The following is a 251,431-nucleotide window of genomic DNA, read 5'->3' as shown; positions in this document are numbered from 1 at the left end:
GAAAAGAATTAGAATGAGATGCAGTTATAAAAATATTTTTAAAAACCCAAGTTCAGAGACTCCAGGTTCTGAATTTTTTTTTTTTTTTTAACCCCTGACCTAAGTACACACAGATTCGGAAATGCTTCCCCAACAGGAAGCCGCCATTTTCCTGCTGACTTTCAGTCAGTGTCATTCTTTTGGTGCTATGAGTTGCTTACTTTTTTCTTTCTTTCTTTCTTTCTTTTTTTTTTTTTTTTTCCTGAGGGACTTGGGGTTAAGTGACTTGCCCAGGGTCACATAGGCAGGAAGTGTTAAGTGTCTGAGGTCAAATTTGAACTCGAGTCCTCCTAACTTCCGGGCTGGTGCTCTACCCACTGCGCCCCCTAGCGGCCCCTGATTTTTTTTAAAGCATTGGTAATATAGAGGCGCGAGGTTACTGTGTGATCTATAACGCTTTTTAGCTTTGTCACGCTGCACTTAACAAGGAAATGAAGAAATACCCATTCCCAAGGCAGAGGGCCAGCTATTCTGCCAGCTCTCTCACACCTTAGCCGCTCTTCTCCCTCGCTGGGACTAGGACAGTCCCCTTTGGGGTAAGGCGTGGGGGTGGGGGGGCAGGACACGCTCCCATTATCTCCATTTTGCAGGTGAGGCAGACAATGGGAGAGATTAGCCCCTAGTCCTCCCAAGCAGGATTCGAACTCAGAACCCAGCCCTCTCCCCGCGCCACTGCCTCCCAGCTTAGTCTGAGTGTGAGAATTATACCCGACAGGACCGCACGGTCTCATCTGCTCTTTTTTTTTTGCTAGAGAGAAAACGAGAGGAACGGATAGAGCGTCGCCCTAACCTGCCTTGGATGCTCGCGCGCCTGTGTAACTCGGGGCTTATTATTTAACCTTTGTACCTCAGGTCACTCTCCGAGAACGTACAGAACGGCAGCCCCGTGGCTGGGCCGCCCCGGGAGACAGCGCCTCCCGAGAAGGCTCCAACTAACGGAATTCAATCCGGGGCTTCTGGGCGGCAGAAGAGAAACAGCTCATTTAGAGCGCCACCTCGCGGCGGCGCGCAGTTGTCGTGCTCAGTCATCACGCAAGCACTTATTTAGCATAGCTTTTTATTTACAAGTTCTATTCATGGGTAATTTTTCAGCATTGACAATCGCCAAACCTTCCGTTCCAACCTCTTCCTGAGTTCAAATCCGGCCCCAGACACTTCCTAGGGGTGTGACACTTCACCCCTTTTTCCTCAGTTTCCTTATCTGTAAAATAAGCTGGAGAAGGAAGTGGCCAAACGCTCTGTTTGCCAAGAAAACCCCAAATGGTCACAAAGAGTCAGGCAGGACCGAAAATGACCGAAGGACATCTCAGAGGAAGAGCCGGACGCCCCCGAATACAAACTTATTTAGTGCTTAGTGTGTGGGGTGGGCACTGGGAGAAAAATGAAATTGCGCCTGCGCACAAGGGGCTCACATTCTCTCAGGGAAGGTGTGGTTTTTGCTGGATTTTGACTCTAACCTGTCCTCATGGCTGTTTCCACCATTAGTCTGTAAGCTCTTTGAGGGCAGGACCATGCTTTTTTTTTTTTTTTTTTTTTTTTTTTTTTTTTTTTAACCTTTATTTGTATCCTAGCACCTGACACAGCGCCTGGCCCATAGGCACTGAATAAATGTGTATTGACGGACAGCTAAATACCATGATCCCCAAGGGAATGTCACAGTAATAATGCTGTGTGTCGGGCGGCTAGGGGGCGCAGTGGAGAGAGCACCGGTCCTGCAGTCAGGAGGATCTGGGTTCAGATCTGCCTCGGATGCTTAACACTTCCAGGCTGTGTGACCCTGGGCGAGTCACTTAACCCCAATTGCCTCAAAAAAAAAAAAAAAAAAAAAAAAAAAAAAAAAAAAAAAAAAAAAAAAAGCTTTGTGCCCCAGATTGGATCCTCTGTACAGTCAGAGGAGCTTCCTTCCTGCGCCAAGAAAACCATGAAACCAAGAAAAAGACTGGGCTTTGCCTGCCATCTAGTGGCCAGCAGGAGAGTAAATGTCAACAACGTTCAGAAAAGGAAAAAGTCCAATGTTGGAATGACTGGGTTGAATTGAAAAAGGATGATAATCACCAATAATATTTACGTAGCTTTCAGTTCTTCAAAGTCCTTTAGATCTATTAAGTCATTTTGTCCCTACAACCACTCCTCTTCCTTACACTGGAAAAATCGACATAAACAGATAAAAGATAATTAAAGTGGTTGATTCAGGTCCAACTCCTTGAGACCCCATCCAAGGTTTTCTTGACAAAGATATTGGAGTGGTTTGATATTCCCATCTTCAGTTCATTTTACAGATGAGGAAACTGAGGCAAGCGGGTTAAGTGACCCAGGGTGACACAACGACTAAGGCTCTGATCTTCCTAACCCCAGGCCAAGAACTCTATTCACTAAGCCACCTGCATGAAAGATAATGAGGAAGTGTTATTCCCCTTTGTCCTTCACCTCAGTTTTCCCATCTATAGAAAGGAGGGTTGACAAAGTTGGCTCTGAAGAAGAAAAGGGAAAACGTACCCTCCTCTCTTCTTTGCAAAAGTGGAGTCTGGATGTGAAAAGTTGGTTAGTTTTCCCGGGATGTGTCTCCTTTCTTTTTTATTCTCTGATACCGAGGTGGCTCATTGCATAGGATGGGATTTCTTAAACCTTTTCCACTCTGGACCCTTTTTTGCCTGAGAAATTTTTACACGCCCCCAGGTACATAGATATATAAAATAGGCATATAGATGGAACATTTACTGATAATAAATCATAATTAGTGACAATAAATAAAAATGCCACATTCAGTAACACGACCCCTTATGGGGTCACAGCCCATAGTTTAAGAAGCCTTGGCATAGGAAATGGAAACATTCCCAAATCCAAATGTTATCCTTTTTGATCTGGTTTTTCTTGTGCAGCAAGACAATTGTATAAATATATATGCATATATTGGATTTAATATATATATTTTTACCATTTTAAACATATATTGAATTACATGCCATCTAGGGGAGGAGGTGGGAGGAAAGGGGGGAAATTGGAGCACAAGGTTTTTCAAGGGTCAGTGTTGGAAAATTATACTTGCATATATTTTGAAAAATGTCAATAAAAAATAAATTTGAGTTAGTTCTCTATGTATTTTAAAAACAAGGCCTTTATCAGAAACACTGGCTATAAATTTTTTCCCCCAGTTTTATGCTCCTCTTCTAATCTTGGCTGCATTGATTTTGTTTGTGCAAAAGCTTTTTAATTTAATGTAATCAAAATGATCCATTTTGTACTTCGTAATGTCTTCTATTTCTTCTTTGGCCATAAATTTCTCTCCTCTCCAAAGATCTGATAGTAAACTATCCCTTGTTCTCCTAATTTGCTTATGGTACCACCCTTTATGCCTAAATCTTGCACTGATTCCTACCTTATCCTGGTATGGGTGGTTGATGGTTAGTTTTTGATATACCATTTTCCAGTGTTCCCAGAAAATTTTGTCGAATAGTGAATTCTTTTCTCAGAAAATGGAGTCTTTAGATTATCAGACAGTAGAGTACTAGAGTCACTGATTATTGTATCTCGTGTACCTAGCCTACTCCACTGAATCACCATTCTATTTCTTAGACAGTACCCGATGTGATGACTGCTGCTTTATAGTAAAATTTTAGGTTAAATCTGACCTTATTTGTATGAAGAGTGTTTTGTCATTGTGTTCATATAGTTCTTGGGTTTGCCTTGTCAGGTAGATCCCCCAAGAATTTTACTGCCTCCATTCTCACTGGGCAAATCCCTTCACCTCGTATGCCTCAGTTTTCTCATCTGTCAAATGAACTAGAGAAGGAAAGAGCAAGTTTTAAGAGTGAAATGGTGGCAGATCCTTTATCCCACAGCAAGGGGAGGCATGGGATAGGATCATCATCTGCCTAATTGATAGGACCACCACCTCCCTGACTGATAGGACCATCACCTTCCTGACTGGTAGAACCATCACCTCCCTGACTGGTAGGAGCATCACCATCCTGACTGAGAGGACCATCACCTCACTGACTAATAGGACCATCACCTCCCTGACAGATAGGACCATCACCTCCCTGACTGACAGGACCATCACCTCCCTGATTGGTAGGACCATCACCACCCTGACTGATAGGACCATCACCTCCCTGATTGGTAGGACCATCACCTCCCTGATTGGTAGGACCATCACCTCCCTGACTGACAGAACCATCACATCCCTGACTGGTAGAACTATCACCTCCCTGGCTACTCTTTCCCCACCAGCCAGTTTTTCTGGAAAGGTAACAAAACTGTCTCTAGGACTTGATTGGCTGGAAGCCTGAGTCTCAAGCTGTGTTTCCCAATTTCCTGGTAGCCTCTGGTCCTAGTGACATGGCTTCCTAGTCACCCAGGGGCATAAAAAGGAGAACCTGTGGAGAGATGGCCTTTTAAACTTGGCAGACCATTTGTGCCAGTGCCTCCCACTGGGCAGTAGGATCAGCCCTAATTTTTCAGGGTCAGGTGTGTCTGGTCAAGATAAGTTCTAGAGCATTCTTCTTGGATATAATGACCTACAAGGGCTTTCATTCATTCCAGCTCTGGACCTGAGCTGACAGGAGGGCCAGCCTGAGCCGAGTTTGCCTGTAACACAGACAGACCTGGGGCGTTTTTACTGTGCTGAGACCTTCCTTCTGTGTTTGAGTTTATTGTTCCTTCTTCATTTTGAAGCGGTCCAGTGACACCCCAATGTCTTAACTTGTGGGTAAATTGGATTTAGTCAGAGCTGCATAAAGTTGTCAGCCCCTTCTGTCTTTCAGAGTCTTCAGGGGCCAGTGGCAAGACAGAAGTCAGGGTGGTTGGCAATGGCCGGGGATACAGGGATGACCTCGGGGTCTAACCAGGCTCTCCGTGCCGGCTTCAGTCGCCTTCATGGCCATTAGTATAATTGTTCTCATCTGCCCCTTCCTTCAGGAGAAGTCTTCCAAGCTCGGGGTAGACATACCCTCACTCTCCATAGGGTTGGAGGTCCATTGGTTGCCCTCCACCTGGTCTAGTTCGTTTGCCCAGAGGATTTACCAGGGTATAGCTGCTGAGAATATTATAGCTTCTTGGAGCCAAAGGTGAGAGCTGAGTGCCAGGTGGACACCAAAGATGCATGAGCCGCCCTGAAAAGGACTCAGCAGTCCTTGCGCTAAAGCTGCTAGTCTGGAGAAAACATGGTGGCCAGTGAAATCCTGTGAAATTCTTCTCTGCTGAGAGGCGGGATGATGTAGCGGAAGGAACACTGGGTCTGCAGTCTGAGAGTCTGACTCAGTTCTGCCCCATGCTGCCTGGGTGCCCTTGGACAAGTAAGTTAGAAGTCATCTGCTGCAGCGGAGTTCCTTGTGGGTGGGAATCCTCAGAAACTCTCCCCGGCCAGCCTCCCAAGGACAGTCAGCCAGTAGACACAATCAGCTCAAAGCAACGGCATTTGCCAAAATGTGACAAGGATGGTAACAACCTTTTCCTGCTTCCCCTTGGTTTAAAGATTTTTCCTGGGTGGGCGCCCCAGGGCCTGCTCCTCTCTGTATTTGTAGTTTCATGGAGTCTTCTTCCCTACTGGAGGCCTCTCTAGTTGTTATGGATTAAAAGAAAACAATTAACAAGATATAAACCAGGATGCCAGTTCAGGAAATCTGATTTCTAATTGGAGGAAAGATTAGGGATTTTCCAAATTGGGAAGTGGAGGAAGGGCCATAGCTACAATTCCTTGAATTCAGAAAAGAGTTGTCCTATTCTCCCCAAGTATCCGAGGAACAAGGAAATAGTAACTGATTAACTAATATGGGACCAATTTTCAGATAAGGAACTTGATTAAGGGTTTCTAAGCAGCAAGTAGGGGGGATTAAGCTTCAGCCACAAAGGGTTAGATTCAAACAGTGCAATAAAATTTTCTGCCAATTCCCACAATTGTGATAAAGTTTTATCACAAGACAGAAACTGGACTAGATCCATATGAACTAGCTCCAGAATGGACTCACAAGATGGAGGCGGTTTGGTTCATCCAGTCCTCACAATTCCCTCAAGTGCAGAGGTAATAACGTTATATCCAATCAAATCACCGTATCTTTATATCTTCATTGAATGTCTTTTTTATATTATGGCTGAATGAATTTTCTTTTACCAACTTTCAGATGGCTTATGTCTATCTCATTTCATGAATCAAACTTGAATCCATGGCCAAGTCTACAACAAGATTTTATCAGTGCATTAGGGAAGAAGTGGCTGGGTCATGTGGGAAAAATAAGAGATGGATGCGCTGACAGCTGTAGTGGAATCCATGGGACGTTAAAGGGCCTCCACAAATCCTTCTCCAACACATCCCTGAGGCACCCTGGGAGAAAGAGACAGTAACATCACAGGCGAAAAAGCTGTGGCTGATGCCAGCAGAGAAATTAAATAAGCATCTCCAACAAGATCATATGATGTACAATCAAGCCCCATTTCTTTACGTTTAACATAATCAAAACAAATTTATAGGAAGAGAAATAATGTTGACAACAAGATAAAATGTAAGAAAGATGGGGGTATTAGCCAACTAAGACACAGCCAAGAACTACACTAAGATAAGTAGAAAAGCATTTTTACACAAATAAAAAGGCCTCACATAAAACTAAAGGATTTAGAGCTGGAAGGGACCTTGAAGGCCACAGAGCCCAACCATTTCATGTCTTACCTCAGTTTCCCTGGCATTATACCTCATCAGTCAAATGATCTGGAGAAGGTAATGACAATTCCAACAACGCAAAGCCTGCTACTAGTTCTCATATTTAATATGATCCTTGTGAACTCTAAGACAATCCAATATTTCATTTGTATTCCTCATTATTTGTTTGTATTCTTTATTCCTTATTAATTAGTACAATTTCAACAGATGAGGTTGGACTTACCCATAATCCTATAGTCAGCATCCAAGGTGGGATTCAAAAGCAGGTCTTCCCTATGGCAAAGCCAGAGCTCTATCCACTGGGACACATATTTTACAACACACTTCCTGCCTCCCTCCCTCGTGCTCAAAGGTTTAGGAAGAGTATTCAAAATGACATGTAGGTAACTTACATGGTGACGTCGAATCAATGAAGGCAAGATGATTAAGTTTGCCTGAATCAATCTATAGATTCATTAAAAAAGAGCAGGGTTTTACTTGTTCTTATCATGACAATGGTCTTTTTAACAGCCACTACAATTTTCCCAGGTTGGTGAGCATCAACTTTGGGTGTCCCTTGTCTCCAAGGCTGATCTTAGTTCTGCTTTTCCTCTTCTCAGGACAGCTTCCTTCTTCCAACCACTTGGGAAAAAATAACAACAACAACAAAAATTGTGAGCTCCTTGAGATCTAGGACAATCACTTGCCTCTTGTATCCCCAGTCCTTAGCTTTGTGCCTGCGATTTAGTAAGTGCTTAATAAATATTTATCTGGGGCCCTCCTGATCAACTTGTCATTATCATTAGGATTTTTTTCAGGTAGATGGCACTGTGGACCTCTGTCAGTTTCTCTGCCTCAGTTTCCCTGAATTATTATAACATAATAATAACATACTATAATAGAGTATAACATAATAATACCCTGAATAAAATTATTATAGCCACCCCCTTCCTTACCCCATTAAGCTCTGGACACCCTTACATTTCAGTGAGTCATAAAACTCCAGGTGGCTTATCTCAAATGCCTGGGTATTGCGCATTATCTCCTGCCGTAGACTCTCTGTCTCCTGCTCCGGACCTTCTTGACCCCCATCCTGTCCGGCTTGGAATTATGGCTTGTCCACTCACCCAGTGTTCTTTCCCTCTTGCCTTTATTTCCCTGATAGCTGGAGCCCTATAAAAGTCTCTGGAATTAATCTTTCGGTACTGGATGCTTTGAGACAAGAGTCCCATTCAGCTGGTTGGCTTCAGCTAGTCTTGACTAACCCAACTTCTCTACTAATAAAATATTAAAAACTAATCTCTGTCTTGCCTCAGTTTCTCTGGCATTGCACGTCAATAGTCAAATGATCTGGAGAAAGTAATGACAATTCCAACAACACAAAGCCTGCTACTAGTTCTCATATTCAATACAGTCCATTCTTGTGACTCATGAACTCGAGGACAATCCAATATTTTGTTTGTGTATTTCCTTATTAATTAGTACAATTTCAACATATCTCTTAATCAACTAAAATCAGAGCTCCACCCAGCTTCATCAAATAAACTAGAGAAATTTCCTTCTCCAATAATACTCTTATCTCCTTGCTTATTAAATCCCTTAATCCTTTAAGATTAAATATTTAATTTACTGCACATGTAATGTAAACAATAAAGGCACCGCAAAACAAAGACTGAACATGACTGATAGTGTTTTAACTGTGAGACAAGCTCATTGTCATTGTAGATGACGTCTCCTCACTTCTGAGAACCCAGTCTCCCAACATTTACAGTAGTTCATTCAGAATGACAAATTAGGGCTTTGTTGTTCTGTTTTGATTGCAGTAATTACATTCAGAAGATAGAGGCTAAAATAAATTAATAAAGAGATTCCCTTCCTCTATCTAATTCAGGCTCTTGATAAACAGGAAAAATCGATTTTGCAGCTAATTTGCCTTAGAATGGCAGTCACAATTGTATCTCTTAGCATCTGTCCTTCCTTTCTAAAGAGAGAATAACTTTTATAAGCTCTTTGATACAGTCTGGCGCAGAGCTGACGATATTTTATTGTTACAGAAGTTCTGAGATGTATTGATGAAAATTAGCAATACTCTACTTTTTGAGTTAAGGCACAACTAGTCAGCAAGCATTTATTAAGCATCTTCTGTGTTCCAGTCAGTGCACTAACTGCTGGGAGTTGAACAAAGACAAAAGACACTACTTGCTTTTGAGGAAATTATATTCTAATGGAGGAGGCAATGAGCAAACAACTCTAATAGCTAAGGTATATACAGAATAAATCAGAAATGACCATCAAGGCTTCTTGGAGAAGTGAGCAAAAGCTACAAAATTCTTACTATAATTTTAGATTTGAGGAAGGAAGCCAGAGAGGGAGGTGAGGAGGGAGAGAATCCCAGTGCTGGGCATATTGTTGTTCCATCGTGCCCAACTGTTTGAGACCCCATGAACCATAGCATGTCACTAGTGACCGTGAGGTTTTCTTGGAAAAGATATTGGAGAGGTTTGCCATTTCTTTCTCCAGTGGATTAAGGCAAACAGGTTCAGTGACTTGCCCAGGCCACACACTTAAGAAGAGTCAGAGGCAGGATTTGAATTCAGGTCTTTCTTACTCCAGGAGAGGTGCTCTACCCATGAGCTATTTCTATGGTCACATGTAGGTGTTTAATAAATACCCACTGACTAGCAATTTCTTAGTTTAGTAATACTTATAAGGGTCAGAGGCAGGATTTGAATTCAGGTCTTCCTCACTCTAGGAGAGGTGCTCTACCCATGAGCTATTTCTATGGCCACATAATAGGTGGTTTAATAAATACCCATTGACTAGCAATTTCTTAGTTTAATAATTCCTGCTAACTAGACACCAAGCACGAATATTTCTTTCTTACTGAAGACCTCTAAGCTTCCTCTAAATTCAGCAACCTGGGGCAAAGCCCCAGTGGCCTTGTCCTGGGAAGAGCCTTCCCTGGCCAATTCACAGCAGAATAAGACTCCGCCCATGTTTTTATGGTGCTCCTAAATCTGCAAAAGGTTTTTCAGTGGGTCTTGGTTAAGATGAGAGGACCTGCCCCTCCATTCTCTGGCTCCTTCCGGCTGCGCCCCATCTGCTGCTCTGCTGCCAGCATCACAGGTGGCTTCAGTGCCCAGGGAGCCCTCGCCCCCCGACTGCGCCCACTCTGCTGCCACTGCGCCTGGGCCCGAGGTGGAGCCTGGCAGGCTTTGGGGTCCTGCCATCCCCCATGGGGAGTCACATTTGTGAAATAGGTAAGGAGAGAATGTGTGTCCGAGGGGGAGGCCATGAGGGGAGGGGGAGCCTGCCAAAGGTCTGCTTATTGACTAACTGTCTCTATTTGTTATTGCTGGATCCTCACCCAGTCCTCGGAGGCAGGTGCCATCCTTCCCTTCACTTTACAGATGAAGGAACTGAGGCTTGAGGAGGGTCAGGCGGCCGGCAGCGTGGGAAGCCGGGTCTTGCCGGCTCCGGTCTGGAACATAGGAGCCAAGCGGCCCCCCAGCCTCTGCTCACTGGTCTTGGGGGCTCCCGTCTCCCAGCCCTTTTCCTTTGCGGGCACCGCTGCCTGTCATGGTTAGCTGCCTCTTAGTAACTGCCACCCATTGCCCAGAGAATGCCCCTCCTGAGCGAAGGTGCAGCTCTTCACGGAGAGAGTGGCTGTTCCATGACTGCTGGGACAATAAAAGGACCGGAAGAGCTCAGACATCTTAGGCTTCTCATTGCCCCTCCTTTTTTTGTGGTCTCCTATAAGCAAGACAAGGGTTCCTTCATGACTTTAGTAAACATTTATTAAGTACTTACTATACACCAGAGCAGTGTTAAGCACTAGGGATACACAAAGAGGGGAAACAGTCCCTACCCTCAAGGAGTTTACAATCTAATGGCTTTTCTGAGACTCAGAGAAAACAGATTCAGGATTTAGGGGAGAGGACAGGACTGTTGGGGGACTGGCTCTGACTGGGTGGAGCACATGCAGGATTATTAAGCCTAATCTGCCTGTGTGTGCAGGCAAAACTGAGGGGGAAGGATGGACTGTTCAATGAGGGACTGAGGGGTAGATGCCCCCTTTTCTCTAGTCCTTCCACTCTCAGAACACCCTCTCCTTATTCCAGAGGTGCCACCATAGCTGTGACTACCCACGCTGATACCCACTGCCCACCGTGGCAAAAAGAGAAACAATTTGGAGGCTGTCCTTTGAGAGTCAGGCTCTGAGAATCCCCTTATGAGTCCCCTGCCTCCCCATGCTCCCAAACCCTTGCACAGAGCTTTCTCTCACTGGAGGCCTGCATTCTGGGTGGGCAATGGAACCTTGGGGTCTGGGCATCTGTCCTGTATCAAGCAGCGTGCAGTTAATCCCAAGAATCACAGATGATGATCGCATTGAAACAGCCTTTTAAGGTTTGCAACCCTCCCCCCCCCCCAACCCCCGGCATTCTTCCTTTGTAGCAGCTGTTCCTGATCCCCTTCTGCCCTCCAGGAAGCTTAGGCAAGGGACATAGGTCAGTGTAAGTACCTGACGAAGAAGGTAGAACAGGTATCACCTGTCCAGGTTCTTGGCTTTTGTGTTCTTGGAGAGACTTCCTCTCGAGGAGTGGAGGAGGGAAGGGGCAGAAGAACCAGGAAAGGAGGGAAGAGAATGACAGAAAAGGGAGGGAGGAGAGGAGCCAGTGAGCCTCCACATTTCCTATCAGAGAACAGTCATTTCTGTGTTCACTCTGGCACGACTGGCACAGCTGGCATCAAAGGCAGAAGCTGAAGCCACAGGTTCCCTGTCTGGTAGGAATCTGCATGAGCCTGGTGAGGGAGAACTGTGGTTAAGAGTGGTGGGGGCAGTAATCGAGCTTCGTCTGTATTTCTTTCGTCCAAGACTACTAGCTCACGCTTGGCTCAAGGAGGAGCCTCCGTCCTGCCTTCCTCTTCCTCATCTGGATGGACTGTCATAAAAAAGGAATCCTGGGTCTTAGCTCTGGTAATGCTGGAGAAACTGAGGCAGGAGAGAGATTAGAGAGTTTTAATATTTTATTAATGGGAGAGTAAGATTGACTGGACAGGACTCTCATCTCAGATTATCCAGTCAGACAGAGATAAGTATACTGGGACTAAGGAATCCATATTGGTCCCAGGGCTGGAGGACCCAAAGAATCCAGCGTCCGGCATACAGCTGCCAGACACCATTCTCCAGCCATGAATGGAGGAACCCCAACTTCTTAAATACCTTTTTGGAGACAAAGAAGAGAAAAGGAGGGAAAGTTTTTATCAGGGAGGGGAAGCCATAAAACTCTAAAAAATCCGGAGACAAAGAAGTAAAGATATTGTGGGTTATCTTGGAATATTTTAAGGGATATTGTAAATCCATAAAAGAGTCAGGAGATCTACTCTTTTATCTTTCTAATTTATAAGAGATTGAGACAGAACAGTTAAGGAAACTGAGACAGGGAAACTGAGTCAGGACAGTTAAAGAGAACTGTGGCATAACACTTTCTCCTAACTTCCTACTGGGTCCATGGCCAGCCATGGACCTCTATGCAGGCTTCCTGCTAGGCTCCATGGGGCTGTCCAGACATGCTGGGGGACTTAATCTTCTCAGCTCTGAAAGTCTCCTTGGGCCTGTTGCCCTCTCAAAAGGATCCGTGACATCAGGGAGGAGAGGCCATGACCGGCAGGTGGGCTGGATTTCATCGAGGGAGGGCTGGGCAAGGTCACCTGCCTCCCTTTCCCCTCCAGAGCCCTCTGGGTCCAGTGATCATATATGGATGGATGGGGATGACTGGAGATAGTCCCGGATAAGTGGGAAGCCTTGATCTTTTGAAGTGAGGCTCTCAGTGTGACTGAAGTCACATCTGTTTAATGGTTAAGGCGAGGTATAAATCGAGGCAAAGAAGGGCCTCTTTCATGTAGTCAAAACCCCCCAAACTCTAAGTAAATAAATCTGGGAGGGGAAGATCCTCAAGGTTTCTGGCCCAAACAGAAGGGGCTATTTGATGCAGGCTGAATCAATCAGGGCCAGAGCTGCTTTGCTTAATGAAAGCCCTCCTAGTAGAGCTGAACTTTCTGTTCCAACTACCTTTGTACCTGGGACCATGCCACCAATCCCATACCTTAATGCTAATGAGCTGTCTTCCCCCTTTATAATTTAGAACCATAATCCAATCAATACTGCCAATACTAGAAAGGGTGGCCAACAGACTGCCCGTGGCTCTACCTTCCCTGGGACCTTCCAGTTCAAGAGGGCTCATCCTCTGCTCCTTTTACCTCCCTCTGAAGAGAGGGATTATCTTGCTTTTTGCATATGTTACCCCAGAATCTGGACAGTTCTTAGCACAGAACAAGTACTTGGTAAGTGATTTTATAAAATTTGTTCATTCTTTTTCTATCATATGTTCCCCCCCCCCAACAAAAAAAAAAATCCTTTTTCAAGTAGCCGAAAATTCTCTCCATGAGAAAACATTGACTTGGGTACTGGAGGATTTCCCATTGTCCAAAATCTTCCGATACCCCCTCCCCCATTTTAAAGCCTGTCCTGCCTACAAGGGTGATAGAGTCTTTGCTGCTGCCCCCAGCTCCAACATCCTGTTTTCCCTCTTTCTCATGGGCCCCATTAAAACCAAAGGAGTTTTTCCTTTTTCCTGCATATCTAGCTACTAGCTGCTGCCTCTCTCTTTCTGTCATGGAACTCACTAGAACAAAAGGATTTTTCCTATGTAAATCTTATCTGGGATATAGCTAATCCCAGGGATTTCCCCTCCCCTCCATACCCATTTTACTTGAAATTGCCCAGTTCTTTCTTTCTCTCCTTCCTCAATTCCTCTCCTCACTCTGCAGACCTGCCTGTCTCTCTTGAGGTGCTCAGAGCGCTTGATTTGGAGATGGTTTGACCCTAAATTCTTTCAAAGACTACATGCAATACAAGCCTCAGTATTCAATAAAGGGGTCACAGCTATTATTGGCCCCCAACTTTATTGGGGATTAGTTGGCAGCCTGTAGAATTGGGGGTGGGCAGATGGAAACCAGGAGGAAAATTGTCCTTCCATCACAGACTGGGAGTCAATCAAATCAAGATGATCAGAGAGTATTTAAAGTCCCCGTTGGAAATGGGAGTGTTTTTGGTTATTTGGGAGTTTTTGACTTTGGGCTTGGAGGAAGATGGGGACAGACTGAGGCTGGAGGCTCATCTGACTGAATTAGGCTAGATTGGCTAAACTAGGGGACTCGGTGAATACTGCCAGGTTGTGGTCTCTGAAGTGGGGCTGTGGCCTGACCCCCAAGAAGGATGTAATCAACTAATTGGAGAATGGGAAGGTGGGCCCCATCTTCTCTCTGACAGGACTAATTGTGGGGCTTGTCTTAGAATAACTAGAGCTATTCTTATCTCTCCACTGTGTAAACTCCCAACTTTGCCCACCATCCTCCTTCCTCGGTTGGGCATTGATCCCTCAAGAATTAAAATCTAAAACTACCTCAGCACCCAGGGGAGCACTTCGAAAATGTCTGTTTACCTACTTCTCCCCTAAAGATCTCGCCCTTCAGCAAGCAACCTGCTTTGCCTCCCTTTTTCACTGCAAAAGCAAGCCCGGTTGGGTTGTGGCTTATTGGAAATGTTGCTGTTCTCCCCAACTTGCCCCTTGCCGCTGAGAGCACTGCTCTCCTCCCAGAATCCCTTTCCACCTGGGGTTCTCTTGGGTTCTTTGCTCTCAGTGTGTGCCCTTCTCTGCAGGCCAGTGCAGTCTGTCTCCCCGGCTCTGTGATATTCTCTCTCCTCCCTCTCCTCCAAGAGGAGCCCCCCAGCCTGTTTTCTGGTCTCAAGCTGCTTTGGGATCCGATCTGTGCTACTCACAACTGCCCGTTATGTCCCCTAAAGTACAGATCTGAAAATGTCACTCCTCCCATTAGTCCTGGCAGCTCCCGGCTGAGCTTGTCAGCAAATCAGTGAGCATTTATTAAATGGTAATATAGAAACAAATATTTACTTACAGATTAACATATTGTATAAGACATAATTATACAATACTTGCATGTTACTTGTAAGTATATACTTTGTATGCTTACATAATATACTGTATCATCATATGATACACATGTATATATTAAGTATTAACACATGCTTCTAATTTATTGTTAGAAACATATTTATGTGTAGATGTTTTAATTAAAATCAATAAAATTAAGCGCTCGGTAGCACAAGTGGGATTCAGTTTGTATCCTTGTCCACGCGTCTGGCTCGGCATAAATGGGTTGGGGGAGGGGGGTCTCCCACGAGGTCTCTCTAGAGTGGGAGTTTGGCTGAGCCCCGAAGGTCGGCGGGAGGCAGGGATGGGGGGGAACCTCCCTCTGGCCATGGGGTCGGCAGAGTCGGGAGACATGGAAAAATCTATTCTTATCTCAGGGTTTCGCCAAGTCGGGACCGTTTTATCCGGACGGCAAACAAGCCTGAGCCGGACCCGAGGTTTCGAGGGCTGGGGCCGCCCCCTCCCACGGGCGGGCGGAGGGTGGGCAGCCCTGCCGCGGTCCCTCGTCGGACACACCAGTCCTGGGGTCTCGGGGCCCGTCGGGGAGGGGGGTTTAGGGACACCGTCCGGGGAGGTCAGAGGTCGGCCAGGTGGCGGCGCGAGGTCTCGTACAGCCAAATCCGAGCCCCCGGCCCGAGGCCGAGCCGAGTCCCGCTCCCGGGAGACGTCGCCAGTTCCGGCTCCGCAGCCAACCGCACGGGCCTCTCCAGTGACCCAGGCGGTTGCAGGCCGGAAGCAGTCGCCGAACAGCAATGCGCATGCTTCCCGGCCCCCGCCCCCGCCTTGGCCCGGGGGAAGTTGCGTCACGAGGCGAAAAAAAAAAAAAAAAAAAAAAAAACGGTAGCCTGCGGTGCCTGCGCTAGAGTGGCGTCGGCTGCGGTTCCCTTTCCCGGCGGGCGGATGGACGGGCCCCCTGCGGCCTTGGGCAGCGGCGACGGCAGCGCAGAGGGTAATGAGCCTCCCTACAGCTGTTTCTGTGCAGAAAAGTGTCCGTGTTGCACGCCGAGCCTGTGACTGTGCCGAGGTCGGGGGCGGGGGGGACTTTCCATCCGGGTCTTCGGGAGTGGCTGTGGAGGCAGTTGTTGAGAGGCACCTTCTGGTCTCCCGGGATTTAACTGCGGGGGCGGTGGGTGAAGATACCTACTGGGGCAATGGCTTCAGGGGCTGCTGGGGCAGTTGGTTGTGCAGTATTGGGGGGGCTTGCATCTTGTCTGCAGAGGCAGCTTTTGGAGGCATCTGCTGCGAAGGGGTCTCTGGGGGGACGGCTGCGGGGGCTGCTGGGGCACCTGGAGACACCCATGGGGGGACGGCCGCGGGGGCTGCTGGGGCAGTTGTTAAGCGGTATCTCCTGCTCTCAGAGAGATGGCCACGGGGGGGGGGGGGCAATTGATGGAGACACCTGTGGGGGGAGTGGCCGCGGGGGCTGCTGGGGCAGTTGATGGAATATCTGCTGGGAGGGGGCTGCTGGGCAGTGGGTGCAAAGGGTCTTCTGGGGAGGGGCCGGGCCCGGCCCGGGGGGCTCTCCTTCTGCTGCAGGGTCAGCTGGTTGAGGCTGTTTGGCCCGCGGGGGGAGGAAGAGGGGGGGCGGCCCAGAGGGGAGCCCTTCACCGGGCTGCGGGCCACCAGGGGCTCCGCCTGGCACCGCCACCTGGGCGTCTCTGTGTTTGTGGCTGCCTGGGCTGGCTGGAGGCCCGGCCGTTGCCTTGGCGACCGTCCTGCTGGACCACCTTGGCGCCTGTGATGTGTGACCGGCCCTAGTGGCCCCCAGCTGGGAGCTCTGGTGGAAGGGGCGAGGTTCCACAGCCTGTCTGATGGTGCAGGTGACGCTGAGAGGCTCGAACCCTGGGCTGGCAGAAGAGAGTTAAGTGCTTTCCTAAGGGCACCCGCTGGGCAGGAGGGCGCAGAGCTGCCTGAAGGTGCGGGAGAGTCACTGGTGTTTGTGCGGGGGCAGCCTGGGGGCAGCCAGAACCCGCTGAGGTTGGGGTCCGAGCAGGGGAGGCCGTCCCCTCGGAGGGAATGAGTGCGCTGCCGGAGGTCTGGCTGGGAAGACTGCGGTTGGGAACCTCTTATGTAAAACTGGCGGGGGTTCTCCCTTCCTGCCCCCCTTGTGAGAACAGAATGAGACAATGCTCGTCCAGCGCCTTAAATGCTGGATGCCTGATTGGGAGTGGGGCTCTGCCCCCCTCCCCCCAGGTGCTTGTTTTATTACCTGGGAGCTGGCCTTGATCTTGTTTCCCCAGGTGGGGGTCTGGAGTCCAGGGCCTTTCTCCCAGGTGCCCTCTTTTGTTTGTTAAATGACTGACTCCATTCCCGAAGGGGCTGGTTCCCAAGGGCCTCCTTGTGGCTTCAGGACCTGGAGATGCTCCAGCTTGCAAGCTACAGGGAAGCTGGAGTCTGGGCTGACGGCAGCCCAGCAAGGACACGTTTGAGGGACGGGGAGTCCAATTTCTTCCCCCTCTGTTTTGTTTTTTTGGAGATAACCGGAAGCGAGCTCCCTGATACTGCCCTGCTCCTTTCCATGGGGGCCCCTCGCCGGGGGTCCATGGGCGGCCGAGAGGGTCCAGGTAGATTAGGCTGCTCCGCCGGGTTGGAGCTCGATGGTCATTTTCCTTGAGCTGTTCCTGCTTGGGCAGAGCTGGGGAAGGACCCTGGGCCTGGGTTATCTGGGCCCTCCCTGAGTTTAGGGAGACGTGTTGGCGTAGATTATGGAAGGTTCAGAGAAGCTGCCTGAGAGTCCAAATGCTTCGCTTTGTTTCGTTTGTTTTTTACAATCTGATGTGGGGTTTCCTTTTACCGCTTTGTTTAAAATCATCAGTTTTTACCATTATCTTTAGGTTTTCCCCAATGAGTTGTTCCTTAATGAACCCTTCCCTTCCCCCCTTCCCCCCATTTAAAAGAGCTGTCCCTTATAATAGGGAAAAAGAGGACTAAAGGTGGCGCTCCGCCTTGGAATCATTCTGACATTCGGGCTGCCTTTGACACCCTTGGGCCTCAAAGTGCACCTTGCAGAGGAGCAGGGGAGATGCTGCTGCAGGGGATTTTCTAGGTCCTCGCACCCTGTACGCCAGCCCAGGACAGACAGGTCTGTACCTGACCCGGTGGTGACGGACGGGGCGGGATGTATCCGGAGGCTCTCCACCTGAGCTACGGGACCCAGAGAGCAGAGCCAGAGGCTCCTTTGGCAAGAGCTGAGGGGGTCCCTGGCTGGGAGAAGTATCTCAAAAGTAAGTGGTGGTTCTGGGGCTGGAGCGCCGGACCTGGCGTCAGGAGGATCATCTTCCTGAGTTCAAATCCAGCCTCAGACTCTAGCTGAGCGAGACCTTGTGCATGTTACTGCACCCAGTTTGCCTCACTTTTCTTATCTGTAAAATGAACTGGAGAAACAAATGGCAAACCTTTGCCATTCCTTTGTCAAGGAAACCTCAGATGGGGTCCCAAGGATGCCTAGAGCTATTCTGAGGCTGGTGGAGGGAAAGGAATGGGGAGAGTGGAGCCTCGGGGTGGCCGGGAATGCTGCCTGGAGGAGGAAGGCTGCATGCCCGAACCTCAGGGAGGATCTCGGGGCAGGATTGTAGCAGGATTGTAGCAGGAGGCAGGGAAGTCTCTGGGATATGTGCTCTGGGGTCCAGGATGTGGCAAGATCTGGTCAAGCCCGAAAGGCTTGGTGTGGCGACGGACCAGCGGCCTCCTCTCCGGAGAAGCTGGGGGCGAAGTTTGCAGCCACGGCAGTTCTTCCGCAGACTGTCTGCTGGTCACAGAGGGCTCGTGGCCACGTGGGTGAAGGGGCTGCTCATGTTCTGTTCGTGCCCCATGGCGGCACTCCGGAGGGGGCGTCTGTTGGCCGCCCAGTTACCTCCATGTGGGGGAGACCCCATCTTTTGACGCGCCTTGGCTGCTCAGTGCAGCCTAATGGTGGGCCAAGGCCATGGGCGGGAGACCTTCGGCCAGTGACTCCTGACCCTAAGGCTGGCCCTGCTGTGTGACGTCATGCATGTGGTAGCGCGCCCTGGCCCAGGCCCTAGCGCACTGTTTTGGGGAGAAGGGGCCACGTTTGTTAGATAAGGCCTTTCGTACCCACGAGGCTTTGCGGGGCCCTCGCGGTCACGGGGACTGGGGCTGCTGAAGTAGCCGTGGCTCTTGCTTCTGGCGTGAGGTAATGAGGGCGATTGTGAGCAGAAGGCGACGTGGATGCTGCGGGACCTGAAAACAGACCCTCGTCCCCGGTGTTAGCTGCCTGGTAGCATTTCCTACGGAAGGCTGGGGGACGGGGTGTCTCCCCCAAATCCACTCCTGAACTTTCCTCTGGGGGGGGACCCGGCATCCTCCCTCAGTATCGTGGTCAACTTCTCATTGTTCACCTCAGAAGCTGCCCCCTCTCCCCCATTGTGTTCTTTTTATTTGCGTGACCTCTTTTTTTGTCCTTTTTTCTACTCATGTCGGGTCCCTGGGATCCCACCTGAGGCTCCCATCAGCTCTCCCCTGGGCCAGCATTCAGGCCTGTCCCTCTTGCCCTCACAGATTACAGTGGCTCCTTATTTCCCCCGTGATGGACCCTGTGATCCCCCCTTCACATCCTGTCCTCCATCTACCTTAGGGACTTGGTTGTTAAAAGTCTTTGGGTGCCCTGTGGTCAGGCCGGGCCGGCCTTCCTGCCGGGCCCCCTCCTGGACTGCTTCCCCTCGGCCTCCACTGCGGCCTTTTGGGCTTCCCCAGGGGTGCCTCCCCTCACACGAGGCGGGAGGTTTCTTTGTTGTCCTGATAGCTGTTATCCAGCCCAGCCCCCGACACGGGGCCATCCCATACCCTGGGCTCCCCTCCTTCCTTTCCCCTTTCTTCAGACTCTTCTTTTCTCTCCTGGGGAGACCTGGTCCTGGGGAACTGGCCCTGACCGGCGCCCCCTTTGGCCTCTCCTGGGGCTACACTGTCCTTCACCAGCAGGGGGTGCCCAGGCTTTGCTCCCTGCGCCCACTGCCATCTTCTGTGGCCTGTGCCTCCTCCCTTCTCGATCTTCCCCAGAGAGGGCCCGGCTGCCTCGTTCTCTTCCTGCGATCACAGACTTGCAGGGGGTTGAAGTGGTCCTGCAGCCCAATCTCTGTTTTGCAGATGGAGTTACTCCCTCTCATGCCAGCTATGGCCGCTCCCTCTTCCTGGCTGGTTCTTTCTCGGAGGCCCCGGGCCAGTGGCCTCCGTGCTTCCCTCCTCTCACCCGGGTGCTGCGTCAGGGGCATCCTTCTGACTCCAGGCGCTGCCCCTGGGGGCGAGTTCCCATCCAGCTTGTGTCTCAGAAGCTTTCCCAGCAGATGGAGCCCCGTGAAGGCCCCTCTCTCCATCCTCTTCACCTTCAGGACCAGGGGGGACCTCTCTCAGCTCATGCGGCATATGGAGGAAGCAGATGTGGCCCGCGGACTCAGGAAGGGCTGCTGCCACTTGCCCGCACTTTCCCCAGATCTTTCTTCTGCTGCCTTTGAAGCGTTTCTGATGGGAGAGGATGAAAACGAAAGGGATCCATGGCAGGTGGCTCTTGTGCCCAGCCTGGGCTGCCTGGTTGCCCACAGGCGGGCGGGGTCACTTGTTCAGGAGAGCTGGAACTCAGACTCAGAGGAGTAAGGAAATAAGCATTTGTTGAGTATAGGGGCTGGGCCAGTTTGGAAAAAGCCCTCGAGGTGCTGTGCTACTGGGGTCACCTCGGTGTATGGGACCCTGTGGGGGACCCTGTTGGATTTTGTTCATTTGTTCTAGAAGTACGTGGATGTTTTCACTTCTCTGTGTCTGTCCATCTCCCTCCACACATGTCCCCCCAGCAGGGGTAATAGATACGTCCTTTTTTGGGAACCGTCAGTGGTCCGAACTTAGGGAGCTCAGTTGGGAACAGTTCCCTTTTCAAGGTTCTGGTTAAGTTTTTAGAAAGGAACGTGCACTTTGTGCTGAGATTTTCTGCTTGTCTCCATTTTTTCCCCTGGCAGAATCCTTGCACGTTCTGCCCTCCTTGCTTGTCCTTTTTATTCCGAGACCGTTTATTTCCCTGACTGCAGTGTCCTCCCCAGCTGGGAGCTCTTTCTCTGCGGCAGCGGCCACTCCAGGGCAGCGGTCACACAGGGAGCGGCTGTGTAGTAGAACTAGGGAGGACATGTCTTATTCTCTGCACCCTGAGTTGAGTTCCATTTATCATCTGCCAGAAAACCCGGGGTGTCTTTACCCTGACATCGTTCTAAAGCATCTTCTTGTCAGAGATCCTGGAGTATTTTGCCATTTCTTTCTCCGGCTCATTTTATAAATGAGGAAACTGAGGCAGAGGGAAGTGACTTGTCCAGGGTCAGCTTCCTGACTCCAGGCTGGTGCTCTATCCTGTGCCACTCAGAAACGGTGGCAAACAGATTAAGTAACTTAGCTAGGATCATATAACTAATAAGTATCTGAGACTGATTTGAACTCTGGTCTTCCTGATTTTTCCAGCACGGTGTTCTGTCCACTCTCCCACGTGGCTGCCCCGTGGCAAACTGGCCCGTGGCGCTCTGCAGGGAGATAGGTCCGGGACACAGATGGGTTTCAGAGTCCGTGGCAGTGGCAGCTTTGGAGTCCCATCAGCTGGTGAGATGAAGGGAGAACACTTCTCTCCTCGCACAGCGTCCCTTGTTCTAGGTGAACCCCTGGAAGGGATGCCTTTCTTACTACTTTACACACTCAGGGAAAGAGGGGACAGTAATGGAGGTTGTTTCTTTCCATTTTAGTAAATGGTTGTAGGCAGGCCGAGCAATCAAATGGGCAAGGGAAAATGTCCTGGACAGCCCATCTGATAAATACTGTCGATGCTTTATAAACAGACATTGAAGTCTTTCTTTTAGGATGCCTTTCTTCTTAGACCTGCTCCAGCATTGACTGTTGCCATTTTTGAAACCTCGCAGTTGGTTGGATTTGCATTTTTCGTGTTTTGGGGGATTTTTTCCTGCAGTTGTGGGTACTTTGCATTTCTTCTTTTGAGAACTGGTTCTTCACAGCCTTTGACCTTTTTTTGTTCGTCTTCGTTTTTGAAGAGGACAATTGACATCATGGGTGATAGAAGTGAGTCAGAACTGCCCAAAGACCTCAGCTTCATTCTCTCTTCCAGGCAAGACAAAAGTCAGGAAGGCAGGCGATGGCCGGGGATATGGTGGGTGGCCTTCATGGCTTTGGTGTCTGACTGAGCTCTGAGGGTTCCATAGCACCCACTTCAGTCATTGTGTTGTTGAAACAAATGGTTCTTATTCACTGAGGGAAGCCTTCAAATGCTTGGGCTAGACTCCCCATCCCCCCAACTCACTGATGAGTTTGAGATCCCTCAGTTACTTTTTTTTTTAATTTTAATTTTCCCTCAGTTACTCTCAATCTGGTTTAGCCCATCTGCTAATGGTTATGGCCATTAATTTTATGTATGTGTGTGTATCATTTGCTTACATATTTTGGATACCAGATTCTTATTAGAAAAATTGCAACCATTTCCCTTCTTATCCTCGATCCACTGATACTGGTTTGCAGAAGCATTTCGGTTTCAGGTCATGAGTTATCTGTTTTATCTTTTGGAATTGCCCGTGTCTCTTGTTTGGTTAAGATTACATCTCTTAGTGATAGCTGAGAGGCATATGATTTGTTTCTCTTCTGATTTGTTTTTTATAGTATGATTTTTTTCTATTGAGGTCATGATGTGTTCAGAATGTATTGTGAAGTATTTTTTTATTTTATTTTCAAATAAAAATTTGCCGCCTTTCCTTCCTGCCTTCTGTTGAGAAAGCAAATAAATAAAACCCTATTACAAATATGTGTAAAGCCAAACAAATTTCTGCATTGTCCATGTGTGGGAAAAGTTGCCCTCTGAGTCCATCCCCTCTGTCAGAGGGAGGGCAGTGTAGTTCAAGAATCCCTTGGTATTGTAGTCGGCCGTTGTATTGTTGGTTACTTGTTGATCAGAGTTTCAAGCCTTGCTGTTTGAAGGAGCTTCTAAAGCCCGTCACATACAGTGTGCAGAGCGGCTGAGAAGATTGGACAAGCCCTACGCAGCCACCTCTTCCCAGAGGGTAAAAGGCCTGGCTTTCTTTCCTCTGATCAGATTTGATTTTGTGAGCCTCATCAGGGCTCAGCTGGGCACATCTGCTCTACTTACAAAAAGTTCTTTTCCTGGAAGGATTTGAGACGTCCCAACGTGAAGCTGGACTCAAGCTGAAAACTTTTTCTCTTAGTTATAATCCGAGCCTCACCAGTAGCAGGTCATTGTTGAAGAGCGGTATAAGTGCTTCCTTCTAACTTGTAGGCATAAATCTAGAAGACAGCCATTTTTATTTTGCTTAACATTGGAAAGTCATCCGTTGCGAGTTTAATGAGATGTTCAAACTGATGTGGTATTCTCCCCCCATTCCCTCTCCCCATGGCCATTCAGAAATGTCCCGAGGTGACATATATGGGAGTCTTGAACAAGAAAAAATGTTGTAACATGTTAAAATACCATTTTATGTTAATCTTCTAGAGCAGTAGTCCCTACTCAAGCCCTTCCTTGAATACTCCCCCGAGTGTTCTTGTGCAGTAATGCCAGGGATCTCGCTCTGATCAATACCTTAATTTCTTTTGAAAGGAGAGGATACTGTGTATAAGTGTGTCATAGATTAATAATCATCACTTTGTGGATGGGGAAAACAATAATTGTATTTAGTTTTTAAATAAGTTTTTATTGATATCTTTTTTTTAAACATATCACAGTTACCTCCAGTAAAATCTCCCATTCCCAGAAACCATCTTATATAACAATTTTTGTAGGAAAAAAAGAAGAAAAAATCAATAAAACCTCATTGACACATTGAAAAAGCCTGAAAATGTGTGATGTGTGATCACTAGTGGCTCTCCCCCTCTTCAAAGGATGGGAAGTATCACTTTTTATTTTGAGCCACGCTTCTTTATAATTCTTTTTTGTTTATTTGTTTTTGCTGAGGCAATTGGGGTTAAGTGACTTGCCCAGGGTCCCACAGCCAGGAAATGTTATGTGTCTGAGGCCAGATTTGAACTCAGGTCCATCTGACTTCAGGACTGGTGCTCTATCCACTGTACCACCCAGCTGCCCCTATGCTTGTTATTTGTAATTTTTTAACTTTACAGTTTATATTTTTGTGGTTCTTTCCATTACATTGTTGTAATCACAGTGTAGTTTTTTTTTTATTCCTTTCTACATCACTTCAGGAAGATCTTTTCCATGTTTTTCTGTATTCATTATTGTTATTATTTCTTATACCATGGTAATATTTCCACTAAATAGTAGATATAATGATGCAATGTATAGAGCATCGGAAGACCTGAGTTCAGATTCTACTTCAGAATAGTTGTGTGACCACTGGGCAAGTCATCTGCATCAGCTTCTTCAGCTGTAAAATGGGGATAACCATAGCACCTTTATTGTGACAATTATTGCCAGTGTCAAAGGATATATCTTTGAAGCACTTAGCATAATACCTGGCATATAGACACTATATAAGTATTAGCTGGTAGTATTATCATTATTATTTTTACTTTCATGTTCTATCATTTGTTTGGCCATCTGCTTTGTTTCTAGTTCTCTCATAAAAAGTATTGCTGGTGTTTCTACAGGGTTTGTATCCCAAAGAGATTTTAAAGAAGAGAAAGGGACCTGTACATGCCAAAATGTTTGTGGCAGGTCTCTTTCTAGTGGTAAGGAACTAGAACTGAGTGGGTGCCCATCAATTGGAGAATGGCTGAATAAATTGTGGTATATAAATGTGATAGAATATTACTGTTCTATAAGAAATAATCAGCAGGATGATTTCAGAGAGTCCCAGAGAAACTTACGTGAACTGATGCTGAGTGAAATGAACAGAAGCAGATCATTGTATACAAGAAGATTATACAATGATCAATTCTGATGGACGTGACTCTCTTCAGCAATGAGATGATTCGGGTCAGTTCCAAAGATTTTATGATGGAGAGAGCCGTCTACACCCAGAGAGAGGACTGTGGGAACTGAATGTGGTTCACAACATAGCATTTTCACTTTTTGTTGTTGTTTGCTCACATTTTATTTTTTCTCATTTTTTCTGATCTGATTTGTGCAGCAAAATAATTGCATAAATACATATGCATAAAAATTATTTTAAAATTCTGAAAAAAACCCTAAAAGTACTGCTGTAAATATTTTTATAAATGTCAGAACTTTTTTTTTTTTTTAAATCAGTAATCTCCTTGAAGTATAATCCTACTGGTGAAATATCTGTATCAGAGGAGATGAATGTTTTAGTTACTTTATTTGTACAGTTTCAAATGACTTTCCCAAAGGGTTGCATTTATTCACATCTTTCAGTCAGTAAACATTACAGGCTGGGGATACAAAGAAAGCTTTAAAAAAAATAACCTCTTCTCTCAAGGAGCTGGATTCTAATAAGAAAGACAGCATCCAAATAACTCTGTACAATGAGCACCATATAGGATAAGTTTGAGATACTCAAGAGGTGGAAGGCCTTAGACAAAGGGGAATTGTACAGAAGGTGAGGTTTCAGCTGAGACTTGAAGGAAGCCAGAAGCAGAGTGAAGAAGCAGAGTCTTTCAGGCATGGACACACTCAATGAAGATGCCTGAAGTTTGGAGACAGAGGGGCTTTTTAAAGGAAGAACCCATTGTCACTGGATCACATGGAGAAGAGGGCAGGATAAGATGTAGGGAGCCTGGAATGTAGGGGAGGGGGTGAGTCATTAAGAACTCTGAATGCCAAGCAGGATTTTACATTTGGAAGTCATAAGGAGCTACTGCAGTTTATTGAAAAGGAGATAGACATAACTTAGTCAGACTTGGATTTTAGTAAGATCAGTTTGACCAATGAATGGTGATGGACTGCAGTGGGTAGAAACTTGAGGCAGGGAGACCAGCAGGCTACAGCATGGGCTGATGTACTTGGCTAAGGAAAGTGCCAGAGGAAAGAGCGGGGCTCTGGGAGAGATGTTCTAAAGGTATACTGGACAGCCCACAGGCTGGATTGGCAAGAAATTGGCTATGGGAGGGGTGAGAGGGTTTGCCAACCTGGGTGACTGTGAGGTTAGTGGTACTCTTGGCAGTAATAGGGCAGTTAGGAGAAGGAAGGATTTGGGGAGAAAGTCAATAAGTACAGTTTTGAACATTTTTCATTTAAGATGTTTATATCCTAGATTCTTAAAACTGCATTGTGACCCCCATATGAGGTCTCACAATCATGGGATTGTAAAATTATGATTTATTAGTAGCATATGTTTGATTATATACCTGTTTTACATATCCATATACATGGAGTCATGTAAAAACTTCTTGGACAGAGAAGGGTCACAAGTAGAAAAAGTTTAAGAAGCCCTGGTCTACAGGACATTCATTTTTAGACATCCAATAGGCATATGGAGATTTAAGACTAGAACTCAGGAGAAAGGATTTGGGCTGGATTAGTCGATTTAACAATTTAAGGGTGTATAGCTATGCCCAGCAAAAGAACTCTGGGAGATGACTATGAACTACTACATAGAATTCCCAATCCCTCTATATTTGTCCGCCTGCATTTTTGATTTCTTTCACAGGCTAATTGTACACTATTTCAGAGTCTGACTCTTTTTGTACAGCAAAATAAGTGTTTGGACATGTATACTTATATTGTATTTAATTTATGCTTTAACATATTTAACATGTATTGGTCAACCTACCATGTGGGGGAGAGGGTGGGGGGAAGGAGGGGAAAAATTGGAACAAAAGGTTTGGCATTTGTCATGCATGTAACTTGTAAATAAAAAGCTATAATAAAAAAAATTAAAAAAAAGAATTTCTGGTGTAGAGATGATAAATAAGTGCAGGGGAGCTGATGAGACCACCAGTGAAATAGTATATAGGGAGAAGAGAAATGGCCCGAGGCAGCCTGGTGGACACCCACAGTTAGTAAGCATGACCTGAGTGTGGTCCAGCAAAGAAGAGAAGGAGCCGTCTGGTAGATAGTAAACAGCAATAAAAGTGAGGAAAGAGTATCATGAAAACCTAATGAGAAAACAGTAATGGACAGTGTCACAGTCTGCAACAACTGAAAAAGATTGAGAAAAATTAGATATTAGATACCTGGATAAATTAGCTGTGTTAGTTCAGAGCTTGTTAGTAACTTTGGAGGCAGGTTTCAGTTGAATGAAGGTTAGGAGGCGACCTGTGAAGAGTTAAGAGAATGAGAGGAGGAAAAAAAGGCAGAAGAGATAAAGGCTCAATGGATCAATCAAGGATGGGGAAATGTGAGATATGTCTTCAAGTGGGAGCAGAGAGAAACTGAAGTTTGGTGAGAGAGTGGGGGCGATGGAGGAGGCAGTGTGCTTGAGAAGGCAGGGTAGAATGGGGTCATGTGTGCCTTCACCTTGGCTTCTGGATGATGTGAGAAGAGGGATGTCACAGTAATGGCCTCATTTTTTTCAGTTAAATGTGAGGCAGGATGAAAAGGTCGGGAAGAGCTGCTGTGGACAGTAGGAGAGTGCCTTGATAAGGGAGTCAAAAGTAGAAGTGTTAAGCAGCAGTGGGAGCCACCTTGAAGTCATGTAATAAATTAGGAGTGAACCTAGTCAGAATGTTTGCATAGTAGGATTTGTTTTGTGCTTTTTTGAGCTTTATTCCTCAGTGTGTTTGTGTAGGGGTAAAGGCAGCAGACGGTGGGAGTGATGAGGGTTGGCCGGGCGAGCTGAATGACCCAATAAGGGGAACAGAGACTCCGGAGAAGAGCAAAGTGTAGAGTTGGCCTGACTGGTTCAACAAGGGGTCAGGATAGGGAAAGAAGGAGAGCATCACTAGAGCTGGCAAAGGATCCAGGTGTTTGAAGGATTGGAGGTTACAGTCCCATGATGCATTTTTTTGTCTGTCTTTCCATGATCCTTCCAACTGTTGATTATCCATCACTCTGGTCATCTTTGCCAATTTTTTGGCTTTGCATTTCTTTCATTATAATATTTTATTATCATGTGTTATTGATAATTATTTTATTTATATTTATCATTTAAGAATTATGATTAATATATTAAATACCTTATATTTTATTATTATAATTTTGAATTTTAAAAATGGTCTTTAATGTGCAATCTTCTTGAGATCTATTTTTATCTTCTAACCCTTGTACATCTCTTCACAACTGTGAACCGTATATGATCCGCTTTTCTTTTAATTTTTTTGTGGTATGATTTTTATAATTAAGGTCATGTATCAGTTTAGAATGTATTGTGTTCCAGTGTATCAGACACAAGACAATGATTTTAGCGTGATAAGAAATACCTTTGCTCAAGAGTTTGCTTTCCACCCTAATTCCATTTCCCTAAGAAAAGCCTTTTGTTGTTGGCCTTCTACGCCTTTTGAAATGGAGAAATCTGGAAAGGATCTTTAGACCACATGAAATATTAAGAAGCATAAGAAAAATCAAACAGGAGATTTTAAAATAGCGTTCCATAGTGTGCTTCTTTCCTCTGACTAGCCTGACTAGTTTCATTTCCTCATTCCCAGTGTCCTTTCTCAAAGCTGAGAAATGGGGACATTCATGCTTTATATTAATGTCTTTCAGACTTGGAACCTAGGACTGAGACCACAGAGCAAACTCCAAAAGAGAATATTGCAGAAGAGTCATCCCCGGTGGTGAAAGTTGAGAGGCCTGCAGGGGCTGACTTTTGCTCCTCCGCTTTGGGGGAAGGTGTAGATAGTGAGAGCCAGAAAAGGAGGGAGCAAATAAAGGAAGAGAGCAAGGGAAGGCAGTTAACTAAGTCTCAGAAGAGTCCCACTGGAGCCCAAAGTGACCACTGTAGTGAATCTGGGGAAGCCTTCGGTCCCTGCTCAAACCTCATTGAAGAGGACGAAGCCTCCGGGAAGCCTCATAAATGCCCCGACTGCGGGCAGGCCTTCACCAAAAACTCGGGGCTGACGCGGCATCAGAGGATTCACACCGGAGAGAAGCCTTACGCGTGTGGTAATTGTGGGAAAGCCTTCAGACAAGTCTCAGACCTGGTTAAGCACCAGAGGATCCACACCGGAGAGACCCCTTACAAGTGTAACGAATGCGAGAAGGCCTTCATCTCCAATTCTGAATTTCACAGGCACAAGAGGACTCATAGCGGACAGAAGCCTTACAAGTGTCAAGAGTGCGGAAAAGCCTTCGTTGAAAGCTCAGACTTTGTTAAGCACCAGAGGATCCATACGGGGGAGAAGCCGTATATCTGCAGGGATTGTGGGAAGGCCTTCATTGAGAGCTCTTCCCTCGTGAAGCACCAGAGGATCCACACCGGAGAGAAGCCGTACGTCTGTAAGGAGTGTGGCAAAGCCTTCACGCAGAAGTCCCACCTGGCCCTCCATCAGATCATCCATGCCGGGCAGAGGCCGTACCCCTGTAGCGAGTGCGGGAGGGCCTTCACCGAGAGCTCGGCCCTGGCGAAGCACAGGAAGATCCACGCCAGCGAGAAGCCCTACCAGTGCGGCGACTGCAGGAAAGCCTTCACTCGCAAGTTCAACCTGGTCCTGCACCAGCGGATGCACACTGGAGAGAAGCCCTACGCGTGCAAGGACTGCGGGAAAGCCTTCATCGACACCTCCATCCTGGTGAAGCACCAGCGGATCCACACGGGGGAGAAGCCCTACAAGTGTGCTGAGTGCGGGAAGGCCTTCAATCAGAAGTCCCACCTGATCCTCCATCAGCGGATCCACACCGGGGAGAAGCCCCATCGGTGCGGTGAGTGCGGGAGCGCTTTCACTCAGAGATCGACCCTGGTCAAGCACCAGAGGATTCACTCTGGAGAGAAGCCCCACAGCTGTGAGGAGTGTGGGAGGGCCTTCACCAGGAAGGGCCCCCTGGTCCGCCATCAGCAGGCGCACGCTGCCGCGAAGGCCGAGGGAGAGCGGGGGAGCGCCAGGAACGCAGACCTGACTTAGCAGGAAGTGCTTGCTTTTTATCAGCGTAACGAGCGTGGGGAGGCCCTCCCTCAAAGGGGGGCCTCTTGGTCCCTCATCAGATCATCCGTGTTGGCGAGGACATAGCAATGAAATGAGTGTCGGAGAGCATCCGTTCATAGTTAAGCCTTATTGTGTATCAAAGCACTTGTACTGTATAGACAGTATTTAGAGTTCGGCTCTTAATGTGCATCACAGAGTTTGTAGAGAAACTGTAAATGTAACAGAAATGGCCAGGCCTTCTTAACCATTAGAGGATTCGTAAAGGAAAATAGCCATATAAACGTGATGGCTCAGGGAAGGATTTTCACAATTCCTCATACTCTGCTAAACATCAACCCACTCATATGTAGAGAAGCCGTCAGTGTAATGTGTGCCGCAGAACCTCCTGTAGCAGGTCAGACATTATAGAATGTCAGCTGGGAATGAACTGAGAAAAGTGTTTACGCTCTCCACATGCCCAGCCCCTGGGCCAAATGCTCTCTGTGCAAATGGAGTTACAGGAGCTTCTCTAAAAGAGCCGGTGCTTTATCAGGAAGATAACACATATAGAAGAGTTGAGGAGCCGTGAGATTAGGAAGTCCCAGAAGTCCCGTGGGTCCTTCTGCCTACCAGAAGCTTTACTCACCATCATTAGAAAGGGGAGAAGGGGTCTAAAGTCAGAGTGGAGAGAGCAGTCCAGGTTTTCTCTGCAGGGGAGAGTGAGTTTGAAAAACCATAGAGATTGAGTTTGAAAGAGGCTAGAGTAGCAGAAAAGTTGGAGAAGGATTTGGGGTGATTGAGGGGAAAACTTGCTCCTGGAGGACACCAATTCATAGTCTTCATGCCTCTTGGTAGTGGAGGGAGGAAAAAGAAAGAAGTCTTATTGGTGTAAAATCTCAGAAATGTCAGAAATGTTTCAAAGTTTTTCCATACTATATAGCTAGATTCCAAATCTAGCTACAATTAATGGAGCTCGGGAAGTAGTTGCAGGTATTCAGGATAACACTATTTGAAGTTCTAATTATTTTAAAATATGGAATTGATTCCAATGGAAGTATGAAGTACATATCCAAATCATGTGACCACTTCATGGAAGTCATTATTTGTAGTAATTTGGTCCTGGTCATACAAACTTTCCCCAGTATCAGATAATAATTGATTAAAAAAACAACAACAACAACAAAAACCTAGCCACTTCAAATTTGGTCCAACTATTGTTTATCCACTAATAATTTTTTTGTAATTCTTGATTCATTGTGTAATTCACTTTGTTTCATGAAGGACTTCAAAACATTCACTTTTATTATAATTAATAAATTCAGTTTGGCTTCTGACCTTTTCTTCTTGTTGATGTTGCTTGGAAAGAGTGAAATCAGTCTTAACCTTCCACGTTCATGGGCCCCAGAATTCTATTTTCTGATGATAATCATGAAACTTTTACTTCTGTCTGATGAGCCCTGTTCCTGTCTTTTCGTCCTCACAGTTACTTTCCATCAGGAATGTTTTCTCATAGAATATGACTCCTTTTTAGCAGAGTCTTGGAGCAAGAGATTTAATGAGTTGGGTCTGTGGAGGGAGGAACATTCTACTCTTTGGGGACAGGAAGCCTCTGCAGAGACTGGGAGCTGGCAGATGAAATGTGGTTCATGGGGAACATCAGAACAGGAATACAGACTATGGGAAAGAGAGCAGTGTGAAATCAGTCTGGAAAACTTGGTAGGAGCCAGAGTGTAAAAAGTTCTTACGGTAAACCAAAGAATGATTTTATTGATCCTAAAGGGAGCCAGTGATAAGCAATGACTGTGACATCTCCTATCTTAACCATCCCATCATATAATAAGCCCCCATTTCATCACCCAAAATGCCCAAATTGTTATTCCCTTCTCTCCCCTCCCCTCCCCCCCATTTCATCTGTGACTTTAAGCACTACATCTCAGCCATCCTCATCATGTTTCCACGACAGCACCTGTAAGCTGTAGCCCTCCTCACTAAAGACATCACTAGTTGTCCGTCTGGGTCTCACATCACCCTAGCCAGTAGGTTGGCGATCTGAACTCTGGGAATTTCGGTGCTGAGGGAAAGAAGGAGTCCAGTCACTGAATGGAAAGATGAGGAATCTGTTTCCTCTTTGTAGCCTCGATCTTTGTTTCCCACCGACTCTCAGGATCCTCACCCCTGTAGCCAGCAGGAACTCACTGGTAGGATCTTCCCTGGACTGGTTCCTGTGGAAACATTTGGGATAAGAAATCCTTGGGCCTGAGCTGGCATAGAGAGCTCTGTCCTACCTAGTTTCCAACTTGTGCAGAAATCCAAAGTGGGAAATGTTTTGTGAGTTCTTCCCCTGCTGGGTGCAGATCAACCTCGCAGAAATCCAGCTTGATCAGCCCTGTAAAACCTGTATTGTAAACAGCGGCAGCAGAGGGGACAGCTCTGGCTCTAGTCGTTCATCCGTTCAATGCTTACCTTAGAAACAACCCATTGGGAGGGCTGGGAAGTGCCAGCTGGGGACATAACTGGTAATGCCCTGGGGTCCTGCGGTGGGGTGAGGAGGGCACGGTGAGGGTTATTGAGAATGTGGTTGGAGTAATGGCAGAAGGTAAGCTGAAAACAGGGAGGGGGGAGGCAGTAGGGAACAATTTGAGCATTTTTGGTGATGTAAGAGTTGACGTGTGATGTGATGGTTAAATTAAAAGAGAGCAGAGGCGGTCGGATAAGGTCACAGAGCTCGTCAGACCGCGTGGCAACTGACTACTCACAGGGCAGAGATTTGGCATTTGCCCCTTCCCTCGGTGCCCCCACAGTTCCTAAGGAGGGTCCCGTCCTGGATGGTGGCTGGGAACAGTAGGGAGTGGTACAGGGATAAAGATCTATTACTCTGGCATGGGCCCTTTTAGACTATATGGGACTCTGGACCTTGGTGAGGATCCCTGACTGGGGTGGCTGGTGCTGCTCCCACTTACTGTAATGTGTAGATCTCAAGAGACCCATTGTGAACCATGAAGATCCAGGATCCCTTCCTCAGGAAGGGCCGAGTGAGACCTGGAATAAACTACTCTTTTATCTTCTCACATTTGTTTTTTTTTTTTTTTTTTTGCATTTTGGTATGATTTTTGTTTTCTTTCTGTTGGAGATTTTTTCCCCTGTGTCATAGTCTTATATCTTCAGGGTCAGGATTGCCTGGTAAAAGCCCTACACACAGGCTAGACTCAGGAAGTTTTGCTCTTATGACCCCATTTAGTATATTCTTGGCAAAGATACTGGAGCCGTTTTTGCCATTTCCTCCTCTAGCTCATTTTACAGATGAGAAAACTGAAGCAAGTAAGGAAACTGAAGTGACTTGTCCAGGGTCACACAGTAGGTGTCTGAGGCCGGACTTGAACTGATTCCAGCCCAACGTTCTATCCACTGAGCCAGCCTGCTGCTCCTGGACTCAGGAAGACTCGAAGGGGTTTATCTCAGTTTCCTCAGTTATGAAATGGAGATGATAATGGCATCTGCCTCCTAGGGTCTTGTGGATCAAATGAGAATATCTGCAAAGGGATTTTGCCTGGCACCCAGTCGGCTGTATAAATGCTCATTTCCTTCCCTTCCTCTAAACCATTTCAGTGGGAGAGTCTGATCCCAGGTCCCCCGACACTGTGAGAGGTTTGACTCTCTGCCTGTGGGCCCCATCCTCCCAGATGCTCCTCCATCCGCCGCCTTGGCTCCTGTTCACCTTGTTTTTTTATCCTCATGTGGATGGGTTTGTGCTGCAGTTGAAGGAGGGTTCTGGTTTCTCGGCTGGATCTGGGAGTCGCTGCTTTGGAGTGTATCCTGGGGCTCCTGCCTGCCTGGCTGAATCTCGAGCTGAGAAAGGAAGTGATGACCCGGAGGGAAGGTGTCTCACAGAAATGTGGGAGGAAGGAGAGGATGGCCGAGCTCTTGGTCTCTGCCAGGTTCAGCCCTCCCGTCCCTTCTCTGGTGTTTCTTTCCTGTGGCCTGAAGGCGTGTCTGTGTCACTCATGTGGTCACTGCCGCCTCCCATTTCCATGAAACACGATAAGCCAGACATATTAGCTGTTGTGTGCTGGGCAGCGAGGTGGGCGCTGAGGGTCCGAGGACAGAGCCCAAAGCAACTGGTGTTCTGATAGGGCAGATGGGACTTAGACACACAAATGGAGTGAGCAGGAGTAACGGGCACAGCAGTTGGGAGGTGTGCCTCCGGCCTTCCTCCTGCCCCCACTTGCTTACCTCCCTCGCTTTTCCCCTGGCTTTCAGATGCTTTATTCATTTTTGGATGGAAAAGAGAGTTAGCACCGAGCACTTTCAATTGTACAGAACAAAACCCACAAACACAAGGAAAGATTTGTAAAAAAGGGAAGCAAGCTGGGCCCGGGGGCTTCCTCCTGCTTTGGCTTTGAAATCCATTATTTGGGATGGCTGAGGCATGGGAGGGAAGAATACAGAGACAAAATTGGTGGATTTAAAAATAGATTAGGATATGGTCGCTTACACTGCAGTTGAGTCATGATTGGTAACAAAACAGCAAAAGGGCAAAGAATAGGGAGAAGATACCAGGAGAGATAGCAGGATCAGATTAAATCCAGGACCTCATTGGCTCACAGCTAAGAAACTAATAGGAATCAGAGAGAACTTTTTTTTTTTTTTTTTAATGGAAATTACCTTGGACTTGGAATCTGAAGAATTGGATTTAAATCTTCAATCCCAGGCTTATCGCTTACTATCTTTTTAATTTTATGATTGTTCCTAGAAAAAACTGACTGTGCAAGGGCCCTTCCATTTTGATAGATTGGTCTAGTGAGTTGTCACAGTATCTGCCGTTTGCCAAATATTTTCCATCATTTGATGTTTACAGCTCCTGTGACTCGGGTGGTTTAGTTGATATCGTTGATCCTTATTTTGCAGGGGCTAGACTGAGTTTCATAGAGTATGTGGTCACATTATCAGTAGCTCCCACTTTTCTAAACTTTGAAGAAGAGAGATGGTCACCTGGCCTCCGTGGACTTCTCCACCACCTTTCAGAGCAAGCTATCATGCTCTTCGAGAGCTTTTCTTGGAACTTTGTTCTGATAGGAACCCTGTAATTTCCCCTTAGCAAATTCTGTGCATTGCTTCTGATTTTGAACGCACAACCGTTCTAAACCCTGTTTCCCACAACGGTCTTTTAAATCTGGCTTGGCCCAAGTCTTTCCCTGGCTTCCCTACTTGGGGTTTCTCCTTGGCTCCTTCTCAGCCTTCTTTTGGGCAGTCTTTGATGACAGGGACTTTTTCTTTTTATTCATATTTGTGTTCTCAACACTTGGCACTGAGCCCGGGACCCGTAAGCCAGTGTTGTTGTTCGTTGGTTGTAACCGATCCTTTCTACCCGTGCGTTGTTGTCAGAGACACTGGAGGGATGTGCTGTGTCCTTTTCTAACTGAAGTTAAATGACTCGTCCAAAGTCATGTAGCCAGGAAGCGAGGCCCAGTGCTCTACCTGCTGAACTCTCAACCGCCCCTCATATGCCAGTAGTAAAAGCTTTATCTTAAAATTTGAAAATAGCTGTTAGTTCTCCACAGTTCTTTTTTCCTAGGTCCCTGCCATAGTCTTCATAGGATGGAAACTAAAAGCCCTCAGGGACAAATCTTCATCTACCCAGATCAGTCCTTATGGTGAGAGACAGGCTGGTACGGGGAGGTAGCTTGGGATCTGGAGTCAGGAAATGGGAATTGCAGACCCAGTGGGGAAACCCTGCCCTTCTTTTAGTCCTGGGATCCTTCTCCGCAGTTTGGGTTCTAGCGGTCGTGTAAGCAGGGCATACTGGGCTCTGAAAGCAGTCACTGCTGGCGTGGGAGCTGATGGCGGCCCTACAAGTTTTATATAGACCGTCGAGAAATTTCTGACCGGTGTTGTGTCAGGTTCACTTTGAGCGCGTGGGGAAGATGTCGAGAAACGAGAAGTCTCGTATCTGATGGGCTGATTCTGGAAGGAATCCTAGGCCCAGAATTAGAGAAAGTCCCGACCCCTCCTGGGTGGGCCTCAGTGCCCTGCAGATGGGTCCGAGAAGGTGGCGAGTGGAACCCCGGTCCTTCCTCAGCATGAAGGGCCCGGCTTCTCTGGGGCATGAAGCATCAGCTTCCTCCAAGGGACCCACGGAGACAGCAAGGCTGTGCCCCCGTGGGAGGTTGCTCAAGCTCTTTGTTGCCCTGTCCTCTATTTCACATCTTTAAAACAAACAGAACAGAGGAGCTGGTTTGAAAGGTTCCTTCTCTTCACTGTGTTGTGCCCGGGCCCCTGAGAATCGCTGATCCCTGGAGTTGGCTGAGAACTCAGAGGCGGCCCAGGAAGCCAAGTCAGCACACTGGCATTATGTGCCAGGCACTGTGCCAACCAGTGGGAATGCTGAGGAGCCCGAGATGGTGCCTGCTCCTGGGGAGCTGGCAGAGAGACCTGCAGAGACAACTTTGTGTGTGTGTGTGTGTGTGTGTGTGTGTGTGTGTGTGTGTGTGTGTGTGAGAGAGAGAGAGAGAAAGAAAGAAAGAAAGAACAGGCCAGACACTTAATGTCGGCTTGTACCAGGCCATAGGTGCGCGTGCATTCATATATAGACACATTACTTGATGGGAGCCCGGAGGGAGAGAGTTCCAGGCATGGGAATGCACAGAGTTTAGAGACCAAGCGTCAGAGGGAAGACTGGGATGGAGGCCGGCATCTCTGGACCTCAGAGGGAGGGAGCAGGGTGTGAGGTGATTGGAGAGGGGGGAGCGGGCCAGGCCACAGAAACTTCGAATGCCCCTTAGGTTTGCTTTTTGTGCCGGGGATGATGAGGAGCCACTGAAGTTTTACACGAGTAGTGGCGTGATGAGACTTTAGACTTTGGGGCTTTAGATAGTGGAGGAGGGACTGGAGTGAGCAGAGACTTGAGGGCAGGCGTTAACTGTTAGAGGAGAAAGGGGGATCATTGATAAGAGACAAAATGTAGAATCGACAAGACTTGGTACCAGGTTAGATGGGAAGGGGTGCACAGGGTGAGAGATCCAGGATATCCATGTTGTAAGTGTGGGAGTACTGCCGTAGAAAGACAGGAAAGGGGGGGAACATGGATTTGAAAAGGAAGAAAACGAGTTTAGTTTTGGAAAAAAAAAATTAGTTTCGAAAGGATGAGGACTGACAAAAGGTCGTCAGATTTGGCAATTAAGAGATCTTTTAGTAACTTTTGGTGATTTTCAGTTGAATGATGAGATCAGAAACCAGACAGACAGGACGAAGAGGAAAGGAAGTGGAGGTAGATGACATTTTCAAGGAGTTTGAAATAAATGAAGGAGAGATGTTGAATAACAGCTGTGAGAACAGATGGATGAGTCCCGTAAGTACAGAGACTGAGAGGGAAAGGAAGGAGCGAGGGGGGTGTTTGGGAGAAGGGGGCATAGAATGGGATTCTTGTACACCAGGGGTTTAGCCTTGAGAAGGGCCATCTCCTCATGTGAGATGGGTGAAGAAGGAGGCAGTCTGAGTAATAGGAGCTGAGTAATGGGAAAAGGCAGGAAGCTCTTGGCAAATGGCCTCACTTTTTCATGGAAACTGAGGGAATTCTCTGGCTGAGAGGGGGTGGGAAGGGGGAACCATCAGGGGTTTGAGGAGGAAAGGTTTGGGAGAGCCACTTGAGTGATTCCATCACTGTCAGGGAGATGGGCAAAGGCTCGCTTCTCTGGGGTGAGCCCTGGTCAGATGATGTGACATGCATTTGTAGTCCCCTGGGCCTTGGAGCTTTTTCATCCCGGTTCAGCACCACCTGGGATAGCAGGGAGTAGCCCAAGGCCGAGGGCTGCAAGGGCGCAGGCACTTGGCCTGGAAAACTAACTGGGACCTGAAGGGACTGGCATGTGTAGGGAGGGGAGGCTTTGAGATCATAAGGCAGGAAGGAGAACAGAGGGAGAACACTGGGCTCAGCTTAGAGAGTAGAATTCACCAGGGGTAGGTGAGTCGGCCCTCATCACTCTGCTCACCGAGGCCCATTGAGGGGCTGGGCAGGATGGACATCGATGTCCTGTGTCTTGTTACTCAAGCCCTGGACCCTTTCCAGAGTGCTGTTTCTGGAAGCCAGTGAAACAGTCATGGTGATGAAGCTAGGACATTGCCAGTGAGAAGGGCACCCCATTCTCAGAGGGCAAGGACCCTCGGCCATCAGAAACGTTAGCATTTGGGGGTGCAAAGTCGGAGACCGCCACAGGGCCAGTCCGAATCCCGAGAAATGCGCCCCTTAACTTCCCCTCCTTTTAAAGCTGAGATCTCTTTCCTCAACCTCACAGGCTACCCTCAATACCATTTTATTATTTATTAGCTACTCTCGATGCCATTTTCCTCTATTTTCAAATCATTTCTTGTAATCTGGCTTTCATCCATCCCTGCCATTCAACTCAAAGTGGTTCCTTTGTGGTTTCTAAAGATTCATTTCAAAATCCCAAAGCATCTCTCAGGACTTTTCTGGACCTTGGACATTGCTGACCATCTGCTTTTTTTCCATCACCCCCTTTTACTCTCCTCCCCCAATAATGCTTTCTGATCTCCAACTTGATCATTTTTAGATATGAAATGTTCATCATATAAATTTACTGCTAAGATGTTCCCCCAGTTTCCTTTTTCCCGTCTGATTTTAATTGGGTTTTTAGATTTGATGTACTCACAATTATCTATTTTATTTTCGGTGATCCTATCACTTTTTAGTCATGAACTGTTTCTCTGTTCAGTGATCTGGAAAGTAACTTCCTCGCTCCTCTGATATGCTTATTATGTCACTTTCTGTGTTTTAATCTGTGTGCATCTTGGTTTGTGGTTTGAGATAATGTCTATACCAACTTCCTGCCAAACTGTGTTCTGGTTTTCCTGGCAGGTTTTGTCAGTCCTTTCCCTAGTAAGGTTTATTAAATGCCGTTATGTTCCTTTTTTTTTTTTTTTTTTTGGTATGATGTGATCTTTTATGTCTAATTTTTATCCGCATTTGGAACTTATCTTGGTAGATTCTGTTCGTCTGAATCTTGATATCTGCCAGACTATAGTCTAATTTTCCCAGCGAGTTTTTTCTTTTTTTCCTCCCCAGCAATTTTTGTCAAATAATGAGTTCTTATCTCCAAAACTGGGGTCTTTGGGTTTGTCAAATACTAGATTATTAAAGTTATTGGTTGTTTTGTCCTTTGAACCTAACCTATTCCATTGATCAACTAGTCTATTTCTTAGCCAATACCAGATGGTTTTGGTAACTGCTGCTTTATAATATAATTTTAGAGCTGGTACAGCTAGGCCACCTTCATTTGATTTTTTTTTTCATTAATTCCCTTGAAATTCTTGACCTTTTGTTTTTCCATATGAACTTAGTTGTTATTTTTTCTAGGTCCCAGTGATTTTTATCAGTGAAATTGTGGTCTTTGGGTTTAATGAACATTATGTTATCTTTTACTTGCTTCATGTTTGTACCTAGTCTGTTCTACAAATCAATCTCGATTTATTTTAATGATTCCTTCTTTGTAGTATAGGTAAAGATTATGCTAATCTACTTTTTAACTTCCTTTAAAAATATTATTACCCTTGAAATTCTTGGCTTTTTGTTTCTTTATTTGCATTGCCTTATAATTGTTTGTAGCTCAAGAAAATATTCCTAATGTTGTTATTGTTGTTTTTAGTTATTGTATTGGACATTTTGTAATCCCCTTCAGGATTTTCTTGGCGGAGATACTGGAGTAGTTTGCCATTTTCTTATCCAGAACATTTTACAGATGAAGAAACTGAGGCAAACAGGGTTACTTAACCTTGTTTAGGTTCACATACTTAGTGTCAAGGGCCATTTTTGAATTCAAAAAGATGTTTTCCTGACTTTATGCTAGGTATTCTTTCTACTGCACCATCTAGCTAATCTTGATTATTATTACTGAATAAATAAATGAAGTGTCATTTTCATTATATTGGCTGGGTGCATATCCATGAGTAATTAATGTTTATCTAATTCATCAGTTTGTCTTTATTTTTGTAAATAATATTTTATAGTTGGATTAATAAAATTACTGGATATTTTAAGATATGCACTTCCAAATGTTTATAGCTTATTGAGCTATTTTGTATCAAATTTCTCTTTCTACATCTTGATGATTTTTTGGGTAATATTCAGGAATATCAGATTTCTGTTATTATATATAGATTTCTATTATTATATATGGAAAACTTTGCTGAATTTATTGTTTCTATAATTTTTGCTTGACTCTTCAGAGTTTTCTAAGTAAATCATCACGTTGTGCCCAAAGCAGTTTTGTTTTCTCTTTGCCTGTGATTTTCCCTTGATTTATCTTTGTTGTCTTACTGCTGTAGTTAGTTAGCATAAGACACTTGTTAAATAGTTATGGTAATGTGCATCATTCATATCCAGATCTTCCTGGAAAGGCTTCAAAAAAATTTTTTTTAAACATCTAATGCTTCCTTTGGTTATCAATAGATATTATTTATTACATAAAGGAAAAATCCACTTATCCTTATGATTATTTAAAACAGAAATACATGTTGAATTTTTCCAAAACCTTTTTATTATTGATATATTCATGTGTTATAAAATTAATTGCATTATTGATATGATTTACATATTTCTATCATATTTTATACTGAACAACCTTATATTACTGGTCTATATGCAACCTGAACATCATGTATAATTTTGCAAGCTTATTCACTGATATTGTATTTCAAAATTTTATGTTAATGTTAATTAGGGATATTGGTCTGTAGTTTTCTTTCTCTGTTTTGTTTCTTTCTGATTTAGCTTTCAAAGTTATATTTGAATTGAATTTATTTTTGAGTTAAATTTATAATTGAAAGAGATTGAAAGGAAACTGTCTTTTCTATTACTGCAAGCAGAAGTTTTTTGAGTGTGTCTAATATTGGAATTAGTTGTGGTTTGAATATTTGATAGAATGCCCTTGTAAACACATCTGCTCCTAGAATTTTTTTTCTTTGGGAGTTAATTTAAGACTTGTCCAGTATCTTTTTCTGATATTAGGTTGTTTAAATAGTCTATTTCTTTTTTTTTCTAGTAAATTTATTTATTTTTATGCATATTGCTTTATGAATCATGTTGAGAGAGAAAAATCAGCAAAAGAGAAAAACCCTGGGAGAGAAAAAGCAAACAGAAAAAAGAAGTGAAACAAAGCTTGTGTTGATTGTCTCCTTAGTTTTCTTTCTCGATGAGATTGCATTAGATTAGATTGGGAACCACTTTAGGTCACTGAACCACTGAGAAGAACCAAGTCCTTATGGTTGATCATTGCACATTCTTACATTGTAATATAAGATATACAATGTATTCCTGGTTCTGCTTGTTTCGCTCAGCATCAGTTCATGTAAATCTTTCCAGGCCTTCCTAAAATCAGCTTGTTCATCTTTTTATAGAATAGTAATATTCAATTACCTTCATGTACCATAGCTTGTTCAGCCATTCCCCAATTGATGGACATCTTCTCATTTTCTGATTCTTTGCCACCACAAAAAGAGCTGCTACAAACCTATTTGCACATGTGGGTCCTTTTCTCTCTTTTATGATTTTCTTGGAATACAGACCCAGTAATGGCACGATGAGGCTAAAGTGAGATAATAATTATAAAGTACTTCTAAATGTTAGTTCTTAATTGGTAAACAAATATAAAGTCTGAGAGAGATCCTTAAGTTTTCAGTGATTCCTCGTAGGCCTTTTTTTTATTAAAAGTGCTATATATATATTTTTTTTTTTTTTTGCCATTTATTGTGTTAAGTGCCAGAGAGACAAAGAAAGGTTAAACAGTCTCTGCCTTCTTATTCTCCAGGAATACCTCTCCACTTACCTATTGGACATTTTGTGCTGAATGTCCTCTTAAACCTCACATGCCCAAAAGCAAATTTGTCTTTCCCCTAAACTCTTCCCCTCTTCATAACAGTAACCATCAAAAGCACCTTAAGATAGAATTTAGTGCTGGCAGTCATGTCCAGAGAGAACTTGGAGGCAGAATGTGGATCAAAGCATAGTACTTTCACTGTTGTTGTTGTCTTTCTCATGGTTTCTATCTCTCCCCTTTCCACTCCCCCCACTTTGCTCTGATCTTTCTTTTTCTCTTTCATTTATTTATTTTTGATCTGATTTTTCTTGCACAGCATGACATCTATGGAAATACGTTTAAAAGGACTGCTTGTATTGAATCTATATATCAGATTGCTTGCTGTCTTGGCGAGGGAGGAGGTAAAGGAGGGTGGAAGAAAAATTTAGAACACAGAAGTGTAAAAAAAAACTATTTTTACATGTATTTGGAAAAATAAAATACTATTAAAATAAAAAAATGCATGTAAAATAATTGTTAAACATAAGGGGGGAAAAGGAAGTTAGGGTTGGATGGTGTAGATTTGAGAATCCTTAGCATAATGATAATAAAGCCTGGAAGCTGATGAATACAAGCTATCTTCCATCTTTGGGAAGGGAAGAAAGTGTCAGTTTATTGGTCAGAATCAGAAATGGTGATGGAAGTTCCTTGTCCAGGAAGGAAAAAAAAATGAAGGGGATATTGGCAGGAGTATTGGGGTCAAGTGAGTACTGTTGGGCAATAAACAGTTCTAGCTGGGGCTCTCCTGGCAATTCTAGCTGAGTCTGACCCTTATTATTATGGAAAATAAGGAGATTCATACTGGAGAGGAGGGAATTCATAGAAGGCTTTCTCCCACAAATGCAAACTTTATAATTATAATTTTTCCATAATGGGCAGAAAAACTATTCACCTTGAATTTAATCTACCTCCATACGTCTGCATTAAATGTGTTTCCTTATGAATCCTTAATGAAGTGTCAAAGTGTCTACAGTCCGCAAAGACACCATCTTAAGCTCTGCAGATTTTTTCCTGTAAATAATAATGGTTTTTATAATTTTCTTATTCCATTCTAAAACTTCTCCTCCCAGTAAATGAGATTAGCAAATGCCAGATGATTCATGGGGAACAAAATTCTTGTTTAAGCACTAGATGATTCATTCATTGAAGCCTTATAGATGTATAAATGCAATGAATGTGGGAAAGTCTTCTGTGCCATTAACCATCAGCAGATTCATTGTTTTAAAAAACCTTATAAATATAATGAATTTGGGAAAGTATTTAGTAACTCCTCATACTGCTGTTAGGTATGAATCAGTGATTCATACCTGAGAGAAGCCTTATCATAATGAATGTGAGAAAGCTTTTAGGTGTCAGGTTAGATCTTATTCAGAAATGAGGGGTAGAAAAATATTGACTAACAGCTTCTTCTGTGCCTAGCCCAGGGCTTAGAAGTAACTGCTGGAAATACACATAGAAAATCTTGCTCTTAAGTAGCCAACACTCTAATTGGGAAGAAAACACATGTTAGAAGAGGCAACCGTAGGACAGACAGGTACAGGTACAGATCTTTTTGTTTCAGCTTCTAGGATCAATGGCAAGAGCCATATTTTTTCGCATGCATCTGGATGTCAGCTCCAAAGCGACAATCCATTACCATTGGGAATGGAGAAGTGGGTCTGAGAGCCAGTGGGAAAGGGAACCAGGTTTCTGATCAGGCTGGGGGTGATGGTTCAGGGATTAACCCAGAGGAAAAAAGGGGAGGGAACATTGGCAGAAATGTTGGGAGAAGCTCTTTTTGAGGGAGAAGGGAAAATGAGCTCCCCCTGGGCATCTTTAAGGCCCTTCAGATGCCTCTAAATGGAGTCTTGGGGTTTTTTCCTTTGGGGATAGGAGGAAGAATAAGAGGATTAATGGTAGAGCAAATTCATGGACAAGCAATGAATGTTAAACTTTCTTTTAGACCACATCGTTTCTTACCTAGTTGGCTTTCCCATCTTCAGTCTCTCCCAACTGCTCTTTGCAGCTTTTGCCAAGTTTGGGTACCTTCGACAGCTGGCACAAGCATCACAGCACTAGGGGCAAGCAACAGGAGGAGCCGGGCCGCTGCCAGCCACCATCAAAATCATCCCTCCCTCCTTCCACACAGTTGAGTCCAGGGCAACCCAAAGTGCTGGTCTCTGATTCTGGATGTGAGGAGCTCCTCCCGGCTCTTGGGGTATCCAGGATCTTTGACTAGGCCTACGATGCATTGGTGAAGAACTGCATCATGCTCCTACCCAGCAGCCCCTGCACTGGAAGAAGGGGCAAACTCCTCCCCAGGGAGGGGAAATTGTCAAATAAGAAGCAAAGAAGAAAGAGAAGTAAGCCAGGATTAGCTCCCATTTGGAAGAGTCATTCCCATAGTGCTCACAGCTGTTCCCTTGAAGCCATATCCCATGGTTCTATCCTGGAGAGCAGGAATATGGAATTCTGCCTAAAGAAGATAAAGTTCTAAAAAGGCAAACACACTGTAAACTGCCATCCTTTGGACTTCCCCATCCTGCCTCAGGACCAGGTACCTTCTCCTGCTCCCTTTGCTTTTCAGCTTTCTTCTGTGAGTTATTTTCCCTGGTTAGAAGGCATGCTCCTTTTCCTTCCTTTCTAAAGCATATTGCCTGTCACATAATAGGTACTTATAAATCTTTACTGACTTTATTTACTGAAACTGACTTCTCAAGTTTCTCTTTCTTCATTATCTCATTTGGAGACCTCATTAGTTATTATTTCTGTGCAGAGGATTCCTAAATCTACAGATCTGGCCCGAGCTCCCTCCTGAACTCCAGATCCTTCTCCTCAGTTGATTTTTGGACATCTCAAACCATGTGCTTCATCGACACCTCAGAATCAAAATGGCCAAAGCAGAATTCATGATCTCTCTTCCATCTTCTGAATTTTCCTGTCATTACTGAGGGTACCAGCATCCATTCAATAGATCATCGGCAACTCAGCCCACATATCCAGTCTTCTGTTTCATTTTGTAATGTATTTTCTTCATCTTTCCTATCACTCACACAGCTCCCTCGCTGGTTCCGGCCTTTATCAGCTCTAGCCGGACTGTGGCAAAAGCCTTCTTTCTGGCGTCCTGACTCCAGCCTCCCCCCGTCCCATCCACTTTCTACTCGGGTGCCAGACGACTTTAGTATCTGTGTATTCCCATCATGCAGTTAACTCTAGGCCCCTAGGATAAGAAATAAACTTGAAGGGGAAAGACCATGGAAAATGAGAGAGGTACCATGAGATTTGACAAGGGACAACAAGCAATCTGGTGTAGGTTAAATGCCATTCTTTTAAACTTATTTTCATATTTGTCATGTTGTGCAAGAAAAATCAAATCAAGAGGGGGAAGAACCACGAGAAAGAAAAGAAACAAGTAAACAAACATCAAAAAAAAAAAAAAAGTAAAACTACAATGTTTTGATCCATATTCAGTTGCCATAGTTCTCTCTCTAGATACTGATGGCATTTTCCATCTCAAATCTCTTGGGATTACCTTGAATCATCACATTTTTGAGAAGCACCAGGTCCATCACAGTTGTTCATGATATACTAAATAAGCAAAACAGATTTTTCTTTTTCCTTACCATGCGCATTTATTAAAATTTATTTAGTGAGGAGGGGTGGAAAGGAAACAAAAATACTTGCTAATTGAAAACAGTTTCTAAAAAACAATGTGGGAATGAATCAGGATCAGAATAAAGAGAAAATTCTGGATTCTTGTTAGTCAGAAAGGAGATGCAGGTTCAGGGTCTTGCCTAGAGAGGAAAAACATCAATAGAAAGATTGGAGTAGAATTAATTGGGATGAGGGAGAAATAGGTGTTTTGATATCCTTCAGGCATCCCTGGGATGGGATCTGGGATTTTTTTGTCAGTTGGTGAAGTGGAAACATTGGAAGATTTCATATTGGAGTGAATTCATAGAAAAGTAATAAAGGAAAGATTTCTCACGCAATTAAAGTTTTACTCATCAGAGAATTCATAATGTCTTATGTGTGTGCATAGGAAATAGGATGGAGAACCAGCCACTTGTAATTTGTGTAGCTATTATATGCATCTATTTTTTTCTGTAAATATTTTAAAAATCTGTAAATAATTATATTTTTTTATTTCTTGATCCATTCTATAGTTTTTACCTAATGAAGGACTTTTAAAACAATTAAGATTTGTTGTTATAACTGTTTTCTGACATTTTCTTATTTTGTCATGTTGCCTAGAGAGAGTGAAATCTATCTTAGCTCTCTCTTTCCCCTATGATTCATGACTACCTAAAGACTTTATTGTGCCTCCACAAAGACCTCCAGTCCTTCCCCTTCCTTGGTCCTGCACAGACCAGCAGCCTTGCACTACCTGTACTCCCGGCTTCTCAGTCACCTTGGGGAACAGTGTAACTCCACCAGTCTCCTATTCCTTCCCTCGCCCTCTGTTCTCTTGCTAGTGACTTTCACTGCCTGCTCCCTTTATTCCTAGAACCTGCTGCCGAGAAGAGCCAGGATGGGGCCCTGACAAGGCCCTCTGTAAGGGTCCCTGGGACCCTTACTGAAGTTGAGTGGTCCCATCACGCTTGTGTAGAAGCCCAGGCTGAGCAAGTTGGTCCATTAGCTCAGGCCTGAGGTTGGAAGGAAATGAAGTGCTGGTGGGGACTGAGAGTTGGCAGGAGCTGACTGACTCGGCTGTGTCCGGGAAGGACCTTGGGGACGGTCAGTCCGAGAGGACGCCAGGTGGATTTGGTTGCGCTTGGCTCTCCAGCCCCTTTTGCCTTTGGCGTCTGCAGCTGACGGCATCCTTTCTGGCTGCTTGTACTGGGTCATCAGTCTCTCCATCAGTCACTAGATTCCGCTTGATATTTCTCCAGGTAAGTGCATTGGAGCAACACTAGCGGGAGGTCTTTGAGAGGCTTGGTCATGCTCTGTGGGACGGGTGTCCAATCAGCGAGCTAGTGTGAGTCAGAGACTCCTGCTGGTGGAGGGAAGGCAGGGGTCTCAGTCAGGAAGCACTGGCTGCTGGTGGGAGGCCAGCTTCGAGGCTCCGCCTTTACCCCTTTTCACAGATTAAATGGCCACCTCAGCTCATCACTTTGTGCCTTCCCCGGTTCTCCACTTCCTCCCCCACACCCTCCCCCTGGGCACCAGGGTGCCTTCTTTGGGGTTGTCGTTTCCCTGCAAGCTGGCGAGAGGCGCGCTCTCGTGTTTTAGCAGCTTACCATTGATTTTTAATGTTCTCGTGGGTCACACGTTGGCTAGTCTCACATGCTTTACATGCAGCGTCTTCCACTCGTGTCCTCCCCTGGTGTCTGACCGCGGTGGGAGCCAGTTTGGGCACTAGGGGTCTCTGTGAAGGACGTACCAAACTGGGAGGAGTTTTCCTCCTGGCCTGGCAGCGCATTCATGATTCTGTCTGGACTCTGCTCAGAGGCTAATCGCACTGGGCGGTGGAGACTTTGGCCACAGTGACTCGTGGAGTCCAGGTCCTGTCGTGTGGAGGGATTATGAGGAAAGAATCAGAGAAATGAATGAAAATTTGTTCTGCACCAGCCGCTGTATTTGGCCCTGGGGAGAAAAGCAAGATGGCCCTTGTATTCTACAGGAGAAGATAGTGAAATGGGGAAGGAAGTGTCAGCAGAGTCCCAGAGATGGTGGGAAGAGCTATGAGACTGGTGATGGATGCACTCTAGCTGGCTGTGTGGCCTTCCTTGTCAGGGGAGCCTGCAAACTGTGGAGGCAGAATCCGACTCCTCCTGGGATTCTCCTTACCCATTGTGCCAGCAGCGTGGATTCAGGTGTCATTCCTTCCCTCTCCTGGGTGATCCCCTGGTTCCACCATACACAGAGTTCATGGGGGGGAAGCATCCCAGAATCTTACCATGGGGATTTTATTCCGGACCTGGAAGTTAGGAGACAATTTGGACACACCTCAGCTAATTAAAATAGTTGCTAGAGGTTAAATATGAGCAGTTCTTTTAAAAAATTTAAAGAACTTCTGTTTTAGGAAATTTTTTGTTAATTCTGGGCAACAATTTCCCCCGCAGCTTTTATTATCTTGCTTTGTATTTTTGTTTTGTTGAACATTTACCAATTATATTTTATGCCCAGTCTGGCAGTACTGGGAATTTCTTGGGAGTGGGGCCCCATCCCTCTGACAGCTGGGAGCCGAGCACCTCTGACCCAGAGCACCGAAAGCTTAATTGACATGCTAGTTTATCTCAAGAGAACCTTTTGGACCCAGGTTCAATAATACAGAACAATGGTCCAGTCCTGAGTTTCATCCTATCAAATCTCAAATTCTCCTCTGTGTGTTAGAACCCCTCATTCTTCTTGTTGATTGCCTAAAACTTTGGATATTTGTGAATAGGTATTTGACAATAAGAGATTTGGTGCCTTGGGGTTAAATGCTGGCTTTTTTCTAACCACCTTGTTCTGTGGAGATGGGTCACCTTTACCCACTGCCTTCGGTCTGAAAGAGTACGATCTCCAGGGCTTTGAGAGGTAGGTACCTCTTCCTGGCTGAGAGGGGCAGGGTGGCTGTGGGTGAATGAGGAGGCAGGTTGTAGAACCAGTAGAACAATAGCATTTCAGAGCTGGGAGAACCCTCAGAGGGCAACTCGTGAAACCGTACCCCGAAGAGTTCCAGAGGCGCTTGCGGTCATCAGGCCCTTGTATCTGAGACGAATCCTCCGCTGCATCCTCGGTGCTGCTAGCCTGGGCAAAGAGCCAGAGGGGCGGCTTCTCACAGGACTTTCCCTCCTTTCACCAGAGACTCCTTGGCCTCCAGGCCCCTGCCCTGGTTCTAGATGGAATAGATAGAACAAAAACTTCTTTTTGGCTGCTAGGGTCTGCCTTGCCCCCTGGGCTCCCCAAAAGGTACAGGGTCTTTCTTCCTTGTCTCATTCTAGGATGGGAGTTCCTCTGCCCTCCCATTTCTGTCAGAGCAGTTTAGTGTCAGGGATCCTTCTGCCTGTGTGACCTTGGCGAAATCCTTTTGGTTTTGCTGGAACTAGCTGAATTAATTATTCAATTTTTAGTGTGGGAATTTACATCTTGGAAATTAACAAACACTCCCAATCAGGGCTTGATTTATTATTTTCTTAGTTGTCTAGACTTTAGAAAGTAATGGGAAAATGCCAGATTAAACTTAAAAATGCCTTATATAAAAATGGTTATACTTTTTTTTCCCTGGAATCTGGTTGTTAAACATTTACCAGCACCTCCTCCTTTGAAGGCATTAAGATATGGTAGTAGAGTAATGGACCTGTCTAGGAATTCCACTTCACATACTTAAATAGTTCTGTGATCCTGGCACAAATCACTTCCTCCCCCCCCGAAACAATTGGGGTTAAGTGACTTACCTAGGGTCACACAGCTAGGCTAGATTTGAACTTAGGTCTTCCTGACTAAAGGGCTGGGGCTCTACCCACTGTACCACCTAGCTGCCCCCTAAATCATTTCTTTTTTCTTTTGTTTCCTCTTCTATAAAATGGCATGTGAGGTGGCTCATGGGACTGGAGACCAGCAGCAGGTCTCAGAGCGCTAGTCAGGGGCGGCCAGGGCCGCAGCTGTGTCACCAAACTCAGGCCCAGCTTGGAAGCTTTTGGAGTCCAGGCTAAGGAGCCATCAGACATTTCACCTTAAATCCTATGGGCAGTTTGTAAGCGCTCAGGTTCCCAATCTGAGCTGTCCTTAAGATCATTGAAGAATGTGGCAGTGCTCAAAGAAATCAGGAAAACAGACTAAAAGGCCCATATTCCCTCCCGGGATGCAAAATTTAAGAGAAGTTCAGGAATTGAGGCCAGAAGATGAGAACCACAAGAAAAGGACTCACCCTAGAAAGTTATTATAGTAAAAAGAATGCTCAGGACACAAATCCCAAGAAAAGAACGACTGCAAACCATTTACAAGTAAAGCTTCAAAGCAAAACACAGCATGGACATAGGCTCAGCTGGAATTCCTGGAAGTAGGGTAGTGGTGGTGGTTTTAAAATTTATTAAATGTAATGAGAATGCTGGAGAGAAAGAAAAGAGAGCTATGGATTGAAGACAGACATGATAGAAAAATTAACAGCACAACACAAGAAATAGGAAACCTTGCCCACACAACAGTCCTTGAAAATGAGAATGAACTCTGTAAGGCAATATATGTTAAAATAGAGCTTTAAATTAGCAGTAGCTGTGCTATCATTTTCATTATATTTTGTCATTGTCTAGCCAAGAGAACTGAATATTTAACTATTCGGTAATTTTTTAAGGAGCATTTTGTAATTGAATCGCCATGGATATTTTGTGTTTTGGTAGATTGATGTCCATATATTTTATTCATTTTATAGTTACAGTGACTGTAACTTCTCTTTTTATTATTGGATTTTAGATTTTCTATTATCTGATAATTGGATTAAATTATCTTGGATTTTGTTCTCATAATTATATAAAAATACTATAAAAAACCTGCAACTTTGCTGAAGCTGAAGCTGTCTTAATTAGTATCTTTGTTTATTCCTTAGAATTTTCTATGTAAGCCATCACGTCATCAACAAATAGACATCATTTTAGCTCTATTGTTATGTCTGTTACTTCTTTTTCTTGTCTTATTGCTATTGCTGGCATTTTTAGAACTATTTCGAATTTCTGGCATTTGTTGAACTATTTTAAATAATAGTGGATCTAGAACTATGTCAAATAATCGTGGGGAGAATAAACATGCTTACTTTACTCCTTCAGTTGTGGGGAAAGCTTCTAGTGCATTCCCATTGCATATGATGTGTTTCTCTTTTGCTTTTAGGTACTTTATGTAATATCCAAAAAAGGTCCCTTTTCATATACATATAATAGGATTTTCTTTGGCATAGATAAGTTTTGTACTTGGTCAAAGGCTTTTTTCATATCTATTGAGATAATCAAATTGACTGAGGCATTTTTGCTTTTCAATGTGATTTATTATGCTGATGATAGTGAACCATCCTTACTGTCTTTGCAAGCCTTGTGCCTTGACAAGGTTTTATTTAAAAAAAAAAAAATTAATGACATTCATTCATTATTGGTTTTTTAGTTCTCTTTTGATTTATCCTTCCTTATTGGGGCTAGTTTTGTCTCATAAAAGGTATCTCAGAGAATGCTTTCTTTTTCCATTTTGGGAATAATTTAGGTAATAATAGTTCTAATTGGTTTTTTTTTTTTTTAATATTTGGAAGAATTCTGCAAATCCATCAGTTAGGAGTTTTTTTTTTCCTTTTGATAGGTTCTTTATGGCTAGTTCAAGTTCAGTTACTGAGGTGATTATTTAAGATTCTGTAATCTGGTTTAGGTATTTTACATTTTTGAAGGCATTTCTCGACTATATATTCTTAGTATTCTTAATATGTTCTACATAGTGTATTTGATAATTATCTTAATTTCCTTTTTATTTTATTGTGATTTCATCTTGTTGATTATTTTATTGTTCTGCCTTTATAAACATTATGACTGTCAATCGTCTCTAGGATTTTGTTAATAATCTATAGAAATGCTATTGATTTGGGGTGGGAGGTTTGACTGTTTTACTGTCTACAACTTTGTTGAAGCTATTAAGCATCTCATTTGATGTCTTTCTTGACTCTAAGAATTTTTAAGTAAATTATCATGGTATCACTAAACAGGGATAGTTTTATATCTTCATCTATCTTTATGCATTTAATTTTTTCTCACTTAACTGCTATTGCTAGCATTTCTAGAATTATATAAAATAAGAACAATGAGAGGGGACCTCCTTGCTTTTACTTTTTTATTTGTTGGGAAATTTTTTAGGGCATCCCCATTTATATGATGTATACTTTTAGTTTTAAATGTTATCCTTTTTAAAGATATCAAAGGAAACAATGAATAAAAGGAAAGCCCAAATGGGAAACAGTACTTTTAAGACTTTAAATTGTTTTGTAAAGCAAAAGATAGGAATAATTGAAATTCAAGGAGTGGTGGAAAGATAGGCAGACTAATTTATTATTGTTGTAGAGATTAGCACAATTGATACAACTGTTTAGGAAAATAACTTGGAATTATTCAAATAAAATGATGAAAATCTCCAAATTTTCTAACCGTAGAATTCTACTATTAAGCATATGCTATAGAAAGGATATTGAGAAGAAGAAAATGCCTACATATATGAAAAGAGTAATAGTACTTTCAGTTGAAATGAATTAATACCTATCAACCAATCAACAATGACTAAACAAACTAGCGTGTGTAAATGTAATGGAATATTACTGTATCTTAAGTAATGACATATATTGGATGCAGAATAGTAGTGCCAAGAAAACAACATTCACAGTCACTCCAGTAAAGTAAGTAGGAAAAACAATAACCACAAAACAGTCAAAAGTGAAAGTTATAAAATTATATATAACATGCATAGTCCCAAGAGGAAATATGAATAAATACCCTTATCCCCACTCTTTTGCAGAGCTGGGAGAGCCAGGAATGTGAAGTTTGCTTATGTTTTTGGACTTACTCCAATCTATTGATTGGTTTTGCTAATATCTTTACTTGCTCTTTATTTTTTCTATAAGACATTTTATAATAAACATTTTTATATTACATGTATATTATATGTTACATTGTATGTTACATTATGTGATTATCTGGGCCGGCTTTCTGGGAGAGGAGTAAGGAAAGATTGAGAAATTTTGGCAATGTAAAAATAAGATTTCAATAAAATTTTATCTAAAAACAAAATATGGGAAAAGTAGAAGAAAATCTAAGATATCTTGCATTTATTATATTCATCTGACCTGGGGAAAAAATAAAATTGAGCTCATTTAAGAAGTTTTTGGGGCAGCTAGGTAGCGCAGTGGATAGAGCACCAGCCCTGAAGTCAGGAGGACCTGAGTTCAAATCTGGTCTCAGACACTTAACACTTCCTAGCTGTGTGACCCTGGGCAAGTCACTTAACCCCAATTGCCTCAGAGGGGGGAGAGGGAAAGAAGTTTTGGACTACCTGAAACCCTATGACAAAAAAAAAAAAAAAAAAAAAAAAGAGCCTGGACATCATATTTCAAGAAACCAGAAAAGAAAACAAACTACGATTTTTATAACCAGAGGCAAGGTGCAAGTGGAATCCGTTAGTTACCTCCTGAAAGAAATCCTTAAATAAAAGCTTCTAGAAGCATTATATATAAACTCCAGAGTTCCAGGTCAAAGAAAAAAATAAAAATCTTTAAGCGGCAAGAAAGAAAGAATTCAAATACAGAGGAGCCACAGTCAGGATCACAAGATTTAGCAGCTACCATTTAAAGGAGTAAGGGACTTTGGAAGATGATAACCCAAGAGGGAATAAAGAAAGAACATACAACAGAGAATAACGTATCCAGCAAAACTCAGTAAAATCCTATTGGGGGTGGCGCGGAAGGGGAGGTGTAACAGCCTTTTTATGAAATTGAAGACCTCCAAGTATTCCTGATGAAAGGACAAGAACCAAGTAGAAACTTTGTTATTTTTTAAATTTATTGCTTTATGAATCATTTTGGTAGAGAAAAATCAGAACAAAAGGGAAAAACCATGGGAGAGGAAAAAAAACCCCAGAAAAAAAGAAGTAAACATAGCATGTGTTGATTTACATTCAGTCTCCATAGTTCTTTTTCTGGATGCAGATGTCATTTTCTATCCAAAGTCTATTGGGAGTGCCTTGGATGAGTAGAAACTTTGAAATTCAAACACAGGAGTCAAGAGAAGCATAAAAAGGTAAATAAAAGCAAGCAATCAGAATGCATTTTACAAAAATAAAGTTTTTACATTATAATGGAGGAAGATGAAATAAATAACATCAGAGGTAATAGAAGAAACCAAAGAAGCCAGGGTCTGGGAGTCACATTTTATTTTGGTGATCTTTAAGAAGAAAGGAAAAAGAGGAAAGGAATATATTAGTGAGAAGGAAAAGGAGGAAGGATAGGGAGAAGAGGAAATGTTTGAACCTCATTTTATTCTGTACTGGAAAGAATACATACACAACATTGGTTGCAGAAATGTATTTCACTCAACAAGGAAACAAGGAAGGTAGAGGAGAAGGAAGAAAGCAGGGAATAAAAAGGGACTTAGATTTTGTTATAGAGTACTCATAATCAAAATACTCTAACCTCAGAGAGTGAATCACAAGAAGGGTTATGAGGAAAAAAGAAAAGAATGTGTAATTGGAGAATGAAAGAGAAGGGAATTGCACTGCACAGAGTATTACTGGCTATGAGTATATTTCTTTGTAAAGAGGAAATAGAAAAAAAAAGTGACAAAGAAGATTGATTTCAGTGCTTAATATGTAAATTTTTAATGGTATTATCTAAATATTTACAGGGAGAAATAGAATACAAAACTGTGATAGTTGGATGTCTCAGTGTTTCCCTTTCAGAGCTAGACAAATCTAACTCCTCCAAATAAACAGAAAGAACCTGAATAGAATTTTAGAAAAGTGTATGCTGGACCTCTGATTGAGATTGAATTGAATAGAAAGGAGCATAAATGCTTCTGCCACCTTTAATAAAGATTGACCATTTGTCAGTATAAACATCTCAGAAACTGATCCAGCAAAGCAAAAATATTAGACATATATTTTATTGATTGTAGTGCAATAAAAGTTTTATTTGACACATTGCTATTAAAGAAAAGATTAAAAATTAATAAAAACTAAGTAGCTTACTTAATACCAAAGAATTAGTGGTTCAAAGAATAAATCATAACAGATACTTTCATTAAAGACAGTGACAAAAAGAATATACTAAAGTTTAATTTTTAAGACTTTTCATTAACAGAAAAAGTAACAAAATGGGCATGTAACTAAAAAAGCTAGAAAAGCAATAAATTAAGATTAAACAATGAATTAGAGATGTTAAAAAACACAAAGGTTAATAAAATTGAAAACAAACAACTCACTGGATTAATAAAAGAAAAGTTTTTTTCTTAACAAGAATGCAGTTTGCTGATATCTTAAAGGAAAAAAAGTAGAATTCACAACAAATGAAATTATTAGAAAGTATCTTGCCCAAATATATACCAAGTAAAAATGACAAATGAATGAAATGGATGGATATTTACAAATATATTCAAGAGATCCAGATCAAGAGAACAGGACTTGAGAATTTAAAATTTTAATAAAAAAATTAAACCTGAGAAAGAAATTGTATAAAGGAGCTCCTAAAAAGGGAGTGATGGGAAACCATTTAGGACGAGATATATTTACAAAATAAGTATCAATTATCAATATCAATATCCATTGACAGATTTTAAAGGAAATGTTAGCAAGAAGACTACAACAATATATCATGAAGATTTTACTCTTTGACCAGGTTGTACTTATATCAGAAATTCAGGGTTAGTTTAATATTAGGAAAACCATCAAAGTAGCAGACAATATTAATAATAAAACAACAAAAATGTCAATAAATGTAGAGGCAATAAGGGAGCATCTGGGATCTCATTGAGCAGAGGGATCAGAAATACTCTTTAGAAAAATTGTTTTGGCAGCTGAGTAGAGAGGATGGATTGGAGTAGAGGAGAAGTGACAAGAGTAATTACTCAAAGGACTTTTGTAATAATCTAGATAACAGCCTGAAATAGGGCTATGACTACATATGGGAGAGAAGGGGACATGTAAGAAAAGTATTATAAAGGTAAAGATGCCATGATTTGGCAAGAGGGCAGGGTTTGGAGAAAAAGATAACGAATTGGGTGAGTTGAGGAACACAGGAGCTACAAGTCCCCTCTCGAGTCCTAAGCCTTTTTTCCTGAAAGTGTTGAGGAGGACTGCCTCAGAATAGGTAAGACGAAGAAGCTTGAGAGCTTTCTCTGAGACTGGGCTGCCATGCTTGTTGTGTAGAAGATCCTGAGGGGCTAAATATCGAGGAGATCACCCACAAAAGACATCAAGTTGTTAGTAATGCTTCTGGATCTGGGCCCCACTGAAACTAAAGGAAGGCATTAATTACTGATTGCTGAGCTGGATGGAAGGACCTTATAGGAGACCCATTATAGGAGACCCATAGGCTTGTGTCCTTCCAGAAAGTTTCCCTAAGCCAAGCTCTTTTTCACATATCTTCATGCTTTGTCCTGAGATTATTTTAAGTCTCATAACCAAGTAGGGATGCCATCCTAATCTGTTTTTATGAAAACCTCACATTTCATTCTTCAGGTTTAAAGGTGTCAAACTTTCGGCCGCAAGTTAGCTGCAGTTTGAATGAATCTTCTGCCCAACTCAGATTAAAATGTAATTGGGAAACATTTGACAAAATTAATTAAATTACAACAGATGTTATTTTTATGTTTTCTATTTTAATTTGTTTGACACCACTGTTTATGTTCATATATATGTAACTTTTTTTTCTTTTTGTCCTCTGTATTCAACACACATGTTTTCATCTATCCCTTTTCCACCTCTTTACATTAGTGGTTCTCAAACTTTTATTCCCAGTCTCTTTATACTATTAACACTTACTGAGAATCTGTCCAAAGAGTTTTTGTTTGTGTGGGTTATATTTATAGATATATACCATATTAGAAATAAAAACTAATTTTGAATTTGCAGACCCTCTGAAAGGGTTTCAGAGACATCTCCCCTTCTACCCCAGGATTCTTTGGACCACACTTTTGAGAACCACTGCTTTAGATGCTTCCTCCTCTGCTTCTCTTGTCCCTGTGACTGTTATTGCATACCACATGTTCCCTGTTCTCATTCCACAGTGTGAGGATATATTTAAGGATGCTCAACATTGTTTGTTCTGTCTTTGAGCACCATTTTAATTGTATTGTCCCATCTTAATTTTTTCTTTTTTCTAACTCGGAGAATGAGGGAATTCACCATTTTTCTTAATCTCTTTCAGACTTGGAAGCTATGACTGAGACTACAGATGCAACCCCAAAAGAGAACTTTCCAAGAGAACAGTCATTCCAAGGGGTAAAAGTAGAAAAACTCAGAGGGGGCAAACAATGCCACCCCACTTTGGGGAATTGTAGGGAAAGTGAGAGTCATAAAAAGAGTCAGCGGGCAAAACAGGAGAGTGATGGGAGAAAAATTGTTAAACGTCAGAAGATTCATTCTGGAGACAGAAATTATAAATGTCATGAATGTGGGCAAGGATTTACTCATAATTCCAGCCTCATTGTACATCAAAGAATTCATACTGGAGAGAAGCCTTTTAAGTGCAGTGAATGTGGAAAAGCATTTACTCGCAACTCAATCCTTACAGTACATCAAAGGATACATACTGGAGAGAAGCCTTATAAATGCAATGAATGTGGGAAAGCTTTCATTCAGAGCTCAAACCTTATTGTACATCGGAGGATTCATACTGGAGAGAAGCCTTATAAATGTAATGATTGTGGGAAGTCCTTCATTCAGAGCTCAGACCTTATTGTACACCAGAATGTTAATACTGAGGAAAAGCCTTATAAGTGCAATGAATGTGGAAAATCCTTCATTCTGAGTTCAACCCTTATTGTTCATCAGAGGATTCATACTGGAGAAAAACCTTTTACGTGTAATGAATGCGGGAAAACATTCATTCAACGATCAGACCTTGTTAAGCACCAGAGGATTCATACTGGAGAAAAGCCTTATAAATGCAATGAATGTGGGAAAGCCTTCATCGAAAGTTCTACCCTTATTGTACATCAGAGAATTCACACCGGAGAGAAGCCTTATACATGTAATGAATGTGGGAAAACATTTACTCGAAACTCCTACCTGCATCAGCATCGGAGAATACATACTGGAGAGAAGCCTTTTAAATGTAGTGACTGTGGGAAATCCTTCACTCGAAATTCAAGCCTTATTCTACACCAGAAAGTTCATATTGGAGAACAGCCCTGAAATAGAATGCATGAAGGGGAAACTTTATTCATAGTTCAATTATTATTGCATATCACATGTTTCACATTGAAGAGAAGCCTTAGAGATATAATGAATATGGGAATACCTTCATTCAAAGGTTTAAATCTCATTAAGAACCAGGGGAATCCTATTGGAAAGAAGCCTTATTAATCTGACAAGTGTGGAAATTCTTTAATTGAGAGCTTTAAACTCATTGTACATCAGAGATATATACAGGAGAAAAGCCTTATAACTGTAATGACTGTGGCAAAGCATTTCTTAGCTCTTGACTTTTTTTTTTCTGCATCAGAGAATTCATGTTGGAGGGAAATCCTTATTGTATTGAACTGAGGCATATTAGAGTGGAGCTTCATAAATTAAATAATTTGGGAAAGCATTTCACTCAATTCAATGCTTATTATACTTTTCAGGATTCATACTGGAAGGAATACTCATAACTACAAAGAATGCAAAAAAAGAATTTATTGAGAACTCAACCTTCATTAGACATCAGAAGACTCTTACTGGATAGAATGTGGGAAAATTTCTTTTGGCATTAACCATCAAAGGATGCTTACTGAAAAATCATTTTATAAATGTATAGATTATAGGAAAGTATTCAGTAATTTCTTAAAGTCATTTATAAAGGACTGGTTTTGTGCCAGCACTTAGCTGAATACTGGGCATACAAATAGAAAAAGAAATCAGTCTCTGCTTATGGGGCTTGAAACTTATTTGGGGAAAACAATCCAATTAGGAGAATTGAGATTGAAGGAGAGTAGACCCAGAAATCTTAAGCATTCATTTGTAGGATTAATCCAGATTAATTAAATTCAGTGTTTTCTAGCAGGTATTTGGATGTCTTTCCCAAAGAGACTTATTACCATATCTTTGTGTCTAATATCTTTGTATCGATTTCTCAAGTAAGAATTTGATATAGAAGATATAGGGAAAACTTTTCTGTAGGTTGTTTCCCCCCAAATAAGCCTCATACTCTTTTGAGCAGAATTTTTTTTTCCTCTCAGTATCCCCAGCACTTAACACAATGTTTGTCACAAAATTAATTCCTTGTAAATGATAGATCTTCGTTCTCTCTCTTACCCACCCCCACCCCCATCTTTTTCTCTCTGTCTCTGTGTGTGTGTGTCTCTCTCTCTCTGTCTCTATCTCTCTGTCTTTCTTCTCACATACAATATTCCAAAAATTTTGCTGCAATTTTAAGCTTTCAAAGTCATTTCCCCCAGGATAGTTATAATGTTATAATATTGGTTTTTTTTTTTTTTTTTTTGTGTGTTGTTTCCTGACCAGTTCTTTTTCATTTAACGATGGGATTCAAGCCATCTACATTTATTGTTTTAATTAATAAATTCAGTTTGACTTCTGACATTTCCTTTTTGGCCAGCAAGTGAAATAAATCTTCATCTTCTGTGTTGCCCCATAATTTGATTTTCTGGTCTTAATATTTATCATTTTGTTTTTCTCTCTTGCCTGATGATCCTTCACGTCTTGTGATGCGTTCTGACAGTGACCTCCATTACCTCTCTGTTCATCTATAAGTACTTATGCTTGCCCTGCCCACATTTTCTTGTCTTTTATTCCCAGTCTTAACCTTTGGGGAAACCATTTCCCCATAATCTTCTTCTATTGAATCTGTCATGATGACAATTATAAACCTAACCTTAGATTGCTCCCATCATCTGAGTCTTTTATTCTTATTAGCATGCTGTTGAATAGAGCTGAAAAAAGTCAGGACACTGTCTAATTAGATTCCCTACAAATTTAGAATATTTCCTCTCATTTGAGAATTCAGTAACTAGGGAGTCCTTATTCCTCCTTGGAGGTCAGAGCTGACCACTCTGACGTCTTTAGAGAAGTTTTGAGGTAAGAAAAGGAAATTTGTTTATGTAACATGATTTTACCTCCCTTCCCCTCAACTCCATTCAGGCTTCTCTAGTACCTTCAGGGATTTGCAGAGGTCTTTTTTCCTTGTATTCTACCCCTTTTTAAGGAGTGAATGGCTAGAACACTAGCTTTATTTGGCAACTTATGTCCAGTCAGTTTTTACAAAGGAACACTTACTTCAAAGATATAGCAAGAACAAACATACTCTCTACACCTCAGTTGGAAAATGGGTTTAGGCTCCATAGCACTAATCCTATTAAGGCCAAGTGCAGAGCTCCCCAGGCTGGTGTTCGGGAATCTTGGCTTCTTAGAGCTTCTCTCTTGGGCTATGTCAGCATTTGTTTGGGAATTCTAAGCTCCAGAAACTCTGCGGTTTGAACTCTTGAGTCAGGACTCCTTCATGAACCTGGGACTGAAAATAGCAAACAAAACAAACCAAAACTTTAAGTGTGTGTGTGGGTGAGGGTGGAGACGGGGAGGTGGGCCTCAGAGCCACCTCTCTTACCACTTGATGTCGCCTGTGCTTTGAGTAAAGGAATCTTCCCCCTTCCTCCCAGGTGTCACTGCTAGTCAAGTTGTTTAAGAAATTGGGGCATTTCTAGTTGTGAAGCCAGGGGAAGGTCCGTGGCTGGCTAGTGCAAAATGGCCATAGCAGGGTCTCCCAGGGGTATGCTGTCTGCACCTTGGGTGATGTGGGCTGAGACTGCTCCCCAGCTACAGCCAAAAAGATGCAGCCCTGCGCCTGCTGCCCACTCAGAGCTCCTCAGACTCGGCGTAGTAGTTGAGGTGTAAGAGGCAGAAGTCAAATAGCACATTTCCTCCACCCTCACTTTCTTTTTTTTTCTTTTTTCCTTGTATTTTTTTTATTATAACTTTTTATTGACAGAACCCATGCCAGGGTAAGTTTTTACAACATTATCCCTTGCACTCACTTCGGTTCCGATTTTTCCCCTCCCTCCCTCCACTCCCCCGGATGGCAAGCAGTCCTATACATGTTAAATATGTCACAGTATATCCTAGATACAATATATGTGTGCAGAACTGAACAGTTCTCTTGTTGCACAGGGAGAATTGGATTCAGAAGGTAGAAATAACCCGGGAAGAAAAACAAAAATGCAAACAGTTTACATTCATTTCCCAGTGTTTTTTCTTTGGGTGTAGCTGCTTCTGTCCATCATTGAGCAATTGGAACTGAATTAGATCTTCTCTTTATCAAAGAAATCCACTTCCATCAGAATACATCCTCATACAGTATCGTTATTGGAAGTATATAATGATCTCCTGGTTCTGCTCATTTCACTCAGCATCAGTTCATGTAAGTCTCCCCAGTCCTCTCTGTATTTATCCTGCTGGTCATTTCTTACAGAACAATAATATTCCATAACATTCATATATCACAATTTACCCAGCCATTCTCCAATTGATGGGCATCCATTCATTTTCCACTTTCTAGCCATTACAAACAGGGCTGCCACAAAAATTTTGGCACATATAGGTCCCTTTCCCTTCTTTAGTATCTCTTTGGGGTATAAGCCCAGTAGTAGCACTGCAATTTGACAACTTTTTGGGCATAATTCCAGATTCCTCTCCAGAATGGTTGGATTTGTTCACAACTCCACCACCAATGTATCAGTGTCCCAGTTTTCCCGCATCCCTTCCAACATTCAGCATTATTTTTTTTTCCTGTCATCTTAGCCAATCTGACAAGTGTGTAGTGGTATCTCAGAGTTGTCTTAATTTGCATTTCTCTGATCAATAGTGATTTCATATGAGTGGAAATAGTTTCAATTTCACCATCTGAAAACTGTCTGTTCATATCCTTTGACTATTTATCAATTGGAGAATAGCTTGATTTCTTATAAATTAAAATCAATTCTCTATATATTTTGGAAATGAGGCCTTTATTTTACCTTTGGCTGTAAAAATGTTTTCCTAGTTTGTTGCTTCCCTTCTAATCTTGTTTGTATTTGTTTTGTTTGTACAAAGGCTTTTTAATTTGATATAATCAAAATTTTCTATTTTGTGATTAGTACTGTGATTAGACATCTTTGGTCACAAATTTCTTTTTTCTCCACAAGTCTGAGAGGTAAACTATCCTATGTTCCTCTAATTTATTTATAATCTCGTTCTTTATGCCTAAATCATGGACCCATTTTGATCTTATCTTGGTATACAGTGTTAAGTGTGGGTCCTTGCCTAATTTCTGCCATACTAATTTCCAGTTTTCCCAGCAGTTTTTGTCAAATAATGAATTCTTTCCACCCTCACTTTCAGGTAAGTGTATTGGATCGACTTTGGGGGAAGAACTTGTGTCAGATTTAGAGTTCTGTCTTCTGGCTCCCAGATGCTTAGGGTGGAAGCCTCCAACCTAAGGAAGGATTGCTGGGGTGGTCAGTGTGGTGCAAAGGGACTAGCAAGTCTCTTATCTTCCCCTGGAATTGAATTACCATCAGACAACTCAAGCTTTTTTAATGAATGAATATCCACATCTCCTGACTCTGAAAAAGTAATTGCAAAAGGTACAGATAGTCAAGCAGAAAAAATTGCTGTGCTGGCCATGTCTAGGAGAGTGTGTATGTGTTTCATTCTGAACTCTGAGTTTGTCCCTCTTAGGACGGGGGCAGCATGTTTCATCAGGAGTCCTCTGGAAATTGTGCATCATTGTGTTCATCGGAGTTCTTGAGTCTTTGCAATTTGTCTTTCTTTACAATAAAATACAGAATTGATCTAGCTTTGGTCAGTTTTGTCTGCAGAAGTCGTTAACAATCTTCCCAGGATTCTCTGAAACCGTTCCTTTCATCATGAGTGTACTGACAAACATTTTAACAACGTGACTGAGAACAAGGGTAATCGCATGATTGCCTTTTTCTGTTACTTCAGTCTAGACAACCTACAAAACAATAAATCACTTCTGATTTATAACACTTCCTGATTTCAGAGGGGCAAATGTTCGCACTGAAACTTTTAACACAGCTTTGGAGAACCAGTTGAAGCTAGTGTTAACAACTGTAAAATAGCACATTAGGACTCTATCACATCAAGTTAACACAGTTTGTTCAGTTATTTCCCAGAAAGTGAACACATCTTTAATTTCCAGTTCTTTGCCACCATCAGATGAGCTGCTATAAATATTTTTGTACATAAGTTTCCTTTTCTTTATATGATTTCTTTGGAGTGTAAACTTAGTATTGCTAGATTCAAAGAGTATGAGTAGTTTAATACTTTTTTTGAAGAATGGCTCAGCTATAGCTATGTTTACCAATAATTCATTAATGTATTATTTGATGTTTTTGTCAATTTTTTTAAAAAGTGGGGGGGTGAGGTAGAATTCAAGTAATTTTAATTTTCATTTCTCTAGTAATTTGGAGGATTTTAAAAATAAGGCTATTGAGAGGTTGGATTATTTTTCCTCTGAAAGCTGTTTATATCCTCTAGCTTATTATGTCATTTGCTTCTGCTCCTATGTCTTTCCTTCTCTTTCCTTTGCCCAAAGCCCAATTACTGGTTGTTATCCTTTCTCCTTTCCTCAACATCTCTTCATAATGCAATTTCTATGCTTATACTTGGTTTAACTTAGAACTAATCTTTCCCTTAATCCACTCTCCATTTTATTTTCTCTTCTCCCCTTTCCTTATTGTTTCCCTGTTGTGTGAAATGTAGTTCTATACCCAACTGCATGAGTGTATATATATGTGTGTGTGTGTGTGTGTGTGTGTGTGTGTGTGTGTGTGTGTGTGTGTAGGGCTGTATGTGAATATATGTGTGTGTTTTTTTGACCAGTTCAGATGAAAATATGGTTCAAATATTATCTACTCCCATCCATTTTTCCTTGTCTTCTAGCATTTGATTCTACTTCTCTCTGCCTCAGTTTCCTCAATAGCACCTCTGAGGGCTGTTATGTAAAACAAGATATCAGCACAGTGTCTGGCACGTAATAGCTGCTTAATAAATGCCTATTTCCTTCTTTCCCTTATATCATTAATATCCACTGAGGAACTGGTTTTTTACTCTCTTCTCCTTCAGTTTCTATTGAGGAACTAGTCTTTTTTCTTTCCAGGGCTGCCCCTCCCCTGTAAAGGGCTGAAACTCTTAAGTTCATGCAATGAGGTTGGACAACCGAGCACTTGAGGCTAACTACCGATTGGACAATACTCTATAAGCATATGCTTGGAAAATGGCCCTTCCCACTGTTCTGTGCTGGCTCGATAATTGGTGTATACAGAGAATTGTAGGAGGGACTAGGGGGTGGAGTAAAACTAGCCAGTCACTTTTTGGCGGGAGATGAAGAAGGAAGGTCGTGGAGATCCTGTGTCCATCCAATTCACTCCTACCTCTAAAGACTAAGAATAAAGACCAAGGATTTTTGCTTATCCTGACTCCGGCTGATTCTAAGGTATCCAGGGTGCTAACTCGGTTTTTACACTCCCCAAAAGAACCCCTTAATCTCATATGTCTAGGCCTTCTCCAGGACATTGGCCCCTCCTTTCATGACCACTCTGTATTCTTCAGAGTATCTGCGGGTTCCTTTCTGCTGTCCACAATTGCATCCAGGTTTTACCCATCCAAAACCCTTCCTAGATCCCGCCGCTCCTTTCTTAGCTTCCCCACAAGTTATTTAAATTCAGTGACTTAATTTCATCTCTCAGTGTCTTAATGTTTATGCTTCAAATTAAATACACCACCAAAATAAAGCTGCAAATGTGCCTTGAACTCACGGCCATGGGGGTTGTCATTAGATCCCCAGTGTAAAGGGGGGGTTCTCACCCCTTGGTGTGTGAGGTCCCTCATTGTCTTCTGGGCTTGGTTCACTTACTCCAGCTTGTCCTTAAACCATCATATCTATCTTCCAAGGGAGAGCTCCCCACCAACATAGATTTTCATTCAAACTCAGTCTTGAGTATAGATGAAATAGGTTTTCTCTTGACTCCAGCTAATGTATTTTCTTTCTTTATAACCAGCCACTCACAATGAAGGCACTTTTGGATCTACAATAATGCAAAAGAAATGACTGTGTAAATATTTGTGTTAAAACAAATGCATATACAAGGCCCATCAGAATACACGTATGAGCCCAGATTGCAGTCTCCCGGCCTTGGACTTGCCATCTGGGGTGTAATCACACAGGAACCTGGCAGTGAAGCACAGGCGGAGGAGGGAAATTCCAGTGATTATGGTAACTCATAACTCTGGGACAGAGCGTTCATTGTTTTGGTACATCTGGGATCTTAACCACTCAAAACTACTCTGCTCATTGCCTGCCTGTTGCTCCGTCCTGTCCTACTTAGGGAAATCCTTTCCTTTTAACCCGAGCATTGCTATTACAAGCTGTTTCAATTCTCCATACCCTTCAACAGGTTTTTTTTTTTTTAAGTTTTAATTTTTTTTGAGTTTTTTAAAAAAATTGATTCTTGCATGACCCTTCCAAATGAGAATTATTAATTACACTAGATGAACTAGAATCAACATTTTAAAATATAGGGAGATTATGTAATATGATAAATGACTGTATCACCCACCAATGTATACCTATTGTACTATATCTGTGTAATAGTTTTATTCATCCTAAAGCAGATATAAAATATTGACAGACTTTAGTAATCCTATTGTACATTTTGAGGTATAAAGTTATTAATATTTGTACATTGTAAAATGGTGGAAACAACAGATAACATGGCACTTTAAGGTTTTCAAGTAAGTATTTTACAAATATCTCATTGTATTTTGACCACCCTGGGAGAGAGGTGCTCTTATGATCCCTATTTTGTAGATGAGGAAATTAAGGCAAATAGAGGTTATGGTTGAGGGAATATAGGAAGTATCTGAGTCTGGATTTCAGTTTAGGTCTTCCTGATTTCTGGCCTGGGAGTCCAGCATCCTGACCACTCTGCCACCAAGTAGTCATAAATCTACTCTTCTTTAATTACCGAGGATTACTGACAGTTCTTTCTTTACATAAGTGAATCCATTTGCAGGTGTCTTCAAAGAGCCATTTTTACATGATGCAGTTTTGCTTTTGAATGGGAGGGAAGCAGAAAAGGGACAGCAGTGGAGGGAGGGAGGAGGCTGACCTGGTTCAAAAATACATGGGGGCTGGGGGATAGAGAAGTATTGAGGGCAGAGAAGTGGGGGGCCAGGAGCAGAGAAACATGGGGGGAGTGGGCAGAAATATGAGTGTGGCAGACACAGACAGGTGGGCTAGGAAAAGACCAGTGGTCAGGTGCAGACAAGTGGTGGCAGACCAGACAGGCCAGAATGTGGGCAGTGGCAAGGGTCTGCTCTTAGCACCGGCTCTCAAGCCAAGTCCTGGTCTTGCTGTGGAATCTCCCCAGCATGAATTAATTGTGTGTGTGTGTGTGTGTGTGTGTGTGTGTGTGTTGGGGGGGTTGCTGAGTGCCATCAAAGGGGCAAGATGGCCAGTTCGAGGAGGGAGGGAGAGACAGAGACAGAGTGCCAGCAGACAGTACTTATATAGCAAAGGTAACAGCATTTTGGAATGTGTATTTATTTCAGAATTTGAATTTGTGTAATCCTATATTTTTGGATTGTGTATTTCCTTCTTAAATCAACTTGGTGTAATGTGAATTTGTGTAAAGCCAGAATTGTCTGTACTAGTAGTCCTACTAATTGCCTGGTAGTCTTTTAGCTCATCTTTAAGAAAAATGTTATCACATAAAAATCAAACATTCTGAACTTGGATCCAGTATTTGTAATTTTCTAGGACCAAATGGTGTATTTCTCAAATTTTATTAATTATAAAAATTTAACTTTTCTTACTCAAGTAATCAGTAGGAAACAAACCCAAACAGAAGCAATGAAAATCTGATCCAAACAGAAGCACAGCCCATGTGAATTTATCTTTTCTTCAGTTTTTAACTTGCTACAAGGAGAAACAATAAAGTAGGAACAATAACAATTGTAACAGCAACAATAATAATGATCCAAATGATGAGTGAGCTATAAAACATCAAAAGAGCTGGATGGCTATCTTGGCTGTGTACGACCTTTATTTTCATTCATAGTTATGTAATATTTAAAAAAAATTCTTTATGTATTCTGTGTTTTTTACATTACTAAAATGTCTCCAATTACAATTCATTTTTTGCTCCCCACCCCCAACAAAAAAGCTAATTCTATTCTGTGGTGCTTTGAGAAGAGCCAAAGCTTCTGGGTGGAGAGTGATGGTCCCCATGAACTGTGTCCATATCACAGTTCATCCTGATAAATAAAACAAAACAACAAAAAAGTGGAAAAACCAGTGAAATTGATCAGTACTTTGGAAAAAGTTGGAAAATGTGTTCCGTCTCTGGGGCTCCCAGATCTATAAAATAGCCAGGGAGGAATATGTTCTTGTCTCTTTGGAAGCCCATTTGTTTCTTTGTAATTTTGCAGGCTTTACTTTGAGTATTGAAATGCTTTCTGTTTGACGTTGTTGTAGTCGTCATTGTGAAAATGAACAACAGTTTTCCTTGAATTGTAGAAGGAAGAATGTTCTTTAAGGGGGTCTCCCTTGTCCAATCAGAATGGAGTTTACAGTAAGACAGTTCAGGTTGACGCGGTTCATCCTGCAACTGCTGCAAACTCTGCTTTTCCTTCTCACATCAGAGAGCAGTTCTAGGTGGCAGCGAAAAGCCATCATTTCCACTGGTGTTGCTGTTCAATGAAATCAGATGCAACCAATTAGCTACTTGATCTTACCTCCTAGTCAGAGACTGCCCTCACCCCTTCAGGTTCCTATATCCAGTTCTGCAGGTTACTCTAACTTCAGAGACTTAAATGAAAGCATCCTGTCTTTAAGACACAATTCTCCAAATTTTTCCATCAAGTCGATAGCCCTCTTTAAAAACAAAAACAAAAAACACATCTAAATTTCCAAATGTTTGTATGACTTCCCACAGTTTTTATTTACTCTCCATAATCATAAAATACATGCAAATTAGCTGATGCATTGTAATGTTTGAATATCTGAAGTGTACAACAGGCATGATAGTCCATTTCTTTGATATTCTGGAAACATTTCATTTTTATATTTAAAAATTTAGTTGAGATTTTTCTTTATAATGTTAAATGGTTTCCAAAGAACCAAGAAGTAGCTTTGTCTTTTATAAAGAAATTTCTTATGTTATAATTTGCAACAAAGATTTTTTTCTACTCTAAAACTGCTCAAATCCCACTTAAGACTTCATGGGATGAAACCTTAATCTATTTGAGCACCAAAAGAAATAGTGTAATTAAACAAGGATTTGTTGGGGGAGCCTTTTATGTTAAGGATTTTACTCAGGTGGCACTGTGGTAAGTTGACTTGATAGCTGGTCTGGAGCAAAGGAGAACATTCTGGCTCTTAAACATAGTGGCTGTGAGACCAGGGCAAATCAGTTAATAGTTTTATGCTAAGGGCAGCTTTCTGCAGACTCAGTTGCCAAGAAGGTTTTAGTTTCTGTTGATAGAGGGAATTTTCTTATATGGAAATCTGTATCAAACAAGGCACAAACACAGTCCTTATCACCCTGTGTTGAAGAAGGATATTAACCAAAGAGGAAAACATGAAGAAATGTATTTGTATGAAGGTGAAAGGAGGGAGAAATCAAGGGAATTTTGTCATTGATGTATACGACAGATTACCTGGGCAGAAAGAGGAACTAGATGAGTAGTTTGGGAAAGAGATCACAGGCCAGTTACAGAGACAAGCTATGGTAAGAATAGTGGCTTGCTCTCTTTGCCAAAACCAGTATAGCTAACTCTCTTGAATGAAGATTTCCTCCTTCCAAAAGTAGAGAAGCCAATCAAAGGAAATTAATTGCAGGATTATATATTCAATAATATAATATTATATATTGCTTGCCAGGTGTTAGGCACTGTACTAACAAGAGGAAATGATTGCTGGAATGGAAATGTTGGAAACCCTTAAGGAAAGTGAACCTTCTTATATTCACTTTTTGGCAGAGGAGAGGAAATCTGGGAATAATCTGACATGCATCTCCTCTTATGTACCAGGCCCTGTGCTAAGCACCCTTTATAAATATCACATTTGGTCCTCATAGCAGTCCTTTGAGGTGGGTTCTATTTATTATCTCTATTTTACAATTGAGGAAACAGAGGCAAACCGTTTAAGTGACTTGCCCAGAGTCACACAACTAGTAAATGTTTGAGGCCAGATTTAAATTCAGGTCTTCCTGGTTCCAAACTCAGAAGTTCTAGCCACTTTACCACCAGTTACCTCTGGTGACAGAGCCATGATCCAGAAAGATCCAGAAAGATAGGCTTGATGGTATAATGCTGAATCTAACATGATGTAATTCAGTAAAATTAAATATAAACTTTTTCACTTGTGAACAAAAAAAACTGACTTTACAAATTGAAGATATGTGAGGCTAGACAGCAAACTCTGAAAATCATCTTGGAATTTTAATGGATTTCAAGCTCAGTCCAATCCAGCAGTGCTATTGCCATCACAGTGTATTAAAAAGGGCCAAAAGTGCTCTGCATTTATCAGACCTCATCTGGATTTGTGTTCATTTCTGGACATCACCATTTAAGAAGGACATTAATAAGCTGGAAATAGTTTAGTGGACAGCAACCAGAATGGGGAAAGATCTTGAGTCCATGTCACATGAGGACTAGTTGAAAGAATCAAGAAAATATATAGTGGAAGAGGGAAAAATTGAGAAGGAAGCATGATGGCTATCTTCAGGTATTTAAAATATGTTTTGAAAGAAATATTAGATTTATTCTTTTGGCCTCAAGACAGGACTAGGAACAAAGAATGGAAGTGTAATGGAGGAACATTTAGGCTTGATGTCAGGGGAAAAAGATATAAAAATTAGATGTGTCCAAGAGTGGAATGGGATACCTGGAGAAATGGTGGCCACACTTCCTGAGATGTTATCTTGTATCTTCTGTTTCTCTGTGGCTCAAAAAGATTTTTAAAAAGATAACAAATTGGAAGACAGCTCAAGACAGACCAGAAAGTAGGTTCAGACATGGGTTTAAATAGAAATGATAATAGTGACCTCTACCTTACAAACACTCTTTGGAAAATGCTTTGTAACTGTGAAAGTACTATATAAAAATGAGCTGTTATTTCATTCTATGACTCCAGACAAGATATTTAATTTCTTTCAGTGTGCAAAATAGGAATAAAAAACCCCATTGTACTTTCATGATAGGGACTTCTTGATGAAGTAAGATGGTGTATGGAAAGCTTGTGACAAAGGTCAAAAATATGGATATATATCAGATGTTAGGATTTATTAGAACTGATGGGTCAAAACTGCAGAGAAGCAAACTAAGCTATTTTAGTTTGATTCTCCTTTATTTTGCAGATGAAGAAATATACTACAGATGCAGTATCTAAGATAAAATACAGAGTGGGTTAACTAAGTGGCACAGGGAACAGATGGCCTGGTCTGGAGGCAGGAAAACTCATCTTCCTAAATTTAAATCTGGCCTCAAATACTTACTAGCTGTGTTACTCTGGGCCAGTCACTTAACCCTGTTTACCTTACTTTTCTCATCTATCTAATGAGCTGGAAAAGGAAATGGCAAACAATTCCTGTAACTTTGCCAAGAAAATCCCAAATGGGTTCTTCCACAAAGAATTGAATTGAATAACAACAAAAATGGAGTAAATAATAGGCCTGAAATTTGAACCCATGTCAAATTCAAGGTCCTTTCTGTTTAAAATATTTTTCCCAGTTACATGTAAAGACAATTAAAAATTTTTTTTGAGTTCTGAATTTGTCCTTTCCCTTCCTTATCTCCCTCCTCCAGACAATAAGTAATTTAATATAGATTCATGTTCAGTCATGCAAAACGTATTTCCATATCGATCATGTTGTGAAAGGAGGCAGACCAAAGGGAGAAAAGCCATGAAAAAAAGTACAGAAAATGAAAACAGTATGCTTTGATCTGCATTCAGGCGCCATTAGTTCTTTCTTTGGAGGTGGATAGCATTTTTCATAATGTCCTTTACAATTGTCTTGTATCTTTGTTTTGTTGTTAGCAGTAAGTCAGTCACAGTTGATCATCATACAGTATTTCTCTGTGTACAATGTTCTCCAGATTATGTTCACTTCATTTTGCATTTGTTCTCATGTAAGTCTTTTTGGGTTTTTCTGAAATTCACCTGTTCATTATTTCTTAAAGTACAATAATACTCTATCACAATCATATATCACAACTTGTTCAACCTTTCTCCAACTGATGGACTACCCTTTAATTTCCAGTTCTTTGCCACTAGAAAAAGAGCTACTATAAATATTTTTGTACAAATAGGTCCTTTTCCCCTCCCCACCTTAAAAAAAAATCCCTTTGGGATACAGTAAAGATATCTAGATAGATATAGATACCTAGTAAAAGTATCACTGCCCTTTGGGCAGAGTTCCAAACTGCTCTCCAGAGTGATTAGATCACTTCACAACTTCATCAATAGTGTATTAGTGTCCCAATTTTCCCATATTCCCCCCAACATTTATTATTTTCCTTTTCATTCATATTAGGTGATCCGATAGATGTGAGGTGGTATGTTAGAGTTGTTTTAGTTTGTATTTCTCTAGTCAATATTGATTTAGAGCATTTTTCTTTTTGACTATGGATAGATTTGGTTTCTTCATTTGAAAACTGCCATTTATCATTTATCAACTGTGGCATGACTTGTATTCTTATAAGGCTCATTTCTTTACATATTTGAGAAATGAGGCGCAAGACCCTTTCTGTTGCACAGAGTGGCTGTTTAGTGATGTTAGTCTTTTAACTTTTAGATAATGAGGACCTGAGTCTTGATTTTGGATATTTCCCCAGATCCCTGTTTTCCTCATAGTTTCTTTTCTCTCGGTTTCTTCTCTTAAATTCTTTTTTTTTTTTTAAATCTTATTCATCAGAGGCTACCTAAGAGTGATCCTATCACCGTCTATTTCACGAACATCCTACAATTCAGTCTTCGTTGATCATCCTCATCCACAATGATCCTAGTATGTATACATCAATGTCTCTCTAAAATCTTTAGATGATTCCTTGTTTTTCTTCCATTGTCTTTGGTCACTGTCTTTCCAGAGTGTCAAGCCATATTTGAGAGTTCTCATGTGCTCCAATCACTGGAAACCACTGGAAACCATTTTCAGTTGCATCACTTCATCCCCTTTCTCCCAGATTGGAGAAGTGGAGAAATTCATGATTTATTAATCTCTTTCAGATGTGGAGACTAGCAATGCAACCACAGAGGTGACTCCAAATGAGAATATTCCAGAAGAACAATCATCCCAGGTTATGAAAATAAAAAGTCTCAGAGAGGGCAGTCTTTGCTACTCCATATTTTCAGATTTGGGGAAACACGACAGCCAGAAAAGGAGGCAACAGGGAAATGATTTGAGAGAAATGACTAAACAGCATAAGATTCATCCTAGAGAGAAATGTTATAAATGTAAGGAATGTGGAAAAGCTTTCAGACAATGCTCGCACCTTACTGAACATGAGAAGATTCATTCTGGAGAGAAGCCTTACAAATGTCATGAATGTGGGAAAGCCTTCACTCACAACTCGAGCATTATACGACATCAGAGGATCCATACAGGAGAGAAACCTTATGAATGTAATGTCTGTGGGAAAGCCTTCATTCAGAAATCTGATCTTAATGTCCATCAGATGATTCACACTGAAGAAAAGCCTTTCAAATGTAATGAATGTGGGAAAGCATTCAGTAAATCCTCATACTTTATTCAACATCAGCTAATCCATACTGGGGAGAAACTTTATAAATGTCACGAATGTGGGAAAGAATTCACTCAGAATTCTGGCCTTATTCAACATCAGAAGAGTCATACCAGAGAGAAGCCTTACAAGTGTGACGAATGTGGGAAAGCCTTCTCCAATACCTCACGCGTTATTCAGCATCAAAGAATTCACACCAGAGAGAAGCCTTATAAATGCAAAGCCTGTGGGAAGGCCTTTACTCAGAATTCGACCCTCACTCAACACCAGAAGATTCACAATGGAGAGAAACCTTATATATGTAGTCATTGTGGCAAAGCTTTCACTCATATATCTGGCCTCATTCAACATCAGAGGATGCACACTGGGGAGAAGTGTTACAAGTGCAATCAATGTGGGAAGGCGTTCTTCAAGACCTCCCACGTGACTCAGCACCAGAGGATTCACACTGGAGAGAAGCCTTATCAGTGCCAGGAGTGTGGGAAAGCCTTCATTCAGAACGGAAGCCTCATTCGGCATCAGAGGGTTCACACTGGAGAGAAGCCTTATAAGTGTCACGATTGTGGGAAAGTTTTCTCTAATTCTTCCCATGTGATTCAACACCGGAGGATTCATACTGGAGAGAAGCCTTATAAATGTAAGGAGTGTGGGAACGCATTCACTCAGAAAGGTAGTCTCGTTCGACACCAGAAGGTTCATGCTGGAGAGAAGCCTTAGTACAAGGTGACTCGTTGACAGGTTAATGTAGGATGGGAAGATTTATACTGGCCAACAGCCTTCCAGATGCCATTAATGTGGGGAAACATTGCCTCCAAGATCAAGCCTTAGTCTACTCGAGAGTATTCGTACTGGAGAGAAGTCGTGACAAAAGCTACGTTGCAGCTCATTACTTATTGAACATTAGATAATTTGTGATGGAGAGAAGTCTTATAATGTGGGAAAAGCTTCAATTGTTGCTCATGATTTATTGAAATCCGGTGATTCCTGCTGTAGAGAAGTCTTACGAATGCAATGAATCTTCAATTACAATGCGTAACTTTTTGAATTTCTGATGATTCATATCAAGAAAGAAGTTTTTATCAATAAAAGGAACATTGGAAAGTCATCAGTCATCGTCCAGACCTTGTTAAGCACTGGGAAATTCTTACTGCAAAGAAGCCTGTTAGATGTAGCAAAAGCCTTCTATTACAAGTTGATTGTACTTAGCTATTAGGGGATTTCTGTTGTAGAGTAGCCTCAAAGTTAAATTAATGTAGGAAGGCATAGAATAAATCCTCACACTTTATTCAACACCAACCAGCTGATTAATCCTGAAAAGAATTCTTAAATAGGTAGAACAGCCTTCTGTGGTAGTGTGTAGCTAATAGAACATCCCCAGATTCAGTATTGTGGAGAATTACAGATGTGATGATCAGAAAGTTTTCTCAGACTACACAAATCTTACTCAGAATCAGAGGAATGGGGCAAAAAGCCCCACCATGTCTAATTTAGGTCATGGGAGCATAGAATTAGAGCTAGAAGGGACCTTGGAGGCCAACAAGCCCACTCCCTTCATTTCAACAAGGAGAAAATTGAAGTTGTTAGAGGTTGTGTCTTTTGCAGTGTTACCCAGCTTGTAAATGTATGAGGTGGGATTTGAATGCAGGTCTTCCTTATTTTGAGTCCAGCACTCTATCCAGTGCACTCCCTAGCTACCCCAGGCATCTATGTTTGCATTAAATGTGTTTCTCTGAGCAACATGATTATGTTGCTTTTTGTTACTTAAGCCGTTTTGTAATGTCTTTACATTTAATGCTAGAATGCAAACTATTCGTGTTTATTGATTTAATTAATAAATTTTATTTGGCTTCTGATATTTTCCTAGTGAGCATGTTTCCTAGAGAGTTAAATCAGTGTTAATCTTCTAGATCCATGAAATCCAAAGTTCCCGTATCTGATCCTAATCTTTTATCGTTCCATACCCATCCACTGGTGCCTGTGATCCCAAATCCTGTCGTTCATCTTCACCCTGAGCTTCCTTCCCTCCACTGACCAATCTTTTCATAGTCTGTCATCCGTGCACTAGCTGTGTGTGCTCTCCTTCTTTCTCAGTCTGGAAACCATCGTGGGAACATTCTGGTGTATGTGTTCATCCAGTCTTTAATCCCCTGCCCCTTTCCCCATTGCCAGTCACACTATGCCAATCACCTCTGTCTTGAGTGATTACCACCATCTGCTTCCTTCACTCCTGCTCACATGGTTCTGATTGGACCTGGAAGAACTGCGCTGATGGATCCTCTGCACACATGTTGTCTCACACGACTGGCCTGGACCTTCACTGCGGCACGGCGATCTCTGCTCTCTGGGATAGGTTAGAGCTGATCCAGGTTGACGGGCACCTCGGCTTCCACGCCGAAATGACATGGAATCCTTGTGGAAGATGGGATATTTAATCAAGGCAGATTCACTTAGTCACAGCAGAGCACAGCTAGCCCACCAAGGACACTAGTGATCCACGCTGTGTCGGGCAGGCTCCCCTGCCTCGTGTTGCCCGTGGGATCCTCCTGCATTTCAAACTCCAGGGTTAGGAACTGGAACTCCTTACATTTCTGTGCATTTGGGAAGCCAAGCACAGGGCCCAAGCCTCGTTCTTCTGTACAGGAAAGTTAATCAAAGGCGAAGGAAAAGAAGTAGCTTAGCTCACAGGGCAAGCAAGATGCAGTACAAAACGTGTGTCCCTTGCCCCAGCTCAGGCCTTGGCGGCGGGGTTTCTGAGATCTTCAGGAGCACCTTCGGTGGCTTGAGAGTTATGGAAAACCCTGGCTGGGTATGATGTGCTTGTCAGAGGTAGCTCAGAAAGACAGTGAAGTGCAGAAAAAAGGCAAAGGGCTGTTCCCCTCCCCCTCAGCCACGAGTGACCTTAATAAAGCCTGCTTGTCTCGGGTCACAGAGAACCTGTCAGGACTTGGACAGCTCCAGGGCCCTCCTAGGATTCACATCACCTCAGCATTCCCAGAACCACAATCCCTCCCCCAGCAGCCCGACATCTTGATGTGGATTTTCCCCCTCTGTTACAGCGTCCACCCCCTCCCTGGGTAGGCATTTTAACCTAAACAAGGAGTTTTTCCACAACCGTTCCGTTTTGCTGCCGTGCCATTAACCAGTCTCTCTTTCTGCTGCTGCAGAGTGTTTCCTCAGTCAGTTTATTTCTTTAGAACAAGCTTACAGAGGGGAGGAGTTGGTGAGGGGAAGGAAGGGAATTGGTATTGGTGAAGTGCCGGTGGTGTGGCAAGCACCAGGCTGAGGGCTTGGTCTCTTTCCCCTAGGAGGGAGGTGCTGTTATTATCCTCACTTTACAACTGAGGAAACTGAGGCAGAGGAAGCCTCGGTGATGGTGGGCCAGCAGCCTCTGTCTGTACTAGCACTGCTTGCTTTGTGACAGCAGGCTCCCTTCACATCATAATGTCAGGTTTCAGGGGTGTGAGAGAACCAAGGGGGGGTGATGGGAACTCCTCCTAATGGGAACAAGGCTGTGGACATGTTAGGCTGGGGGATGACCTGCCCTCTGCCGACCACTCCCTGGATACTCTGGAAAGGAATGCCGTGGCACATAGTGGGAAGCCATATCTTAAACAGGCACAAAGATTTTTTTTTTTTAAGAAAAGTCTACAAAAATAACAGAAATTTATTTTAGAAAATAAAGGACTTGGGGTAACTCGATGGCTAAGTGGATAGAGCGCCAATCCTGGAGTCAGGAGGAGCCAAGTTCAAATCCAGCCTCTGACGCTGGTCAGGTCACTTAATCCTGATTACCTCACCCCCTTCCCCCCAAAAAGAGCTTAGAGAAGTCTTATACCGAAATGGTAATAGCCATTAGACATTTGGCTTGCTAACTCATAAATGGTTTTTGCTTGAATGTTACCCAAAATAAAGTATTTGATGATAAAAGGAAAAAAAAAAGCTCCGCGATCCTAGGCTGCCCCTCTCCCTTTCAGGAGGACCAAGGTGCGGGTCTAAATGTTCTGGTCCATTTGCGGGATGAGAGCTTTGCTTCAGGGGGATTTCATGGCAAGACAGAGAGGGGGCAGTCTCAGCTGCATTAAGGGTGCCCTGAAGGGACGCAGTTTCTTTGGGTGGCAGCCTAAAGCTTGGTGATTCTGGGCCTCTGCTCCAGACCCCCAGTGTAAAATGGGTACAGGGCCTCTCCTGGAGTTGTTTTGAGAATCATATAAGATCCTACTGATGAGTTGCTTAGCACAGTGCCTAGCACACTGTAGGCACTTAATAGACGCCTATTTCCTTCCTTCTTGTGTACACATTAATCCTCATCCTGGGTCAGGGTCATCTGTAGTAAAGTGGCTAAGAAATCTTGATCCCCTCACACTGGCTTTTCTCAGAACTTCTCTGACTCCCGACCCCCTCTGTTCCCCATTTTGTCTTCCTGGGAAACCTCCGCCAGGGATAACAAACTGTGGTCCTTTCGGAGGTCTCTCCAAAGCAGCCCCACTGTCTCCAGGGGCCAAGTTTCTCCTCCTCCCATCTTTCCCTTTACTTTGCATTTTAATTAGTTCTTTCCCGAATATTATTTCCTTCCCCTCCCACCCTGATAGGATGTAAACTCCTTCTGTAATGGTCTCGCTTTTTTAGCCTAGCGATTGACACAAGGTATGGTAAACAAACATGGGTAAAATATCTCCCGTGTGCTCAGATTGAAGCAAGCCCTTAGGTTCTTCTAGCAGCAAATAATATGTCTGGGATAGAACATGCTGCATCCAAAGCAAAAATGGTGGGGGGGGGGGGAGAGAGGGGGGACTGCCAGCAGAAGGAATCGGCAGATTTTGTGCAGAGGGAGCGCGTGAGGTGGCCCCCGGGAGGAGAAGGGGTTTCTAAGAAGTGCAGGGAGGAGAGACCATTGCAGGCAAGGGGACAGGCTGCAGAAGCTTGGAGGCGGGTAATGGGGCCTGGGAATCAGGAACAACAGGCCAGAGAAATCGTGAGAGGCCCCGGAGGAGGTCATTGTGCACAATCTGGACTCGTGCGTTGGCAGCATGAATTAGTAGCGAGGAAAGATTGGAAAGGATTTAGACTGGCTTCAGAGAAACCTTGAGGACCTATGGGAAGTGTGGGGTAAGTGCAAAGGACAGAGATGGGAAAGATGATGAGGGAACAGAAGACTTGGCAACTGGGTCAGCGTAGGGGGTGAGGGAAAGTATGGAGCCAGGAATGACTTGGAGATTGGAGACACAGTTGTCTGGAAAGATGGGTAGGGTCCTTACAAAAGAGGGAAGCAAATACCCCGCTTCAGATGTCTTACTGACGGCTGATGACATGGGAGTGGAGCTTTGGACAGATTGGGACTAGATCTGTAGATTGGGGAGTCCTCTTTAAAAAGAAGAATCAAATCCATGACAGCTGCTGCTAGTTTTATGTATATACACACACACACAAAATAAAGAGGACCCACATAGATACATTAATATTACACATACACACACATAAAAATAAGGACCCACATATATTAATATTATACACACACATAAGAATAAGAGAACCTACATATATATTATTATACACACACAGAAGAATATGAGAACCCACAAATATATATTAATTTATACATACACACACATAAAAAATAAGAGGATCCATGAAAGAGCCTTGGGAGATATCCCTGATTCATGGAGAACGAGTAAAGGAGAATGAGAAGAAATGTGGAATGAGAATCATGAAGTCCCCAGTGGGAATAGGGATGCAGCAAGGGCTGGGGGTCAGCCTACAAAAACCCTGTAGCCAGCAGCAGGAGAACAGGGAGAGGTTTTGGGAGTTTGAAAAAAAGTTCTTTGGTGACCATAAAAAGCAGTTTTAAATGAGAGTGGGGATGGAAGCCAGAGTAGGAAGGATTTAGAAGTCAAAGAGAACTCTACAAATATGAGAAAGAAGCAGTAAAGATAAATATAACCGGTTCCCCTGGAAAATAAACAAGACCTTGCCTTCAAGTTTTGTGTTTCTTCTCCTCTTCAGTAACAGATATTTGTTGGCCTTTGATGTGAGCATGTACATCTCTCAAACAATCCTTACATAAATCTAAAGTCGTGGAATAGTTGTTAAAATATATTTTTAAAAGCAAGTTCACAGACTTTAAATGAAGGAACCTCAGTACATAGACTTCTTCTAAAATTTAAGCTTTGAAAAAGGAGAAGATATTATTCATTTGTTGTTGTTTTGCAGTCATGTTACTCTTCCTGCCCCATTTGGGGTTTTTGTGCCAGAAATACAGCAATGGTTTGCCATTTCTTTCTCCAACTCATTTTACAGATGAGGAAACTGAGGCAGATGGGATGAAATGATTTGCTCAGGGTCACATAGCTAGTAAGAGTATGTATGCAATATACATGTATGAATGTGCATATGCATACATATAAACATGTATGCACATAGGTATGTATATAAAAAGCCATTCAGAGAGAGGCGTTAAGGGAGTGGAGGGCTCAAGTGAAGGATGTGGAACATCCAGGCTTGTTTGGAAGCAGCAGAGAAGGAGCCAGCGAGAGGCTAACCTTAAACTTGGGGAAATGAATCGTTCTTCTCCCCACCCCGAGTCCCTTCGTTCTTTTGTTAAGCATTTCTCTCGAGTCCTTCTCCACCGTTGCCATCTCCCGGCGGGGATCCCGCAAGGTTCTCGTCTAGCGAGATGCTTCGGAAACCCTCCCGGCACCAAACATTCAGGGGCCTGCTCTTTCCTGCAGCCCCCAGCCCCTGCCTCCTGAAGTCCCAGAGGGTAAAGCTCTTGCCTTCTAGAGCCTCCCACTGTCTGCAGCACTGAAATGAGGAGAATAGTGGGTAGGTTGGAGATAGTGCAGAGACTGTGAGCTTCCATATGCATTCAAATCCCTCGTGATGGCAAATACCCTTTTGAGCATCTGGAAACTTTGCTATCAGTGGGAGTCGAAGGGAGAAAGGAGGACCGTGGAAAAAAAAAAGAATTTAAACACTTCACCCTGGATTTTGACTGTGTCTCTGTTCTGGTCCTGCTCCCCTCCCTCAGTCCTGTTTCCATGGACTTAATTACCCATATGGAATTGGTTTTCACGTCTATTTGAGCCCTACAAGCTCTCCTGCCCTCCAATTTTGCATCTCTAATTGCCTATTGGACAGCAGTAATTGCATGTCCTTTAGAACCACTTAATTCATGTTCAGAGATGGAATAAAATGAGGCACTTGTAAGATGCTGAATATTTAATGAGGAGTTTTACTTTCTCTTGTCACCAAGGATACAGTAATACTTAATTTTTCCTGATGCAAGTTCCTGTGTGCACGGAAACACGTCTGGTCCCTAGGGCAGATGCAGTGACTCCATGGTCTTCAGAAATTCACTCACTCAGAGGGGCACCAACTCCATGGAGATACGGCATTTTGTGACCAGAACAGAGTCGAGGGGAGTAAAGACTGACCAAGTGCTAGGGAGAACTTTGCCTTTTAGGAAAAGTCCTAGGGAGAAGGAAGAGGGATGAGAGAAAGGAAGTAGGGAGGAGGTAGGGCTTATTCATGTTCCATCATGTTAGGGACTGGGACAGCCTCTCCTCCCCCAACATTTAGGGCTGTCCCAGAGTGCCAGGGATCTGCCCTGCTGCAGTATCTGAAACTCAACATGTCCAAATACAGCTCGCTGCCATTCCTCCCAAACTTTTGCTTCTTCCAACTTCTCTCTTGTTATGGAGGGGCCCATTGTCCTCCCAGATACCCAGATTCACAGCCCTACCCTCGACTCTTGCTTTCCCCCATATATAAGTTGTGTGGATTCTCACCCCCAGTATCTCAAATGCACCCTTCTCTTCTCAGATCCCAATCACTTTGCGTCTGGCCTGTGGCAGGAGCAGCTGCTGGGTCTGGCAGCCTCTGCTCTTCTCACTCCAGTGCAGCCTCCAGTTATCAGAGGGATGTTCCTGAAGGGCAGGTCCTCCATTCAGTTAACCCCAGGGACTCCCTATCCTTTCTGGGATCAAATGTGACCCCTTGAGTTTGGCTTTTATGGCCTTGCGCCTTATACTTCCCTCCACCTGCTCTGCAGTCCAGGCCCCCGGCCTCTTTACTGTTCCACTGGAGTTCTCTTCCTCCTGCCCTTTGCTTCCTGGCTTCCTTCTAGTCTCAGCTAAAATTCCACTTTCTGCAGACAGCTTTTCCCAATTTCCCATAACTCTCTTGCCTTTCCTCTATTGATTATGCTGTTTATCCTGTATCCAGCTTGTTTGCTGTTGTTTGTATGTTGTCTCTTCCCATTAAACCGGGGGCTCTCTGCTCCCGGAGCTCAACAAATGCTTGTTGATTTGACTTGGACTTGGTGAGGAGACCGGAAAGAAAAGCAGAGTCCCCAGCAGTCAGGACGCCTAAAGATTTAGGTGTTTGAGGATTGAACTTTATTAGGCTTCATTTCCTTAAAGAGGCGAGATAGAAATGTAGCAGAGCCTGGTTGGGCCCTCCTGGGCCCAGGCTACATGGAGGAGTTCAAGGGAGGACGGGGGATCCTTCAGCCCCTTTTCCATCTCCCCTAGAAGAGGCCATTGCAGGCCCACAGAATCTCTGGGCTGGAGGAGCCCTCCAAGGCATCCGGTCCATCAGTCCCTCCCCTAGAGGGACCTCTGCTGAGGAGCTTCAGGGAAGAAAACTGGCCCTTGGAGGCACCCTCTGGCCCTTTGGAACAGCCCTGAATGTTGGGGGAGACAGAGGAGAGACTGTCCTAGTCCCTAAACAGGCACCAGGTCCTGCCTTGGAGGAGGCTCCCTCCAGAAGGAGGAGACTTATCGAAGCAGAGTTCTGTTCCCTCCTCTCACTTAGACAAAGCTCCTGCACAAGTCTGAGGGCTTGGCCCTTCTGTGGCTGAGAGAAGTGCTCTCCTGGAGAACCCGAATGCCTGGGCTCTCAGTGGCAGGGAGAATTCTGGATCAGACAGAGCTGCAGGAGGAGCTGGGCTCCAGGCCGGCAGCTTCCTGAAGAGGGCATCTTGGCAGCCTGGGCCCCACGAGCAGAGCCGTGTTTGTAGAAAGGCTGCCTGAGCCACATGGGTGATCCAGGGGAGTGCCCAAAGCCACATTTCACCTGGGAGAGATCGGAGACTTTTCCTGGCCCCCATTCCCTGAGCTCTCTCTCCCTTGTGGCATTTTCCCTCTCATCCCAGGAAGCACTGGTCGCCTCTGTAGAGGGCCACTGAGAGTGGGGAACCCTGGGCGAGGTCAAGACCCTTTGGTCCAGTAACAGGAACTCTGCTGATGGGACTGGTTTGGCTCCCCATCCCCACAATGGCCCCCGGCCTTCCTGAGCAGTGGGGGGGACAAGGCAACCTGTGTGGTAGTGAAGGCAGAGTGGTACCAGGTGGCAGAGACCCCTGCACAGATAGTTCTGTGCCCCACATGGTGATGTGAGGGGATTAGGGTACCCAGGGCTGAGAGAACTTGGAATTAAGGGACTCCATGGGTGACCATCCACGGGAGTCCCGCCTCTTCACTAAGACCGAGGCCTCCGGCTGGTGCCGGGATCCTCCGGAGAGCTGGGGGAGCCGGTCCAGACACGGCCCATTAAATGAATAAGCCGGAGGCTCCGTCCGAGCCCCGGGAATCAGCTCCAGCCTCTGGGTCTGAGCTCCTTAGTGACAGTCACTCCATGGCCAAATACAAAGGCTTTTTGAGTCACCTTTCTCCTTGTCACTCCTTTATCTGCAGCCATTGACACTGTTCATCACTTTCTCTTTGATACTCTGATGCTTTCTTCTCTGGGCTTTGAGGACACCTCTTCTCTCCTTCTTCTCTCCCCTCCGGCCTCTCTGACTGCCCCTCCTCAGTCTCCTTTGCTGCGTCTCCTCCAGATCGAGCCCTCTGACCCTAGCTGCCCGTTGTCCAGGGCCCCTTCCTCACTGCACCACTTCCCCTGGGGATGGTCACCCCCGTGCAGAGTACGGCTCCTCTCCTGCTCCAGCTCTGCTGGCGTTCAGGCTTGTGTCTTGGTCTCCAGAAGGTTCCTTAGATAGAAAGCAGTCACCCTTTCACCCCTTCCTCCCCAGTCCCCCAGGCTCGCCACTCAGGAGTCAGCAGACTCCTCACCCCCACGTCCATGACTCCCCCTCACCCCCATGTCCATCACTCCCCCTCACCCCCATGTCCATCACTCCCCCTCACCCCCACGTCCATGACTCCCCCTCACCCCCACATCCATCACACCCCCTCACCCCCATGTCCATCCAGAATGGTCCCGAGCCCCCGTCCCCTCGGGTTCGGATTATTGTCTCTCCACCCTACGGTCCCTCCTCCGCTCAGCACCAAAGGGATTTTCTAAAATGCAACTTAGTTTGAGCCGCACCCCCCCTCCCCAGTGTGAGCTCCAGGGGCCGTCAGGAGCAAATTCGGGCCTGGCCCCTGCTACCTCTCTGCCTTCTCAGACTTTACTCCCACCGTGTTCTCTCCGGCCGCCTTTCTGACCGTCCTTCCCACCTGGAGCCGCCGTCTGTGACCCTGCTGACCTCCGGGCTTCCTTTACATCCCAAGGGAAATCCTGCCTTCTACCGGAGGCGGGCCCTGAGTTCCGGTGCCTTCCCTCTGTGAATTACTTCCTATTCATCCCGTCCGGAGCGTGTTTGTACATTTTGTCTGCAGGTTGTCTTCCTGTTGGAAGGTGACCTCCCTGAGGGCAGGAGCCGCTTTTTGCCTCTCTTTGTCTCCCTAGTGCTCAGTGCCGGGGCTTGATTGATGGTAGGTAGGTGCGGCAGCACTGCCCCTGCGCTTGTCCCGCGGGACCGAGGTGAGGCGCCCAGTTCTCCCGCACTCCCGGGAGCCTCACCTTCCATTTTCCCTGAGAATCTTTCTTTGTTGCCAAGTGTGGTCTCGTATTTTAAGTAAAGGCAGCTGACGGTGCGGCGCTAGAGCTCTGGTGATGGAGTCAGGAGTCTCGAGTTCCAGTCTTTCCTAAGTTGTATGTCACTGGGCAAGTCTCCGGGTCGATCTGTTTCCTTCTCTGTAGAATTAGGATAACGCGTGTCCTCCTTCCAGGATTGTTGTGAGACTAAAATGAGATTAAAGTTGCAGAATATTTTACCAGCCTTAAAGCACTAGCTTTTGTAAGTCTGTCTATTCACTACATCGCATTTGCTAGGAGGAGGAAGGAAGGAGAGAGGGACGAGGAAGGAAAGAAGCAAACAGACCCTTATTTAGGTTCTCCTGCGTGCCGGGCCCTGTGCTAAGCACGTTACAAATATTTCATTTGATTCCCACAACATTCCTGGCAGGTAGGTGCTGTTACAATCCCCATTTACAGATGGGAAAACTGAGACAAATGATTCTTAGTGACTTATACTTGTTATCCGTTAAGCTCACTGCCTTGCTCCTTCCCACTCATACGCTGACCCGAGGTGGACAGCTTCATGTCGCCACACTGGTCGGTCCACTGCACATTTGGGTGTTCTTCTCCCACCCTGACCCGCGGCGCAGCAAGGCAAAGTGCCTCCTGAAGTCGTTCTAGAACCCAGTTTGCACAGCACATGTTCCAGAGCTTTTTTCTGTCTTGGAGGAGTATTCCCTTCTTCCTGTCCGCCCCTTTTGCTTCGGATTTTACTTTGAAGATGGAGGCCGCTGTCTGGGAACTCCCTCTCCCCATCCACCCCATCCCCCTCCTGCCCTGTCTGTCCCTTTACTCCAGTCTCCATGGAAGAGGGGGCTCTTTTCCCGGCCGGAGTCAGTCCTGTTTCTCGCTCTCACTTCGATAAAGGCACAGATGGAAGCAGAATGAATGTGCAGGGGACAGGCAGGGCCCAAAGGGCCTCGATACATTTGGGGGCGGGTGGGGGTGCAGCAGTCCGGGGGGGACGTGGCTGGCAGTGGTGATTCTGACTAAGTTGGGGCGTTTCAGGAGAGGGCAGGTTCAGCAGGAATTGGCCATGTGATACAGAAGCCCCCAAACGGGGCTCATTCGGTGTTTCTGAGCCCGAGCACACAGCGAATGGGGGGTGAGGGCCCCATATGTTCCCTGCCCTCCTCAGCAGTCGTGGTGTTCGGTTCCGGTCTCCACCTTGATAGCGTGGGAGTCCACAAGGGGTGCCCAGCGTGCCGAAGCTCCCCTGTCTTGGTCCTGTGAGGAGCGCTGGAAGGACGTGGCAACGCGTGCCTGGAACAAGCAGGGAGGCAGCCTTGCTGGCTGCCCGGGGGAAGGGAGAGCCAGGAGCTAGGGGGCAGGCGTAAGACTCTCGGAAGGAAAAACTTCCTCACAAGTGTCCACTAACCAGCCCTGGGCCCTCCCCTTCCTCAGGTCTTTTCAATGAGGCGAGAATTACTTGCTCTGTTGATAGTGAAGTTTCCAGGTGGGTTTGAGCACATCCAGAGATTCTTAACCCTGGGAGGTAAAGGAACTGGCGTCTCCTTCGCTTGCCTCCCAGTTTCTTCCTGGCTCTACCAGAGCCTGCCGGGACAAGAGCTTCGCCTCCTGGGGCGCAGGGAGGGGAAGGCCCCTGAACCCGCTGGAGATTTTTCTAAGTGCCGGGAGGTGAGGATGGGGCTGGACTTTGCTGCGATGCTTAGAGGGAATTAGAGGAAATGAAGGACGTGCTGGGGTAGCCGGACGTGTCCGTAAAGTTCAGCCCGATTTCCCTCGATCCCGCCACCCTCTCAGGTCTCATCCTTCACCTCCCTTTTCACTGGCGTCAGATTGCTAGTTGACAAGAGCAGAAAATGACTGATGGGCTTTGATGGGACCATGAATTGGACGGTCCTTCCGGGTGACCCAAAGGGTCTGTACCGAAATAGACCGAGGCGAGCCTGTGCCTGGTGAGACCAGAGACAAGAAGGCCCCCAAAGGGCAACCAAGGGCAGGGATTGTATGGGTGCCAGAGGAGCTGATTGAGTGTTTGTCCTTCAGAAATCCACAAAAGCTACAGATCAAAGCTTGGTTTTTGGTTGTCGTCTAGTATTAAAAAGGTAACAGAGTTCAGACTTAAACAATGTGTCCTGCGTCTCCCCTTCCTTTCTCTCTCCTCTCCCTCCTTCCCCAAATGCCAGTCTTTGAGTGGCTCAGAGGAAGAACTGGGGATGGGTAGCAGGTTAACTAGAGAGGAGGGGACCCCGTCAAAGGATCAATGATTGTCTATTGCGTTAGGCAAGAAGTTAGGCTGTCCCCGTCCTCCCTTGAGGCTCGGCCTGCCGGTGCAGCTTGGGGTCTCCTCCTGGGAGGCCTTAGGGGCCAGCCTCACAAAGGGAAGGAACAGAAGGAGGCCGGGCGGCCTGGTCCAGAGGCCTTGCTTGTAAGAAGCCCAGGGGCTGGATGTTGAAGGGTTCTTGTCCATGGAAGCCCTGATAGTGCTGGGGATGCACTGGGGCCGTGGCCCCCAGACCGAGCAAGGAAAGAAATCCAGGGCCAGGCTAAAGAGTGCCCTATGGGCACTGTGTCCTGGTCCCAGAGGGTTCCCCTTAACTCTGCTCATCTTGAGATGTTCTCCCTCCCTCCGTCCTTTGCTGTGGATTCATTTTGCTCTCCGGGGGTGAGTGCTGTCTGCATCTGTTTCTCTTGGACATCTCATGTTTACGTATTTGAGCTGGTCTCTCCTCGCCCTCTGCACGGGGAGAAAGCCAGAGTCCGTCTCCGGCCTCCTTCAGGCTCTTGCGTTGCCGCTTACCTCGGACCCCCGGCCCAGGGTCAGGACGGGAGCACGAGGCAGCGCGCTTCCTGCCCGCCATTCCCATAGTAAGTCAGCCTTTCTTTTCCCTGGCTCAGTGACATTCACCGTTTTTCTTGCTGTTTTTCAGATTTGGAACTGAGCGCTAAGACCACAGAGGAAGCTCCCGGAGAGACCGTTGCAGGAAAAGCACGCTCCCCAGGTACGAGAGCCAGAACCGGTTATGGTCAGCGTGTGGCCCCCGGGCTTCGGTCCCGCTTTGGGCCCCTCTCAGTGACACCCCCGGCGCGTGTAGCCCAGAAGGGACCGGTGCTGCCTTCCCTTCCCGCCCTCGTCGTCTTCTGGCCCTGAGATGGGCCCTGCTCTGCCTACCTCACCACCTCCTGCGGGGCTGGCTGCTCTCCCATGACTCCTGATCACCCTGGGGGGATTGGGATACGTCTCCCTGCCCTTGCCCTTCCCAGGATTCCCCTGTACCCCTTGGGCTTCCCTGAGGGGGGCCTTGCCCCTTGTGGCTCCTCTTCATGGCTGACCCCTGTGCCCCTCATTTCTCTGCCTGGCATTCCCTGGCTCCTCCTCGGGCCCAGCTAAAGGCCCACCTTCTGCAGGAACCTTTCCTTGCCCTCCCCACTCTTCGTGCCTTCTCTGAGCCCATCTCCAGTTTACCCTGCGGGGTCCTGCCGGACCCCCAAGCGTTCCGTCTGGAGAGCAGGGCGACATCCCTGACCCCTAGCACCCACCCATGATGCTGCCTTGAGGCTTCTCCTTCACCCAGCACGTGGCAGGCCCCAGGCAGCCTGCGTCCAGCCCAGCTCAGCCTTGTTCCTTGGGGAGTTCGGGGCCTGGCCCAGCCTTTGTCTCCCCACCAATTCCGGTGGCCCCACCTGGCCCCACACAGCAGGGCTCCACGCCCCTGGTTACAGCCTCTCCCTTGCCCTTCCACCTCTTCCTCCGCCTCAGGACCTCTGCCTTTGTTCTTTGTGCTTACTGTGTCCTCCAGCCCTCAGCTTCCCCCCTCGCACCCATGGCCTTCTCTCTCCCTCACTTTGACCGTTGGTGAACCAGTTCAGTCCCGCGCTGTTGTTCTGGACCGTAGGTCCCGCATCCCAGCTGCTTTTGGACATTTCTTATCGGAAGCATTTCAGGGAGAGAGAGGCAGCGAATGTGTAGCTCAAAGGGTGCCTGAGAAGGGGAGACCCTCCGGCTTCCAGGACTGAGTGGTTGGGCCCAGCTCTCCTCACTTCTGACCTGGGCCTCTGTGCCCAGTCTCCTAACAGACCCCTGGCCCTTCCTTCTCAAATAGGCCTCCGGTCAGATTCCGACTCCTAACCAGCGCCATCCTTCCTGCTGGGTTTTCCATAACAAAACACTCTCCCCTCCCAACACTCCCTGGTTTGTACACTGGCATGTATCCCACTCTGACGCCCAACAGTCTTCCCAGACTGCGTGTGACTCCCCCTCCGTTCTCAGTGTTCTGTCCCAACTCCTTGTTCCATCTCCTCTCTGCGGACTCTGTCCACACGGCTGGTTCTCCGGGCCCGAGATGCTGCCGGTCCGGCTCCTCAAATCCTTTACACTGAAGCTCCCTCAGCTTGAGTCACTTCCTTCAAGAGACCTTTGCTGCTCAGAAGTCACTATACGTGAAGAATAGGATTAGGAGACAGCGAGCACAGAGAAAAAGGCGTGATAAAAGATTAGGATCAGAAAGAGAAACATGGGAAGGTGGTAAGGTAGATTTCAGTCCCTAGGCAATATTTTCAATAAGAAAATGTCAGATTCCAAATTGAGCTCATTAATTATAACAGTGCATATGACTGTTTTAAGTCCCCTCATTAAATGAAAATATCTTACAAAATAGAACAACTCCTCTCCTTCAACAATGTTATAGGAAATTTATTTAATATATATTCATATAGCCAGAGCTAGTGTGGCTAATTTTCCTCTCCTTTATGAATCCTCTCATGTTGGGTAAGGTTTGTATTGTGTGAGAAAGTTTGCAGAATTTATTACATGTCCTTAAGAAAAACATAAATTCAGTCAAAATGAACAAGCATTTATTATCTCTCCCCACCTCCCTCTGTCTCACTGGGGGAAAGAAAAGGAAAACAAAATTCTTGTAAGAAATAAGCATAGAAAGGCAAAATAAATTCCCACACTGACCGTGTTAAAACGTATAGTTCGTCCTGCAACTTTAAGCGCATCGCTTCTGAGTTAGGTAGCGGTCTTTCTCATACATCTTTTGGATTCGTGATTGGTCTTTTCATTGATCAGAATTCTTAAATCTTCCAAAATTATTTGTTATTATATAAATTATATTTCTGGTTCTGTTCATCTCCTTCTTTATCAAATCATACAAGTCTTCCCGAGTTACTCCGAAGTCATCCTTTTCGTCATTTCTTAATGGATTAATGTATTTCTGTAAATCCTAATACAGTCAGTTCATTCATCCTTCAAATTATTCCCACAGCCCCTCTCTCCCTTTCTAGTTCTTTGCTACTATACAGAGAGCTGCTAAAAGTATTTTTGTTCCACTGGATTTTTTCTTTCTTTGATCTTTTTGGTCTATAAGACTACTAATGGAAACTCTATGGAAATGCCCAAATTAGTAACTTTTGGATCATCATTCCAAGTTGTTTTTAAGAATGACTGGACCGGTTCACACCTTCCCAATCCTGAACTGATGTGCCTCAGCCTTCCAATGCTGCTCATTTTCTTTCATCTGTGGAAGATCAGAGTTGCTTGAATTTGCCTTTTTAAACCTTAGTGATAGTTAGCGTGTGTTCATAGGGCTATTTATAGCTTCTGGTGGAAATTGCCCTTTCGTATCCTTTGACCCTTTTTTTTTTTTTTTAACCAGTTGGAGAATTGTTCTTATATTTCTTTTCCCCAATTAAATATTTATCTTCTAAGCTTATCTGACTTGTGCTAGAATAATAACCTATTGTGATTTTTCTTGGGTTTTCTAATTAGGACAGCCTGGTGTATTTTTAGATATTTGTGAAGCAGATATACCAGAAAACCTCCTTCTGCTAGTCTACTATTCTTAGGGTGGGTGTCTTCTTCCATTGCTACTTCTCTATGAATTTGCTCCAATGTGGTTCTTAATTCTTCTTCCTCCTTCCAGTAATAAGCAGCCCCAGATGCTAGTAGGAGGTACCTGGAATATTTTAGTGGCTTTCTAATTAGTCTTCCAGCATCCATCTCTCAAATCTTAATTGATATTCCTTATGCCCTCTTCTGATCATGTCACTCTTTTGCTTAAGAAGATCTAATGGCCCCCTATTGTCTTTATGACAAATAAATTAAAAATAATATTTTTTCCACATTAGAATGCATTGTATTCTTGCTTCCTACCTTCACCCCATCTCAGCTGCACACAAGGCACTTCTCTTATGTAGAAGAGTTCTGGGATTCCTTCATCCTTTCTGGCTCCAACTGGACCCCTCGGTGAACAAGTTCAGCTCTGTACCATCCTCTCCTCTAGAAACCCCATGTCCTTTACCCTGTTGTGGAAAAGAACTCTGCCAAACCTGAGCCCTGGGTCACCACCACAGCCGCTATGTTTGCTCCTATTTATGTGCTTCAGGAGAAAATGGAGAGCCTCCGGCCCTGGGCTGCCTGGGTCCTCCCTGGGCTCAGGCAGTCCTTCCATAGCTCCTTGTTGATTCATGGTCCCCTCACCAGCTTTTCCAAATCCATTCACCACTCCTGAAATCTCCAGAGCCTCCCCCCATCCCCACCCACTCATCTGAGAGTGTTGTTATTTCAGGCATGTCTAACCCTTTGAGATCCCAGTTGGGGTTTTCTTGGTGTGATTAGTCATTTCCTTCTCCAGCTCATTTTACAGATGAGGAAACTGAGGTAAGTGGGGTCACAGGATTTGCCCAGGGTCATATAGCTAATATCTGAGGCTGGATTTGAACTCAGCTCTTCCTGACTCCAGGCCCACTTTTAACCTCTGTGTCACCTAGCTGCCCCGGATGATCTGCTGGACCTCCTAAAGAAATGCCGTTCCCCAAGTTGGGAACGGATGAGATCCCCAAGCCAACTAACGAGGTCGGGACAAGATCCTGAGGGATGCCCCCCCGAAGGGCCTCACATCCCCTCGCCTCCAGTCCTTCCGGCTCCCGTCTCTCCTCCACGTGGTCAGAAAGTGCTCCCCTATGCTCAGGGGATGTTGACCGTCCCCTATGCAGTAAAGTTCATGGCTCCCTTTTCCTCCAGGAGCAAAACTGTTTTGTTTTCTGGGTTTGTTTTTCCAGTTATGTTTTTTCCCCTTCCTTCTGCTACAGATGCAGCAATATGTTCCTTCAATGATTTTACTTTCACCTTTTCCTTTTAAAGGTGTCCCTGTTCCCACTGGTTCTCTTCGTACCCCCAGTTCCTTTTCTCTTTGTTACCCTTTCCCTTCAGTGTTTTGTGTCTTTGTTCCTCTCTCCTCCTTTTATCTTTTTTTCTGGTTATATATTTCTTCTGCCTCATTTTTTCCTTTGAGTCAAGTAGGTTCTCCTTTCCTCCCCTTCAGTTAGTCCTGTTCACTGGTTTTCTAGTTTCATTTTTCGTACCCCTTTCTCAAAAGGATTCCTCCACACTCTGTTACTCTAGTTGCTCATTGTCTGATACCTGATCTCCACGGTTAGCCAGTCTCTTTCTTTTCTCTGTATTTGTTAGACATCTCTCTGCCAGGGTCCTGTAGGGCTTGCCCAAGGGATTTCCCCTTCCTGGGTCTTGCTTCTAGAACTGTGCCCATTATTGCAGGGGTCAGAGAGGATGATGCCCAAGGTTAGGCCCCTCTCCCTGGTACTCATCGGACTCCCTCACTCCCAGGTCAAGTAAAGTTCCCAGACACCAAATCCCAGAGGCTTCTTTATGTCCAAGGTCCTCAGCTCCTTTCACCCCTGGCAGCATTCATCAAAGGAGCCCTCTCGCCCCAAATTAAGGCCTCCCCCACTTCAATCTTTGCCTCCCTTTGCACCCTTTCCTTTAGGCTGTTCTCTTTCTGAGATCATAGAGATCCCCTATCCCGTATCACTGGTTCATCACTCACTCTTCCTTGTCCCCTTTTTCTGCTCCTTTTCATGTACCTTTCAGTGTAGTCCCACAAAATAGACACTGACTGCTTTGTTTTAGTAGGTGTTGCTTGGTTCTGTTTCTCATGCCCACTCTCTATCCCTTTCTTTTAGTTGTGATCAGATTTCTTCCTTCACTGTTGCCTCCTTGGGTACCTTCAGAGATGTCTCTTACTGGTTTTTCTGTTTTACTTTATTACTATTGCTGCCTGATTTATTTACTCTTGCCTCAATTCTGGTTTTTGAAGTATTCAAGAAGCAAATAATTTCTTCACTTCTGGTTTTCTTTCTAAAAATGTTTCAACTCTTCTTTATTATTGAAAGTCCATCTTTTGACTTATATAGTTAAGCTCCGGTTGTAACCTAGGTCACCCTGGGCTGCATCCTGATCTCCATTGCTCTTTGGAATAAATATTCTGAATATTTAATTATTTTATTTATTTATTATTATTTAGGTTATATTATATTATTAATTAATATAAGTTACAAAATATATAAATATATAGTAAAGTATATAAATATGTATAAATAATATAAATTATAAAATTAAATAATAATTTATTCAGAATAAATATTATTCCATTCTCTTTTCCTTTTTCTAGAGGGTACTGAATAGTCTTGTGGCTGTACATTCTGATCTCTTCTGATGGCTTGAAGAACTTGTTGCTGAATTAGATTGTTAAATTTAACCCCTGTGTCTTACAGTTTGCACATTGGGGCTTTTTTTTTTTCTGGAAATGATTTCTGAATTCTTTTAAGTAGAATTTCATTTTCTTTGAAGTTCTGGGCAGTTACCTTCTCTTATTTCCCTCGTTATGGTGTTAAGGTTTTTTTGTCCTGTTGTATTTTTCTGGGAAACCTGTGATTATTAGATTACTTCTTCACATCTTGTCTTTGAGATCCAAATGCTTTGCTTTGCATAGTGAGCACATTTTCTTTTTAATTTTTTTTGTTTTTGCTTCTCTTCCTCTAGATTGTCTTTCACTTCTGTATTTTTCATTCCCTGTTTATTGTTCTCTCTTTTGTTTCTTTGGTGAAGCTTTCTAATACATTGAACATTTTTTTTTATTCTGGTTTTTTTTTTTTTGCTGTGCAAGATATAAATTCCACTCCCATAATTATATTTGTATTTTAAACCATTCAGAAGTAGCTTGTTATGGCTCTGTCTTTTCAAATTCCACAGGTTTTCTGTCTCCTCAAGCTTTGATTGATAGGTATCTGCACTCATTTACTGGATCTGGAAGCCCTATTTCCCCCGTTACTGTTTTTCCTGTTGATTGATCTGTTTGTGTTGTAGGTCTTTAAGATTTCTTCTTGAAACTTTTGGCAGTTGTAGATTTTTTGACCCTCCCTTGTTTCCTGACTTCCTCCCTTCTCAATTAGGGTTTCTAAAGAGCCTGGATCTCAGCATCCCAGCCTCCTCTTGCACTGGCTCATCTGTGGTTCGCTGCTGCCTCAGTGGAATTGTGGCTGTCAGAAGGGAGCCCCGTGGGGTCCTCCCCTGGTGTGGTTGGGGTCCTGCTCTGCTGTCTTGGGGCCTTTCCTCTGTCCCTTAGTTTTCGGGCCCAGATTCTGCTGGCACCAGCGGCTCTGGGTTTGGTCCTGGAGGGTTGTGACTGTTGAGGTCACACCAAACTTCCCAGCCTCAACATCAGTGGAAAGAGGAAGGGGATGGGATGGGTTTTAATATAAGTGAGCCTCTGTCATGCCCTGGTAGCATGGGGTTGGGAGAGGGCTCTGAGTGAGCTCAGGTCAGTGAGTATCAACTTCTGAGGTTTTATTGGGGAGGGGGATTAATTTCTTTTGGATTCTGAGTGTCCTTGACTATTGAAGTAGTTGAATTTGCTTTTATCTTTTCTGTTTTGGAGTGGTTTGGGAAGTCATAGGGAATTGGAATAAATATCTCATCTGCCCTTTTATTGCAACTCAGCAACACAGTTTCCCAGTCCATTTTAAATCTTTGTTTCAACAACCCTTTATTGAATATAATTTTATTACGTCATGGTCAGTAAAAGATGCAGTTAATATCTGCTTTTCTGCATTTGTTTATGAAGGTTTTATGTGTTAACACATGGCTAATTTTAAGAAGGTACCATGTATAGTTTCCATTCCCCTTTCAAAATTTCCCAGATAACTTTTATACTAGACTTTTCTAATGATTCTACTTTTTTTTTTTGGTTCTATTTATCTAGGTCTGAAAAGGATAAATTGAGATTCCCTCATTATTATAGTTTAACTGTCAATTCTTTAAATCTTTCCTTTAAAAATTAAGATACTATGTCATCTTACACATGCCTAGTATTGATATTAATTCATTGTCTTTTAACCAAATGTGCTGTCTGTGCTTACTTATCTCTTTATTGGGTATAATTTTGCTTTTGTTTTGTCTGAAGTCATGACTACTACCTCTGTCTTTTATTTCAGCTGAAGTGTAATAGATTGTGCTCCAAATCCTTATTTAAACTCTTTTGTGTATTATTACTGTTCCAGGATTGTTCCCATTTCCTTGTTCAGTTACTTGTATTTTTGTACCCAGATTTGTGTTAATGTATTTTTTCTTCCTTTACCCAATGCAGATAAGAGTGAGGTTTTTTTTTGTCCATTCCTTCCTGGTACCCCCTTCTTTTTGTATGTAATCTTTTTACACCTCATTTGTGGGAAATAATTTTCCTCATTCTTCCCTCTCCAATCCATTCTTCTTTTTAGATCATCTAAGCACAAAAGAATCACAATCAGGTCCTCTACTTAGATTTCTTCTATGATTCTAATAATGATAAAGTTCTGGGAAGGTATATCTCTTCATATGAAAATATAGTTTAATTTTATTTCTGTTAGGTTTTTTTTAAACTCATGATTACTTTTTCATGTCTATCTGGATTCCTTTGTACATTAAATTTTCTTTTTGGCTCTGGTCTTTGGGTTGTTTCTACTTGTCTCAGGCATGTTTGGAAATCCTCTCTTTAATTAAAGGTCCATTTCTTCTCCCCCTTGTCTCCCATGGGATAATAATCAGTTTTGTTGGGTTGGTTATTCTTGGATGTAAACCTAGATCCTGTATATTCTGGGATATCATATTTTAACCAAATAGTCACCTTTTTTACTAGTGGCTGCTAGATTTAGCCGGATCTTCTGTGTTCCTGATTATGACTTCATGGTATATGAATTATTTTGGACTCGTTACTGTATTTTTCTAGAGTTTTTTTTTTAAAATAATTCCTTGAAAAATATTGTCTAGGTTCTTTTGTTGTTGTTGATGATGACTTTTGGGTGATCCATTGATTTTTAAATTTGATCTGTTTTCCGGGTCAATTGTTTATTCTATGAGGTTTTCAATTTTTTTGCTTGGTGTTGTCTCTTGATGTTTCATGGAGTCATCTGCTTCCATTAATCTAATTCTCATTTTTGAAAAGGATTTTCTTCAGAAAGGTTTTATAACTCTTTCCCTAAATTGCTAATTTTCTTTTCTTCCCTTGCCCTTGCCTCTTTTTCCTATTTTCCCCTTTACTACTATCATTTGTTTTTTAAATTAATTTTTGAGTTCCTTCTTTAATTCTTCTGTGAATCCTTATTGGACATGTGCCCCAGCTGTCCTTTTCTTTGAGGTTTTGCTTGTAAATATTTTCAAGTCATTCTCTTCTTTGTTTCTTGAGTATTTCGGTCACCTTTATAGCTCTTTATGGACAAATTTTTTCTCTTTCTTTTTCTTCTTTTTCATTCTCCAAGTCAACTTCTCGACTTTGGGCCTTACTGCTAGGCTCTGCACATTTGGTGGGGTGAAGGGGATAAATGTCAGGCTCGAGTTTCTGTCCTTTTCTTCTGCTTTCCCAGCTCTGGATGGGGCTTTTACAGTGGAATGATCTGGGGGAGTTCTGTTTATTGCTTTACTGGTCTGAATTTTACAAGGTTAAGTTCCAAAATTCTTTCAGATTATGTCAGGTTGGGAGTTTCACCGGACTCATTCACTGTCGGTTCGGTGAGTCCCTTTGGTTTGGCTCGTTTCCTTCAGGCTTGAGAGCCACGGGACTGGTTCGCTTGTTGGAAATTGTTCTTAGAGCTGATGGTCCTGTCTGTGCCCCAGCTCCGCAGGGTAAGTCACGGGGTAGCCAGGTCCCTTTCTGCATCCCATCCTCTGGATCTGTCCCTGGTGCTGGAAGGCTCCCAGCCGGACTTGTGCACAAGCTCTTCTGCCCTCCCCGAAGCCGCCCGGGCTCCATGAATGTCTCACCGTGCTTCATGATTTTGCCGATTAGAATTCTGACCGTTGAGGAGGTTTTGGGGAGAGTTAGATTCGGTGGCCTCCTCTCCATCCAGGGCTGGGACCCCCACTGCCTTCAGAGACTGCCTAGAGTTCCGGGGCTGTTGTCTTCCTGTTCATGGGGAGTGTGATGCTGGGGATGGTGGCTCCAGATTCATTTGGTTCAGGCTCTTTTGTCTGGGCTGAGCTGGGCTTGAGGGCTAGATATGACCTCCTGTCCTCTGCTTTTTGCCCTTGACCTGTGACCTTGATCTTGTTTGCTCTGGGATCTCCAGGACACTCTTGGAGCAGGGATTTGGGGAGGAGAGAAGGGAATACTATCCAGTCTGTTCCTGTTTTGAGTGGGGGAATCTGGAAGTCCTTCTTTCTAACTCTGACTAGAGTAGTCTGTCTCTAAACCCCAAGGGAATGTTTATGGAGGCTCCACAGTCATCTGTAGCCTGTGTAGGAACAGGTATCCACAATCCCCCCACTCTAACAACTGACCTTTCAAGAAGAATTGTACAGAAGGTGAAGCAAAGTTGTGTGTCTGAGAAGAAATGTCAGTGTCACAGGTTTTCTAAAACTTGGGGTGGGAATTTAACTCTCCCGGGCCCTATGAGTCTGGTTGGGAAAGGTGAGTGACCTGCTTTCCGGGGAGCCAGGAACGGCCAGGACGCTCTGTGACTGGGACTCTGTAGTCCTTCACCTTCTGTCTCTGGGGCTCCTTGTGCTGCTTGATTGTTGGCAGATGGGCTTGGGAGCCTTTCAACAGTTGAAGCAACAAGCCATTTGTTTCTTATAAAAAGGTAATTGCCTTTTGATAGAGTGGAACTCTTGGAAGTGGTAGAAATAAAAATTGGATTTTTACCAAATGTCTTTAAAGTATTAACCTATCGACTAAGGGAATTCAGAGTTTTTTTTGTTTGTTTGTTTATTCGTTTTTGTTTTTGCTTATTTCAATGCCATTATCGACAAAGAAACAAGACAACTAACAAGAATGATAAAGAACTCATCATGTACCACAAGGGCTAGTAACAGCTGTCCCTCCTGTATAATTCCCATGGTGCTTCACACAGAATATATTTCAAAAAGACTGTTCCAGCCGCTGTCCCTCATTGGAAGATGGTTGCTATAGTATTTCAAAAGTTAATTGTGCCAGAATTTGTTCTTGCTGTGAGTCAGGCTGATGGGCAGAACAGAAGAACATTTTAAAAAGCTGGAGTTGTAGGGTTTTGGTTATGAAGATGCCTGATACATAGCTTCCATTTCTGCTTTTTTTTTTTTGCATGTTTAACCATATTGCTTATTTTTTTGATCTAATACTCAACAAAGAATGATCTCAAGATCTGTAAGAGCATTTCCACTATTGATGCAATATAAAATGGATGTATTTATTTTATTTGTGCCAATTATGCTATTGATAAGTTTTCCCCCTTTAATATTTAGTTTACATATACTGTGGGAAATAAACTCATTTGCTATTCAACCTGATAATGCTGCTTTTGCTAAGTTGATCACACTTCAACACACAACAACTTCAATTGATGAAACTTGATGAAATTGAGCACTTCTGTAATCATTGACAATTCAGAAGGGTTTTTATCTGGGATAGGGATGGGGGGAGATAGCAGGTTTTTCTTTTATTATGAAAAAACTTCCTTCGTTTGCAACTACCCTCCTCACTTTCCTATTTTCTTAATATTCCATTATAAAAAAGATTTTAAAAGAAAAATAATTATCAGCAATGAATATTGCTGATTATTGACCGAGTCTGACAGTATATGCAACATTTGCCATCTCCAGCCACTTCTATGGAAGGTACATTTGGTACACTTTCTAAGGAAAGTCCATTTGCTTAAGTCCTTTCTGGGGCTAAGCTTGATTGATAGTGCTGTCATTGTGCATATTATTTTGCTGGTTCTGCTGCTTTCACTCATAAGTCTTCCTAGGTTTCTTTGAATTCTTCATTTTGCTTTTCACGGTGCAGTAATCATCCATTATGTCCATGCGCTACGATATATTGATCCATTTCCTAATCATTGTATTGGTGTGCTGTTACTGTTAGTTACTGAAAGGAACATTTGGAGGAAAGGGAAACAAAAATGAGACATAGGGGTATTCTAAGGACTGATAACCAACTATATCAGATCAGTCATTGTAATTTGAGACTTTCTGGTCTCAAATGAAAGATGAGCCAGTATAAGTTGACCAACTTTATTTTAACATTTATCTACTTTATGATCTCTTCCCTCTCTCCTTTTAACCTTAGATGAGAACAGAGAGGTATACTGGATGCTTTCTTTCTTAGCAGACCAACCTCCAGGGACTTTTACTGATAGACTATAAAATCATGATCATTTAAAAAGGAATTTACTCCACAAATAACTATTCTATTTATGTAGAATAGTTTATGTTTAAATAGAATTTAAATATAGATTGTTTGAAAGGCATAGGCGCTCTTATTGTAGACTAATATAGATCTAACTGAAATAAGTGAAGAAGAAATACAAAACTTGAAAGCAAGTTCCTATATGGAAACAATTCTTTTAAGGTTTGTTTTATAGGGCAACTGGTTATATTTACTTTTCTTCTATATATATATATATATATATGTATAATCTCTTTGACTTTTTAAAATCTCTTTGATTTAAAAATCTGCTTTTATATGATTAGAATTATATATAGCTTACATAATAATTTTTTCTTCATGTCTTTTACAATATTTTCTCAAATCATCAGTAAGCAAGCAGTCTACTTTGAGAGCTGAGATATAGTAAAGCTTGATTTGATTTAACTGTAAAATAGGATTAACCCGAGAATGGACAAAATATCAAATATGAGGAGATTGGTTTTTGACTGTACCCTGAATATTGTACTGCATAAAATGTAACTCTTTAAAATAAAGGTTAATTTAATTGTAAAAATAAAGTTAATTAAATTGGAAAAATAGTATAGGGGATTCTGTAGTTTAGAATAGAGGTTGATGAGAGAAGCTAAGGACATATTTGGTTGGTTAGGTATTTGTTTCTTTAGCTCTATTTTAGCTCTATAGTTGGAGGGGAAACAAGGCTTAAAGAATAACCACTTTTAGGCGTGGATATGTTGATAATAACTGAAAATCAATTTTCATTTTCCTTCTGTTTTCTGGATAAAGAAAACAATGTTTACACTAGAAGTGATAGACCAGAAATGCTAACAAGGATTTGCTCCAAGAAAAGTGGAAAAAAAAAGAATAGTAAGAGATCCCTTGATGCCCTTTATAATACTTCAAGTCATTCTACCCATATGAATCACATCCTTGGGTCTGGAAAGTGTTGGAAAGTGTTACTGAGCGTCTCTCTGTGGAATTGGGAAAAAATATGGAAAACGAGAGAGAACAAGAACTGATGAAGATTAAATGCTACTCTGATACTAAAGAGGTGGGAAAGGGGGTGAGAAAGAGAAGGGATTCCATAAGATATAAAGTGACTTCATGATGCTTTTATAGTGTATTCACTTTTATAAAAGCCCATGAGTGGTAAAAAAAAAATATTAAGGGCTTGATAGTATGCTCCTTAAATCTGCAGAATCCTAAAGAATCTTGACATTCTAGAACATGGGAGTTGGGATGTAAGAAGAAAATGCAGCAGAGACTCAGGGGAGGGAGGCAGCTTTATATAGTATACAGTGGCTATATACATAGCCAGAATGGTTGTGGAGCAAAAGTGAATCCCAGTTTCTTCCCAGAAAATGTTTGGGATCTTAGGGGATTTGAAGCACAAGTCAGCTTGATATGCCCCCCAAAATCTCTCTTCACCTTTGCTTGTAATTGAGAAAAATTGCTTCCACGAATGTGGACGTGATGGCCCCAATTATCATGTCTTCTTATCCCTAAACTGGGCATAATAATAACACCTACTTCCCAGAGTTGTAGTCATGATGAGGAGATATTTTTAAAGGGCTTTGTAAGCCTTAAAGGATTTCACAAATGCTAGCTTTTAGCATTTGCTTCTGTTTTGTTATGAGGAATATCTGGATGCTGAAGCACCCTGAGTCCCAACCCAGGAAAGATCATTTGAAGGAACTCATCCATGGCTGTTGCCTAAAGAAGGGATTAGGTTTGTTCTGTCTGGTGCAGAGGACAGGACATGGGGTAGGTGGGCTCGAGAGTACAGAGAGCAGGGACTTCCTTGAAAGGGGGTGCTCCTGCCTGCCCCCGAGGTCTTCATCTTGGGGATCAGAGTCCGGAGTCTGGCTGGAGAACTCGTGTTTAAGTGAGAACACATGTTCCAGAGTTAAGGCTTTTTTTCAGGTTCCTTTTTCAACTTGTCTAGAATTTGCTGTGGCTGACTTCACTCTGTCTTCAGGATATGGTTCTCCTATCTGGCCCTCTCCCTTCTATCCCCCTCAGCCTCTTGAACTGAACCTTGTCATCAGGGTCATGACAGTTTATTGAGAGCTTCCCTCAGAGTTGTGTCCTCTCCCTCCCGACCCCCCTCAGACCCTCATAGCGTCCTGCCCCTAGAAGGCCAGGGTGGTCACCTTGCTGTGACATTACCCTGCTCAGCACATCAGAGCACGTATAGCCAGAATGGTTGTGGAGCAAAAGTGAATCCCAGAAGAGCCCCCCAAGGGGAGTCATATTCCTATGGGCCCACACTGCATCCAGATCCATAAATGGCCTGGGGAAAACCAGCTCCAGGTTGCAGAAGGGATGATTCAGAGAGGATTTATTTGGAAATTGGGGTGGATCCTAGGAACCAGCCGATCCTCCAGAATCATCTGAGCTCTTAGTCACTTCTTTGTTGACCCTGGGCAAGACACTGTGTGAGCCTCATCTGTATAAGTAACCTGCCTTTTATATAGTCTCACCTTAATGACATAAAGATTCATTGATGTGATTTATGGAAAGCATTTGACAAAATGTCCAGCCCTGTAATCATACCTCATCTGATGATAGTGGTTAATTAGGACTTATGGTCCCAATGGCAGAGGAACAGAGTAAGAGATCTTCCCTCCCCGTATCCTCCTTCTGCACATAAGGAAACTACGCCCAAAAGAGACAAAGTTATTTGCCCATCCTCACAAAGATAGAAAGTAAAGGCTGGGATTTGATTCCAACTTCAAAGAAGTTTCTTCTCTCAGTACCACATTAAGCTCTTATCTTTGAGGCAAGTAAGACTTGGTCCTATCTAATTGATCTTCCCTCATCCTTGCTCTCCTTCTGATATTTTCTTTCCATTCTTTTTCCCTTATCTTTTTTTCCTTGTTGTTTTTTCCATCTTTTCAGTTGTGTGTGATTCTTTGTGACATTATTTGGGTTTTTCTCGGCAGTCTTTGGTACTCGAGTGGGTTGCCATTTTCTTCTCCATTTTTATAGATGAGGCACTGAAATAAATAGAGTAAAATGACTTGCTCAAGATCACATAGCTAATAAATATCGAGGCCAGATTTGAACCCAGGAAGATGAACCTTTCTGATTCCAGGCCCAGTACTCTTTCCACTGTATCGCCCAGCTGCCTTTTTTTTTTTTTTTTTAACCTCTTTGTTACAGGTATTAATCTAGTATTTGGAATACCTCCTGTTCCAATCTGACTAGTTGGTATGCTCCATCATCTGTTTTCACTTTACACCGACACCACATCAGTCCCTCTCCCATCTCTCGCTCTCTAGCTCTCCTTTGCCTTTGCTCATTGACTCCACAGATCGTCGCACCAGGTTTGGTGGCCCTCAGTACCATGCGACTCTTGCATCTGGGTATGATGTACATGTGCATTACCCCACCCCCAATTTCTTTTCTCCCAGCTCTAAGAACTGGGAACATTCAAACTTTCTATCAATCTTTTTCAGAGTTGGAGCCTAGGACTAAAAACAAAGAGGCAACTCCAAAGGAGATCATAATAGGTGAAGAATCCTCCTCATTGGTGAAAGTTGAAAGACTCAAAAGGGCAAACTTTTATTACTCTACGCCTGGGGAATTTGGGGAAGGTGAGAAGTTGGAAAAGCGTCAGCCAGCAAAACAGGAGAGTGAGGTAAGAATGATTAAACGGCAGAAGATTCCAACTGGAAAGAAAGTTTATAAGTGTAAAGAATGTGGCTTCAGTCACAGCTCAACCTTTGTTAATCACAAGAAGATTCACATGGGAAAAAAGCCTTATAAATATAAAGAATATGGGAAAACCTTCCCTCGATTCTCAAGGCTCGCTCTACATAAGAAGATCCATGCTAAAGGAAATGTTTATAAATGTAATGAATGTGGGAAAACGTTTACTCAAAATTCAGTTCTTCTTCTACATCAAAGGATGCATACTGGAGAGAAGCCATATAAGTGTGAGGAATGTGGGAAAGCCTTCATTTACAATTCAAGCCGTGCTAAACATCTGAAGATTCATACTGGAGAAAAGCCTTATAAATGTAATGAATGTGGGAAAGCCTTCAGGCAGAGTTCAGATTTTGTTAGGCACCAGAGGATCCATACTAGAGACAAGTGTTATAAATGTAAAGATTGTGGGAAGGCCTTCTCTAGCTTTCCAAAGGTCATTCATCATCAGAAGATCCATACCAGAGTGAATATTTATAAATGTAATGAATGTGGAAAAGCATTTGCTAAAAATTCTGTCCTTCTTTTACATCAAAAGATACATACTGGAGAGAAGCCATATAAATGTGGTGAATGTGGGAAAGCCTTTTTTTATAATTCAGGCCTTGTCAAGCATCAGAAGATCCACACTGAAGACAAGCCTTATAAATGTAATGAATGTGGAAAAGCCTTCAGACAGAGCTCAGATGTTGTCAGGCACCAGAGGATCCATACTGGAGAGAAGCCTTTTAAATGTAACGAATGTGGAAGAGCCTTCAGTCAGAGCTCAGATGTTGTTAAGCACCAGAGAATCCATAGTGGAGAGAGGCCTTATAAGTGTGATGAATGTGGAAAAGCCTTTATTCGAAGCTCAAGTCTTACTACACATCGAATGATTCATACTGGAGAAAAGCCTTATAAGTGTGAACAATGTGGCAAAGGCTATCCTCAATTATCAAAGCTCACTCAACACCTGAAGATCCATGGTAGAGTGAAAACTTATAAATGTAACCAGTGTGGGAAAATCTTTCCTCAAAGCACAAGCCTTGTTTTGCATCAGCAGACTCATAAGAGAGAGAAGTCTTATAAATGTAACGAATGTGGGAAAGCCTTTGCCCAGAGGTCCCACCTAAACCAACATTTGAATACACATACTGGAGAGAAGCCTCATAAATGTAAAGAATGTGGGAAAGGCTTCAGTCATGGCTCAAATCTTATTAAGCACCGAAGGATTCATACTGGAGGGAAACCATATAAATGTGATGAATGTGGGAAAGCCTTCAGTCAAAGCTCAGCCCTTGTTAAGCACCAGAGAATCCATACTGGAGAAAAGCCTTATACATGTAATGAATGTGGGAAGGCCTTTAGGCAGAGCTCAAATCTTATTTCACATCAAATGATACACACTGGAGAGAAGCCTTACAAATGTAATGAATGTGGGAAAAGCTTCAGTCACATCTCAGATCTTGTTCGACACCAACGGATCCATACTGGAGAGAAACCTTATAAATGTAACGAATGTGGCAAAGCCTTTAGTCAGAGCTCGGTCCTCGTTAAACACCAAAGGATCCATAGTGGAGAGAAGCCTTATAAATGCAACGAATGTGGAAAAGCCTTTATTCTGAGTTCAAGTCTTATTGCCCATCAGATGATCCATACTGGAGAGAAGCCTTACAAATGTGGTGAATGTGGGAAAGGCTTCATTGAGAGTTCAGCTCTTATTGTCCATCAGAGGATTCACACTGGAGAGAAGCCTTATACGTGCAATGAGTGTGGGAAAGCTTTCACTCGGAGCTTAAACTTGATTGTACATCAGATGATCCATACTGGAGAGAAGCCATATACGTGTAATGAATGTGGGAAAACCTTCAGTCATGGATCAGGCCTTGTTAAGCACCAGAGAATTCATACTGGAGAGAATCCTTATAAATGTGATGAATGTGGGAAAGCCTTCAAGCAGAGCTCGAACCTTATTCGACACCAGAAGATTCACACTGGAGAGAAACCTTTTAAATGTAAGGAATGTGAGAAATCCTTCACTCAGAGGTTCCACTTAAAAAAACATCTGAATACGCATACCGGAGAGAAGCCTTATAAATGTAAGGAATGTGGGAAGGGCTTCAATCATGATTCAAACCTTATTAAGCATCGAAAGACCCATTCTGGTGGAAAACCATATAAATGTAATGAATGTGGGAAAGCATTCAAAAAGTTATCCGGAGTTTTCAAGCATCAGAGCATTCATACTAAAGAAAAGCCTTATAAATGTGAGGTATGTGAGAAAGCATTTACTCAGAACTCAGTACTTATCAGGCACCAGAAGACTCATTCTGAAGAAACAAATTAGCAGCATTGTGAAATCCTTTATTCCAAGATCCTAATGTATATCCAAGGATGCATATTGGAGAAAATAATTCTGAATATAATCAATGCAGGAAACCTTTAGTTAGTGTCCCCAACTTAACATCAGATGATTCATACTTCATTGAACTCTTAGGAAGAAATGAAAATGGTAAAGTCTTGATGGTTCCAGACCTTGTTTAAAACCAGATGAATCATACTACTGCAAAGCCTTATAATTATGATTATGGGACCTGTTCTATGTCATCAAAAAATTCATACTGGAGAGCAGCTTTATAAGAGTCAAGAAGCAGGGGATAATGTTCATAGACTTCTCACACTTTGTTCACCATCTAGTTCATACTGAGAAAAGAAAAAAAAAAGCCCAGTGACAAGGGCTGACATTTCTCTATGGCCTTTAAGGTTGACAAAAAGCTTGTCTCTTTTGATCCTCACAACAACCTTGTAAGGTAGGCAGGTAGTATTAGTATTGCCAGTTTCCAGATGAGAAAGCTGAGTGACTTGCCTACAGTCCCACAGCCAGTATCCAAGGCCAGCCTTGAACTGAAGTCTAATTTCAGCATTTACCATAACAGAACAAATGACAACTATATTAAGAGCTCGGTGGCTCAGAATTGACATTTTATCACGTTCCCACAAGTACCCTCCTTCCTCTATTTCTTTAGCTTCTTTGTACAGTTTCCCTTATTAGATTGTGAACTCCTTGAGGCAAAGACTTATTTTTTGTTTTCTTCTTTCTTTGTTTAATTTATTTCCTTGTTCCTTTGCTTCTTAATTTTTCTTTCTTTTTTTCTTTCTCTTCCACTCCTCCATTTCCCCTCCAACTCCCTTTTAATTCCTTTCCTTCCTCTCTCCCTCCTTCCATTACTCCATCTCTTTTCCTCCTTCCCTCCCTCCCTCCCTTCTTCCTCTTTCCCTCCTTCCCTTTTTCCTCCTTCCTCTCCTTCCCTCCTTCCCTCCCTCTTTTCCTTCCTTCCTTCCCTCACTTATTCCCTCCCTCCCTCCTTCCTTCTCTCCCTTTATCCCTCCCTTATTTCCTTCCTTCCTCCCTCCTTCTCTTCCTTTCTTCCTTCCTCCCTTCCTTTTTTCCTTCCTTTTCCCCCTTAATACTTTCCACAGAGGACATTATGTCTTAGCTCCTTAATAAATGTGTTTAGCTTACCTTCCCACGAATCCCCTATGCCAAACTGTCCAAACAGGTCATTGAGCATGATTTTAAAATACAATCTCAACATATTAGTGTCTGAATAATGAGAAGTATCGTGCAGTGTTTACCTTGTAGCTCTTGAGATCACTGTCACTCATCCACACAAAACATGATTACAGTTTACTACACAAGACTTTTCATATGTCTGGAGTTGCTGAAAGAATCACGTACAGAGGCTCTGCCTGTTAACACAACTCATTTGCTTATCCATCGCATGAAAAAGAGCTTCAATAAGACTATATTCATTGATGATATTGTATTGTGTGGAAATTTACTTCTTCATCTCCATAAAGAGGTGTCTCATTCTTAAGTGAATAATGTCATCTAATAGGTTTATATTCTAAACAAATAAAAAAAAGGGGGGGGGGAAGGAGACCTTGGATCTTGATGTACCAACTTGTTTATATTAGCTTTTTGTTGTTGTGGGACAAAGTAGAAACTAAGAGTGTCTCCCTTCCTATGGGAGAATGGCTGAGCAAATTGTATCTGTAAATGTAAACAATACTGTTGTGCCATGAGAAATGATGAAATAGAATCTTTTAGAAGAAACTGGGAAGACTTCTATGACTAATGAAGAAAAAATTAAATGGAGCTTGGAGAACAGTTTTTACAATGATAGTATCATTCAGAAAAACAGCATGGACAGACTTTTAAACTGATCAATGCAAAGATCAATTACCAGTCCGGAAAAAAGAAGAGAAAATATATCATTCAGCTCTTGACAGAGAGGTGGTGATGAACTTGCAATAGAGACCTATATTTTGTTTTTGGATGTGACCAATGTGTTGTATTGATTTTACCCATGTAGTTGTCTATTGAGGACTTTCTTTTCTGTATTGTATTTGATTTGCTTGACTAGATTGGGGTGGGGGAAATGGAGGTAGTAGGAACGATGAATTACAAGTTTTTTAAAGAAGTAATAAATTATATTTGTGTTCTAATATACAGCACTTATTTCAGTACAATATATTGTCCTACAGTGGTATTGCTCTGAATTAAATCCAGGCAAAGAACCACACTGCCAAAGAGGGCACCCTTTGTCTTGTTACTTTAAAAGATGTATTTCAGGACACTGTCTTTATAGAGTAGCAATGATAACTATGTATATTGGAAGGATTTGTTGGGAAAAATGTGAAATGCAGAAGCATTTAAAGTGGACGGCGTTTGTATTTTGAAGTTAATGTATTTGCAAGGTATATATGATGTACAATAAAATTAAAAGGTTTGGCAGAAATATCAGTCAGTATGCTTTTTTTAAGCACCTGCTGTGCTAAGTGCTGGGGATACAAAAAGAAGTAAAAGATGGTCCTTGTCTTCAAGGAACTTCTAATCTAATTTAGATCTTGCAGTCAAAGTAAAAGCCAAGCTTAATGGCACACGCCTGCAATCCCTGCTTTGGGGCTAGGGTGAAGCTGGCTGGTCCCACAAACAGAGAGAGCCCCTGAGTAGAGCGCTTCCAAGGAGGGATAACCTGGCCATTTGGGTCTGGCCCATGAGTGGCTGTTGTCCTTCCAGCCTGGAGGAGACAAGGGGATCCAGTCTTAGAACAAACAGATGGAACACAAATAGAAATTACAAGAACGTCCCAGTGGAAGTCTGAATGCAGCTCTCCAGATTCTAGCTGCGCGGCTGTGGGAAAATCCCTTACCTTTCTCGTGCTCTGCTTTGTTCTCTGCCGTGTAGTGTTTTGGCTGTTCCTGAAGGCCCCAGGACTCAGCTAAGTGCAACAGCCCGGCCTGTTCGGCCTCAGGGAGGAACTCGAGATCCCGGATGCCTTCCGAGAAGCCGGCCCGGCAGCCTCTGCCTTAGTGGCCAGAGACCCTCGAGTCCCAAGATCAGACAGTTTTTGTTCCTCCTGAGTCAGACAACTGCCCAGCCCACACTGCAGGGACTCTGGATGATTTTTCTTTTGCCACATCCCCCATTTACCATGGCAGCCATTCTAGACCTTTTCTTTGCTCTAGCAATCCTTCCCCAAACTTCTTCAGGTAAGACTCCTATCGAAAGGCACTAGATCTCCCTGAGAAAGAATGACAGGCGGGATACACGGTGAAGTTCAAATGGCATTTTTTAACATTTTCTTTGTAGGGGTAAGTTTGGACAGTCAACAAAACGACCTGCCCCATGTGTAGTGTGGCCGGTTCTCAGGGGTAGAAGGAAGCCCCTGTTCCATATTGCTCAGAAGCACTGAGACCACTTTCAAAAGCCCCCTCTTTTCTCCTGCTTCCATCAGACATGTCATTGACATCATCACCATCTCCTGTGTCTGCATCTTTGATTCCATTCTTCCTCCTCTCTTTCCCAGCCTGTTGATGTTGCTATTGCCCCTCTCTCCCTCAGATCTTTAGTCTCTCCCCAGTTCCTGGGTCCTCCTCCAATGCTTCCCCATCCCCCAAACCCAGCTCACTGGAACCTTCTGTCCCAGCTAGCTGTCACTCCGCTCGTGTAAACCTGTAGAACAGTCCTTCACTTCTTGGAGCTTCCGCTTCCTCTCCCATCTCTCCCAGCTTCTTGCTGACCACCCTCCCCAGATACTTTCCCCCTCTAGATTTGCAAGTCTCTTGTCCGCTTCTTTTCCTCCTGCCTTTTTGTCTCTTCTGTAGCATCTTCATTCAAGTCAAGACCAATTACTTCCTGTGTCCCCCACGGCTCTGTCCTGCTTCTGTACTAAGTAACTGTGTGGACTTGTCAGCTCCCACGGGCTCAGGAACTATCTGTAGGTGGGCGCTTCCCAGATCTCTGTGCTCAGCCTTGGTCAGAGTGGATGTCAGTGAATGAGTTGTGTGAAAAGCACTCTGCTTAGGACTGGAGGTTCAGAGCACTGGCCAACACCGTCCCTGCCCACAAGCAGCTTACCTGGTCTGCAAAAAATCCAGAGAGATGCACAAAGGATAATTTGGGGTAACCGCAGTGAAAAGGGATTAGGAAAAGCTTTTTGCAGAAGGTGGGATTGTAGCTGGCACTTGAAGGACACCAAGAGGTGGAGACAAGAGAGAGAGAGCTTTCCAGGAAGGGGGGACCCTGTGGAAACTCCCTGCTGGGGAGATGGAGTGTCTTATGTGAGGAGTGGTAGAGGTTGTGCAGAGAAGTAAAATGTAAGAAAACTGGAAAACTCGGGCAGGGCCAGCTTATGAAGAGCTTTAAAAGCCAAGCGGAAGATTTTATCTTAGATTCTTAGTGAAACAGGTTTAAGAATGGAGGGCGATATGGGATGACCTGTCAGATCTGTGCTTTAGAAAGATGACTTTGATAGGGAGTGGAGAAGGGACTGCACTACGGAAAGCCTTGAGGCAGGATGCTTGCCGTGGTACAGGAGGCGATGAGAGGCTGTCCTGGAACAAAGAGGAGAGAGGCAGGGAGGAGAGAGTTCGCATAGCTGCAATGACCAGGCTGGCCAACGGAGTTATCAGTGGAGCAGTGAGAGACTGCAGAGTCAGCCATCCCCCCCGGATAATGAGCCTGGCGTCCAGAAGAATGGGGGTGGCCACCAGGTAGTTAGGGGGAGGGGAGGAAAGGATGCCGAACCAGCTTTGTGCAAGTTGAGTACATCCAGTGGGTAGCTGGAGGTTGGCAGGGAGCTGGTGGTTGTAGTTCATTCCTTTCAGTTCTGGCCAACTCTTCGTGACCCCGTTTGGAGTTTTCTTGGCAAAGATACTGGAGTGCTTTGCCATTGTCTTCTCCATCTCATTTACAGATGAGGAAACTATTCACTGTGCTTTCTCATTGCCCCGAAAGAAAGTTTAGGGTGGAACAAATAAATCTGAGATTCTTTGGTAAACGGATCAGAAATGTGCTAATGGGACCTGTGTGGAACTTGGTGAATCTAGGGCAAAACAGCCAGGTCTGACTAATCCACATAAAAAGGCAAGGGGAGGGGAATGGAGCCCACCCGTGGTAGGACTCTCCAATTCAAAAACTACATCTGGTGAAATGACTAAGTTAAAGAAAATACTCACAAGTGCCAACAGTTATTGTAAATCCAATTCCATAAAAAATGCAACCCGAGGCTCCAGGAAAATACCGCTTTTCCCCAATGATAATATGCCAAGAAGAAATGAAACAAAACTTTCTTGGAAGAATTAGAAGGCAGATAAGTTGCCTGGAAGGGAAAGTGGTAAATCCCTGACTAGAGTGGACCATACAGAAATCAGTGATTCCATGAGACAACAAAAAGATATTAGAATACAATTTAAAAAAACAGTTCAATATGACGATTAAAATGTAAGATGTGAAATCAAAATCAAAATCCAACTGATTTGGAAATTGGGTCGAGATTATTTAAGAGTTACTGGACTCCCTGGAAACCAAAGTGAAATAAATAAGTCTGGGCAGTGTGTTTTAAGAATTCATCCATAAAAACCATCCAGCTCTATTAAAGAGAACAAAAAAGACCATGGAAGGAATTCACCAATTGAAAGAAATTGCTCCTGAAAGAAAAGCGAAAAAGGAAAAGGTACTTGGTAAATCTGCCTGTCTTCTACCAGTCTCAACATTGCACTTAGACTGAGCCAGTTAGCATAGATATATACAAGCAGTATTTGGTGGAAAAGGAGATCATGTTGAATCCTAAAAGTCCTCCGGATGGTAACCTGTCCTCCTCATCTCAGTGCTTTTTACTAGATCTGGGGGCTCAGCCCTGGAACAGGAGCTTAATTGCTCCTAGCTACCGACGGCATTGTACAAACCCCGTGGCTTTCAGATTTTCAATCTACTAAAAGTAATGTTCAGTTTTGTTTTGAAATTTTTTTGGAGGGGGGCTTGTTTTATTGTCTTCCATTCTGTTCTGTGTTTAGAGGTATGAAACTAAGGGATTGGTTGACTTTACAGTCAGTGAATCTTCCATAATAAAGGGATGCATGACCAGGAGGAAGGAGATCCTAAGGATACATAACCCTCTTGCAAAGAGATCTTCCCAGTCGTGTTGGAGTGCTGGACCAAAATTGGTTCATGAGTCCTCCTTTCTGAGAATCACTCTCGGGATCAATGGACTCTCTGTAAGAAGGAACTGTTCATTATTGAGTTTATTTCGAGTCAAGTCACTTGACTCATTGAGTTTATCTGCATTTGGTCTAATCCATGGCCAGAAACTGGGATGGGATGTCCTAGAGACAGTGGCCCAACTTTTCTTGTTCACTCCTTTCAATCATGTCTGACTCTCTGTAACACCACTTGGGGTTTTCTTAGCAAAGACACTGGAGTAGCCGTTTCCTTCTCTAGCTTATATTACATAAGAGGCAATTGAGGCAAAACAGGGTGAAGTGACTTGCCCAGATTCACACAGTAAATAAAGAGTTGAATTTGAACTTAAGACCTGACCCTGGACCTGGCACTCTATGCACTGTCACCTAGGGGTCTCACGGGGTTGATTAATAATTAGGGACAGTTGTTACATTTAGGGTAGTTGGTCTCTGCTCTGAAGGGTAACTGCTGCCGCCATTCCTTTGTAATTGGGAGAACAAAAAACAAAGTTTTTCTAGCTAGAATTGGAAAGTCCCTGAATGGCGTGCTTTTTCTGGATCCATCCCTTTTAGAATAAGGTTACTGAAGGGACAGGTGTGGTCCCACCTTTGGGGCAGCAAACCCTACCTGCTCAAGGAAGGGCCAAAGGAACAGGAGAATCAAATGCGTGAGAGAGGAGTTTGACCTTGTCAGAGAGAAAGGGAATGGTTTTGGAGGCAGAAGGAGTTGGCAAATAAGATTTCCCAGTCTAAGAAGGAAGCATCCCTGCGAGAAAGTTAATAGAAAATAGGGTTCTGGAGGTGATAGTAGGTCCTTTTTAAGAAAATTAACTTTTCATTATTGAGTTTATTTCGAGTCAAGTCACTTGACTTGTTGACTTTATCTGCATTTGGTCTAATCATGGCCAGAAACTGGGGTGGGATCTCCTTGAGATAGTGGTTCAACTTTTCTGATTCCTTTCTGGCCTCCTAGGAAGGAAACAAGAACTTTCTGAGCACTGATCTTAGTCATAAGTTCGAAAGGCTTGTGCCAGACATTACCTGTCAGGGCAGACCCTCTGCTTGTCTGAGCCCTGAGAAAGCAATGATTTAGGTAGAAAAGATCAGCAGGAAACAGGCTCAGAAGGACTCAGTGACTGGGGCTCTGATCCTTTTTGTGGTTCTCCTAAGTTCCCCTCTTAGGCTAAGAGTTCTCCAGAGAAAACACCCAGAACCCTAGGAAAAATATGTATTCTTTTCTTTTTTGTTCCTTTAATTTTTAAAAATTTTAGAGATATAAATCCAGTAGTGGTATTGTTAGTTCAAAGGGTATGCACAGTTTAATAGCCCTTTGGACATATGACTCAAAATTTAAAAAAATATATTTTACATGCAATTGACAAATATTTAATGAAATGATTAAAATAATGTTAAAAATAAAAACTACATATACTAAAAAAAAACAAAAAAAAATTTAAAACTTAAAAAGAAAATAAAAAATGAAATAGAAAAAGAAAAAATTGTTATGACCCTGAGCATGCCTTATATAACAATGAATTTTTATTTATTCATATCCATACATATATACACATGTATGCATAAACATATATACACCCATATATGCTCATTATCTCGTTTCTTATCCTTTGTAACTCTTCTCTTTTCTATCTACTATCTTGCCATGCTATTACTGATCCCTCCCAGAATCTCCTCCCGTTCTTTCCGTACCTCTTTATCCCTTTCCTATCAATCTACACACCTTATCTATCTCCCCTTTTATACCCTGTCTTATCCTATTCCCCTTCCTCTCTTGTTTCCTTATAGATTTTGGAGGCTGTTGTATTCTTCTTCATATATATGTAGTGTTTCTTCTTTAACCTATTCTCCATGTGAATGGGATTTCAGAACTACCAGCCCTCCTCTCCAATCTGATTCCCCTGTATTGATTCTTGCTATCATACCTCATTCATATAGCATAATCACTATTTTTACCTTTTCCAAATGGTTTTAATTTTTAGAATTACATTGTACTCAACTCTTCCCAATCTTTCTTTTGGACTACCCAAGTACTAATGATAATCTTAGACCATTTCCATGGATAAAGCAAGCATTTTGTTTTTATTGAATCCCTTGACATTAGTCTTTGATGTTGGCTCTTACATGTTAAATTTTCTATTGAAAATTTGTAACAAAATTTGTTTGCAACAAAATCCTGAAACTGACAGTTCATTGAATATCCATCTTTTTTCATTCACTATTATACTTAATTGGGCTTGATATAATATTTTTAGTCACACACCAACTTTTTTTTTTAATTTTTGATATTATAATGTCCCAGTTTTTGGAAAATCTTTTATTGTAGCCAGTGATAGGTCTTATGTGACTCTAATTGTAATTCCAGCATATCTGAATTTTTTGTTGTTGTTGCTTGTAAAGTTTTGTCTTTGATCTGGAGGTTTTGAAGTTTAGCAGTGATATTCCTGTATGTTTTCCTTGAAGGATCTCTTTCAGGTGGTGATCAGTGTTTTTTTTTTTTTTTTCCTGTTTCTTCTTTCTCCTCTTGTTCTATCACTTCAGGACAATTTCCTTTGATTATTTCTTGTATTATTGTATCTAGGTTCTTTTTTCTTTTTCTTTTTTCTTTTTGGCCATAGCTTTCAGGTAGTCCAATTATTCTTGTTTTCTCTTCTTGATCTGTTCTTCAGATCTCATTTTTCTTATGTAATATCTCACATTCTCTTCTATTTTTTCATTCCTTGTATTTTATTTTATTATTTCTTGGTCTCTCATAACTTCACCAGCTTCCCCAAGCCCAATTCTAATTTTCAGAGAGTCATTCTTCCTTAAAACTCTGGATCTCTTTTTCTAGTTGGTTGACTTTATTTTCCATTTTCAAAATTGACTTACTAGTGGGTTTTCCCATGAGATCCTCTTCTTGTTCCCTCCTGTGCTTTAAAACTTTAGTGATGCATTTATTTTTCTTTTTCTTTTTTGCCACTTACTTACCTATCCTCCAAGAGATTGTCCTCTTCTATCCTCAGACCTTCCCCCCTTTTCTTTCTCGTTTCCTGCAAATAGGCCCCAAGTTCCCCCTTCAGAAAACTTCACGATATCATCCCCATCACCTATCTTAGTTACCCTCTCCCCCTTTTTAGTCAGATTCCTTGCAAAAGTCATCTCCACTTGAGTGCATGTCCTCTCCTTTCATTCCTTTATGGATATCCCCTGTGCTAGACAGGAGTCACAGTAGCAACAAGGGAAGAAACATGATGGCTGAGAGTCTCAGAAGTCCAAGGAAAAAGGTCTGCAGGGTCTATCCCCAAATGCTGAATGGTTCCGAGGAGGACCTTAGGTCCTAATTCAGAAATTGTGGAGAGCAGAGAAAATGCCAGTTCTCCCTCTTGCTGCTCTCGTGACTGGAAGCACAGGATGGCCTGTTGAGAACACTTTCCCCAGGTTCATTGTGTATGTTAGGTTCTCTCCAGAGTGTGTCCTCTGGACAGAACTTTCAATCAAATGCTTGCCATTTCTCATGTCTGGTACAAAACTCTTCTCCAGCTTCAATCTCTTTGGTGCTTAACAAGTTCTGAGCACTGAGTGAAGGCTTTCCCACATTTGCTACATTTATGAGCATCTCTTTTTTATTAATACTTTGAATAAAACTTGAATTGAGAGTAAATACTTGCCTATAGCCACTGCATTTCTAAGACTTTTTAAAGGTATGGATTTTCTGTTGTAAGCTTGGACCACTGGCTCAAGTTTTTTCCATATTCTTTAGATATGAATTTCATTTTGAACTTCTAATGTTTATTCATTTCTCCCATTTCACTCTCCTGCTTTACCTGCTAACTCATTCTCTGGCTCTTACTTTTCCCATATTCCCCATCAGAAATGGAGTAATTTTTTGGGGGGGGTGCTTCAATTTGGACCCCATGGAATGATTGTTCTCCCAGGGTGTTCTCTGATGGAGTTGACTTTAGTCTCAGCTTCTGTAAGTCACTCACATAAAATATGAGTGTGTCCTATTTTCTGAGTCTTGGAAGAAGAAAATGGAACTAAGCTGGTGGGACTGGGAAGGATTTTGAGAGAAAGCTGTCTCAGACATGGTCTGGCTCTGGACACAGTAGTCAAAGAAGGAAGAATGAGAAGGTAGGTAAGGGGTCAGTGTGGGAGCACAGGGGGTGAGGGAGACTATCTGGGAATACTGGAATGGGAAATGTCAAGAACAGCAGGCCAGAAGATCACCACCCTAACTTTGATTGATGACTCATAACAAAACTGATAGAGGAGTTGAAGAGAATAGAAGACCCCCTTTTATTATTTTAACTACCTGGAAGAAATATCCACTCATGCAGAAAAAGAAGAATAGATCATTGAAGCATTTTTTTAAACAAGGAAGGAAATAAAATCTTAGTGGAAACACAGACAAACTAGCCCATTTTGAAGAATACATGTTGATTTTATTATAAATATGTTAAAGGGAAACAGTTGTTGAAGCACTTAATCTCACTTGGGGATTGGTGGTTCTAAGGAAAGTCTTTTGTTCTTTCTATTTGAAATCAGAAGCAGTCCCAAGTCCTTAACTTTGGGGTATCTCAGGAAGGGAAGTTTGGAGAAGAGAGAGAGACTAATGGATGCCAGTCCTTTCAGAGAATTCAATAACATAAGTATCTGTACTTTTATAGTGAAGGGATCAACCAGTGAAAAGTGTGCAAAAAAAAATAAGCCAAGGCCAGTTCAGTCCCAGGTGGACTCCCACGTGTGACCCTAGCAAAGCCCATTTGTTCAGGCCTAGGCTCGGTGATGAGATCGGGGCCCCAGGCCTGTGTGAGAAGGGTCCCAGAGCTGGTGAGTGAGGGGAAGAGAGATCGAGCCTCTTTGGACCTTTTCTGAAGCTTTTAGCTGTGCCCTGCGAGGTCTTCAGGCTCCTTCGGCCTCTCTGAGGGCTCTGCATCCTGATGTTGCTTTGGGTGCCCTGGGCTAGCCCGCTTGAGAGAGAAGATGCTTGTGGCTAAGCCCACTCCAAGCTAACCCCACCCCACTGGGGGAAAGACTGGGAAGAAACCGAAATGAGCGGCTCTGACAGTGTCCCTCCTGAACTGCCTGTCCACACCTTAGAGACCTTGGGGAGCTTCCCGTTGGGGGAGATGCAGGGTTCTTCCAGGGACAGCCCCTTCTCTCTATATTGTCTGGTACAGAGTTGGTTGGAAGCGAGTAAAGCCTTAATGTATAAAGTTTGGGGTCCTGCTTACTCTTCTCCGCAGTTAATGAAAATCCTGATCAAGAGTGTGAACCTCAAAACGACATCCCTGACAATAACTACTTAAGAAAGCTGAGATGTAATACTAACCTGGTACCATCTCTCTCTAAGGACAGCAGAGTGATGGCCTTTCCCCAGTCTCCTATTTCCCCTCCCTAAAGGATTAAATTAAAATTAAAGTCTCCTTGGAGAAGGCAGGGAAGACAAGAGTGCCTTCCTTCCTGTCTTTGTCTCCCCTTGGGTAGCACTGGATCTCGGTTGACTGGTTGATCAGCTCCACCATTGTTCTCTTAACTCTGGAGACCATAATGCCTAGAAGGAGCAGAAGCTTCATTTGTCTCATCTGCAGAAAGGGACCCAGGACCTGGGTGGGTACCTACCTGATCCTAGCGGGAAAGACTTTGTGGTCTTTCCTTCGTGTTGCGAGTTGTTTTGTGGAGAAAGCCGGTGGGGGGGGCAGGGAAAAGCACCCACCTTTCAGGGTCATTGTGAGGACTAAATGAGATATTTTTGTAAAGTGCTTAGCCCTGTGGCTGTCACTTTGTACTCCATAGCAGGCTTCCCCCGCCCCCAGCCCCAATTCTTAAATGTGAGAGCAATGGGAATTGCTGCCATGACTTAAGCTTTGGGCAGTCGTGAAAATGGTGGAATTTCAATGTGATTTTCATGACATGGAAAACATGAGAAACAAATAATTATGAGAGAAATTTTTTATTATAACTTTTTATTTAGAAGATATATGCATGGGTAATTTTTCAGCATTGACCCTTGCAAGACCTTCTGTTCCAACTTTTCTCCTCCTTCCCCCTACCCCTCCTCTAGATGGCAGGTAGACCCATACATGTCAAATATGTTAAAGTATGTGTTAAACACAATATATGTATACATATCCATACAGTTATTTTGCTGCACAAGAAAAATCGGACTTAGAAATAAGGCAAAAGTAACCTGAGAAGGAAATAAAAAATGCAAGCGGACAAAAACAGGAGTAGAAATGCTATGTTGTGGTCCACACTCATTTTCCAGAGTTCTTTTGCTGACTGTAGCTGGTTCTCTTCATTATTGAACAATTGGAACTGATTTTGTTCATCTCATTGTTGAAGAGAGCCACGTGTATCAGAATTGATCCTCATATATTATCATTGTTGAAATGTATCTCCTGGTCCTGCTCATTTCACTCAGCATCATCATGTAAGTCTCTCCAGGCCTCTCTGTATTCATCCTGCTGGTCATTTCTTACAGAACAATAATATTCCATAACATTACGAGAAAAATTTGATGTCTGATTTGATAATTCTGCTAAGGAAATAAAGGCAAGAATGAGATATGTCCAGGATTGATAGAGGTCTGTATCCTCCTGGGAAAGATCGCAGAGAGGGTCCAGAGCATTCCAGTCAGACAGTCATAGGAAAGGGACAAGGTTCTCCTGCAGGAAGAGGGCCTTTGGTTATATCTTGAAGTACATCATTAGTTGCTTCCCAATACCCCCTGATCCTACATGCCCTTGTGTCCATGGGGAGTTCCCTACTTCGTGGTCTCATTTTCTCTGGCTCTGTTGGGAGGGTCGGCCTAGATGAGCCAGAGGATTCTTAGGAGCTCCAGGTCCTTTGTCCCTTCACTTCCCTGGGGTTCATCTCCATCATCTGTAAAAGGAATGACTTAGAATAAATGATTATATTCTAGCTTATGAAGGATTAGGAAAAATGAAGGGAGAAAGAAGCCATTCTGTGTGAGATCTTCAGTGTAAGACTCCATGACATGGAGGTCAAGATTGGAAGTGACCTCCTAACTTATGTAGGATGAAGGGATGCCCCAGAGAGGGGAATGGTTATAAGATATAGAATATTTACTACAATATGTAATGGTTTTTAAGACCATTAAATATGATTGGAAGCACTAGGCTCCATAATTCAGTGGTTCAGTGGTTTAGATTGGCTAAGAGTTATAGAAATGATTTAATCACATCTCTTCATTTTACTGAAGGGGCACATTGGTGCTCATGAAGGAGAAGGGGCTCATTACCCAAGGTCACCCAGGAACTGGCATTCTTTTTGTTTTGCCTTTTGGGAGACAATCAGGGTTAACTTGAGGGCTAGCACTGTATCCACTCCACCACCTAGATGCCCCAGAATTGCCTGGTGTTTTGATCCCCAAATCCCAGGCTCTTTCCAGTGCCCCACGGGTGGCTTCCAATAAAGTAGAATTCATAGCCTTAGATTGAGCAAAAGACAGCAGGGCACCATGGGTGAGAAGCTGACCACAGAAATTAAGAGAAGGACAGAACCCATAGGAGTCACCCACGTGCACCTGCATCTGGACCAGCATCCTCTTTGTGTCTCCCTCCCACAAGTAGTCATTCCCCCTAGTTTGCAGAGCATGGAGCATAACCTCGAGCATGGCTGTTCCCCATTTATCTCTAGACCTCTGCCACCCTCAGCCCTTTGTCCCCTCTTTAGCCCACCAGGGCCAACCCCTCAGAGCTGGAGGGGACCTCAAAGCCCTCTGGTCCATTCTCTAGCAGGAGAGGACTTCTCACTCTGGGAGTCCTGACAGGCAGGCATGTCACCTCCCTCCCAAGCTCAGAATATCCAGGTACTGACCTACAGAGGAGCTAAGATTTGGGCAAGGGAAAGAGGGACCTTCTGTTTTCTGGAGACCATCCTTTTCATGATCAGAAAGCAGTGCTCAAGTGAGGCACAGGCCTCCCACGGGCTCTAGGCCTTCCAAAGACTCCTCAGATCTCCCAAGGACTTCTCATTCATACAGATAAGAAAAGGCCCAAAGGAGCACGAAACTCGTCTTTCCTGACCAACACACAGCTCACGTGGCACTTTTCTCAGCTGAATCCATCAAAAAGCATCATTAGTCCCTCACTGAGGATCCCCTCTCACCTGGAATAAAGAAGTCAGCCTTCTGATGGGTCTGCCCACTTCCCGGCTTTGCCTTCTCAGAAAGTTCTGACCACCTCACTCCTCCTCCTAGAGGGGGTGTGCACTTATGGCGTTCAGCTCTGGTTTTGACCTTAGAGCCCATCACATCCTCTCCCTTAGCCCTTTGCATGATTTCTCGTTACTCCCCTCCCCATATGAACATTCCCAATGAAAAACTTGTTCCTTGTCTATCCTACATTCTTTCCTGCATTCCTGCCCTTGAGAAGGCTACTTGTTTTCTGTGCCTAAAGTAATTTGTCCTCCTAATCCAACTCTTCAACTCACAGTTCAACTCTTCATAGGTTCCAAAAGATTCATTTAATGTTTCTATTTATCTGTGAAGTTTTTATGACCCGACACAGTTGGATACAGAAATTCTTATATCCATTAGAAAATGAGGGAAAAGGGCAAAGAGAAAAGCAGGGATGATTAAAGGGGAAGATAGATTAGGAGAGTAGTTATCCGAAACAAAAACTTTTGAGGAGGAATAGGATTAAAAAGACAAGGACAAATATAAAAGAATCAGAAATGAGAGGATGTGATTAAATGATTTTTAATGACTTTTAAGAGGTGTAAACCATTGAATCTATAAACGCTAGTTCTATTAATATGTTCTTTTGCTTTCTGTAATATATTCTAGGCCCTCCATTCCATTTTTGTAGTAGTTGCTAAATCTTAGCGATTCTTATTGTGGCTCCACAGTATTAGAATGGTTTCTTTCTGGCTGATTTCAGTATTTTTTCCTTGGCCTGGGTTCAGGGATTTTGCTCTAATATTCCTGGGAATTTTCATTTTTGTGATCTTTTTCAAGAGACATCTTATAAATTCTTTGAATTTGTGTTATGTCCTCTAAGATATTCAGGCAGTTCTTGAAAAAATTATATCTAGGCTCTTTTTTTATTCATGGCTTTCAGGTAGTCCAATGATTCTTAAGTTACCTCTCTCTGATCTGTTTTCCACAAGACATTTTTTTCTTCTTTACTTTTTTCACTTTATTGTTTCTTGATGTCTCATGGAATCATTAGCTTCCACTTGACCAATTCTAATTTTTAAGGAGTTGTTTTTTTCAGTGAACTTTTATATCTCTTTTACCATTTGGGGCTATTTTCTTCAGTTATTTTTTTGTTATCTCTTTTGCTGAGCTGATAATTTTCTTTTAAAAATTTTCTTGCATGGCTCTCATTTCTTTTCTCAGTTTTTCCTCTTCTAGTCTTATTTAATGTTTATCCCAGTCTGAGAATCTGTGAGTTTTCAATAGTATTTTATTTTTCCAAATATGTGCAAAGATAAGTTTTCTTTTTTTTTTTAATTTTTATTTAATAATTACTTTATATTGACAGAATCCATGTCAGGGTAATTTTTTTACAACATTATCCCTTGCACTCATTTCTGTTCCGATTTTTCCCCTCCCTCCCTCCACCCCCTCCCCTAGATGGCAAGCAGTCCTATATATGTTGGATATGTTGCAGTATATCCTAGATACAATATATGTTTGCAGAACTGAACAGTTCTCTTGTTGCACAGGGAGAATTGGATTCAGAAGGTATAAATAACCCGGGAAGAAAAACAAAAATGCAGATAGTTCACATTCGTTTCCCAGTGTTCTTTCTTTGGGTGTAGCTGCTTCTGCCTGTCATTTATCAATTGAAACTCAGGTCTCTTTGTCAAAGAAATCCACTTCCATCAAAATATGTCCTCATACAATATCGTTGTCGAAGTGTATAATGATCTCCTGGTTCTGCTCATTTCACTCAGCATCAGTTCATGTAAGTCGCCAGTCCTCTCTGTATTCATCCTGCTGGTCATTTCTTACAGAACAATAATATTCCATAACATTCATATACCACAATTTACCCAGCCATTCTCCAATTGATGGGCATCCATTCATTTTCCAGTTTCTAGCCACTACAAATAGGGCTGCTACAAACATTTTGGCACATACAGGTCCCTTTCCCTTGCAAAGATAAGTTTTCAACATTAACCTTTGAAAAACCTTGTGTTCCAGATTTCTCTCTCTCTCCATCCCACTTTTTCAAAAGAACAAGCCATCTGGTATAGGTTAAATATGTGCAATATTTCTAAACATAAATCTGTGAGTTTTCAATAATTACACCAACGTGTTATAAACAGAGGAAAGTCCGATCACCGCCTTCTTGAAAATTTCTGATCTAGTTTGAATCTGTATGTGGTTGAGTTTCTGTAGCTTATTTCTAGATTCTGTCACAGTTAGCCTGCTAGTTCTGTTAGATCAGAGTGACCGAAGCGCTGGCTTCCCCTTGGTCTTGACCTCCTGCCGAGGTTTATTCCACTGAAGACTTAATATTCTAGGTTAAAGGTTAGAAGGGAGCCCCCCTCAATTTGGGGGGTTATGATTGTGAAACTTATTCCTTGTTCCTGACGCAGACAGAGAGCCCTGAGGCTGCTCTTATCTTCCATAGATTAGCATCCTGGAACTGGGTGATGGTGGACAGCTCTGCCAGATGGCACCCAGACCTGCTTCTTTACCCACAATAGAGGGGTCCCCTGGTATTTTTTTTAACCAGGAGTTGAGGAGTGCTGGGCTGCTCCCCACTACTGTTTCTGCTACCCCAGCACTACTTCCCCCACCTGTAGTGGAAGCTTCTCTGTTGCTGTTGAATCTCTAACTTATGGACTCAGTTTCCCCCATGCCCCAGAAACATGGTGTCCAAGCAAGGTCTTCCTTCTGGGTGGTTCGGTAGTCACTTGATGGGGTGGATGGTGGTTCTCTTGGAATATTTTCATTCAGAATGCCTCCATCAGTCCTAGATTCCACAACTGAAAGACATTAATTGAAAAGTTAAAATGTCCTGGTTTTCTGGTCTTTGAGAAAGGGAAGTGGGGATGAGATAAAGGAACTAAAATTAATGTGCAGAAAAAGGCCAGCCCAGTGTGAAGTCAGGGGGGTCACAATGAGGGGGCCCTGGGAGGTGGCAGGGGGAGTGTGTGGGTCTAAATCAAACGCGAGAGAGAAATCATGTGAGAAGATTGGAAGTGATAGAAGCAGATCGCTACGGGGGCATCTGGTGGATGGTGACCGCTAATAAAAGACCCAAAGCACAAAAGATGGAGAGAAGAGGGAATAGCCAAAGGAGAATGGGGATCAGGGCAAATCCTCAGAAATGAGCGCCCCAAAGACAGTGGCGTCTCCTCCCGGGTCCACATTATTGGGTCCAAATTGCTGGACCATTACTTATTTTTGGTGACCTTGTATAAATAAAGTGACAGTTTTTTCCTCTGCAGACGTCTCTGTGACACTTTTGTGTCCCCAGATCTCTCATATCTAGAGTTTCTCATGTGCAAAATGAGAGTATTTATTGGTCTCGAATCTGTTTCTTTGCAGTTTAATCTACTAAGAGTTAATTATAATTAAAAAAACCAACCCATATCTGACATTTTTGTAGGGGTTTAAATTCCATCAAGTGTTTTCCATCTTGTAGTCATAACAACCCCAGGGTGAGGGTGGATGTTTTACAGATGAGGAATGGGTGAGTTTGCTCGGGGCAAAGGATGGGTAAGTAGGTGTGCTGAGAGGAAAGCGGGATTCTGACAGGAGACAGAGATGGAAGTCTTGTTCTCTGGAGAAGGAAGGAGAGCGGGCCAGACTGGGGTTAATGGCCCTGGGGATGCTGAGAGACGGCGAAATTGGGGGTCAGGACTAAGGCAGCAGCAGAACCTCAGAAAATGGAGCCTTTGCAGCCTGCCTCTCCATTTAAAAAGGGACTGCCCCTTGTTCCCGGAATTTGGCATTGCATCTCCACCCCTTTGTCCACACTGCTCCCATGACGTGAGGGGCCCCCTGCTGGGATCCCTCCCTTCTCTTCTTGTCTCTGTTCCCATGGGTTGGGTGAGAGAGGGTGGCCAGACCGCTGGACGTGGGATGGGCTCGATTTCAGCTTGGACACTGGGCAGCCTGGTCCTGTGGCTCAGGCTCCTAGAGCTCGTTTTCTCCTTGGCAAAATGGGGAGAAGTTCTCTGACAGTTAACTCATGAGCATCCGTGGGGATTGTCCAGAAGGACACGGTCCTGCGGGGCTCTAGATGAAGGAGACCTGCCCCTCAGTGCGGGGGTGAGGGAAGGAGGAAGTGTGGGGCCGAAGAGGGAGTGGGAAAAGTAATCTGAGATGTTGGGGTGGCAGGGAGCGGCAGCCTGAGGAACGATGGGGCCAGAGCCTCCTTGTGAAGCCCAAGTGGCTGGAACAACAATGACGCCGTCTGGCAGTTACCCACCGCCCGTTCCTCTTGTACTTGCTGTCTCTCCCTTGGAGCCTAAGGTTGTTGAGGGCGAGAACCTTCCTGTTCCTTTCACTCACACCCCAGCACATCCTGTGCTCGCGAGAGCTCGGCCAGTGTTTATTGATTAGTTGATACTGAGCGTCTTGCGTAGTAACTGGAAAATGTTTGTTGATTTGTCGCATCTCGTTTGGGAATTGCAGGTCCGGAGAGACAGACGCTTTGAACTCCTCCCCTTTGAAAGCAGTAGTGACCTCCTCTTCAGTCTTGTGAGTTATCTCTGCAGTACTCCCTAGGCCCGAGAGGGCAGGTCTGGGCCCACAGGGAGGGGAAGGGGGCGGAATGGCCTCGGGAATCCTCTCTGGAGGGGCTCAGGATGCAGGGCTCAGCAAACAGGGCGGGAGTCTGCTGAAGAGGTGGGACGGGGAAAAGAGCTCTTTTCAGGCCCCTGAAAACTCGGGCTTCTCACCCACTGGTGTAGAAAAGAGCCTGCAGAATCCAGACCCTCAGGGAGTTCTGGGGCCCGATGGAGTCCAGATCCAGAAGTAAATTCTTCCTAAAGGGGGATCCCCATCCCTGCCAGGCCCGGGAAGCTCCGCCTAAAGACGGCAGACCCTCCCTTTCTGGCTGGCCCCCTGACTGGCCAGGTTCTTCCCTGACTTCCCAGGTGGTCAGGGTCTCCCGTAGGGCTGCACTCCCTCCCCACAGGCAGATTTCAGGCTCCGAGGTGGAGGGGCCCACCCTCCAAAGTTGCAGTCTAATTCCAGGCTGGGTGTGGGCTTATAAATCTGTCTTGGTATTGAAGAGATTTTTCTAGGATTAGTGGTCAGCCTTTCAGGACAGAGGATTCTCTTCTTTTGAAAGGGTGCTGGTGCTGGTCTAGATACGTCATTGTAACTTCATTGTTTAGTTGGGGGACAGAAATACCATTAGCACCCACAGAACACTTGTCACCTTCCAGCTGCTGGGATCCCTCCTCTTCCCCTCCCTCACCATTAAGTTTCATCCTGGCTTTTCCAAATAAGCTGGGAAAATGGTGATTTCAAAGAAAGACCCTGCTTGGAGAAATTGTTAACAGTTAGATTTTCAGCTCTTCATAAGAAAATAAAGTTCTCAGGAAAGCTCTCTATCCCTTGCCCCAACCTTAGCCTCCTCCTCTGGTTTTCCACCTAAGTCAGGAAAATGGCAGTTTAGTCAGGGGGAAAACCTTTTAGAGAAGTTGCTAGGGAGCGGTTTTAACCTCCTTATTAAAATATAAACCCTCCTTCCCAATTAGAGCTGTCTTCAAGTAGAGTCTTCTTTGTTTTGATTTCCTCCACTTTATCCCATCTCTATCTTCCTAGTCTCCCCATTAGCTCCGTGCCTTTTTTTTTCTTTCTCTGTCCTCAGTGCTCAGCACTGATTCTAATAGTGCTTACTGCCCAGCTGTCCCAGAGTGCCTTGGGAGAGTTCTCCCTCCCTGAATATCTTCAAGCTAAGGCTGGACCAGTTGAGAGTTTTGTCAGGGGCATTGTTGGGGGTGAGGTGGACTGGAGAACTCGGAATTAAGCAGAGCTTTGGAACTCGGTGGGATGTGCCCTTTTTTATCCTTAGTGTAGGACTTCTAGCTACTGTAGAAAATGCATTTTACCTTGGCGTGGGCAGTTCCGTTATTTAGCTCTCATTTGTGACTGAGTAGCCTTCTGTAAGTTATAAGATCAGTACTTGTACTACGACTGACCTTGCTCCTGATGCTGTGGCTGATAGGTAACTTTCACCATCATCCCAGGTATTTAATCATCAATAATTACTACTAGCCTAAGCCCTCATCCAGCACCCTAAAACCACCCTAGTGGTCCCGGTTTGGTGGGTATGGCCGCCAGAACTGCCTCCTGTGGGCCCAGCACCCAGAGATCGGAGCGCCCCTCCTTCCATCGGAACCACTGGCCTTCTCTTGGGTGACTCACTTTGCCCTGGAGGTTCAGTTGGCTTATTGGTGTGCCCCATGGGGGATCCTGCTTATCCCACTGAAGAGACGGTTGCATGAAGCCCAATTAAGCGCATTGATAAACCCGTGCTTCCTTAATGCACAGTCAGTATATTTACCGGTAAGTACATGTGCTCCTTCTACTACAAATGGTGCACCCTCTGTCACAAATGATGAAGATGACGGACTGCCCTTCTCCTGGAAGAACAGAGAGCAAACAGGTCGAGGACGAATTTTTACATCTCCCACTACATTGTTAAGGTGTTGATTAGGTTTCTTGGCATCCACACCTGCAAGATCAGGGGAAAGCCAACCTCTTCCTTATAGAACAATTGAATTTTGAACCTTATTTTCTTCTCTAGGGACCCCTGTCTTACCAGTCAATACCCTGCCGCCATTTCTCTTTAAGTTCTTGGGTTGGTTTTCTCTGAAAGGAATGGCCAGAGAGGAAACAGGAAACAAAACTCTTCCACTAATCTCAGCTTATTATTTTCAAGTACTGATAAAACACTTTAAAAAGAAGGTCCAACTAGACCCACCTCTCCAACAATCTTGGATAATACATAGACATAGTTTGAAAATCACGCATTGGCTTGAGGTAACCTATAGAGCACTTGCTATCCTAAGCTCAGGAAAAAAAACAATACACAAATACACCAAAAAAAGGACATCTGAGTATAAAAGTCTAAAGCAGAAACCAAAAATTAATGTTGAATTATTGGTAGGAGAAGTTTTATTGGATATTGTAGTTTGACCCACCCCAAATAGAGTGTAAAGACTCTTTGGAATAGAATCAAAGGAAGAAATAAGGAAATTGCAACAATGGTGAAAGATTTGAAATAGCAATCTATTATTAGGAAAGCAGCTGATAGGATTTTCTGACTTTTTCAAGGAAAAAGGCTGGTAAATAATTTACATTGGTATAATGGACTACAGGACACTTACGCCAAGACTCATGGGAATCTTTCCAAATATTTCAGAAATATATTTCAGAAATGTAAAATTCAGAAATATAAAGAAAACGATGGCTCTCACTTTACATTCATTGATTTAATAGGTTCTTTGTGATTCCGGAGTCAAAGGAAGTCAAGAATAGTGTTCCACCACACAGTAGGTGACATACTTCTATAGTTTGCCTTAGGTATAAGTTTGTAGAGTTCTAGATCAAATAGACACTGGTACCTACCCTATTCAGCCTTGCTTAGATTGGGTCAGAACAAGAGGAGAAAGAAGAGGTTCCTGATAGAATTATTTGAAGACTTAACCAAGAGAGTAGGCAGAAAAACACGAGAATTAAGGAAAGAGAATCATTGCTTCAGTTTCGGGAATGAGCTGAACCTTGGAGGAAGGAGTATCAATTCCCTGACTACTTATAGAAAAGATCTTGGTCTTAAAACCGCCAAAGGATAAAAAGGAAACACAGAGAATAGTCCAACTATTTGACTTGGGGAGGAACTAGATTCTTTCCCTCTGAGTATGAGATAGTGGATAGTGCACCAGGCCTGGATTCAGGAAGATCGGAATTCAAATCTTGTCTCTGACATTCAGCTGTGTGACTCTGGGCAAGTCACTTCCTCCTCTTTGCCTCAGTTTCCTCATCTGTCAAATGAACTGGAGAAAGAAATAGCAAATCACTCCATTCGATAAAACAAAAAGACTCAGCCATGACTGAACGACACGCTTGAGCGTGATGATTATGTAGAACTGTCATTTTGTATGATGGAGATGATAGAAAAATGTTAATGGATTGCTTATGGCCCAAGCTAAGAAACCATTGGAGGACATAGAGGCTACTGATGGAAAGCAATTCTTAGAACTGCATTAAGCCAATTAAGTATCATCTGGGAGAAATAATGTTAATAACTGACATTAATGTAGTGCTTACTTTTATGGCAGTGCAGGGCTAAGTGTTTCACAATTATTATCTCATTTGATCTCACAACAGTCCTGGGAGTGTTAGGTTGACTTGTAGATGAACCACCTTTGGGTGACTCGGAGGCTGTAGGACAAAACATTACTGAAGGAGTCAGAGTGTCGTAGAACACCCCCTAACCCTAACCCCAATTATGTCCTGTGGGAACCCGTTGCCCACTGTTCCAGTCCCTGACGACCGTGGTCTGTTTTTCCAGCTCTCCCTAAGACACCTGCTAGGTAGACACCCTCAGGATTCTTTTTCTTTCTTTCTTTTCCCCAAACGTATGCAAGTGCTGTGATTAGTGCCTTTCTGATCCTGTTGGTGGTTTGGGCCTATCTCGGGACAGTCTTTCCTGCATCCTCCTGGAGCTCCCACTGCACCTGCTTATAATCAGGCTGTTCTTCCACAAACCCTTCTGCTGGGTGCCCGTTTGTGTGGGTCCCCAATCTAGAACAGGGCTGACCATCGCCCACCTCTGGGTGTCCCTCGGAGCCGCACATGTGTGACAGACACTTGCAATTGTGTAAGGAAATGGAACGTTTCAGACATCGTCTCTCGTCATGAGTTTAGTTAGTTGATCACTGTTCAGAAATTAAATGCAGCTTTTAAAAGGCCTCGGAAAGGGCATCCTACAGACTATCGGAGGCCTTTAACTCAGTGATTCATGCTCCTTCACAGAGCTCCCAGGCCGCCTCTGGTTACACCCCAGTGCCCATGAGTTCAGTAGCCAAAAAATGCCTCAGGTCTCCAGCCTCTTCTCCCATTGCGTCCTTCTGGCCTTCAGCCCACTCCCTCCTCCCAGGAGAGAGAACCGCCAGGTCCCTTTTTCTGTTCTGGAGGAAGGAGAGGAGCCGAGGCCCTTTAGCTTCCTCCCTCTGGCCTCCATCTTCTCGCCTGACCTTGCTCAGGACCCGAGGGAGCGCCGTCCCCGGAGCCCAGTGAAGCGCCTCGGGCGGTCCGGCTCCCGTTCTGTGCGTTGGAACCTCCTGCCAGGCCCGGTTTTCTTCTCTCTGCTGGATTCCTTATTCACGTGCGGACCCCAACCTCCCCTCCCCGTTTCCTGTCCTAAGCTCCGCCTCCTTCCCGCCGGGTTCCAGGTGCCCTCCCCATGGGCAGCACGTTCTGTTCCCGGCGCTGCCCCCCAGCGGCCTCCCTCCCGATGGAGCCGGCCCCTGCGCGGCCTTTGCGGCTCCTTCCCCGCGCTCACTGGCTGACGAGGGTCGTTGGGACCCTCCCCCAGCATCCTCTCCTCCTTTGAGGCTCCCTCTGTCCGTGGCTGCCGCTCCCTCAGTCCCGTGACTTAGACTAGCCTGCTCTGTGAGCTTTCTCTGCCCCTCAGTTCCTGCCTCCCCCCGGGGCCTCGGCCTTCAGGCAGCCATTCCTTCAGAGCGCCTCCGACCTTCGCCCCCCCCCCCAGACGTGCCCGCTCCCCGACCACGAGCACCCCCGGCCTGCTGTCCTCCGCCTCGCAGCGCCAGACCTTGTTTTCCGGAGGAAGAGCTAGAAGGCCTGACCCCCACCTGGAGCTTTGCGGTCCCGCTGCCTCCATCCTGGTCTGTGTCTGGCCCCTGGACCAGAAGGCCCAGGAGGAGAAAGTGAGGTGGGGGCTTCGCCCGGCCCCTCCCTGAAGTGCAGCTCGCTTGTGCGGCCTGGGAACAAAGCACACAGGGCAGAGGCTTTCGCCTTCGCCAGTTGCTTTTCGTTTAGTCCTTCATTTGCCTCTCCCACAGTCCAGTGGTGAAGGGCCTGGGAGGCTTTAATTTTCTTTGTACAGAACAGGCTCCTCGCTTGTGGGGAAGATTAAAGGGGGCAGCACCCACAGTTAGGAGCCGGGAGTCCTTGCCCCCCTCCCAGCTGCCATCTTCGAAGTCTGAGAACAGGGGGAGCCGCCGTTCTTCCCGTGCAAGTGGCGCGTCCCATTGGGCCTTGGCGTGGAAAACGCGAGAAGCAGAGACGGAGAGGCTTTGATGGGTCAGGGGCCGGTGTCAGGCTTGGAAGGGACCGTGGAGCTTGGGCTGTCGGAACCATTCCCCTTCAGGGAAATGACGCAGTGCCCTGAGAGGGGAAACCAGCTGGACTAAAGTAGAGTAGAACAATGTCGCTGTTCAGCTCTGGGAAGGGCTTTGCCCACTGTGCCCCTTAGCAGTGCCCAGGGAGGGGGCGGGGAGTGCCCAAGGGGTTGAGCTGTCAGGCTGGGGGCCTTTACCCGACTTTCTGACCCCGGTCCCAGGCTCTCTCTGGTGGGCCAGGCCTAGCGTAGGGCAGACTTGAATCCATAGCACTGACTAAGCAGGAGAAGCCAAGGGCTGGTGGGGAGAAGCTGGCCAAAGCCCAGTGGAAAAGAAGCCTCCCTGGCCCTCGGGGCGCCTGCATGCCAGCGGGCATCCCGTCTGTGCCCCCGTCACAAGCGTTGGCACATGGCAGAGTGGCAGAATGAATGCAGGAGAAATTGGACAGAAGGAGAGAGAAATCCGCCGGCTGAGGTCTGTCTGCTTTATCAGAAATCAGCTCTCGGTGCCCCCAGGCGGTCACAGGCCCAGTGGTCCTCTCAGGAATCCCCATTTGCAGAGAGGAGGAGGGCGCTTGGCTCTCTTTCATCACAGCCGGCTGTGCCCTCACTCCCATGGCTGTGAGGCTTTGTCTGCCTTCCCTCCCCCCTCCTTAAGGCTCTCCTTTCACCTGGAAGGTAGCAGAGCCTCCTACTGGTCTCCCCTCGGTCTCCCTCAGCAAGTTTCTCTTCCATAGGGCCCCAAACTGACATTCCACAAACGCCATACTTCTCGAGGATTAGTAAACAAAGACCGGCTGGATTTGGGATCAGGATCCACCCGATCCTAGCCCCTCCCCGACAGACTGAGTTTCCATGACTTTCTTTCTCATACTCTGTGTTCTCGCTTGCTTTCTGTTCCCCATCCATGACAAGACCTTTTCTGACCTCTCTCCATCTCCCTCCCTTCCTCTCTCCTCCTCCTCCTCCCTCCCTTCCTCCTCTCTCTTGATCACCAGCTCATCATAGCCTCTGTTCCATTAAAGACAGTTCAGAAGTCACCTTCTTTAGGAGGCCTTTCTTGTTTGGAAGACATGCTGGGGCTGAGGAATTGGAGCAGCCGTCATTAGACATAAGGGAAATGAGTTAGAAAGTTACAAGCAGAAGACATTTTGGAGCCATCGAACCTATGAAGTTAGATTTCCCTCTCATCAGATAACAGTAAGAAAGCATCAGAAAGCAAATTGGATTGAGTAATTATATCAGTAACTGAAAAGACTTGCACAGAACAAGAATAAAACATCAGGCTTCTAAGAGAGGAAGAATGTTTAATGCATACTTCTATAGCCGGAGGGTGCTAGAAGGGTTCGGGTTTTCTCTCCCTTTTATGTGTGTGAGTATATATGTATATGTGTGTGTGATTGTTTTGTGTGATTGTGAATGTGTGTGTGTGTGTGTGTGTATGTATGTGTGTGATTGTGTGTGTGTGTGTATGTGTGATTGTGTGAGTGTGTGTGTGTGTGTGTGTGTGACACAGAGATCAGATCTTGTTATGTTCCTGTGGGTTTTCCCCAGTACATACCTTCCCATCCTTCTTCGGACTCTGTCCTTCTGTTGGCAGACAGGCCCAGACTCCATCCGGAGGTACCAGGAGAACCCAGTGATAATTGGTTCCCACTAGGAGCCAGTTGTGCTCCCCAGATTTCCTCCAATTTTTCTGTCAATTTCTCCTCCACTCTCCCCTCCCTGGCAAGACCCTGCAGCCCCCAGACTGACTTCTCTGAACACTTCCTCATTCCTCATGGTGATGGGCGGGTAGATCCTTTGGGGCAGACAACCGGCTACTTAGGGTTACCATTGTTCTATATTTGGAACCTTAAAATTTCTGGATCTTCCATCCTCCCTGCCGCTGACCTCTTTTGTGTTGGGCCTCTTCACCAATTAGAAGCATAAAATCTGGGGCAGGTAGATGGTGTAGCAGATAGAGCACCCGCTCTGAAGTCAGGAGGACCTGAGTTTAAATCTGCCCTCAAGACACTTAACACTTCCTGGCTGTGTGACTTAAGGCAAGTCATTTAACCCCAATCGCCTCAGCAAAAATAAATAAATAAAAAATAAAATCCTTGATAAAAACTAATTTTATTATTCAGATGCTCAATACAAGCCAGTGCTTTGTCCAGAGTAAGCTCTTAATCATTGCTTTGTCATTCTTCTATTTCTGATGTTTATAAGTTTTGAAAGGACACACGAGAGCTTTCTTCCACACATTTATAAGGCTGCTCTCCAGTATGAATTGTATGAAGTGCTTTAAAGAGCTGACTCTGAGTGATTGCCAAGCTTCATTTCCAGTTTGAATCTTCTACTAATATAAAATAAAACTTAAATTGTGAGCGAGGCTACCGGAAGTTCATTACATTCGTATATCCTTATTAACGGCACCCATCTGATGGAGTTTCAGGTTGTCCTTTCTAGAGAATTCTTTCCCAGCTTCTTTCCTGCATGTATCCCCTCATGGCAGATCAGCACAGAGTTTCAATTGAAGGCTTTTCCATATTCCCCAGTAAGAATCAGCCTGTGTTGAGTCTCACAGTCTCATTACATTGAAAAAGCTTATTTATAGACACAACATCTGATGTTGATGAAGCTTGAGCGGCTGGTAAAAAGTCTCCCACGTTCAGAAAGCATAGGTAAGACTTGTCTCTGGTACGACTGGTGTGTAAGAAGATTTGAGCTCTGGATGAAGATTTTCCCCACATTCGTTGCATTTATAAGGTTCTTTCCTGTCGGGTTCCTCTGGTGCTGGGCAAAGCTCAAGAGTACTCTGTTACAGTCACTGCATGACAAAGTTTCTCTCTTGTACGGCTCAGCTCCGAATGAAGATTTCCCCACAGTGAGAAAGTTTCACATTTGTGGCTTTTGTGACTTCAGGACTTTCCCATGTTCTTCATGCTTAAGATTTTTGTCTTTAGTTTGGATCTTCTGGTGTTTACTCCTTCTTTTCCTATCACTTTCTTGTTTTATTTTCTGGATTTTTTCTGGCTTTTTTTTCTGGCTAATTAATCATTTTATTAACAATGTTAGTATATATATTTTTTAATAATTATAACTTTTTATTGACAGAACCCATGCCAGGGTAATTTTTTACAACATTATCCCTTGCACTCACTTCTGTTCCGACTCTCCTTCCTTCTCTCCCTCCACCCCCTCCCCCAGATGGCAAGCAATCCTATACATGTTAAATAGGTTACAGTATATCTTAGATATAATACATGTGTGCAGAACCGAACAGTTCTCTTGTTGCACAGGGAGAATTGGATTCAGAAGGTATAAACAACCCGGGAAGAAAAACAAAAATGCAAACAGTTTACATTCATTTCCCAGTGTTCTTTCTTTGGGTGTAGCTGCTTCTGTCCATCATTGATCAATTGAAACTGAGTTAGGTCTCTTTATCAAAGAGATCCACTTCCATCAGAATACATCCTCAAACAGTATCGTTGTTGAAGTGTATAATGATCTCCTGGTTCTGCTCATTTCACTTAGCATCAGTTCATGTAAGTCTCTCCAAGCCTCTCTGTATTCATCCTGCTGGTCATTTCTTACAGAACAATAATATTCCATAACGTTCATATACCCCAATTTATTCAGCCATTCTCCAATGATGGGCATCCACTCAGCTTCCAGTTTCTGGCCCACAAACAGGGCTGTCTGGCTTTTATTTTGTTGACATTCTTCAAAAGCCTAATAGGTGAATCACTCAATGATTTGACTTTTCTGGTGTTTTCTTACTTGGTGGTGGTTTGAGTTCACGCCTAGATTTCATCTCTGAAAGACATGAACAGGAAAGTTTGAATGCCCCAGTTTTGTGAGTTTTGAGAAAGGGAAGTAGAGATGAGATAACGCAACAAGAAATAGTAACCAGAGAAATCCAGGACATGGTGTTGAAAACCCTCAAATATGGTTTCAGTCTGTAGACTCTAAATAGTTTCAATGAGGAAGCATCTATAGAGTAGAAGGAGACAGGTGTGTGTGTCCATGTGGGCCTGACCCCAGGCCCAGCCTTTTGTCTAGCTGCATGCAGCCATGTTGCCCCCATTCCAGATGTCTCCATCCCAGCTGCTCAGCTTGGTTGTCTGGGAATGATCTGGTTCTAAGAAGCCATGAGCTCAAACCCTGGCCCTAGCTCATCCTCTCTGGGACCATGGGGAAGAGCTTCCCTTCCCCCCTCCCCCCATTTACCTTAGCTTCCCCTCTGAAAAATAAATGAGTGGGCCCCAGGACGATAAGGAGGCTGAGGATCCAAAGCTCTGGTCCAGCTCTGTCACTGCTGCTTCAAGCTCAGTTCCTCCGGGGGAGCCCCCGTGGCCTGATGCCCCATGTGGCTGCCACTGCCGGGGGCAGATGGTCCATACCGCATATGGATGACATGGGGCTCCACGAGGGCCCAGAGCCTTTTTCCTGGTGTCAGATAAGAGAAAGGATGTGGAGGGACAGAGCAGAAGGGAGCCAGACTTACGGACAGGGAAATGTCCTGGAGGACAGGAGGACACCCAGACAGACAGACAAACAGGGAAATGTCCTGGAGGACAGGAGGAGATCCAGACAGACAGACAGACAGACAGGGAAATGTCCTGGAGGACAGGAGGGGACCCAGATAGATAGACAGGGAAATGTTCTGGAGGACAAGAGCAGACCGAGACGCAGAGAAGAGGGAGGACTTACTCTCACCTTGGTGAAGGGCTGTGGGCTCTGGGGCAGGATGCTTCTGAGCCCGAGCTACGTTTCAAGTTCTTGAGACTCCATCCTCAGTCAGGAGGACCAGGGGGGACATCCTCTCTCCCCTCTCCAGGCCCAGCCTCCCCTAAATGTCTCTCATGACCAATTTAGCCCACGGGGACCTGGGAAACCTCAAACTTTTAATGGCCCCCAAGAGTCTAATTAAGCTTCTGCCTTTGAGCTTTCTGTAGGAAGTTGCTCAGGCCCCGAGCCGGGATGAGGGAAATCTGTGTTGTTTTGGTCTCTTCCTCCATGGTGCTCAGGCTTAGGTGCCATGTCAGTTCAACAAGTAGCTGTGACTTTCCTTCCACGTTTAAAGTCCTCTTCTCTGCCCGTGGAAGAAAGGTTTCCCTCTAAAGTCTCATTGTTTCTGCTTCATTTGCTAATATCATTGTTCCCAGTCACCTGGACTATAGAGAGAGATATTCCTTCAGCTGACATTTGGAAAGCAAGAATCAGCTGTTCGCATGGAGAAGAAGCAAAACCCTAGTATACACAAAGCAACACTTCAAACCTTCTTCCCTATGATGGAGAATAGGGAATTCTCCATAATGGCTAAGAGTTTTGTCTTTGAAAAATATTTCTTTGAGGACCATACCTTCACCCTAAATGCTTGGTTATGTGTTTGTCAATTATCACCTTTTAACATCTTGACAGTCTCACTCGGAGTCTTTTGCGTAGCTCCTCAGCCTTATATATCGCCTCTTCCCCCTTGACTAGTCAGCCATTAATTTCCTTTATCCTTTAAGTTTTCACTTAACATTTTAACTTCACCTTGTCTTACCTTGCCAGCAGCCTTCTTATCCTTATTGAGTGTGAGTCTTCAGGTCTCCTCCTTACTCCTTTGGGATTGCAGTTAATCTTTTAGAATTCTTTTAAAGTTCTTTTATTTAATTTCATCCTTTCTGAGCAGGATCTAGATGACCGGTTATCAGAGACAATGGCAGGACTGATCCTGCAGGGTCTATGCTCTTCCTGGCTGGGCCCTGGATCACAGCCCAGACATCTCCAGTTGAGTAATGCATGGAATAGGACTGACCTTCTCCATGAGGAGGAGGGTCGGTCTCATGGCCTTGGGAGGCCCAGAGACAAGAAAGAGATGCCTGTGTCTTTTTGTCCCTGTGACTTGGGACCTGGGGCTTGTTTGGGGTGTGTGAAATTTGTTTGAGTTGAAGTAGAAATGTCTCAGCTCCCTGTCAAGTGTAAGTCTGAACAGCAGGCCTGAGCGGCCTGGGACGGAACATGGGAGCTCCTGAGAGCAGTGCCTTTGGACCCGAGCGGCCAGAAGTAGGGATGGAAGGGAGGAGAGGCCAAAGTACCCCGAATTCTCCCATAAAAAGGAGAGCTCACCTGGCTCCCTCCTCCCCACAAGCTTCTGCCTCTCTCCTTTAACATTCAGGTTCCTCCCACTGCAGGGACTGGGGCTTCCAGGTCCTCTACCCAACCAAAACCACTTTCTTTGTGGCCACTGGAATTGTTTCAAAACCCAGAAGCCTCTGTCCTCCATCACCTGCTGGCACGTTCTGGAGCCATGGGTGCTACTGACCCCTCTCCCCTACGTTGTACCTGACTGGCCAGTCCTTCCCAAGTTTCTCTCGTTGGCTCATCTCAGTCAGGCCTGCTACCTTAGCTCCCGTGCCCCAAGGCTCTGTCCATGGCCCTCTGCTCTTCCCACAGTTTTTACTTACGGACCTCATCAGCCGCTCTGGGATCAGTCTCATGCAACATATTACAGAATCCAGGCCCACATCTCTTTCCCACCAACAGCTACCTATGGGACTTACAGGACTATTTCATGGGTATCTGCAATATGACAAAACTCATGATTTTGTCCCTATTAAAACTAACTCTTCTCCTAACTGCTTTTTTTGTAAGGAGTCTCTTCAGAATTAATCAACTGTTGTTGAATAAGACAAGTAGATAATACAATATTAGATAATAATAGCATATATTTAATTACATGTAAAAGCAATTTTAATATTCTTTTTCTCAAATTTTGAGTTCCAAATTTCACTACCCCTTTTGAGATTTGATATTGATTTGACTTGATATAGGTTAGACATAAGCAATCATATAAAATATATTTTCACATAAATCATATTATGAAAGAAAATAGACCCAACAAAACCACAAAGAAAAATAAAAATTATCTTCAGTCTGCATTCAGGCTCTACCAGTTCTTTCTCTGAAGATGGATGACTCCTTTCATCATAAATCCTTCAGAACTGTTTTGAATTGTTATATTACTGAGAATAACCAAGTTATTCATAGTATATGATCATATGATATTGTTACTGTGTACAGTGCTTTCCTGGTTCTGCTCATTTCACTTTGCATCAGTTCATGTCCAGACTTTTGAGAGCATTGTGGTCATCATTTCCTAGAGTACAACAGTATTCCATCACAATCATAGAAACGACATGTTCAGCCATTCCCCAATCAGTGGATATTCCCTCATTTTCTAATTCCTTGCCACCACTAAAAGTATTTTTATACTTATAGGTCCTTTTCATTTTTAAAAAAATAATCACTTTGGGATACAGACCTAGTAGTAGTTTTGCTTGGTCAGAAAGTATGCATGGTTTTATAATCCTTGGAGCATAGTTCAAATTGCTCTCCAGAATGACTAGATCAGTTCACAACTCCACCAACAATGCGATAGTGTTCCAATTTACCCACATTCTCTCCAGCACTTAACATAATCTTTTCCTTTCATTTTAGCCAATCTAATAGATGTGAGATAATACCTTAGAGTTGTTTTAGCTTGCATTTCTCTAGTAAATAGGGATTTAGAACATTTTTTCATATGACTATAGATAGCTTTGATTTCTTTTTCTGAAAACTGCCTATTCATGTACACCTTTAAACTCCTACCAAATTCCTTTTATGATACAGATATGGTGCTGATACCTAAACCAGGTAGGATGAAAACAGAGAAAGAAAATTATAGACCAATTTCCCTAATGAATATTGATGCAAACATCTTAAATAAAATATTAGCAAAGAAATTACAATCATTCCCAGAATAATACTTCATGATTTATGCCAGGAATACAGAGCTGGTTCAATATTAGGAAAACTATTAGCATAATAGACTATATCAATAACCAAACTAACAAAAATCATATGATTATCTTAATAGATGTGAAAAAAAAGCATTTGATAAAATCCAACACTCATTTCTATTAAAAACACTTGAAAATATAGGAATAAATAGACTTTACTTTAAAATAATCAGGTATTTATTTAAAACTATCAGCAAAAATCATATGTAATGGGGACAAAATAGAACCATTCCCAGTAAGATCGGGGATGAAATAAGGTTGCCCACTATCACCATTACTATTCAATATTGTGGTGTTCTTTTCTTTTCTAAAATATGATCATTCTCTGGGAGCAGGTTTTTTTGGGGGGGCTTCTGGAGGCAGCCTTAGTTTCAGTTCTGAGTAATAATCACCTCAAATGCAGCCAGCTGTTAAAAGTTCCGTCCTTTATTGTCTCTTCCAAAATAGCACAGTTAGCTTTCTTTGAGAGAGAGAGAGCTCTCATTTCTAGTCTTTTGCCTCTGCCAGCTTCATCCTCTCATCTTCTGAATCCTTCCTTCTCAATCTCCCCAAAGTCTCTAGTGTTTGTCCTTTTATATGCTCTTTTAGAGGTGTGAACTCAAAGGTAGACTCCTCCTCCAAGAGAGTGGGATTGTGGGTTCTTGACTTGTGAATCTCCCACTTGTGAACTCTAATGTGTGAGCTAATATGTGAACTCTGAAAGGTGTAAACTTAAGTACATAGGCATTGTTTTTTTTAAATCAATTCCAGTGAATTAACACTTTGTAGGATTCTAACACAATATTGTATTAGAAATGTTAGCTTTGGCAATAAGAAAAGAAAAATAGATCAAAGAAATTAAAATAGAACTGAATTAGAATAGAAATAAAATAAAGGCCAGAATGAGGAAACCAAATTATCACTCTTTGCAGATGATATGATGATAGTCTTAGAAAACCCCTAAGAATCAACTAAAGAACTACTAGAAACAATTCTCAACTTTAGCAAAGTTGCAGGATATAAAATCAATCCACATAAATCATCATCATTTTAATATATTACCAACAAAGTCCAGCAGCAAGAGATACAAAGAGGAATTCCATTCAAAATAACTAATCTGCCAAGGGAAAGTCAGGAACTATATGAACACAACTACAAAACACTTTCTACATGTACACCTTCAATAGTTCATTAATGTTTTCCTGCATCCCCTTTTTGTTTTCTTTTTTTCTATCATTTTAATTTGTTTCATTTTGTTTGTTTTCTTTTATAACACAGTTTATATGAAACTCCCATCCTAGAGCTCTGGTGGCAGAGAGGCTTTAGTAGCTCAGTGAAACTATGAGCTATGTGGTGCAGCTGCTCAAGATGGATAAGTCATAGTGGAGAGTTCTGACAAAAGGATTAATTAATTAATCAGTTTAATTAAAGTGCTCGATTTGCACTCAAGTGATGCAAGGTAGAGTCTTGTAGTTCTTAATTATGTGAGTGTAATGAATAGGGGGTTAGGGGAAGTAGGAGAGATGAGATGATTGTAATTTTTGGGATTGATGTAGTAGGTCTAGTTAATAGTATAAATCAGTAATAATTAAAAAAGGGAATCACAAGAGTTAAGAGGATTTAAGAAAGGCTTCCTATAGAAGGTGAAATTTTAGTTGGGACATGAAGGAAGTCAGTGAGGAATTGATGATGGAGTTTTTCACTGAAATGCTATTTTAATAGTCTTTTATTTTGCTGAATATATATATATATATATATATATATATAGATATATATAGATAATTTTCAGCATGCACCTTTGCAAAGCTGTGTGTTCCAATTTTTTCTCTCTCCTCTACCTCTTACCCCCTACAGCAAGCAATCCAGTTTAGGTTAAACATGTGCAATTCTTCTAAACATATTTCCATATTCATCAGGTGCAAAAAAATCAGATCAAAAAGAAAAAAAAATGAGAAAGGAAAAAAAAAAACCGAAGTAAATAAACAACAACAACAAAAGAGTGAAAATACTGCTTTGAAACACACTCAGTCTCCATAGTTCTCTCTCTGGATGTGAATGATTCTTTCCATCACAAATCTATTGGAATTGCCTTGAATCACCTCATTGTTGAAAAGAGCCATGTCCATCATACTTGCTCATCACATCATCGTGCTTTTACTGTGTACAGTGTTTTCCGGGTTCTGCTCGCTTCACTTAGCGTCATTCATGTAAATCTATCCAGGCTTTTCTGAAATCAGCCTGTTCATTATTTCTTACAGAAAAATAATATTCTATTACATTCACATGCCACAACTTATTTGGCCATTCCCAATTTCCATCCACTCAATTTCCAGTTCCTTGCTACCACAAAAAAAGACAGCTACAAACATTTTTGTTCCTGTGGATCCTTTCCCCTCTTTTATGATTTCTTTGGGAGACAGACACAGTTTGATGGCCCTTTGGGCATAGCTCCAAATTGTTCTCCAGAATGGTTGAATCAGTTTACAACTCCACCAACTATGTATTAGTGTCCCAGTTTTCCCATATCCACATGTACAACATTTATCATTCGCTTTTCCTGTCATCTTAACCAATCAGAAAGGTGTGAAGTGGTACTTCAGAGTTGTCTTAACTTGCATTTCTCTCTTCAATAGTGATTTAGGGCATTTTTTTCATATGACTAGAAATAGCTTTAATTTTATCGTTGGAAAATTGTTCATATCTTTTGACCCTTTATCAGTTAGAGAATGGCTTGTCTTATAAATTTGAGTCAGTTCTCTACATATTTTAGAAATGAAGTCTTTCTCAGAAACACTAGCTGTAAAATTTTTTCCTATATAAAATTGTTTTTAAGTCATTTAAAAAAATCTGAGTTCCAAATTCTCTTCCTCATTCTTATCTCCTCCCTTTTTGAGAATGCAAGTACTTTGATTTTTGATTATGCTCATGAGGTTATGCTTATCATTTCCATATTATTCAGTTGTTCCATTATTCAGTCACATCTGACACGTGCATGGATGCATCTTTAGTATTTTAATGCTATTCATAAGGTTTCCTTGTGCAAAATACTGGATTACCTTTTGTCAGAACTATGCACTATGACTTATCCTCTTGAGCACCATATAGCTCATAGTTTCACTGAGCTTACTAAAGCCCTTCTGCCACCAGAGATCTAGGATGGGAGTTTCATATAAACTGTGTTGTAAAAGAAAACAAACAAAATGAAACAATAAAAAGAAAGTTTTTTAAAATATGCTTCAGTCTGCATTCAGAGTTCATCAGTTCTGTCTCTCTAGTTGGATAGCATTTTTTGCTGTGAGTTCCAATCTTAATCAGAGGAGCTCAGTTTTTCACAGATGATCAGGCTTCCAGGATTGCTGTTATTTTGTACAGTGTTTTCCTAGTTCTGCTCACCATACTTTGTAGCACTTCTTAATACACACACACACACACACACACACACACACACATATGGAGTAGAACCAAATCTATAAAAATAACTATTTTTTCAGTTGATAAATGGTCAGAGGATAGAAACAAGCAGTTTTCAGAAGAAATCAAAGTTATCAAATCATGTAAAAAAATTGTTCTAAACTTAACCCCACTTAACCCCAATTGCCTCAGCAACCAAAAAAAAATAGAATTAATTAATTAATTAATTAAGATTGAAGCATTTTATTTTCACTATCTGCATTCAGTCACCATAGTTCTTTCTCTGGATGTGGGGATATTTCCCATCACAAGTCTTTTGGAATTGTTTTGGATTATTGTATTGCTGAGAAGAGCTAAATCATCAAACAGTGTTGCTGTTACTGTTGGAATCATTCTTTTTGAAAGGAAGATACCTCATTATTTGAGAATCTGAATGCCTGGAGAGGAGCTTGGACTGGAAACCGGAAGGTTTTTAATTGAGAAGTAATCCAGACTTCCCAAACTTGTAAGGCTACGGCTCCAGGAGGATTTCTGAGATTACATTTGTCTGAGAAACTCAGTTGATATTTCCAAGTATTGACGGTGAATAGTTTTAGGGAACAATTTTGTCCTTATCATTGATTCTTCTGCATTGAATTCTAGTTTGAGGCTGGGCTGGGAACCAACTGAGACCAGGATCCTCCCTAAGCTGACATCTGGGGCTCTGGACTTTGCACACAGCAGATGCTACGATTCAGTACTTCATCTTACTTGTGACATTGGTTGAGAGAATTTGGACCCCAGAAGGCTTGGAGCACAGACTGAATGAGAGAGGGAGGCTCCAGAGCCCCATCTGACAGGGGAACATGAACTCGGCCTGTTCTCACTGGAAATTGGCCTCCGAGGCTTCTCCTGGAGGACTCTCTCTCTGCTTCCTTTTCCCATCCCTTCCAGAAAGATCTTTCTTAGGTTCTCAAATCTTGTCCAGATTCATTTTCTAGGGATAATCCTCAAAACTGAGATGTTGGAGAAGCAGGAGAAGATACTAAAATTTTCCTTTCAACACCTCCAACCCCCAAATGAGGAAGTCATTGTGTATCTTTCAGAATGGTCTGTCTGAACTCAATTCTGTATCTAAGAAGCCTCAGTTCCAGGCTGTGTTTCTGTCTAGATATATTTCTGTAAAAATATTCTATTCTGTGGCTGTTTCTCTGGATTTATTTCTCTTCTCTTCTGGATTAAAAGAACGCCAGTTTCTACATCATTGTGTCTATCTGGACTTACTTCGGTTCCTTTCTACACCTACAACATGCCTTAGTTCTGATGACTGTACATCTACCTGGATTTAACTTTTGCTTCCTTCTGTACCTAAAACAATGCTTAATTATCTTTGTCTCTGGGCTTCTGTTTATTTTTGTATCTAAAAAATGGCTCAACGCATTCTGTGTGTTTCTTTCTGCATTTCTTTCTGTTCCCTTTTGCATTTAAAGAATGTTTCAATCACCTGCCCTCTGTGTGTGTGTGTGTGTGTGTGTTCTGTGACATTTATGATGGTGACTTGGATAAAGGCATACATGGTATGTTTCTTGAACTTGCAGATGACAAAGTTGGGAGCAAGGGTAACATATTGGAGGACATTCAGGATCCAAAAGGGTTAGCACACAATAAGGAATGGGTTGGAATTCCTCTTCCTATCTGGAACTCAAGCTGTGTCGGAATCCACAGTGTGAGATAAGAAACCAAAATGCAACTTCCAGGCCCAGGAAAGAGAACCAGCCCATGCCCTCTGCCCCCATCAGAACTCATCTGGGTATTGTATTCAGTTCTGGGCTCTGTGCCTGTAAGGGCAGTGATGAGCTAGGGTACCCAAAAGAGCAGCCAGGATGCTGGGCAGCCTTGACTCCTGTGAGCCTTTGAGGGCTCAAGGAAAATAAGGGCTGCCTTCACTAGGGGAAGGGCTGTCACCTGAGGAAAGGTTTCTGTCTGTTGACTTTGGCTGCAGAACCAGAGCAATCCTTGCAAAGGGACAAACGGAATTGTTCCAAGAAAACCTTCCTAAAATTGATCCTGGTCCAGAAGGGGAAAGGGCTTCTCTTTCCTCTCCCTCCCCCCAGCCCACAAGAATCATTCAGAGCCAGGACAATGGGAAGTCACAGCCGCTATTGCCCCCGAAATGCCATCCGAAGGGCCCGAGCCTCTTCCCCATCCCGTTTCTGTGAGGGCTTTCTGGCCCTCTGTGTGCTCTCTTGTTGATCTCTCTTCATTCTTCAGCAATCTGTTATTGGCAGTAGCACTAATGGGATTTTTCTTAGACTTCGTTCTTGACCTCTCGGAAGCATTTATGGTGATGGACTTCAGTCCTGGGCTTCCTGTGACCATTTTCTCTTGCTTTCCCCTCCAGTCTGGCTCATCATTCTTCCCAGGCATCAGCTGGGTGACCCTGGCCCTGGAGGGAATAAAATCTGAACTCAAACCCAGTCTTAGATTCTTCTCAATTGCGGGATCCTCTGCAAGTTACCCAACCTCTTTTGAGCTTCAGGTCCTTACCTGTAAATGGGGAACCTAGATTGTGGGGAGATCTGCTCAATCAATGTGCTTAGTTAGCACAGTGCTGGCACCCAGCAGGTGCTTACTTAACGCTTGTTCTGTTTTTCCTCTCCCTGCTCTCTTTTTTACTGAATTATCATCCATGTCATGAGTGTGTAATAGGCATGTCTCTCAGGATCCTGTCCTGGGTTTTCCTCTTTTTCTCTCTACATTCCCTTTGGGGGTACCCCAGTGCATGACCTGCCCACTGAAAAAATGGCTCATTGCAGGGCCAGTATCCTGCTCTGACCTTGGGCACCCAAAGTACTGGGATGTGTGTTCAGGAAGAGCCAATGCCATGAGATGCCTTGGGATAAGAATGACTTTGATAAGTATGTGCTATATTTCTCCTGGGCCTCTTCCTCTATATTTCTATCTCTTTGGCACCCTAAGGTCCAGAAATGAATACACTAGGGCAGGTGGTATAGGTTGGAGAAGAAAACCAACTCAGATGGTATTCCATGGAAAATGGGATGGGTAATAATACTGACCACCTTATCCTGGCATCCTAAGGAGAAAAGCCTCTTTGTATATAGTGCCCAAAAATGCTTTTTATGGTTGACTCACTTTGTGATCCTGGGTGATTCCCTGGAACTCTGAATCTTGTAAATTAGAGATGTCTTTCCTGATCCCACTGTTGTTGTCATGGTCAGATGAATGAAAAACATTTGGCAAAATGAAAAAAGTCCCATAAACGTTTAAGATATTAGTGACAGAGGGAGGTCAGAGGAAAACTCTGTATTTTGGACACAAGGGGGCTGTGACAGAAACAGTTTTAAAATCCAGTATCATTCTATGTCAGAGCAACCTCTGGCTGACAGAGAACTATCCAAACTGGAGTGGTCTACCCCATTCTATCCCCATACTCTCAGAGGTGTCCCTCGGCCCAAGAGTGTCTGTGGTGACATTTATAGTAATTTTGAGGCAGGGAAAGCCATTTCAAATACACTTTTGAGTAAACAGGCCAAAACAGTAGTTATTACGCTGTCTCTCCTTTTGTTGATAGATGCACAAATTATTAGATGGATGATTAATTGCCAGACACTATACGGTGCGCTTTACAAACATAAGCAAAAAGAATGCTTTCCTTGTCTTCAAGAAGCTTACATTCTTACCAAGAATGTCTGCATGTGAAAAGGGGGCTGTAATGGAGAGAAAAGGAGTAACCAGAGGGAAGCAAAGTGACAGAGTAAATGGGAATCATGATCATGGACACTTCCTCAAATCGGAATTCACTGAGACATGGGGAGAGGGGTTCATAGCTACCATGAGAAGACAACTGGGGACGAGATTTATCCTGACAGTCATGAGCTGGGCCTAGTGTGGAGGTACCAATTCCCTTGTGATTGTTCTGGGCCTCCTCCAGATCCAGGATGACCTCTTCCCTCTGATTAAATTCCCTTATGAATAGAGACTTGAGATTTGCTTCTGCATTGGTCTCAGCATAACCCAATAAGGGGATGGGGAATATAATGATTTTTAAAGATATAAAAGATAACCTTTTGTTATTTTAGTCAATGTATTTTGAGAAATGCCTATCTTTATTTCTACATATTTTCAAATAGGGAAGAGTCTGGAAAGGATTATTAGACTAGAAATACTCTTATTTCTTATGATTTTGAGAGAAATTTAAAAGATTTTAAAAATTGTTCCACAGTGGGCTATCTATTTCTGTGAACTACTTTCAGTTATGTTACTTTATCCAGAGTTTCCTTTCTCAAAGCTTAGAGAAATGGGAACATTTGTACATATATTACTGTTTTTCAGATTTGGAGCCTAGGATAAAGAACACAGAGGAATCATCGAAAGAGAATATTCCAGAAGAAGAATCATCATATAGAGAGAGTGAACATTGTGAAAGAAAACTGGAAGCCGTGCTGATCATTACTACCCTACTTCTGAATGCTGTGGAGCGAGTAAGAGCCAGGTAGTCAGGAGATGAAGAAGAAGAGGAAGGTGAGAAAAATGACCAAACACCAGAAGATTCAAAATGGAGACAAAATAAATGAACTTAAGGAACATGGGAAAGCTGGTACTGAATCGTCACACTTATCTGAAAATCAAAAGAATCATGCCAGTGAGAAGGCTTACAAATGTAATGAATGTGGCCTAACATTTACTCACAACTCAAGGTTTATTCAGCATCAGAGGATTCATACTGGAGACAAGCCTTATACATGTAAGGAATGTGGGAAAGTCTTCAATAAAAACTCAACCCTTATTAATCATCAGAGAATTCACACTGGGGAGAAGCCTTATAAATGTAAGGAGTGTGGGAAAGCCTTCACTCAAAACTCGATCCTCATCAAACACCAGAGAATTCACACAGGAGAGAAGCCTTACAAATGTGATGAGTGTGGGAAAGCCTTCATTGAGAGTTCTGCCCTTATTGTACATCAGATGACTCATACTGGAGAGAAGCCTTACACATGTAATGAGTGTGGGAAAGCCTTCAGTCAGATGTCAAACTTTAAAGTACACCAAAAGATTCATGATGGAGAAAAACCTTATAAATGTAATAAGTGTGAGAAAGTCTTTGGTCAGAGCTCAACCCTTTTTAAACACCAGAGAATTCACACTGGAGAGAAGCCTTATAAATGTAATGAATGTGGGAAAGCCTTTAGTCGAAGGTCAAACCTGAAGGTACATCAGAAGATTCATACTGGAGAGAAGCCTTATAAATGTAATCAATGTGAGAAAGCCTTTACCCTAAGTTCATCTCTTCTCAATCACCAGAGAATTCATACTGGAGAGAAGCCTTATAGATGTGACAAGTGTGGGAAAGCTTTCTTTAGGAGATCAAATCTTAATTTACATCAGAAGAACCATACAGGAGACAAACCTTATGGATGTACAAAATGCGGGAAAGCCTTTGCTCAGAAATCAACTCTTTTCAAGCATCACAAAATTCACACTGAAGAGAAACCTTTTAAATGTGATACTTGTGGGAAAGCCTTCTTTGAGAGCTCAACCCTTATTAGTCATCAGATGATTCATACTGGAGAGAAGCCATATACATGTGATGAGTGTGGGAGAGCTTTCAGTAAGAAATCAGTCCTTGTTAATCATCAAAGAATTCATACTGGAGAGAAACCATATAAATGTAAAGAATGTGGGAAAGCTTTCAGTCAGAGCTCAAATCTTAGTGTGCATAAGAAGATTCATACTGGAGAGAAGCCTCATAAATGTGATCAATGTGGGAAAGTCTTCACTCAAAGATCAACCCTTTTCAACCATCAGAAAATTCACAATGAAGAGAAGCCTTATAAATGTAATGTGTGTGGGAAAGCCTTTGTTCAGAGCTCAAACCTTAAGGTACATGAGAAGATTCATACTGGAGAGAAGCCTTATAAATGTAATCAGTGTGGGAAATCCTTCACTCAGAGTTCATCCTTTTTCAATCACCAGAGAATTCACACTGGAGAGAAGCCTTATAAATGCAATCAATGTGGGAAAGCCTTCCTTAGGAGATCAAATCTTAATGTACATAAGGAGAGTCATACTGGAGAGAAACCTTATAAATGCACTAAGTGTCGTAAAGCCTACACTCAAAAGTCAACCCTTTTCAGACATCAGAGAGTTCATACTGGAGAGAAGCCTTATACATGCAGTGACTGTGGGAAAGCTTTCTTTGATAGCTCAACCCTTCTTGTACATCAGATGACTCATACTGGAGAGAAGCCATATACATGTAGTGAATGCGGGAAAGATTTCAGCACAAATTCAGTCCTTGTTAGTCACCAGAGAATTCATACTGGAGAGAAGCCTTATGCATGTAATCAGTGTGGGAAAGCATTTAGTCGGAGTTCTAATCTTAATGTACATCAGAAGATTCATACTGGAGAGAAGCCTTATACGTGTAATGAGTGTGGGAAAGGCTTTATTCAGAGATCAAATCTCACTGTACATCAGAAGATTCATACTGGAGAGAGGTCTTATACATGTAATCAGTGTGGGGAAGCCTTCACTGAACAATCAGCTCTTTTTAGTCACCAGAGAACTCATGAAGACAAACCTTATAAATGTAATCAGTGTGAGAGAACCTTTGCTAAGAAGTCAAATCTTGCAAAGCACCAGAAGACTCATACTGGAGAGAAACCATATAAATGTAGTCATTGTGAGAAAGCTTTCAGTGAGCACTCACACCTTTTCAAGCATCAGATAATTCATAATGAAGAGAAACCTTTTAAATGTAATGAGTGTGGTAAATCCTTCCCTCAAAGCTCTGACCTTGTGAAGCACCAGGCAAGTCACACTGAAGAGAAACCCTATAAATGTAATGAGTGTGGGAAATTCTTCCCTCAAAGCTCTGACCTTGTGAAGCACCAGGCAAGTCACACTGAAGAGAAACCCTATAAATGTAATGAGTGTGGGAAATCCTTCCCTCAAAGCTCTGAGCTTGTGAAGCACCAGACAAGTCACACTGAAGAGAAACCCTTTTTATGTAAGGAGTGTGGGGAAGCTTTCAATGATGCATCATCTCTTGCTGAGCACCAGAGTTTTCATACAGATGGGTTACACAAGTAGTGGATGTGGAAATCCCTTCAGCAAAAACTTGTTATTTGGCAGAGAATTTTTACTGAAGAAAATCCTAGAATGTGGAAGCTGGATGGTCTGCTTCCAGTCAGACCCTCAGCTGGGTAAAGGGCTGACTTCTAGTCAACAGCAGGTCTCTGATCCCTGTGGAAAGCCTCCCGTGTGCTACACCATTTCTGGAGGAACTTTTCCTTTCTTTCTTAGAAGGGAAATTTGCTTTTTTTTTTCTTTCTTTCAAGTTAGTTGGTTGTGCAACTTAAGTTTGGCTGCCTGTATTGAGTTGATGTGACTCCAGCACTGTCCAGCCCAAAGTCCAGAGCCAATTATGGGTCCTGGAACTGGCAGGTCTCCCCACCCCCACTCCAGGAGAGTCTCATCTTCAAGCTCTTGCTAACTGCAAGTCCTAGGGAGGCAGTGGAGGATGGCAGAAGGTTCTAGACCTGGAGACAGAAGACTGGTTCTATCCTGGTTCTTCCAGTAGTTAGCTGTATGTCCTTGGCCAGTCACTTCTACTTAGCATCTTCATCTCCAGCCTGAAGGCATGGGATTGGCCTGGACTATTTCCGATGTTCCTTCTGACTCTGAAAACTCCTGCTCTTCCTTGTTATACAGGTGAGGGCACTGAAGCCCTGGGAGAGGCAAGGGCTGGCCCAGGGTCTCCCAGGAAGTCAGGAGAGAACTAGACTCCCTGTCATCCCAGGTCTCACCTTCCCATCTCTCCAAATGTCCAGTTCTAAGCAGAACTGATGCTCAGGAGGTCTCTGTGATTACCCAGGCCTTCTGTTTTCTGACTCTTAACGCTAACTCAAACCCCAGAGGAAAAAATTCACAAAAAATACTAGAACTCTCAACTTCCTCCTTAAATCTTGTCCCTGCTCTCGACCTAGTCCTTCCCCATGCAGAGAACCAGGCTCATCTCACCCTTCTCTCCTCCCCAGAATCCACCTGGTGGAGCTTCAGCTTAGTTATATAACTCAGGTGTCCCTGGGAAAGAAGGAGAAGGGAGGAGAAATCCGTCAGTCTGCCTGGAGAAAGAAGGAGGCCCAGGGGAGACACAGGAAGGTTCTCTTAATCCTAGTGCTTCCCTTCTATTGATTTCCTTCCAGTTTTCCTTTCTATATCTTTTCTGTGCATTGTTTGCATTGTGATAATATACTTTCTCTTTCCTTTTATTCAGTTTTTATTCTGCCATTATCCCTGGAACATTTGATCAAATAAAGCTTTTTTCCTTTTAATGCTGACCTCACCTGGATAAAACCTGACTCAGTGAATGATAGGAGCTAGAAGGGAGTTGGAGCTTACCAAGACAATTTAGCTGGAAGAATTCCCGACCCCTGATCCTTTGCTTATCTTGGTGACATGTAAATCCCTTCTTCTCAGTTAACCCATTGTGACTGACTTCTTTAGGATGTATCCCTGTAGTTTTATAATGTAGGATTTTGCAAACTTGGTGTTTAAATCTGTAACTTTGTGTGTTCACTAATTTGTTTTAACATAGTTTGTTCAATCTTACTTGAAAAAAAGTGTGAGAAAATGCTTTGATTAGGCCTGAGTGACCTTTATGAATTGAAAGGCCATAAAAATTGTAATAGGTTAAACAATTATTTCCCTGACTCTGACAGTAATTTTCTCTGTAAAGCCTTTGCAGAAGTTCTAGTCTCGGTACAGTTATTTTTCTATTATCTGAACCTGTGCTTAAACGTAATAAAACCTAGGTTTTTACATCTATGGTATCTGTGTGCTGGTAGATTTATTTAGCAGTAGTCACCTTCCATCTGAACTTGGAAGTTACGTGAGGTCCCTGACCTCAAGGAGCTTATAATCTAATGGGCAAAAACATGCAAAAGGAAACTGGAAACCTTCCGTCTGGGGGATCCACCAGGGCTTACCTGGTGCCAAAGCAGCGACGTTCCTGCATTCTGATGAAAAGCGGAGTTACTTGGAACGTTCCGAGCCCAACCCCTCTTTGCAGTTTTTTGTCGTGGTGGCTTTTGAGTTGTTTCAGTCATGTTCAACTCATTGTGATTCTATTTGGGGTTTTCTCGGCAAAGATACTCGCATGATTTGCCATTTCCTTCTCCAGCCCTTTTTACAGCTGAGGAAACTGAGGCAGAAGGGGAAGTGACTTGCTCAGAGTCACACAGCTAGTGTCAGGCTGAATTGGAACTCATGATGATGAGCCTTCCTGTTGTAAGCTCAGTGCCCTGTCCACATCACCACCTGATGCTTGTCACAGACTCAGAGTTGGGGATGACCTTGTCATCTGCCCCAAGCCTTCATTTTATAGCTTGAGGAGCCGTTAGGCCACATATGTTAAGTCACAGGAGACTGGGCTTTGAACTCATGTCCCTCAAGACGGAAGAGTGTTCACTGTGCCCATTGCACCACAGCCTCTCTCCAGGGAATGGAGACGTCTCCTGTCAGTGGTCGGAGACTCAACAGGCCACAGCTGGGCCCTGGACCCGGCCTTCTGCCCTCTCCTGAGTGACAAAGTCCAGCCGCCTCTTTCTGGGAAATTCAAAATCACCAAGAATGTCGAAGATCCAGGGCAGAACTCAGAGCTCATGGACCTAGAGTGAGATTGGGGAGCTGGGCCCAGGGATGGGGTGGGACCTCTCTGTGACATCGGCCCTGACCATGAAAGGACAAGGTCAGACAGATGTCTCTGACGGCCCTTTCTGAGTGCTCCCAGTGGGACAAAGAAGGGATTGTTCATCCCACAGTCCCCTGCTGCAGAAGGAAAGGCAACTCTTACAGGCGTCCAGTCTGACTCCCTCATCGTGCAAGGGGGAGACAGGAAATGAGAGCCGCTGCCCAAGCTTCCAGCCCTGGCTCCTGAGAGCCCCTGACAGTTCATGGAGACAAAATCACCACCTAGAATGCTCTCTCATGATGGAGGGCAGCCTGAGCACCAGGGCAGTGAGGTGAATTACCAAACATCACACAGCTCAATATGTGAAGATGGGTCTTTTCCTTCTGGGGTTCTGGAGAAGAATTGCTGACCTTTGTTTCTCCTGAGCAGTAGTTAAATGCCCAGCATTTGGGCACCAATCCTCACCAGCTGGGAATTCTAAAATGTCTCTTGGAGGATTAAACATCTTAACCCTTAGCGATCTGTGTCTCCTTCCTCCCTATTTGCCCTTAGCCTTCCTTCCAACTTTTTGTCATTAGCCCCAGAAGTGCCATTTTTCAGGCATCTTGAAAAAGCAATAAAATGCAGATTCACCATGAATGCAAGGAAAGGTTCCTCACCATTAGAACAGCCTCCGGAAGGAGGCCTCACCGGAGATTTTGGATCAAAAGTTAGGCAGTGACCCGCTGAGGAGCCACAAAAGGCATCTGATCAGAGATGATTTGGGTTTGGATGCCTCAGATGACCTGTTCACTCTGTGAGCTCTTTCCTGATTTCTAAAAGCAGGCTCATTTTTTTTAATATCAATAGCAGCTTCCTGGGGGTCTTACATACACTTGGGATTTGGCTCCCCTACATCATAGAAAACGTGGGGCCTGGAGTTGTAGGACCCTCCCCACCACGTCACTTCAGGACAAAGTCTTGGAGCCTTTGAACCTGGTGTGTCCTCTTCTCAGCAATGCTGCCAGATTATCCTGATGTCTCAGTCTACTCACATCCCTGATAGGATTTTAAAAAACCATTTCGGGGGGAATTTCTTGGGGTAGTCCTCTTTTGCCTCTGGACAAAGAACTGTGGGAGCCACAGTTCTCTTTGTTGGGTTTGGACATCCCAGGGGGCTGCTGCTTGATTTATATGTGGGGAAATGGGCTTTCCTTGTTGCCCCCTGAACTGATGATTTGTGGAATTCTGGAGTGACTCTTTCACTATAGTTTCTCATTAACATGTACAATTTTAATCACTGTTCAGTCGTTTAATCATTGATTTTGACAGTTTTGCTGCACTAGGTGAATAAGAGCTAGGTGGTCTGCTTCTATCTAGCAGCCATCTGGGCCAGAAATCTGTTTTCACATTGAGATGGGTGTGGGGAGTGACTTCCAGTCAGTCCCAGTCCCTCGTCCCACAAGCTCCAGCAACTTCCTTTTGTTAGGGAGGTGGCAGCTAGGTGGAGAGTGACTAGAGCTCTGGGTTTGGAAGATTTGGCCTCAGACAGTTATTAGCTTTGTGATACTGAGCAAGTCACTTAACCGTGTTTGCTTTAGTTTCTTACCTTTAAAATGAGCTGGAGGAGGAAAATGGCAGACTTCTCCAGGATCTGTGCTAAGAAAACCCCCAAAATGGGGTCACCAAGACTCAGACATGACTCGAAACAGCCCAACAACAAATTAGTATCTGATGGCCCAGAATAGAGGGTCCCCTTTCTGTCAGAGACAGGATGACGACAAAGAGCCAGCCTCCTTGCCCCGGAGCCCAATATGAGGCTGCCATATTACAAGCAGGACAATAGACTACAGACATTATTGACCCTATTTCAGAGAAGAAATGGTGTAAAGACTCAGTCACGTACTAGAAAATGTTAAAGGCACAATCTGAAACCAGATCTCCCAGATCCCTAATTCTTGATTAATTGAATAGAAATTGGTCTGCGGTCTATTCTGGAAACCAGGTGTTTTGCAGTTACTAATGAGGAATAACTCCAGTGGTTAAACAAGTCTAAGGAAATTATAAGGCTCCCCTATAACTCCAAGAGAAAGAGATCCTGTTCCTATGTGTAGTCCCATTCCCCTTGCAGATGTTTGCAGGTTATGTATCCCCTTCATCCTGCGGCTCCATTTCTGAGTTTCTTTGACCCACCATTTTGAGAAGGAAGGTCCCTGTGTGCTTGAGAATTGAATACTTAGGGAAGTGCCCGGGCTGTGAACTGGCAGGCTTTAAATAAATTGAAGCAACGAAAAGCCGAAACCCAGACCTTCCCAGGGTTGTGAAACTGAAGCCTCTATAAGACATCTGAGCTTTCAGCTGTCTTGGAAAATCCAGCTGAGCACCCCAAGATTCCAGACGGTCATGGTGAGTAATTTTCAGGGAAAATTGTGTTTCTGTTATTGAATTCCTCTGCCTTGGGTTGTAGTGTGAGTTTGGGCTGGGACCCTTCAGAGAACCAGAGCTCATAGCTAATACTCTGGGCTCTGCCTACTGTAGCTACTTCATTCTGCTTGTGAAATGTCATGGAAGGCTTTGGAAACCAGTGGCTTGGAGCACAGACAGAACTGAAGCTGGGAATTCCAGATCTCTGTCTGACAGAGGGACTCAGCCTGTGCCCACTGGAAAGACCAATTTCCTTCTGAGATCTTCGCTTCTCTTTTTTCTGAGGGTCCTCTTTTTTATTCACTCCCATCCCACAAGCCCTGCTGTAGCCCAACATGAGGTTTCTCCTGCTGCCTTTAGGTTTCCCTGTCTTGTCCGGTTTCCTGTAGTGATAACCTTCAAAGTCCAGGAGATTTAGGCCCCTCCTGCTTTCAAAGGGAAGATACCAGGGGTTTCCCTTTAGGACCTCCAACAGAATAATGTCTTCATTTCTCTTTCAGATCTATCTATCAGGACTTCCTTCCATTCCTTTCTGTATCTTTATTCCTTTCCATTCTCAAAAATTTCTCAGTTTCTATTGTGTTTTCTTACAAACTTTCCTTCTATTCATCTTGTACTGGTGATAATAATAATAATAATAATAATAATAATAGCACCTGCTTCCCAGAATTGTTGTGAAGATCACATGAAATAATGATAATAATAATAAAAATAATAGCATCTGCTTCCCAGAGTTGTGTAGGTCACATGAAATAATCTATATGATATAGGGGTTATCTGTGTAATTGTGAGACATTTGTCTACCACTTACTGATGGGGTTTGTCACACTCTGGGTGGATAAACTTCAGGGTACCTGTCTAAAATCTATGCTGGCTATTCATGCAAGGATCTTGAAAATTCTCACAGTTATTATTCAAAAGAATGTCCTATAGTGGATAGAGCACCATGCTGACTTCTTCCACTCATAATAACTGCAAGTCAAAATTACCTAATCCATGCACCCCTAACACACACAAAAAACCTACCTTATCACACTCAGCTTTCACTAATTATAGCTTTTACTTCATCAGAACTCATTCTATTTTATATTCTATTTGAAATCACCCTGAAGTCAGGAGGACCCGAGTTCAAACCTGGTCTCAGACACTTAATACTTCCTAGCTGTGTGACCCTGGCCAAGTCATTTAATCCCAATTGTCTCAGGGGGGAAAAAACAAACAACTAAATTCTGTGACTACTTCTATCTGAATATCCTTCTGTCATCGATCAATAAATATTTATAAGGTGCCTAATATGTATGAGGCGCTCTGGCAATACTGGGAATATAAAGAGTAAATATAGTCTCTGCAGTCAAGGAGCTTATAATCTAATGGGGAAAATGACATGCAAGGTAATGCTAAACAAGCTACTGGATAAATAGGAATAACAGAGAGAGCAATAATAGAGTTAAGAACAAATGGGAACTGTTTTTCTAAAAGATGGGATTTTAATTGGGATATAAAGGAAGTCTGTACTTAGGAGGAGGAACAACATTACAGGTTCAGCAAGATACAGTGCTCGGAATCTTGTTCGTGGAACAGGAAGGAGGTTAGTGTCACTGGATCAAAGAGGATATGGAAGGGAGTAAGACTAGAAAAGTTAAGGGGCCAGGTGATGAAGGGCTTTGAATGCCAAGTAGGGTATTCTTCATTTGCTCCTGGAGGCAATAGGAAGCTTCTGGGGTTTGTTAACTATGGTAATTGCATAAATGTATCTATGTTTTAGGACAATCACTTAAAAGACTGAATGGAGAGTCTAGACAGGAGTAGGGGGAGACTAGAGGCAAGACAGGGCTTCCTGCAGGCTATAGTATTAATCCGAGGGATGAGATGAGGGCCAGGACTGGGCAGTGTTCTACAGGGATGTAGTTGAGAGAGGTTGAGAACTTGAGAACTCCTTGGATGTGGAGGTGGGAGAGAGTGTCCAGGATGGTGACTGGATTATGAACCTGAGGTCCTGGAGAAGTAGGAGACAAAGGAGGGAGATTTAGGGGCAACATCTTGAATGTCAGATGCGTATTGGACATCCCGGTCCACATATCTGAAGTGCAGTTGGAGATGCAAGATTGGAGGTGGGCTGAGAGGCAAGGGCTGGAAAAGCAGATCTGAGAGACCTACGGAGAAGACAGCACTGGGGAGGATGGAAGTCCTAGAGAATGAAGATGGAGAAAAGGCCATTGAGCTGGACCACTTGCCGATCACTTTGGAGAAAGCATTGTCAGCAGAATGATGCGGTCAGAAGCTGGATTGTCAGGTTAAGAGGGAGAGGAATGAAAACTATTCTCAATGGTCTTTTGGAGGAGGTTAGCTAGAAAGAGTGGAAGAGGAGCATGAATGGAAGCGTTGAGTGAGAGTGTTTTTTTCAGGACACATTGATAGTAGAAAATGAGCCAGTAAAGAGGGAGAAATCAAAAATAAATTTAAAAATAGGGATGACAGAAGGGAAAATCTGCTGGAGGAGATGGAATAGAATAGGATCACTTGAACAAGTTGAAGGGTTAGGCTTGATAAGGAGTAAGGCTGCTTTATTGTGTAAGATGGGTGAAAGAGAGAATGGCAAAAGGCCTTTGAGTGATAGGAGATAAGGAAAAGGGGAGAATAAAGAATTAATAGCAAATGGCCTCGGTTTTTGTTTTGATAACATGAGTCAATGTTATTAATTGAAAAAAAGAAAGTTTGAGGAGAAATGAAAATGTGCAGAAGATCTTCTGTGGGCATGACTGATAAGGAAGTTGTAAAAGGACTGAAGTTGTATGGCATACAATTGTAGTAGACCCAGTCAGAACTATTACGCAATGTTTCTCTGTTCAGCAGCCCATGCTGTAGAGATGAAAGTGCTGAATGACAAGTGATCCTAAGTTGAAGCTTGTCCGGGGGGTAATCAGCAATAGAATAGATGGAAAGTCCAGAGAAGGGGATAGTTTAGAGTTTAATTGGTTCCCCAAAAAGCGATCGCAAGGAGAAAAGGAAAGAAAAAATATACCATGTAATGTGGTGTAGATGGCTTAGGAGAGAACTGAGGGGTTGAAAGTCAGATTGAAAATGAAGAGGAGACTCATGTAGGAGAAGACAGAGGTAGGATGTCAATAGATTGTGGTCAGATAAGGGAATTTTCAGAATTCTCGAACAGATGTGGTACATTTGTGGGTGATGGTGAGAGTAAAGCTAGAATCGTCTTTGTGTGTAGCCGAGGTGATGGACAGACGTCACTCATAGGATGTATGTAGGCTGAGGAATTGAAGGTATTTGAAAGAAGAACTCGTGTGTTGAAGTTTCCTAGTATGAGGACAGCAATTGAGGAGGATGGGAAAGTTATAAACCAGATAGCAAACTCATTGCATAAGGAAGGTGAATAAGGGTCTGTAGATAACAGCTACCAATGTAAATAGGATGAATCTCAAAGGAAGAGGGGAGAGTAAGAAATGGGGGAACGGGGAGAAATGGAAAGGGGATATTCCAATCCTGATTCCATCTCCCCACCTCTGCCAAGGAGCCAAAGAGAATGAGTGAAGGGTCAGGAATTGTCCTTTGTTCTCAGACACCAAAATGACACCTGTGTTGGGGTCAAGCTGAGGTATGTCTGACCATGGCTGATCAGAGCTCGGAACCCTGCCACATGAGCTTGGCTCTGCCACGGTCGGGCACAAACAGTCCACACAAACACTTAGAGTAAAGATGTCTGTAAAGTTAGATATCTCGTGTTTCTCTTGCGCTATTGCAGTTTTGCTTTGCTCAGAGCACAATGCCATCTTTGTACCCATGGGCACACCATGCCGGGCCAATTCTCCCATGTCAGGCAATCCCTTCCAAAGTTCCTCGGACACCTGAAGAGTGTCTTTGTTTCGCTGCTTCTGCCTGCCATGCGAGTCCCTGCCTTGAGCGAGTTCTCCATAAAACAGTCTTTTGGCCAGATGTATATTCTGTACGTGAACAAGATGCCCATTGAAGTTGAGTTTTCTCTGGGAGAGTTTGAAGGCTCAAAGAAAAGCTCAAGAAAAGACCCCAGTTTCCAGCAATTTTATCTTGGCAGGTGAGCTTCAGAATCTTCCTAAGATAATTCAAGTGAAAAAAATTAATTTCCCAGCACAGCGCTAGTATACCTCAAGTTGTCAAGACAATGAGATAACAGCAGCTCTGTGTCCCCTGTTTGATAAGCAGCCTAATACCGCTTCTCCCTGACATTTACCTCTGGAGCCTCCCAAGCACTTGGCTCGCTCTGGCAATGTAATCATCAGTGCCTTATTTATGTGTACATCCCTGAAAATCATACTGCCAAGGTAAGTGAACCCAGCCGTGATCGTCACACATAGCCCACGGTTCCATCAGGGCGTGATGCCGGCTACTGGAGAGCCGGCGTTTTCTTGGTGGCGTCAGACCCCAGTTAGCACAAGCCGCAGAGCCTCGATCCGTGTGTGTCACATCTTAACCCTGAGTGCACAGTCCTCTGTGAGCCAAAAAATAACCTGCCAGTCCTCCTTTCGCTTCAGTCTTGGCTTGTAGCCTTTTCAAGTTAAGTAATTTACTCTGAACTCGATGATGTTGCCCCCGTTGAGGGCTTCTGACAACACTGCTGAAAACGTCATGCTAAAAAGCATGGGAGCAAGCTTCGTTGGTGACAGGGAAAGCACAGCATTATACAGAACTGGGGCAAGAAGGTCATCCTAAAAACGTCCGATCCTGATGGACCAAAATTTGACATAATTTTCCACAAGGAGAATGAGTGAAGGTACAGCCAATGCTGGAAAAAAGGGCCAGGGAGACTGGTATCGGGAAGAAGCCAGATTTCATTAAGAGCTAGCTGGTAGATGGAAGGACTAATAAAGGAAAAGATTTAAGAGGAAGGGACGTTTGTTCCCAATAGGACAGGTATCCCAGAGGGCACAATGAAAGGGACAGTTGGAATTAGTATGAGACTTTGCGGTATAAAGATTGAGGGGATAAAAATGAGAAATTAGGTGATAAAAGAAAGGGATGGGATTTAGATGATGATCCAGAGGGGTTTACAGATGATGATAATCCCAGATCACGAGATGTCCAAGGTATGACCAGTTGTGAGAACATCATTATTAAAGGGAGAGTTCCACTCCTGAAACCTCAAAAGATAAATAGTAGGAATTGGAAATCCTAGGATTGAAGAGAGAGTTGCTCTTCTTTGCATCAAAGGTCCTTCACATCCCACTGGACTGGCTGCAAAATATAACAATTGCCTTGTACGATGGAAGTGATGGTTTTGTGCTTCTATTTCTGTGGTTGTCCATCTAGCTTTACTTTTTCCTGTTGTTTCTCTACTAAAAGTGTGCCTTAATTTCTTTCTCCCCCCCCCCTTTTTATTTTTAAAGCTGTTTAACTTCAAAACTTATACACAGGTAATTTTTCAACATTGACCCTTGCACAGCTTGTGTTTCAGATTTTCTACTCCTTTTTCCCATCTCCTCTCCTAGATGGCAAGCAATCCAATGTATGTTACACATGTTAAAAAATATGTTAAATCCAATATGTGTAAACATTTATATAATTCTCTTGCTGCACAAGAAAAATCAGATCAAAAAGAAAAGAAAATGAGTAAGAAAACAAAATGCAAGCGAACAACAAAAAGTGAGAATGTTATGTTGTGATCCACATCCAGTTCCCACAGTTCCTCTCTAGGTATAGCTGGCTCTCTTTATCACTAAACAATTGGAACAATTTCTGTCTTGACTTATTTCTGTTTCTTTTTGTAGATTAAAAAAAAAGTCTCCTTTCTCTAACCTGATTTCTTCCCTGACTTCCTTCTGTACTAAAAGAATCCTTCAATTTCTCCAGCCATGTTTCTCTCTGGTGGTCTTTCTATTCCTTCTGGATTCAAAAAGAATGTTCCAATTCTAATAAAAGACAGCTGTTTTTTTATCTTCAGATCTTTCTGTTCCTGTCCTTATTTAAAAGAATGCTTCAATATTTATGACAGAGTTTTAATCTGGCTTTGCTCCTTTTTTTTCTGCATCTAAAATCAAAACTCAATTTCCATGTCTGCATATTTATCTAGCCTTCCTTTTGTTCCCTTCTGTGCTTAGAAGAATGCTTCAAAATATATGGCTGAGTTTTTGTCTGTATCTCCTTCAGTTTCTTTCTGTATATAAGAAAATGTCTCAATTTCTATGACTTTATTTTCCAAAGTTCCTTCTGTTTATTTCTGTACCTAAAAAGTCGCTTCAATTTCCTGAGCAGTTTGTCTTTCTGGACTTTTTTCAGAGCTCTTTTATACTTAAGAGGGAAAAAATCTTCACTGACCCACTCCTCCTTTCCTTTGTGTTTTTTTTTTTTTTGCCCAGGGGCTCCCTGGGAAGGCAGTAGGGTCCCCCTCAGGAAGTTGGGTAAAGACATATTTATGGGGTAGCTGGAGAATGGCTAAGACCTAGATGACAATCAGATCTAAAAGGGCAGCAACTGCTGGGCAGTTCCACAGGAGCTCACAGATAGCAAGGGTTCCCTGGGGCTGCAAGCTGCCCAGGAGTCAGCAGTGTGAAATAAGGGGCACAGAAGCTCTGGGCACCTTGACCTTTCTCCAGAGGGCCCAGCTTCCAGATTAGGTCAGCCACAGCAGCCAGATGCTCTGCCCTTGTCAGTCCAGCTGGTGGGCAGCTCTGGACCCTGTGAGAAGAAGACACTGATAAAGTGGAGTATCCAGAAGAGGGTGGCCCAGATTGAACAGCCTCAACTCGTCCTGTGAGGGCTGTCCAAAGTACTCAAGGATTTGGGGCTTGGAGAAGAGGCTGATGGGGAAGGAAGAGCTGCCTCCCCAATTGGGCAGGGCCAGGTTTGGCTTTTGTGCCATGTTTGGCTGCGGAGGACCAACAGGAGCAGTGGCCAGAGCTTGCAAGGGGGGCAAATGGAGGGCTGCTTCAGGCCCATCTGATACTGGTCTGGAAGGGGAAGGGGCTCCTGGAGAAGGCAGTGGGCCCCTTGCGAGGTTTGTTTAGTGGTTACATGATGGCTTCTGGGTGGTGAGAATGGAGATTCATTTCTGGCCATCCTTGTGATGTGGAGGGCTTTCTGAACCCTCTCCCCTCATGCTTAAGGTCTTTCTCCAGTGCGACTCTCTCCTCCAAGGGGAGCAGAGGCTTCTTAATTAATAATAGTCTGCGTTGCTAAGCTCTGCATCTTTGGATTGTCAGTGGAGACATGATCTGCTCTTGGGCCTTTTTTTGGTGACTTCATTCTCACCACTCTTCAAGAGTGACAGCTCTGGGCGGGCCGTCAGAAAGGTCAGACTTGAAATCCAGCCCTGGACACTTAATAGCTGTGAGATTCTGGGCAGCTGACTTACACTTTGTGTTCTTTCTGCCATGGTTTCCTCAACCGTCCGTGGAAAAGATAACATCCCAGTGTTGTGAGCATAAAAAGAGACAATGTCAGCACAGGGCTTACTTAGCACACAGTGTCTGGCACATAGGGGTGCTTCCTAAATGCTTGTTCTGTTCTTCTCTTGCCCGCCCCCTCTTTTACTAAATCTTCATTGGTGTGATGATCAGGAGTGTCCCACAGGCTTCTGGCCTGAGTTTTTTTTTTCCTTTTCTCTCTATATTCCTTCTCTGGGTACTCCTGGAGATAACTTGCCCGCTAAAATATTGAGCATTTTTTGATTCAGTACCCTGCTCTATCATTGAACACCCAAGTTATTGGAATGTCTGTTCAGCAAAAGTGAATGAAATGAGAGCCCCTAGGAGAGAATGATTGTGAGAATTGTTCCATTCTGTATATCACTTAGGCCCTTACCCCCATTCTCCTGTGTCTTTTGTGCCCTAAAGTTCAATAATTGATTATGAAAGCATTTTTGTATACAAAAAGTGCCAACTAAATGACGTGACCTACCCTGTTACCCCGGGCAATTAATACCTTAAACTCTACAAAATTATTTCTGTTCTTCATCTGTAAAATAGGGATCTCTTTCCCCTAATAGCCTTGTCACAAGATTCTTACATGATCAAATAAATAACTTAATACCTTTCAGTATTAAATAAACATTTTCAGAGAGGGAGAGAGGAGGGCAGTCAGGGGGAAGAAAGAGGAGGGGTAGAGAGGGAGAGGGAGAAGAGAGGAGGGAGGAACAGGAAGAGAGTACCCAATTTCCAACAAGTCTGCCATGACAAACAATTTCTAAATTGAATGTTACACAACATCAATTCAATTTCTACCTGACAGCTATCTAAACTGGCCTACTCTAGCCCATCCACTACCCAAGAATATTTATGGGAACATTTGCTGTAATCTTAGAAAAAAAAAGGAATGTTAAAATATATTTTGGGGTCTACATGCTAAAACAACGGTCACTTATTATATCCTCCATTTATTGAGATTCACAAAGCATTTATTAAGTACTTGCCAAGACCTGGTACTACAAATACTTTGCACTGAGAATACAAACATAAGCAGAAAGAAATCATTCCTGGCCTTGAAGAAGCTTATATTCCCATGAAGAAAGTTAACATTATAAAAAGGGTATGAAATACAGAGGGGGAGTACCCCATGGGGGTAAAGTAACAAAGGAGAATCATGACCAAGTTTGAAGAGATGATGTTTAGTATGTGGGGGATGGGCGCTAGGCCCCTTTCCCAAATTAACTTATCAGAGGCACCTTCAGGTACAAAGAGAAAACATTTATTTAGTCCTTGCAGGGAGAGGCCCAGACACACCTGGGAGCCACCCCCCCCCCCCCACATGCTCCTGAACCCAATTAGCGGGAAGTAGAACACCAGGTTAAATAGGAAAAGACTCGAGCCTTCTCATTGGATGGCCTGAAAGGGCGTGACCATCCTTGACCAATGGTCACCGGTGTTGTCTGCCTCCCACAGGTTATGTCACTTCCTGCATCCCGGGGTTCAAGGCCTTGACTTAAGCCTAGTCTCCTCATAAACCTGAGAAAGCGCCATCCCATTCAGGTGCTTCCTCAGAGAGAGATTCTGGAGAGCAGTTCACTTAAGAGGTGGAGGTGGTGGGGACACAGCTACTGGGAGAGGCCCGGGGCAGGAGAGGCGTCCCAGCAGTCTGGAGCTGAGCCCAGGCTGGAAGGGACCAGTCTCCTTGTGGTTTTGGACTTCCTCCAGACGAGATGACCTCTCTCTGATTAAAAACCCAGATTCCCTCATGTGTAGAGATTTGGGTTGTGTCCATTGAGGAGATAAGGACTCTGAGGTGACCTTTGTTCAAGAATTGGTTTTCACCCTTTCATCCTTCTTAAAAGAGGCCTGTGTTACAATATAAAATATTTGGGAGTCGACCTCCCAAGAAAAATCCAGCGTTTGTGTTATAAAATACAAAAATCAGATCTAAACAATTGGAAAAATATTAATTGCTTATGAGTAGACCAAGCTGATACCAAAAAAAGACAATTTTACCTAAATTAATGTCTTCAGTGCCATACCAAAGTATCCAAAAATTACTTTATAGAGCTAGAAAAAAATAAAATTCATCTGGAAGAACAGAAAGCTGAGGGATATCAAGGGAATCAGTGAGAAAAATGTGAAAGAAGTGGTCTAGATCTCAAACTGTATTATAAAATAATTATCAAAGTAATCTGGTACTGCCTATGAAACAGGAGAGCGGATCAGTGGAATAGATTAGGTACAAATTACATTATATTAAAGGACCATGATAATCTAGCATGTGACAGACCCAAAGATCCAAGATTTTGGAACAAAAACTTAATTTTTGACAAAAACTGCTGGGGAAATTGGAAAACAGTATGGCAGAAATGGATATAGAACAAAAACTCATACTGTATACCACAATAACGGCAAAATGAGCACATGATTTACACATAAAGAATGATAATGTAAGGAAATTAAGAAAGCATAGAATAGTTTTTGTGTGACTTATGGATAAGGGGAAAAATTAGGAAAAGGAATATAGAGCATTACAAAATGTAAAGTAGATATTCTGATTATGTAAAACATTCTTGCTCAAAACCATTGCAGACAAAGTGCATTGTTGGTGTTGTGAACTGATCTAACCATTCTGGAGGACAATTTGGAACTATGCCCAAAGGGTTATAAACCAATGCATACCCTCTGATTTATCAAAACACTCCTAGATCTATATCCCAAAGACATTTTTTAAAAGGGCAAGGGATTTATTTGTACAAAAATATTTATTACAGCTCTTTTTGTGGTGGGTAAAAATTGAAAATCGATGAGATGCCCATCAATTGGGAATAGCTAAACAAGCTGTAATATATGTTTATAATGAAATATGATTGTGCTATAAGAAATGACAAGCAGGATGATTATAGAAAAAAACTGGACTTACACGAACTGATAAACAGAACCAAGAAATTGTTGAATACAGTAACAGTAATGTAGTTCAGTGAAGAACTGTGAATAACTTAGCTATTCTCAACAATACAAAGATCTAAGACAATCCCAAAGAACTAATGATGAAGCATACCATTTGCCTCAAGAGAACGAACTGGTATTGATTGAATATAAAATGAAGCATGCTAATTTTCACTTTTCATTTTTTCTTTTTTCCAAGTCTTGTACAAAATAACTAATATGGAAAGATGTTTCACGTAATTGCACATGTATCACCCTCATGTGATTACTTGTCACCTCAGAAAGGGGGAGAGGAGGGAGGAAGGGATAGAAGTTGGAATTCAAAACTTTAAATGAAAATGTTTAGAAAAATAGAAAAATAGTCATTGCAAAGGTTTTCAAGTAGGAAAAAAAGTCTCTAATCCTACATGCTTTCAAATAAGGAAAAGTCTGGAAAGGATTATTTGATCAGAAAAAATGTTATTTCTCAATATTTTTAGAGAAACTAAAAGGGCATTAAAACTAATTCCACAATGGGCTACCTCTCTCTGGGAACCATTTTCAGTTGTATTACTTCATCCCTCGTTTCTCAGAAATGGGGACATTTATACCTTATATTACTGTTTTTCAGATTTGGAGTCTAGGCTAAAGAGCACAGAGGGATCTTTGAAAGAAACCATTCCAGGAGAAGAGTCATCCCATAGAGAGAAAATTGGAAGCAGTGCTGATCATTTCTGCTAGACTTGTAGGTAAAGAGGCAGGAGATGAAGCAGGAGAGGGATGTGAGAAAATTGACAAAAATCCAGAAGATTCAAAATGGAGGCAAAATAAATGAACAGAAGGAACATGGCAAGGCTTTCACTAAATCTTCAAATGTTTCTGAACACCAAAAAATCCGTGCTGTTGAAAAGGCTTATAAATGTAATGAATGTGGGAAAGTCTTTGGTCAGAGCTCAACTCTTTTCAGACATGAGAGAATTCACACTGGAGAGAAGCCTTATAAATGTAATGAGTGTGGGAAAGCCTTCAGTCGAAAATCAAATCTTAAGGTACATGAGATGATTCATACTGGAGAGAAGCCTTATAAATGTGATCAATGTGAGAAAGCCTTCACCCTAAGTTCATCTCTTCTCAATCACCAGAGAATTCATACTGGAGAGAAGCCTTATAGATGTGACAAATGTGGGAAAGCTTTCTTTAGGAGATCAAATCTTAATTTACATCAGAAGAACCATACAGGAGACAAACCTTATGAATGTACAAAATGCGGGAAAGCCTTTGCTCAGAAGTCAACCCTTTTCAAGCATCACAAAATTCATACTGAAGAGAAACCTTTTAAATGTAATACTTGTGGGAAAGCCTTTTATGAAAGCTCAACTCTTATTAGTCATCAAATGACTCACACTGGAGAGAAGCCATATACATGTGATGAGTGTGGGAAAGCCTTCAGTAAAAAGTCAGTCCTTGTCAATCATCATAGAATTCATACCGGAGAGAAACCTTATAAATGTAATGAGTGTGGGAAAACATTTGTTCAGAGCTCAAATCTTATTGTACATCAGAAGATTCATACTGGAGAAAAGGCTTATAAATGTGATCAATGTGGGAAAGTCTTCACTCAAAAATCAACGCTTTTCAACCATCAGAAAATTCATAATGAAGAGAAGCCTTATAAATGTAATGTGTGTGGGAAAGCTTTTGTTCAGAGCTCAAACCTTAAGGTACATGAGAAGATTCATACTGGAGAGAAGCCTTATAAATGTAATCAATGTGGAAAAGCCTTCACCCAGAGTTCATCTTTTTTTAATCACCAGAAAACTCACACTGGAGAGAAGCCTTATAAATGCAATCAATGTGGGAAAGCCTTCCTTAGGAGGTCAAACCTTAATGTACATCAGGAGAGTCATACTGGAGAGAAACCTTATAAATGTACTAAATGTAATAAAGCCTACACTCAAAAGTCAACCCTTTTCAGACATCAGAGAGTTCATACTGGAGAGAAGCCTTATACATGCAGTGACTGTGGAAAAGCTTTCATTGATAGCTCAACCCTTCTTGTACATCAGATGACTCATACTGGAGAGAAGCCATATACATGTAGTAAATGTGGGAAAGATTTCAGCACAAATTCAGTCCTTGTTAGTCACCAGAGAATTCATACTGGAGAGAAGCCTTACGCATGTAATCAGTGTGGGAAAGCATTTAGTCGGAGCTCTAATCTTAATGTACATCAGAAGATTCATACTGGAGAGAAGCCTTATACGTGTAATGAGTGTGGGAAAGGCTTTATTCAGAGATCAAATCTCACTGTACATCAGAAGATTCATACTGGAGAGAGGTCTTATACATGTAATCAGTGTGGGGAAGCCTTCACTGAACAATCAGCTCTTTTTAGTCACCAGAGAACTCATGAAGACAAACCTTATAAATGTAATCAGTGTGGAAAAAGTTTTGTTGAGAAGTTGAATCTTAATGAGCATCAGAAGACTCATACTGAAGACAAACCATATAAATGTAGTCATTGTGAGAAAGCCTTCAGTGAACACTCACATCTTTTCAAACACCAGAGAATTCATATTGAAGAGAAACCTTTTAAATGTAATGAGTGTGGGAAATCCTTCCTTCAAAGCTCTGATCTTATGAAGCACCAGGCAAGTCATACTGAAGAGAAACCTTTTTTGTGTAAGGAGTGTGGGAAATCCTTCCTTCAAAACTCTGACCTTATGAAGCACCAGGCAGATCACACTGAAGAGAAACCTTATAAATGTAATGAGTGTGGGAAATCTTTTCCTCAAAACTCTGATCTTGTGAAGCACCAGGCAAGTCATACTGAAGAAAAACCTTTTTTGTGTAATGAGTGTGGGAAATCCTTCCTTCAAAGCTCTGAGCTTGTGAAGCACCAGACCAGTCACACTGAAGAGAAACCCTATAAATGTAACGAGTGTGAGAAATCCTTCGTTCAAAGCTCTGATCTTGTGAAGCACCAGGCAAGTCACACTGAAGAAAAACCTTTTTTATGTAAGGAGTGTGGGGAAGCCTTCAATGACGGATCATCTCTTGTCGAGCACCAGAGTTTTCATACAGATGGGTTACACAAGTAGTGGATGTGGAAATCCCTTCAGCAAAAACTTGTTATTTGGCAGAGAATTTTTACTGAAGAAAATCCTAGAATGTGGGAGCTGGATGGTCTGCTTCCAGTCAGACCCTCAGCTTGGGTGAAGGGCTGACTTCTAGTCAACAGCAGGATTCTGATCCCTGTGGAAAGCCTCCCGTGTGCTACACCATTTCTGGAGGAACTTTTCCTTTCTTTCTCAGAGGGGAAATTTTGCTTTTTTTCTTTCTTTTCAAGTTAGTTGGTTATGCAACTTAAGTTTGTCAACTGTGTTGAGTTGAGGTGACTCCAGTACTGCCCAACCCAAAGTCCAGAGTCAGTTATAGGTCCTGGAACTGGCAGGTCTCCCCACACCCACTCCAGGAGAGTCTCATCTTCAAGTTCTTGCTAACTGCAAGTCCTAGGGAGGCAGTGGAGGATGGCAGAAGGTCGTGGACCTGGAGACAGAAGACTGGTTCTATCCTGGTTCTGCCAGCGGTTAGCTGTATGTCCTTGGTCAGTCACTTCCACTCAGCATCTTCATCTCCAGCCTGAAGATACGGGATTGGCCTGGACTATTTCTGATGTTCCCTCTGGCTCTGAAAACTCCTGCTCTTCCTTGTTATACAGGTGAGGGCACTGAAGCCCTGGGAGAGGCAAGGGCTGGCCCAGGGTCTCCCAGGAAGTCAGGAGAGAACTAGACTCCCTGTCATCCCAGGTCTCACCTTCCCATCTCTTCAAATGTCCAGTTCTAAGCAGAACCGATGCTCAGGAGGTCTCTGTGATTACCAGGCCTTCTGTTTTCTGACTCTTAATGCTAACTCAAATCCCAGAGGAAAAAATTCACAAAAAATACTAGAACTCTCAAATTCCTCCTTAAATCTTGTCCCTACATATTTAACATGTATAGGACTGCTTGCCATCTCGGGGAGGGGGTGGAGGGAGGGAGAGGAAAAGTCGAAACAGAAGTGAGTGCATTAAGGGATAATGTTGTAAAAAATTACCCAGGCATGGGTTCTGTCAATAAAGTTATAATTATTAAAAAAATTTTTTTTAAATAAATCTTGTCCCTACTCTGGACCCAATCTTTCCCAAAGGACCCAAACCTATAGGGATGTAGTGTTTTGCAAACTTGGTGTTTAAATCAGTAGTTTTGTATATTTACTAATTTGTTTTAGTTTGTTCAACCTTAAATTAAGAAAGATTGAGAAAATTAATATTTTACTAGAGGCCTGGATGACCTAAGAGGCTATAAAATTTTAATAGGTTATGATATTATTTTTCCATCCATAACAGTAATTTTCTCCATAAAGATTTTGCCAAAATTTCAAGCTTGGTTCAGAGTTATTTTTTAGTACCTGAACCTATGCTTAAATGTAATAAAATAGAAATACAGGAAATCTAGAGCCTTTGCCACCTCTGACTTCTTAGAAACCCTTGACAAAGCTCATGAAAGTAAAATCTGGGAAGGAGTTCAGAGGCCTTCTGTAGTGCCTTCCATGACCCAAGCACTATGTCAATGCTTTATAAAGCGTTTAGCTGTGTATGGGAAGCCACAGTTTATTCATTAGCTAGAACACCTCCTTCATTTTATGGAGGGGAAAGCCGAGCACCAGGGGAATGAATTGAGTTGCCAAATATTATACACTTAAATACATGAGGCAGGATCTTTTCTTTCTGGGTTTCTGGAGGGGGCTTCTAATTCAGAGAATTGATAACCATTGAAGTTTCTCCTGAGCAGTAGTTTAATGCTCCAACATCTTTGGGAGAGAGCAGCACAGCTAGTTGTAGCCCAACTCCCCTTCAGTTAGCCCAAAGCCAAGAATCATTGAGATCTGCTTTCATACCATGCCTCTGACATTCACTAATTTGAGCCTCAGTTTTCTCATCTCTAAAATAGATTCTAGGATTCCTATTGTATCACTTTACAAGAACATTAGCAGATCCAATTAATGTGGCTCATCACATCTATGGGAGCACCGATCTGCTGACTCCAGGATCTGGGGTGAGGGCGATAGTAGCATTTTTTTCCTCATCCTCTCCCTCTTCTGAAGGAATACTTTACTTTGGGTTCATTCTTTCCTACCTGAGGAAATGTAGTAGGAAGCAAAAGTGGCACAGGCTTCCTAAAGGGACTGGGTTATTACATCAGCTTCAAGCCTCATGGATTGGTCGTTTTATTTTGTTCCCAGATTAAGTTTCCTCATTGCCTAATTTCAAAAGAGAAAAAGATGGTGGTGGAATTTTGACCTAGGTCTGGCTCAGCCTAAGGCTCGTCTTGTCTTCCCTCCTATTGGTAATTCGGTGGCCACTGGGAAGCTCTGGAAGTTCAGGAGAACTCAAGTACAGGCTTCTCGCTGGTAATCAGGTTCCATTTAGAGGCAGCTCAGCCCAATGAATCGGGCTTGGAGTCCAGGAGACTCACATAGTCCAGTCCCCCCACCATGTGACTTACTTGGATGTCCCTGGGGAGGTCCCTTAACACACCCTTGCTCCAGTTTGCTCACCTGTTAGGGTAGGGGCCATAATGATAGTACCCAACTCCTAAGTCATTGTAAGATCAGACGAGATGGTATTTGAACAGCACTTAGCACAGTGCTCAGCTCCTAGAAGGTACCGTATAACTCCTGTTGAGCAGCAATAGGCCTGTGCTGGACACTGGGAGTGAGACCCTCTTATCTTCTAGATAAGACTCTTCTAGAGTCGGAGCCACATGGCTGCTTTTTGCTTCTGTTCTTGTTCCCAACTCAGCCTACAGCCTACACCCTGGAGTCAGTGACCAGTGCTCACTGTGGGCCCTGCCCATAAATGCAGGACCTCAGCGTGACCCATAATGCCTCGGAAGGGCCATCGCTTCCAGGGACTTTTGTTCTCACATTATGTCCTGCTCATCCTGGGTCTGGGATCTCTGGCCCCATACTCTACCTTTCCTTACTTTGAAATGCAGTGAGATCCTGTCCAGACCATCCCCAGGGTTCACAAGCTGTCTCCCTTTGTTGAGCTAGACTGAAAACATGAGAAGGACAGAGTTTTTGGGATGCAGAGGATGGAAGATCCAGATTAAAATCCCATCTCAGACATTTCATGAACACATCGCTGACTCTTTCATCTTCGTTTCTTCATCTTGTATGTGTCCCACAAAGGTCTGTTGTGAGCAACAAGGATAATGCTGTCTGCAAAGGGTAAATCTTAACATTCTCTCTAAATATCACTTATTATCAACCTGAAGAGGGGAAGGCAGCTTGGAAAAGGCCATCAAGGGAAATGGTCCTCTTGGATAGAGAAACAAATGTCTCAAAGGCCATTCTCAAGGCAGGACAGGTGAGGGCCTGTCCCTGTGCTCTTTGAAGTCCCTACCCCTTCAGCTTTAGGTAGAAGTCATGGTTCAGGGAGTTCCACAATTTCACAGCAGGCGATAAGTCCTGCTGGGTGCAGGACTCTTAGGTTTGAGATCAGCTGCTTCAATCTTTTTAACTTTGCTTCTGGTTAAACTTCAGTGTAAATGAATTCAATAATATAAAGAAAGTTGTCATAAATGGCGAGCATAATAGTTTCGGAAAAACCTGGGAAGTCTCCTGTGAACTGATGCAAAGTGACGTGAGCAGAATCAAGAGAATATCTACCTAGAAACACTGATATTGTAATGATAATCAAAGACTTAGCTGTGCTAATCAAGACAATGATACAATACAATTCCAGAAGATTCAAGATGAAAAATTCTATCTATATTCAGAGGAAAAAACTGAATGCAGATCAAAGCATGCTATTTTTCACTTTTTTTTCTTTTTTGAGCTATGTCTTTTGCAACATGAGGAATATGGAAATGTTTTGCATGATCACATATGTATAACCTATATCAAACTGCTCATTTGTCTCAGGAAAAAGACTTGGGAGGGAGGGGGAGAATTTAGAAATCAAAATTTTATGCCTATATGTGTAACTGGGGAAAAAAATAAAACATTATTTTAAAAGTATTTAAAGAAAGCTATCATAAGAAATTATAAGCACAATGGTTTCAGGAAAGCCTGGGAAGTTTTAAATGAACTGATGCGAAGTGAAATGAACAGAACCAGGAAAACACTGTATACAACAACTGCAACATTGTGTGATGACTAACTATAAATGACTTAACAATTCTCAGTCGTACAGTGATTCAAGATAAATACAAAGGAGTCATGATGAAAATTTCTACTTACTTCCTGAGACAGAAATGATGAACCCTAAATATAGATTGAAGCAGACTTTTCACTTTATTTTTTCTGGAATTTTGTGTATTTTTTCTTTTGCAATATGACTAATATGGAAACACTTTGCATGACTTCACATGTATAATTGATATTTTGCTTGATTTCTCAAGGAGTGAGAGATAGAAGAGGGAGAATTTGGAACTCAAAATTAAAAAAAAAACTGTTAAACGTAAAAATGTTAATGGAAAATATTTAGTAAAATAAATAAAATATACATTAAAGGGGAAAAAAAGAAGAATGTTGTCTTGTGTTAGATATTAGGCATTCTCCATGGGGTTATCAGCTGCTTCAACATCAGGTCTTTATTTTCCCTGACTTAAAGGCTCAGCAATATCCAGTTGACAAGTACCAGCTCTCTCTGAATTATAACCAACTTTTGGTTGCGTATAACCAACCCAACCCAAGATTCTTCCAGATATCCAAGTTCTAGGCATCTTTGTTTTGAATTCCCATTCCTCAACAATAAGACACAGTTACTCAGATACTGAGCCCACAGATGGAAGGGCTGATTCACAAAAATTGGGAGTTTCTTCGTCTAATTACACAAAAGTGGGGAGAGGGAGGTAAGGACTTCAACCTTTAGGGATCCTTTCTCCCTCTCTACCCTCAACCTCCCTTCCAATCTTTTGTCATTGGCCCCAGAAGTGGCATTTTTTCAGGAAAGAGTATGGAAAGGAGCACAAACACGCTGATTTCACCACAAAGGACAAGCATGGTAAAAGATAGGAGACCTGAGGTTGAAGGAAAGGGTGCTCTTCTTTGCAAAGTAGTTTGTCCACACCCCAGTTGGGAGATTGGGCTGGTAGCAGGTCATAGCAATAGCCTTGTACTGGATGGAAGTGGAGGCTTTGTAAAGCCTCTATGTGCATGGTTGTCCATCTAGTCTGACTTTCTGCTGTTCCTTCTGTATCAAAAGTACACCTCAATGTCTATAGCAGTATTTCTATCTTGACTTATTTCTGTTTCTGTAGATGAAAAAAAGTCTCCTTTCTATGGTCCTAATTCTTCCCTAACTTCCTTCTGTACTCAAAGAATCCTTTCATTTCTCCAGCCATTTTTCTGTCTGGACTTTTTTCGGTTCCCTTCTAGATCTAAAAAGAATGTTCCAATTTCTTTATTCTTTTTTTTGGCAAGGCATTTTGGATTAAGTGACTTGCCCATGATCACAAACTTCTTTAAATATTACGTTTCTGAGTTGGATTTAAAGGCAGGTCCTCCTGACTCCAGGGCTGGTGCTCCATATCTACTCAGCCATCTAGCTGCCCCAATGAGTTTCAGTGGCTCTTTTTTATTTTCAAATCCTTCTGTGCCTGTCCTCACCTAAAAGAATGCTTCCATTTCTAGGTTTTAATCTGATTTACATTTTTTTCTGTACCTAAAAAGTCACTTCAATTTCCTGAGCAGTTTGTCTTTCTGGAAAAAATCTTCACTGACCCACTCCTCCTTTCCTTTGCGTTTTTTTTTTTTTTTTGCCCAGGGCTCCCTGGGAAGGTGGTAGGGTTCCCCTCAGGAAGTTGGGTAAAGACATATTTATGGGGTAGCTGGAGAATGGCTAAGACCTAGATGACAATCAGATCTAAAAGGGCAGCACCCGCTGGGCAGTTCCACAGGAACTCATAGACAGCAAGGGTTCCCTGGGGCTGCAAGCTGCCCAGGAGTCAGCAGTGTGAAATAAGGGGCACAGAAGCTCTGGGCATCTTGACCTGCCTCCAGAGGGGCCCAGCTTCCAGATTAGGTCAGCCACAGCAGCCAGGTGCTCTGCCCTTGTCAGACCAGCTGGTGTGCAGCTCTGGGCCCTGTCCAGAAGAGGGCAGCCTGGACTGGATGGCCTTAACTCATCCTCTGAGGGCTGTCCAAAGGACTCAAGGATTTGGGGCTTGGAGAAAAGGCTGGTGGGGAAGGAAGAGCTGCCTTCCCAATTGGGCAGGGCCAGGTTTGGCTTTTGTGCCGTGTTTGGCTGCGGAGGACCACCTGAAACAGCGGCCAGAGTCTGCAAGAGGGCAAACGGAGGGCTGCTTCAGGATGAACTTCCCCACCTGATACTGATCTGGAAGGGGAAGGGGCTCCCGGAGAAGGTGGTGGGCCCCCCTTGGGAGGTTTGTTTAGTGGCTGCATGATGACTTCTGGGTGTGAGAATGGAGATTCTTTTCTGGTATCCCAGAAAAGTATCTTATCCCCAAAGGCTGCCCAGCTTTTCTCTGAACCCTTTCTCTAGTGCTTGAGTTCTTTCCTCTACTCTTCAGAACCCGACTTGGGGTTTTCTTGGCATAGATACTACAGGGGTTGCCATTGCCTTCTCTAGCCCATTTCCAGATGAGGAGACTGAGGAAAGTGGGGTACAGTGACCTGCCCAGGGTCACCTGACTGGTAAGTGTCTATGCTCACATTGAACTCAGGAGGAGGAGCTCCTGGCTCCAGGCCCAGCACCCCATGTCCTGCGGCACACCTGGTGGTCCAGTTCCTTGTCACCACAAGAAGAGCTGCTGTAACTATTTCAGGATACATGGCTCCTTTTCTTTTTTCTTTGATCTCTCTGAAGCACAGCCCTAATCATGTGATATTGCTGGGTCAAAGAGCATGCATAGTTTTATGGCCTTTGGGGAGACTTCCACATTGGTGTCCAGAATGGCTGGATAAATTCATAATTCCAGCAGCAATGAATCATTGTCCCATGGTGGAAGCCATTCTTATTTCTGTTGCTTCCCTCCAACTTTTCCTGAAAGTAATTTGCACATAATTGTTTGCATGTCATTCCCCCATTAGTCTGAGAGCTTCCTCCTTCCTGCCTTGTACATTATGGCACTCTGTAAATGTTTATTGAGTGACAGACTAGTTTCTGGTGTACTGAGGTTCTAAAACTCTGTCATTCTTCCTTGTCTGGTGTCCTCCATGTCCTTCTGAGTGATAGAGGGCCAGTCCTGGGCCCTACATTGGCCTTTCTAGAGATGTCATGCTGGGGGAATGGCACTGTCCAGCCCCTATCCCTAGGCTGCAGCTCTCATTTCCCCTACGACCCCTGCCCTGACCCTTGCTGTCAAAATATAGCATGGTCAATAAGACGCCAGGATGGATATTGTTAATTACCAGTATTTAAGAATTATATCCAGAGGAGAATCCTTTCTCCCCAACCTCACTCCCATCCCTGCTGGTCAAATGTGGCCATGTAGAATATCCTCAGAGAGTTGAAAGGTCTGATTTCTAGACCTTTTTAGACCAATGACTCTCTGTGGGATCCTGGAAGAGCCTTAATCCTCTTCTTGATTCTCAATCCTTATGATCTCTAAGGTTCTCCCCTCCAACATTTTGTGTCTTCCAATCTCTTCCAACTCCAACGTGCTTTAAGATCCCTCTTAGCTTTAACATTCTGGGGACTAAGGTCTCTCTTAACACTGAAACTTTATGTTCTAAATTCATCCACAGTTTTGTTAATTGAGATTTCAAGTGTTATGATTCTGCCTTCTCCATCTCTCAGGTGGAGGCTGTTTTGAGATGTCCTATCTTCAAAAAGCCCTTCCCAGAACTCAAGAGTTCAAAGGACTTGATGATCTTATGTCAGGAATTCTCTTTTGTCAAACTTGGGGTCAAGAAAAGGCGAGAAAATAGAGACCCCTCAGAGCCAGGGGCCTTGGCTCTATTCCCACCTCCACTCTCTGATTTTTAATACACCCATGTTATGATTCGGGAGTCACCTGCCAGTGGCTGCTGGAGGTCTAAGTCAGACTTGTGAGATGATCTCTTCTTGTGAGAGGATGATGATGATACAAGGAGACTGAGAGGCCATTGAATTCTCTGACTTCTCTCCTCTTCCTTCTGCCTCCAATTTATTTGATTCCCAATCCACAAGGAACATCTGTGTTAGTAAAGGCTGCTTTGCAACTGCTTCAAGTGTTATGATTCACAGCTGTGGAGGCTCTCAGAGAATTGACCTGCCCCTTCACCAAGGCATGGTCCTTAACACATCCAAAACACATCTGCTTGTAGGGCAGCATGGACATCTGGGTAAAATGTGTCCCTGCTAAGCAAGAAGTTAGGAACATGCCTCCAGTGATGCTGTCTTTCCACTCTTTTCCTATTGAGATGGACAAGAGCTAATGCCTGTCATGCATCATCCCCTGGGTTTGGGGGTTCCCGTTTCCATCCTCTTTTAGAATAACAATAATAAATAATAGTATTGATCCTTGCTCCCTATATCCACAGCAGACTTTAACTTTCTGCTTCTCTGACAGTGATTTCATTATAGTCTCACAAATATTTCTCTAAAGAAAGTAGTAGAGGTCTGTTTTAGAGATGGGAAACTGAGGCTCCTAAAAGTGTGACACAATGAGATTAGTTTGGGACTGGAACCCCGGTTCCAGTCTCTCATGTCCTTAAAGACCCTTATTACATTATTTCCTTTACAAATAAGAAAAGGAGAGTTCTTGCCCTTGAGGAGTATACACTATAATGGGAGAAAGATAATATAAAATGAAAGTAGAGAATAGCGGAGGTTCAGGGATAGCTAGATGGCACAGTGGATGGAACACTGGCCTTGGAGTCAGGAAGATCTGAGTTCAAATCCAGCTTCAGGCATTTAACATGCCCTAGTTATGTGCCTATATGTAAGTCACTTAACTCTAATTACCTAAAAAAGAAGAGAGAAAGAGAATAAGGGAGGTTCATCAGAGGGTACTTAGTATCAGGGCATGATGTTCCTGGAGTCCAAACAAAGTAGAAATGCTGATGAAAAGTGATGAGTTAAACAGTTCTGATTCCAGCTCTCCAGAAGGTTTATACAACATTTAAATGTAAGGATCTTGGAGCAGCCACGAAGGCAGTTGAAGCAATGCTGTGGAGAGCTTCGACCTTGGTCAGACATGGGAGACGCCCAGGTCACCCACTGCTTCCCGGCCACTGCCAGTGGTCTGGACTCTGGTGACACTGAAGGAGAGACTGAGGCTGATGACTTTGTGCAATGCTGGGATATCTGGGATATCCTCTTTGAGATTCGAATTTAAAATGTAAATTCTCTCTGAAGGGGACTCACCAAGATTTCTGAGGCTCTTGGTATTATCTGCTGGAGTTCTTGGACTGTGAACACTGGATCTCAGTCTAAAGCCACTGCCTCCAGCCCTGGACAGCTCTAGTCCCCAAAGATCTTACTTACGCTTGGAATTTCTTTCCAGACTTTGTGATCCAAAAACCTCTCCCAGAAATTCCGGTTCTCCCCCACTTCTACCCTATATGTGTTGTTTCCAGCTGCCTTAGATGTGGACCTAAAGATGGAGAAGTTTGAGGATTTGTGTCTAATTCAAGGGTGTTAGAGGGATTAAAAAACTTTGTAGGTAATGTTCCTCAAATGTGGACTGAATTTTAGATGAGGCTGATAATCTATAAGGGATTGAAACAATATTTAGTTCTCATTTAGACAATCTAGCGTATCTCTAAGTGCTGCTTGAAGAAGCTTACTCACTCATAGTCATTCATAGACTGGGCCCAGATCAGATAGGATTTTCTGGAGGCCCAGCAGTGATGGGATTACTTTGCTAACAGTAGGTCTAATTGTCAAAATATCTTTGAAGGTACCTGGATAACAAATCACACAATCACCTTTTAAAAAGACACATTGGGATTTGTCACTGGGGAAATGAACTCCCTGAGACATCCCCCCCCCCAAAAAAAAAAAACCTCAGGAAGCCAGTTTCATTGTCTGGCCTTCCTGAAGAGGATTTTAAACCCTTGAGGCTCTCTGGAAAAGTTTATAGATCTCTTCTCAGAATAGCTGATTTTAAATACATAAAATGCATGTTTACAAAGAAAAACAATATTAAATTACAGTAATTAAAATATTTTTTTAAAACCAGTTCACAAAGATTTATATGAATTGGCATAGAATGAAACAGGCAGAGCCTAGAAAGCAATATACCTGAATTTAACATATATTTTAACATATTTGACATGTATTGGACTACCTCCCATCTAGGGGAAGGTGTGGGGGAAAGAAAGGGAAAATTTGGAACAGAAAGTTTTGCAAGTGTCAATGTTGAAAAATCACCCATGCATATGTTTTGTAAATAAAAAAGCTATAATAAAAAACTAAATAAAAAACAAAAAAAAGAAAGCAATATATCTAAATGACTCCAAAGATATAGCAAAGAATAACATCAAAAGGAAAGGAAAGAAGATGGTGCAAAGGAGCACTTTAATCCCCTCCAACACACCTCCTCCATCAATATGGAAAAAAATGTACCAGACCCGGTTCTCCATGAGAAAGAAAGCCAAGAATGCCAAAAAACCCAGTGCATTTTTTTCCAGTTTAAGTCAACACAGGGAAGCAGAGGATTTATGTAGACCCTGGCAATGATCAGGACAGGGGCTTGCTGCATTTCAGAGCAAAGAGAAGCTATGTGCCAAGCTTGTGGTTGTTGATTAGTAGTTTTCAGGCATCTCCAACTTTTTGTGACTCTGGAGTTTTCTTGGCAAAAATATTGGAATGGTTTGCCATTTCCTTCTCTAGCTTATTTCACACTGAGGTACATAGATTGAAGTGACTTGCTTAGAGTCACACTGCTAGGAAATGTCTGATGCCAGATTTCAACTCCAGTCTTCCTTACTCCAGCCGCTGCATTTGATGCATGATGCCCCTCAACCCCAGTTCTGCTACTCACTATTTCTAACCACTGTGGCCCCCATTTTCCCTGTTTGTAAAATGAACAGGTTAGGATTGGGTAGTGACCAATTAAGATAATATATTAAAGGCATTGTGCAAACCACAAAGTGCTATATAAATGTTTTCATTAATTATTATTTTTATGGATTTTATGGACTTTCTAAAAATATTTTGAGCAACAATGAAGGACCAATGATCTCTCATTAATTTTACACCCACCGTAGATAGCACTGATCACTTTAACCTAGCTCCATCTCTAGCCAGTGGTTAACCAAGTCTTAGGGAAGACAGGTGGCATTCAGATAGGCAAGGAAAAGTAAGACTGGTGACAAGAAGGAAGGTGTCATAAACGCAACAAACTTCATGGTTGTGAAGTGAGCAGAGGATGGAAAGGAAAGGAAAGAAAAGAAAGGAATAGTGTTTATTCTTTGATAAATCTAATGTCATTTTATTGCATAAAAATATCATGGATTCATGGATTTTCTATGTTATGTCTTGGATTTTATGCCCTAATACAGAATCATTTTTTGTGAAGGTGCCATAAAGAGTTTAGAAATATTTTTCTATTGTCATTCAATATTCTCCAGTGGCCTTATCATATCTAACTTTCTAAAATTATGTTCAGATTCTTCATGTCCTTTTTACACATTCTCACACACACTCACATATATGGATATATGTCTGTGAAAAGTAAATTGAAGTTCTGTACAATTATTCTTTTGCTGTCTGTTCTTTATAACTCATTTAATTTTCCTTCCAAAAATTGGATGCTCTTAATATTTTGGATATATATTTAGTATTGATATCAATGCTACATTTTAGCAAAATGTAGTTGCCTTATCTCTTTTAATTACATATATTTTTGTTGTTGCTTTTTTCTGAGATGATGATTTGGATCCTGAACTTTTAAAAATTCAAGTGAACCATGACAGATTTTGCTCCAACCCATTATTTTAACCCTGTGTATCTTTTTATTTTAAGTGTACTTTTTATAAATAATATTGTTGGATCTGCTTTCTAGGGAATTGTCCTAATCTCTTCCACTTTATGGGTAAATTCATCGCATTTATATTCATAGTAAAGGTTATTAGCTGTGTGTTTCCCTGCAATTTATGCTCTATTTTTCTATTTTCTTCTTCTGTTTTTCTTTCTGATTCCTATTCCCTCTGAGAATTTTTTTGTTTCTTACTAATCCTTTTATTTTTCTGCCCTCTTTCTTATTCCCTTCTTTTTATTTTCCTCCAATTTACCTAGTGAGTAAAAGTAGATTTCTATATGCAATTGTGTGGCTATATATCCTCCCCTCACTTGCCAAGTTTGGATTTTATCATTTTTTGAGGCATCTATTTGGGCACCATAACTATGTGAAATATTTTTCATCATTCTTCCTTTTGTTTTACCCTCTTTCTCTCTCCTGTGTACTCTTTTTATGTTCTATTTCTGTTCTTTATTTAGATAATTAAAACATAAAAAGGACTGTTCCAAGGCTCTCTGTGTAACCATATTTCTTTTTTGATCTCTGATGATGCCCGAGTCTGAAGGGGATTCATCTATCACCTTTTTACAGAAGAATGCAAATAGTTCACCCATGTTTCATGATTAATAGTTAATATTTACCTTCTCCTTCACAATATATGGCTCAGTCTCCTGAGTGATATTTATTTGTAATATCTGGAAATTGTAGTGTTCCAAATTTTACAACCATAAAACCCTAATAGGCTATTGACATTAAAAAGTTGAGCTTCTGTTTCTGGAAGAAGTCATTTCTGATATGAGTACTTTCTACATGTTCCCAGCAAGTGATTACTAAACTTTTGTAATAAGTTCTCCAGGGATTTAAAGCCTCTCCCAACACTTTGGAACATCTATAATTGACGAATTTTTCTTATTATTTATAAACACAGTTCTTTCTTTACTCAGTAATTGCTCATGGTAAGCAATGAAAAACTTTTCATGTTATTGTTTTATTTACCACAGGAGGCTTTTTGAAATGGTAAAATAAATTATTTTTTTTCCAGAATAATCCTCTAATGCTTAAAATTATAGGAAGACCTTCTCATATATCTTATATTTGTAAAGCTTCCATCTCTCCAGTATGCATTATGTAATGTATTTAAGGGCTGATCTTTTAATGAAGACTTTTGTTTGACTGATAAGTTCTTTATCTGATTCTTTTCTTGTATATAATAAGACTTGAATGTTGAATGAATGTTTGCCCACATTCTTTATAGTTCTATATTCTCCCCATCATGTCTCTTCTTTTGTAAGATTGGTAGTAACTTTCTCATTACTTCCCATAATCATGGGATTTATATAACTTTTCTCCAGTTATGTCTTTTGATATCAGGTAATCTTAAATTTGAGATTTAAGGCGTTTCCACATTCATTACACTTATAAGGCTTCTTTCCCATATGAATTTTTCATTGCTGAATATGAATTGAGTTTAGGAAAGGCTTCCCCATATTTTCTACTTTTATAAGTATTTTTTTAGCATGAATCTTCTAGTATTTGTTAAGTTTTGACATCTCAATAAAGGATTTCCCATACTCTTTACAATTATACATTCTTCCCTCCATTATGAATTTTTTGGTTTTTAATAAGGTTTAATATTCTAATGAAGATTTTCCTCATTTATTACATTTATAAAGCTTTTATCCAGTATGAATTCAATAAGGTTGATTTTTCAGTGAAAATATCCCCACATTTATTCCATTTATAAGCTCCTCTTCTAGATGAATTATCTGATATAATATATATATATACATATACATATATATGTATATATATATAATTTTTCTCATAGTTTGCACATTTACAAGGCCTCTCTGCAATATAAATCCTCTGAAATTGAATAAATTCTTAGTTATAAGTGAATGTTTGCCCATATTGATTACATTTATAAACTTCAAGAACATGAAATTTCTGATTTTCAGAAAAGTTTGGCTATTCAAGGAAGATTTTTTCACATTCCTTATGTTTATAAAATTTGTCTCCAATTTGAATTTCTAGTATTTGATTATTTTTCTTATATTACTCTCTTATTTTACTTCCTGACTCTTTTTTGGGGGTACTTATTTTATTTTTTTCAATTATATTTAGAAATAGTTTTTGACATTCATTTTTTTTGGCACAATTTTGACTTCCAAGTTTTTCTCCCTCTTCTTTCCCCCCTCCCCAAGACAGCAAGCAATCTGAGATAGGTTATACATGAATAGTCATTTTAAACACATTTCCACATAAGTCACCTTGTGAAAGAAGAATTAGAACAAAAAGAGAAAACCACAAGAAAGAAAAAATGAACAAAAAAAGTGAAAATAGCACACTTTGATCTGCATACAGACTCCTCAATTTTTTCTCTGAATGTGAATTGCATTTTCCATCTCAAGTCTTTTCAAATTGTCTTGGATCAATCATTGTATTACTGAAAAGAACTAAGTCTGTTGTAGTTGATCAATCTTGCTGTTACTGTGAACAATGTTCTCCTGGTTCTGTTCGTTTCACTCAGCATCTATTCATTTGAATCTAGGTTTTTCTGAAATCTACTTACTCGTTATTTCTTACAGAACATTCATATACCACAATTTGTTCAGCCATTCCCCAACTGGTGGGCATTCCTTCAATTTCCAATTCTTTGCTACCACAAAAAAAGAGCTGCTATAAATATTTTGATACAGAATGAGATTAGATTTCAAAATTTTAACTGGCATGGCAGACTTGTGCATGAAATATAGAATGATATATATGTATGTTACATATGGATATTTATATATAAATAAAGATCTCTAAATGTGGATATATATGTGTATATATATATATACACACACATATATATGTATATATATTAAATGAACTCTTAATCTAGTTTTTGACACTTTGGACTCATTAGTCCTAGGTAATCTTAAGAAAAATAATAATATATGACATGTTTATAGGACTTTTATGTTTTGCCAAATACTTTCCTTCATTTAATCACAATCCTATGGTCAGGACATCATTTACAGATGATAAACTGAGTTTCATAGTTTCTGGGTCTTGCCCACAATTATAAGGTAAGTTAACAGTGGATAATATTTGGCACTTTCTGTGTAGAACTCTGCCTAGAACACTGGGGTAGGGTGGCCATTTTACTTAATCTAAACCATGAAACACCTATCTGAATTTTATTTCTTCTCCAGTTTTCAGCTCTTCCTCTTCCTCTGCACAATACAGTTCTGGGTGTTAGGGTCCCATTGAATCAGAAATGTGGAGGTGAGACCCAGGGGGAATATAGTACAGAACATTTATCACAAGCAGACTCTTCTGGCATTTGAAAGATATATGATGATATGTCATTTGGGTATTGAAGATTCTGAATTGAAATATCTGCCACCTTCCTTTTGAAAGCAGGAACTAAAGCCAAAGATACAAATGTTGCAACAAGAACTCACTATTTGATATAAAAACTGCTTGGAAAACTGGACAGAAGTTTTGCAGAAACTAGGTACAGACCAAATATCTCATGCTACAATACATAACAAGATAAAATCAAGATAAGTGTGTGATTTAGACAAAAGGATCAATATTGTAGGCAAATTAGGAAAGCATGAAAGATCTTTCCTGTCAGACCTAGGGGTAAGGAAATAATCTATGACAAAACAAGAGATAGAAAGCTTTACAGGAAGCAAAAAGATAATTTTGATTACGTTAAATTCAAAAGGTTTTGCACAAACAAATCCAATGTAGCTGAGATTAGAAAAAAAGCAGAAAACCGGGAGGAAAGTTTAAAAGCTGATTTTTCTGATTAAGGACTCATTTCTCAGATATAGAGAAAACTGAGTCAAATCTATAAGAATATGACTCATTCTTCAGCTAACAAATAGTCAAAGGCCATAAATGAGCAGTTTTCAGAAGAAGAAATCAAGGCTATCATATTTATATGAAAAAAATGCTCTAAGTAACTAACGATTATAAAAATACAAATTAAAATAACTCTAAGATACCACTTCACACTTATCAGATTGACTAATATAACAGAAAGGAAATTGACAATGGTGGGATGTGGGAACATTAGGACAGTAATGCTTCAATGGTGGCGTTGTGAACTGATCCAATCAACAGAGTAATTTGAGTAACTATGCCCAACGGACTATAAAACTCATTATACCTTTGATCTTACCAATACCTCTACTAGCTCTGCATCCCAAAAAGATTAAAAAGAAAAAGAAAATGACCACTATGTATAAATATATTTGTAGCTGCTCTTTTTTGTCTAGCAAAGAAATGGAAATTGAGAGAATACACATTACATAGAGAATGAGCAAGTTATGGTACATGATTGTCATGGAACACTATTGTACTATAAGAAATGACAAGCAGGATGTTTCAGAAAAACCTAAAAAGATTTATATAAATTGATGTGCATTAAAGTGAGCAGAATCTGGAAAACATTATGCACATTAATAGCAATGGTCAACTTGCTATATACTGGCACTTTTCCAACAATTCAGAAAAAAAGTAGAACAGAAGATTACTCTTCCCTCCAAAGGTATTTTCCAAACCCCTAAATTCCAAAGGACTTGATGCTGACTTAAAGTCCAGATTCTCTTCTATCTTATCAGTCATGGGGAAAGCTCTAAGGGGAAAAAACTGAGAAGCTTCTTGTTCAGAGATTGTTGCTGCACTACTCTACACTCCTACTATATGATTTTAAAATATTCAAAGTATATCTGCCTGTACGTAGGTTTGGACATCTAGGTCCAATATATTTTTGGTAGATAAGAGGTTAAAGACTTAGCAGTATGAATGTGTATTCAGGAAAATTCACTCGTAAGCTCTTTTTCTATTAAAAAAAGCTGAAAAAAATAATTGACTGTCACCCATAATCCATTGGATGTGGGGCTCCCTTTTTCTTATTTTTAGAAATAATACTAAAGGTAATAATTTACATATTATATATAATAACACATGCATACCACACTTTTAACTTTATGCTTATCTAGCCAAGATCTCATTGGAGTTTCAAAAGATTCTCAGGAGTAGGTACTGGAGTGTTAATCCCTTTTATAGATGGAAAAAATAAGACCCAAAAAGGTAACAGAATTTTCTTTATATAACAGACAAATTTGGGAATGGAATCTATGCCTCCAGCCACATACTTATAGAAATATATACACAAATATATGCCATATATATATACACAAGGACATATGTATCCCTAAAATCTCAACATACCCTCATTTATTTTTTCTCTCTGGGTTCCTGGTAAAGACCATTTGATAAATGGAAATTATAGTGAGGAATACTAACAGGAAGGGGTGGGAAACTGAATTGTGAAGGCTGAAAGCCAGGGTTTTCCTTTACTGTTCTAGGGACTGGTAGATAATCACATTAAGAGGCAAGACGAACAGGGATGTCCTCAATTCCAGATCCCAGCCTGGTTCTGCTCTGGAGGGAAGAAGAATACAAGTAGAACTCCTATGTTGGGCTAACAGATTTGGGGACTTCTCCCATCAACAGTGCTTCCAGAGATTGGGGCAAACAGGACCTAACAGTGGTCAGAATATGGAAAAAGCCAAGAAATCAACCTCTTACTTTTTCTTTCCTACCAGATCCTCATTTGCCTTCATCATATTTTAACCAAAGGCTAAGAGATTGCTTGATAATCTAACTAATGCAGAGTGAACGCCTCTGTCCATGGTACTACCAAAAGGATCATGTAAAAAAATTTCTTGGGTAAAAAGTAGTCGTGAGTGGGAAACATTTAAGAAGCTCTGCCATGAAGATACTTGAAGGCATTTAAGAAACTCACAGAATCTAAGGAAGTAATTGCTAATTACTACCATTATCTGGCATCCTGACTACCATCTTTTAAAACTCCAACTCATGTATTCCTGGAACATAGACTGACCATGATACCCAAATCAGATCTGACAAGTTCGGAGAACAGGGGCTTGATTCCTTCCTGTTCCTGGAAGCTGTTCCCCTCTCCATGCAGGCTGGTGGTCTAAGTCTAATTAAAAATTTTTTTTTCTGAGGCAATTGGGGTTAAAAAGCAAAAACAAAAACCCAGAGTCACACAGCTAGGAAGTGCTAAGTGTCAGGTCCTCCTGACTTCAGGGCTGGTGCTCTAACCACTGTACACCTAGCTGCCCCTAAGCCTAATTTCTTGTAGACAAAAGCTCTCAAGTTTTCTTATCAGTTTTTATTAAATAGAATTATTTCCTAAGTAACATTTGTTTTCCTATTCATAGACTCTGGACTGAGTCCCATTGTTTCTGATTCTCCCTTGTCTTTTCTCTCTATTTTTTTTTTTTTTTTGTTGTTGTTGTTAAAGAATACCAGGTAGTCTTGATGACTGCTGCCTTTATCATCCAGTTTGGCTCTGAAGTGCTGTTCTTTCTCTTAATTCCTACTTTTTTTCCTGCTTATTCTAGATCTTTTGCTTTTCCAAATGAATTTTATTATTTTATCAAGTTCTATAAAGTATTCCTTTGATAATTTGATTACTATAGCACTAAATTGTTGTCATTTTCATTATGTTGACACCCAATCATGAGTATGGATTTTTCGACCAGTTGTTCTTTATTTCTCTCAGGAAAGTTTTATATTTGGCTCTATGCCAGTTCTCTGCTTTGGTGGACTGATACCCACATATTTTATGACTTTTGTAATTATTTGGAATGGGATTTACCTCTCTTTGGCTAGATCCTGGATTTTATTATTGTGTTAAAGTGCAGTCGATATTTAGAGTTTGTTTTGTGGCCTGCAATTTTGTTAAACTTAATACTTCAATCATGTCCCAGGATTTTCCAAGAAAACAATCATATCAGCAAATTAGGATAGTTTTATCTCTTCTTTCCCTATCTTTATACTTTTGCCTTCAATTTCTTACTTTATTGCCTTCATCTTCCATGTTTATGGAAAATTTATCTTTCAGGTCAAAAGACATTATCATTCTATTTTCAAGTATTACTGATGTAGTCTGCCATTCTCTTATTCATCTTCACAGGGTCTCTTTCAGTTCCTTAATAATCTATCATATCCACACTGCCTATGTATTCCTGTCTTACCTATTTTCAACTTCCTGAATAGCCTCTTCAACTCCAAATAGTGCTCACTCTTGAGTCTCTTTCCCTCTTGTAATAATTCCAATAAATTCTCACTAGACCCCAATACTGAATTACTGAGCTGTGGTTGCTGTGGTCTCCTGGCTCTTTTGCAGCAGCTAGATGGCACAGTAGGACAGCACCCAGCCTAGAGGGAGGAAGAGCTGAGTTCAAATGTGACCTTAGATCTTAACTAGCTGTGTAATGCTGGAAGAGTAACATCTCCTGGCTGCCTCAGTTTCCATATCTGTCAAATGAGCAGGAGAAGGAAATGGCAAGTCACTCCAGGATTGCCGTCAAGAAACCCCCCAATAGGGTGACCGAGAGTCAGACATGACTGAAAACCTGACTCTTCCACTTCGACTAAGATAGTGCTGGGAAGAATTAAAAGTCGTGATTGGGTGGTATACATATTTATGCTGTCTTTTCCATTGTTCCTCCCATCAATTAACAAGCATTTATACACCGCTTTCGATTACCTAGCATTGTGCTAAGTAATGAGAAAAATATAAAGTTAAAAAAAAACACAAAGATCTCAGAGTTTAATGAGATCAAAACAAAACCAAACCCAAATATACAAATATCTAAGTACAAACAACACACACACAAGATTAATTGAGGAGAATCCCCAGAGTTCAGTTCAGTCACATCCAACCTTCTGTGACTAGATTGGGGGTTTTCAGGGCAGGGATACAGGAGGAGTTTGCCATTTCCTTCTCCAACTCATTTCACAGATGGGGAAACTGAGGCAAGTAGGGTGAAGGGACTTGCCTAGGGTCACACAGCTTGAGTCTGAATCTCACCTTGCCAAAGAGAAGACTTTATGACTTAAGCATTGTGCAGTCTAGCTGCCCCCGATCAGTACATCCGGAAAGGCTGGCGGTGGAAGATGGGATTTTAGCTGGGGACCAGGAAGCCAGGGAAGGCCGGAGTTGGAAGTGAGGAGGCAGGGAATTCTCCGTCAGATGAAGAGTATTTTGTGAGGAAGAGAATGGAGGCTGGTATTGCTGGATCGCGTAGTGTTTGAGTCAATTTAGGGTAAAAAGGCTGGAAAGGTGGGAAGGGGAGGGTTATGAAAACTTGATATTCAGTTCTTGAGGTGATAGGGAACCCCCAGAGTTTATTGAAGAGAAGGGTAATGGGGACAAGCATTTGCATTCAGCTGATCGGCTGGACAGTTGAGTGCAAAATGAATTAGTTTAAGGAGAGACTTGGGACAGATAGACCAAGCTGGTGAATACAATCATTTGGGCTTTAGGTGAATGAGACTCGCACCCCGGGGTGAGCAGTGTCAAGAGAGAGAGGTTGGGGATGGGGGGAGATTCCACATCTGTTTGGGTTTGGGAAAAAGAGAGGAATCCAAAAAGATACTTAAGTTGTTGATCTGGGTACCTGGGGCCACCATGATGTCTTGGACAGTGATAGGAAAATTCGGAAGAGGAGAATGTTTGGGCTGGAGTTGTCCCAAGTGGATTTGAGGAAGGACATTACCAACTTTGTTTTGATCTCTATTTCTTATTAAATATTTTTATTTTTCTGCCTGATGCTCTGTTCTATTTTATTATTATTAATCTTAATTATTCTTATTAATATTATTATTAATAAAACATTCTATTTTATTCCAATCTATTATTACATAGACTTTGAATAGTTCTAGGAACTCTCCTCTTTTCTAGATTTTATCTAAGGTAGTTAAGCAGCTGGATTATACAAATGGTGATTACCTGATTAGGAAGCTACTCGTTTTCTTGGATTCAGTGGAAATGGCTATGCAAAAGAACCCATTCTTTCCTTTGTAACACTTTGAGCATCCTCTTTCTTATTTTAAAAAAAAAAAACTTTTTCCAGCCTAATTAGTTTTAATCTTATGGAAAACCATTTTGTACTATGGTATTTTATCTGAGTCTTCTATCTCTGGAGGAGAAAGTGTGTGTATATAATTGAGATATAATGTATATTCTATTTAATACATATTTATAGAGAGACAAGAGAGCCGTTATGTGTATTTGTCTCCTGAGCAGGCAGAGCCTTATCTAATAGATTCCCTTTGTTGCCTGCCCCAAACTCTCTCTCTCTCTCTCTCTCTCTCTCTCTCTCTCTCTCTCTCTCTCTCTCTCTCTCTCTCTCTCTGTGTGTGTTTCTCCCTCTGATTTGTGTAATTACTAGTCACCTGGCTACTGCACATCAATGAACTTGACTTCTAGCTTTGCCTTCAGATTTATTGACCTCCAGTTAAAAGGATCTAGGTGGGAGGAATTACTTTTCAGGAGGTTCTTATCGCAGCCAGGTGATGTAGTGGATAAAGCACAGCGCCTAGAGTCAGGAAGAACTGAGTTCAAATTTAGCCTCCAATTCCTAGTAACTGTATGATCCTTGGCAGGTCATTTAACCTTTGCTGTAGTTTCTCCAGCTGTAAAATAGGAATAAATAAAGCATCTACCTCCCAGAACTGTTATGTGGATTTGGGGGAGACCACAACCGACTCTATTTTGTGCTATATTTACTGTCGTTCTTTTTCTTTTCTTTCTTTCTTTCTTTCTTTCTTTCTTTCTTTTTCTTTCTTTCTTTCTTTCTTTCTTTCTTTCTTTCTTTCTTTCTTTCTTTCTTTCTTTCTTTCTTTCTTTCTTTCTTTCTTTCTTTCCTTTCTTTCTTTCCTTTCTTTCTTTTTTTTTTGGTAGAACACTGAATGTCTCTATACCTTCCTCCCCCCAGTCACTTTAGACTTAAAAGGGAAAACTCTTAGGACTTTTAACAGTTTCTGGAAGTCCGGAACTATTGGAGGTTAACAAATGTTAATTACCTAATTGACAGATTAAAAAAAATTAGTTTTCTTTTGTTTGGTGTAAATAGTTATGGTAAAGGCTTTCTACTAGTTTTTCCTTTTTCTTTTGCAAAAGATGGAACTTTTCCTTTCTACGACCTATACCCATCTTAACCAAAACTGCTTTGTAAATCTGTCTTTGGACCCAGTTTAATCTTTCCTAAATTCCCTGGATCTTGTAGCTCAAGAGGAAAGACAACAAAAAGTCACTTGGAGAACTGCTCATCACTTAATAATGTGGAGTTACCTGAAGATTGTCTATATCCTGTGGTGACTTATTTATGCAGTGGTTAAGTAGGAAAGAGAAAATTCTTGCAACTGGATCAAATGGGATGATCGTAAAATGCTTTCATGACATCTGGAATATATATGTTATATATAAATGTTAGTTATCATTTTTTAAAGCCTTGTAAAGGCAAGGAGTGTGAAGAAGTCTTAATTCAGAACTCAAGGCTTTTTAAAAAACCAGAACATTTGTATCGAAGAGAATGTCTTATAGACATAATGATTGGGAGAAGGAACTATTGTTAATCAACAAGAGCTGATTACTTTGAAGAGAGCCCTTACAGAAATAGAGAAATTAGGAGAAAAGTTGGTTTTAAGAAGGAAGCAAATCATGAATTTTGTTGGATTCGAGATCCATCTGTCCCATTGGCAGGTACTGATGTGGGACAAAAACCAAGAGCGAGACTGGGGATGGAGATATAGCTAATAGTTATCAGCAGGGAGATCTGGCTTCTGATCCAGAGGAAGGGGATGGACTCAGATTAATCCTGGCATCGTCTCTAATTGGAGACGTGGCTGATAATTAGTTCTTTAAATTCTGCTTAAAGTGCACCAAAAAAAAAAGAGAGAGAGAGAGAAGGAAAAAAGCTTCAAGGACAATTGAAGGGTTTTTAAAAGATTTTAAGAGAGTAAATAAAATCCTAGAGCAGTGAAAAAGAGGTGTAATGCTGGAGAAACTGAGGCAAGACAGAGATTAGAGAGTATTTAATATTTTATTTGAATGGGAGAGATTTACTGGGACCAAATGGATCCATGGTTTGGTCCCAGGACTGAATGAGACTATTGTCTCCAAGAATCTAGCTGCCAATGTGAGTTCTCTATGACATATATACCTGTGGCTTAGATACAGGGGGTAGACCGAGGCAGGGGAGGAGTCAAGGTGCTGGGAACGGGACTCTTAACAGGGTGGGGGGAGCTCTAATGGGGGAGGCATCCCAGAGATGGGTAAAGACATGTTGATAAGACGGTATCTAATATTCTGATAGAGGCATTCTGATATTCTAAAACATAAGATCTTTTATTCTTATCAAATATTCTGATTAAGAGGGAGGAGTGATTTTGCAGGATTGAGCAGAACAATTAGAAATGGAGGCAGGACAATTTAGGGAGACTGAATCAGGATAATTAGAGAAACTGAGTCAGGATAATTAAAAGAGAACTGTGGCACAACAGAGGCCCTGAAGAATTACACTCAAAGACAAGAAGAAGTTTGTTGGCAGATAAGGAAAGGTAATTAAGAAAACATGATTGATGGGTAAAGCAAACTGAGGAAGGGATGCTAGTTGAAGAGACAAAATTGAAGAGTTTGGTAAAGGGGCAAGAGAAGAGTATGGCAGGAGACTTGTGACTGAGGGATGGACATTGAGAGGAACTGTCAGGGTATTAAGGGGTAATAATTGGCTATAAATGTTACAACCAGGTGATAGGGTTAGGTTATAGAGCTCAACCGTAATGTAGAACTTTGCAGTGAATATACTAGGTTTACATTTCTTCTACAGCCAAGTGTCTGATGTTTATGTTCCAAATGTAGGCTGACAGGAGAAGGTGAAGGAAACAGCTCTCTATGGTCCAGGTTGTTGGGAACAATGAAATGATCAGATTTTGGATTCTTCTTTACCACTTATATTGTTGAGGCAATTTCTCAATTATTATGCTTTTTAAAACTCCCTCGAGATTGCTTGGTGGTTGTCCTGATCTCATTAATTCTCTAAGCTAGAGATGAGGGATTTGGGGGGCCCAGCTCCTAGATCGGCCTGAGGCTCTGTACCCAGGTCTTGTTTTTGGGCTACCCAAAGCTTGTGTTTTGGGTTCTCCAAAATAGATCCACTTACCCACTGATATACATCCCAAGCTACCCTGCTCTTTGAGACCACCTACTGCCTACATGAGGGAAATTGGGCAAACGTCCTCAAGCCCTTGTTTAAATTCTGTATAATACAAATCTTCCAGAATCTAGACAAGAAGGAGCTATACTTCCTGTCTTCTTTGCTTTCCTTACAAAACTACCCAACAAATTTCTTTCTACAACTATTTCAAATGTTGGGGTTTGTCTTGAACAATAAAATTAAACAAATAATGGGATTTAAATTTAACATCTTCTATGAGTAGAGAAGAGGACTTTAAACACAGAAGGAAAGTCACAGCTACGTGTTGAATTGACATGGCACCTAAGCCTGAGCACCGTGGAGAAAGAGACCAAAACAACAGAATCTCCCTCACCCAAGGCTCGGGGCCTGAGCAACTTCTTACAGAAAGCTCAGAGGCAGCAGCTTAATTAGACTCTTGGGGGCCATTAAAAGTTTAGAGTTTCCCAAGTCCCTGCGGGCTAAGTTGGTCACAAGAGACATGGGAGGCTGGGGCCTGGAGAGGGGAGACACTGGATGTCCCCCCTGGTCCTCCTGACTGAGGATGGAGCCTCAAGAACTTGAAATGTAGCTTGGGCTTAGAAGCATCCTGCCCCAGAGCCCACAGCCTTTCACCAAGGTGAGAGTAAGTCCTCCCTCTTCTCTGAGTCTCTGTCGGCTCTTGTCCTCCAGAACGTTTCCCTGTCCATCTGTCTGGGTCCCCTCCTGTCCTCCAGGACATTTCACTGTCCGTCTGTCTGGGTCCCTTCTGCTCTGTCCCTCCACATCCTTTCCCATGTCTGACACCAGGAAAAAGGCTCTGGGCCCTTGTGGAGCCCCATGTCACCCATGTGCGGTACGGACCATCTGCCCCTGGCAGTGGCAGCCACATGGGGCATCAGGCCATGGGAGCTCCCCTGGAGGAACTGGACTTGAGGCAGCAGTGACAGAGCTGGACCAGAGCTTTGGCTCCTCAGCCTTACCATCCTGGGGCCCACTCATTCATTTTTCAGAGGGGAAGCTCAGGCAAATGGGGGGGGGGAGTTCTTCCCCACTCTCCCAGAGAGGATGAGCCAGAGTCGAGGTTTGAGCTCATGGCTTCTTAGAAGCAGCTCATCCCCAGACCACTGAGCTGAGCAGCTAGGATGGAGACATCTGGAATGGGGGCAACATGGCTGCATGCCGCTAGACAAGAGGCTGGGCCTTAGGTCAAACCCAGTTGACCCTAGGCAAACCATTTAATTTCTGCCTGACTCAGTTTTCTGATCTGTAAAATGGATGAGACAATAACTTCCTGGGGTTGTTGTAGGGATCAAATGAGATAGTACTTGTAAAGTGCCTCCCATATAGTTATCATTTATTAAATGGTTCTTTCCTTCCTTCTCCCCCTCCTTCTCTCCTTCCTTCCTTCCCTCCTTCTTTCCTTCCTTTTTTTCCTTCCTTCCTCCCTCCCTTCCTCCCTCTCTTACTTCCTTCCTTTTCTCTTCCTTCTTTCCCTTCCTTCTTTTCTCTCTCCTTTCCCTTCCTATCCTGTTCTGGATTCTATGAGGCCAAGAGACAGCCCTATCTGATTACTCTCTAAGGTCTGCAGAAAGTTTCTTGGGCCTTGAACCCTGTGCACAGTAGCTACAGACCACAGAGTTCCAAATCTGTAAGTGAATTCAGAAGTAACTTTTATCACCCCCTTCCATAATCTGGCATTAGAGACTCTAAGTTAGAAAGGACTTTAGAGGTTAATTAGTCAAAACAATTAATTGGTTAATTATTATTTAGATTATTACATTTATTCTTCTATATAATATAGTATTCATTATTTATATTAAAGCTAGTTGGTCTCCTATCTCCTCAAACCCTATGCTTCTTGTAATTGAGGAAGCCATGGCTGCCTAGATAAATGTTGATTGATGGATTAATTGATTGGTCCACCAGTTGCAGTGAACTTGCTAACGAGGGGCCGTCCATTGCTGTCTCTGTGTCTCAGGGACTTCATCTGGAAAATAAGGAATTTGAATCACCCAATATCCATGTTGAAAGGAATTTTATTAGAGATCTGACAAGAGTACCCCAGAAAAGGAAATTGATGCTCTTCTTGGGGATCCCAAGGAGAATTTTAGTTCCCATATAATAGATTGCTGAAGAGTCTTTTGGAGTTGTTTGCTGAGTGATCCTGGGTGAATCTCTTAATGTTGTGAGTCTGTTTTCTCCCCTGTAAAATGGGGATCATGACTTTGCCTTATGGATGCCACTTACAGTAGCCAGTATGGTATTCGTTAGCACACTTTCTGCCTGGCTCCAGGGGAAAAGCTGGGGTGCAAGAGGAGGCTTCAGGGGGACAGATTGACTCAGTGGTTGGTCGGGCTGTCTGTCTATGAGGGCAAAACAGAGAAGGCCCTGCTCAGCCAAAGCTGGTCTAGATGACATCCAAGCCCCTATTAGCTCCAGCTGGCAGGTGCTCTCAGTGCCCAGGATGTGTGGATTCAGGACAGGGTGAGATGCCTTCTGGATAAGGAGAAATGACACCAGTTGCTGATCCCTAAGAATTAAGGGCATTGGGGCACAATGGTTGGCCTGGAGAAGACACTGGCTCCATCTGCTGGGGAGGCAGACCCGGGGTCCTATAGTTGGGCAGGAAAATGGCTCACCCCAAACGCTGACCAGCTGGCAATTATAGGCAAGCTCCCCTATATCTAGGAGTTCAAGATAATTCCCTCTTCTAACAGTGGTCCACATACTTCCCCTTCCCAGGACCATTGTGATGAATGTGCCATGTTGTTTGTCCTTCATTCTCAAAGAAGACCATGACCAAGTGATGCTGTGTGACATGCAAATGACTTGGATTTCAGTGAGGGAAGGCTGTCTGTCTCTCACCTATGTAGCTGTCTGTTCATCCATCTATCTATCTATCTATCAATCATCTATCTTTCTATCTGATTATCTATTCACCCATCTATCCAATTATCCATCCATTATCAGATTATCCATCCATCCAACAATTTATCCATCTAGCTATCCATCTATCCATCTATCATCTATCTGTCTGTCTGTCCATCTATCCTGTCTATTTATCCTATTTCTGTCTTCTTGTTCTTCCTTCATTTTTAAAGAGGACCATGACTTCAGGGAGCTGATGCGGTGACACGCTAATGAGTTGGACGAATGTGCCTCCTCAGAATGGAACCAGTGGGGTTTACCTGTGACTTTATTCCATGGAACAGTGTCAGAGGCCACCCTCAAATCATAAGAACAACCCTGTTTCTCCCCCATTTTCTGGCTTGTCACAGTGACTCTGTGAGGTGCACAGGGCAAAATGTTTAGCCCAATTTTAGAGAAGGAAATGGAGGTTCCAAGGGGGTAAAGGCAACTTTATCTCTCCATTATCTACATCATTCATCTCACTGACTGGAAGAGACCTAAAGGGCACCATGTTCTTCCATTTCAGGTCCTTCACAAGCTGTCCCTTTCTTTCCAGACTTTTTACTTTTGACTCGACTACATTTGCTGGAAGACTCAAGCATAGCAAATAGCCTCCTATTGTTCCTCACTTGGAAGACTGTCTACTTCCTCCATACATTTGTTCTAGCTGCCTCCCATGCCTAGATGCTTCAGGGTTCTCCTTCCTTCCCACCTCCTGCTTTCCCTGGCTTCCTTCAAGCCTCAGCTCTAGGCCTGTCTTTTATAGAGGAGGCTCTTTGTAGCCGTTTGTGCTGTTCTCTTTCCTATTACGTCACATATTCAATGTATGTCTTTTATTTAACTCATTATTTACATATTGTCTCCTCCATGGTAATGTAAGATCCCTGAATCTAGGACTCCATATGTCTTTCTTCATATCTTTACTGCTTAGCAAAGTGCCTGACATTTATTTCTCTCTTATTAGATGCTTGTGAAGTAATCAATTGATTTGGGATCAGTCTCTAAAGTCCGTTCTGTTTTCAAAAATGTATTTTCTCCAATTTCATGTAAAGACAATTTTAACATTAATTTTTATGTTATTTAACTTGTAATAAGCTTATTGCTATTTTTTGAGGGGAAGCATTTATTAAGCACTTACTATAAGTAATAAGGATGCAAAATCAAAATATAATCCCTACCTGTAAGGAGTTTGTTTTTAAATTTAGACAATATTCTCTCCTCCAATTACATTAAAGACAACTTTTAACACTCAAAAAAAATTATAGAGTTCCAAGTTTTCTCTTTCCTTCCTTCAAGTCCCACTTTCTCCCTCTCTGAGAGAGTAAGCAATTTGATCCAGGTTGCAACCTGAAATATTTTCATATTAGTCACACTGTGATAGAAGACAGAGTCCAGAAGAAAAAAATATAAAAGAGTAAAGGAAAAATAGAATGTTCTGATCTCCAATCAGATTCTATCAGTTATTCTTCTGTAGGCAGATAACATTGTTCTTTTTTTCTTTTTTAATAATAGCTTTTTATTTTCAAAATATCTGCAAAGAAAGCTTCCAACATTCATCCTTATAAACCCTGTGTTCCAAATTTTTCTCCCTCTCCCTCCCCTCGACAGTAAGAAATCCCATATATGTTAAACATGTGCAGTTCTTCTATCCATATTTCCACATTTATCATACTACACAAGAAAAATCAGATCAAAAAAGGAAAAAAATGAGACAGAAAAAAAGCAAGCAAACAATGTTGTGATCCACATTCTGTCCCCATAGTCTTCTTTTTGGATGCAGTGGCTCTCTCCATCACAAGACCCTTGGAACTGGCCTGATTCACCTCATTGTTGAAAATAGCCACATCCATCCGAATTGATCATGGCATAATCTTGTTGCTGTGTACAATCTTCTCTTGATTCTACTCATGCTACTTAGCATCAGTTCATGTAAGTCTCTCCAGACCTTCTGCTGATCGTTTCTTATAGAATTCTATATAGAATATATTCTATAACATCCATATATCATAACTTATCCAGCCATTCCCCGACTGATGGGCATCCTCTCAGTTTCGAGTTCCTTACCACTACAAAATGGGCTGCCACAGACATTGTTGCACAAATGGGTCCTTATTATCTCTTTGGGTTACAGACCCAGTAGGGTTTGATAGTCCTTTGGGCATAATTCCAAATTGCTCTTCAGAATGGTTGGATCAGTTCCCAACTCCACTAACAATGTATTAGTGTCCCAGTTTTCCCACATCCCTTCTAACATTTAGCATTATCTTTTTCTGATGTCTTAGCCAATTTGAAAAAAAATGGTACCTTAGGGTTGTTTTAATTTGCATTTCTTTAATCAATAATGATTTATGGTATTTTTTCATATGATTAGAAATAGTTTCAATTTCTTCATCTGAAAATTGTCTGTTCATATTCTTTGACCATTTATCAATTGGAGAATGGCTTGATTTCTTATAAATTTGAGTCAATTCTCTACGTATTTCAGAAATGAGGCCTTTATCAGAACCCTTGGATGAAAACTTTTTTCCAGTTTGCAAATAACATTTTTCATCATGAGTCCTTTGGAACAGTCTTGAGCCATAGTATTCCTGAGATTAGCTAAGTCACTTCTGATTGATCACTGTACAATATTGCTGTTACTGTGTACAATGTTATTCCGGTTCTGCTCAATTCCATTTGTATTGGATCATGTAATTCTTTTTAGGTTTTTCTGAAGTCAGTCTGCCCATCCTTTCTTAAAACACTATAGAATTTCATCCCAAACATATTCCACAACTTTTTCAGCTATTCCCTAACTAATGAGCACCCGATCTCTATTTCCAATTCTTTGCTACCACAAAAGGAGCTAATATAAATAATTTTGTACAAATAGTTCTTTAAAACCTTACATTTAAGACTGTGCTTTGGGAGCCTCTGACTCCCTTTCTGTCCCCCATTCCAGATGCCTCCAGGAGGGCCCGGGGAGCCGGGCAATCACTCAGAGGGCACCGAGTTCATCCTGCTCGGTATCACAGACTTTCGGGGCCTGCAGCTCCTGCTGTTTGCGGTCCTCCTGCCCACTTACCTGCTGACCCTGCTGGGCAACTTGCTCATCGTGGCCCTCTCCTTGGTGGACCGCCGCCTGCAAACCCCCATGTACTACCTCCTGAGGAATTTCTCCCTGCTGGAGGTGGGGTTCACCTCAGACATCACGCCCCAGGTTCTCAGCCAGCTCCTCACGGGCCACAAGGCCATCTCCCTGGCCAGGTGCTTCCTGCAGATGAGCCTTTACTTCATCCTGGGCACGGTGGAGTTCTTCCTGCTGGCCGTAATGTCTGTGGATCGCTACCTGGCCATCTGCCATCCCCTGAGGTACCCAGCCCTCATGACTGGCCGGGTCTGCCTGGGCCTGGTGCTGGGCTGCTGGGCTGGGGGCTTCCTCTTCCTCATCGGGCCTTGCATCTGGGTAACGTTCCTGCCCCTCTGTGGGCCAAAGGTTCTCGACCATTTCTTCTGTGACAGCAGTCCGCTGTTGAGGCTGGTGTGCACGGAGCCCCGGCTCCTGCAGGTGCTCAGCTTCCTGATAGCTGTGGGCTCCCTGGCCGGCGGCGTGGTGGTGACGGCTGCATCCTATTTCTGCATCATCCGGGCCTTGCTGCGGCTGCCCTCTGCCAATGGCCGGCGCAAGGCCTTCTCCACTTGTTCCTCGCACATCCTGGTGGTCTCCCTCAGCTACGGCAGCTGCATCATCATGTACCTCCGGCCCACTCAGACCGGCAGGCTGGACCTCAACAAGGGGGTGGCCTTCTTCAACACCGTTGTGGCCCCCCTGCTGAACCCCTTTATCTACTGCTTGAGGAACGAGCTGGTGCAGCGGGTCAGCAAGGAGGTGCTGGTCAAAGGAAGGCTGTCTGGGCCCCTCCGGCTGTGAGTGGGGCCCGGGAGCTCCTAGAGGGCTCAGCACCTGCATGGGGGGAGCAGGAGACTGAGCCTGGGGACCCAAGCCCTGGTCTGGGGTTTGGGACTTACTCTTTGTAGCTTGGCAGGAGATGTCTGAGGGACCTTCTGCCATACACTCACTGGGACTCTGAGCACGGAACTTGTAAAGGAAGAGGAGGGGGGCAGGGAGAGAAAGAGAGCCAGAGCCAAGAAGGGAGAGGAGAGTGAAGAGTCGGGAGGACAGGGAGAGATCACAGAACACAGAAAGGGAAGAAAACAGGAGGGAAATATAGAGCAAAGTGAGCAAGAAGAAGAAATATGGATAAAGAACTGGCGCAGGGAGCTCAGGGATGGAAGGAGGGAGCATAAAAGAAGAGACAAAGGACACGGAAGGGAGGGAATGGGAAGAGTGGGAGAGAGGAAGAAGAAGTAGGGGGAAAAAGGGGAAGGGAGGAGGCAGCAGATGGAGAGTGAGCAGCAGAATCCCAGAGGCCGCGCAGGCCAAAGGCCTCTCTGACAAGTGGGACTGAGGCCCAGGGGCTTCCCCGACATCTCGTGCCCAGTAAGAAGCAGAGCGGGATTGCACCCTGGCCCACCGAGCTCTGGGCAGCCCGCCCGGACACTCCATGGGCCGAAGGCGGCAGAACCGCGCACACGAGGAGCACTCTGGGGCCTCCTTTTCAAGGTCTCTTTCTGGAGGGGAGGCCATGGATCCCAGGTTACCCAGGACTCCCCAGAGAAGCTCTTCAGCCCCGCAGCCCGAGGCTTGGATGCAGAGTCCTGCGCCCACTAACTTCAAACAGAGACTACAAAGGACTGGCTACTACAGCTCACAGCATCGGAACCAGAAGGACGGTCTCCACTCCACAAGTCTCCGGGCCTCCAGCTTCATACCGCGCTGGCCAAGGGAGAGGCTCTGCCTGAGCAGAGGATGTTCAACAAGGCCATTGGCGTTGTGAGCTGTCTCCCCGCATCCTCCCCTTTGGTCATGTGGTCCGGTCTCCAGGCCCAGGAATGGCCCAATCTTGACGGCCTTGAGCCAATCACATCCCAAGGATGCTTCAATTTCCTAATGGTCCAACCTGCTTGGCCCTTTTCAACAACAAGGCGTCTATGACAATCCCTCTAGACTTAGGTTAAAAGTGCCATCCGCAGCCAGAGAGAGAACTACGGAGCCTGAATGTGGAGCAGGATGTAGTATTTTCTCTTTCTTAGTTGTTGTTGCCTCTTGTTTGTTTGTTTTTCTCATGGTTTTTTCTCTTTCAAACTGATTTTTCTTGCATGGCATGACAAATGTAGAAATACATTTAGAATAAATGCACATGTCTAACCTTTGTTGGATTGCTTACTGTCCTGGAGAAGAGGGAAGGTGGTGGGGATTTGGACCACTAGGCTTTGCAAAAGTGACTGTTGAAAACTATCTTTGCATGTATTTGGAAAAATAAAATACTATAAAAAAGAAAGAAACATCCAAGCTGCCTGGGGCCACTGACAAATATTTCTGCTCCTCCAATCTTCCTAATCATCCCTCTATCCAACTCACCCCAAGTCCCCTCAACACTCCATCTTCTCTCCTTGCGCCTCATTCTCTCACTTGAGAACCTCACCTGATTCTTCCCTGAAAAACTGAGGTTATTCACAAGATCTTCCTCTTCTCCTTTTCTCACTTCAGACCCTTTTGGGTTATCTCCAGCTATGTCCTCCTCCTTCAACCCTCTCTCTAACCTGCCTTGTTTCCGAGGCCGGTCCCTCTAGAAGCATCCTTAATATTCCTTTTTCTCTCTCAGTGGTCTGCAACAATATCGTGTTCACTGCCTATGCTCTTTAATCTCTGCCTATGAAGGGACCACCAGAATCTCTTACCTGTCATCCCAGGAACTATTCCCCGACATGTCTCCTCTACTAATAAACACTCCTTGACAAGAAATTAACTTGACGCCTCTGTTTCTCTTCCCAATACCTATAGTCTAGCTTTGCATCTTATCACACAAGTAAAACTTCTCTCTCCAAAGACCCCAGTGATATTTTAAAAGATATTTAATGGACCCCTGTAGCATTTGACACTCTTGGTCACCTGTTGCTAGGTATCATACCCAAGGTTACGGCTAAAAAAATCCATCCTGAGAATTATCTGCAGAGTTGCTCGTTGAATCCATGAAAGGTGAGGAGATCACCATGGTAAATAATATAGGAGACAAGAAAATGGTCCGTGACAAAACCTTAGGCGGCACACATGGTTAGCAGACTCAAAATTCGTCTTGCCCTTCCTAAGTTCTCTATTTCTGATGAGGACATCTGCACCCTTCTAGTCACCCAGATTTCAACCTCAGTCATCTCAAACTGTCCCCTCTGCCTTCCTTACAGATCCAATCAGCTCCCAAGATTTGTAGCTTCCATATCTTCAACATCTTCATTCACACGACAGCTTCCTAATTCATATCGCCTTCACCTTATCACTTGACTACTGTGATGGTCTCCAAGGGGGCATTCAGTTTCTGCCTTCTCCAAACTCTTCCTCCCAGATGCTAAGGTGATGTTCTTTTTTTTTTCCCCTAGCTTTTGTTATTTATTTATTTTATTTTTTTTAGAAAAGAAGATATACAGATAGGTGATTTATAATAACTATTGCTGTGGAAGTAAAACCATCACTTGTAATGTATAGGATTGCCTCTTTTTTAATATTTTATTTTATTTTATAATAACTTTATATTGACAGAACCCATGCCAGGGTAATTTTTTACAACATTATCCCTTGCACTCGCTTCTGTTCCGATTTTTCCTCTCCCTCCCTCCACCCCTTCCCCTAGATGGCAAGCAGTCTTATATATGTTAGATATGTTGCAGTATATCCTAGATACAATATATGTTTGCTGAACCGAACAGTTCTCTTGTTGCACAGGGAGAATTGGATTCAGAAGGTAAAAATAACTCCGGAAGAAAATAAAAAATGCAAATAGTTCACATTTGTTTCCCAGTGTTCTTTCTTTGGGTGTAGCTGCTTCTGTCCATCATTTATCAATTGAAACTGAGTTAAGTCTCTTTGTCAAAGAAATCCACTTCCATCAGAATACATACTCATACAGTATCGTTGTCGAAGTGTATAATGATCCCCTGCTTCTGCTCATCTCACTTAGCATCAGTCCATGTAGGTCTCTCCAAGTCTCTCTGTATTCATCCTGCTGGTCATTTCTTACAGAACAATAATATTCCATAACATTCATATACCACAATTTACCCAGCCATTCTCCAATTGATGGGCATCCATTCAATTTCCAGTTTCTAGCCACTACAAACAAGGCTGCTACAAACATTTTGGCACATACAGGTCCCTTTCTCTTCTTTAGTATCTCTTTGGGGTATAAGCCCAGTAGAGACACTGCTGGATCAAAGGGTATGCACAGTTTGATCACTTTTTGGCCATAATTCCAGATTGCTCTCCAGAATGGCTGGATTCATCCACAACTCCACCAACAATGCATCAGTGTCCCATTTTTCCCGCATCCCCTCCAACATTCATCATTATTTTTTCCTGTCATCTTAGCCAATCTGACAGGTGTGTAGTGGTATCTCAGAGTTGTCTTAATTTGCATTTCTCTGATCAATAATGATTTGGAACACTCTTTCATATGAGTGGTAATAGTTTCAATTTCATCATCTGAAAATTGTTCATATCCTTTGACCATTTATCAATTGGAGAATGGCTTGATTTCTTATAAATTTGAGTCAGTTCTCTATATATTTTAGAAATGAGGCCTTTATCAGAACCTTTAACTGTGAAGATGTTTTCCCAGTTTGTTGCTTCCCTTCTAATCTTGTTTGCATTAGTTTTGTTTGTACAAAGGCTTTTTAATTTGATATAATCAAAATTTTCTATTTTGTGATCAGTAATGGTCTCTAGTTCATCTTTGGTCACAAATTTCTTTCTCCTCCACAAGTCTGAGAGATAAACTATTCTATGTTCCTCTAATTTATTTATAATCTCGTTCTTTATGCCTAGGTCATGGACCCATTTTGATCTTATCTTGGTATTCGGTGTTAAGTGTGGGTCCATGCCTAATTTCTGCCATACTAATTTCTAGTTATCCCAGCAGTTTTTATCAAATAATGAATTCTTATCCCAAAAGTTTGGATTTTTGTGTTTGTCAAACACTAGATTGTTATAGGTGACTATTCTGTCTTGTGACCCTAACCTTTTCCACTGATCAACTAATCTATTTCTTAGCCAATATAAGGTGATATTCTTGATGGGAAGGACACATCTAATTATCCTCCTGACCAGGTACCTTCAGTGGCTTCCCCTTAGTCTTTAGGATGAGATATGGACAATTTATTCACTTAGACTATTTATGCCTGACCGGTGATAGAGCCTTCTGAACTCGTATTAGTTGTCAGCTAGTCAGCCACATTGGACAAAGTGATGTCATGTTGGTTTTCTTGGAGAATAAAGCACAAAAGCCAGACAAAATACAAATTTCTCTGTCTTGGAAAGTCCAGTACAAATCTGGTTTTTAGCTGTTGTTGGAAAACTGGCTAATCACCCTCATTACTTTCCCTCTGGAAGCAAACAGAAGTGACTTAACTAGCCAGTAAATGTCTAAGGCTACACTTGAATTCAGGTCTTCCCAATTCCAGGACCAGTGCTCTTTCCATTGTGCTACTCAGCTACCTCTTCTATGGAAGAGAGATTTGAGAAGAGAAAGCCTGAATTCAAGGAGACCAATGAGGAGACATTGCTATATTGCAGGCTAGAGGAGAGTATTAGCAGTGGCTTAATGAGAGCCTCTTCATTCAGAAGCAAGATCTAAGACATTTGTTACTCTGGACATGGATGGCTGCCCTGGAAGAGCCCCTCCTGTGTGTTGGAAAGGAAAAGGAGCTTCTGCCTCCCCTTTTCCCAGCCTCCTCATCTGTCTGGATGAAGCACTGTCAGGCTGCCCAGTCTGAGTTTCCTGGGAACTGTGTCTCATCGACAGAGAAGGGGAATCTCTCCAAGTGACAGAAGACTTTCCTCCCTCTATCTCAAGTCTAACAGATCCTCTCCACTCTAGACACTCTAGACTACTATTCTGGGCTTTTGGAGTTGGTGGGATCATGTAGAATTGTTGATCATGGCGAGTGGGCCTTGGGATCACTCGGTAGGAGCAGATCCCTCACTGCAGTCATAGTATTTACTGAGTGTCCTAGGGGCAGATAGGAGCAACTTAACTGCATCTAGAACCCTGCCAGGATATGGGGGTGCTGGGAAAGGATTTGAAAGGAATGCTTTACTAAGAATAAAAGAAATGTTGGTGTCTATGGAGATGATGGATCCAAAGGGGTCCATGCAAGAGCTCTTTATCCGCTCCTTCCCCATTTCAGACAAAGATTTCTCCATCCTTAAACAGCAAACAAAAATTCCAACAACTTTGCCCCTTCCCTTATGTTATACCTCCTCCATTTCTTCTCAAAATTCCCAGAAAATGACATTCAATACGATCGCCTCTCCCTTTGCATGTCCTACAACTCTCCACCACTTCCAATCATTTCTCTATCACTACCCTTCCCTTCCCTCCACTGAATCCACCTTCTTAAAGAACAATCTGAATCTGTATTTTGCTGAGTTTAGAATCCTTTCCCAGGATTTCTCTTCCTGGACCTTCCCATCATATTTCATATTGCTAACCACCATCTCTTCCTGCATCTTCTGCTGTCAGTTTATTCATAACGAAACTTTCTCTTCATTTTTGTCCCTTCCCGGCACTTGCCTTTTGTTCAGTTGTTTTCAATTGTGGCTCATTCTTGGTGACTCCAATTTTTTTGGAAAAGAATCAACAGAGAGACTGGGCAGGGAGAGACAAGGTCAGAACTCATGAGGTCACCAGTGCCCAGGAGTCAAACAATGGGGGCTAATCCTGAAAAGGAGATTGATGCTTGGTGCAGTGCACAGAGTGCTGGGCCGGAGTCGGGAGGGCTCATCTCCCTGAGTTCAAATCCAGCCTCAGATTTGCTAGTTGTGTGACCCTGGACAAGTCACTTCAGCTTGTCTGCCTCAATTTCCTCATCTTCCGGGGGCGGAGCCAAGATGGAGGAGCAGGCACACACGACACTCTAAGCTCCTCTCATTCCCCTCATAGCCAACTATTTAATGCAGCCTCAAAAATAACTCTTCACTACTTAAATTCACGAAGAGTACAAGCACTACAACTTACCAGCTGATCCAGAAGACTGCCAGGAAAGGTTTGTCCTGAGAGGCCAGGAACAGACTAGCACAGGCAGCGAGAGGCTAGCGTCCTGAGCAGACCAGGGGCAGGGGTGATCTCTGTGGCTGGAGAAGTTATAGGGACCACTCTGCTATAGGCTAACTGCTCTGCCTTGATTACAAAGCAGCAAACTGGCAGAGAGATTAAAGCCTAAAACAGAGGGTTCTCTAAAAAATGCCAGAACCTAACGAGATCTGGCCATAACCCCTCAAACCCAGAAGTGACTCAGGAAGACTTTAATACAGCCCTGCGGCCACATCCTGCAGTTTGGGGCTTTTGCGGGGGCAGTTACTAATCTGCACGGCAAGGGGGCACAGCCTGGGCGGCCTCTATTCGGCAGAGTGGGGGGCTCGGCCTGGGGCAATAGAACCTCCCCTGCTGACTGCGCTTCTGGGCAGACACTTCCGGTCCTCGCAAATCCATTCACTGCTCAGCTGCTAATACCCATAGCCCCAGGGCAGGGTTTGGCTTGGGAAGTGAAACTCTCACTGTTCAGCATCTAGCCCCAGGGCAGTCGTTATCTCACACAGCAGGGGTTCTTTGAAGGGCACTTTCCCATCCGGGCCCTGCAGGCCTGAGTTACTTTCGGGTGGGGAACTCTTCCGCAGAGCACTCCAGTACCTCGCTACTTTTTGTAGCCGGGTCGGCAGGACAGCTACCCGTCCATATACCTTTCACTGCTCTGCAGAGGAAGCTGGTAACCTCCTGGCTCTGAAGGCAGACCTTACAGGCTTTAACAAAATGAGTAAAAAAAATCAAAAGAACGATTGATAGTTTCTACACAGAAAGAGAACAGCTTTTCAATCCTGAAGAGACTAATAGCAGACAGTCTCCAGACGATTGTTGGTCTCCAATACAACAGGCTCTTCCAGAAGAGACTATTAAAAACCTTAAAAGAGAGCTAGAAGCGAAATTGGGAAAGGCACATAACTCACTAAAAGAAAAATTTGATAAAGTGGAAAAAGAAAACAACTTCCTGAAATGTGAATTGGAAAAGGTAAAAAACTCCCAAGAAGTGCAGGGAAACAGAGTTTGCGAATTGGAAAAAGAAAATAACTCACTAAAAAAAAAAAATTAGTGAAATGGAAAAAAAATTCCATAGAGCAAAACAACTCAATTGGACATATACAAAAAGAAGTAAAAAAAGGTAATGAAGAAAATAACTCACTAAAAATCAGAACTGAACAAATAGAAATGACTGATTCATTGAGACATCAAGAATCAGTCCAGCAAAACCAAAAAAATGAAAGATTGGGAAAAAATGTTAAATATTTACTTAGAAAAAACAACAGACCTGGAAAATAGATCTAGGAGAGATAACCTGAGGATCATCGGACTACCAGAAAATTATGATGAAAAAAAGAGCCTAGATACTATTTTACAGGAAATCATCAAAGAGAACTGCCCAGAAGTAATAGAACCGGAAGGGAAAATAGGTGTTGAAAGAATTCATCGAACACCTTCTGAAAAAGACCCTAAAATAAAGACTCCGAGGAATATTGTGGCCAAATTTCAGAATTTTCAGACTAAAGAAAAAATTTTACAAGCAGCCAGGAAAAAACAGTTCAAATACCAAGATGCCACAATAAGGGTCACGCAAGATCTGGCTGCCTCAACATTAAAGGATCGAAGGGCCTGGAATCAGATATTCCGAAAGGCAAAAGAACTTGGAATGCAGCCAAGAATAAATTACCCAGCTAAGCTGAGTATTTTTTTCCACGGAAGAAGATGGACATTTAATGAAATAGAGGAATTCCATCTGTTTCTAAGGAAAAAACCAGACTAAAACAAAAAATTTGATCTCCAACAACAGGAATCAAGAGAAGTAGAAAAAGGTAAAAGGAACTCTTGAGAACTGTATTTCTGTTGTGAATATACATAAAAACCATATGTATAATTTGATTTTACCGATATAACATAAAAAAAGGAAGTAGAAATGGAAAGGGGATAATGTCAGAAAAAGGGAAGAGGGGAAATAAAAAGAGGGAAACTACATGTGACAATGAGGCAAAGGAAACCTGTCATATATAAGGGAACTTAGAAGGGGGAGGAACATTGTGTGAATCCTACTCTCATCAGAGTTGGCTCAAATAGGAAACAATTGACATATTTATTTCACAGAGATTCTTATCTCACTTCATTAAAAAGTGGGAGAGGAAAAGGGAGAAGGAAAAAGAGTAATAAGGGAAGGGTACAAGAAAGGGGAAGGGATTCAAAGGGAGGAGGGAGGGATACTAAAGAGGGAGAGCTGTGTGACGTTAGTGGGACCAATAAGTTTAATACTAGGGAAGAAGGGAAAGAGGGCAAGAAAAAGAAAAGTATAATCTGGGGATATTAGGATGGCAGGAAATACAGAATTGGTTATTTTAACCGTAAATGTGAATGGGATGAACTCTCCCATAAAGAGGAGGCGGATAGCAGACTGGATCAAAAGTCAGAACCCTACAATCTGTTGTTTACAGGAAACACATTTAAAACAGGGAGATGCATACAGAGTAAAGGTAAAAGGCTGGAGCAGAATCTATTATGCTTCAGGTGAAGTCAAAAAAGCAGGGGTAGCCATCCTTATCTCAGATCAAGCAAAAGCAAAGATTGATCTAATTAAAAGAGATAAGGAAGGAAACTATATATTGCTTAAGGGTACTATAGACAATGAAGCAATATCAGTATTAAACATATATGCACCAAGTGGTATAGCATCTAACTTCCTTAAAGAGAAGTTAAGAGAGTTGCAAGAAGAAATAGACAGCAAATCTATAATAGTGGGAGATCTCAATCTTGCACTTTCAGATTTAGATAAATCAAATCACAAAACAAATAAGAAAGAAATTAAAGAGGTAAATAGAACATTAGAAAAACTAGATATGATAGATCTCTGGAGAAAACTGAATGGTGACAGAAAGGAGTATACTTTCTTCTCAGCAGTTCATGGAACCTACACCATATATTAGGACAGAAAGACCTCAAAATTAAATGCAGGAAGGCAGAAATAGTAAATGCTTTCTTTTCAGATCACAATGCAATAAAAACTACATTCAACAAAAAGTTAGGTGTAAATAGACTAAAAAGTAATTGGAAACTAAATAATCTCATCTTAAAGAATGATTGGGTGAAGCAGCAAATTATAGACACAATTAATAATTTCACTCAAGATAATGACAACGATGAGACATCATATCAAAATTTATGGGTTGCAGCCAAAGCAGTAATAAGGGGAAATTTTATATCCTTAGAGGCTTACTTGAATAAAATAGAAAAAGAGAAGATCAATGAATTGGGCCTGGAACTTAAAAAGTTAGAAAAAGACCAAATTAAAAACCCCCAATCAATTACTAAACTTGAAATTATAAAATTAAAAGGAGAAATTAATAATATAGAAAGTAAAAAACTATTGAACTAATAAATAAAACTAAGAGTTGGTTTTATGAAAAAATCAATAAAATTGATAAACCTTTGGTAAATCTGATTAGAAAAAGGAGAGAGGGAAATCAAATTGGCAGTCTTAAAAATGAAAAAGGAGAACTTTCCACTGATGAAGAAGAAATTAAAGAAATAATAAGCGGTTACTTTGCCCAACTTTATGCCAATAAATTTGATAACCTAAGCAAAATGGATGACTACCTCCAAAAATATAGGCTTCTCAGATTATCAGAAGAGGAAGTAAATTGCTTAAATAGTCCCATTACAGAAAAAGAAATAGAACAAGCTATTAATCAACTCCCTGAAAAAAATCCCCGGGACCAGATGGATTTACATGTAAATTCTACCAAACATTCAAAGAACAATTAGCCCCAATGCTTTATAAACTATTTGAAAAAATAGGGAATGAAGGAGTCCTACCAAACTCCTTTTATGACACAGACATGGTAGGTTGAAAACAGAGAAAGAAAATTATAGACCAATCTCCCTAATGAATATTGATGCTAAAATCTTAAATAATATATTAGCAAAAAGACTACAGAAAATCATCCCTAGGATAATACACCATGATCAAGTAGGATTTATACCAGGAATGCAGGGCTGGTTCAATATTAGGAAAAATATCAGTATAATTGGCCATATTAATCAAATTAACAAAAACCATATGATCATCTCAATAGATGCAGAAAAAGCATTTGATAAAATCCAACATCCATTCCTATTAAAAACTCTTGAGAGTATAGGAATAAATGGACTTTTCCTTAAAATAATCAATAGCATCTATTTAAAACCAGCAGTAAGCATCATATGTAATGGGGACAAACTGCAACCATTCCCAATAAGATCAGGAGTAAAACAAGGTTGCCCACTATCCCCGTTACTATTTAATATTATATTAGAAATGCTAGCTTTGGCAATAAGAGTTGAGAAAGAGATTAAAGGAATAAGAATAGGCAATGAGGAAACCAAATTATCACTCTTTGCTGATGATATGATGGTATACTTAGAGAACCCCAGAGACTCTACCAAAAAGTTATTAGAAACAATCCACACCTTCAGCAAAATTGCAGGATACAAAATAAATCCATATAAGTCATCAGCATTCTTATACAATCACTAACAAAACCCAACAGTTAAAGTTACAAAAAGAAATTCCATTTAAAGTAACTACTGATTGTATAAAATATTTAGGAATCTATCTGCCAAGGAAAAATCAGAAACTTTATGAGCAAAACTACAAAACACTTTCCACATAAATTAAGTCTGATCTAACCAACTGGAAAAATATTAAATGCTCTTGGATTGGGCGAGCAAATATAATAAAGATGACAATACTACCTAAATTAATCTATTTATTTAGTGCTATACCAATCAGACTCCCAAAAAACTACTTTGATGAACTAGAAAAAATAACAACAAAATTCATATGGAAAAACAAAAGGTCAAGAATTTCAAGGGAATTAATGAAAAAAAATTAAATGAAGGTGGCCTAGCTGTACCAGATCTAAAATTATATTATAAAGCAGCAGTTACTAAAACCATCTGGTATTGGCTAAGAAATAGACTAGTTGATCAATGGAATAGGTTAGGTTCAAAGGACAAAACGGCCAATAACTTTAATAATATAGTGTTTGACAAATCCAAAGACACCAGTTTCTGGGATAAGAATGCATTATTTGACAAAAATTGCTGGGAAAATTGGAAATCAGTATGGCAGAAACTAGGCATTGACCCACACTTAACACCATACACCAAGATAAGGTCAAAATGGGTTCATGAGCTAAGCATAAAGAATGAGATTATAAATAAATTGGAAGAGAATAAGATAGTTTACCTTGAAGACCTGTGGAAGAGGGAGGAATTTATGACCAAAGAAGAGCTAGAGATCACTATTGACCACAAAATAGAAAATTTTGATTATATCAAAATGAAAAGTTTTTGTACAAATAAAACAAATGCAGACAAGATTAGAAGGGAAACAATAAATTGGGAAAACATTTTTACAATCAAAGGTTCTGATAAAGGCCTCATTTCCAAAATATATAGAGAATTGACTCTAATTTATAAGAAATCAAACCATTCTCCAATTGATAAATGGTCAAAGGATATGAACAGACAATTCTCAGACGAAGAAATTGAAACTATTTATAGACATATGAAAATATGCTCCAAATCATTATTAATCAGAGAAATGCAAATTAAGACAACTCTGAGATACCACTACACACCTGTCAGATTGGCTAGAGTGGAAAGATAATGTGGAACGTTGGAGGGGATGTGGGAAAACAGGGACACTGATACATTGTTGGTGGAATTGTGAACACATCCAGCCATTCTGGAGAGCAATTTGGAACTATGCTCAAAAAGTTATCAAACTGTGCATACCCTTTGATCCAGCAGTGTTTCTACTGGGCTTATACCCCAAAGAGATACTAAAGAAAGGAAAGGGACCTGTATGTACCAAAATATTTGTGGCAGCCCTGTTTGTAGTGGCTAGAAGTTGGAAGATGAAAGGATGCCCATCAATTGGAGAATGGTTGAGTAAATTGTGGTATATGAATGTTATGGAATATTATTGTTCTGTAAGGAATGACCAGCAGGATGAATACAGAGAGGACTGGCAAGACTTACATGAACTGATGCTAAGTGAAATGAGCAGAACCAGGAGATCATTATATACCTTAACAATGATACTGTTTGAGGATGTATTCTGATGTAAGTGGATCTCTTTGATAAAGAGAGTTTTAATTGATCAAAGATGGACAGAAGTAGCTACACTCAAAGAAAGAATACTGGGAAATGAATATAAACTGCTTGCATTTTTGTTTTTCTTCCCGGGTTATTTCTACCTTCTGAATTCAATTCTCCCTGTGCAACAAGAAAACTGTTCGGTTCTGCACACATATATTGTATCTAGGATATACTGTAACCTATTTAACATGTAAAGGACTGCTTGTCATCTGGGGGAGGGAGTGGAGGGTGGGAGGGGAAAAATCGGAACAGAAGTGAGTGCAAGAGATAATGTTGTAAAAAATTACCCTGGCATGGCTTCTGTCAATAAAAAGTTATTAAAAAAAAAAACTTGCTATATACTGGCACTTTTCCAACTGTTCAGAAGGAAGTAGAACAAAGGATTACTCTTCCCTCCAAAGGTATTTTCCAAAACCCCAAATTCCAAAGGACTTGATGCTGACTTAAAGTCCAGATTCCAGATTCTCTTCTATCTTATCAGTCATGGGGAAAGCTCTAAGGAGAAAAAACTGAGAAGCTTCTTCTTCAGAGATTGTTTGCTGTACTACTCTACATTCCTACTATGTGATTTTAAAACATTCAAAGTATATCTGCCTGTAGGTAGGTTTGGACATCTAGGTCCAATATATTTTTGGTAGATAAGAGGTTAAAGACTTAGCATTATGAATATGTATTCAGGAAAATTCATTCTTAAGTTCTTTTTCTATTAAAAAAAGCTGAAAAGAATAATTGACTGTCACTCATAATCCATTGGATGTGGGGCTCCCTTTTTCTTATTTTAAAAAATAATACTAAAGGTAATAATTTACATATTATATATGTAATGATAATGATGTGAGAAAGATTCCTTTCTAGATTCCCACCCTCTCCTGATTAGTAATGTAAATTGTCCTTTAACTCACAAATCCTGGTCCCTTTGAATTCCAATAGAAGATCTGACCTGTTCCCAGCCCCACCCAGATCTGAGCCAATTTTGGGGCTACACCCCAAAGCCCCTCGAGCTAAGTCTCCTATTCTAAAAAGGCTATGCTGGGAACTCCTCTTTGCAGAGATTCCAAAGCCATGTGAGGACCCTCTGTCCACTGGACTCTCTGTCCAGTGCCCTCCTTATCTCTATCTTCACCTAATAATAAATCTCTTTTATCATTCTAGCTCTCCAGGCCAATAAATGCTTTTATTGGGAACTCGCACCGCTACTACACCTCCCATTTACCCGCCGTGTCCTTGTGCCGAATCCAAGGGGGTTGCAGGGGAGCTTTGCTTGACTCCCTGTACCCAAACCTGCCACTAGACCTTGACTAAACCCTAATTTCATTTAGGTACCCCAAATCTAGACTTCAACAATACCATGATATTATATATAATAACACATGCATACCACACTTTTAACTTTATGCTTATCTAGCCAAGATCTCATTAGAGTTTCAAAAGATTCTCAGGAGTAGGTACTGGAGTGTTAATCCCTTTTATAGATGGAAAAAATGAGACCCAAAAAGGTAACAGAATTTTCTCTATATAACATAGACAAATTTGGGAAGGGAATCTAGGCCTCCTGATGTCCAGCCACATACATATAGAAATATACACACAAATACATGCCATATATATACACAAGGACATATGTATCCCTAAAATCTCAGCATACCCTCATTTATTTTTTCTCTCTGGTTTCCGAGTAAAGACCATTTGATAAATGGAAATTATAGTGAGGAATACTAACAGGAAGGGGTGGGAAACTGAATTGTGAAGGCTGAAAGCCAGGGTTTTCCTTTACTGTTTTAGGGACTGGTAGATAATCACATTAGGAGGCAAGACAGGAACAGGGATATCAGCAATTCCAGATCCCAACCTGGTTCTGCTCTGGAGGGAAGAAGAGTACAAATAGAACTCCTACATTGGGCTAACAGATTTGGGGACTTTTCCTATCAACAGTGTTTCCAGACATTGGGACAAACAGGATCTAACAGTGGTCAGAATATGGAAAAAGCCAAGAAATCAACCTCTTACTTTTTCTTTCCTACCAGATCCTCATTTGCCTTCATCCCAGTATTTTAACCAAAGGCTAAGAGATTGCTTGATAATCTAGCTAATGCAGAGTGAACGCCTTTGTCCATGGTACTACCAAAAGGATCATGTAAAAAAATTTCTTGGGTAAAAAGTAGTCGTGGAGTGGGAAACATTTAAGAAGCTCTGCCATGAAGATACTTGAAGGCATTTAAGAAACTCACAGAATTTAAGGAAGTAATTGCTAATTGCTACCATTATCTGGCATCCTGACTACCATCTTTTAAAACTCCAGCTCATTTATTCCTGGAACATAGACTGACCATGATACCCATATCAGATCTGACAAGTTCAGAGAACAGGGGCTTGATTCCTTTCTGTTCCTGGAAGCTGTTCCCCTCTCCATGCAGGCTGGTGGTCTAAGCCTAATTTTTAATTTTTTTTCTGAGGCAATTGGGGTTAAAGAACAAAAACAAAAACAAAAATCCAGAATCACATAGCTAGGAAGTACTAAGTGTCTGAAGCCACATTTGAATTCAGGTCCTTCTGACTTCAGGGCTGGTGCTCTAACCACTGTACATCTAGTTGCCCCTAAACCTAATTTCTTGCAGACAAAAGCTCTCAAGTTTTCTTATCAGTTTTTATTAAATAGAATTATTTCCTAAGTAACATTTGTTTTCCTATTCATAGACTCTGGATTGAGTCCCATTGTTTCTGATTCTCCCTTGTCTTTTAGCTCTCCCCCCCCCCTTTTTTTTGTTGTTGTTAAAGAATACCAGGTAATCTTGATGACTGCTGCCTTTATCATCCAGTTTGGGTCTGACGTGCTCTTCTCTCTCTTAATCCCTACTTTTTTCCTGCTTATTCTAGATCTTTTGCTTTTCCAAATGAATTTTATTATTTTATCAAGTTCTATAAAGTATTCTTTTGATAATTTGATTACTATAGCACTAAATAGTTGTCATTTTCATTATGTTGACACCCAATCATGAGTATGGATTTTTCGACCAGTTGTTCTTTATTTCTCTCAGGAAAGTTTTATATTTGGATCTATGCCAGTTCTCTGCTTTGGTGGACTGATACTTTATGACTTTTGTAATTACTTGGAAAGGGATTTACCTCTCTGTGGTTAGCTCCTGGATTTCATTATTGCGTTAAAGTGCAGTCAATATTGAGAGTTTGTTTTGTGGCCTGCAATTTTGTTAAACTTAATACTTCAATCAACTCTCTGTTGATGTCCCAGGATTTTCCAAGAAAACAATCACATCAGCAAATTAGGATAGTTTTATCTCTTCTTTCCATATCTTTATACTTTTGCCTTCAATTTCTTACTTTATTGCCCTCATCTTCCATGTTTATGGAAAATTTATCTTTCAGGTCAAAATACATTATCATTCTATTTTCAAGTATTACTGATGTAGTCTGCTATTCTCTTGTTCATCCTCACAGGGCCCTCCTGTCACTTTCTTTCAGTTCCTTAATTATCTATCATATCCACACTGCCTATGTATTCCTGTCTTACCCATTTTCAACTCCCTGAATAGCCTCTTCAACTTCAAATAGTGTTCACTCTTGAGTCTCTTTCCCTCTTGTATAAATTCTCACTGGATCCCAGTACTGAATTACTGAGCTGTGGTTGCTGTGGTCTCCTGGCTCTTTTGCAGCAGCTAGAGGGCACAGTAGAACAGCACCCAGCCTAGAGGGAGGAAGAGCTGAGTTCAAATGTGACCTTAGATCCTAAGTAGCAGAGTAATGCTGGAAGAGTAACATCTCCTGGCTGCCTCAGTTTCCATATCTGTCAAATGAGCAGGAGAAGGAAACGGCAAGTCACTCCAGGATTGCTGTCAAGAAATCCCACAATGGGTTGACTCTTCCCCTCCGACTAAGATAGTGCTGGGAAGAATTAAAAGTCATGATTGGGCGGTATACATATTTATGCTGTCTTTTCCATTGTTCCTCCCATCAATTAACAAGCATTTATACACCCTTTTGATTACCTAGCATTGTGCTAAGTAATGAGAAAAAATGTAAAGTTAAAAAAAAAACACAAAGATCTCAAAGTTTAATGAGATCAAAACAAAACCAAACCCAAATATACAAATATCTAAGTACAAACAACACACACACACACAAGATTAACTGAGGAGAATCCCCAGAGTTCAGTTCAGTCACATCCAACCTTCTGTGACTAGATTGGGGGTTTTCAGGGCAGGGATACAGGAGGAGTTTGCCATTTTCTTCTCCAACTCATTTCACAGATGGGGAAACTGAGGCAAGTAGGGTGAAGGGACTTGCCTAGGGTCACACAGCTTGAGTCTGAATCTCACCTTGCCAAAGAGAAGACTTCATGACTCCAAGCATTGTGCAGTCTAGCTGCCCCCTGATCAGCAGATCCGGAAAGGCTGGTGGTGGAAGATGGGATTTTATCTGGGGACCAAGAAGTCAGGGAAGGCTGGAGTTGGAAGTGAGGAGGCAGGGAATTCTCCGTCAAATGAAGAGTATTTTGTGAGGAAGAGAATAGAGGCTGGTATCCCTGGATCGCGGAGTGTTTGAGTCAATCTAGGGTAAAAAGGCTAGAAAGGTGGGAAGGGAGGGTTATGAAAACTTGATGTTCAGTTCTTGAGGTGACAGGGAACCCCCAGAGTTTATTGAAGAGAAGGGTAATGGGGACAAGCATTTGCATTCAGCTGATCGGCTGGACAGTTGAGTGCAGAATGAATTAGTTTAAGGAGAGACTTGGGTCAGATAGACCAAGCTGGTGAATACAATCATTTGGGCTTTAGGTGAATGATACTCGCACCCGGGGTGAGCAGTGTCAAGAGAGAGAGGTTGGGGGTGGGAGGAGATTCCACATCTGTTTGGGTTTGGGAAAAAGAGAGGAATCCAAAAAGATACTTAAGTTGTTGATCTGGCTGCCTGGGGCCACTATGATGTCTTGGACAGTGATAGGAAAATTCGGAAGAGGAGAATGTTTGGGCTGGAGTTGTCCCAAGTGGATTTGAGGAAGGACATTACCAACTTTGTTTTGAATCTCTATTTCTTATTAAATATTTTTCTTTTTCTGCCTGATGCTCTGTTCTATTTTATAATTATTAATCTTTATTATTATTAATGTTATATTAATATTACTATTAATAAAATATTCTATTTTATTCCAGTCTATTATTACATAGACTCTGAATAGTTCTAGGAACTCTCAGCTTTTCTAGATTTAATCTAAGGTGGTTAAACGGGATTATACAAATGGTGATTATCTGATTAGGAAGCTACTTGTTTCCTTGGATTCAGTGGAAATGGCTATGCAAAAGAACTCATTCTTTCCTTTGTAACACTTTAAGCATCCTCTTTCTTATTTAAAAAAAAAAAAACTTTTTCCAGCCTAATGTATTTTAATCTTATGGAAAACCATTTTGTACTTTGGTATTTTATCTGAGTCTTCTATCTCTGGAAGAGAAAGTGTATGTATATAATTAAGATATAATGTATATTCTATTTAATACATATTTATAGAGAGACAGAGAGCCGTTATGTATACCTGTCTCCTGGGCATGCAGAGCCTTATCTAATAAATTCTCTTTGTTGCCTGCCCAAAACTCTGTGTGTGTGTGTGTGTGTTTCTCCCTCTGATTTGTGTAATTACTAATCACCTGGCTACTGCACATCAATGAACTTGACTTCTAACTTTGTCTTCAGCTTTATTGACCTCCAGTTAAAAGGATCTAGGTGGGAGGAATTACTTTTCAGGAGGTTCTTATCGCAGCCAGGTGATGTAGTGGATAAAGCACAGCACCTAGAGTCAGGAAGAACTGAGTTCAAATTGAGCCTCCAATTCCTAGTAGCTGTATGATCCTTGGCAGGTCATTTAACCTTTGCTGTAGTTTCTCCAGCTGTAAAATAGGGATAAATAAAGCATCTACCTCCCAGAATTGTTATGTGGATTTGGGGGAGACCACAACCGACTCTTTTTTGTGCTATATTTACTGTCGTTCTATTTTTTTTTCTTTCTTTCTTTTTTCTTTTTTTTTGGTAGAACACTGAATGTCTCTATACCTTCCTCTCCCCAGTCACTTTAGACTTAAAAGGGAAAACTCTTAGGACTTTTAACAGTTTCTGGAAGTCCGGAACTATTGGAGGTTAACAAATGTTAATTACTTAATTGACAGATTAAAAAAAATTAGTTTTCTTTTGTTTGGTGTAAATAGTTATGGTAAAGGCTTTCTACTAGTTTTTCCTTTTTCTTTTGCAAAAGATGGAACTTTTCCTTTCTACCACCTATACCCATCTTAACCAAAACTGCTTTGTAAGTCTGCCTTTGGACCCAGTTTAATCTTTCCTAAATTCCCTGGATCTTGTAGCTCAAGAGGAGAGACAACAAGTCACTTGTAGAACTGCTCATCACTTAATAATGTGGAGTTACTTGAAGATTGTCTATATCCTGTGCTGATTTATTTATGCAGTGGTTAACTAGGAAAGAGAAAATTCTTGCAACTGGATCAAATGGGATGATCGTAAAATGCTTTCATGACATCTGGATATAGTATGTTATATATAAATGTTAGTTATCGTTTTTTAAAGCCTTATAAAGGCAAGGAGTGTGAAGAAGTCTTAATTCAGAACTCAAGGCTTTTAAAAAACCAGAACATTTGTATTGAAGAGAATGTCTTATAGACATAATGATTGGGAGAAGGAACTATTGTTAATCAACAAGAGCTGATTACTTTGAAGAGAGCCCTTACAGAAATAGAGAAATTAGGAGAAAAGTTGGTTTTAAGAAGGAAACAAATCATGAATTTTGTTGGATTTGAGATCCATCTGTCCCATTGGCAGGTACTGATGTGGGACAAAAACCAAGAACGAGACTGGGGATGGAGATATAGCTAATAGTTATCAGCAGGGAGATCTGGCTTCTGATCCAGGGCCTTCCCAGGAAGGGGCTGGACTCAGATTAATCCTGGCATCGTCTCTAATTGGAGACGTGGCTGATAATTAATTCTTTAAATTCTGCTTAAAGTGCATCAAAAAAAGAGAAGAAAAAAGCTTCAAGGACAATTGAAGGGTTTATAAAAGATTTTAAGAGAGTAAATACAATCCTAGAGCAGTGAGAAAGAGGTGCAATACTGGAGAAACTGAGGCAAGACAGAGATTAGAGAGTATTTAATATTTTATTTGAATGGGAGAGATTTACTGGGACCAAATGGATCCATGGTTTGGTCTCAGGGCTGAATGAGACTATTGTCTCCAAGAATCTAGCTGCCAATGTTCTCTGTGACATATATACCTGTGGCTCAGATACAGGGGGTAGACCAAGGCAGGGGCGGAGTCAGGGTACTGGGAACGGGACTCTTAACAGGGTGGGGAGACCCATAATGGGGGAGGCATCCCGGAGATGGGTAGAGACATGTTGATAAGACGGTATCTAATATTCTGATAGAGGCATTCTGATATTCTAAAACAAAAGATCTTTTATTCTTATCAAATATTCTGATTAAGAGGGAGGAGTGATTTTGCAGGATTGAGCAGAACAATTAGAAACCGAGGCAGGACAATTTAGGGAGACTAAATCAGGATAATTAGGGAAACTGAGTCAGGATAATTAAAAGAGAACTGTGGCACAACAGAGGCCCTGAAGAATTACACTCAAAGACAAGAAGTTTGCTGGCAGATAAGGAAAGGTAATTAAGAAAACATAATTGAGGGGTAAAGCAAACTGAAGAAGGGATGTTAGTTGAAGAGACAAAATTGAAGAGTTTGGTAAAGGGGCAAGAGAAGAGTATGGCAGGAGACTTGTGACTGAGGGATGGACATTGAGAGGAATTGTCAGGGTATTAAGGGGTAAAAATTGGCTATAAATGTTACAACCAGGTGATAGGGTTAGGTTATAGAGCTCAACCGTAATGTAGAACTTTGCAGTGAATATACTAGGTTTTCATTTCTTCTACAACCAAGTGTCTGATGTTTATGTTCCAAATGTAGGCTGACAGGAGAAGGTGAAGGAAACAGCTCTTTATGGTCCAGGTTGTTGGGAACAATGAAATGATCAGATTTTGGATTCTTCTTTACCACTTATTATATTGTTGAGGCAATTTCTCAATTATTATGCTTTTTAAAACTTCCTCGAGATTGCTTGGTGGTTGTCCTGATCTCATTAATTCTCTAAGCTAGAGATGAGGGATTTGGGGGGCCTAGCTCCTAGATCGGCCTGAGGCTCTGTACCCAGGTCTTGTTTTGAGGCTACCCAAAGTTTGTGTTTTGGGTTCTCCAAAATAGATCCACTTACCCATTGATATATACCCCAAGCTACCCTGCTCCTACAGCGTACATGAGGGAAATTGGGCCAACATCCTCAAGCCCTTGTTTAAATTCTGTATAATACAAATCTTCCAGAATCTGGACAAGAGGGAGCTATACTTCCTGTCTGCTTTGCTTTCCTTACAAAACTACCTAATAAATTTCTTTCTACAACTATTTCAAATGTTGGGGTTTGTCTTGTGAACAATAAAATTAAACAAATAATGGGATTTAAATTTAACATCTTCTATGAGTAGAGAAGAGGACTTTAAACACAGAAGGAAAGTCATAACTACTTGTTGAATTGACATGGCACCTAAGCCTGAGCACCGTGGAGGAAGAGACCAAAACAACAGAATCTCCCTCACCCAAGGCTCGGGGCCTGAGCAACTTTTTACAGAAAGTTCAGAGGCAGCAGCTTAATTAGACTCTTGGGGGCCATTAAAAGTTTAGAGTTTCCCAAGTCCCTGCGGGCTAAGTTGGTCACAAGAGACATGGGAGGCTGGGGCCTGGAGAGGGGAGACACAGGATGTCCCCCCTGGTCCTCCTGACTGAGGATGGAGCCTCAAGAACTTGAAACGTAGCTCGGGCTTAGAAGCATCCTGCCCCAGAGCCCACAGCCTTTCACCAAGGTGAGAGTAAGTCCTCCCTCTTCTCTGAGTCTCTGTCCGCTCTTGTCCTCCAGAATGTTTCCCTGTCCATCTGTCTGAGTCCCCTCCTGTCCTCCAGGACATTTCACTGTCTGGCTGTCTGGGTCCCTTCTGCTCTGTCCCTCCACATCCTTTCCCATGTCTGACACCAGGAAAAAGGCTCTGGACCCTTGTGGAGCCCCATGTCACCCATGTGCGGTACGGACCATCTGCCCCTGGCAGTGGCAGCCACATGGGGCATCAGGCCATGGGAGCTCCCCTGGAGGAACTGGACTTGAGGCAGCAGTGACAGAGCTGGACCAGAGCTTTGGCTCCTCAGCCTCCTTACCATCCTGGGGCCCACTCATTCATTTTTCAGAGGGGAAGCTAAGGCAAATGGGGGGGGGAGTTCTTCCCCACTCTCCCAGAGAGGATGAGCCAGAGTCGGGGTTTGAACTCATGGCTTCTTAGAAGCAGCTCATCCCCAGACCACTGAGCTGAGCAGCTAGGATGGAGACAACTGGAATGGGGGCAACATGGCTGCATGCCGCTAGACAAGAGGGTGGGCCTTAGGTCAAACCCAGTTGTGACCCTAGGCAAACCATTTAATTTCTTCCTGACTCAGTTTCCTGATCTGTAAAATGGATGAGACAATAACTTCCTGGGGTTGTTGTAGGGATCAAATGAGATAGTACTTGTAAAGTGCCTTGCATATAGTTATCATTTATTAAATGGTTCTTTCCTTCCTTCTCCCCCTCCTTCTCTCCCTCCTTCCTTCCCTCCTTCGTTCCTTCCTTTCTTTCCTTCCTTTCTCCCTCCCTTCCTCCCTCTCTCACTTCCTTTTCTCTCCCTTCTTTCCCTTCCTTCTTTTCTCTCTCCTTTCCCTTCCTATCCTGTTCTGGATTCTATGAGGCCAAAAGACAGCCCTGTCTGATTACTCTCTAAGGTCTGCAGAAAGTTTCTTGGGCCTTGAACCCTGTGCACAGTAGCTACAGACCACAGAGTTCCAAATCTGTAAGTGAATTCAGAAGTAACTTTTATCACCCCCTTCCATAACCTGGCATTAGAGACTCTAAGTTAGAAAGGACTTTAGAGGTTAATTAGTCAAAACAATTAATTGGTTAATTATTATTTAGATTATTACATTTATTCTTCTATATAATATAGTATTCATTATTTATATTAAAGCTAGTTGGTCTCCTAATGCACATTTCCTCAAACCCTATGCTTCTTGTAATTGAGGAAGCCATGGCTGCCTAGATAAATGTTGATTGATGGATTAATTGATTGGTCCACCAGTTGCAGTGAACTTGCTAACGAGGGGCCGTCCACTGATGTCTCTGTGTCTCAGGGACTTCATCTGGAAAATAAGGAATTTGAATCACCCAATATCCAAGTTGAAAGGAATTTTATTAGGGATCTGACAAGAGTACCCCAGAAAAGGAAATTGATGCTCTGCTTGGGGATCCCAGGAGAACTTTAGTTCCCATATAATAGATTGCTGAAGAGTCTTTTGGAGTCGGGGGACATCCTGCCTTGGCCATTTGTTTGCTGAGTGATCCTGGGTGAATCTCTTAATGTTGTGAGTCTGTTTTCTCCCTTGTAAAATGGGGATCATGACTTTGCCTTATGGATGCCACTTACAGTAGCCAGTATGGTATTAATTAGCACACTTTCTGCCTGGCTCCAGGGGATAAACTCCCTGGCACAAGAGGAGGCTTCAGGGGGACAGATTGACTCAGTGGTTGGTTGGGCTGTCTGTCTTTGAGGGCAAAACAGAGAAAGCCCTGCTCAGCCAAAGCTGGTCTAGGTGACATCCAAGCCCGTTAGCTCCAGCTGGCAGGTGCTTTTAGTGCCCAGGATGTGTGGATTCAGGACAGGGTGAGATGCCTTCTGGATAAGGAGAAATGACACCAGTTGCTGATCCCTAAGAATTAAGGGCATTGGGGCACAATGGTTGGCCTGGAGAAGACACTGGCTCCATCTGCTGGGGAGGCAGACCGGGGGTCCTACAGTTGGGCAGGAAAATGGCTCACCCCAAACGCTGACCAGCTGGCAATTATAGGCAAGCTCCCCTATATCTAGGAGTTCAAGATAATTCCCTCTTCTAACAGTGGTCCACATACTTCCCCTTCCCAGGACCATTGTGATGAATGTGCCATGTTGTTTGTCCTTCATTCTCAAAGAAGACCATGACCAAGTGATGCTGTGTGACATGCAAATGACTTGGATTTCAGTGAGGGAGGGCTATATGTTTCTCCCCTATGTACTATGTACATAGTACTATGTACTATGTATCTGTTCATCTATCTATCTATCTATCTATCTATCTATCTATCTATCTATCTAATTATCCATCTATCTGATTACCTCTCCATCCATCTATCCAATTATCCATCCATATATCAGATTATCTATCCATCCAACAATCTATCCATCTAGCTATCCATCTATCCATCTATCATCTATCTGTCTGTCTGTCCATCTATCCTGTCTATTTATCCTATTTCTGTCTTCTTGTTCTTCCTTCATTTTTAAAGAGGACCATGATCTCAGGGAGCTGATGCGGTGACACGCTAATGAGTTGGACGAATGTGCCTCCTCAGAATGGAACCAGTGGGGTTTAGCTGTGACTTTATTCCATGGAACAGTGTCAGAGGCCACCCTCAAATCATAAGAACAACCCTGATTCTCCCCCATTTTCTGGCTTGTCACAGTGACTCTGTGAGGTGCACAAGGCAAAATGTTTAGCCCAATTTTAGAGAAGGAAATGGAGGTTCCAAGGCGTAAAGGGAACTTTATCTTTCCATTATCTACATTATTCATCTCACTGACTGGAAGTGACCTAAAAGGCACCATGTTCTTCCATTTCAGGTCCTTCACAAGCTGTCCCTTTCTTTCCAGACTTTTTACTTTTGACTCGACTACATTTGCTGGAAGACTCAGACACAGCAAATAGCCTCCTGTTGTTTCTCACTTGGGACACTGTCTTCTTCCTCCATACATTTGTTCTAGCTGCCTCCCATGCCTAGATGCTGCAGGGATCTCCTTCCTTCCCACCTCCTGCCTTCCCTGGCTTCCTTCAAGCCTCAGCTCTAGGCCAGTCTTTTATAGAGGAGGCTCTTTGCAGCCGTTTGTGCTGTTCTCTTTCCTATTACGTCACATACTCAATATATCTCTTTTATTTAACTCATTATTTATATACTGTGTCCTCCATGATAATGTAAGATCCCTGAATCTAGGACTCCATATGTCTTTCTTCATATCTCTACTCCTTAGCAAAGTGCCTAACATTGATTTATCTCTTAATAAATGCCTGTTAAGTAATCAATTGATTTGGGATCAGTCTCTAAAGTCTGTTTTGTTTTCAAAAAAAGTATTTTCTCCAATTTCATGTAAAGACGATTTTAACATTAATTTTTTATGTTATTTAACTTGTAATAAGCTTATTGCTATTTTTTGAGGGAAAGCATTTATTAAGCACTTACTATAAGTAATAAGGATGCAAAATCAAAATATAATCCCTACCTGTAAGGAGTTTGTTTTTAAATTTAGACAATATTCTCTCCTCCAATTACATTAAAGACAACTTTTAACACTCAAAAAAAATTATAGAGTTCCAAGTTTTCTCTTTCCTTCCTTCAAGTCCCACTTTCCCCCTCTCTGAGAGAGTAAGCAATTTGATCCAGGTTATACAGATGCAATCGCGAAATATTTTCATATTAGTCATACTGTGATAGAAGACAGAGTCCAGAAGAAAAAATATAAAAGAGTAAAGGAAAAATAGAATGTTCTGATCTCCAATCAGATTCTATCAGTTATTCCTCTGTAGGCAGATAACATTTTTCTTTTTTAATAATAGCTTTTTATTTTCAAAATATCTGCAAAGAAAGCTTCCAACATTCATCCTTATAAACCCTGTGTTCCAAATTTTTCTCCTTCTCCCTCCCCTCGACAGTAAGAAATCCCATATATGTTAAACATGTGCAGTTCTTCTATCCATATTTCCACATTTATCATACTACACAAGAAAAATCAGATCAAAAAGGGAAAAAAATGAGACAGAAAAAAAGCAAGCAAACAACAAAAAAGGTGAAAATACAATGTTGTGATCCACATTCTGTCCCCATAGTCTTCTTTTTGGATGCAGTGGCTCTCTCCATCACAAGACCCTTGGAACCGGCCTGACTCACCTCATTGTTGAAAATAGCCACATCCATCCGAATTGATCATGGCATAATCTTGTTGCTGTGTACAATCTTCTCTTGATTCTACTCATGCTACTTAGCATCAGTTCATGTAAGTCTCTCCAGACCTTCTGCTAATCGTTTCTTATAGAATTCTATATAGAATATATTCTATAACATCCATATATCATAACTTATCCAGACATTCCCGACTAATGGGCATCCTCTCAGTTTCGAGTTCCTTACCACTACAAAATGGGCTGCCACAGACATTGTTGCACAAATGGGTCCTTATTATCTCTTTGGGTTACAGACCCAGTAGGGTTTGATAGTCCTTTGGGCATAAGTCCAAATTGCTCTTCAGAATGGTTGGATCAGTTCCCAACTCCACCAACAATGTATTAGTGTCCCAGTTTTCCCACATCCCTTCTAACAGTTAGCATTATCTTTTCCTGATGTCTTAGCCAATTTGAAAAAAAATGGTACCTTAGAGCTGTTTTAATTTGCATTTATAATAATGATTTAAGGTATTTTTTCATATGATTAGAAATAGTTTCAACTTCTTCATCTGAAAATTGTCTGTTCATATCCTTTGACCATTTATCAATTGGAGAATGGCTTGATTTCTTATAAATTTGAGTCAATTCTCTATGTATTCCAGAAATGAGGCCTTTATCAGAACCCTTAAATGTAAACTTTTTTCCAGTTTGCAAATAACATTTTTCATCATGAGTCCTTTGGAACAGTCTTGAGCCATAGTATTCCTGAGATTAGCTAAGTCATTCGTAATTGATTACAGTACAATGTTGTTGTTATTGTGTACAATGTTATTCCAGTTCTGCTCAATTCCGTTTGCATCAGATCATGTAATTCTTTTTAGGTTTTTCTGAAGTCAGTCTGCCCATCCTTTCTTAAAACACCATAGAATTTCATCCCAAACATATCCCATAACTTTTTCAGCTATTCTCTAACAAATGAGCTGATATAAATATTTTTGTACAACTAGGTCCTTTAAAGCTCTTTCTAGATTTAAGACTGTGCTTTGGGAGCCTCTGACCCCTGTCTATCCCCCCTTCCAGATGCCTCCAGGAGGGCCCGGGGAGCCGAGCAATCACTCAGAGGGCACCGAGTTCATCCTGCTCGGTATCACAGACTTTCGGGGCCTGCAGCTCCTGCTGTTTGCGGTCCTCCTGCCCACTTACCTGCTGACCCTGCTGGGCAACTTGCTCATCGTGGCCCTCTCCTTGGCGGACCGCCGCCTGCAAACCCCCATGTACTACCTCCTGAGGAATTTCTCCCTGCTGGAGGTGGGGTTCACCTCAGACATCACGCCCCAGGTTCTCAGCCAGCTCCTCACGGGCCACAAGGCCATCTCCCCGGCCAGGTGCTTCCTGCAGATGAGCCTTTACTTCATTTTGGGCACGGTGGAGTCCTTCCTGCTGGCTGTAATGTCTGTGGATCGCTACCTGGCCATCTGCCATCCCCTGAGGTACCCGGCCCTCATGACTGGCCGGGTCTGCCTGGGCCTGGTGCTGGGTTGCTGGGCTGGGGGCTTCCTATTCCTCATCGGGCCTTGCATCTGGGTAACGTTCCTGCCCCTCTGTGGGCCGAAGGTGCTCAACCACTTCTTCTGCGACAGCAGTCCGCTGTTGAGGCTGGTGTGCACGGAGCCCCGGCTCCTGCAGGTGCTCAGCTTCCTGATAGGCGTGGGCTCCCTGGCCGGCGGCGTGGCTGTGACTGTCGTGTCCTATTTCTGCATCATCCGGGCCCTGCTGCGGCTGCCCTCTGCCCACAGCCGGCGCAAGGCCTTCTCCACCTGCTCCTCGCACATCCTGGTGGTCTCCCTCAGCTACGGCAGCTGCATCATCATGTACCTCCGGCCCACTCAGACCGGCAGGCTGGACCTCAACAAGGGGGTGGCCTTCTTCAACACCATTGTGGCCCCCCTGCTGAACCCCTTTATTTACTGCCTGAGGAATGAGCTGGTGCAGCGGGTCAGCAGGGAGGTGCTGGCCAAAGGAAGGCCGTCTGGGCCCCTCCAGCTGTGACTGGAGCCCGGGAGCTCCTGGAGGGCTCAGTACCCGGATGGGGGGAGCAGGAGACCGAGCAGCGCCTGGAGACCCAAGCCCTGGTCTGGGGTTCAAGAGTTACCCTTCGTAACTTGGTGGGAGATGTCTGAGGGACCTTCTGCCATATACTCCCTGGGACTCTGATCACGGAACTTGTAAAGGAAGAGGAGGGGGCAGGGAGAGAAAGAGACCCAGAGCCAAGAAGGGAGAGGAGAGTGAAAGAGTCGGGAGGACAGGGAGAGATCACAGAACACAGAAAGGGGAAGAAAACAGGAGGGAAATATAGAGCAAAGTGAGCAAGAAGAAGAAACATGGATAAAGAACTGGCGCAGGGAGCTCAGGGATGGAAGGAGGGAGCATAAAAGAAGAGACAAAGGACACGGAAGGGAGGGAATGGGAAGAGTGGGAGAGGGGAAGAAGAAGTAGGGGGAAAAGAGGGAAGGGAGGAGGCAGCAGATGGAGAGTGAGCAGCAGAATCCCAGAGGCCAAGCAGGCCAAAGGCCTCTCTGACAAGTGGGACCGAGGCCCAGGGGCTTCCCCGACATCTCGTGCCCAGTAAGAAGCAGAGCGGGATTGCACCCTGGCCCACCGAGCTCTGGGCAGCCTGCCCGGACACTCCATGGGCCGAAGGCGGCAGAACCGCGCACACGAGGAGCACTCTGGAGCCTCCTTTTCAAGGTCTCTTTCTGGAGGGGAGGCCATGGATCCCAGGTTACCCAGGACTCTCCAGAGAAGCTCTTCAGTACCCACAGCCCGAGGCTTGGATGCAGAGTCCTGCGCCCACTAACTTCAAACAGAGACTACAAAGGACCGGCTACTACAGCTCACGGCACCCGAACCAGAAGGACGGTCTCCACTCCACAAGTCTCCGGGCCTCCAGCTTCATACCGCGCTGGCCAAGGGAGAGGCTCTGCCTGAGCAGAGGATGTTCAACAAGGCCATTGGCGTTGTGAGCTTGTCTCCCCGCATCCTCCCCTTTGGTCATGTGGTCCGGTCTCCGGGCCCAGGAATGGCCCAATCCTGACGGCCTTGAGCCAATCACATCCCAAGGATGCTTCAATTTCCTAATGGTCCAACCTGCTTGGCCCTTTTCAACAACAAGGCGTCTATGACAATCCCTCTAGACTTAGGTTAAAAGTGCCATCCACAGCCAGAGAGAGAACTACGGAGCCTGAATGTGGAGCAGGACATAGTGTTTTCTCCTTCTTAGTTGTTGTTACCGCTTGTTTGTTTGTTTTTCTCATGGTTTTTTCTCTTTCAAACTGATTTTTCTTGCATGGCATGACAAATGTAGAAATACATTTAGAATAAATGCATATGTCTAACCTTTGTTGGATTGCTTACTGTCCTGGAGAAGAGGGAAGGTGGTGGGGATTTGGACCACTAGGCTTTGCAAAAGTGACTGTTGAAAACTATCTTTGCATGTATTTGGAAAAATAAAATACTATAAAAAAGAAAGAAACATCCAAGCTGCCTGGGGCCACTGACAAATGTTTCTGCTCCTCCAATCTTCCTAATCATCCCTCTATCCAACTCACCCCAAGTCCCCTCAACACTCCATCTTCTCTCCTTGCACCTCATTCTTTCACTTGAGAACCTCACCTGATTCTTCCCTGAAAAACTGAGGTTATTCACAAGATCTTCCTCTTCTCCTTTTCTCACTTCAGACCCTTTTGGGTTATCTCCAGCTATGTCCTCCTCCTTCAACCCTCTCTCTAACCTGCCTTGTTTCCGAGGCCGGTCCCTCTAGAAGCATCCTTAATATTCCTTTTTCTCTCTCAGTGGTCTGCAACAATATCGTGTTCACTGCCTATGCTCTTTAATCTCTGCCTATGAAGGGACCACCAGAATCTCTTACCTGTCATCCCAGGAACTATTCCCCGACATGTCTCCTCTACTAATAAACACTCCTTGACAAGAAATTAACTTGAAGCCTCTGTTTCTCTTCCCAATACCTGTAGTCTAGCTTTGCATCTTATCACACAAGTGAAACTTCTCTCTCCAAAGCTCCCATTGATATTTTAAAAAATATTTAATGGACCCCTGTAGCATTTGAAACTCTTGGTCACCTGTTGCTAGGTATCATACCCAAGGTTATGGCTAAAAAAATCCATCCTAAGAATTATCTGCAGAGTTGCTCGTTGAATCCATGAAAGCTGAGGAGATCACTATGGTAAATAATACAGGAGACAAGAAAATGATCCGTGACAAAGCCTTAGGCGGCACACATGGTTAGCAGAGTCAAAATTCATCTTGCCCTTCCTAAGTTCTCTACTTCTGATGAGGACATCCGCACCCTTCTAATCACCCAGATTTCCAACCTCAGTCATCTCAAACTGCCCCCTCTACCTTCCTTACAGATCCAATCAGCTTCCAAGATTTATAGCTTCCATGTCTTCAACATCTTCATTCACATGACAGCTTCCTAATTCATATCGCCTTCACCTTATCACTTGACTATTGTGATGGTCTCCCAGTGGGTGTTCAGTTTCTGCCTTCTCCAAACTCTTCCTCCCAGATGCTAAGGTGATGTTCTTGATGGGAAGGACACATCTCATTATCCTCCTGACCAGGTACCTTCAGTGGCTTCCCCTTAGCCTTTAGGATGAGATATGGACAATTTATTCACTTAGACTATTTATGCCTGACCGGTGATAGAGCCTTCTGAACTCATATTAGTTGTCAGCTAGTCAGCCACATTGGACAAAGTGATGTCATGTTGGTTTTCTTGGAGAATAAAGCACAAAAGCCAAACAAAATACAAATTTCTCTGTCTTGAAAAGTCCAGTACAAATCTGATTTTTAGCTGTTGCTGGAAAACCGGCTAATCACCCTCATTACTTTCCCTCTGGAAACAAACAGAAGTGACTTAACTAGCCAGTAAATGTCTAAGGCTACACTTGAATTCAGGTCTTCCCAATTCCAGGACCAGTGCTCTTTCCATTGTGCTACTCAGCTACCTCTTCTATGGAAGAGAGATTTGAGAAGGGAAAGCCTGAATTCAAGGAGACCAATGAGGAGACATTGCTATATTGCTGGCTAGAGGAGAGTATTAGCAGTGGCTTAATGAGAGCCTCTTCATTCAGAAGCAAGATCTAAGACAGTTGTTACTCTGGACATGGATGGCTGCCCTGGAAGAGCCCCTCCTGTGTTTTGGAAAGGAAAAGGAGCTTCTGCCTCCCCTTTTCCCAGCCTCCTCATCTGTCTGGATGAAACATTGTCAGGCTGCCCAGTCTGAGTTTCCTGGGAACTGTGTCTCATCGACAGAGAAGGGGAATCTCTCCAAGTGACAGAAGACTTTCCTCCCTCTATCTCAAGTCTAACAGATCCTCTCCACTCTAGACACTCTAGACTACTACTCTGGGCTTTTGGAGTTGGTGGGATCATGCAGAATTGTTGCTCATGGCTCCCTGAGTGGGCCTTGGGATCACTTGGTAGGAGCAGATCCCTCACTGTAGTCATAGTATTTACTGAATGTCCTAGGGGCAGATAGGAGCAACTTAACGGCATCTAGAACCCTGCCAGGATGTGGGGATGCTGGGAAAGGATTTGACAGGAATGCTTTACTAAGAATAAAAGAAATGTTGGGGTCTATGGGGATGATGGATCCAAAGGGGTCCATGCACTCCTTATCCGCTCCTTCCCCATTTCAGACAAAGATTTCTCCATCCTTAAACAGCAAACAAAAATCCAACAACTTTGCCCCTTCCCTTATGTTATACCTCCTCCCTTTCCTCCCAAAATTCCCAGAAAATGACATTCAATACGATCGCCTCTCCCTTTGCATGTCTTACAAAACTCTCCACCGCTTCCAATCACTTCTCTATCACTCCCCTTCCCTTCCCTAACACTAACACTTCCCTTCTCTCCACTGAATCCATCTTCTTTTTTTTTTTTTTTGAAGAATAATTTTTCTTTATTTTATTTGAGAGCTTTTTGAGTGAGGAAGAATGGAAGATTTTTTGTTTTCTTTCATAACATGACTTTTATGGAAATGTTTTGCATAACTTCATATGTGTCTTCTCACTTTTTGTTTTTTACTTTTTTTTTTTTACTTTTTATTTAATAATTACTTTATATTGGCAGAATCCATGCCAGGGTAATTTTTTTACAACATTATCCCTTGCACTCGTTTCTGTTCCGATTTTTCCCCTCCCTCCCTCCACCCCCTCCCCTAGATGGCAAGCAGTTTTATATATGTTAGATATGTTGCAGTATTGAATCCACCTTCTTAAAGAACAATCTGAATCTGTATTTTGCTGAGTTTAGAATCTTTTCCCAGGATTTCTCTTCCTGGATCATCCTGGATGGTGGATGCTAGCCACCATCTCTTCCTGCATCTTCTGCTGTCAGTTTTTCATAATGAGGCTTTCTTTTCATTTTTGTCCCTTCCTGGCACTTGCCTTCAGTTGTTTTCAAATGTGGCCCATTCTTGGTGACTCTATTTTTTTTTTTGGGGAAAAAAAATCAACAGAGAGACTGGGCAAGGAGGGGCAACGTCAGAATTCAGGAGGTCACCAATGCCCAGGAGTCAAACAATGGGGGCTAATCCTGAAAAGGAGATTGATGTTTGGTGCAGTGCACAGAGTGCTGGGCCAGAGTTGGGAGGGCTCATCTCCCTGAGTTCAAATCCAGCCTCAGATTTGCTAGTTGTGTGACCCTGGACAAGTCACTTCAGCTTGTCTGCCTCAATTTCCTCATCTGTAAAACGAAGTAAAGCAAGAAATGGCAAACCACTTCAGTATTTCTGCCAAGAAAATCCCAAATGGGGTCACAAAGATTGAAAGATGAATTGAACCACAATTTGAAAAGTGTAGCATATACATAGTTTTTTTGGGGGGGAGTTGAGGACCAAGTGTTAATTACTTATTATTATACCTCAGACAAAGAGAAAATGTCTTAAAAATCAGATTGATTTTAGGTCTAAGGTAGATTTGGATTTGGATTTATTATGGGAAACAAGGTCAAGTTTATGATTGGCCCAATACAGCAACTAGTCCTTCCTTGTGAGTTTAGGATTTAGAGTGTAAGAATTTGAGTTCAAATCTATGGCCCTGTTTTGTGTGTGTGTGTGTGTGTGTGTGTGTGTGTGTGTGTGTGTGTCTTTAAAACAACATATTTATTTTTAACTTTGGACAGGTGACAACTTCACTGCTTCCTGAGGAAAATGTGTGGATTAGTATAAATGATCTCTAAGGAAACTCAGAGCAGAGTTTGGGGTTTGAATGTAGGGTGTTGGGAAGGCAATTTGTGAGTCAATGAACATTTAGGAAGCACTTACTAAGGATCAGTCCCTTTTATAGCTGTTGTTTGTTGTTCTTTCTTGGAGATAGCCCTGGATGCAATGGGACACCTTAGCCTTTTTTTTTCCTCACTGTACACAAGTTTAATTTGCATTATTAACATTTTTCCTATCATTTTAAGTCTATGCAATGAATAAAACAAATCAAACTCTGATTTGTAGTATTTGTTGATTTCCAGGAATAAATGTTCACCCTAAAAACAGTTGATTGGGGCAGCTCGGTGGCCACAGTGGATAGAGCACCAGCCCTGAAGTCAGGAGGTTTTGAGTTCAAATGTGACTTCCTAGCTCTGTGACCTTGGGAAAGTCACAACCCCAAGTGCCTCAGCCAAAAAGAAAAAGAGAGAAAGAGAGAAAGAAAGAAAGAAAGAGAGAGAGAGAGAAAGAGAGAGAGAGAGAGAAAGGAAGGAAGGAAGGAAGGAAGAAAGAAAGAAAGAAAGAAAGAAAGAAAGAAAGAAAGAAAGAAAGAAAGAAAGAAAGAAAGAAAGAAAGAAAGAAAGAAAGAAAGAAAATGAAAACAATTGGTTGAACAATCTGAGCAGATAGAGCTGACTCCAGCACACCTTGATTTTCCCCCAGATTGCTGGAGGCTGTCCCTGACATCTCTATCCAATAGACTGATTCATTTTTTTTCTTCCTGATCACACATTTCTCTGATGAAATCTTTTATAGCACTTCCCTTTCTTAACTCCTTGTTTATATATATCATGTTGTCTCTTGCTCACCCCCACATCGAGACCTTAGCTTTTTATTTTTTTCCCCCAGTCCAGGAGAGGAAGACTCTCAGGGTTTGTGGCCAAAACAATTTGTCTCTGGCTAGAAACAACTGCTGTTATTTGCACTCTTTCTCTTGTTGTCTGCTTGCATTTTTGCTTTTCCTCTCGGGCATTTTTTACTTTCTTTCTAAATCCGATTTTTCTTGAGCAACAAGAGAACTGTATAAATATGTCGACATATATTGTATTAGAAAGAAAGAAAGAATGAGAAAGAAAGAAAGAGAAAAAAGAGAGAGAAAGAAAGAGAAAGAAAGAAAGAGAGAGAGAAAAAGAGAGAGAGAGAAAGAAACAGAAAGAAAGAAAGAAACAGAGAGAAAGAAAGAAAGAAAGAAAGAAAGAAAGAAAGAAAGAAAGAAAGAAAGAAAGAAAGAAAGAAAGAAAGAAAGAAAGAAAGAAAGAAAGAAAGGAAAGAAAGAAAGGAAAGAAGGAAGGAAAGAAAGAGTTGCTGTTTCCTCTCACTCTGAGCTAGTGGGGCCCAAACAGTCCCAGGAGAGGCCCGGGCTGGGACCTGTTGCTGGCCGGGGATGAGAGCCGGAGTGATTTCTCTTTTCTTACAGCTCCAATTTCAGAGAAAGGATTCCACCACCACCCCCCCCATCCCCGCCCCCCAATCCCCAGCCCCAACCGTTAGCAACAATCACAGTGGGTTCCCGGGAGGAGAGCCCATTGTAATGGAGGGGACGGGTGGGAATAACAAGAGGGAGTTGAGTAGCCCCCCTCCCACCATTGCAAAAGTCTGTTTTTAGCGGGGGGTGGAGAGGGACAAGAGACAGGGAGGCCCTGCATCGGCTCTCAGCGGGATCCACCTTCCTGAAAGAAGTACCTGAATGGCGGGGGAGGGGCTTACAGTGTCAATGGGCCAGAAGCAATAACGGAGACCTTTTCAGGTTTTCCAGACTGAAGTCCAGGGAAGAGCTGAAGTTGCTGCCCTCTGGGAAACGCCATGGACGGTGCCCGCAGCCCAGGCTCCCGAGGTGAGTAAGCGGAAAGGACGATCCTGTTTTTCCTCCCCTTGGGGTCAGATTTGAAGGAGTTTGGGAAGTGCTTGCAGGCGGGAGCCTGAGTTAGCCGGCCACTTAATCCTTGGGAAATGGAGCCGAGCGATTCCAGAACCAATTGTCTTTTACTTTCGCCTCTGAATAAAACAAGTGTCAGCGCCTCCTCTCAAAGGGAAAGAAGACTGGCCTGTGAGGCGTCTATTTTCTGAGGGTTTCTTCTGCTTTTCTCCCCCCCCCCCCATCCTCATCCATCCTCCCCTCCCCCCAGGCCAGGCCCTACTCCCTTCCTTCTGCGGCACTGAGTCCCCAGTTGTTGTCCTAGCGACCTCCCGCGGCTACGTTTGAAGGAAAGGCGCCTCTCCCCTTCAGGACCTTCCTAAGCCGCGAATCTTCCCGAGTTCTCTCCCATCTCTGCGTCCTCGGGCTCCCTTCTGCCCCGCAAAAAGTGCTGCTCTTCCTTTGCCGTTTGACTTTTCTCCTCGTGACTTGAGAAAGGGATGGTCCGTGAGCTTGGGGATGAGCAGGGCTGGGAGGAGCCGCTTGACCCCTTGGATGATGGTTCCTGCTGGAGAGCTGGGTGGAAGCCGGAGGAAAGGGGTTCCTCCAAACAGGTGGAACCGCAGTGGAAATAATGGCGAAAACCCTTGTCTTGTTGCCTGGGCCTCAGGAACTGGATGGAGCTAGAGCTCCCCCGGGATTGTGCACAAAAGGGATGCTCAGGAGCTAGAGATCCCACCAGAATGCTATTTCGGGTTAGTGTTAGCCATTCTTTTCTTTCTGAGACAACTGGGGTTCAGTGACTTGCCCAGGGTCACACAGCCAGGAAGTGTTGAGTGTCTGAGGTCAGATTTGAACTTAGGTCCTCCTGACTTCAGGGCTGGTGCTCTATCCACTGCGCCACCCAGCTGCCCCATTCTTAACAATTCTTTCCTTAGATTCCATGCTCTTTCTAAGTGCCCTCCAGTGACCCTGGCAGCAGGAGCTCCTTTTGGGCCTCAGTGCTTCTTACAGTGACTCCAGTTAGGGCAGCAGGGGATAAAGGGTAGGTGGGGGTCCCCTTGGAAAGGGAAAGAAAGAGTGCCGACTTCTTGGCTTCTCCCCCTTGCAACCATCATTAGGGCGCCTCTGATCTCTGGAAGCACCAAACTCTGTCACTCCGAAGTAGAAGTTTTGTTTGCATCCTTCCTCCTTCCAGAGCAGAACCAAGCTGACCTCCCCGTACCTGCCTTGCCTTGCCCATGAAGCCCTGGGCCGTGAAGGGGACACCCTGACCCTCGGCCTTCTCAGCTCGGCTTCCCGCCCTCTCCTGAGAGTCTCCCTCACTGCGGCTTTCCCCAGCGCCCGAGGAGACAAGAATGGGGTTCCGCTGGGCTGTTAGAGGGGCGTGGGTTTATGTAGGCTGTGTCCATTTGCCTGGGCCTCCACAGAGCTGAGCTCCCCTCCCAGACTGGGGAGACACCGGACAGATCCCGGCCTGTATCTCCTTCTTTGTCAGGCTCCCACGAAGTCCTGGCTAGAGACAATCAAGTTAAAAGTGCTCTGCGGCGAGGATGGGGGGCCATGATTATTGCCCAGCACTCAGGAGTGACAGTTGATGACAGGAAAGGCACTGAGGGGGTCCCTGAAGACATGTTCATACCTCAGAGTTCCTAACCTCTTGTCCAGCCTGTAGAACCCAGGTGTCCATGCCTCCCTAAAGACAGATGAACTCTGGGTGCTTAACAAAGCATCCTGGAGGCAGCCACGAGTCCCTGCCCATGAGGGGTCTTGGCCTTTTCTCCATCGTACCCGCATCACAAGGTCGAAGAGAACCCAGACACTGGGTCAGCACCAAGTCCTCTGGCTCCCAGGGTCTGGGAGATGCTTGGGGTGGGAGCCTCTGGGCTCCCGAAACTTGGACAGAAAGAACTTAGTACTTGAGAGCTCTAGCATCTCTTAGTGAGCTTTGACTTGTGGGTGGAGGTTTAAGTTCGATTTGGAGTGAAAAGGCAGAAGGGGTCGGTAAACGTAAGGACTAGAGGCCCGGACAGGTGGGAGGGCATTGCTGTGATCTGGGAACCAGGAGCGGGGCTGGGGCGGCGATGATGAGCCATCTCTCTTTAACCCCCTCCCTTTCTCTCTTTCTCTCCTCTGTCTCTTCTCTCCCTCCCTCTTTTTGTCTCTCTGTCTCTGTCATCCCTCTCTCATATGTATAACAGAGGAGGGAAGGAGGCATTGACAGATGGCATCTAAGGGTTTACTTGACTCAGAATGAACCCAGGGCAGCCTCCCTCTGCCTTTGTCAGACGAGACCTCAGGAGGTAACTGAATGGGCAGGAGACCCACGGCTGGTTCTGTGACTGAAACAAGATTTCCCTCTCCAGCCCCAGCGTTGGCTGTAATATTATTCCTTTGCCTCTCTGACTTCCAACTTGAAATGACTTGGAGCTGGAGCTGCCAGTTCCAAGGTTCAGGACCAAGGACAGGGGCGCCCCAGAGCCCGGGGGAGTCAACTCAGAGCACCCTGCCATGTTTATAGGTGGGCACTGCCCACTGCCAGCCAAGAGAGAAGAGCTTCATTTATTGTTCTCTTTTTGTATAGGCCAAGGACTGTTTCCTGCACAATTCCTTCTGAGGTCCCAAATGGGGATTTCTGATTGAACTGGGACTTTCTTAGGGTCGGCATCTTGCGGCCTTAAGGCCCCAGTTACTGGTGTTGTGTCTGCAGACAGGGTGGCAGACTGCTGGCAGCTTGGTTTGTGTTTGTGGTGACTTTGGGGGGATCCCCTTTTGCTTGAGCTTCTGGCTAATCTAGAGTTTTGCTCTGGAGTGGGAGAACTCCAGTTTCTAATTGACTTTCTTGATCCCTGTTCAGCCTGCTGTGGTTTGCAGGGTTTTGCTGGCAAAGGTATATGGGAAATGGATGATCCGCCTCCATTCGGACACCTGTCTTGAACAGAAATCTTGTATGATGTCACATGGGGAGAGGGAGGAGACTTCTGGTCAACAGCAGGTCTCTCGTGCCTGTGGGAAGAGGCCCATGTGCTCTGGGATTTCTGTAGAAATGGGAGTTTTCCTGCTCAGGGAAAGAGCTCTGTTTTCTTTTTAATGTCGTCAGTGAGGAAATAGAGCCCCAGAACCAAGGGGCTCCTTGTGGAGACACGAAGCTGGTGAAGTACCCCAGTCTCCTTTAGAATTGTTGAGTTTTGCTGTAGCCCTTTGTGCCTGGCGGAGCCCAGAGTTGGGGGCAAGGTTGCCAGCTCACCTGAAGTCACTGGATCAGTGTTTCTAGGCAGGTGACAACCCCAGGCAAATATCTCATTGGAATCTGACAACACCCCTGTGAGATAAGTACTGTAGGTGTTTCTGACCCCATTTTAGAGATGAGTAAGCTGAGGCTCAGAGGGATGAAAGAGGCAGACAGGATAGTAAATATGAGAGGCACAAACTGAAAGCAGATCTCCCTGGTTCCTGGAGCTTGGCAAGCCTATTTTAGAGACTTTGAGCCCTTTTATTTCTGCTAGTGAAGAGGAACTCCAGTGGTTAATGATACGTTCTGGGAATTAGAAGGTTCTCCCAAAACTCCATGTTTCACATACATGCTTGATCCTACCTGTGTGTCTCAACATCAGGTCACCCCCTGGTCCTCAGTTTCCTTATGTATGAAATGAAGGAAGTGCCCCAGCTTGTGTATAAGATCCTATTCCCCAGCACAACCTTAGGGGTGGCTTCTGAGGTCCCTTCCAGCTTTGCATCTATGATCAAAGCTGTGTCACCTGGACAAATGTCATCTTTCCTTTAAGCCCATTTCCACATTTGTAAGAAGAGAGACTTGTTCTAGATGACATATGAAAGCATCATTTTTTCCTTCTATAGAACCAGGGCTGGGCGGGCCAAAGAGGGTTGTTGGATGATGAGCCATCTTTCCTTAACTCCCTCCTCTCTCTCTGTCTCTCTCTGTCTCTCTCTCTGTCTCTGTCTGTCTTTGTCTGTCTCTGTCTTTATCTGTCTCTCTGTCTCTGTCTCTGTCTCTCTCTCTCCCTCCCTCCCTCCCCTCTCCCTCTCTCTTTTTATGTCTTTGTCTTTGTCTCTGTTTTTGGCTCTCTCTGTCTCTGTCTCTCTCCTCTCTTCCTCCCTCTCTTTGTGTATCTGTATCTATGTCTATGTCTCTGTCTGTCTCTCTCTCCTCTTTCCTTCCTTCTCTTTGTCTCTATGTCTCTGCCTCTCTCTCTCTCTCTCTCCTCTCTCCCTCCTTCTCTTTGTCTCTCTGTCTCTGTCATCCCTCTCTCATATGTATAACAGAGGAGGGAAGGAGGCATTGACGGATGGCATCTAAGGGTTTACTTGACTCAGAATGAACCCAGGGCAGCCTCCCTCTGCCTTTGTCAGACGAGACCTCAGGAGGTAACTGAATGGGCAGGAGACCCACGGCTGGTTCTGTGACTGAAACAAGATTTCCCTCTCCAGCCCCAGCGTTGGCTGTAATATTATTCCTTTGCCTCTCTGACTTCCAACTTGAAATGACTTGGAGCTGGAGCTGCCAGTTCCAAGGTTCAGGACCAAGGACAGGGGCGCCCCAGAGCCCGGGGAGTCAACTCAGAGCACCCTGCCATGTTTATAGGTGGGCACTGCCCACTGCCAGCCAAGAGAGAAGAGCTTCATTTATTGTTCTCTTTTTGTATAGGCCAAGGACTGTTTCCTGCACAATTCCTTCTGAGGTCCCAAATGGGGATTTCTGATCGAACTGGGACTTTCTTAGGGTCGGCATCTTGCGGCCTTAAGGCCACAGTTACTGGTGTTGTGTCTGCAGACAGGGTGGCAGACTGCTGGCAGCTTGGTTTGTGTTTGTGGTGGCTTTGGGGGGATCCCCTTTTGCTTGAGCTTCTGGCTAATCTAGGGTTTTGCTCTGGAGTGGGAGAACTCCAGTTTCTAATTGACTTTCTTGATCCCTGTTCAGCCTGCTGTGGTTTGCAGGTTTTTGCTGGCAAAGGTATATGGGAAATGGATGATCCGCCTCCATTCGGACACCTGTCTTGAACAGAAATCTTGTATGATGTCACATGGGGAGAGGGAGGAGACTTCTGGTCAACAGCAGGTCTCTCGTGCCTGTGGGAAGAGGCCCATGTGCTCTGGGATTTCTATAGAAATGGGAGTTTTCCTGCTCAGGGAAAGAGCTCTGTTTTCTTTTTAATGTCGTCAGTGAGGAAATAGAGTCCAGAACCAAGGGGCTCCTTGTGGAGACACGAAGTTGGTGAAGTACCCCAGTCTCCTTTAGAATTGTTGAGTTTTGCTGTAGCCCTTTGTGCCTGGCAGAGCCCAGAGTTGGGGGCAAGGTTGCCAGCTCACCTGAAGTCACTGGATCAGTGTTTCTAGGCAGGTGACAACCCCAGGCAAATATCTCATTGGAATCTGACAACACCCCTGTGAGATAAGTACTGTAGGTGTTTCTGACCCCATTTTAGAGATGAGTAAGCTGAGGCTCAGAGGGATGAAAGAGGCAGACAGGATAGTAAATATGAGAGGCACAAACTGAAAGCAGATCTCCCTGGTTCCTGGAGCTTGGCAAGCCTATTTTAGAGACTTTGAGCCCTTTTATTTCTGCTAGTGAAGAGGAACTCCAGTGGTTAATGATACGTTCTGGGAATTAGAAGGTTCTCCCAAAACTCCATGTTTCACATACATGCTTGATCCTACCTGTGTGTCTCAACATCAGGTCACCCCCTGGTCCTCAGTTTCCTTATGTATGAAATGAAGGAAGTGCCCCAGCTTGTGTATAAGATCCTATTCCCCAGCACAGCCTTAGGGGTGGCTTCTGAGGTCCCTTCCAGCTTTGCATCTATGATCAAAGCTGTGTCACCTGGACAAATGTCATCTTTCCTTTAAGCCCATTTCCACATTTGTAAGAAGAGAGACTTGTTCTAGATGACATATGAAAGCATCATTTTTTCCTTCTATAGAACCAGGGCTGGGCGGGCCAAAGAGGGTTGTTGGATGATGAGCCATCTTTCCTTAACTCCCTCCTCTTTCTCTGTCTCTCTCTGTCTCTCTCTCTGTCTCTGTCTGTCTTTGTCTGTCTCTGTCTTTATCTGTCTCTCTGTCTCTGTCTCTGTCTCTCTTTCCTCTCTCCTTCCCTCTCTTTGTCTCTGTCTCTGTCTTTATCTGTCTCTCTGTCTCTGTCTCTGTCTGTTTCTGTCTCTGTCTGTCTCTCTCTCTCTCCTCTCTTCCTCCCTCTCTTTGTGTATCTGTATCTATGTCTATGTCTCTGTCTGTCTGTCTCTCCTCTTTCCTTCCTTCTCTTTGTCTCTATGTCTCTGCCTCTCTCTCTCTCTCTCCTCTTTCCTTCCTTCTCTTTGTTTCTCTGTCTCGTCTCTTTGTCTGTCTCTGTCTCTCTCTCCCCTCTCTCCTTCTCTTTATCTCTTTGTCTCTGTCTATTTTTCTCTTTTTCTCTGTCTTTGTCTGTCTGTTTCTCCCCTCTCTCCCTCCCTCTCTTTGTCTCTGTCTCTGTCTCTGTCTCTCCCCTCTCCCTCCCTCTTTTTATCTCTTTGTCTTTGTCTCTATTTCCCTCTGTCTCTGTCTCTCTCTCCTCTCTCCTTCCCTCTCTTTGTGTATCTGTATCTCTGTCTATGTCTCTGTCTGACTCTGTCTCTCCTCTTTCCTTCCCCTCTGTCTCTATGTCTCACTCTCTCCCTCCCTCTCTCTGTCTTTTTATTTCAAAGTCTGTCTCTCTTTCCCTCTGTCTTTGTCTCTGTCTCCTCTCTCCTTCTTCTCTTTGTCTCTGTCTGTTTCTGTCTCTGTCTCTCCCCTCTCATCCTCCTTCTCTTTGTCTCTGTTTCTCTCTCGCTCTGTCTTTGTCTGTCTCTCCCCTCTCTCCCTCCCTCTCTTTGTCTCTGTCTCTGTCTCTCCCCTCTCCCTCCTCTTTTTATCTCTTTGTCTTTGTCTCTATTTCCCTCTGTCTCTGTCTCTCTCTCCTCTCTCCTTCCCTCTCTTTGTGTATCTGTATCTCTGTCTATGTCTCTGTCTGACTCTGTCTCTCCTCTTTCCTTCCCTCTCTGTCTCTATGTCTCACTCTCTCCCTCCCTCTCTCTGTCTTTTTATTTCAAAGTCTGTCTCTCTTCCCTCTGTCTTTGTCTCTGTCTCCTCTCTCCCTTCTTCTCTTTGTCTCTGTCTGTTTCTGTCTCTGTCTCTCCCCTCTCATCCTCCTTCTCTTTGTCTCTGTTTCTCTCTCGCTCTGTCTTTGTCTGTCTCTCCCCTCTCTCCCTCCCTCTCTTTGTCTCTGTCTCTGTCTCTCCCCTCTCCCTCCCTCTTTTTATCTCTTTGTCTTTGTCTCTATCTCCCTCTATCTCTGTCTCTCTTTCCTCTCTCCTTCCCTCTCTTTGTGTATCTGTATCTCTGTCTATGTTTCTGTCTGACTCTGTCTCTCCTCTTTCCTTCCCTCTCTGTCTCTATGTCTCTCTCTCTCTCCCTCCCTCCCTCTGTCTTTTTGTCTCAAAGTCTGTCTCTCTTTCCCTCTGTCTCTGTCTCTGTCTCCTCTCTCCCTTCTTCTCTTTGTCTCTGTCTGTTTCTTTCTCTGTCTCTCCCCTCTCACCCTCCTTCTCTTTGTCTCTGTTTCTTTCTCGCTCTGTCTTTGTCTGTCTCTCCCCTCTCTCCCTCCCTCTCTTTGTCTCTGTTTCTGTCTCTCTGTCTCTGTCTCTCCCCTCTCCCTCCCTCTTTTTATCTCTTTGTCTTCGTCTCTATCTCCCTCTATCTCTGTCTCTCTTTCTCTCTCCTTCCCTCTCTTTGTGTATCTGTATCTCTGTCTATGTCTCTGTCTGACTCTGTCTCTCCTCTTTCCTTCCTTCTCTTTGTCTCTATGTCTCTCTCTCTCTCCCTCCCTCCCTCTGTCTTTTTGTCTCAAAGTCTGTCTCTCTTTCCCTCTGTCTCTGTCTCTGTCTCCTCTCTCCCTTCTTCTCTTTGTCTCTGTCTGTTTCTGTCTCTGTCTCTCCCCTCTCACCCTCCTTCTCTTTGTCTCTGTTTCTCTCTCGCTGTCCTTGTCTGTCTCTCCCCTCTCTCCTCCCTCTCTTTGTCTCTGTCTCTGTCTCTCCCCTCTCCCTCCCTCTTTTTATCTCTTTGTCTTTGTCTCTATCTCCCTCTATCTCTGTCTCTCTTTCCTCTCTCCTTCCCTCTCTTTGTGTATCTGTATCTCTGTCTATGTCTCTGTCTGACTCTGTCTCTCCTCTTTCCTTCCCTCTCTGTCTCTATGTCTCTCTCTCTCTCCTCCCTCCCTCTGTCTTTTTGTCTCAAAGTCTGTCTCTCTTTCCTCTGTCTCTGTCTCTGTCTCCTCTCTCCCTTCTTCTCTTTGTCTCTGTCTGTTTCTTTCTCTGTCTCTCCCCTCTCACCCTCCTTCTCTTTGTCTCTGTTTTTCTCTCGCTCTGTCTTTGTCTGTCTCTCCCCTCTCTCCTCCCTCTCTTTGTCTCTGTTTCTGTCTCTGTCTCTGTCTCTCCCCTCTCCCTCCCTCTTTTTATCTCTTTGTCTTGTCTCTATCTCCCTCTATCTCTGTCTCTCTTTCCTCTCTCCTTCCCTCTCTTTGTGTATCTGTATCTCTGTCTATGTCTCTGTCTGACTCTGTCTCTCCTCTTTCCTTCCCTCTCTGTCTCTATGTCTCTCTCTCTCCCTCCCTCCCTCTGTCTTTTTGTCTCAAAGTCTGTCTCTCTTTCCCTCTGTCTCTGTCTCTGTCTCCTCTCTCCCTTCTTCTCTTTGTCTCTGTCTGTTTCTGTCTCTGTCTCTCCCCTCTCACCCTCCTTCTCTTTGTCTCTGTTTCTCTCTCGCTGTCCTTGTCTGTCTCTCCCCTCTCTCCCTCCCTCTCTTTGTCTCTGTTTCTGTCTCTCTGGCTCTGTCTCTCCCCTCTCCCTCCCTCTTTTTATCTCTTTGTCTTTGTCTCTATCTCCCTCTATCTCTGTCTCTCTTTCTCTCTCCTTCCCTCTCTTTGTGTATCTGTATCTCTGTCTATGTCTCTGTCTGACTCTGTCTCTCCTCTTTCCTTCCTTCTCTTTGTCTCTGTCTCTGTCTCCTCTCTCCCTCCCTCTGTCTTTTTGTCTCAAAGTCTATCTCTCTTTCCCTCTGTCTCTGTCTCTGTCTCCTCTCTCCCTTCTTCTCTTTGTCTCTCTGTCTGTCTCTCTCTGTCTCTCCCCTTTCACCCTCCTTCTCTTTGTCTCTGTTTTTCTCTTGCTCTGTCTTTGTCTGCCTCTCCCCTTCCCCCCCTCTCTTTTCCTCCCTCTGCCCCCAAATGACAGGCTTAAAACTCAAAGGGTCCTTCAAGGTCATCTTGTCCAGTCTCATTCTGAAGTAAGGAAAGCAAAGCACAGAAGGGGAACATTAATTACCCAGCATCATATAGATGTTCTCTCACATGCTCCAGCCTCCTTCCCCCAAATTCCCTCATTTCAGTCTGTGCCAAAGGACGGACTAAGTTGTTCATTCTCTATCTACCTTGTTGTTCATGAGAACAAACCCTCAGACCTGAAATAGAATTAGAAAAAACATGTTGTTATTTGGCAGAAGAAGGTAAGGCTGAAAAGCACTGTATTTCCCTCTTATTTGGCTCTGGGAAGTTTACATTACGGACGATTTTGACAAGTATATTGTCCACATCACACGGACCTGGTTCGACAATCGTTCTCAGAGATAATTAGTAAAACAAGCTAGATTGAGATGTCTGTGAGTAAACATTCAACAAAATTTGGACAAATCCAAAATAAAAGGCACCCAAAGCACAAGTGTGGGAGAGTGGCCCCCCAGCCAAGGCTCGGGAGGGGAGACCAGAACAAGGATGCTTTGGGCGGATCCGGGGCCCGGGGCTGCCAGGATTCCTTGTGGCCATTTCTGGTGTTCCTGGTAAGTTGCTGGGGTCAGGATGACATTCTGGGGGTAATCTGTGGCTTGAACAAAATCATAATTTTCCCCTGAATGGTTGAATAAGGCATTTTCCACGTCGGGCGCCCTTGCCATTGCTCTTGGCTTTTATTCTCCTGGAAGGAGGCTGCTGCCCTGATGGGCACCCGCTGAGGTGGGAGGAAAGGGTTCGGAGCAGGGAGGCTGGAGTCTTATTTGTGGCAGGAGGCCTCCAGGGCCGGTGAGAGGGAGAGCTGGATGGGGGATTCAGAGTCGAGCTCCGCCATCTTGGCAACTGCCAAATCATCAGGGCCTCCACTGGAAGAGGTAACTCAGGGCCTTGGGTTGGCAGCTAGGGGTGTCAGAGTGCACAGAGCACTCAGCCTGCAGGCAGGAGGACTCAAGGTCCCGAGTTCAAATTTGACCACAGACACTTCCTAACTGGGTGACCCCAGGCAGGTCTCTTAACCCCATTTGCCTCGATTTTCTCATCCGTCAGATGAGCTGGAGAAGGAAATGGCCAAGTAACTGGGCAGAAAAACCCAGATGGGGCCACAAAGAATTGGACATGACTAAACAATAACAAGACTCCAGCTCCCTCTTAATTTCCCTTTAAATCATCTTAAACCATCACAACAATAACAAAAACTCTCGTGGACTACTGGGGGGTATGTTCTTTTTTTTTTTTTTTTGCAGTAATATTTTATTTTTCCAAATACATGCAAAGATAGTTTTCAACATTAATTTCTTTAAGATTTTGTGTTCCAAACTTTTTCTCGATTCCGATCTTCCCTCCCCCATCCCCAGGACAGCAAGCAATCAAAAACAGATTAAACTTGCACAATCCTTCTAAACAGATTTCCTTATTTGTCATGTGTAAGAAAAACCAGAACAAAAGCAAGAAACCACAAGAAAGAAAAAGCAAACAAACAAAAAAGGTGAAAATACCATGCTCTGGTCCAGATCTAGTCTCCATACTTCCCTCTCCGAATGCAAATGTCACTTTCCATTCAAAGACTATTGGAACTGGCCTGAATCATCTCACTGTTGGAAAGAGCCACATCCATCAGAATCGATCTTCACATAATCTTGCTGCCGTGTACATGATCTCCTGGTTCTGCTCACTTCACTCAGCATCAGTTCCTGTCAGTCTTTCCAGCCCTCTCTGAAATCATTCTGCTGGTCATTTCTTAAAGAACAATAATATTTCATAACATTCATATCCCATAACTTATTCAGCCATTCTTCAATTGATGGGCTTCCATTCTGTTTCCAGTTGCCACTACAGAAAGGGCTGCCACAAACATTTTTGCACATGTGGGTCCCTTTCCCTTCTTTATGATTTTCTTGGGATACAGACCTGTTGGATCAAAAGGTATGTACAGTTTTATAGGTTTTTTGAGCATCGTTTCAAATTGCTCTCTAGAATGGTTGGATCAGTTCACAACTCTACTAACAATGCATTAATGTCCCAGTTTTCCCACATCTCCTCCAATGTCTATTATCTGGTGGGTATGTTCTAATGAAACTGCTGAGAAATATCTAAACAGAATAGATTTACCCCATGGTAGCTAGATGATACAATGGACAAAGTACTGACCCTGAAGTCAGGAGGACCTGAGTTCAAATCCAATCTCTGACATTTAACACTTACTAGTTATGTGACCCTGGGCAAGTCACTTAACCCCAAATGCCTCAGCAAAAAAAAAAAAAAAGAATAGATTAACCCACATCTACACCCCCAGATCAGGGGGTCTATCCATCTTAGGGGCCACTTTCTGGGTATCTATGGACCTCAAGTGGACAACAGATTTCCTCTGTACCCAAATGTCTGAGGAGGAGCTGGGACTGGGAATAGGCAGAGGTTTGATTCAGAAACAGTTAGATGCCGTGGGTAAGGCTGAAGTCCAAGGGGAAAATCTGATGGAGAATTCCAAGAGTCTAGACTCTGACGATGGTAACTTTCAGTCCAAATTTTGTTTCTGTGATTGATTTCTCTGCACTGGTACTGATAGAGCTCCCTGAGGGCAGGAGCCCAAGCCGATGCTTCCAACTCAGGGCTCTGAACACTGTAGCTACTCAATCCTGCCCATGCAATGGACAGTGGATTCTAAGCATAGACGCTGAATAAAAGCTGGATGGTCCAGAGTCTCCACTCACAGGCAGCCAGAAATTGGTCGTGCTCACTAGAAATTGGTCTCCGAGAGGTCGCAGAGGTCCCTGCCTTCAGAAGGGCTTCTTCTCAAGTCTCTTTTCCATCCCAAAGGCTCTCACCTAGACTAAAATCTGGTAGCTTCGGTGGGCACTAGATTCCCATCTCCTGTGTAGATCCTTCCTTTAGAATTAACCTCTAATTAAGGATATTTCTATATCTGGTTTTTAATTGGACTTTCTGACGTTTTGTTCCATAGCTAAAACAAAAAATGCTTCAATTTCTATGACTATATTTCTCTCTGGATTTTCTTCTTCAGCTTAAAAAAAGTCTCTGGCCATGTTTCTACTTAAAATTCCTTCTGTTCACTTCTGTCATAAAAGAATACTTCTGTATGTCCAATAGCATTTCTATCTGGACTTTTTTCGGTTCCCATCGCTCCCTAAAATAATACTTCAGTTTCTATGACTGTATTTCTCTCTTGACTTCTTTTAGTTCCTTTCCATACTGAAAAAATTGCCTCTATTTTGATGGCTGTCTTTTTCTCTGGACCATTCTCTTCTATACTAAAAAGAATATTCTAATTTCTATGCTGGCGTTTCTTTCTGGACTTCTTTCTGTTCTGTACTTTAAAAAATGTTTCACTGACTCATTCTTCTTTCTTTAGTTGTCTTGTTTGACTTTTTTTCTCCATCTTTTTTTTCTGAGGCAATTGGGGTTAAGTGACTTGCCCAGGATCACACAGCTAAGATTTGACCTTAGATCCTCCTGACTTCAGGGTTGGTGCTCTATCCACTGCACCTAAATGCTCCTTTTTCTCCATCTTGAACAAAAGCAAACACGATATGCTCAATGAATTTGCATATGTCACAATGCAGGGAGTATATAGTTTTAGAAAGAAACATATTAGGTCATTTGGTAGAGAAGAAGATGCTGGAAAGATTGTGGTTCCTTCTCATCTTGGTTCTGGGAGGTTTACACGTGTAGGATTTAAATCAGGGTATTGACATGAGGCAGTGAAGAGGGCAGCTTGAAAGCAAGGTTATCAGTGAGAGAAATGATTATTAATGACCAACGATCTAGGGAAATTCAACTTCCCCCCTTTATCTAATAGAACCCTCATTTCAAATCTCAGTCTCTGAAGGTTGGGCTAACTTTTCCCCTTGTGACCTCACCTAATCATACAAGAAATTCCATTCAATCAAGCTTAGGTGAAGATAGAAACTTTTGTCTAGATCGCTCAAGGCTGGGGGTAGTTTGGATAGATAGATAATCTCTGCTCAAGAGACATTTGATGTCACTGTGGGCCCCTTATTGGAGTGAGCCCAGTCAGAGTTGTTTGCCATCCTCAGGAATACTACTCTCCCAAAAGAGCCTGCTGCCATGATTGTCTTTGGTCTAAGAGAGACAGCCAAATAACCATTATTTTATTAAAATGCTAGCATTAATGAGTAAATTACCCAGAAGTTATATCTCTCAATTTTTAAAAATGTCACATTAGTAAATAGAAACATTCCAAAAAATTTTAGTAAAACCAAAACATAAGCTCTGATGAACCCAAAATAAAACCTGGTTAGGTGAAACCAAAATATAAATATTTTGGGGTGAATACAGGATCTGTGAGAATCTAAAATTGTTTGTCACCACCTCCTGCATTCCCAGAGTGTTACTGAGGTCAGGGGGATAATCTGTGTTCAGACAATCTCTTTCTAGTCACATAAAGTTAAATTTAAACAGTAAAATAATAGGTTTTCCAAACAATATATTAAAGCATAGTTCATTGATCATAGAGTTGTTAATATCATCTTATAAAGGAATTAATACATTTGGCAAAACTGAGAAGCTCCATAAACATATCAGATGTTATTTCTTTTCCTGTGATTAATTAGTACCAATGGTCAACTTCCAAGAAGTAGACTGAGAATTTACCTTTTGGAATATACTCAAATATATATGGATGCATATGCACACATATTAATGTGTATGTGTGTATAGCCATAGGTAGTTGTACCTGCATACATTCATACATATGGCTATCTATATCTACATGTATATATATGATATGATATATCTGCATCTATATATTACTTTATATTTCATGTAGAAGTCTATCATGCCAGAATAAATTTTTTAAAAAATCTAATATCATTTTACATCAAAAGAATTTTAGCTGACTAAAAGCCATAGAAACTGACATGGTCTATCCCCCACATCTCATGCCCTCAGATATACCATTCACTCAAGAATATTTGTGGTAACATTTATCTTAAGCAAAAACAAAATATCATGTTAAAATACAATTTTGTGTTAACATTCTCAAATAAGACTCAGTACTCTGTTCTGCCTGTGATGAACAAATAGAGTCTTTTCTTTTTCATTTTAAAAAGAATAAGAAAATACAAAATAAGAAAAGAAAAAGAAATTGCCACATGCATGGCAGAACATGTAAATGTAAATGTAATATAAAGGTAAAACAAACTTCTATTTAAAGAAAGCTTAAATAATAAATACTACACATTATGCTCAGCACTGTATCTTTTCTTTTTTTCCTTGAAAGTTTTCTTTTGTTTTCTGCTATGCACTTTTTAATTTTATTCTTTTCCCTCCTTTCTTCCACCCCCCAAGAAGGCTACATTTAAGTGCACACACACACACATATATATGCACAGATATCTTTAATCATACAAATATACATTCATATGTATCTACCCAAGGACAAATACATTTTTAAAGCATTTAGTAAGTGTTGATTGTATGCCAGAATTGGGATTAATAGTACTCTACCTGGAGAATAAATATATAAACAAAGAACATTCCTATAAAGGGAATCTACATACAAAAAGATTGCTGAAATCTTGGGGGAGGAGGAGTAACCATTATCAAAGTATGGAGAAGAAGTACACAGAGTGTCTACATTTGAAGCGATCATTGCTGGTGTGGGTGCTTCTTAAATTGGGAAGGAACTTGCCAGGTAGAAAAGATAAGGCTCATAATGGTAGGAGCACACTGCTACTGTGAAAAGACCACTGGAGCAGAAGTTGAGAATTCTTAGGACTCTTGAACTGAGTTTGTTTTGAAGTGTCCAATGCCCTTGAGTATTTTGGATCTTTACCTTCTGACAAACAATTATGCCCTTCTGAATGGAAAAAAAGACAGTGATTCTGGATGGATCATGTAATGGTCCATAGAGAGAATAGCTCATACAAAGATTTTTTTTAAAAAATAGAAGATATGGTCTTTGTTCAAAGATTGAATTCTACTTTTATCCTATTTCCTTAAAAAAAAGACATATGTTCTTGGTCTTTTAATACTTTCAAACAGAGAAAAGTCTGAAAGCATTGTTAGACTAGGAAAGATATTATTTCTCCATAGTTCTAGAGACATCAAAAAGAAATTTTCAAAAAATTGTTCTCCAGGTGCTATTTTACAGTTGTATCACTTCATTCCTAGTTTCCATTCTTAAAGCTCAGAAAAATTGTAGTTTATTTCAGATTTATATCAGACGTTTGTACTTTTTAATTACTGTTTTTCAGATTTGGAGTCCAATGTCAAGATCAAAAATGAGCCAGAGGAAGAATCTTTCCAAAGAGTGAAGATTGAAAGACTCAGCAGTGTTGATGACTGCTCCTCTCTTTGTAAGGAATGGGGTGAAAGTGAGAGCCAGGTAACAAGTGAGGAACTAAAACAGGAGGGTGATGTGAGAAAAATGACCAACCCCCAGAAAATTCAAAACAGAGACAGATATAATAAATATAAGGAAGGTCGGAAAAACTCCCCTCCACATTCAAACATTATGGAACATCAGAAAGCCCATGCTCATGAGAAGACTTATAAATGTAATTATTGTGGGCAAACATTCAGTCACAAGTCAAGACTTACCCGACATCAGAGAATTCATGTTAGGAAAAAGTGCTATAAAAATAATGACTGTGAAAAAACCTTGAGTCAGCCCTTAACCCATGCTTCCCATGAGACGACTAATCCCGAAGAGAAATCATATAAGTGTGATACATGTGGCAGATCCTGTCCCAAAAACTCCATTCTCATTAGGCACCAGAGAATTCATACTGGAGAGAAGCCTTATAAATGCAAGGACTGTGGGAAAGCCTTCAGTGAAGTGTCCAAACTTAATGTACATCGGAGGATTCATACTGGAGAGAAGCCTTATGAATGCAATGATTGTGGAAAAGCCTTCAACAGAACATCATCTCTTGTTAGGCATCAGAAAATTCATACTGGAGAGAAGCCTTATAAATGTGATAAGTGTGAAAAAGCCTTTACAGAGAGCTCAAATCTTATTCTGCATCAGATGGTTCATACTGGAGAAAAGCCTTTTACATGTAATCAATGTGGGGAAGCCTACACTAAAAACTCAAATCTCATGAGGCACCAGAAAATTCATACTGGAGAGAAGCCTTATAAATGTGAGGAGTGTGGAAAAGCCTTCAGTGAGATGTCAAAACTTACAACACATCAGAAAATTCATAGTGGAGAGAAACCTTATGTATGTAATAAATGTGGGAAAGCCTTCACTGGAAATTCGAATCTTTCCAAACACCAGAAAATTCATACTGGAGAGAAGCCTTACAAATGTGCCGAGTGTGGGAAAGCCTTCACCCAGAGCTCAGTGCTTTACAGGCATATGTTGATTCACACTGGAGAGAAGCCCTATAAATGTAATGAGTGTGGGAAAGCCTTCACTCAGTACTCAACCCTTTTCAAACATGAGAGGATTCATACTGGAGAAAAGCCTTATAAATGTAATGAATGCGGGAAAGCCTACACTCGAAACTCAACCCTTTTCGCTCACCAGAGAATTCACACTGGAGTGAAGCCTTATAAATGTGAGGAGTGTGGGAAATCCTTCATTGAGAGCTCAACTCTTCTTGGACATCAGACGAGTCATACTGGGGAGAAGCCTTATACATGTAATGAATGTGGACTATCTTTCACTAAAAACTCAGTTCTCATTAGGCACCAGAAAATTCATTCTGGAGAGAAGCCTTATAAATGTGAAGAGTGTGGGAAAGCCTTCAATGAGATGTCAAAACTTAAAATGCACCAAAAGATCCATAGTGAAGAGAAACCTCATAAATGTAATAAATGTGGGAAAGCCTTCACTGAGAACTCACGCCTTCGGAAACATCTGCGAATTCACACTGGAGAGAAGCCTTATAAATGTAAGGAGTGTGGGAAAGCCTTTAGCCAGAGCTCAATGCTTATTAGACATATGATGACTCACACAGGAGAGAAGCCTTATCAGTGTGCTGAGTGTGGGAAATCTTTTACTCAAAAGTCAAGTCTTTTCATCCACCGGAGAATTCATACTGGAGAGAATCCTTATAAGTGTAATGAATGTGGGAAAGCTTTCCGTAGAACCTCAACACTTAAAAAACACCGGAGAACACATACTGAAGACAAGCTTTATAAAAGTAAAGAGAGAGCCAAGATGACCGATGAGAGGCAACCAGCCAAACGGAAGTCTTCCAACATTCCCCTCAAAAAAACTTTAAAATGACACCTCCAGTCAAATTTTAAAGCAGCAGAGCTGCCAGGCTGAGACATTTTTCCAACCTAAGACAATTTAGGAGATCAGTTCTTTTTTCCAAGGTGATGTGATCAGGGAAAGGTGTGGTCACTTCTCTCTATATCCAGAAAAGGCTATTGATCCCCTGCTAGTGCTTTTCTTAGCCTTAGAACTGTGATCCTATATCCTGCTCTCTTGCAGCCACAAGGACAGATGTTCCTTGGAAGTTCTTATAGAACTTTCTCCCCACTCCCCAAACTAGCTCTGAAAACAGCAGCATGAGGAAACCTAAAGCTTGGAACAGTGCCTCCCTACCACCAGTGAGCCCAAATTAAATATAAAGTTCAAAGTCAAGATAGAGGCTGGAAAAATAAGTAAACAACAACAAAAGAACTTGGCCATGAAAAGCTACTAAGTGGCCAAGACACAAAATAAGATGCAGACAATGTGAACATAGCTACAAAAGCCTCAAAAAAAAAAGCTAATTGGACCCAAACCCAGCAAGAATTTCTAGAAGAGTTTTTAAAAATAGAGATAAGAGGAAAAATTGGGAAAGGAACTGAAAGTGATGCAAAAAATGAAGAGAGAAATAGTAAAAGAGGCATCAAAAATACGGAAGAAAATAACACCTTAAAAAACAGTATTAGCATAATGGCAAAAGGGTACAAAAATTTACTGAAGAAAAGAACTCTTTAAAAAGCAAAATAGGCCAAATGGAAAAGGAAGTACAATAATTCACTGAATTGAAATGGAAAGAATCCACTGATCACCTCCTGAAAGAGATCCCAAAATGAAAACTCCTGGGATATTGTAGTCAAATACCAGAGCTCTTAGATCAAAAAGAAAATATTGTAAGCATCCAGAAAAAAGCAATTCAAGTTCAATGGCACCATAGTCAGGGTCACAGAAGATTTAGTAACTTCCACAGTAAAGAAGCAAAGGACTTGGAGCATGAGGGCAAAGGAGCTACCATTACAACCAAGAGTAACTTATTCAGCAAAACTGACTATAATCTTTCTGGGGGGAAATGAATATTTAATAAAATAGAGGGTTTTCAGGAAATCTTGATAAAAGTCTGGAGCTAAATAGAAAAATCTGAAATTCAAACATAAGACTCAATGAAAACATAAAAAGGTAAACATGAAAGAGAAATATTAAGATACAATATAGTTATGCTATTTACATTCCTAAACAGGAAAGTGATACATGTAATTTCCAATAACTTTATCATTATTGTGGCTGTTAGAAACAGTTTATTTAAATAGACATGGATGTGAGTCAATGTTGGGATGATCTGAAAAAAAAGGAAGGAGTAAGAAAGAGGGATGCACTGGGAGACGGGGAAGAGAGAAGTAGAATGAAGAAAATTATTTCATATAATAATGGCATGCATGGGAAAGTTTTTACAGTGGAGGGGGAACTTGCTGGGGGGAACAATGCTTGAACCTCACTCATCAGAATCACTTTAAAGAAGGAACAATACACACATACACACATTCAGTTAGATATATAAATCTATCTGATCTAACAGGGAAATAGGAAGGGAAGGAAATAAAAGAAGAGGAAGGGAGTAGGGATAATAAAAAGCACAGATTAAGGCAGCAGTCAGAATTAAAAAAAAGGTTTTTGAGCAGTAACAAGATGAAGAGAAAGAACAAAGAGAAGAAAATAGGATGGAAGGAAATGCATAGTAATCAGAATGGTTACTCACACCCTTAAATCAGAAGCAAATAATAAAATGTATTAGAAACCAGAATCCCACAATATATTGTTTACAAAAGGCACACTTGAAATAGACATACCCAGAGTTAAAAATTAGGAGATAGAGCAGAATCCATTATGCTTCTTCAGTTAAAGTTTAAACAACGGGAGTGAAGCAGGATTAGTAATCACTATCTCATAGTGATAAAACAAAAGCAAAAGTAAATCTAATAAAAAGAGATATTGGAAACTACATTTTGCCAAAAGGTACCATAGACAATGAAATAATATATAAAGCAAATTTCTGTAACTAAGCTCTATTTTCTCAGATATATAGGGAACGGAGTCAAATTTGTAAAAATAAGAGCTATTCTCTAATTGATAAATGATCAAAGGATATGAACAGGGAGTTTCCAGGAAAAGAAACAAAGCTATAATAATCATATGAAAAAATGCTCTAACTCACTATTGATTGGAGAAATGCAACATGGCCCTAAGGTATCACTTTACACTTCTTTAAAAAGTCATGCTAGAAGGGATGAGAGAAAATATTTACATTAATGAATTGTTAGTGGAGTTGTGAACTGGTTCTGCCATTCTAGAGAACAATTTTGAACCAAGCCTAAAAGACTAACAAAACTATCCTTTGACTCAGCAATACCATTACTAGGTCTAGAATCCAAAGAGATGAAAGAAAAATCTATATGTAGAAAAATATCTATAGTAGGGTTTTGTTTTGTTTTGTTTTGTTTTGGTAAAGAACTGGAGATTGAGGAGATACCCATTAATTGGGGAATGGCCAAACAAGTTGTGGCGTATGATTGTGAAAGAGTACTATTGTGTTGTAAGAGATGACAAGTAGGCAAATTCCAGAAAAATCTGGAAAGACCTACATGAACAAACACAAAGTGAAATGAGAAGACTCAGCAGAGCAATAATGTAATGATAATCAACTGAGAAAGACTTAGCTGTTTTGATCAATACAATGATCCAAGAAAATTATAAAGCACCCATGATGAAAAATGCTGTCTCCATAGAAAGAACCACTGAACTCTAAAGGCAAACTGAAGTATAATTTCCTCACTTTATTTTTCTTGTGTTTTTGTTGTTCAATATGGTTAATTTGGAAATGTTTTGCATAATTTCACATATATGTATATCAAAATGCTTTTCTTTTCAGTGTGGAGGAAAGGAGCAGTTGAGGAGAGAATATGAACTCAGAATTAAAAGATAATAAATATTAAAATAACCAAAAATGTCACAAATGTGGAGTACTATTCAGACTCCAATTTAGTATGATCTGACATCAGAAAACATATAGTAGAGTGAAGTCTTATAAAAGTCATGAATGAAGAATAGATTTTATGACAGTTACTATTGCCCTCACACGAGAGAAAATGTGATGGAGAGAATATAGAAATGTAAAAGATATAACAAGAATCTACTAAACATTTAGGCTTTATTGCAAAAGATCCTATCAGTATGATGAAAAATCTTCATTCTGAACCCAACCTTTAAATATATTGCACTATTCATACTGGTGAGATAAAAACTTTATAATTAATGTGGTAAGGTTTTCTTATAAACATGAGAGAATTATCCTCAAAAATAGCCTTTTTTAAAGTAATTGGCTTGTGATGAAGAGAGCCATCTACATTCAGAGAGAGGACTGTGGAAACTGAGTGTGGATCACAACAGTTTTTTCACTCTTTTTGTTGTTTGCTTATATTTTTATTTTCTTTCTCATTTTATCCTTTTTGATTTGAGTTTTCTTGTGCATCAAGACAACTGTATAAATATGTATGCATATATTGGATTTAACATATATTTTTACCATGTTTAAGATATATTATTTGCCATGTAGGGGAGGGGATGGGGGAAGAGGGAAAATTAGAACACAAGGTTTGGCAAGGGTTAATGTTGAAAAATTATCCATGCATATGTTTTGAAAATAAAAAAAATTAATAAAAATTTAAAAAAAACAATAAGTAATCAGTTTGGGAAAGCTTTCTGTGACAGATAAAATGGTATATAATATTAGAAATTGAATAATGAAAAAGCTTTTGTTGTTTATAATAGCCTATTATGGGGCTATCCTTAGTATGCAAATTATAAGAGAAGATTGTCCAATTGTAGTTATCCAAACATTTTATTTGGAGATGCTTTGACCCTTTAGAGATCTGACAAAAATTTGGTAATTATTGAGAACACTGTACTAGGCATTCTTGGTTGGGCATGCTTTCCATACCCTATTAGTGTTGTTGTATGGTTGTGAAATTTCCATAAGAAAACCCCTACTCTTACAAAAATATCTTTCGTAGCTTTTTTGTGTTGGCAAAGAAGCAGA

The 251,431-nt window shown here is 42.5% G+C and overlaps 6 protein-coding genes across 7 annotated transcripts; all 6 read left to right on the top strand.

Moving 5' to 3' along the window:
- The first annotated feature begins 15,541 nt into the window (after nt 1-15,541).
- Nucleotides 15,542-105,684, top strand: LOC127556272 (zinc finger protein 91-like). The gene is made up of 3 exons (XM_051989325.1): nt 15,542-15,634; nt 85,649-85,720; nt 100,654-105,684. Exons 1-3 carry the CDS (start codon nt 15,586-15,588, stop codon nt 103,227-103,229), a joined length of 2,697 nt encoding a protein of 898 aa, XP_051845285.1. The 5' UTR covers nt 15,542-15,585; the 3' UTR covers nt 103,230-105,684.
- LOC127556273 (zinc finger protein 91-like) lies at nt 15,610-147,752 on the top strand. 2 transcript variants are annotated; one of them, XM_051989326.1, is made up of 4 exons: nt 15,610-15,634; nt 85,649-85,720; nt 122,031-122,096; nt 143,256-147,752. In XM_051989326.1, the coding sequence occupies exon 4, from the start codon at nt 143,427-143,429 to the stop codon at nt 146,013-146,015; it is 2,589 nt and encodes an 862-aa protein (XP_051845286.1). In that variant the 5' UTR covers nt 15,610-15,634; nt 85,649-85,720; nt 122,031-122,096; nt 143,256-143,426; the 3' UTR covers nt 146,016-147,752. The 2 variants fall into 2 exon arrangements, with proteins under 2 accessions (XP_051845286.1, XP_051845287.1); XM_051989327.1 differs by lacking the exon at nt 122,031-122,096 and having other exon boundaries at nt 15,611-15,634.
- LOC127556278 (zinc finger protein OZF-like) lies at nt 70,657-73,745 on the top strand. Its single transcript, XM_051989335.1, has one exon. The coding sequence runs from the start codon at nt 71,454-71,456 to the stop codon at nt 72,609-72,611; it is 1,158 nt and encodes a 385-aa protein (XP_051845295.1). The 5' UTR covers nt 70,657-71,453; the 3' UTR covers nt 72,612-73,745.
- A 46,174-nt stretch (nt 147,753-193,926) lies between the features above and the next one.
- Nucleotides 193,927-223,203, top strand: LOC127556281 (olfactory receptor 49-like). Its single transcript, XM_051989338.1, has 2 exons — nt 193,927-195,426; nt 223,005-223,203. Exon 1 carries the CDS (start codon nt 194,219-194,221, stop codon nt 195,185-195,187), a length of 969 nt encoding a protein of 322 aa, XP_051845298.1. The 5' UTR covers nt 193,927-194,218; the 3' UTR covers nt 195,188-195,426; nt 223,005-223,203.
- LOC127556280 (olfactory receptor 49-like) lies at nt 221,530-223,012 on the top strand. The gene has a single exon (XM_051989337.1). It carries the CDS (start codon nt 221,793-221,795, stop codon nt 222,759-222,761), a length of 969 nt encoding a protein of 322 aa, XP_051845297.1. The 5' UTR covers nt 221,530-221,792; the 3' UTR covers nt 222,762-223,012.
- Nucleotides 223,204-229,177: 5,974 nt separating the features above from the next.
- On the top strand, nt 229,178-251,023 carry LOC127556275 (zinc finger protein 260-like). Its single transcript, XM_051989330.1, has 2 exons — nt 229,178-229,834; nt 245,390-251,023. The coding sequence occupies exons 1-2, from the start codon at nt 229,804-229,806 to the stop codon at nt 247,372-247,374; spliced, it is 2,016 nt and encodes a 671-aa protein (XP_051845290.1). The 5' UTR covers nt 229,178-229,803; the 3' UTR covers nt 247,375-251,023.
- The last annotated feature ends 408 nt before the right edge of the window (nt 251,024-251,431 follow it).

Source organism: Antechinus flavipes, chromosome 3 (assembly GCF_016432865.1).
Source record: "Antechinus flavipes isolate AdamAnt ecotype Samford, QLD, Australia chromosome 3, AdamAnt_v2, whole genome shotgun sequence".
NCBI lineage: Eukaryota > Metazoa > Chordata > Mammalia > Dasyuromorphia > Dasyuridae > Antechinus > Antechinus flavipes.
Note: the sequence above shows the minus strand (reverse complement) of the source record. Positions and strands in the feature narration are given on the sequence as shown.

Excerpts from the sequence above, each read along its gene's own strand:
- LOC127556281 (XM_051989338.1), top strand. The coding sequence starts at position 194,219 with ATGCCTCCAGGAGGGCCCGGGGAGCCGGGCAATCACTCAGAGGGCACC.
- LOC127556273 (XM_051989326.1), top strand. The coding sequence starts at position 143,427 with ATGAAGAAGAAGAGGAAGGTGAGAAAAATGACCAAACACCAGAAGATT.
- LOC127556275 (XM_051989330.1), top strand. The coding sequence starts at position 229,804 with ATGGACGGTGCCCGCAGCCCAGGCTCCCGAG. Across the intron at positions 229,835-245,389 it reads CCGCAGCCCAGGCTCCCGAG|ATTTGGAGTCCAATGTCAAG; the intron begins GTGAGTAAGCGG and ends ACTGTTTTTCAG.
- LOC127556272 (XM_051989325.1), top strand. The coding sequence starts at position 15,586 with ATGGACGGGCCCCCTGCGGCCTTGGGCAGCGGCGACGGCAGCGCAGAG. Across the intron at positions 15,635-85,648 it reads CGGCGACGGCAGCGCAGAGG|ATTTGGAACTGAGCGCTAAG; the intron begins GTAATGAGCCTC and ends GCTGTTTTTCAG. Across the intron at positions 85,721-100,653 it reads AGGAAAAGCACGCTCCCCAG|AGTTGGAGCCTAGGACTAAA; the intron begins GTACGAGAGCCA and ends AATCTTTTTCAG.
- LOC127556280 (XM_051989337.1), top strand. The coding sequence starts at position 221,793 with ATGCCTCCAGGAGGGCCCGGGGAGCCGAGCAATCACTCAGAGGGCACC.
- LOC127556278 (XM_051989335.1), top strand. The coding sequence starts at position 71,454 with ATGAAAATAAAAAGTCTCAGAGAGGGCAGTCTTTGCTACTCCATATTT.